Here is a 288,358-nt window from a genome sequence, read left to right as displayed (position 1 = left end):
GGGTGGGGGCACTTGCCAGCGCCACATAGTCTGTGTGCGGGGCACACTTGGTGCCCTTGATGAAATGAAAATGTTTTGCTATTTTGTTTGTGCTTTGTTCTCGTGTTAAAATAGCATTCGCTGCACCATTTTATGTTCAGCCGCCATTTTGAATCATGTCGTCAGCTGCGTATTCTCTAAATCAAGAAGCAGGCTGGGGAAATGTTCATTTCTCCAAGGTTAGGCCTTGCCCAGCTAATGAATACACTGTTCTTATTAACACATTCCTTTCCCATAGATAGAGGCCTTCTCCCACTAGCCTAGCGATAGACACGAACATAACGACCTTGGTAATAAGATAATGTGTGACCGGTCCCAGAGTCAAAACTCATCTTACTGTACTTCTTTGTTTTAGCTGCACCTGCTAGTAGGTTTCCTTTAGGGACGGGACATTCTTGGTTCAGAAAACTTACATAATGTATCTCTATGTTTGCTGAAGTCAGTCCCTCTGCAGCAATTCTAGGTGGCTGGTCAGACTGGACTCCGCTCGAGTGTACCTGAATAAAATATTCTTTGTTTGTATTCTCTACTGTCTGACCGACTCTTCATTTGTATGGAAGGTTGAGAGGTTGTCGCGAGTGACCCGGTGGCTCTAATTGGGTCACTTCCTTCACACTCCATGCATAGTCCAGTCCAAACCAGTTCAGGGAGCCGTTGGCTCCCGCTCGGGAGTGAAACTGGACAAAGAACAGGGGAGTATCTTCCCCCTTGTCCAGCCCCTTCTTAAGGAGGGACCCCTGAATCATCCCTACCCTTTCCTTAGGGTACTTATGTTATGATGCATTTATAGTGCACATGGATACTCAAGAGTGTCCCAGCGCGGAGTGCTTTTGTCGGACGCAGAGGAGGCTAAGCATACCTAGGCTTAATCAAAAAGCAGGGTTTTGAGATGCTTCTTGAACAGCTTAGTATCTTGGATGTTGCACAGTTCCAGTGGAAGAGAATTCCAAGCTTCAGCCGCCTTAAAAGAGAGGGAGCTGCCCCCCATACGAGTATGGGGGAAGCTGGGATGGCTGCCAGATGCTGCGCAGTGGAACGCAGACGCCTTTGAGGAACATAGAATGCGAAGCGTCTCCTATGGTAAAGTGGCCCCAATTCGTGTAGAGCTCAATGCGTCAAAGTCAGGGCTTTAAACACGGCGGACCACGGGAAGCAAATGGAGATCCTGTATGTGTTGATTCATGCTTAATCTTCCTGGGATACTGAGCAGAACCCTAGCAGCCGCATTCTGTATTGTTTGCAATTTTTTTAGATGGTAGCCAGGCAAGCCAATGTACAAAGCATTGGCATAGTCAATGTGCAGGATTAGAGCACGAGTCACCATTTCCTTAGCTGGCCGAGGTGACATGGGAAAAAACTTTCTGAGTGATTTCAGCGTGCCAAAGCACACTGCAGCAAGTTTTTTTTATCTGCATGGAGAACCTGAGGTCTTCATTGAACCAGACCCCCAAGTTCTTAGCAGGGTTGCTGACAGAATCGGTCGGGGGGTAGTCAGTGGGCCAAAGAGCCTCCCTAAAATGTGGGGGAAAGGATCCATACAGAAGTACCTCCGACATGTCCTCGTTGCACTTCAGCTGTGCCAGTGCAAGCCATTTAAAAACAGCAGAGAGACAGCTTTTCGCTTTGTCCGGGGACAGGTCATTTTTCTTCCAGGTGAAGAGGAGCAGGGTATCATCAGCATAGGCAATGATCTTGGCTCCAAGCTCCTCTGCTAAGTAAATCAGCGGCTTACCTGTGGGTCGGTCCCTAGATTCATCGTGGGACAAGATTAATTTCAGACACCACTCCTTCTTCAACCTCCTAGGCACTCTGGACCTCGCTCTGGGCATCAAGGATGCAATCAGGAAGACTACTGCAGCTCCTGATTTTTTTTGCCCTGCTCTTCTGCTGCAACGTGCATGCCTGTGCACCATACAGGAACATTCCTTTTTTTTAATTTTTTTTTTTTTAATTTTTATTTTTTCTGCAAGGAAAAACAGCATATACAAATCAAGTGTTTCCATAACACAATAAGTAAATTCATCAAACAAGAAGTTGTAAAAATAAAGAAAGTACGTATACAGATTATAACATTATCTTTTCCTAATTCCATTCCGTGATGGGTGCCCATATCTTTGCTCCCATAACCCTCCTCCGTGTCCCTTTAGTTTTATAGACAGCAAGTTCAAAATTATACATCGACAATCATTTTTCACACCAACTGAAAAAAGAGGGTGGCTCGGGATTAATCCAGTCTCTTGTAATACAGGCCCGTATTACAGCCATGCAAATAACGAGAAAACAAATCGTAGATTTCGGTCTTAGCTGACCCACAATTCCCGAGCCGCGACCTGTTAGGACCAGCTCACCAGTTATACTAATAGTACGTCCCAAAATTACAGCTAAAAATTGTTCAATAGGAAAAAAAATCCAGAAAGTTTAGGGCATAAAAAAACATATGTACCGTATCAGCAGCAAATTGGCCACATCTGTTACATTTTGTCCCTGTAGTTAAGCTCCATTTAGAAACCTTCCTCGGGGTATAGTATAAATCAGGTATAGCCATGTAATACTGTGATCTCATCATCCCCGTGATAAGAACTCGGTTCGCCAGCATAACAGATTCACGAATATTGACTCCAGATCTCCCAAGCTTAGTTTCCCATTTTGTTTGACAGTTTTCCAGATCATCCGGAAGTTCTTGAATCAGACAAGAATAGAAAAGGCCAATTGATGTCTTTTTCATCATGCTTTCAATAAGGGGGATTTTAATCATTTGATATTGTGATGCTGGTTCTAAAGTCTGTAAAAAGCTACGAATTTGAAGGTATTTAAAAAAATAATTTTTCGATACACCAGAATCAGTTTGTAAATCTGTGAAAGAAATTAAATGCCCCTCTTTAAACAAGTCCCCTATACAACATATTCCTTTAATACTCCACCTAGTGGCGATTTGGTCCCGAAAGATATAGGGCAGTAAATCAGATGCGGTAAATGGTGTATATATATTACATTTTAAGATTACCAAATGGTGCCTAACCGTTTTCCAAACCATATAAGCAGCTTTAAGGATCTTAAATTTGGTTTTCTTAAAGTAGCTAGGTTCGACAACCCTCAGCAGACATCCCTTTATCTCCTCGCCCATTACAAGCTCATAAATAGATGGAGCATTACTCAAAGGAATTGGTGCTTTATTCCCGACCACAAGTGGACTAATGAATTGTAAAGAAGCGGCTAGATAATAAAAAAGAAAATAAGGGAAACTCCACCCCCCACGCTCTTTAGGAAGAATCATCTTTTTATGAGCTCTGCGTTGTCGTTTATAGCCCCACAAAAATCTAGTGGTTGCCCTCTCTAATTTTTTAAAACATGCAACAGGGAATTCAATGGGGATTGTGCAAAACAAAAATTAAAATTTGGGTATCAACATTTTTTGCACGTTGGCTATACCGTATAAAGATAAGTGAAGGTGGTTTAGTCTTTCTAATGTCGAGTTCGTTTTAGCCACTGCAGGGTTCATATTTAATTCAGGGATGTTGGAGACGGGAAGTGAGATCTGAATTCTGAAATATGTAACTTCAGGAACTGTTGCTATAGCAGAAGGAGGGTTGTCTCCAACATACAAAATTCTGAGTTTTAGATAGATTCAGCTTGTGTCCTGAAAAGGATCCAAACTGTGCCGCTAAGTCATTAATGGCAGGTAATGTAGCTTCTATATCAGTTGAAACCACAACTATATCACCCACATAGGCTAGGGCTCAATAATCTGTATGGGCTAAATGAATTGGTTTAATATTTATATCACAGTTTAAGCGGTTTAGAAAAGGATCTATGTAAAAGGCAAAAAGTAAAGGTGAGCACGGGCACACTTGCCGTGTGCCACGAGTAATTGGAAACGGGGAAGATGTTTGGACACCAAAACGTATTGAAGCCCTTGGAGAGTGGTACATAGCTTTTAAAGCTGTTAAGATACCTGGACCAAGTCCCTTTCTAGTTAGGGAGTCCCACATATATGCCCAAGCGACCCTGTTGAATGCTTTCTCAGCATCCAACAGGGTTACTCCAATAGTAGAGCTAGTTGCTTGAGCCCAATCCACGATTGTGATTAGGCGGCGTATATGATCAGCTGTGTCACATGAGGGAATAAACCCATGCTGGAATTTCGAAACGAGCGGTGAAATAATACTAGAAAGACGTGACGCTAGAATTTTAGAGTATACCTTGCTATCCGCGTTGATCAGCGAAATGGGCCTAAATGAAGAGGGTAACAGAGGAGGTTTATCTTTTTTAAGAAAAACAGTGATTACTGATTCCTGCCAAGAAGGTGGTATCTTCCCTTTTTGAGCCTCCAGAAAAAGTACAGTCAGTTCTTTTTTAAGAACATTTCGGAAGGCCCTATAGAATTCCAGAGGAATGGCATCAGGCCCAACAGCTTTGCCTGAAGCCAATGATGTTACAGACGATTCAATTTCTTCCCAAGTGATTGGGGCGTCCAATTGCTCAGATTCCTCTAGTGATAGACTAGTATTGGGTAAGGGATGACTAAAATCTGTTACCCTTCCTTCAATGTCCCCAGTGATGTCCTCTGTATACAATAAAATTCACGAAAGATCCCCAGTATTTCTGATGGACTGTCATGAAGCTCCCCTCATCCATAATCTTATCTATTCTTACATAGACCTCCTTCTGTCTGTCTTTTCTCTAAAAGTCTCCCTGAATTTTCTCCCACCTCATACTTTCTGATCTAAAAGCTGCGATTTGTTGAGATAGTCTTGTGACAAAACTTTGATGTATTCTTGCTTTCTGTGTGGCAATTTTTTTAAAATCTGATCAATATTTATCCCTCTACTACATGCTGTCATCAACTAAATTTCAATGTCTCGCAATTTAGTCAAGTCATCTCCATATCTACTGTCTTCCTAATTTCACGCTGTTTATTAATTGAGTAACTTAGGGTTTCTCCCCGAACCCCTGTTTAAAAGCATCCCAAACCATCTGGATTGATGCTGAGCCTTGATTGATTTAAAAAAACTCAGGGATCCACTTCCCCATGTACTCAATATAAAGAGGATCGGATAGTAACTTCCGCTCGAAAGTCCAAGGCCTAGGGGGTGGTTGAAGGTTAATATCCAAATCAAGAATAATAGGGTTGTGATCAGAGATTATTTTGGGTAGAATTTCGAACCTGATATTTTTGGCAGTATTGACATATCCAGTGGTTACAAAAAAATAATCTAGACGAAAGTGTTTCTGATGCTGGGCAGAATAAAATGTACTCCCTGAAGCACGCCCTCCCTTTAAATAACCTACATCTGTTAACCCAAATTCATCCATGAGCCGTTTAGTGGCCTTAAATACATTTTTCTCCTTGCCAGTGTAAATGTAATTACTGGAGATGTCAACTTTCCCGTCCACATGCAAGTTAAAATCCCCACATAAAAGTAGGGGAGACAGGAACATTCGAAGGCCTGTGAGCATCCAAGACACCTGAAGGAATCTCCCTGAAGTGAAGGAGTCACTTCCCTGCATCTGCAGGCACTGCAACTAAGCTGACTGGTCTGCTGATCCTGGGCTCCCACGGACCCCGAAAGGCAAAACAGGTGGTAGTTCTTTGTATCCCTCGAGACCTGCCCTGTCCTCTCACCAAGATGGAGGCCAGTATCCCTTGTCTGAGCCACACAAACTGAACGCCTGTGCACTGCATTGACTTGCATTTGCAAAATCTTGTTGGCTTCCTCCCACCAAGATCTTTGGGCTCCAAGTAGCCCCAACCTCCAGCATCTCCTGGGACCAAGATCTTCGACCTCACCACATCACTTTCACAGTGGGCTTGCATCTCTAGTGAGCTGCTTGAGGTCCTCTTGCGACTCCCGTGCCTCTGGCCTGTGGGTCCTCTTGAAGGTCATCTTTGAATTCTTTGGGCTCCCCCAATTGCTCGGGGCCTGCCCCAACTCCCCTGCTTATGGTGAGTCTCCTGGATCTTACAGGTCCCAACATTGTACCTTCTTCTACTTCCACGCTGGTTGCAGTTGCCAAGGCTTGTTGGTGCTCCTGCCAGACACCGACCCCTCACCTCTCGACATCCAACATGGGACAGCTTGTGTAAGGCTCCTGGTCTTCCACAGCTACGCATGGTCCACACAGATGCAGTTTCAAGGTCACTGTCAGCTCTCCTGCAACACCACATCAGTGGGCATTCGTCTTCCGTGCCTCCGGGTCACTCGAGTGGCATAGACTCTGTCCCCTCTGCTTGCAGGTTCACATCGTGAATCCACCTTTGGGTTTCACTGGCCACTTCCACCCTCCTCAGCAGCAGCATCTTCCTGAAGTCATCCTATGGACTTGACAGCGGTTTCCGGCGCCACTTCACACCTATGCACCCGGCTTCCCTGGTGTAGGTATCTTGGTTCCTAAGGTATCCACAGGTGGGGTGGCTATCCAACCTTTGTCTTCCATGGGATTTATTCAGGGTCCACTGGGAAGGGTCCTTCTTCTTTAAAATTGCAACCGCGACTTACCCATTGACATGCATTGATTCCGCGGTCGTGTACCCACTCTGCACACGGTCTCTGTGGGGCTCCTGGTTACTTACCTTGGGTAGTTCCTTGGGTCCCCGTAACTTCTACGTCTTCTGGGTATAGTCTTGCCTTGAGTCGTGGTTTTCATACCACTATTTTAGTATATGTATAGTCTCCCCCAGGTGACCACTGTGTATGTTGTGCTACTTATCTGGTTCTATTACAAAGTATTGTGTGCATAGTGTATATCTCCAGCTCGGTGATATCTGCATGTGTTAGTGCGTGTCTTATAATAAATACATATTTTTATAAATACACTGTGTGGTTCTTTTTCACTTAATCTATACCGATAAGATTATGTTCTGGTAAAACAAGCTGCTTTACACTCCTTCTGGACTAAGCCTGACGGCTGTTCTCCACAGCTACCACTTAAAGAGATTTCTAAGGTTGTCTAAGTTGTCTGGTTTGGTACAAGGTGCCCACTTACATAAGTGTACACTATATACCAAGCCAGCTTCTCACAGCACCTGACAGGTTTCCTTGGTGCTGGGCCCACTGAGGATTCAGATTCTACAGCAGAGCCTTCATATGCCACCTGGCATAGTTGATAAGCAGACTGCAGGAGGCTAACAGGCCAAGAAGCCTTGGAACTGCACTCACTAAGATCCAGGACGAGGTTCAAACATCAGGATAATAGCCTATATGTCCTGGTCTCTTTGCGACAGCAAAGTCCCTGAACTGCACTGTGTTCAAGACAGTTCCTATAAAAGGAAACCTCTGCGAAGGAGTCAGTGTGTGTCTTTGGGTCTTTGACTGAGAACCCAAATGGTGTCAGAAGGTTCGCAGTTGTCTGGAAGTAATCCCCGACTGACTGACGCAAGCCTGCTTTCAATGGTCACTCATCAAGGTAGGGGAAAACTGCTATCACCGACCTTCGAAGATTGCAATCGACCACCACCATCACTTTTGTGAACAGCCAGGGGGTATTGGTGAAGCTGAAGAGAAGCATGGCAAACTGAAAATGCTCTAGACCAAACAGTGTGAAAAGCAGCGAGTCTCCTAAGACCCCCAATGCTGCCCGGTACAGGGTCACCTTTAATTCACCTTGGATTCACTATCAAAATAATGAGGCAGGCGCTGGGAACTGGAAGACAAGAAAAATGTTTATTTCTCATGAGGAGACCACGTCAACTGCAGACACCGGGATGTCTGAGGGAGGTGTTCTAACTGCATCTTTTTTGGCTCTTCCTTTTAAACAGGTTTGAAACAATGCATCTGTTTTATTAACATGGTTACACAAGCTTGGAGTCCCCGCTCCGGGCAGGTTCCCACACAAGCCAAACAGTAATTCTCCCCCCACCGAGGTCAAAACAGACAATGTTATCTCGCAGCTGGACCTTTCTTCAGGGTCTAAAACATGTGAGACCGGCCAGGTCTAAGAGTCCGTTCTGTTGATAAAAACAGATCCCATTGTTGGTAAAACAAGTCTCGCTGTTTGTAGTGTAATAAATCATGTCTGCAAGGATCATTTTAGTGTCTGGGACCGGTTTGAGTAACTAGGTGCGGTGGGGGGAAGATTGTTCAAAGGCTTGCCTGTAAACAGAGATGAAAGGAAAAACGAGTTTGTGGCAGCAAGTGGCACTGAGGTTTGTCGTGACAATAGGGTTTATAGCCCCCAGCACACATATCAGGTTTGGTCAGAGAGTCAGAAGGATGCTAGCAAGGACAGGGTGAGACAAAGGTGACCAGCAGAGTACAAAATGTCTGTGATGGATAAAATGGCTGCAGCTTAGGTGCACATAGAAATTCCATCTAAACAAGATGGTGCAGGCAATGTTCACGATCGTCATTTTACTTTTAACAATATGGCTGTGGTGAACATAAATGAACGCCGCTTATGTACACCTAATGTTTATCGATATTAACAGTCCCCGCTTTTTAACATTAGCTAGGTCATTTTTGTTCAGGTTCATCTTTTGTGGTGGTGTACAAGTTAACATGATTATACATGAAGCAGAGGGTGGGTAACCAACAATGATAATCGTTTGGAGGGGAATGAGGGTGGTAGAGGAGATGATAGTATCATTATCGAGTCCATTTTTCTTTGTCAACATTAATCGCCATAAGTCCCTTTACTTCCTGCCCCATAGCTAAACATGCAGTTGGGCTGTTCATTTGTAGTTTTTGGTGGCATACAGGTTGCACAGGCAGATGCACAGACAGCAGGAGAAGAAGATCACTATCAGTACTAACAGTATTGTCAATATCCTATGCAGTGAATGTAACAAACTGAATTCCTAGATGATGCAGTAAATTCATTCTAACACAAAAAACAAGTTTATCATACTAATTGTTTTGTAGGATAAGGACCACTAAGTGCATTATTGAGAACTGGACTGTGTGAGGAGCCAAACTAAAAAGTATATTCATGAGGGCAACTGGCGTTGTATAATCCTTGTGATACACAGTTTACTCTTTCTTCCATATGGTAGGATATTCCTATGCTATTATTAATACAATCACACTATGGATGCAATTGATGTAGAATTTCAAAGGGAAACCTTTTTCTTGTCCATTTGCGGCATAATGAATACAAGGTGATTGGGAGGGAAATTCAACCTAATATAATTGATGGTCAGGGAAAGATATTTGTCAAAGCTCTTCTTCCCAGTGTCCCTTACAGTGAGCCATCACTGGTAGGCTCCCATTGTTCATCTAGCGTTGGTGCTGTTGAGCACCGGCGGTGGAGCTATGCGTCCAGCTTGGATCCAGATTCCACGTAGCAGGGCGAGGTCGTTCTTTCTCTGAGATCACAGTCCCTTTGCCCTGTTCACTAACTAATCTATCGCTGGTACCTTAGACAGGATACCCGCACCTTATTCTTGATCCATGAAGTCCATCCCTACTAACCTTATTCTATCTTCGTGCACTGTTCCTTCATCAAGTGGATTAAAACCCCATGTGAAAAAGTGGGTTGGGGGAGTCAAAGGAAGAGAAGGTGGAGTGGGGTCAGACTGGAGATGGACCAAGGGGGGCAGACTTCAGGCACAAGTAGGCCAATAGGCTGGGGGCTTCTGGACAGCCCTTCTCTCTTTCATTCTTCTTGTCGGTGATAGTGCCTCATCCAGCCTATCTTTGCTCTGCGGCTCCCCCTTGGTCGTGGCAATAGGCGTTTCATGACAAGCAGCCAGGCTGTGCATCGCATCCGACCTCTCTCTTCCAATGACTGGAGGGCGTCCTGAATATAGTAGTGAGTATAAAACAAATTTTTAGAGTACTGGCAGGGGAAGACGTTACACAATTTAGTTTTCTCTCCCAATCCCAAGCAGCTGGGGAAATATGTATCATTTACTTAAAAGGAAGATAATATAAATACTCTGAATCTTTACATCTGTGTATATTATTCACTCATGAACCTTCACTGTTGTGCAGGTCTGCAAACACCTCTAGGAATTTCCAGCATACATATTATCTCTTGTGTCCATTCCTTTTACGTTCATGGTTGTGGCAAGAAATCTAAAATGATTAATTATATAGCCTGTCAAATTTAAACGGACTTCTCCAGCAAAAATCTGTTGTTACAAACAAATTCCTGCAGGGCTATATTTTCTTCAAGATCTGCTAACCACAATAAAAAGTGTGATGCGCTATTATTATGGGCATACAGGTACCCTTCCTAGTATTGTGCACCATAAAGTATACAGGCTGAGCACTGTCCCATCCTGTCAATGTTCCTTACTTTTAACTAAACATCTTGACCTCAGTACCCACTCAGCAGGGCTTATTACAACATTCCTTTCAGTTTAGTTCAAATCCTTTTCTGTAAACTTTATTCTTATTTTTACATCATCCTTTACAACCTAGCTACTTCACTAGTTAATGAAGGACTTGCGATGTCCCAACAACTTATGTGCAATGTTTGTGGTAACATGAACGATGATGGTGGTGCCACTAAGGCATTCAAATGAAAGCCACCAACATATAGCCCCCTTTTAAGGGTCAGATTAGGGGACATCAGACTACCCGTCCTTTTATTTTCAGCCAATTGAAATTCCATCATTTTATAGAAAGGAGGGGCAGTAACATGGCATAATATGGTATTTTGTTCCTGTCAATTTGTTCAAACACTGTTGTGTTAAAGCCAATTAGACTTGTACTTGTGAGGTACAGTATCTTCATTTATTTAAAAACGTATTCACAGCATTCTATGAAGTAAATGGCTAAGAGAGAGTCCACCCAGTTGTCTTATGGAATTGGTCCCAGCATGGTCATTCCTGGATAGTGTAGGTAGGCTCAGAGAGAGAGAGAGAGTGCACAACAACAAGCTATCCAGTGCATTAACCACGTAGCACAGTACAGGACAATTCGCATAATAAGCACATAAGCCAAAGGAACACATAAAACGCACAGTCTTTATATACACACAATACAGAATAGGACGCGACCATACATGTACCAAGCAGAGAAGCTGAAGAAAAACGCAGTGTTAGTTGCACAAAAGGACTTATTCATGCACGTCGCGCATCTTCATAGTTCATTTAATTTACCCAGGGGCCAGGCTCCTTCCTTCCCCCTTTTTTGACAGTAGATGACCTAAGCAGGTGACCTTCTTTTGAAAATACTTACTCTTTTTAATGGCTGGACACAAGCACAGTCGTACTAATACTCACAGTGGTGTCCCCAAACATCTAGCAACAATAGTCCGAGTTGAGGTATAGGTGTAAAGTAGGGATGCCAGTCAGATGTGCAATGGTACAGCTCTTATGTTTCTATGTGGATGGAAGAAGAAGGGGTAAATCTGAAACATGACAATGTCTCTAACTTCTGGGTGGAGGGAGATAGGATGAACCCCAACCCAGGGGACCCTTCACTTCTCCATTTGGTAAGTACATAAATCAAATTCATCATTCTCACTAGTGTGCGTTACTTCGGTCTAAATAGGATAGAAAGTGTTCCTAGGAAAAGTGAAAGGTCGCACACTTGTGATACCTGCTGGAGCCGGGCTCTTTGTACTGCAATAAACCTTCAGGCTCCTGATGTAAACTGTCGTCCCATTCACTGGCTTCCAGGAGACACGTTTTTAGTAAGGAATGTGTCATGTTTTAATTAAAATGCTATTTGTCTTTCGCATGTGGGCACCAGGTTTGAGCCTGTTTTTCACATCCCATTGGCCACTTGGTTAGCAACCCAGCCATACAAAAGCGTTCTCATATTGACCCATATGCACATGACACGAACACATACATACTATACAAATATTTCACGCACTCAGAGTGTTAAGACAACCGGCGGAGGCGAGAAGGGTGAGGAAACCTACAGGAATCCGGAAACCGCACGCCCGAACTACGATCCCCAGAAGGCTGTGCAAGACAGGAGCGCCAGTGGGCGTACCCATATAAGGAATCAGGACGCCAGCGGTAGGCGTAGAATATTTTGAACACTTCCCCGCAAACCTGGAGAAGAGTGCGAGCGGTTGGAGAACTCCATGAACTACGACGGCTTTGGAGTGGAGTAGAAGCCGAAAGGTGAGAAGACTCTGATTTCCCGAGTCTGTGACAGCGGGGCTCCGCTTCACGCTCGGTGGAACCCTTTAGATCCCGTTTGGCTTCGACGCCTTGTCAGTCCCCGCTCGAGGGTATCGAGCACTCCATAGACTCCGGTCCGCTTCGAACACTGACAGTCCCCGCTCGAAGGTATCGAGCAAGTCGGCTCCGACGCAGTGGCAGTCCCCGCTCGAGGGTATCGAGCAAGTCGGCTCCGACGCAGTGACAGTCCCCGCTTGAGGGTATCGAGCCATCTTTGAACTCCGGTTCGCTAAGACCATTACCCATCCCCGCTCGAGGGTATCGAGCGGAAGGAACTTTGGTTATCTGTGGCCAGTCCCCGCTCGAGGGTATCGAGCGGAAGGAACTTTGGTTATCTGTGGCCAGTCCCCGCTCGAGGGTATCGAGTTACTGAGACCCTGACCAGTCCCCGCTCGAGGGTATCGAGTGTGGAAAACGCTTGGGTGTTTTGCCCTCCGTTGGACGCGTGTTAGGACTAACACGCATGCGGAGGACGATCACGCTAGAGTTATAACGCGGATAAGACTCGAGTGGCATTTTCGGCCATTATTTAGCACGGGGTCCTCTGTTGGAAGGTGCTAGGACCAGCGCCATTGCAGAGGACGGTAAGACGCGATCCGCATCATTTCATCACTCTTGCTTTACTTATACTTTACCTTTTAAACAAGTCTGAATAAAGAGCTTGTTGCATTCCTCCATTGGACTGGCACCTCCTTTGTGGGCTAACTAGGGGGTGAGAACTTGGGGTTCATACTGAGTTACCCGATCCCGAGGGACAACCGGATTACACAATATTCGACCTTACAACACCAATCAACCTCCTGGTCGAGTAACCGGTCATGGCCTCCCTGGAAGACGTCTTGGCGGCGTTACTTGACGTTCAAAATGCATTGGCTGCTTCACGACAAGAAACAGCGGATTTAAGGGCTAGGGTGGACCATCAACAGCGCAATCCTTTCAACGCTGGGACCTCCACCCCGGGTAGCCCTGCGGCTGTGGTGGTGGAGATGCCGGTGGCTATACCATTGGCCACACCAGAACGGTATAGTGGGGATCCTACCACGGTACAAGTGTTCATCACGCAAGTGGCGCTGCATTTCTCCTGTAAACCAAAGTCCTTTCCAACCAATCAGGCGAGAGTGGCATTTATGATCTCGTATCTGGCAGGCAACGCGGCTCAGTGGGCGGTTCTATTGGTAAGCCGGGACGATCCTTTACTGTATGACTGGGAACAGTTCCAAGAGGAGTTCATTAAGGTGTTCGATCGTAGAGCAGATTCCTACACGGCTGACAGGGAACTGTTGGAACTGAAACAGGGCACGACAGGGCTGGTACAGTATCTGAACGCGTTCAGGCGCTTGGTTGTGGAATCCAAATGGCCCCCTGCTAAACAAACCGCGCTCTTTCACCAAGGCTTGAGCGAGGATTTGAAAGACGTGATTGCTCAGATCGATCCCCAACCGGTGCATTGCGAGGATCTGATCAGCCTGGCCCTTCGCCTGGATCATCGACTAAGTGAAAGACGAGGGGGGTGCATAAGAAAGACAAGGTACAAGCCACGTCAGGTCAAACGACTCTCACTGAAGCAACAGCCACACCCCGAGGAGACGCCATGGACATAGGGGCCGTTAGAGCTAGCCTCACGGCCACAGAGAAAGAGGCACGTAGAAAGCAAGGACTATGCCTGTATTGCGGCAAAAAAGGACACTTTGTTCGCGAATGCCCAGCAAAACCCAAGACGGGTCGACCTCATCCTGGTCGTTTGTCCACTGCTGCTGTGGACAAACCGGCGGAAAACTAAAGAGCTCTCAGAACCACGAAGGGGATTCTCGGAGCCACGGTTATATCCCTTCAGCTCACCTACACGCCTATGAGAGCAAAAAACACTTGTTCATTCCCTTACAGTTGTGGGTTAGAAACCGCTGGGTTTCTGTCTCGGCGACGGTTGACTCAGGTGCCACAGGCCTGTTCATGGACCAGAGGGAAGCTCATCGCGTAGGGGTAGCGATGCTGGAGTGTGAAGTCCCGGAGGAAGTATTTGCAGTGGATGGGCGCAGATTGCTCTCAGGGCTCATCAGACACCACACCGGGAATATCAAGGTGGTCTACGGAACTCATCACACAGAAACTATGGATTTTAACATCATCTGTGCACCGCCGTACGGGATTATATTAGGCTTGCCTTGGCTGAGAAGACACAACCCTTCCATCAATTGGGAAACTCAGGAACTCCGAATGGACTCCCCTTACTGCTCAATGGTATGCACCCAGAGGAAGAGCGCTCAGGAAGAACATAGGTGGACAGTGGCCACCGCCGCTGAAAAGAAGGTGGTTCTCCCTGCAGCCTACCGGGAGTACTTGGATGTATTCGATGATAAACAAGCGGAAACCCTCCCGCCACATAGGGTATACGACTGTCAAATAGACCTAGTCCCAGGAGCAACTATACCGGGCGGCAGGTTGTATGCCTTATCCGAGGCCGAAAACATACACCTCAGGGAGTACCTGGATACGATGCTTCGCCTGGGCTTCATCAGGCCTTCCACATCCCCGGCAGCCTCGCCACTGTTCTTTATCCCTAAGGCTAATGGGGAACTGCGCGCGTGTGTGGACTTTCGAGCGCTTAACGCCATTACGATCAAAAACAGGTACCCGTTGCCTCTCATAAACGTACTCCTGGAGCAGGTAAAAAAGGCGCATGTATACACTAAGCTCGACTTGAAAGGGGCCTACCATCTGGTCTGAATGCGTCAAGGAGACGAATGGAAAACGGCCTTTAAAACGAGATTCGGCCTGTACGAGTATAGAGTCATGCCCTTTGGGCTCTGTAACGCCCCGGCCGCGTTTCAATTCTTTTTGAACGAGGTTCTGAGAGACATCCTGGATGTATATGTGGTCGTGTACATCGACGACATTTTGATTTATTCCGACACTACCGCAGAACATGTGAAGCATGTGGCCTCCGTACTACAGATCCTCAGAGACAATTCACTTTACTGTAAGCTCAGCAAATGCGACTTCCACGTAACAACAGTGGAATTCCTGGGGGTCATGTTGAGCCCAGAAGGTCAAACCATGGCGGAGAGGAAGGTGAAGGCGGTAATGGATTGGCCAACGCCACAAAACATCAAAGACGTTCAAAGCTTTCTTGGCTTTGCCAACTTCTATCGCCGGTTCATAGAAGGGTTCTCGGGGGTGGTAACGCCCATCACCTGCCTACTCAGGAAGACTGTGAAGTTCCATTGGTCTGAAGAGGCGGAGGGGGCATTCCGAGCCTTAAAACATGCTTTTGTCTCCGCACCTGTCCTGGCCCACCCTGACCCAGAACAACAATACACGGTGGAAGCGGATGCGTCCGATATGGCGGTGGGGGCCATATTGTCGCAGAAGAACCCGGAGACGGGGGTGCTACATCCGGTTGCGTTTATGTCCCGCAAACTGAACCCAGCGGAAAGAAACTACCATGTTGCCGAAAAAGAACTTCTGGCCATCAAAGACGCCTTTGGCGAATGGAGACACCTGTTGATGGGTGCTAAACACGTAGTAATGGTTTACACCGACCATAGGAACCTTCAGTTCATGACGGCCGCCCGACAATTGTCTCCTCGTCAAATGAGGTGGATGTTATTCTTTTCGGGGTTTCATTTCACCATCACTTACAGACCAGGATCTGAAAACAAGAAGGCAGACACCTTGTCAAGGCAAAACTCAGAGGCACGGAGTCCGCGACCAACCGTTGAGTCAATCATCCACCCAAGCAGGGTGGTGGGGGCCGTCCAACCGGGACACTTTCTACGTGACGTGCAGAAAGGGGTCCTTACCTTTCGATGGACCGACTGGTTGAGCAGACACAAGGAGTGGCAGGTGCGCGACGGCGTTCCAGTGAAGGGAGGACGGATATTGGTGCCCACCGCATGGTTACAGAAACAGGTGTTCGGGTGGTGCCATGAGTCAGCCAGCGCAGGTCACTTCGGCCTGGAGAAGACGGTCGACTACGCATCGCGTCAGTTCTGGTGGCCGACGTTGAGGGCGGATGTGAGGAAGTGGGTCCTGGCATGTGTTGCCTGCTCCGCCATGAAATCAGACCACCAACGCCCACAAGGGTTGTTAATTCCGTTGCCATCCCCTACTAGACCTTGGGATTGCATTTCCCTGGATTTCATCGTGGGGTTGCCCAGCGACAAAGGATGTACGGCTATACTGGTGGTCGTCGACTATCTAACCAAGATGGGTCGCTTCATCGCATGTAAGGGGGTGCCCACTGCAGGACAATTGGCGGTAACACTTTTGAAAGAGGTTGTAAGGGCTCATGGTCTTCCCAGCGTCATAGTATCGGACAGGGGGTCGCAGTTCACTGCAAGATTCTGGAAAACCTGGTGTTCGGCACTCCATGTCACCCCTGCATTGTCAACGAGCTACCATCCGCAAACCGACGGTCAGACGGAACGTCTTAATCAAACCCTGAAGCAATACCTCCGCTGTTATGTTGATCAAGGAAAAGAAGAGTGGGTGGACCTGTTGTGGCTTGCGGAAATCGCGTACAACAACGCCACACACACCTCAACCAAAGTGTCGCCCTTCTACAGCAATTATGGGCACCATCCCCGATTCATCCCATTGTCACACCCCTCGTCGACATCAGGAGTACCAGAAACCTCCAAGAGGGTGACGCATATCAAGGAGACCGTGGAAAAAGCACGGAAGTGCTTGGTGGAGGCAAAGAAGAAATATAAAACCACAGCGGATAAACGAAGGCGACCAGGACCGCTGTATCGGGCTGGGGATTACGTCTGGGTGTCCTCCAGGAACCTCCGGTTCCGAAAACACAGCGTCTTCCATCCCCGCTTCATAGGGCCTTACCGTATCAGGAACTGCCTTAGCCCAGTGAATGTGCGATTGGATCTGCCGGACAGTCTCCGGATACACCCTGTGTTCCATGTGTCGTTGCTCAAGCCCGCAGCGAAGCCTAAACGAGCTACACCTATGCCGGTGTTGGTGGACGGGGAGAAGGAGTATGAGGTACACAGCATTAGGGATTCCCGCTGGAGAAGAGGCAAGCTGTGGTACCTGGTTGCTTGGAAAGGGTTCGGGAGAGAAGAGGACTCGTGGGAGCCCGTGGCTGGGTTATGTGCTCCACGGTTGCTGGCGGCCTTTCACAGGAAATACCCGGCCAAACCCTGCCCGGCGAGAGGCCCTGACGGGAGGGGGATGTATTGTTAAGACAACCGGCGGAGGCGAGAAGGGTGAGGAAACCTACAGGAATCCGGAAACCGCCCGCCCGAACTACGATCCCCAGAAGGCTGTGCAAGACAGGAGCGCCAGTGGGCGTACCCATATAAGGAATCAGGACGCCAGCGGTAGGCGTCGAATATTTTGAACACTTCCCCGCGAACCTGGAGAAGAGTGCGAGCGGTTGGAGAACTCCGTGAACTACGACGGCTTTGGAGTGGAGTAGAAGCCGAAAGGTGAGAAGACTCTGATTTCCCGAGTGTGACAGCGGGGCTCCGCTTCACGCTCGGTGGAACCCTTTAGATCCCATTTGGCTTCGACGCCTTGTCAGTCCCCGCTCGAGGGTATCGAGCACTCCATAGACTCCGGTCCGCTCCGAACACTGACAGTCCCCGCTCGAAGGTATCGAGCAAGTCGGCTCCGACGCAGTGGCAGTCCCCGCTCGAGGGTATCGAGCAAGTCGGCTCCGACGCAGTGGCAGTCCCCGCTCGAGGGTATCGAGCAAGTCGGCTCCGACGCAGTGGCAGTCCCCGCTTGAGGGTATCGAGCCATCTTTGAACTCCGGTTCGCTAAGACCATTACCCATCCCCGCTCGAGGGTATAGAGCGGAAGGAACTTTGGTTATCTGTGGCCAGTCCCCGCTCGAGGGTATCGAGCGGAAGGAACTTTGGTTTCTGTGGCCAGTCCCCGCTCGAGGGTATCGAGTGTGGAAAACGCTTGGGTGTTTTGCCCTCCGTTGGACGCGTGTTAGGACTAACACGCATGCGGAGGACGATCACGCTAGAGTTATAACGCGGATAAGACTCGAGTGGCATTTTCGGCCATTATTTAGCACGGGGTCCTCTGTTGGAAGGTGCTAGGACCAGCGCCATTGCAGAGGACGGTAAGACGCGATCCGCATCATTTCATCACTCTTGCTTTACTTATACTTTACCTTTTAAACAAGTCTGAATAAAGAGCTTGTTGCATTCCTCCATTGGACTGGCACCTCCTTTGTGGGCTAACTAGGGGGTGAGAGCTTGGGGTTCATACTGAGTTACCCGATCCCGAGGGACAACCGAATTACACAGAGATAGTCCCTACACACAATGCACAATCTCATAACACTAGCCTATTTTCTCATAAAAGACAGTGTGCTCAACCTTCAGTTGAAACATCGCTATAACCTAAAGAAAAGGGGGGAGCAGCATCTAAAGCACATCAAAACGCGTGATGATGAAGATTTTTAACCCACCATGAATCAGACTCATCTCTGAGATGCAGTCCTTGGCACCTTGGTATTGAAGCCCAGAAAGATTGTTAGTGCGGCAAGGTTAACTAATGGCGAAACGTTCACTGCATAGGTCATTCAAGTCCAACATTACGGACCGCGTGTAGGAAAAGGTCAGATGCCAGAGGTATTCAGTATAAGGTAGGGGGATGATGGATTAATACTTTCATTAAAAAAACAATCTACAGTGATCTGGGGCTGTCCCCATTCACAGAATAGGGAAACTATAAGAGGTGGCAAGTTTCATTGGGTGCATCCTTGTTTCTAAGGGTGTACATTTTGGCTACAGTGGCAAGACCACTAACAAACTCGTTTAATGTTTGCATGGAGATCAGTTTGCGGGCGGATGGGGGAAACAGTGCAGCTCCAGTTCAAAAAACGTGGGGGCACAGCTGTGCCAGGAAACCACAGATTTGTAACCGCCAGGGCTGGCAGACCTACCCATGGAGTCCGCAACCACCGACTAGGACATGCCTTAAATGCTTGTGCAGGGTGCACCACTCTATATGACATAAAAGAAGCTGTGCCTTTCTGAAACTAGCAATATGTGTTTGCGCCTGACTCCTAAAATGCGGTGCCTAGAAAAGCTTTTCCATATTACAATCTAAACAGATGACCTTTTTCCTAGGAGGTTGTGGGTGGTTTAAACAGAGCAAGACTTGCCTTAAAGGCTCATTCATGTCATGCAACTTGTGCATGGACATCAAATGCTAACACTTAAAATGTGCTTTCTTGTGATGTTTCTCCAAGCCCTGGCTTTGGCCATGCAAGCAATGTGTTAGGGAATATATTTTCTCTTTTCATTTAATAGATTTACATCTCACTTTTGTCTAATGTTAGACTGGCTGGCATACCCCTGGTAAGGCTCAGGAGCATTTGAAAAGCCCCTCTGAAGGTCGGCAAGATTATTAGAGTGGAACGTGGGTGGGAAGGTAGGTGAAACACATGGTGTGCAAAATAAAAAAAGATTACGATGTTTAGGACCCCAAGAACCAGAATGCACCTGGGGCTCACAGTCAACCAATATCTGGCTAAAGTACTCCCTTGGAAACTATACAATAGTAGTACCAAAATGTTTAATGAGAAAAATTTGTGCTTTTGCTCCTTCAAGGGAGCTGCGAAGTAAAAGAGGCTGAATTTACTGTCCTCTTCATTGACATACTTAAACGCCAGGATCTTACAAATTGCTTATGTTGTAGAAGTGCAAATAAATAAAACATATCTTGACTATTCTTTTAGTGTTGTTTCTGCGTACTGCATCTTTTTAACTTTTTAGAATTGAATTACTCATTCTACTGGCCACTGAAAATCGAGTTTCTTCTTTGTGTATTTGTTCCACAATGAGCCATACATTATGGGACAAATACCGTACTTTATATCTAACAAACGGTGTGAGTTTAAACAACCATATTCCAACAACTTTAGAAAAGACAGGCATGATGGATATCGGTTAAAATAAATCTCTCAATTAATCCTGAATTCAGACAAGAAGTCTGCATTACCTGCCCTTTACTATTTGCAAATAGTAACTTCTGTTCAATCAATCAATCAATCAATCAATATTCACGAGGCTAATCATATTAACGTACATTTCTATGTTAGGGGTGCCTTCCGGCAGTGCCGGCTGACTGACCTCTAACAAACGGTCCGGTCTAAAACAACTACAAAACAATCTAGAGAAAACAGGTATGGCGTATTTACCGGTCAAAATGAATATCTCAATCAAACAATTTTAGACAAAAAGCCTGCACTACCTGTCCTTCGCTATCTGCAAAGAGAGAGAATATCCCTATTTTCTGTTGTTTGCAAGCAGGAAATGTCTCAAATAACTCAAAAAAGGAATACTAGAGGGGAGGAGCCTAGCTCGCGACCGAGATGGCCGCGTTTTAGCTCGGCTCCGTCCGGCCGCCTGTTTGTCTTCATTTATCCTGTATTCCTCCCGCCCCGGGAAGTCTTCCTTGCTGTGTTTCGGTACTCCAGTCATTTGGCGGACACTTACCTGTTGCTCCGGTGATCCTGAGTGCTGTCGATCCTGTGTAGTGGTCCCGCTCGGAGCCTCCGGGGCGGTCTGGCCGGGCCTCCTTGCTACGCTGGGCCGTGACGGAACGAGTTGGTCGGCCCTTGTTGGCGCTGTGGAGCTGGACGCGGAGGCTGATGTGTGCATTGGCCGGCTCTGCCCCTTGACGGACCAGACTGGCCTGGGCCCAGAGGTATGAACGCTGCTCCTCGCGGGAGAGCCTACTCAATTGTCTGGTGGGGTCCCCCTTCTGTTCCCCGGCCCGGCCATTTTGAATTTTTCCGCCCGGGCTCGGAGAGCGGGGCCGGCGATACGGGGGGACCGACGGACATCCTTCTTCTGGTGGCTCTCCTTTCCGCCTTGGGGCGCCCTGCCGCAGACTGGCTGACCTCCTTTTGCTCTGGTGTTACCCCGGCCGGGGTTCCCGGCGACCGGAGACGTGCTGGGCTCTTAAGATGGCGGCCGGCCCTGGGAGTCTTTGCCGGGCCCGGGCGAGCACTGGGGGCCCGCCGCATGGCCCGGACGTCGGATCTTGTAAAGAGCTTCCTGCGCTTCGAGTTGTCCTGGATGCGCTGCACTCCTGGCGGACTGCCGTGGCTGCGTCTGTCTCCACGGTGGAGGCTGACCCTCGTCTTGAACAATGCGGGCCCCCGTCATCAGATTTGGCCTCCTCGTCGATGATCGCGACTGATGTGCTCCTCGACTTTGTGCCCCCGGCGGGGACCGCATCCTTGGCTCGGAGAGTCTCCGGCGCCCCCCGTTGTCCTGTCTGGTTGCCTCGGCCATTGGGCGGCGATCCGCTTGTATCCTGGCCTGGCGTTGACGATCCTTCCAGTCTCTCTTCGCGCCGACTCCCCGACCGAGAAATATGTTCCGGCCCGGCTGGGCCTGCCTCGTTCGAACTGTCCTTGGAACTCTGTCTGCAACACGATTGTTGTACTGTGACTTTCCTGGATCTTCAATTTTTTCTTTCTAGTTTCTTCTTTGGACTGCCGCGAAATTTTCTCCTGAGCCCAGTGTCCCTCATCGTTTGCTCTTTGTTGGTTCGGTTGGTTACAACCTTGGACAAAAGTGGACAGGGCTGAAACGACTTTTATATGCGGTAGTCTGGTTTCTTTGCTATGTGCTTGACAAGTGCTGTTGTGATGTTTCTGTAATTTTCTGAGACTCCTGAAACTTTTTCTCATATCGTTACCTTCCCATGGGCTATACCCTTCCCTTGTAGCAGGTGGCGGGATGGACGCAGATGTACTGATTTTTCGCCCTCCCCCGTGTGTGCGTTGTTCCTTCCCTTCCCCTGCCCCTTCCCTTTTGTCTTTGTTTCTGCCCTGTTCCTTTTCTTCTATAGTTCGGGTTCTATTTAGGGCGACAGGCACGCTGCCGGGGGGTAGGCCATAGCCCTCTGCAGGGGTGTAGGGTGGGCTTGTGGGGTGGGTGGGGGGGTCTGTTGTTGTTTTTGGGGGGGTTTTTCTCTCCTCCCTTTCTTCTCCCTTCTTGGTTCTATGGCCCTTGTGTATCCCCTTTTTCGGGGCTCTGTCTGCCGTCTGTCCCCCGGGTGTCTTTCTGGTGTCCTTTTCCGGTACTACAAAGGTGATGATTTGTGCTGTTTGTCTTCCTATTTTGTGGTTGATTTTGTACCGGAGTTTTGTTTTTCCTGCTTTGTCACCTGGGGGCGGGTGGTTGGGTTGGGGTCCCTTCCTTTTCCTTTTTCCCCTCTCCCCCCCCCTTACTGTGGGGTTTTTTCTACTTGGGGGTGCAATTCGTGTCGCTTTGGTATTTGGGTCCTTTATTGTGCTGATCGGTGGGACGGGCGGTGGCTACGGTGGGCGGGCAGTGGATCGTGTGCACAACTGTTTTTCTTTCTTTTCGTTGTTTTGCCCGGTACTTACTGGTGTACTTCTGTTGTGTTGATTTCTCCTGTGTCTTTATGATCGCTGCGTTGCTGCCCGCCGCGACCCCGCCCCTCTGGCTTATGTTATGGCCCGCCAAGCTCCTGATCTCCCAAATCCGTTCTTTAAAAAGAAAACTACCTTTCTATTTGTTTGCTCCTGAGATTGCTCTAAGATTCTTGCTCTTTCCCCTGATTTGTTGCCTTAGTATATTGTGACGCCTGATGTATGTCTCCTGATGCTTTTCTTATGTGGTGGCCAGCCCTGGTGGGTTGTAGGCCCGTATTTGTGAGCTTTCTCTGTTCAATAAAGGTTTTCAAAAAAAAAAAAAAAAAAAAAAAAAAAAAAAAAGGAATACTAGTATTCGATCAAAATATTAATTCAATCAATCAATCAATCAATCAATCAATTTGTCGCTTTTTCATGACCTTACCCGGACCGTATGGACAGTTCCTCGTCTTCCCCTTCCAGCGCCTGATTGTCTTCTCACTCCAATATCAATACAGCATTCCTCTAAGGTCCCAGTCAGGACCACAGGTCACTCGAGAGAGGTCAGTTTCGATTTTAACAGCAGGTAATGTCTGTGGGACTGCAGGATGAGTATATGAAAATATGCGTCCTGCAGGTGTAAGACCACCATCCAGTTGTCTAGGTCGATGGCAGACATGACCTGGGCCAGCACATGCATTTTTAATTTATTTTTCCCCAGGAAGGCATTCAGAAGGCAAAGATCTAAAATGGACTGTAGGAAAATGCCCCTTTTTGACAAGGTCACCCCCACTTTTGGCTGGTATTCTATGTGATTAGGACTAGATGTGCACTGGGTCCCTGCTAATCAGGTCCCCAGTGCCCGATCTCTTTCTGAAAACTGTAGAATTGTGTGCCCAAATTGGCAACACCTTAAGCTCTCTCTGTAACACCCTAGTAAATGGTATCATTGGTACCTAGGGCATGAGCACCTAAAGAAGGGTCTCTCAGGGCTGAGCCACAAAAGGGACCCCTCACCAACACATGCAAGACTGCCACTGGAGGCTGCGTGTTTTGGTGCTGACAAAAGTGAAAACACAACATGACACAAATCCTTGTATGCCATGTCCTCTAAAACTGCATGTAGTATTTGTAGATCACCCCTTCAGCCAGTCTTACACAGCCCTAAGGAAGGGTGCTTAATATTAAATGTAAGGGCATACCTGCATAAGCAGATATGCCCCTGTGCTGGCCAGTTCCATCACTGCCATTGCAAGTGAAAAGCGAAGCCATTTTAGACCGTCTGCTGGCCACGGCTTAGTGCTGTAGTTAGATTGCCTCCATCGGAATGTGTAACATTGTCAAACATTCACCCCCCAGTCACAGATCTGTGTTTACTCCATCGTTATTTTGCTCACTACGCCACCCCAGTTCAGACATAGCCATATGCAAATCAGTCTTGACCCTGTGCCTCATGGGAACAGTCCAGACCGAACTGCCAGGCCATGTCTTCCTTGGACAGGAATCAAGCATCCTAGGACCGGATGAGCAAGCCATTCCTCTGTCCTCTCCCCCTGCTCTTGGAGGGCTATTTACATCGACACATAGCGCGTCTGCACAGCTAAGTGCTGCAGTTGGAATCCCTCCATCGCTGCGTTTCATTTCCTTGTAGGCGGTCTCTTCTGCCACGTTTTAGGAGGTGCCTGGCTCCTTGCCCCAGAGTGAGGGCCATACTGAAAAGGGTTTTACCATTTTTTATCAGTTTTACGTGTTTACTTTTTCTCCCCATTTGTGTAAGTTAATCCTCTGTTACCAGTAGGCTTCCCGTTCCAAGGGTAGCCCTGGACAGAAGTAGGGGTTGCTGGGCCCTGATTTTTATTCTTTTCATTTGCCCACCTGTTTTTAATTACTTCAGCCTGTACCCCGCTACAGTAAGCCATGCCTCTGGCCTCACCCCCTGTTCATGGAGGGCTATTTACATCGACACATAGTGCGTCCGCAGCACAGCGGGTGCGCCAAAGGCAACCCCATCTGTGCCTGTATGCACATAGATGGCGCACAGCACCCCCTGCCCGTTTTGAGCCAGAGGCTCCCTCCATTGTTACCTACATGCATGACACGCTGCTGGCTTGGAACCACTCAGGTGAGTCCTTTGGCTGTGTACCGAAATGATCCCATTTCGTTTTTTGAGGGCTCCTACCTTTCTTTGCTCACCTTATTGGGCCAGAGCCTGAGCTATGGTGTGTTACAAAAACATGACGAGGATTGTGCGTTTAATATGCCTACTACTTTGGTGGCTTCTCATCAGCTTAATGCCCATGTGCCTTGTGTGCTCATTAATGCCAGATTATTAGTACAACTTAGTGTAGAATTATCTCTTTTCCTTGAAACCTACATTCCTTCTCTTATTTTTATTACAGAGACCTAGGCGGACTCTTCTTCCAGTACGGATTTTCTAGCCACTTTTCCCGCCGGTTTTTGTATTTTTAGACTGGACCGCCTGGGAAATCGGGGAGGTGGTATTGTAATTAGTTATAGATCTGAGCTAGCAGTCTGCTGCTCCCCCATATCATGTTCGCTATGCGAAGCAGTCTCTTTCAGTGTTAAATTGTCAAATACTCCGACTTTTAAAGGTACTGTTATTTATCGACCATCAGGCCGATGTTCCACTTTCATCCATGAGATAAGCAGTTTATTGAAGGCGGATATCTTGCTCAGTGACTATAAAGTCCTTGGCGATTTTAATTTTTATCTAGATGCGTGCTCCGATTACGACAAGGAAGCCTTACTTTTGACTATGTCTTCTCTGGGCTTGACACAATTTTTGGACAGTCCCACGCACCAGACTAGGCACGCCTTTGATGGCATCTTTTCAAATAACTCATCTCCGGTGACTATAAGAATGCTTCATTTACTCTGGTCCGACCACAAGGCTATTTTCTTTGACATCAATCACACACAAACATTGCAATGACCCTCAGCCAATCCATATTGGACCTATTCCTGTGCATGGTACAAGATCCAAGTGGCTGCGCTTTCTCAACTGTTAGAAAATACTCTTCCTGGGCCATCAAAAGACATTGTGACTGCAGTTTTAGATTACACACACTGGCTAGACTCAGCTTCCATTTCCATTGCACCTGAGATAAGGTCCAATATTGTGAGGATTCATATATCTGCCCCATGGTTCTCTGAGAATTCAAGCCCCCTTAAATAGGCCTATAGGAGGCAGGAGAAAAAAGATTTGTTTTTCTGATTATAAGGCCCCGATCCATAGGAAAAATCTACTTTTTTCACTAATAAGATCGAGGCAGCAGCAAACTCCTCAAAAGAATTGTTCATGACAGTTAAACAAAAAAACAAAAATCACCAACTATACTTCACCCCTGCCCAAAGACTGCAGTCAATCTTTTTTTTAATATGGTGGCGGATGCTTTTCGTCTTAAAAAGAAGAGGGCTACAAAAAGGTACAGGGAGCAGCAGCGGTGGCTATACACCAACTTCTGAGGAAATTCACTCCTGCACACAGGGGCGAGAATTGCCCAAGAGTATCGAAGATACATATGCTTTACCTGGTACAGATAATCTTGGAGCCAGACCTGGGAAACCAATAGTTAAGCGCAATTCAGTAAAGGATAACTCTAAGCAAGCACCGATTCTTCAAAGAAAAAATGGGATAATAAACAAAAAAATTAAACAAAACACAGTCATGAGGTGGGTCTCCATAACAGGAGCACACCAAGAGAAAATATAATTTGAGAAACCGTTGCAATATTAGAAAGCCTGACCGGTATTAAGATACTGATATACGTTCCTATCAGGAGTCATCTGACAAAAGTTCAGAGAGAGATGGACGGTCACAGTACAGATCGAGTGAGTCAAGCCAAAGAGGAAGACGCATCACACTTCTACATCAGTAAACAAGATGATAAAAAAAGACTTCTAAACCTCAATTAAAAAAGAAAAAGGTAGCTGGGATTAAAATTAGAACGGGGAATGGGCAGTGACGATGCTGAACAGCGCAGCAGATGTCACAATAGCTCACCAGAACCTGATGGATTATCTGGGGGTAGTAGGGCTGAATGAGCATATCATGGTGAAAACACCTGATACAAGGGTAACTGTGCGATACAAAAGGGGGTGGTGATGGACGGAGCATCTCAACCAATCAAACCCTCACACCCAGTCAACAGATCTGGGTTCAATCCATCACTGTTCTTTAGCCCACTCTGCCACCCCAGTTCAGACCTGGCCATACCTTCCCTGGACCAGAAACAAACTTCCTAGGACCGGTTACTGGCATTTCAGCAGTCTTCAGCCAGGCTTGCTTGAATCCAGTGACAAAGTGAGCAAGGGACTCACGTCTGAGCATACCCTGCCAACTTATGACGGACAAAGCGGTACAAAAGGGGATGGTGATGGACGGAGCATCTGAACCAATCAAACACTCACACCCAGTCAACAGATCTGGGTTTAATCCATCACCGTTCTTTAGCCCACTCTGCCACCCCAGTTCAGACATGGCCATATGCAAATCAGTCTGACCCTGTGCCTCATGGGAACAGTCCAGCCCGAACTGCCAAGCCATGCCTTCCACCGGAAACAAGCTTCCTAGGACCGGTTTCTGGCATTTCAGCCGTCTTCAGCCAGGCTTGCTTGAATCCAGTGGCAAAGTGAGCAAGGGACTCACGTCTGAGTATACCCTGCCAACTTATGATGAACAAAGCAGTACAAAAGGGTGTGGTGATGGACGGAGCATCTGAACCAATCAAACACTCACAACCAGTCAACAGATCTGGATTTAATCCATCACCGTTCTTTAGCCCACTCTGCCACCCCAGTTCAGACATGGCCATATGCAAATCAGTCTGCCCCTGTGCCTCATGGGAACAGTCCAACCCGAACTGCCAAGCCATGCCTTCCCTGGACCGGAAACAAGCTTCCTACGACCGGTTTCTGGCATTTCAGCCGTCTTCAGCCAAGCTTGCTTGAATCCAGTGGCAAAGTGAGCAAGGGACTCACGTCTGAGCACAATTCAGTAAAGAATAACTCTAAGCAAGCACCCGATTCTTCAAAGAAGAAATGGGATAAAAACAAAAAAATGAAACAAACACGGTCATGAAGTGGGTCTCCATAACAGGAGCACACCAAGAGAAAATATAATTTGAGAAACCGTGGCAATATTAGAAAGCCTGACCGGTATTAAGATACTGATACACGTTGCGATCAGGAGTCATCTGACAAACGTTCAGAGAGAGACGGACGGTCACAGTACAGATCGAAAGAGTGAGTCAAGCCAAAGAGGAAGACGCATGACACTTCTACATCATTAAACAAGATGATAAAAAAAGACTTCTAAACCTCAATTAAAAAAGAAAAAAGTAGCTGGGATTAAAATTAGAAATGCCCAGGCTACTGAGCAAGGGGAATGGGCAGTGACAATGCTGGACAGCGCAGCAGACTTCAAAATAGCTCACCAGAACCTGATGGATTATCTGGGGGTAGTAGGGCTGAATGAACATATCACGGTGAAAACACCTGATACAAGGGTAACTGTCCCACATCGTTTATACAATATAATGCTCCAAATGGAGGGTGACATACCCAGGCAAGTAAAGCCTCTTTTGGGAAAACCGGATATATGGTTGCAATATTCTTTTGGCCGAAAAGGATTGACCAACTGATTTCATAATGGATTGCCCAATGGGGGAAGAAGTTATTTTACCTGCTTTCTCCGACCTTGTATCAGTTAAACATTCATACGCGCAGGAGTGGGCGTTAAGTGTTAGCTCCTGCAGTTTACAGTAATCATGTTGGGTGGGTTGATGAGTCACCTGATCACAAAATCCCATTAAAATCAATTCCTCAACCACAGATACAATACCCAATTAAACATGAGGTAAAGAAACAAGTCATGGAGATCCTAGATGAACTTGAATACCAGGGTGTGATAGAGAATTGCACCTATGAATAATCCCTTGTTTCCCATAGTGAAACCCGATAATTCATATCGTCTGCTCTTAGATTATAGACATTTAAACGCATCCACACACACATCTGCAGTACAAAATGCACATAGTGCCGCACTAATGAATAACATTGTGCGGAAAACATACAAAACACTAGACATCTCAAATGGAGTTTTCTGCCAAAATATACCGCCTAGGAGCAGCTATTTGACAGCATTCTCTGCGCTAGGTTCTTGTGGCCAATTTTGTCGATTACCACAAGGGTATAAGAACAGCGCAGACTGTTTTCAGCCAGGGTAACAGATTCAATTAAAAGATTTGATGAGGAGGCATTGCCTTATGGAGATGACCTCAGTCTGAGGACAATAAAGGAATGGACTACTTGTCTATGGAGAAAAACATAATTCTTGGGTTCGCCCACCTCGGATACAAAGTTAATAAAACATTTTTTTTTTTAAAAATGCCCACCCAGTGTCCTATTTTTAGGGAACAAAGTGTCAAGTGAACGCAAAACTGCCCAATTTTTAGAAAAATGTGTACTGCTCCAACCTCCAATGTCTCTGAAAAGACTACAATCCATTTTTGGAATTTTGAAATTTGGCAGGACATACATTTTGGATTACGCAGCAAGGGTAAAACCTTTCTATGATTTATTTAGACTTAATTAGTCATGGTTTTTCAGTACATCATTGGACATAGGAACATACAGATATTCTGTGTTCCAACAAACTGACATGATAGCTTCTAACATTTACATACACGTGTTAACACAACTAACCTGGACCAACTGGGTACACTTACATCACTTTCAAGTGAAGGCGACACAGTCCCTATTGCATATAAATTAAATTTGTACACAAATGCTGAAATGAGTTTTGCACCGACTGAGAATATATTCACAGTGGTACAGACTGCTGTAGTGAGAGAGCACTAGTGCAGGGGAAACGCATAGTTGCGACCCCGGTACCGACCCTAGAGGTCATTACCATGGTAAGCATCCAGAATGCTAAAGAATTACATCCACAATAGATTCAATTGGCCAACAGATGTAGATTACAGATTTTACTCTACGTTACAAAGTCAAGCATTCTTGCGGTACAAACAAGATTATCCTCTGCCGAATGAAATAATGCCTCTAGATCGATATGAATGCATCATTTATACCGATGGATCTGCCCAGCCTGCCATATGAACTCCTGTTTGGGGTGAGGATGTGGTTACCCAACCTCGATAGTGTCAGCACGGTGGTGGCTGAAACCCCATTTGACATTAATGATGGTTTGGATGTTTTACAGGACATTAAAGAATACAGAGCTTTACAAAGCAACATCCAAGTAAAACACCACCACTAGGGAAGTGAAAACAGTAACGGTAAGACCTGCATGGGTCCCGAAGATTGGGGACCTGGTCAGAGAGAAAATTGTGGATAAAAAACAAGTATTTGGGCCATCTTATAGAGCGCCTGTACCTGTCTTGGCTGTTGAAGGTACCAGAACTGTACTTCTTCAATCACTTGCCGGGACAAAAGGTTTGTCTCAATTGACCTGAATACACCACACGATGTGCCAGATTTTCAACAGTAGGCCATATAGGCTCCTAGATGGGCGCCGCACCCCTCTCAATGCTGTACTGGAAGTTCAGATGGAAGCTTTAACAATGACTGAAAACTCCACTTTCCAGAAGGAAGCTGTAAACGACATTGAAATGATACTTCTCCCTGTTGAATCAACAAGTACAGAAATTTCAATTTGAAAAACTGACGATGTCTATGTAAACATGCCACAGATCAAGTCATCAACCAGTTCTACAAAACCTGCTGAGCTGCCAAGAATAGACCGGACGGCGTCTGGCTACTTCGTGCATTATAACAATTTTTCATGAGAGTCAAGTGAACCTGAACTGCCAACACTGCCTCTCCTTTTAAAGCTAAGAGTGCATGCTTTCTACCTTTCGCTGAAAAAAACATACTTTGCTGTTTCCTGGATATATCTCTGGATTACAATTGGAATACTTTTCCTGGTATTTTGGATTGGTATAGTGACTGTCTTTTTCCTACTTCTGAATGCTCTGCAGTACAACTTGAGAACTTGGTTCTTAAACCACTTGCATCATCACACAGTGAACTAAGAGACCTGTCCCTGGTGAACATAACAGAGGTTACTGAAGGAATTATATGGGATAGGGTATCGGTATGACGTATATGGTCCTACTGAATTATTACAAATTCCAGATTTGTTTAAAATTTCTTTAAATTATATCACCTCTAGCTCTTTCTCAGATGATTGGAACATTGAAATTGTGCATAGTTTGCTAGCAGACCTACAGCAATTAGCTGCATTTTCTAATGATGAATTGCATGATGGAACAAGTCGTTTTGGAGACCTGTTTTGTTACATAAAGCTAGCATCCCACGTGCTGTTTATAATTACACACAATGGGAACACTCCCCAACACAGTCAAAAGGTAGTTCAAAGGCTTTTGCAAAGTTTTTTTCAGGTTTTAAAACATCAGACCCAGCATCGCATTACTATAGGCTTGCACCAACACCTGAAAAGAAAAATATGTTAACACACACCAAGCGGATATACTCCGCTGACTTTATTTCTCAGCTGTCCATTCAGGGTTTCGACTTTTGGAAAGACACCATAGACACAAAATCAGTCTGGGGGACAAACAATTGGCTGGTTCAGGGAACGTAGGCCTTATTTAGAATGCCTCATACCACATCCAATGATTTTCCTGAACAAAACAGTGCAATGCCTTAGTATAGCAAATATGAAGGATTTGAACACACCATGTATTCCCGCATTCTCACACTTTGATAATTGGCAGCACTTAACACACTACAGTGAGAATGCATCAGATTCCATAATAAGTAATGGTTCTTTCGATTAATCAGACTCCAATTGGAAGGCCTGTGGACACAAAGGGATGTCAATGTAGATTCCGGGGTAACACCGAAGGGTTTAGGAACAATAGGCCTGACCAGTGATACATAAAAACAGAATACTCAGGATGGTGACATCATATAGTGTTGGGAGGTTCTGCCTAGATTGGCTACAATCCTCAACAGTCTCCCAGGTCAAACAACACTTGTCCCTTATTTCCAAATGACACTGATATCAGAGATTTTTTATTTGGCCCCCGGAATCCACATCAAAATAGGTTTTTGGACAGACTATACAACGGGCTGTGGAAGATTTCTCAACAGGAAGCTGCTGAGAGATTGTGCGGGATTCATAGGGTTAATATGGAAAAGGCTTTGGCTGCGGTTGACAATGGTATGACCACTTTATTATCCAGAATGTATTCACTGGGCAACATAGTGCCTTCTGCAATTCACCTAATACAGCAAGCCATGTCTATATTACAAAAGGACAGTCACAATTACGGTCAATAGTCATACTGAGCTGGACATTACAAACGTTATGTTCTGGTCATGTGCCATGGCGCTACAGCATCAGTACAAATCTATTTTGAGTATACGATCTAACAGAAAGACAGATAACAATGGCTTGTAGAGATGCAAACTATACCATGTTGCACACTGAAAAATTAGATAAATTACCTTTCACCATGGCCGAAACACCATCCACTGATTGGATAATCTATGGTTACATCACTCTACCGGTCACCACCTTTAAATTTCAATATTGTCTCCCATATCAACAGGTAGGCAGATATGAAGCAGTAGAGGAAGAATATGTGCATTAGTAGTGGGAATTACCGTTCAGGTTTAGTTGCAGGAATGGGGACTAGGACTTTTTTCAAGGTGGCTCCGACTGTGAAGATGCTCTAAGCGTTTTTTTGGTTTGCAAGAACATGTCTTCCCACAGGGCATGCAATGCTTCAGTGGCAAACTTGTCTTGTTACCTGAAGGGTTACCCAGCTTCCGTGATTCACCCTGTGTTCAGGCTGCTCTCAAAAGGGAGCCATTTTATGCTGAATGATCAAGGTTGCTGCAGAATGAACAGGGCATCAGTTATCTGGCGACGGTTAATTCCATAGTCACTTGTTGTACACAAATACTGTTTCCACCTGTCCACACAGTTAGGGAGGCAGCGCTATAGCCTACAATAAACATTGCCAACATAGAATTTGATTCCCTAATCAAACTGAAAGGCATGTTCTTGCAAAAAGATGTGGCCTTAACTTCAGTCAAAGGGATGTTTGATCTCCAGGATGCAGGGTCCTCGTCTGAGATGCATACACTACTCCACACTAACTTCCCACTGCATTTTGGGGAGCTGGTTAATTTTATCTTTAACATATCTGATACGAAAGGAATAGCGCACTTTTTAAAAATGTATCGGACCTGGTTTGGTTAGCACCTTTCAGACGATTTTCAGAGTTATACCATCTTACATTCACCCCCTGGACCCCGCGGACCTTCGCCAACTCCATCACGGACATTATCTCCCCGCAGGCCATCGCATCCACCAACTACACCCTGCTGGGAGACCTCAACTTCCACCTCGACAATCAACTGGACCCCAACACCACATGCCTCCTGGACAACCTCCACAACATTGGACTCCGCCAGATCGTGACCGAGCCCACGCACTCAGCAGGACACACCCTCGACCCCCTCTTCACTACAGGAAACTCCATCACCTTCAGCCACACCACCAAACTCCCATGGACCGACCATCGTTGCGTTCACTTCACCTTCAGAACACCCACCATCCACAGACACCAGCACCTGCTTCCACAAAGAAACTGGACCAAAATCACCGACGACCAGCTCACCTCCTCACTCAACAACTCCACCCCAACCATCGCGAAAAACGACGACCCCAACACCGCAGCTCGAACCCTGCATAGATGGATCTCGGACAGCACCAACACCATAGCCCCCCTCAAGAAAAACAACAATACCCGTGCCAAGAAAGCCAGATGGTTTACCACCAAACTTCAAGAATCCAGGCGCACATGCCGCCGCCTCGAAAAGGCCTGGAGAAACACCAAATCCACAGAAGCCCACAACAACTTCAGAGCCGCCACCAACGCCCACCATCAACTCATCAGAGAAACAAGGAAAAAAGCGATTGAAGACCGAATCTCCACCCACGCACACAACAGTAAGGAACTCTTCAGCATCATCAAGGAGTTCGCCCAACCCACCAGCGAGTCTACCGACATCCCTCCCTCGCAAGACCTCTGCAACAAACTCAGCACCTTTTTCCACCACAAAATCAAGAGCATCTACGACAACTTCGACGAAGACAACCAACACACTGAACCCTCACCAACCACCCCCGACACCCAGAAACCAGCGATTGATGACTGGACAGCCCTCACCACCGAAGACACACTGAAGACAATGATGTCAATCCACTCAGGGGCCCCCACGGACCCCTGCCCCCACCACATCTTCAACAGAGCCGCCGACACCATCGCACCCATGCTCCGCCACACCATCAACTGCTCCCTGGCGACTGCCTCGTTCCCCGATGACTGGAAACACGCCGAGGTGAACCCCCTCCTAAAGAAACCCTCGGTGAACCCCCTCCTAAAGAAACCCTCAGCGGACCCCACCGACCTCAAAAACTACAGACCCATCTCCCTGCTCCAGTTCCCAGCGAAAGTCATCGAGAAAACCATCAACAGCCAACTCGCCACATTCATTGAAGAACACCACATCCTCGACTCCTCCCAATCCGGCTTCAGAAAAAACCACAGAACGGAAACCGCCCTCCTCGCCGCAACAGACGACATCCGCACCCACTGGACAAAGGAGAAACAGTAGCCCTCATCCTCCTGGACCTATCAGCGGCGTTCGACACAGTCTCCCACCGCAACCTAATACGCAGACTCTATGACGCAGGAATCCAGGACAAGGCCCTCGACTGGATCTGCTCCTTCCTCTCCGGCAGGACGCAGCGGGTCAGACTCCCCCCTTTCCTCTCAGACCCCACACCTACCACCTGCGGAGTGCCCCAGGGCTCCTCCCTCAGCCTGATGCTCTTCAACGTCTACATGGCTCCACTTGGCCCCATCGTCAGAACCTACGACCCAACATCGTGTCATACGCAGACGACACCCAGCTCATCCTCTCCCTATCCAACAAGCCCAACACCGCCAGACGCAACTTTCGAGAAGGCATGGAAGCCGTCGCCAATGGATGAAAAACAGCTGCCTACAACTAAACACCAACAAAACAGAAGTACTCATCATGGGCCCAAACCCCGACGCCTGGAGCGACACCTGGTGGCCTACCGCCCTCGGAAACCCTCCAACCCCCACAGACCACGCACGCAACCTGGGAATCATCCTGGACTCCGAGCTCAAAATGGACCGCCAGATCAACTCTGTCTCATCTTCCTGATTCCACACCCTCCGCCTCCTTCGTAAGACCTTCAAATGGATCCCCCTCGAACACCGAAAGACAGTCACTCACGCCCTGGTCACCAGCAGACTCTACTACGGCAACGCACTCTACGCCGGAATAAACAAAAACCTCATCCGCAAGCTACAGAACATCCAGAACGCCGCCGCAAGACTGGTCCTCAACCTGCCAAAACACTGCCACATCTCCCAGCACCTGCGCACACTCCACTGGCTCCCCGTCGAGGCGAGAATCACCTTTAAGATGCTCACCCACGCACACAAGGCCCTCCATGGCACCAGACCAGCATACCTGAACAGCCGACTCAAATTCCACGCACCCCAAAGGACCCTACGATCAGCCCAGCTCTCCTACGCCATGGTCCCCCGCACCAGAAAGACCAGATCGGGAGGCCGCTCCTTCTTCTTCCTCGCTGCCAAAGCATGGAACGCCCTTCCTCTCCACCTCAGACAGACAACATCGCTCCCCATCTTCGCAAGAAACCTCAAAACCTGGCTCTTCGACAGACCCCCTCCTTGATGGAATGGAACCTGCACCCCCCTCACCCCTAGCACCTTGAGACCCTTACGGGTGAGTAGTCGCGCTTTAACAAACCCCTGATTGATTGACTCCGTGTTGGGAAGCATTTTTGGAGGGCTGCTGCTTGTCCTGCTACTTGTGTCAGGAATCCTCATTTTATTTTATCTGCTCCACAATGGATATCCCAGTTCAACTCAGAAGGGAGACAGAATTGCTAGTGCTGCGTTGCCATGAGCGCATGATTCACTGCTTTGGCACACCTTGGCTTCAAGAACTAAATGTATTGAGTTTTAACGGGGTGAGCCCTGAAAAACTCTTGGACCTGGGTCAGTAGATAAGTACAAAGAAGGAGTGGTCCGAGTTTGTCACAGTTATTCCATAAATGTTCTGTATTCACTCCATACAGTCAATCACCACAATTAAGCATCAATAGGTTATAATTAAACAAAATGAAAAATGAACTTTAAAGATTCAAAAATCTGATTGCATTTATTTTTGCAATCATGTGTTCCGGTGCGTTCATCACCACACAATTTGTTCGTAATCATCAAATTACGTAAAAGTAATTAAACAAACATTACATCAATAGTGCTCTCAGTGAGGAAGGGAGGGGCTGTGAGGAGGTTTGTGAGGGACTGGGTAACGGTGGCGTGACATTAAAACATCACAATGAAATTTATACGCCTTTACAATCAAGGTAATGTATGTGTTCCCAAATCACATCACACATAGGTTAGTTAAATCCATATAGTTCAGTCCTATGGTGTGTAAGGTTGGCGTAGTCTACGTTTCGACCCCCATGTACGCTGAAGGGTTGCTATTGCCTCATGTTGGGGTCTTCATCAGGACGAAGAGAGAGCCTACAATATAATATGGAAACTATCATTAAAAATCGTGGTGAGCTGAGTTTAGTTTATGGACTGGCTGTAGGTGAATACCTACATCTGCAGGAACGGTCGAGAGTCTGTACAGTCGCTTTCTGGGCCTTCACAGGCTCCTTATGATTCTATAAAGAAAATGGAGGGAAATTTCAAAAAAACATTCCAAAAAGCATTCTAGGCATAATGGCCCTATGGCAATCGATGCGGGGACAGGGAGACTTACTTGGACAAAGCACATTTGGGTGGGCAAAAAGGGCCTCTTGTCGCGCTTTATCTTGTAGGATCCTTCTCAGTTATTGAGTTCGGTGCACACCTGACACCATTCTGTTAAAGTCAAACGGGATATTATTGATGAGAATAGGTACGGGTAGACCCCTATTTTATAGAAGAAAACCACAAAAAATAATTGTGGGTTGGTCACTGGTAATATTTATTCTAGAATCGAATGACAGGGAGTAATAGCCCAAATGCTGGCCGTGGTCGCGGTATAATCACTAATCGTGAATCCAATGATTACACAGGCGCCAAAAGGCGCAATGGTGCTACGAGTAATCTAATCTATGTTTCGATCTGTGGCTGTTAACGTGATCGTATACGGGGCTGTTGCAGTTGAAACAGGGGGGCCTTTGTTGTTAGGAAGTACATAAGCTCCGGGCAGATATCAACTCGTTATGGTGAAATCCTACCTGGTCTGCGTGCAGTACATCCGTCAGTAAGCGGCACTCCCTCTGTGTGTTTGGAGTTGCTCACGGTGCCGCCGCTGACTGCTAGCAAAGAAAGGGCTCGGCTCGGTTGGGCCAATCATTCGTCAGTACCGAAGAGTAGCGAGTCATGGGGTGTTCCGCGTGTAAGGGAGCGTCTGTGAAAAGGTGCCCGTGTTGATTCACGTATTCTATTTCTCCCTCGTGTATTGCAGATCATAGAAGTTACGGGGAGGTGGGGAACGTGTTGCACTTGTGAAAGTTGTATCCTTGGTGTGTTGCAGTCTGTGTGCGTTGGTCACATTTGGCAAGTACAATACAATTGCAGCTTATACACATTACCATTATCTTGTAGGTAACCTCATATACAAGAATTAGAAAAATAAAGCGATGGTTAGTAATAACGTTATATTGTAGTGAAATAAGAATGAGAAACGTTCCCCTTTGGTGTGTTGCGCAAATGATCGGACGGTCGTTATTAAGTCTGTTTAGGCTTATAGCACAATTGTCTTGTGGGCATTCCTATGTTTGAGTGACAAATTGATGGTAATTAAGTCATATGCACACAAACAAATAGTAGAATAGAGCGTAATGCAAATACATTTTTTTTAAAAGTCTAAACAGAGCCCCCATTAAGCCCTAATTCAGAACATTGAAACATTGCTACATATGTGGTATATATTCATAAGTGGCCTTGATAGATAGACAGTTGCTGACAGAATTGTGTCTTGTATGCCTATACCTCTTTGATGGAAATGTGTCTGTGAGAGGTGTCTGGAGTTTGGCAATGTTTTTACTCAGGGTCTAGCCCTGCCATTTGTGCAAAGTTTGCGTCTAATTCATTGAGTCCCATGTTTATGGTATTGAACTTGTGCATCCATTTGCACTCCCTGATCTTTAGGACAGAGTTCAGATTGCCTCCACGAGGGCCCAGCGTAATCTTTTCGAGTATTACACATCGCATAGATTCTGGACTGTGGTTCTTATCCATGTAGTGTTCAACTAATGGTGCCCCTGCTGTTTGGCAGCGAATCCTGCTGCTATGTTGGAAAATTCGATTCTTTATTTTTTGTTTAGTTTGTCCAATGTACATAAGCTCGCATGGGCAGAGGATGGCGTATATTACTCCACTGGTGTTGCAATTTGTGAGGGACTTAAGATCGACAGTCAGGTTGTTGTGAGTCACTTTTTTCGTCTCCCAACATGTTGGGCATGCTTTGCATGTGGTACATCAGAAATGTCCTACCACCTTTGGTAAATTCCATAATCCTTGAATGGCCGGTGCCTGCGGTGTATCCAGCAGTGAACGGACCACATGGTCCCTTATGCTCTTTGCCTTTTTGAAGGCATGCATAGGTGGTTGCGGAGTGTCTGTGACGTCCGCAATCAGACCCCAATGTTTATTGACTATTCTCTTGATTTCGTTGCTTTTGGTACAGTGCATCGTCACGCATATCATTCTTTCCTGTGATGACGGACGTTCCTTGGGTGCCAATAAGGTTGTTCTGTCTTGGTACCACGCTCTTTTTCTAGATCTTTTCACGAGTCGTTTAGGATATCCCTTCTGTATCAGACGGTTGATTAGGTCCTCGGATTCTTTAAAGTAATCCTCCTTCAGAGAACAATTCCTCCGGATGCGGAGAAATTGTCCAAAGGGCAGGTTGTCCCAGAGACCTCTGGTGTGATGGCTCGTGTATCTCAGAAGAGTGTTTCTTTCCGCTGGTTTTCTGTAGAGGGTGGCATACAGCTCACCATCCCTTTCCTTTATGCTGATATCCAAAAAGTCGATAGACTCCTTATTCGTGTGCATAGTGAATTTGATGTCTTCCGACTGTCTGTTTAACCACTCCATAAAGGCATTCAGATCTTGCTCCTCTCCCGTCCATATTGTGAGGACGTCATCTATGTACCTATGCCATGTAGAAATCCTATTATGGAATGGGTTGTATTGGGATAGGATGCATTGCTGTTCATATTCTGACATGTATAGAATTGCCAGATCAGGAGCAAAGGCGGCACCCATCGCCACTCCTTTGCTTTGGATGTAGAATCTATTTTGGAATACAAAGAAATTCTTCGACATTGCAATTTCCAGCAGATCGATGATGAACTCAGTGGGGACTCCTGCCGGTTGCTCCCTCCTTTGTAATGCTCTTCTCATGCATTCCAGCGCAGGTCTCTGGGGAATACTGGTGTATAAGGAGACTATGTCCATTGTTATCAGGAGTTGAGTATTTTTGTTGAATGGCATCTGGTCCACCAAGTTGATCACTTGCATCGTGTCCCTGAGATATGTGGGTGTGGCTTCAGCGAGTGGTTTTAGAAATACATCCACATATTTGCATAGGGGCTCCAACAGAGATCCGCATCCCGAAATGATGGGACGTCCGGGTGGTTTCTCAGGATTTTTATGTATCTTCGGTAGTACATACATTGTCGGTATCCTAGGTTGGTCCACGTTAAGGTAATCAAATTCCTTCTTGGTAAGAAAGCCCATTTCCAGTGCTTTTTTGGTGATGGTTAGGATATCCATCCTTACTTCCTTCGTGGGTTCCTGTGACAAACTCGGACCACTCCTTCTTTATACTCAAGAACTAAATGAGCATTTGTTCTGATCGTTCAGGCTGGTCTGGCTTGACTGCAAACAACCTTTTTTCTGCAGCCTGCATTTCATCCACAAATGCGTCCTGGATATAGGTCTCGGATCAGAATTGGTTGCGCCACTGGACATTGAATACTGATGGACCCCTTAAAGTCCCATGCGTATTGCTGTCCCCAGCTTATTCCATTGATGATGAATGCATTCTTAGAGTCACCCTGTGATGCTTCAGCTCCTAGTGATGTGAACAACGGCTCTGCAAAAAACTTGTGGGATAGGACGCCTCCCTCAGTGACTGCTGTGGGAACTAGATGGAATCACCTTTGCTCCATAAACATGCTACGAGGTGTGCCTCTGGAAATGTCTGCGGATGTGAGCAACAGCAATGTTGCGTCTACCACTCGGAACACAAACAATTGACTTTTTCCATTTCGTAACAATTTGGCCACTTTTTAACACAAAATAAACCAACACAGCTTTTGCTTTTCCTAGACACCATGGCTTTCGGAGTGCTTGGGATCTTAAATAATATAATGCCTTAAAGACTTTTAAATACATATTTTAAAGGGAAGTCTACTTTTAAGAGTAGTGTTTAATATTTTTAAAATGGTCTGCTGGCTCTTTAGATAGCTTTTTAGATGTCGATCCTTAGTGCGTTTTATATTCACAATTTAGGCCCATATACCGTAGCAGCTTATTTCTTACATTGTCCTCGTAAATAACCTTTTCAGCTGTGACCTTTTGCACATATTTGCATGCACAACAAAGTAGGATTAGTTTCCCTGACATCGCCCTGAACATCATGTACAAGGTCTTGTTTCGCACTATTTTTTAACATGTCATCACTAGCTTCATCCATGTGGCGACAGGGCTATCTACATACCCATAACATCACTAATCTATACGCGCATCACAAGGTTGCATTATAAAAGTTGAGCGTCCCAAAAAGGTTAGCAGAGGAGGCACTTCCGCTCACAACAAGGCCCTTGCATGCCGAGAAATTACCACAGAGCGGTCGGACATCTCATGAGGGGCGTCCGGTTCATGACCAAGACTGGGCTCTTCACTCTATCCCATCAGGTAATGGGGTTGGATCGTCCCTTCGGGGGATTCTTGGCTCTACACCAAAACACACACTCTAGGTACACTTAGAGTAGGAGTACGCTCGATTAAAGCCTTGTTTTTTATGCCCGCATATATACATTGTTTCAGCACCATGGTAGAACTAAGCCTACTATTTACGCTTTTGGTGCTTGTAATCATGTTTATATGCTTCTGTCTACTAATCATTGCAGCACACATTTTATGCAAGAATAACGTTTGTTCAATAAATATTATTGAAAACTAACCCACTGTGTATTCGCTGTATGTTTCTCAGAGAATAAATGCGCACAAGTGACTGAGTGAATGGTTCTGTACTGTTTTCATGATCATGGAAGGGGTCTGGGTTGTCTTGTCCAGTGGTTGCCAGAAAACCATCCGCTCCTTGATAGGCTAGGGGGCCTTGCAATGGCACTGTGAGCTAGCTGTTGTCTAGGCCAACATATCCTGCTGGGTTTTCCAGAATCAGTTTAGACATGAAGCTCTTAGTTTATGTTGTTTAAACAATGTGCAGATCCTATGGATTGGTAGGAACTACACAACAGTTCCACTTTCAGCGAAACAGGATGATGAACTGTCCAGTTCCAGATATTTTGTGCTTCCTTTGAATGCAAACATGATCTCATTCCCCCTGCTTGTTTATGTAGTACATGGTCGTTTCATTGTCCTTGCATCCCAGTATAAAGAAGCATTTTAGTCTGGCGAGGAAGGAATTAAGACCTAGAACCGGTGCTGTCAATTGCATAAGACTGATATGAAGAAGAGTTTCTTGTGGTGACCATTTCCCACTAACTTCCAAATTCAGGAGGCAAACGCCCTAGTCTTCCAGGGACACCATGGTATATAACAGCATTCTTTTTGGGAGCGACCATTGAAGGAACCTTGGCTTATCGCCCATTGACTGTCTAGTTCCTCATGGAATTGTCTCAAGTGAAGATAAACAAAAGAAATCAGGAGAGCGCAATATGGCATCATCCCTATGAATGATTTGAAGAGGCATGCTGATACAGTCTTTAGAAGTTTGATGGGCAAATTTAATATCTTCAGTATCTTCTCTATGGCAGGGAAAGCTTTGCTCTTGTCCATATCTAAAATAGCTTCTAGAATTCTTTTTGCTAGACAAGATACTACTTTGTTGACAGTCAAACCTAGATTGCTGAATAACTGTAGACAAGCTATTGTAGGATTTTGGTGATTTGCCGGTTAATAAGGAACTTGTTCTATAGCTCCTTTTTGAAGCAGCGAAAGGATCTTTAAGTTAGATTAGAATAGATTAGAATACTTATAGAGCGCATGGTTGCCTCTGCAATGAGGCGTCCCAGCACTAACAGCTAGACTAAGCAGAGAAGAAACAGAGGGAAAAATCCTGGAACAAAGCAGACAACAGAACAGGGAACATTAAACCTGGGGGAAAAGCCAAGTCTTTACAAGCTGCCTGAAAGCCAAATGGTCAGGGTTGTTACGGATATATAAGGGTAGCGAGTTCCACAGAATGGGGGCCAAGCATCTGAAAGAGCGGCCGCCAGATCTGGCTCTACATATGAAGATTCTCGTTTGCTGAACGTAAGGCACGCGGGGTGGGTGTACCGCGTACAGAGATCACTCAAGATATCTGGGGCACTTCCTGTCAATATCTTTTGCATGAAGCAGAGTGCCTTAAAGTGAACACGTTGCTCAATAGGCAGCCAGTGCAGGCGGCGTAGGAGATTGGAGGCATGGCTGAATATAGGCAGGGCAAAGATGGCACGTGCTGCTGCATTCTGGACCCGCTGCAACCTGCTCATTATTCCCACACGCACAGACATGTACTTAGGTCGGAGATTAATACGATTGCCGCCACATGCTCAGCCTGGCAAGAGATTGGTAAACTGACGGACTGTCTGCCTTTCTACGCGCCAAACATGGGCATTGAAGGCCACGGCGCTATCTCTGTGGCGCAAGAGCGCGGCTCAATGAGGCTGCTCTCTGAGGCTGGCATCTCCGTACTGGGTGACCTTTTCAGTGACGGAAAGTATATCTCCGGCGACGAGCTCCAATATATATCCAATGCTTCACCCCTGTTTGCATACACATGCTATCGATTGCGGCGGGCTGTGAGAGATCATTATCCTAGCCTCCCATGCGAGCCTACCACCTCCAAGGCCCTGCAATTAGTAATTACGTCCGCCACTAGAAAGCACTTGCTCACTAGATTGTATAAAGTGGTGTTCTCGGAACTGGTCCTTCCGGAAGATCGTAGCTTAGCTAGATGGAATACTGCCCTGGGGACACAACTGGAGGAGGACACATGGGGTCAAATCTGTTCCCTCACGGGTAGGCTATCGCCCAATAGCAACTTACGCATTATCCACCTGAAGTTTATACATCAGACATATCACACTCCCACTAAGCTGCATAGAATTGGTTATAGGGACACTGACTGTTGTAGGAGATGTAGACGAGCAGATGCCGATTTCGTACATTTATCATGGCATTCTCCCGCGGTTCAGTCCTACTGGGTAGATGTCGTGCAGAAATTGGATACCATGACAGGCCTTACTCTGGACTGCACACCGCTTCTGTGTTTACTGGGACACGTGCCTGAGGCCAAAGGGTTGCTCGGCCGCTTTGTGCGAGTGGCTTTGCTGCTGGCGAAAAGGAGGGTGTTATTTACATGGGATTGCAAGCGCTACCCCGGAGCGTCACAGTGGCTTAAAGACTTGGTATACTGCCAGGAGCAGCTAAACACATATTCAGAAGAACTTCCCAAGAGCTCGAGCCCTAAAGATATTTCGGGTCCACTCAGAGAATATCTGCTGGCGAGTTGTGACCGCGAAGAGGACAATGTGGAAGAGGGCCCGGGAGCTACGGCTCTACCCCAGCTGGCTATCGGCACTCCAGATGCTGGCCCTGAAGGCTCCGCCTGAGAGTGCAACCTTGTTCATCTTCAGTACTTTGCATGAGTGATATATACTACTTTTACAACATGTCTTAACTTGCAGAATGTATAGACCGGGATTTGGAGGGGTTTGACTGTTGTAGATTCCTATCTTATGAAAATGAGACTGTCTCTGGTAAGATCCTTGCAATATACTGCTTCCAATAAAAATATAAAATAAAAAAAAAAAACCTGCTCAGCACGGCTCTATTGGAGTCGAGCAAAAGCACATTGCAGTAGTCCAGACGGGCCAGTATAGAGGCTTGGATGATCAATTGGCGTGTTTGGGCATCAAAAAGGCCCAAAATCGGTCGAAGGCCGCGCAATAATCCAAAGCAGTTCCCCGCCACTGATTTGCCATGTATTTCAAAGTTGAGATTTTTATCAACTAGGAAGCCTAGATTTTTCACCACAGGTTTGGGATCGGGAGGGTCTCCAAGTACCCGGGGCCACCAATCACTCGTCCAGAGATGAGACTCTTTGCCAAACAGAAGAATATCAGATTTAGTAGAGTTGAATTGCAGAAAGTTTGCAGTCATCTATTCTGCAATTGCCAATCTTCTTGGAATTTTATTTTATCGTGCTCGGGATCCTTGGACAGGGCGATCACCAATTGGGTGTCTTCAGCGTATGACACCAGAGAAATTCCTCGTGCTTTAGCCAACTGAGCCAAAGGGCTCATACATATATTAAAAAGTGCTGAGCCCTGAGGGACCCCACAGCGGAGGGAATGCACTTGAGAGGAGAAGGGGGCGAGATCACTTGAAAAGTCCGGTCGGTCAAGAAAGAAGAGAACCATTCTAGAGCTTTACTCCCAATTCCTATTTCCTCTAATCGTAAGAGCAGGATTTCATGAAACACAGTGTCAAATGCCGTGCTTAGATCCAGCAGCACCAATGCTGAGGGGCTGCCGGCATCCAGCGCGGATTTGAGTTGCTCTACCACAGCCAATAAAGCTGACTCAGTGCTATATCTTGGTCGGAACCCATTTTGGGAGCTTTCAAGTATATGGTTTAGTTCTAAGAACTGTGTAAGTATAAAATTCACATGACCTTCCAGAATTTTAGAGGAAAGTGAGCTATGAAATCGGGCGATAGTTCTCTGGTTTGGAGATATCAAATGAGGTTTTATTAGGTAATGGGACCACTTTAGCGCGTTTCCATGACTTAGGCACCGTCACAGTCGCAAGTAAAAGTTTGAGTAACTCCATTCATTCAGGAAAGAGACCTTGCTGGATTTTCCGAAAAGCGTCTGGTTTAAGAGGGTCATCTGGAGATCCAGATTTAACTTTAATTACTAGTCTCTCCAATTCCTTCATGGAGATGTAGGGAAGGGATGCAAGGAGAGTAGTCTCAGAGCCAGTAGACACAATCTTTCTACAAGCACTGGGGAATATACCATGGTCAAGCTTGTGATAAATATCTTCAACCTTCTTTAAAAAGAAGGCTGCCAGATCTTTACAATGTTTATTCTAGGAGATAATGATGCCCAATTCCCCTGGAACGGAAGTCAGATCTTTCAATAGAGAATAGATAGTTTTATTGCGGTTGGTGCTAGAGCTAATTAAGCTGGAATAGTGCGCTGCTCTGGTTTTGTGCACCAGCTTACGGCAGGCTTTAATGGCCACTCTATATAGGTCTTTGGTCTGGGGGTCATATGACCTCCTCCAAGCTCTTTCCAAAACCTTGCAGTTATTTTAGCAAGGGTAAGATCTTCATTGAACCAGGCATTTGCCGGAGTGCTTTTTGAGTGTGTGAGCTTAAGAGGAATACAAGTATCTAGGGCTTGCGTTATCCACCTATGGAAGAGCGCGTTAGCGTCTTCTATGTTAGAGGCTTTTATCAACCGCTTTGCACTTAGGGCAGTGAGGAGATCAGCTTGGTTCAGTTTATGCCAAGGTCGTTTTAAAGAGGGGTGTAGATTAGACTGGGGCTTATGGCCATCTATCATGAGCCGCATTACAATAAGAAAATGATCTGTCTAGATCATTGGGAGAGATGTCAACACTTCCAGTGGCTCTAGATCAGGGGCGGCTGGTGACATTTTACAGTGGTGAGGCGCAAACTGAGTTTCAAGCACGGGCCCCAGGCCACTCCCACATACACAACACTCAAAGAAATGTATTCACACACGCATACACACAAACACATCCATTCACAACACTCTCCACCAAACATTCATGCATACACGCACGCTCGCACCAAACACTTTAAAATAAAAGAAAAACACACTCTTACCTTGCTGCCGGTCCCGGTCCGCGCCACCTCTGGGCTCTGCTCCCCACACGTCACAGGCTCACAGCGCCCCTGGCCAATCCTGGCGCCAGGGGCACAGGTACCTTCTCGCCCGCAGCACGCCCATTGGGGCTCCTGATGGGCATGCGCAACGCCGCAAAAACACAGGTGCGCATGCGTGGGCACGGGTAAAAATTCACCCTCCGTCCCCACGCATGACTACTTGTGTTGCCTCCTGTACAATGTCAATCAATCAACATGACGCCCGCCCGGCGGTCCGACGTCATGTTGATTCATTGACATGATTGTCATGAGGGAGCTGCGGGCGGCATCGGGCGGCGGGGGCTACGCCCCCACGGACGACCCGCGCCTGCTCTAGATTCGAAAAGATAGGGTCTAGGAGATGGCCCGCTCTGTGCGTCGCACTAGGCATCAGTTGAACCAACTGACAGGCTGCCAAATCCTCCAGAAAGCGGACAATCTCTGCGGATTCTTGTAGCTCTAGATGGAGCTTTAAATCGCCAATGATATTAAAATTGTCAGTCTGAAGAACGAGCGCACCCACTGTGTTTATTAAGGCTTCTCGGAAGGTTTTAGAGGGGCCAGGAGGTCGATATACAAGTAGCCTGAAGAAAGTGAAGTAAGTGCTCAATGCGATTTTAAATAGTGTGCTCTCACAATCCGGAAGCTTTAACCCCTTCCACGCTCATGACGAGCTCAGCTCGTCATGAGGTACGCCTGTCGTACGCTCATGACGAGCTGAGCTCGTCATGTAACGCGGGTTTTAAAAAAACTCAGCTTACGGCGGTAAAATGCGCCGCACGCATGAAGTTAAAGGGGATAGATTGCAGGAGTGGACCGATTTGTAAATAATCGCAATGCCGCCCCCTTTTCCTCCAGTTCTAATTATGCTGCGAATCGCATAACCTGTGGGAAGAGCAAGTGCTGGAATGGCAACAGAGGAGTCATAAAGCCACGTTTCCGTTAGGAAGAGAATCTCCGGTGAGTGTTCCTGTAGGAGATCGGACACCTCGGCATGATGTTTCGACAATGAGATACAATTAATGCTCAACAGAGTGTATGTCGACACTCCAGGGCCAGAGGTTGTATCATGCCTCATGGGAAGTGGTGTAAATCCACATCGTTCACAGCAAGAGGGACAGATCTCGGATTTCCAACTGTGATTCCCACAGGGTCCTTTCTTATTCAAGGCCCATAGTTTTTCGCCGGTATAACTCTCTTATGGTTTGTGAGGGGCAGGGTGCCTGGCTCCTGGCGACGCCCCGGCACGGACAGGCTTCGCGCGCCCGCTGCGTGTCCTCGTCGTGGTGTGCATATAAAGCTACGGGCTCAGCAGGTTCCACCTGTGCTCTGCGCTGATTGGCTAAGGGCCAACCAATCAGCGTAAGAGAATCGGCAGTCAGGAAGTGCAAGCAACCGCACACTAGCGTGTGGGAAATACTCCGATTCAATTATTTAATTCGAGCAGCGAAGTGCAATGGCGGAATAGTGAATGCGCTTGACCAAATTTTAAAACCCATAAAAAATACAGGCAAACGTTCCCCCAACAAATTCCCCAGCTATGTCAAAATAGTGTAACAAAGATGTTGACAAGATCGTCTTAGAGGTCGATTTGGAGGTTTTGAATGAATTCTTTGGTATGCCTGCTCCACACTAGGTTCAGGACCCACGGATCTGTGGTAATAGATTTCAAGTGTCTATAATAATTGGGGATTCATTTGCCCATTACTTGTAGGTGAGCAATAGTGATCAGCACCTGCAAAAACATCACTAGCGTCTTGAGTTCTTTGCTAAACCAGTCTTCTTACAGGGAGCTTGCCTTATGTAGGATGCAGATGGTGGAGCTCTATATTTTTGTTGAGGGAAGTGCTGAGAACCCTTTTGGCTATGTTGGTACCTGTATGGTGAATAATTTCCTCAGTATAATTGCCAATTTCCTCAGGCTCCATGAAAGGGCTGAAGTCGATGTTGTAGGACTCCCAAAGACCTTGCTTTTTATGTGTCCAACTTGATGGATTGTAAAGCATCCTGGACATGTTTGCTGAATAGAGCTTCTCCATCATAAAACATTTTAACATTGTTACTTACCAGTAGGAGTAGTTTTGCAGCTTGAAGACTTTCTGGATTCATTTTATTAAGTCCTCTAGAAGTTCTGCCTAGAATGGTCTATTTTCCCTGCTTTTTACCTCAAGTGGGTGTAATCATCAACCATTTAGGGAAGGGTCTGTCTTCCTCTATGACATCAGACATACGGTCTAGGAGCTCCATTGCATACTCACCACCTTCATATTATTTTGAATTCTGCAATTTTTATGTGTAGCTTACCTTGCGTTATAAGTGGTCCTGTCCTCTCTTTTGCAAATGTCTGCACGTGTTTTCTGGCGGATGCAGTAGGGTTGCTTGTGAATCCAGAACGTCTTTGAGCTTCAAAATTACTCCTACAGGTAACCATTTTGTTTTGCAGTATGAATCTTTCTAGATTCCCATGCTGCGCATAGATCATGCTGTGTGGTGTTCTCCTGTCCTATGGGAAGTTGGGTAGAGTTTGTGTTTGTATACGGTGTTAACATAATTTTTGTCACATCTGTGCTTTGCTTGATTGGATGTCAGTTTTTCGTGAAGATATTCACGGAAGATCATGTGGCCACCATGCAGATGTCTGTCACTCAGACATTAGCTAAGAAAATCAGGGTTGCCACTTTCTTCCTCATGGTGTGTGCAATTTCCCTTTCCTATACCATCACTCCCACTGCTGTGTGACACCTTTGAGTTGTCTAACTATCCATCCTTCATTAGTCCCGTTTGTCATAGGTAACCCTTTGGTTGCTCTTGTGAAAAGAGAAAAAACAGACTGCTCTTCCTGAATGTATTTGCTCAGATTTTGATATAAATTTAGACATCAAAACAAAGACAACAGGATAAGTATACCGGAGTTATGGATTTTAGAAGGAAAAGCAAATCCGTACAATTCACTATAGCAAAACTCTAACATTGCTGTCAATGAGAAAAATAATAGTGATCATTGGTCACATGTAGGTCGAATTGCGTAGGACCCCACTAGGGGTTATGGGGATGCAGGCCCCAGGACCAAGTCACAACAGTCAGCTGACTTTTACCTTGCTTATAAGGCCCGGGTGCAGACTTACCCAGGCTGTCCCTGGTGCTGAAGCAGAAGCCACGGTGGAGCTGGTTTTACCACTCAGACAGTGCTGGTGAGGAAACTCATGCAAAAAGTCAATAACAGGGACACTGAAGTGGCGAGTTGAAGATGGTCCCAGGATGCTTGTCTCCGGTCCAGGGAAGACATGGCTTGGCAGTTCGGGCTGGACTGTTCCCATGAGGCACAGGGTCAGACTGATTTGCATAAGGCCATGTCTGAACTGGGGTGGTGGAGTGAGCTAAAGAATGATGATGGTTTAAACCCAGATCAGTTGACTGGGGGAGATTGCTTGCAATGTTCAACACTCCGTCCATCATCCCCTTTGGTTTTGCTTTGTTCTCCCTAATTTGGCAGGGTATGCCCAGACGTGGGTCCCTTGCTCCCTTTGCCACTGGAATCAAGCTAGTCTGGCTGATGACTGCTGATTAGCCAGAAACTGGTAGCACGCTCAGCTTAGAGTTATTCTGACATCCTGGAGTCCAGGGGAAAAACAGTAGCCATCTGAAACCTGTTGGAGCTCAGCACTACATTTCCTACAATGCACTGGACCATTTACTTTTGGGCAATACATCAGTGGGCCTGATGGCAGGAGATTCTTTGATTCCAGAAGTGTGCTTTACCTGCAGACTGCCGGGGGCTAGTGCCAAAGGAGTTCTGGAGTCATCTTTGGATCTCAAAAGGGTCCCTCTGTCTGGGGAAACTGGTCTTTGGTCCGGGACGATTTGCAATCATGCAGTTGCAGGGTGGCATTGCACCTTTGTTTGTGCAGGTCCTGAAGTCCCAGCTCGGGTTTCTAGATTTAGGGGCTTGGGTGCAAGTAGCCAATGGGCTACTAGCCCCAGTGGCTACTTCACCCACATCGAGAGAGTGTGTCACCTTTGCAACCCAGAACCCTCTATTCGGCCACTTTCAAAAATGGCAAAAATCTTCCTTGAGTGTACAGATCAAGTAGCCCACCCAATGGGTCAGCTCCTTCCTGGCCAGGCCTTTGTAGCAGTGGATCAGATTACTGTCTTGGCAGCAACAGGGAGGGAGGTGTCATCTCCTCCCTTGCCAGGCCTTTGTTGCAGGGGGTCAGATTCCTCCTGTCTTGGCAGCAACAGCTGTAGGCAGCCAGCCAGTACACAGGAAAGGCTAGGGCAACCAGGCAGTCAACCTCGAAGGTAGACACATGGGTGTATGTCACATCAAATCCGACATGGAACTCATGTTCGGTTTGATGATACAAATCAATACTAAACATGACTATTTTCAGTGGAGCCATAATGGACCAGGCAACCTCGGGGGTGTTTGGGTGCCAAACAATGTTATCCTATTGCCCCTTGAACACTTATAGTAGCCCTTACTAGAAAGAGGCTACTCTAGGGCCATATAAGCTTGCACTTATATGTCCTCACCTTTAATGTAATTCTGCCTGCCTCCTGTACTCAAGAGGCCTACCTTAGGGGTGACTGGCATATATTAAAAATAGTGCTTTCACCTTGCCACTCATGGGGATTGTAACGTCGAGTTTGAGCACTTTGCACTGCTCATGCAGTCTGCAATGGCAGAACTGCGGTCATCCGTTTACTTGGGTCACTCAGGGTAGCACAACCAGTGCTTCAGGCCCTGGTAACCCCTTTAACTCCCATGCCCTGGGTACCACTCGCCAGGGACTTATAAGGGGGTTACGGTCTTTGACAATTGGGGTTCCAAAGCACTTTCAGCTGACTTTCCGTGTTGGGTGCTGCGTTACAAACACTGAAGATTAAATAAGGGTTACTAAAACAACCTGAAATTAAGACTTTTGAGCTCATGATGCTGGATATGTGAGAAACTTTCACAGCACGCTGTGACAACTTATTGATGAATATTTCAATCCTGATGAAGTCCTGATGGACGAAACAAGTTGGCTGGGCTGACTACTGTTTTGATAAACACAACAATAACATTGGATTTTACACAAATGCAAGACTCCCGATGGACTGAGTTCAATCGCAACTGATGCTATTTGAGATTTGTGAATAACTAAACACTTTGAACTTTCATTACTCAAATGGAGTTATACTTATGTAACATTTTGAGCTCCTTTTTCGGCTGTTGCATAAAGGTGTTACAAACTAGCCTGAGAGAACCAAAGACTGTTTTGTGAGTGTATTACATGATAAGACTGCATAACCATACCACATAATACACCCCAATTCTCACTATCCTGGAGCTCACTGTACTGCACCCAGACTCAAAGTCGGAAAAAAAGAATCCGAAAGATGGTGACCATGAAATGGAGCTTCCAGGACATTCCTCTGAAGTCCTAGAGAAGGGACAGACCACCACAAAAATACAAAGAAAAAAATAAAGAAAAATATGTCAACTTAAACTAGCAAAGTCTTCTTAAGACTGCCACTCCAATGAGCTGACAGAAGGCAGATTAATTTAGGTCTATTGCTGTGTTGGTAATTTTGGTAGACATTCTTTCGTCTTTCTGCTAAATGGTCATGAAATTGTTTTTTATTTTCCTGCAAAAATTCAAGGTGACCCCTAAATTGGACCACATCCACCTATTGTATTGCCTAAAAATCGTCCGCAAATTGGTTGCCCTCACTAGTTGCTGCTATCGAGGAAAATTTCTTGCCAATATTGCCCAATGTTTTACCCTTCCTCTCAAGTGGAGTTGGACAGGGTATAGGGTTTCCCAAACTCCTCCAGGCTGCCTTCATGACTAGAGTCCGGTCAAGAATGGCCAATAAAACAAGTGGCAGAGCCGTCCACAGTTTCATTTAGGGACAACTGCTGCCACTGCTGCTAGGTTCTTCATGACTTTTAAACTCTATTACCAGATGAAGATAACGAGGGGAATAGCATTTACCAGCCTGCAAGCAGGTTCTTTAAAGTCATATTAAACAATCTCCTTACGGGAATGGCCAAGTCCAATCATTTTCATGCCCTCTGTGCTAATGCATAAAATACTTTAGCATCATCTGGAAGTGAACTAGCCACTGGTGGAGTTGGCAGAGTGGACACTGGTGTTACATAATCATTCAAATCAGAGCCTGCATCAGGAGGAGGGTACTTTGGGATATCTTCTTCCTGGTCACTGAATACACATCATCAATAATAAGGGTTACAATAGTTTGTGGGAGAAGATTTTGATGGCAACATTGGGCTCTAAAGAAAATGCATCACACAAGAAGGGCCTGATCATGTGTGGGATTGTGTTGCAGCAGATTATGGTGGAGCCGCCTCTGTACTAGTTGAGTCAGAAAAACCCTAGTAGTAGTCTGCAAACATGAGGCAGAATTCGGTCACCAGTGTGCCAGGGAACTGCATCATCGCTCCTGTTAATGCTATTGTTCCTCATATGGACCACAGGTAGGGCTTCATTTTAGCTGGTGGTTTCCGGTGCTCAGCACTGGCACTTAATTAACACAGGCACTGAGAGCTGGCACGTTGGGGCGCGGATTGTGTAATTTAGAGATTGGTAGAACAAAAGTTGTTTATTAATTCATTATACATTAAAACAACTATCACCTCCCACACAAGCCATGCTTATTGCTTTGAGGGCCTGGAATAGTCTGAACTGTCACACTTGTAGGAGTGTGATGGTTAGTACTTGTGCAAGTACTGTCATCGGCAGCAGCAGTGGTGCAAGCTGCGGTGGCCTCCTAATGAGGGCCCTGTCACTTACTTTTATACAAAGTAAGAATGTACCAAAGGAATACCGTTCTTCAAAAGAGTCTAGCTACCTTGGCGCCGAAATTCCCGGCTGCATTGGTAAGGTGCATTACAGTCTTGACAGCCTTCATGAGTTGGATGGGACTGTAGGTAAGGCCAAAATGGACTTTTAGCATCAGAATCCTTCATCTCCAGTGGGTGTTGTGGCAGGAATGGGGAAACTTTGCTGGGTGAAGTGTGTACAGGTAGTAAAGGTCCAGGGACAACGTGGTCAGAGATTAAAATCACATTGAATTGCTTGAGTGGTCAGTCTACTATCTCGTCAATTTTTCCTATGGGAAAGATTCTGCTGGTATCTTTAATGGTGTAATCACAGATGTTGTCGTTGGTGAGGATGCTGCAGTCATGGTAGTCGTCACAGAGGAAGTCATTGAGGCAGTTGTCCAATGAGTAGAAAAGGTATGTTTTGTTGATTTCTTTGTTGATAACTTTTCCTTTGTAGCATTTCTTGGTTCCAGATTTCTAACAGTCATGAGACAGTACCCTGAAAATAGGCTTTGAAGGCTCATATTGAATAGTTTCTTACCCGTCGGTGTAGTTTTGCAGCTTGAAGATCTTTCTGGATTCACAATGCTGTGCATTATTCCGCAGTCTGGTGGTTGGGTCCGGAATCTTAGTCTTTTTTTTTCCGTAGCCCAGGTGGGCATCGACCTCCCACCTTTTGGTGTATTTCCGGTGACGTCGGCACGCTTCCTGCGGAAGCTCCCACTCTGGGGCGCCATCTTCGGATTCTTTTTTCTCGTGTTTTTTTTGTTTACGAAGCCATGGCATTGTTCAACTAAGTTATTCACCGCTTTAACCTCTAAGGCTTCTTGTTTCAGTATAGTCTCTGTTTTCAACCACCTTTTCTCTCCAGCCTCATCTTTCTGGCGAAGGTGGGTGGGTTCGCTAGTGAATCCAGAAAGATCTTCAAGCTGCAAAACTACACCGACAGGTAAGAAACTATTCGTTTTGCAGCGTGAATCTTTCTGGATTCACTAGGCTGTGCATAGATTTTGTAGCGGTTTCTCATGTTTGTGGCGGCTGGGTGGAAGATGAGCGTTGGTTATTGAATATATGTTGAAGCACCTTTTTTCCGACTTGTGCTTCCTTGTTCATCTGTATATCCACACAGTAGTGCTTCGTGAACGTGTGTACAGAAGCCCATGTTGCCGCGAGGCATATGTCTTGAATCGGTGTGTTAGCTAGGAAAGCTATTGTGGCTCCCTTCTTCCTGGTAGAGTGGGCTCGTGTCCCCTCTGCCAGTTCCTGTCCTGCCCGCTTGTGGCAGAACTGTATTGTTTGGGCGATCCATCGCACAATTGTTCCTTTAATTACTGGTTTTCCCATGAAACTGTTAGCGAAGGACACAAAGAACTACTTTGTTTTCCTGTGTTCCTTCGTTCTCTCAATGTAGTGCATGACTGCCCTTCTGGCGTCCAGAGTGTGCAGTGCCCTTTCAGCGCTTGTGGCTGGTTTTTGGAAGAAACTTGGTATTTGTATAGTCTGGTTCATGTGGAACCTTGACACCACCTTTGGCATGAAGTGTGGGTCCGTTCTCATCACCACCCTATCATTGTGTATCTGGATGTAGGGTTCTTGCAGCGTTAGCACCTTAAGTTCGCTCACTCTGCGCAGTGAGGTGATTGATACCAGGAAAGCTGTTTTCATGGTCAGCATTTGTAGGGAGGTCTTGTGGATTGGCTCGAAAGGCTCTTTCATGAGTTCCGTTAGGACTAGATTAAGGTTCCATGCAGGTGGCGGCACCCTCTTAGGTGGTGCGATCCTCTTTGCTCCCTCCAGGAATCTTTTTACTACCTGTGATGTGAAGAAACTCTTGCCTGTTTCTCCTCTTGTGTAAGCGACTATCGCTGCCAAGTGGACTCTTAATGAGGATGAGCTCAGATTCTTGTCGAGTAGGTGTGTGAGGTATTTCAGCACTGTTGAGTCCTTCTGCATCTTATTGTGCAGCCTTTCCCTTCTGCACCACAGTGTGAATCTCTTCCATTTTGAGACGTAGCACTTCCGTGTGCTGGACCTTCTTGCCTCCCGTAGTACCCTCAGGGAGCTTTCCGGCAATTTCAGATGTGCAAACTCTATGTCCTCAGGAGCCATGCTACTAGGCGGAGGCTCTCTGGCTCCGGGTGCAGCACCTCTCCGTTTTGCATGGAGAGTAGGCCTTTCGTTCTCCCGAATCTGTGGGGTGCACTCAGTGTCATCTCCATTATCTGTGAGTACCATGTCTGCCTGGCCCACTGCGGTGCGACCAGTATCAGGGTCATGTTGCTCGTTCTGCACTTGCGGAGTAACTTGTGTATCAGAGGTATCGGGGGAAAGCGTAATTAAATGTCTTCGACCAGTCTATCCATAGGGCATTCCCCAGGGACCCTTCCCCTGGCTGCGAAGTTTCTGCATTGTGCATTTTGGCGTGTTGCAAATAGGTCCACTGACGTTGTCCCCCACCTGTCGAACAGCCTCCTGTTTCCTGTGCATTGAGCTCCCACTCGTGGGATGCCGATGTTTGTCTGCTGAGCCAGTCTGCTTCTACATTGTCCTTCCCTGGTATGTGCACGGCTAGCAGGTCTATCTTGAGTGGGATGGCCCATCTCCATATTTCTTGCGCTAGCTTAGAAAGGGGGGCTGATTGTGTCCCCTCCCTGCTTGTTGATGTAGAACATCGCAGTTGTGTTGCCTGTCTGGATCAACACTCTCTGGTTGTACAGTTTCGTCTGGAAGGCCTTCATTGCGAGGAAAACGGTCTTCAACTCCAGGTAATTGATGTGTCTGACCGCATCTGCAGGTGTCCACAGACCCCTCACTTTGAGTTTCTCCATGTGAGCGCCCCATCCTTTCTGGGATGCGTCTATGGTGATGGTCACTGTTGGCGTTGGTGGCGTCAGAGGCTTCCCCTTTGTTATGTTCCCCATGTTCCACCATGCCATCTCTTCCTGCACTGAGTGCGTTACAACCACTAGATCCTCCCAACGACCTGTAGCTTGTGACCATTGCTCCTGTAGCCATTCCTGGAAAGGTCTCATGTGTAGCCGTACATTTGGCACTAGGTGTATGCATGAAGCCATCATGCCCATGACCTTGCTCGTCGTCCTCACCGTCAGAGCTTGGTCCTTCTGGTAGAGTCACGTCTCCTTCAACAGCGCTACCGTCCTCTTCTCGCTGGGGAACACCTTGCTTTGTAAGGTGTTGATCTGTGCTCCCAGGAAGATTTTTATTTGTTCTGGTTTCATTGAGAATTTCCCCCAGTGGATGGAGAATCCTAGGGCCATCAGTGTGCTTGTCACTCTCTGTGCATGCTGCTTGCAGGTTCTGTATGAGCTTGCTTTTATTAGCCAGTCGTCCAGGTAAGGGTATACGTGTATCCCTTCCCTTCTTAGGTGTGCTGCGACTGTTGCGAGGCACTTTGTGTAGACCCTTGGTGCCGATTTGAGCCCGAACGCCAGGGTTGTGAACTGGTAGTGGTTTTTGTCAATGATGAATCTGAGCAGATGTTTGTGCCCTCTGTTCATTGGGATGTGCAGGTAGGCATCTTTGAGGTCTATGGTGACCATGAAGTCTCCGCCTTGTAATTGAGGAAGTACCTCTTGCGAGGAGGTCATTTTGAATTTTTGTGTTCTTATGAATTTGTTTAAGAACCTTAGGTCCAGGATGGGTCTCATAGTTTCGTCTACTTTTGGTACCAGGAAGTAGGTTGAGTACACTCCCCAGTTCCTTTCTCTTTAAGGTACCTGTTCTATGGCCTGCTTCTGCAGGAGCTCTTTTGCTTCCTTTTGGAGTAGCTCTAGTTCTCTCTTTGCTAGCGTCCTCCTTTTCGGCTTTCTGTTTGGTGGTTTCCTTTCCAACTCTATGCAGTATCCGAACTGTATGATGTTGAGTACCCATTTGTCTGAGGTTATTCTCTTCCACTCCTGGAAGAAGTGCTTTAGTCTTCCTCCCACTGGTCTTACATGCTCGCAGGTGTTTATTTCGCGTAACTCCTGTCTGTTATATCCGTGCTCCACCCTGGGAGTTTTTGCATGGGTGTGCACATGAGCTTGATTAAGGCACTTAGAGGGGGGTTGTTGTCCCCCTCTCTTATTTTGTCCACGTCCATTCCCTCTCCCGCGAAAGGACCGGCCTCTTGGTTGGTACTGCCAGGACTGCTTTTGTTGCCCCTGCTGTGTCTGGGTGTCGACCTGGTGGGACTGTTGGAACGCCTGGTGTGATGTTCCTGGCTGGTTTCCTCCCCTCCCGTTAGGTCTTCGTGACGGGGTGCCTCTTTTCGTACCTCTGAACTGCAATGCCCCCATGGATCTTGCAGTCTTTCTTTCTTTAGTTGGCTGAGCTTCTCATCCACTGGGGCCCCGAACAATGTCTCTCCGTTGAACGGGCTGTTCAGGATGCTGTGTTGCACCTCCGGGTTGAAGCCTGAAATCCTGAGCCAGGCTTGCCTTCTTTCAGTGATGCCCATCATCATGAGTCTGCTGGAGGTGTCTGCTCCGTCCAGGGCAGTTTTGAGGCAAGTATTTGCCACATTGTTCCCCTCCTCCACAAGGTGTTCAGCCCTTTGCTTGTATTCCTGAGGGATGTGCTTTATTAACTGGCCCAGTTCTTCTAGGACCTGGTACTGGTGTCTGTTGAGCAGTGAGTTGGAATTTGCCATGCGCCAGTGCATTGCGGCATTCCGTTCGATCCTCCTCCCAACCAGGTCCATCCTCCTGCTTTCCTTGTCTGGGGGTGGCCCAGAAGTAGTTGGCACATTGGCCTTCTTCCTTGCCGTGGCTGCGATGATGGAGTGTGCTGAGACCGAGCCCCTAATGTAGGGTGGATCCTTGGAGGAGTGCTTATACTTTTTCTCCGTCCTGGGTGTGACGGCTTTGCAGGCTCCTTGAAAGCCTCTTTCCCCTGCGCCATGACGCTTTCGAGCATGGGTAGGTACTGGCTCCTGGTTTGTGTGGGGAGCAGTGTCTCTAAAAGGAAATCAGCCTTCTGCTTCTCTTAGTCGAGTTTTACCCCGAAAGCTGTTGCTGCATTTCTGATGACTGTGTTGTAAACCCCAATGTCCTCAGGTGGCGAGGGTCTCGAAGGATACGTGTCGACGCTCTCTTCCGGGCTCTCGGTGTCGACGTCTTGCCATTCTATCTCTTGAGTCTCCGAGGATGTAGACCCGAGGAACGTCCTGCGGTCGTCGTCCCCTTCATCTTCGTAGTAGGAGGCTTCTTCTTCTGGATCATCGAACCCCTCGGGGCTCCCCAACTGTCCTTCGACGTCGTAGTCCTCCTCCTCCGTTATCTCGACAACCTGTGGCTTGGGTTTCGTCGGGATCATGAAGTCCTTCACCCTGGCGTCGAATTCTTTCTTCCGCTGCAGGATGTTCTCCATTTCGGCCTCAAGCCGTCTCTTTTTTTCCATTTCTGCAGCGTGTTCTGCATCGAATGGTTCGGCCGTTCTTTTCGGCGGATAGGTCGGCGCCGAGCAGACCTTCGGCGTCGAAGGTGTTGGCGCCGAGCTGGCTTTCGGGTCCTTTGTCAGTCCTTTTCCCTAGGCGTCGAACGTTCCTTTTCGGGGACGTTTTTCGACGTCTTCTGCTGTTCTCCAGCTTTCGGCGCCTGGGAGTCCTTCTCAGAGGATCCGCTGGGCCTGGGTGTAGCTGCGGATGCCGAAGCTTTCGGCGTCGGCACTTTCGGGGACTTGCCCTCGTTTTATCGAGAGTCTGGTTCTCTCTGGGCTTTAGGGGCCTTAGAGTCTCCTACCTTCTTAGGAGTCTTCTTATTATCGGTCTCTACGGCCGTGTAGCCTTCGTCTTTGCCGGTGACGTTGTACTCTTCGTCTGACGAAAGCCCCAGGTCTAGAAGGGTCGGTGGCTGGCCCTTGCCCTGCATGCTGGCGTTGGCTACCCTCTGCCTCGCTCTAACTCTAAGAGTCTTCGGCGTGAAGGCGGAGCAGGCGTTGCAGTCCTTGCTCTCGTGGTCGACCGGTAGGCAAAGGTGCTGGTCCTTCTGCGCGTACTTGTGGTGGCAGTTACGGCAGAATTTGAAAGGAGTATTGTCAATCTCTTGCGTTCAGGGGGCCCCCTGAGCGTGCATTCTCCGATGGACGTCGAAGTTCTCCTTCTCCTTCATCATCCTCTTCGATGGTGTAGTCTCCTGTCGTTTTTTCCAATATCTTTTCGTCCAAAAATGCATATTTTTCTTATTTCTCCCAAAATGTCAGGAGCCCTTTCAGGAACGATCCAGACCCAACCGCGGAAAAAAGAATCTGAAGATGGCGCCCCAGAGTGGGAGCTTCCGCAGGAAGTGTGCCGACGTCACCGGAAATACACCACAAGGTGGGACGTCGACGCCCACCTGGGCTACGAAAATAAAATAAAAATCAAAACAAAGAAAAGACTACGATTCCGGACCCAACCAACAGACCGGGGAATAATGCGTAGCATAGTGAATCCAGAAAGAGTCACGCTGCAAAACCAAGTCTTTCTGGCCTTGAAGGGGATTCTTTTTTTGTTATGATGTTCCATGAACTTTGCTCCCCTGAAGGCCTTCTTTCATGCTGTTTGTGTACCATTTTGAGAGGTTCTTCAGATGCATCTCTCGCCAAAGGACATTCTCTGTTGTGGGTCTTTTTGAAAGCTTTTGATATACCTTTCTTCTAATCATCTGAAGAGAGGGTATTCCTGGCCATTAGTTTCTGAAGCCAAATTCGCAATGTCCTCTTGCAAAGTTTTCCCTGGGGGTAATATTTAATTTTTGTGCCCAAAGAAACACCAAAATATTGTTGCAGTTTGATGTTGTCTGGAGCAGAGTCTATCTTAAGTCAAAAGTTTAGCTAAACCTCTTTCTGAGAGAAGAACTGAGCAGAGCTCAGGGTTACTCCCTTTACACAGGATGCAGTAAAAAGTTGGAAGTATGGTGGCAGCCGAGGAGAACGGTGTACTCGGAGCTGTTTCCTGAATGGCTGAAGTTTGATTCTTTTCAAGTAATGAGAACAGACTAACACTGTGGCAGTTGTAAGCATTTCCAAGCGAAGTTAAGCATTTTACTGCTTACTATAATTTCAGCGAGACTGCTGTGAGACCCTGCTGGGCAGTGTGAGCCATTTAATGTTGTGATCTCCTTCTAGTGGCAAATTCTGTAGGTGTAATGATTGGGTGGTGTTTACTGCGTTATAGGAGTTTGCTGTTTTATGTCAAATAAGGCCTCAAGATGGTTGGGTTGTCTTGTGGGGGAGAAGCACACCAGGCAATACATGCCAGAACAGTTTGAAATAGCCAAAATAATCTCTGCATAGCTCATAATTCAGCAAAATAAACAATATAAAACAGTGACTTTAGAAATGGTAGCAAAGCCTTGGATGTGTATTGAATATATGTAAAGTGTTCTGTCCCTCCAAGCTAATTTTGGTGTTGAGTCGCTCCATAAGGGGAACCCCCCCCCCCCCCCCCAAAAGAAACAGACAGGGAAAAAAATTAAAACCTTAACACGGACACTCAGGTCCCATAGCAGTCATCAGGTTAAGTGTGCAACATTGAATAAAAGTGTCAAATAAATAAGATGTTACCCATTGCTTCACAGGAGGAAAGGGTAGATAAAGAGTCTTGACTACGCAATTCTCCTGGAGTTCATCGATAACTATGAAATCTGATCAAGAAAATAAAAATTGGGGTTCAGTTGGGGAACTGATGTGCGTGTTGAGGGCGGGAAGTAAGAAACAAGTAGTTAATTGATCTCACCATAGGCAAACTTATGTTTAATGATATCCTAGCCTTTAAATGTATTTAAAAGGCAAATATTAGTTAAATGTGCCTAACTTTGAATGTACCCTAAAATGCATAAACCAAACATGTAGGCAAATATAACAAATCTTTCAGATGCCATTTATTTGGTCCAGTTGAGGTACAGTATAGTAGTAGTAGCAACATTTGAGTTTTATAAAACACCAAGTATAAATAACCGGAAAATGTAGCATTACACAAATGTGCCTCTTACAATGGCATGCCAGGCAATACAAGCAGAAAATATTGAAAAAATGAACATTGCTTTACAGTAATGTACAAAGTGCTACCTGATGTTTAAAGAATTTAAACAAAGCACATTATGCTTGTGGAAACACTTCCCATTTCAAATTAGTTGAGGGTGTGTAAAAATGTTAGGTCTGAGCCCAGAAGAGCTTCTTTCTAGCCACAAACGATCTAAGGCCTATAAACACAGGAAGGCATGTCATACCACAGAACTTATAACTACATGGTTTTCAAAAGGAAAACTACAAAGATAAGATTCCCTTTGCAGTCCATGGTAGAATTTCAAACACTTGTCTAATAAATTAACAAGCTTTAAACTACTTGTAACATTCAATGTGTACTGCAAAAAAAAAAGTTCCACTCCAGATGAATGCATGTGTTGCATTAATATCTATTACAGGTGCATCGTCTAAACCAGTGGCGAAGATCTGTGAACGCAAATGCCAGTTTTATTCTGGACATTTAACACACCCAAGCAACATTCACATAATTCACTAGAAAATATTATGCTTCCCAAACAGCATTTTTGTTCAATCTAATTCTATAATATCCTCATCATCATCTGTATTTGCCAGCTCCGTGCGCATTCTTTTGGTATCGGAAGTATCTTGATCTTCAAATTTTCTTTTAAGAACTCCACTTTCCAAAGTTACTTCAGAATTTCTTGGAGATGGACCTTCTTCATCTGAATCCAGTATTAACAAGTCATTCTGATCTTGTGCTGTAAAAAAACAAAAACATTATACTGCTTGTGTGGGAGAAAACCGACATACAATTTTCTAAGTGCATTTCTGCAATAAAAATCTGATTCATAGTCGGACTTGTATCACAAATGCAGCAACTATTGTTTTGCACTCCTAAATGACTTGCTCACATTAGAACAGTCGAATTTTAAGTTTGAAAATGTACTCAGAGGATCGGAAAGCGGGAGTTTCCGCATGGGCATAATCAAAAAGTGCCAGCACCCAGCAAAACAGGTTCCCAGATCATGCATCAGCTCTTCAGGCATTGCCAGTTACTTTGTGACTGAAAGGAGGAGTTGAAGAGGAGGTACTTTTCTCAAAAGAAGGGGGCACTGGCTGAAGTAAAGGAGATTCAAATGGCAAAAGGAACGAAACCGATTTAGACAATCAGATTAATTGGTTCACAAGTTGGTATGAATCGGATGAGCAGAATCTGTTAACAAATGGCATATGTGTATAGAACTGAAGGTCTTAGCTGCTTAGAAAGCCGGGAGATCATGGTGCTCAGCCATTGTACAAGAAACTTTGGGGCACGTCTCATTCTCAACAAAGGTAACGGATCCATCAAGGAAATTCCTCACATCTGAATAAAAGGAGGTAAACCAGCTCCAGAACCCTCCTCGGGAATTACATCAATACTGTAGACCACTGCCTACTAGATGATTGGCAAACAGGCTTCTGCAAAGACCCAACTTCCACAATTGTATTGCCAGTTTGCATAACTAGGGGGACAGAGATGCATACTGCTTGTTTAGATGGGTGTTAGAGTGGATAGGGACTAGTCTCTTTCAGGAAGAAAACTGAACTTCAGAGTCAAAAAGAAGTCCAGAAAGGCGGTGTCACATCATCTGCCCTTCCATAATGCAGGTCATGCAGCATAAGAAAACAAGGTACTTACCTGTAACTACAGTTATCCAGTATTGGTATCTTTCATAGATTCACATGCCTGAATCATTCTCCGTCGCCGAGGCGAGAGTCCCACGGTAAAAAATACAAAAGCAGTGCCTTAGTAAAACAGTAGTAGGCTAAAAGAAAAGCCAAAAGGCCTAAAACTTAGTAGCCTATCTACCTCATTATATGAAATTAACTAAAAAATAGTTCCAACCAATCAAGTTCAAGTTCAGAGATTTGTATAGCGCACTACTCACCCAGATGGTCTCAAGGCGTTTGAGGGAGGGCGCGTGCTTTACTTATCGAAAATCCAAGTTTTTAGTTGTTTTCTGAAGGAGAGGTGGTTCTGTGTAAGGCGGAGGTGGGTGGGGAGGGAATTCAAGGTCTTGGCCGCTAAGTAGGAGAAGGATCTTCCCCCCATGGTGGATCTATGGATGCGCGGAATAGCGGCGAGGGCTTGATTGGATGATCGTAGTTGGCGGGCGGGGGTGTAGAAGGACAGTCGCGTGTTGAGGCATTCGGGTCGTAGAGGGCCTTGTGTGCGTGGGTGAGGAGACGGAACGTTATCCTCTTGTTGACAGGGAGCCAGTGGAGGTCTCTCAGGTGACCGGAAATGTGAGCTTGACGGGGGATGTCCAGTATGAGTCTGGTTGAGGCGTTTTGGATGCGCTGGAGTTTTTTCTGTAGTTTGGCTGTGGTTCCGGCATAGAGGGTGTTTCCATAATCCATTCGGCTTGTGACCAGTGCGTGGGTGACCGTTTTTCTTGTTTCGGTGGGGATCCAACAGAAGATTTTTTTGAGCATACGTAGGATGTTGAAGCATGACGATGAGACGGCGTTTACTTGTCTGGTCATCGAGAGGGAGGAGTCCAGGATGAAGCCCAGGTTACGTGCATGATCCGTAGGTGTGGGTGCGTTTCCCAAGGCCGGTGGCCACCATGAGTCATCCCAGGCGGAAGGGGATCAACCTAAGATGAGGACTTCCGTTTTGTCCGAGTTCAGTTTTAAGCGGCTGTTCTTCATCCACTCAGCTACCAGCACCCTCTAGAACCTTCCCAGCAGTCAGTTAGCACAAGTGGGAAGTAGGGATCCCAAGTAAAATAACTGTCTCGCCAGGAAGGAGGGTGGCGCATGTAAATCTTTGAAAGATACCAATACTGGATAACTGTAGGTACAGGTAAGAAACTTGTATTCTTATCCAGTATTGGGGTATCTTTCATAGATTCACATGCCTGAATCAGAATAGCAAACAGTACGCTAACATATTGTCGTTTGCGGATGTTGGTAGACAGGGATATATATATATATATATATATATATATATATATATATATATATATATATATATATATATATATATATATATATATATATATATATATATATATATATATATATATATTATATATATATATATACTCCCAAAACACAAACGGGAAGGTTAGAACATTAACAAGGTATATACAGTTTCAGATCAAAGAATGCATATAAATAAACCATACCTATGGAAAGGCAAGTTAGAAATAGAAGTATAAGCATAAATTGAAATCTATAAACATAATATACATAGATATACAATGCAGCATAAATAAATAAGTAATTTTAACATTATTGAAAAAGATGTTGAAGAACGGCTTGTCCTACAGCTGCATTGTCCTGCGACGCAGATTGCAGACAGTAGTGCTTCGTGAGGACATTTTTCCATGTTACAGCACAACAGATATTTTCCAATGTAACTCCAGAAAATATCGCAGTAGAAGCTGCTACAGTTCTGGTGGAATGCGCTTTGACCTTTCTCTGCAAAGGTTTATTGGCTTTGTCATGGCTGAAATGAATTGTAGAAGCAAGCCACCTGGCTATAGTTGCCTTAGTTACAGCAGTCCCAAGTGTGGCTTGACCATAGGCGACTAATAATTGATTGGATCGCCTGATGTCCTTAGTTTTCTGTAAATAGAATTTAACGCTTGACGTCAAGTGAGTGTAAAGCTCTTTCCGTTTGCGTGGTTGGATCCGGGAAGAAAGTTTTAAGCTTTACAGGCTGATTTAAATGGAATGGAGACGGCACCTTAGGGATGAATTTGGGATTTGTCCGTGGAGTTACGTAATCCCTGGAGAAATGTAAAAAGGGTTCTGAGATAGTGAAAGCTTGAATTTCACTAACCCTTCGAGCCGATGTATGAGCTAATAAAAGTGCCACTTTCCATGTTAGAAATTCGAGCTCCGCCTTGTGTATGGGTTCAAACGGTCTTCTCATTAATTGTGCCAACACTGTGTTCCACTCTGGAGGAGGAGCACGTATTGGGGGAAAAACTCAGAAGAGTAATTTCATAAATTGTTTGATAAGAGAAGAGGAACAAAGTGAAGAATGTTAGAACTCTTCCGGAATCTGGAACCTTGATAGAGGAGAACACAAGCCCAGCTTTGGCCAGAGATAATAAATAAGGAAGAATATCCTCCACCAGAGCTTGGATAGGATGGACATCATTCGCCTCACACCAATGACAAAATCGCTTTCACTTTAAACGAAAAGTTTTAACTGTACTCTGGGCACGAGATTCGGCTAGAATTTAACGGCAGTCCTGAGATATGTTCAGATCTTTGAATTCTAAGAAATCAGGAGCCATGCATGCAAGCGCAGAGACTGTGGATCTGGATGAAGTATTTGACCCCTCTCCCCTGTCAACAGCGTGAGTGTTAGAACTAGACTTATAGGATCCTCCTGGGATAGCGGAAGCAGTTCCTGAAACCAATATTGCCTTGGCCAGCGGGGTGCAATTAGGATGAGACGGCAGCCCTCCCTCTTCATCTTTTGAAGCACTTTCGGAATCAACGGTATTGGGGGAAAAGCGTAAGCACAAATCCCTGACCATCGCATGGACAGGGCATTCCCCCTTGATCCCGGTTGAGGGTACTTGCTGGCGTAGTATTGGCATTTCCTGTTCTCTCTTGTCACAAACAGATCCAATGTTGGTTTGCGCCAAATGTGGAAGATCTTCTCCACTTGCTTCTGCTCCAATTCCCACTTGTGACAACCAGAGAGAGATCTGCTCAGGGTGTCTGCCAAGGTGCTTTGAAGTCCTTTGACATGTTCTGCTCTTAGGGTTATCTTGTGGGCTGTAACCCACTCCCACAGTTCCTGAGCCTCCTGTGACAGACAGTGACCTCGTCCCCCCCCTTGTTTGTGGATGTAATACATGCTGGTCGTATTGTCAGTACGGACCAGCACGGAGGAGACCGAAATCCTCGGGAGGAAGGCCTGCAGAGAGAGAAAGATGGCGAGCAGTTCCAATCTGTTGATGTGCTGTAGACAGTATTCTTGGGACCATCGTCCCTGAATCTGTAAGTCTTGAAGATGGCCTCCCCATCCCTCCATGGAGGCGTCCGTTGTTAGAACGAACTCTGAAGGAGTTGGCAAGAAAGTAAGACCTGGAGTCAAGTTTGCTTTCTGAGACCACCAATGCAGAGAGTCTATCATGCGCGATGTGACTTTGATAGTGTGGTCGAATGACCCTACGGCTTGCTGCCATTGCAGATGCAACTCCTCTTGCAGAGGTCTCATTCTGAGTCGTGCCAACGGTACAAGGTTTATTGCAGATGAGCACATCCCCAGAAGAGAAGCGAATGTCCGGACAGAATCTGACTTTCTTTTTGAGATTGATATTGCCAATTTTTGCAGACGTAGTTGGCGATCTTTTGACAAGAATGCTTTGCACTGTATGGTGTCTAGCATTGCTCCCAGAAAAGGAATCACTTGGAGAGGACGTAACTGTGACTTGTTTTCGTTTAGAGTGAGTCCTAACCTTGAAAAGAGATGCAGGCATGTTGATATAGCATCTAATCAAATTGTTGACTAGGTCAAGAACCCATCGATCCGAAGTGATCTGTTGCCACTGGTGAACAAAGGCTGAGATCTTTGCGCCCACAGGGAGGGAGGAAGGAATGACTGGCCTCCTGCTGAACTCATTGTTTCCTGTTGGTTTCGCAACCCTGATTGTTTGATCGCCTTCGTCCGCCCTGGCGAGAGAAACTATCCGAGGACGATTGGCCTTAGGGCCATCTATTATGACTGATATAGTCTATTCTGCTGATTTTGATATCCTCCTCTTGATGCATCAAATACAACCTCCTTACTTTCTTATCCAGCGGCGTTGAAATTGGAGTAGGCGGATTTTTGGATCTTTGTTGGGTAGCCTGCAATATAATTGAATCTGGTCGTGGATGAACTATCAGACAAGATGGAGTATCTGGAGGAGCACGGTACTCTTTCTAAATGTGCGGGAGGACCGCAGGTATAGAGGCATGCGTTTTCATACATTTTATCCCTTCATTCCAAATGTAATCAATGATGGGAATCTCTCTTGGGATTTTCCTGTATTCTTCTTTGAAATCAAGCAAGAAGCAATCTGCGTGTTCTATCGTCCTGGTAATCCTCTTCCTCCTCGTCATCTTGACACTTTATTTGAAGTTCAGAGGGTTGGCGAGCTATGCAGAGGAGATATGTTGCTATAATCCTGTCTATAGTAAGTCTTTAATTGGAAATGAGTGTAAGAAATAGGCGTAGTCTGTGAAACTGGTGGAATCACCGTTGACAAACTCTTCGTCGATGGGCTCTTCGTCGACGGGCTCTTCGTTGACGGTGTCGTCGTCGACGGGCTCTTCGTCGACGGGGCCGTCGACGGTGTCTTCGTCAACAGCGTCGTAGACGTACTCTAAGTTGATGAGGTGGACTTTACCTTCACCGTCGATGGAACTGTCGTCGACTAGCTCGACGTCTGCTTAGACAATGAATTCTTCGTCTACGAATCTTTCGCCACAATAGATTCCTTTGTAGTGGAGATCTTAGAAGACACAATAGGCGAAGAAATGGCCGTACTAGAGACTGTAGCAGTTGATAGAGGATCAACAGAAGTCACAGAGACCGTATGAGAGGAAACCAGAGTAAGAGTCTTAACGTGGATTTTACTCACAGTTCTGGTGGCTGAAGGCCTTTTAGAAACCTCAGAGGGCGGAGACAGCACTTACCCAGAGGATAGTTTGGGAGACCTCTGTGACTGGTCAGAAACTTCATGAGAAGCCTTGTGATGCTTTCTTCCCTCACTGGAAGAGCTGTCATGCGCTCTAGCCCTCTTACTAGATGTCAAGGCCTTGTCATCCTCCTCAGCCGAGGAAGATTTCAACCACAAAAGCAGCCTTGCTTCCCTGTCCTTAATAGTTTTAGCAGGGAAGGTCCGGCAGATTCTATAATCCTTAATAACATGTTTAGGATGTAGACAGTACATGCAGTCCTTGTGCTGTTCATTCATATGGACCCTCTTCTTCTCACAGGTCCTGCAAGCTCTAAAAAGAGCCTTCTTGTAAGACATTTTGAAGAAAAAAGGTGAAGAAACTGAGTAGGCACTCAGGGAGACTCCCTTCCACACGATGTGCGGTGAAAATCTGAGTAGAACTGCCTCTGCTGGGAAGGTTCTAGAGGGTGCTGGTAGCTGATTGGTTGGAACTATGTTTTATTTCTTTTCATATAATGAGGTAGACAGGCTACTGAGTTTTAGACCTTTTGGCTTTTCTTTTAGCCTACTACTGTTTTACTAAGGCACTGCTTTTGTATTTTTTACCGTGGGACTCCCACCTCGGCGACTAAGAATGATTCAGGCATGTGAATCTATGAAAGATACCCCAATACTGGATAAAGTGGCTTACACAAATGTAGCCAAGAGAGTATACTGTGATACAAACATGTCTGCCTGAATTTCAACCGCAAGCTCAACATCCACTTCCTAAACTGGTACCTGCAGAGATTAAGGATCTTAGTCCTACCTCAAATTTACAGCTGCGGGGTGTTGGGCAGCTTGCTTCTTAAGTCTGAAGAAAAAGTCAAACCATAAACAGGGGGCTATACTACTAGTTTGCACCGAAGCAAGCCTCGCTGACAACATCTAGTGGTAAAACACTGTTCCTATAGAGCCTAGTATCTTCAGAGGGTGTGAAGCTTGTATCCTGCAGAATGCCAATGAAGCAAAGAGCAGGGATCAAAAACCTATTTAAAGTTCACCTGGATCTCAGGCTAACAGCTTCTGTAGTTCGAACAGCCCTTTAGACACTAGGTTCAGGTTAAAAGAAAAAAAAGTAAAAAAAACACATCGTGAAAGAGCATTAATCCCTTCCTAATGACGAACAGGATCAAAGGGTCCTGGGTAACATCCTCCTCCACCCCACAGGATGAGCAACAATTGGGTGTTTCCCCAGTAACTGGGCAGAAGAGTTCTATGATCTTGGACAGGGGACTTTAGTTTCTTGTAATCATAGTTTGAGGATGAGGCAAAATACTCTTAAAACGATTTGTGGATCTTGCGCCTATAACAAGGACGGAGTACATGTATGCTTCGTACAAATAGAAAGTCATGCGCCTGAAACCACTCTGTTTTGCACAAGTGTCTGCGGAAGTTGCAAATCAGCTTTTCACATTAATGGGAAGATGAACCACTCCCCTTTGTACCTTCTGGGTGACAGCGGAAGAACCTGGTCACATACAAAGTTATACCTGAGCTGAACCTTCTGCGAGGTCACAAGAAGATAGGAGTTTAATCCACTTGCTTCATGTAATAACTAATTTTTAGCAAGTTCCAAAATTCCTCCTACTCAACATACCACAGGCATAAATGTTCAATTCACATAGAAATTCCTGCTTTTGAACATTTGCTAGAAGATGGACTAGATAACATGGGCGATCAGCAAAAACACATTTGTTTCAATGTAAGCAAGGCTGTGTTTGATGGATGTAAGAGTTCCAAAACCATGACCATGACCATGACCATAAAACCGGTTGGTACATATGGTAATGAAACTGAGAAACAATTATTAGGATCATTATGAAAATAGGGCCCAATCCTATCAACACAGTCTACGCCATCATTAAACTAATGGGGCCCCTGCATTAAATGAGGCCAGATTAGTGAAAAAAATAATTGAGGCGCATCCTCCCCACTTCGCACAGACATCCTACTGAATGTGATTAAGAGGTTAATTGATGAGTCTACCCCTTTCGCTGTAAGTTTTCATTTTCGTCAAATTCCTGATATCAAAGGAAATTGGGTTTAGGGCAATCATAATGGGCACGGAGTAAGACTACACTGTCCCTAAAGGTTAAGGATGTACCCAGTCTTTTTTTGGAACCTCTATCTTGACATAATGGAGCTGCTCCCCCCCACCCCCCTAATTTTAACAGATTACCACAGTAATCTGTTCTATAAAGATTACAAGTTAAGGGCATACCTGTTTGCCTGACATTGCAGGCTTCCCTAGCAATGTCTCCACTGATTATCACAGATGCTAAGGAAACTTTGTATATTGCTATAACGTACATGGTAAATTGTAGTACAATGTTCAATTTGTCCAGAGTGGCATGCAAAAACCTCCACTTTGATCAATCAAATGGCTTCCAAAAGTCTAAACCTAATGTGGAGTATTTCATTTTCTGACCAATAGCTAGCGGGTTCAGTTAGGTAATGGGCTTTAGCCAGTAGCCAATTCTCACAAATCAGTTACTTGACCAGCATTTTAATATGCTGCTTGAACACAAGGATAATAGTTTCATATATAGATTAAAGGTTCAGATGAGCAGCCTAAAGGGCAAAATAGGTAATTTCCAACTGTCTTAGAAACGTGGTTCTTTAATGGAGGGGACATTCACATCCCTGCCAAAATTGTACCAAATAAATTTTTTTAAATTGACATTAGCTCGGAGGTAAATGTTTTAGAGAATTACTTACATAAACCATCTTCGAGGCAGGCTTTGTCACTTGAAGTGTACATTGTGTGTTCAGGATCTCCTCTGGTTATTAGATCCAGCAAACGCAGTCTAGGTCTCACAAGTATGAAGAGCTCAATGATAGAACACATTGAGATTTCAATTCCAGTGGTTTCCTCCTATTTCTTATCTATTTCACAAACGCTTGCAGTCTTAAAGGGCATGCATCATAGTATAGAACACAAGTCTTCTGCTGACAGATTAAAAGTCCCATACTAGTTACCATAAGCATACTTCTTACAAACATTAGTAACTACTACTCTGTCTGACCAGTTTAGAGATGGGCACACTGACCTGAATAGGTCTCGACTGAGTCAAGGCCAAAATGAGAAACGCTTTGGACCCAAAAAGAATTCTGCTTCTGAAGAACGTTTTATTGTCCCACAAAATTCCAAATATTGTTTCAGCCTTATTAAGGCCCCAGTTGTCTGCTGGCTTTAATTGTCAGTACCAAGTCTAAGTTGGCTAAATGTTTAAAGGATCTAGGTACTAATCCATTCTTCACTTCCTCCAAGTTCCGCATCTTGAAATACGTAGAAGGATGAGTGTGAGGTTACAGAACAGCACATATCCCATTCTTTTTTTTGTATTTCTTTTTATTGAAACAAACCATCAATAAATACACTTCAGAGGGTAAAGCATGGTAGCCGAGCATACATCACGGGGCAACTGAGTAAACAAAATTCAATACAATGTTGGAATTTCATGGGGCGGGGGAACCATCAGGGATGGCGCTTACAGGTGGTGTACAAATTTCTCCTCTGTAGCTGTTCCAAGGCCCCCAGACCAGCGACCATTTCCGAGGGCGTCACCTTGCCAGATACGTAGTTTTCTCCCTGAACATACACCAGTCTAAGTTGTTTTCCCAATCATTAAGGAAGGGGGGCCGTTCCGCTCCCCACAACTGGGCGATATTCCGTTTGGCAATCATATACCCCAGTGTGACCCATTGAGTCTGCGAATTGTGTTGGTCAGTAGGCTCCCATATATTGAGCAAACACCTCCTAGCCTCCGGAGAAAGGGTAACTCCAAGTACTCTGCGTATAATGTGATGTATGCCGCGCCAGTATGCAGTGACGTGCACATTCCCAAATAATATGCATAAAGGTACCAACTAGACCACAGTTCCTTTTACATAACCCCGTTTCCGAAAGTCCCATATGGACCAACCTGGGTCCCGTAAGGTAAATTTTATGTAAAATCTTAAGTTGTACCAGTCGGAGGCGAGCAGAAATTGCGACCTCTTTAGGGGAGGATACAGCTGTTTGCCATTCTTCCTAGTCTAGTTCTATACCATCCTGTGTCCAATTATCTCTAAGTGCTTCTAGAGAGTCACTCCTGTGATTAATCAACTTTTTATACATTAGAGAGATGGTTTTGTCCGTTAGATGGCCATCCAATATTCTATCTTCCAGATGGGAAGCTTCTGAAGGTTCTGCTTCACCAGACAACAATGACTGGCGGGAATGCCGGACCTGACTATATCGAAAGTATTCTGAATAAGCAAGTTTATATTCAGACTGCATGTCCCCGAATGATTTGATCTTCCCCTTCCCCCAAATGTCCCTGATCGTAGAGATACCTATGAGTCCCCACCTATCTAAGTCTTTCGTCTTCCAGTTTGCCAAGTCTCTCAGAGTCCCAGAGTGGAGTAGCCATAGTCAACCTATTGCTCCATCCGAGGAGGCCGTGGCCACATGCCAGACTTTCACGGAATGTTTAGTGGGACCCGTCAATGGCATCCTGTTGGGTCGAGAGTATAAGGCTCTATTATAGTTATGACCTGGACGAAGTAGTTTATCCATGACATAGCCAGGGTCATCAACCCGGCCATATGTGCAGTGATTAACTGCCGCCAGGTGGGCAGCCCAGTAATATCTTTTAATATCAGGGAGGGCGATACCTCCGTCGTACCAGGAAAGAGTCAATTTGTGTAATGCAATGCGAGGCCTCCCCTCCCACCGTAGACTACGTTGCAAACTCTCAATTCCACCGAAATAACTAGAGGGCATATGTGCAGTGGTTAACTGCCGCCAGGTGGGCAGCCCAGCAATATCTTTTAATATCAGGGAGGGCGATACCTCCGTCGTATCAGGAAAGAGTAAATTTGTGTAATGCAATGCGAGGCCTCCCCTCCCACAGTAGACTACGTTGCAAACTCTCAATTCCACCAAAATAACTAGAGGGCACTACGTCCAAGGAATTTTGCAGGGCATAAATAAAGCGTGGGAGCCATCATCTTAAACAAGGCTGCTCTGCCCAATAGTGAAAGAGGAAGCTTCTTCCAGTTAGCAATATCACTCCTGAGTCGACAAAGAGGGGGAAGTAGATTCCGAGAGTAGCTAACTACCGAGTCTATGGACACAAAGATCCCCAGATATTTAAACCCTTCTAAACTGATCTGTGTCGGACAGTGTCTAGGAGGTACCGGAGGGTCATACTTTAAAACAAACAAAACGGATTTTCCCCAGTTGATCGAAAGGCCAGAGTTCCTCCCAAAGGAGGCAAGGATGTCAACAACCACAATAAGGGATAGACGGGGGAAGGTCAAATAAAGCAAAATATCATCTGCATATAGAGTTATGCGGTCCTCCCAGTCAGAGGACCATCTCAGACCCCTGATCGAAGGCTCCCAATGTATCCAGGCAGCCAAAGGCTCTATAGCCAATGTGAAAAGAAGGGGGGAATAACGGGCAACCCGGTCTGGTTCCCCTTCCCAATAAAAAGGCAGCAGATACTTTGTTATTGACTACACCCTGTGCGAGTGGCTCCGATTACAGCAGGTGAAACCAGCCAATGAATGCGGGGCCAAACCCAAACTTAGCCAACATCGCCCACAAATACGCCCATTCAATCGTATCAAATGCCATTGTTGCGTCCAATGATGCAATTATAGCCGGTTTTTGCAGTGCCTGAGCCCTGGCCAGCACTCCATGCAATCTACGTAGATCAAACGCCGTATTTCTGTGAGGCATAAAGCCTGACTGGTCGGCATGAACCAGAACAGTAATGTCCTTGTTCAGCCTATTTGCCAATAATTTGGCCAAAATCTTGGGCTCAGCATTGAGCAGAGAAATAGGTCTATATGAGGCACAACTGGTTTTAACCTTACACTCCTTGTGTATCACTATCGATGCAACCCTCTGGGCTCACGGGAGGGCCCCTCTTTCTCTGGACTCCAGAAACATTTCCTTCAGGTAGTGTGCAAGGCGATCCAGCTTAAGCTTGTAAAGCTCTATAGGGAGACCATTGGGGCCTAATGCCTTGCCGGAGTTTAAAGAACGGATAGCTGAAGCTATCTCGTCAGCCGTTAGATTGCCATCCATAAAGCCCCTATCTTCTGCGGAGAGATGTGGGAGTTGTATATCCCGGAGTAGGAAATGGGAATCAGCCTCCGGATAAGGAGAGACTGAATTATAAACAGTCTGGAAGTGTTTAGCAAATCCATCTACAATACTCTGTAAGCTTCTCCCACTCCCTCCGTCAGAAGCTGGGGGACCAGCCGACAAGCCCAGTCCTTGTCCAACCACGCGATGAGTTTCCCTGCTTTGTCTCCCAGATCGTAAAGCCTACCCTGCTGCTCTCTGCCAAGAGTTTTTGCCCTATCTGTGACCAGAGCCTTATAGTCATGCTGTTTCAGTCGCAACCGATGAAGCTTACATTGCGTCACCCCTAGTTCCAAATCCCTTTCCAACCCTTCGATTTCAGTCTCTAACTCCACCACCTCCTTCTGCTTCTCCTCCTTAGCACCAGCTATCAGCGATAAGGCCTGCCCCTAATGACAGTTTTAAAAGCCTCCCATAAGGACTATGAGGAAGAGACCAAGCCCACATTAGTAACAAAATATTCTTCCAATTGTGCAAGGAGGTCCTTCCGAATCTTAGGGCTACGCAGATACCATGGGTTTATAGGGGCAATTCGTCCCGCAGGGCTACGATTCACAAAATGAATCCATAATGGAGAATGGTCTGAGATCCCTCTGGCCAAATGGTCAACTCTAGTTACATATGAAGCCTGAGCCGCTGGAACCAGACAGTAATCCAGTCTCGAGAGACTGTTATGTGCCCCAGACTGAAAGGTACATTGTTTCCTGTCCGGATGCAGCAACCTCCAGCAATCAATCAGACCCATTGCATCCATAAAATCAGGCAACCACTACATCGTTCGCCCAATCGCTCGAGGGGGATGTCTGTCCATTATACCGGAGACGACGGCATTAAAGTCGCCACCCAAAATTAAAAAGCCCTCAGGGAGCGAAAGGAGGACCGACCCAAAGTCCGCGGTCTGCAGACCTGGAGGAACATAGATGGAAAGAAAGGTTATGTGGCGACCCTCCCACTTGCCTGTGACTCCGCTATATCTACCCCCACCATAATCCCAAGAGGAGGTGATTACCAATGGAAATTCCTTGCGGATCAATACTCCTACCCCTCTAGAACCTGATGTAAACCCCGAATGTGCGATCAATTTATATCCCATTCTATGCAGTGTGTTGCATACGTTACCAACTAAGTGAGTTTCCTGAAGCAGAACCACGTCTGGCACCTGCCTTTTGAGAAATTTAAGAACAATACTCCGCTTGATTTTGTCCTCCAACCCGTTAACGTTCCAACTCAATACTTTTATTTCACTACCCCCCATCGTCTACCCGGCACCCCCACCACCCTCTACATGCAGGTTATTCAATGAAAATATAATGCTGATGAACTCTACAAACCTGCATACATAAAAAAACTAACATTTCCCCCCAATTACCCCCCACCCTGCTGCCCTGCCCATTGGGCTCAAAACTGCCCGCTGAAAACTGCAGAGTGCCTGTCGCCCCTAACACTTCAAAGAAAGAAAAACTAGAAGAGGATCCCGCTTCGCCACCCCCGCCCTGAACCCAAAACACCACCCCATCCCCCCAGAGCCCATAGTTGTGCCAAACATCCGGTAGGCCCTAATGCAGTATTATGTCCCCATGGACCCCAATAATCAACAAATTAAAGTTACTCTGAAGGGATCAGAAGCCGCCTCATTCCTGTTCCATCCCCGCCTCCTCCCTGTCTCGACCCGGTGAGTCAGTTCCATCCCGAGGGAGAGTGTCAAGCCAATCAGTACAATATCCGGATTGTCAAAGAACCAAACCTTCCCACGTACGTCCACTCTCAAACGCGCGGGAAACATCATAGCATATTTTAACCCCCTGTCTCTCAGCTTCTTTTCAACTGCTAGAAAAGTACGACGCTGTTTCTGTACTGTCTGCATGAAATCCAGGAAAAAGGACAGAGCGGTGTTCTCAAACTGGACGGGCCTCCAACTCTTGCTGTTTGCAGGATAAGGTCTCTGTCTCTAAAATTTAATATTCTGGCAATCATAGGACGGGGTGGGGCCGCAGGCTTCGGTCTCCCCCAGGCACTCTGTGCGCACGTTCAACGGTAAAGAAATTACAGTGGCCTTTGGGCTGAAGATGTTTGAGGAGAAGATCCTCCACAAATAAGTCAGGAGCAGGTTCCTATGACTTTTCATTCACCCCCAGGATGCGGATGTTGTTACGCTGGGCCCTACTTTCATAATCATCCAGTTTGCGTTCTGCCGACTCCTGAGAGGACTTGAGCACTCTTATGTCCTGCTGAAGCTGGGTCACATCAACCAAGCTGGAGGTCTTAATGGTCGAGCGACTTGACTTTCTCATTGACTTTTGTTAGGTCAGCTCGCATGAGATTTACTTCAAGAGAATGGGGGACGGGTTGGGATTTGCCACCACGAAGCCCCAGCCCACACTCGCCGCCACAGCGCATCAAGTCAATCCGCCAGTCTCCTTCGACAACTGAAACTGCACCGCATGCAAGGCCCCCCCATCCAGCGGGGCCGCAGCGAATCACGAAGGGGAGGGACCCCTCACAATTAAGCTCCGACCCCCACTCACCTCCCATCATGTCCGGGTGCCAGTGCGTCTCAGTTACGAAAGTTACCGTGTCCAGGGCACCTTCACACTGTGGGGCATCCTCATTTCACCGCCGGGAGGGGCGGCGGAGAGAAGCGCGGCGATGACTCCACAATCACGCTGTTATATTTCGATGCCTCCACGCCTTCTAATTTGGACCCAACCGGTAACTTCCAGAATGGGCCGCCGCTGTTGTTCAACTCCGGAGCGGGCGCCGCAAGTACTCCAGACCCCGGAGACAATATGAGCACCGCTGAGGCATCCGGCGGTCTCCTACTCCCGGAGTTGGCCCCAACTGCTCTACTCGGCCTCCGATGCAATTTCCAGGGTTCGGGAGGCAGGATTTAATTCAGGCTCTTGGGGCCAGCGGACGGACTCGGCAGAGCCGAGAGTCTACGCGGCCATCTTCGGTCGTAGAGTAGCTCCTCCCCTATACATCCCATTCTTAAAAAAGATTACTCTTTTATAGGTTTTATAGTGCTTGTTTACATATATGGTAGACCTTTCCCGGTTTTCTCAGACCGCTAAAATCGGGATCGGTCTACAAAACCAGAAATGCTTTCAATACCTTTTCTCATAGCTTGGGAGTTTTTTTGTTCCTAGGAGAGCAGCCTGGCATTAAAATCTTCACCCACCACCACTGGTACGAAACAAAATCAGCCAGTTGTCATGTGACTGTATTGTGTATTTTACAAGTGCTCCTTGTCTTTCAACCATTGTAATGCCTTTAACCTAACAAATGACTGCAACCACCTTCAAACAAAGGCCTCTACCAAAGACTGAAGAAAATCTTCCATTCATAGGTGTCACATCCTGAAAGATAAGGTCCTGAGCAGGAGAACGAATTCTCCATGTATGATTAATAGCAGAGGAAAAAAGGTTATTGTGCCCATTAAACAGTAGCCCCCGGTGTGTCTAATGGGCAGTGAGATTCACAGATTGTGTGGTTTTGATGTCTGATTTTCAGGAAGGAGATCTAGATATAGTAACCCCCTCGTGAGCAACAAAAGCTAGATGATACGCCCAGCAATATTGGGGTACAGCAACACTAGAGAACAGCGACAGTTAGGGAAGCAGAGTGGATTGGCAAGCCATGGAATTGGAAAAGGCAGCCAACCACTGAGGAAAGAAGTATAGCCTGCAACAGCCTCCGATTCCAAACCCAGGTCCCTGCAAGTTTAGTGAGCTGCGGGATGGCTGTTGCACGCCTAAAGCAGAGAAGCAAGACAATTACTGATGGACTGTTGCAGTAACAGAGATTTGAAGAGTCCCTTTACAGGAAAGAGAACAAAGGTCTGCTTTTTTAGTCCTGGTCTTCACCTTCACTGGTTATCATGCAAGCCCAGAAAAAAAAAGAGAAATCAGGCCTCCGTGCCATGATGAGTAGCCTGGTTATAAACATGACTTTTGAGGGAGGACCCTGTGAATGACTGGCATTTCATGAGCCCATACAAGTACCCGAGAGCCTCAAGACTTCAGGTCTGATCATATCATGGCAATTTCAGGAAGGTATCCCTCACTTTATTGATATTCGATGTTACCACAAGATGGTTGCTGGCTACTTTTTGCAATTGATGACTGGTGGACCACATCCCAATTCCTCATCTGCATTCCTAAAGTAAGGTATGTCTGCATGTTTAACCGTTCTTCTTTCTGAGACAAAGAGTTATAATCTCCTTGTGACAGGACATCTACTTTTTCAAGTTTTTTCTTTTTACGTTTGTATAATGGTTTGTGCTGCTCAGATGACTGCTTCATGGTACTATGGAAGGCATGCATTACATTCTTGCACACCCCAATATTTTTTTATATACATACCTAGTTGCAGACGTTCACAGGTCTTAGGGAAAAACCTGAGATTTCACAGCAGGCTTTTATCTCTTGAAGGCAATATTGCTAGGAAACGGTGTTAAAATCTTGCTCTGTTTCAATTCCCTCCAACTCTGCCTTACACATTTGTCTCCACAATAGAGCAGTGTGAGTTTAATGCACTGTTATTTTTTGGGAACAATAGCCAGACTCTCTACTTTCCGCCACTGTTACTGCTATCAGTTCAAAGCAGGAGTGCAAAAGGTGCATAGATCTAACCACATTTTTAGTTACAGAAAGGATATTTTCACTCACTAAAATGCATTTTATTCTTTTAATTATTTAAGAACAATAACTTGCTTGATTTTTTAACTCCCTTACCTACCTATTCGAAAACTGAAAAAAATGCAGCTTACTCTGCAACGGATGACTCAACTTTTAAGTCATCATTTCCCGCGATGCAGACTGCATGTAGCATAGAAGCAGGTACTGACAAAAGGGGGCAGGGGATTAAGAGCTGGGGAATGGTCTTAATTTGGAGTTTAGATTTTGTATTGTGGAAAATCATTCATTGCACTTGAAAGGCCACTCGTTTAGCTGAAATCTAGAGAAAGAAGGAACAGAGTGCACATGCAAAAATAATAATGATTATATATATATATACACACACACAAAACCATTTGAATTTTTCATGTTTAGCGACTTAAAATATCAAGAAGAACCTCAGGGTCAGCCATTTCCAATTGAATGGCTTGGTTAGTTAAAAAAAGAACAGCCCCTCATGTGCAAAAAAAATCAGGGACAAATAGAAAAATTTGCTTTTAAAACATAATGGAGTACTTACCTGTAGATGTGGATGGCTGCGCATCATCACTGCCATTTGTGACATTTTTTACGGGTTCTTCTAATTGCTTTGGTGCAGCTTTTTCAGGAGCTTCCCCAACAACTTCAAATTCTACATCCTTTGCGAGTTCTTCACTGTGAAAGATAAACAGATGGGTCTGTTGGAAAGATGGCATACTAGAATCTTCAGGTGAACGCAATACTTCTCCTGCATAGTGGCAAAAGTTGTTTCCCTCGTACATCTCAGTCTGTGGTAAACTATTTCTAAACTTCAAACATTGCTAAACACAAATAAACCTGATGGAAAACAGTTAGGGAGTGCATTGTCGAAGTTAACTTTTTATTTTGCTTCAAGTCACAGATTTCTCACCTGTATGCCAATGCAGAAGTAACAGCCTAGTTAGTCCCTGTTGGAATGAGCCCGAAGGTCCTTCCGGAGGCTGCTTTTTGACCAATCCATAAAAGATCATAATGCAGAGGACTACTCCTCCTGACAAAGTCATTTTCTGCATCATTTTACATTTATTTGCCCCCAAGAACCACACAAAAACCTGATTGTCGACTCAATGGTCTTTGGTGTGATCAATGTAGAAGCTCAAGGCTCATGTGGAGACCAGCCGATGGAGCCTCTACTCTTCCTTCAGGAGGTGAGACGGAGCATAAACAGTGGAAAGGTGACAGATTGCCAATGTAAAATGGTGTCAAAACATTTTGTAACAAGCATTTACAATGCAACGGTTTCGCCTTTGACAAAGTTAGAGCTATTGGCATTGCAAATGACAAATTGTTTATTTATGTGTTGGTTTTGAAAACAGATAAATAAATGGCATTGTCATTTACAATGTCAATAGCTTAATCTTTCGCAAATGCGAGACTTAACAAAAACTAGTGCTTACAGCAATTAATGAACTGTAATTCAACATGCTTAGAGAGCCTCACCTAATCCACCAGGACCGGCCAGCAGGAACTCCTGTCTACTTATACGCTTCACTATAGGCCGCTTCTCCTCGTTGTTGTAAGGGAAGAGGTCCTGTGATGAACCAGTGTTGTAATTCATGATGATGTATTGAGTGGTGAGGGCCAAGCACAAAAAGTGTCCATCCACCGCAAGGGAGCAGGGCTGCTCGGGAGTCACGACTTCCTTGATCATCTGAACGTGATCCTCATAAACCAGGAATAGCTGAATGGCACTGCGCTTTGCAGAGATGAGGCACAGCTCTACACAGAAAGGATCTCCGCCGCTTGCAGGGTTTTCATTGAGGGTGAATGCAGCGGCACCCTTTATTCGGGCCCCGGCAGCAGCCACTAGCTCCAGACTACGCATGTCAGCAAGACTGATGACATTATCACACAAAACTAGAAGCCGGTGCAAAGCTGAAGCGGCACGGAGTTCTGTAACTGGCTTTCTTGGGCCCAGTAGTGTTTGCTGCAATTGCCGGGAGCCAGTAAAAGTTGTCAGCCCCGTGGCTGGATGGCTCTTCTCCTCCAGCAGGAAGCGACGGATGCAGCCATCACTTGAACCCAGATACAAATCATGTCCGCAGCACTCGAGGCTTTCGATGCGTAGCTGCTGCTGTTGGGGCTTGTCACCCGAGACAACTGGCACCGCCAGGAGCTCCCGCTCTACGAGGCACGCCAGCTGAAAGGCCTTGACACTCATCGTGGCCTCTCCTCTGATGCACTGAAGTGAAAAAAGGAGAAAATGTAATCAAGGAGGCACGGGCGTGCCTGTCCTGCAGGCACACAAACATACACCTCGAAAACTGAAAGCGTACAGTCTTCATTAAAACGTCATGCCACGGAAACATAAAATAATAATGAAGAATCCAAAGCCATCTTAACTAGAGTCACCACTGCTCCTCCACTTACACCAACCGTCCGTAAAATCCGCCCGAGCCCGTTATTGATCTTTTACGGAACACATTTGCCCGTGATTCCAGTACTTCCGGGTCGCGTGACAGCCAGTCCCACGATTGAACATATTCTACGGGCACTTTGGAAGTAGGCGGGACTTGTAATATGTAAGAAGACCTAGGAATGGAGCATTGTCGTCAACTCAGCCTATCCTGCTGCGTTTCACAGATTCCTAAATGCCGATTGGCTGTGGATTTGGCATGTGCCTCTGCTGTGTGTAAATAAAAGTGTGAGGTTCCCTGCATCGGCGCAAATGTGGCTATGCAGCTGGCAGTGTGTGTGGTTCGTAGATTATTTAAGTCTAGGTTGATTTTTGATGGATCTGGCGCTGACTGACGGCCCGTGTAGACCATGGTGCTGAAACATACTATATTCGATTCTGGATGGGATCCTATGGGGAGTTAAAGTGGGGGACTGGACGGTTAATTCCGAGAGTTGAAATGTCTCAGATGAAATGTAAATTAGAGAGTTTCCAGTGCTGTGCAACCAAGGGAGGGGCAGACAGCTGAAACAAGGTCATTTTGGGATTCGGGGGAGTGTTTGCGTGCTCTCCCCTTCCCATTGGCTGGAAGGTAAAATTCCAGCCAATGGGAAGAGGAGAGGGCGGGACTTAACAAAAAAGACACGGAAACGCCCCCGAATCGCGTTCTGACGGGAAAGAGTGATTGACAGCCAATCTCTTCCAATGGCTAGCCTCCATTTATGGAGCTAGCCAATGGAAGAGAAGGCGGGACAAAGCTCCACACTGTAGGATCATAAGATTTCGCCCTGCGGGAGCACTGCTACGCAGTGCTACCGCCAGGGCGAAACCTAAAAAGGCCGACCTGGTCCTCAATGCTAATTTGTCTGGGGGAAAAGGTGATGTAGGGCTGCTGCACCCAGAGAGCCTGGAGCTCACTTACACAATCAGATGAAGTGACTGCAATGAGGGGTTCAAGTCACAAAACGCAATGAGCAAATGTGCATTGGCTTGAAAGAGATGCACATGACCAAAGTCAGGACCAGATAAAATCCCACTGTTGCATCACATGTAATTGTAAACAGTATTATTTAGCATTTACTACTCCTGGCATTAAAGCGCTTTGCGGCGAGTAGCAAGACACTCTGGAACCCAAGAGTAGAGTTTAGTAATAATTTTTGTTCTTTTTTTGTGCATTATTTGTTAGATTTATGCTCGATTTCTTATGTGTTTAGTAGTTTAGAATAGGGATAGGATGATGGGAATGGATTTAAAAGGGAAAGAAAATTAGTTACTTACCTGTAACTACAGTTCTCCAGTATTCGTATCTTTTATAGATTACCATGCTTGAATCATCCCTGTTGAAGCGGAAGTCCCACGGTGTCATTATAAAAGCAATAAATACTATAACCATAGGCTATTGTGATGTATTCCTATAGGTTCTGTATCGATCCCCCTATTCCTGACCCTATTCTGGTTAACAAGTTAACTAGCAGCCATCCCATGATGCAGAAACCGTTATCTGATTACACCAGACCACGGCACAGGAGCGCGTTATCTGATTAGGTCATAACGCTTGCCATCTAATTAGGCAAAGCAATATTCCTCCAGCCCCTGATAAGGCATACGGAGTTCTCAAAACAAATCAAACCTATGACAACCTGGGAAAATCCCTGCGGCCATTGTTTTGATTTCTCAAAGAACTTCAGTAAAAGAATGTGCTAACGACCAGCTCGTATGACATCCTTATTGACGTATCTATGTCCATCCTTACGTCAATCTCGGCACCTTACAGGTATAAATATTACCGACATTGCCTTAAGCAAACACACGCGGTGGTGACGAGATCGGAGCAGCGAGACTTGCCGAAGCCCAGCAGAGAGCGAAGCCCACTGGCGCTGCCCCGCCTTCCTGACGCGCTGAGAACGAGACGCTGCTTTCTCCTGCCGAGAAATCCAGCTCCGGCGCTTCCGAGCAGCCCTCGCAGGCAGCTTGGAATATCGAGACCTCAGACGAGAGATACTATCCCTCAACCATCCTAGATCTCAGGTACAGAGCTGAATAACCCCTTGCAGAGAATTCTTGAGTCAGTCACTTGGCAAAACAAACTTAACTTAAACTGCTACTTTCTATCCCCGCCCACGTATTAGGCTTAGGTCAAGTACACTGGGGTAGGCGTAGGTAGAAGCACCAGTTGAGTACTATTAGTCAAATGTATATGTGTATGTATATATTCTGTCCATTTTAAATAACGTATGGCTTAGAAACCATATCAATGTTTTTACAGTATTATTTTATAATTCTGCTTTTATTGTATGCACTTTACTTAACCATAAGTATTGCAATAATATCGATTCATTTCTCTTGTACGAGAAAAGAGACTGATCAATAAATAACATCTTTTATTGAACACGCCCGTCTCTTCCTTTTCTCTACAATCTGGTGAAACTAAGAATGCACGTACTGACTGAGTAAAATAAGTTGTCTTTTGTTTTCACACGACTCTAGAGATATACTCTTGATTAGGGGAGAGCAAAGTTGTCATGTTCTATGGTTGTCAGAAACTAAATCCCTTCTTGTCTATCCAGGGAGGTTCAACTCCTCCTTGTCTATTCGAGAAAGTTTCTAGTGAACTCTGAGCTAGCTGGCAAACCCAAAACTTTAAGTCTAATATCGACAGTAGAAGACCTAGTTAACGTCTGGTCTAGGTCTATACTATCGGAGGTGATATTCCAATGCGCAGAGCCTATTGGGATAATAGGAACTACACTACACTATAATGCAATGAACAGTCTTTGCAATAGCCTATCTAAAACTTTTTGTAAAAAAAGGACCAAACTTAAGTAATAACCAATCAGATAACAGCACCCTGTAAAACACTCCCAAGAGAGGCTGATTCCTCAGATTTTCAAGCACAAGTGAGATTAACATATGCATGAAGACATAAAGGAAGCCTCTCAGGAGAGGTGGGTGAGTTGCATTTGAATCCATAACAGATACCAATACTGGAGATCCGTAGTTACAGGTAAGTAACTCAGTTTCTTATCCAGTATTGGATCTTTCATGGGTTCACATGCTTGTTCACATGCTTGAATCAGAATAGCAAGCAGTTGTACAGATAAACATTGCAGAAAATAGAAGTACTCTTAGAGGATTGTGGGTAATATAATACATATTTTCATTCTTAGCATATAACAAGTGTCAGCATGTAAAACCAAGAAGCATCATAACCACATGATGAAAACGACATAAAGTAAAAAAAATGAACTACCTCCAAGAGTAGAGGCTTACCCTTTAAATTTATTTATTTACTGAGTTTTATATAGCGCGAACTTGATCCGGTATCAGGTATCAGAGCGATTTACATAGCACCAGTTGCGTTACATGAGGACACGTTCTTTTTTTGCTAGGCACGGGGAGATTAAGTGATTTGCCCAGAATCACAGGATGTTCAGCGTCATTGCCGGGACTCGAACCCGGTTCTCCAGATTTGAGGCTGACCGACTTATTGGAACAGATGGCGCAAGATCGCTTGTCCTACAGCTGCGTCGCTATAGGTTGGCAAATCCAACCAAGAATGCCATGTGAAAGTATGTGTGTTCTTCAATGTTTCTGCACAGCATATTTAACGGGATACCAGCAAATAGCGCAGCAGTAGAGGATATTGCACTTGTGGAATGTGCTTTAGCCTTGAGCGTGAGCAGCATACCCGCCTTAAAATGGCAGAGTTGGATAGTTGTTGCAACCAATCGTGCAACAGTCTTTTTTAAAAACGTATTTTTATTAAACATTCGTCAACTCAAAATCTAGCATTATCATGAGTCTCAAATTCTATGCATCCTCAGTACAATAGTGGCAACAGTCGTCTTTGTGACTGAAGTGCCCAGCTTTTGAGGCCCACGGGAAACCAGCAACTGATCCGTCTTTCGGGCTTGGATTCCAAAAGCAGTAGGAGCTCCGTGAACCAGTGTTGGTGGGGCCAACGCAGAGCAATGAGGGTCAGCCGGCACGATTCTCTCTTCATGAGAAGCCTGGAGATGAGAGGGCATGGGGGAAAGTGTAAGCAAAGATCCCTGCCAATCTTATCGAAAAAACTTTCCCCCATGACCCTTGCAGAGGTTGCCAGCTGTTGAAGAACCAACATTTTCGACTCTCTTGAGAGGCGAAAAGGTCGAAGTTGGGTGTGCCCCACCTCTGGAATATGGAGTCAAGAATTGGTTGATTGAATTCCCACTTGTGACAGGTTTCGCTGGTTCTGCTCAGGATGCCCGCTACATTGTTCCTGACGCCCTGAAGAAGTTTCCCCTGGATGGAGATGCAGTGTAGGAGGACCCATTTCCAAATTTTCGGAGTTTCTAGAGATAAAATCCGAGACCTCATTACCCCCTGCTTGTTGAGGTAATGCATGCAGGTGGTGTTTTCTGTTTGTATGAGGACAGAAGACGCACATATCCTCGGAAGAAATGACTGACGTTCCAGGAAAATTGCTCTCAAGTTCAGGGAATTGATGTGCATCTTGGAAAGTGACACACCATTTGCGGCTCACTTGGAGGTCCTGGTGAAGAGATGGGGCTTTCACCAGCCAGTCATCGAGATGCAGGAAGAGTTGCAGACACCATTGCCTTAGATGTGCTGTACAGAGGTGAGGCATTTGGTGAAAACCAGAAGAGCGGAGACTGAAGGATAGGACTTTGAACTGGTAGTGAACATGTGCCACAATGAAGCAGAGAAACATTCGATGTTTGAGATGGATTGGAAGATGGAAATACGAGGCTGGCCATAAAATCTGTGTGGTTGAGCAGCTGCAATAACTCCTGGAGAGTGACCATACGGAAGGACTTTTTCTGTAGGTTTTTGTTGAGCTTTCTGAGGTCCAGAATGGGAGGCCATTCCCCAGACTTGCTTTACAGGAAAAAAGGAAGAATAGAAGTCCAGTCCCCTTTGAGAGTGTGGAACACTCGGTCTATAGCACCTTTTTGCAGCATGAGTGCCTCCTTCCTGAGCAATTGGAGATGGGACGAAGTGACTTTTACGGAGGATGAGGAGATGGAGCTGTGACACACTCCAGGGTATGGCCAAACTTTATTACTTCCAGGATCCATTTGTCTGTGGTAATCCGTCGCCATAGATTGTAATAGTGAGAGATACGTGCTCCTTTAAATGGTAGGGCAGAGGAACTGCAGCAGGTGCTATAGGATTGTCACTTTTTCTAACAGTGTCTCTGGATTGCACAGGCTGCTTACACCTAGGTTGTCTGGGATATGCAGCTTGTGTTGTTGCACGATAAACCTAGTGCTGCTGGTAGGTGGGGGAAATGATTTGTAAGATTGAGGCTCATATCTTTGGTACCCTCCACGAGAGGCATAAGCTCCTCGCCCACGTTCTTCACAAAAGGAGCTTTTTTATACTGGAGCGTTCCCAAGTATCTAGCATTATCAGTATCTGCTTTATTGGCCTGTAAAGCATCATCTATGTGCTTTGCGAAAAGCACATCGCCATCAAAACGCATGTACAGAATTTTGCTTTGCACTTCAGGGCGTAATGTAGTAGCCTTCAGCTAATTCTGACATCTAAGGATGACAGCACTAGCAAGCTGATGAAAGACAAGGAAAGCTATATTCATAGATGCAGCGATGATCTCGGAAGCTGATCTTTCCCCCTATAACAATATCTTACTTGCCTCTAGCTTCTTATCTTCTTGAAAAATATCCAGAAACTGTGCATTATCAGACCGCATCTGGCGGTCATACCTCCCCAATATCGCAAGACCACTGGCTGTGTGCACAGTAGTGCCTGAGGTGGTAGTGCAACTTTTGCCTATATTATCTAAGTGCCTACCCTCCTTATCCGGTGATGCAGTGATAGGGGCTGAAGAATTCCTTGACCTTTGCTGCGCAGCTTCAGTGATTACAGAGTCTGGCTTCAGATTTGCCACCAAACATATCGGTACGTCGTCAGGGGCCTTGTATTTTTAACAATCCTAGGAAGCACTGCAATTACTGTAGCTGGTGTTTTTATTACATTGATGCTTTCCTCTCAGATATGATCTATTGTAGGGATTGTCCTTACTGTATTTTGTGATTGATCATTAAAATCATCAAGAAGACAGTCAGACTGCTGGACTGTCATCGGGAGCCAAAACAGAGTAGCTGCTCATTCTATTAAAGTGTGGAAACCGCTTAGTTCTTTTGGAGGTGAGTCTGCTGCTGATTGAAGAGGTGGAGAAGTAGGTGTGGAAATGATATATTCTTAGCCAGTCTAGTGCCCTGGATTTCTCCTTCCTCATTAAAAGAGAACATGTCTTGTTGTGGTGGCACAACAATGAGAGTCCTCGGTGTCATTCTAAGCGTGGGCGGAGGCATAAGAGGCAGAGATGCCGGTGGTAGGGGTGATGGTGCTCCAGCAGGAGAAGGGAAAAGAGTATGGTAATCCTGCAACATGGCTTGTAAATCATGCACCAATGCTACAGGAAGGTGAACCATGGGTTCACAAATCGGTTCCAATATTATTGGGTTTTGGCTGTAGCACGCTGGTGATTAAACTCCTGTGGAGAATAGTCCTCATACTAGTCATCATCCTCTTGATATTTCATGTGAAGCTGTGATGGACTATGAGAGGCCAAATAGACCATCATCATCCAATGGCTCTAACAGAGTACCAGGAGGCAAACGTGATATTAGTGAGGGAGCCTGAAGAAAACGTCTCGTCGACGTGAAAGCCATTGGTGGCAAAAGAGGAGTAACTAATAATGTTGAAGGTCTTTTCAGACCATGATGTTGGGACGGTCTATGGTCTCGCTGACGGTCGTAGTAATCATGCTGCTGACGATGACATGTTATGAACAGACAATATGGTCGTCTCCGTTAATACCGACGATGCATTTGTATTCTAGATGATGTGGAGGAAGTGGTCGATGACAGCGTAGGCTTCGTCGACAAAGAGCTAGTCAGCGGTGAAGGTATCTTTGTGGATGGTATAGCTATTGTCAGTGCAGCCACTGTCAAAGGTGCAGCCTTTGTAGATACTGGAACCTTCGTCGATGGTGGTTTTGTCAACAATGAGAGTGTTGACGACCATGGAGGGGGAAAACACCCCCATGGTGACTTTTGCATCAACGGTGATCTTGAGGACGCAGCGGGCAATGATGAGGATTTTTCAGTGATCTGATTCTTCACTATTGAGGAATTCTGATAAAAGCTTACTTTTTGTAAGGAGCTAGAAGAGTCATGACAAGACTTCTTGGAAGCTTTTTTATGGCCTTGAGTAGACTCCTGTGACTTCCCTCTTTTTATTGTTTTCCAGAGAGGAGTGAGAGGTCGTGCTATCCTCCTAGACAATAACAGATTTAATGTTTAGTCTCTGTAACCAAATCTGCAACGTACCCTCTCTGTCTACCCTCTCTGTCTTTTAGGGGGTTCGTTGAAAAGGTTCTACAAATACAGCCTTTAACTGTATGATGTGGGTACAAGCAGTATATACAGTCTTTAGAGAGATCTTCTGCATGAAGTCTCTTCATACTGCAAGACCCACACAATCTGAAGAATCCTTTCTTGGAGGAATTCGACAGGATAATCAGGAAACTGGAGAATATACCAGAAATATGAAGAAAAAACTGAGCAGAGCTCAGGGAGACTCCCCGTCACACGACCTGCGGTAAAAAAAAATCTTAGGAACTCAGCCTCTCTTGCGAGTGTTCTACATGGTGCTGTTGTCTGATTGGTTTCTACATAAGTTTGGTTCTTTTTTTTTTACAAAAGGATAGAACAGGCTATGGCAGTGACTGTACATTACATTGTAGCCTATGGTTATAGTAGTTACTGCTTTTATAATGATACTGTGGGACACCCACTTCGACGACATGGATGATTCGAGCACGTGAATTTATGAAAGAGCCATTACTGGAGAAGTACTAAGTTGTTTTTGTAAGTAGTGGGTGTTTTGCATGTTAGTTAGGTGACATGGCTAAGAAAGGAGGGGAAATTCGTGAAATAGAAGGGGGGTTATAGTAGTCAGAAATTTTTGGTATGTGTCAGAGGGGGATGGGACAAAAGTTGAAAGGAGAATATATTTTTTAAATATTAGAAAAATTAAACTACCCTATACGCACAAGACACTTGGTTTATTGGCTGGAGAAAACCCCTCTTTATAAATACAAATTTCTGCATAGAAGCAGCAATATTTACATGGTTGGCTGTGCAAATTTATCTAGTGGTGAATTATGCAAATTTCATCATTACATTTCTTGAGGTTTTGGTAGCAGGCATAGGCACTTGTATCTTGTGGTGCAATGTCAAGATCAAGTTACGGTCTGGCCAGGGCTTGCGCCAAAGTCAGTCAGAGACCACCACTTCCACGTCAGGGCAAGGGAGTTACACGCCAAGATAACCCCTGCTCACCCCCTTGGTAACGTAGCACGAGCAGTAAGGCTAAACTCGGAGGCAATGTGAGTTAAGTGTTTGCGCACGCACCCCCAGCAACAACACCCAAGGCTCACCACAAAGGAAACTCCACACAAGGTTATGTATAAAAATAGCCTTTGTATTATACCAAAACACATTAGGTAAAAACACACACTTTACAATGTGCCAACAGGCACGGGCAGAATTTACAGGGGATATGTACAAGACAGGGCCACCTGGACCACTGTCAGGAATCAGCACTTTTAGAACTAGAAATACTGTTAGAAATAGCACGTTGTAGATCATAGAACTATAATCACTTTAGCACACCACCAGTAACTACTGGTACCAGGTAAGTACCACCTACGCAACCCTAACCACCTTAGGAAAATTTTGCGCAGGGAACCAGGACCTCCCTAGCAACACCTGTACTAGAAGAAAAACAACCACCTAAGTATCACCATACATTTAGGGGTATAAGCATAGGAACATTACACATGATGCATAAACATTCAGAGGTGTAGGGAAGGAAAACACATGATGCATAAACATACATTCAGCGGTGTAAGAACAAGGCACATGACGCATCAAAACACATTCAGAGGTGCAGCACAGGAGAACACATGATGTATAACCAACACATTCAGAGGTGTAAGAACAAGGCACATGACGCATAAAAACACATTCAGAGGTTCAGGAAAACACAACTGCGCAAAACTGACAATAGTCACTACATGTGACTGTCCCTTGGCCCTCTGGCCTTGTTGGGGCTAGGACGCCCTGTGTCCCAATGTCAGGGGGGGCCTACACGTAGTAGCTGCCCGCTAAGTGCTGGGCAACTGGGGCAACTATGATGGGGCCAACGTGGGAGCCTCAACAGCTCTGAACAAAGGAAATGCCCCCTAGAGCCTCCGTGGCTCTGAAGAAACAAATATGCTGCCTATGGAGCCTCTCAGGGCTCGTCACACCAGTATGCCTCCAGAGCCCCACTGGGCTCTTCCAAAAGTATGGCCGGTCGTTGGAGTCCCTCCCGGGGGACCCGAGAACAACTTGGGCGCCTGGAGCCTCTCGGGGCTCTGGAGCAATGTTGGGCCTTCGTTGGAGTCCCTCCCGGGGGACACGAGAACAACTGGGGGCGCCTGGAGCCTCTCGGGGCTCTGGAGCAATGTGGGGTCTTCGTTGGAGTCCCTCCCGGGGGACTCGAGAACAACTGGGGCACCGGGGAGCCTCTCGGGCTCGTAACTCAAGGTAGGTGGTAGGCGGAGTCCCTCTCGGGGGACTCGGCATCAAGTGAGGCCCCACAGGCCTCTTAGCACACAGGCACTCGCACTGGAGGGGAGGGGCGGGCACCGGCAATGTGCCCAGACGCCCCTCCTCTCCTTCAATCCACTCACCGGGACTTGCAGCAACGGTCATGAGAGCTCCCGATCCTCGGGACTCTCGGGTGTCGCAGCCTCCTCTCGCTCTCCCTCACTCTTGGGAGCCCCGGGGAGGGGGGGGGGCGCTTCTCTGGGGGAAAGGCAGGAGTGCGGAGTAGGCTCCCGCTGCTTCCTGCTTTGTCTCGCTCCGTGGGCGGGACTTGGGAATCTCCTCGGGCCGGCAGCCAATCACCGCGCGGCCCGGAATGACGTCACAAAGGAATCCCGGGCCGGCAGCCAATCCCAGCGCAGCCCGGGGGGAGGACGTCACGAGGGGTCCGGGGCCAGCGGCGGTGAACTCGGGGAGACGACGAGGGGTCGGCTCCCTCGAAAATAAGACAATAAGTCAAAGCGAGGTGGGCACTCACTGGGGGCCCAGAAACCTTCACAGGAACGGGGCAAATGCCGGGTGGGCACCGGCTGAGATAAACAGCGCTCCCAAGCGCTAGGTACATGAAAAGCGCTCTCAAGCGCTAGGGGCCAAAGGAAAGAGCTCCCAGGCGCTAGGGCAACAGAAAGCAACAAAGTCCTTCAGGGGTCCAAGACCTCAGCAGTCCAGGGGCTGGGCAGGGCCCAGGGAGGCAAGCCTTCCCCTGGGCCCCAGCAGCAGCATGCCCCTGGTAGATTCGAGTTGGGAACAAGATCATTTTGTAAGGAGACACAGCCCCTTTTTATACAGTAAATTCCTTTGTCTCAGTGTGCAGGGTGGGGGAAAAACCAGTCGCAAATGGTTTTGGAGCACTGTGATGTGCTCAACCACCCTTTCCTTTCACTGGCCAGGCTAGGGACATTAGACGCACCACAGGGGGCGGAGCCAGCATTGTGTGGGGGAAGCCCAGCCCTATTCAGGTCTCAGGTGCACCACTCCTTCACATCACACATGCTAATCTCAACACTCACCACCGGGGCAGACCCATCGTGACTCATGGAGCCTGGCACACCAGCCAGCTCCAGCCAATCACAAGCCAGCATATTCACTTCACAGACAGGCACACTTCTAGAAGTGGCACTTCCATATTAGACACAAACACGCTGCACGCATCATTGCGCAGCATTCAATCACCCGAGTCCGCACATACCAGACTCGAGCCTGCACACACCACGCATCAGGAACTACGAGGGACATATACATTCCCCATGCATTCCTATGGGAGGGCAGGCCTCTCTCACCACATGCACTCAGAGTGCGCACGCACTTTCCACTGGGACACAGTGAAAGTGTGCAGAAACCACGAATCACCATCCACAGGTCACATATAAAAAGGAAAAAGTTCAGGGGTCTTACTGTGGCATCACAAAGGGTTTGGGAGAGAACATGTATTTCAAACCTTTAATAAACCGCATCTCAACCAGTAATTTAAAAGTAGATGGTTGGTTCGTAAACAAAAGACGTCGATAGAGCTGACAAGCTTTAATAGTGTTTACTGCACGACCTTGAAGGGCCAACACAAAACAAAAAGACATCAACAGTTTGGCTTGTAAGGGGTTGGTGTAGCGGACTCCACTCCAAGTCACAAATTTGTCCCAGTGCCCACCCTAAATGGACTTTGCAGAGGCGCAGCAGGCAGGGAGGATGATCTCCACAACCTCTGGTAGTAGACCGGCGACAGTCAACAAAAGCCAGTCCATCTACATGCATCGAGGTGAAGATTGTGTAGGTTCGAGCATAGGATCCTGCTCTGCACCTGTGTGAGAGGATCCTCCCGAAGTGGTAGCCTGATTGGAGAGAAGATGTTCATGCCCAGATGTAAGAAAGTGGAGTATTAAGTGATGTGGGAGTTAGACCTCATTGTGTAATCATATCACAATACCCCAAAGATGGTCTTTGAATTCACACTAATAAATCCATAGCTCAGTCCTTGTAGTGTGGCAAAGAGTAGTCTGGCTTTACTAGAAGAACATGTGATAAGCATTTTAGAGTGCCAACATAGGCAATAAGCAATTGACAACTCCAGAGAAACGCAACACCAATTTATAACAAGCATTTACAATGCAATGATCTCGGCATTATTAAAGGTAGAGCTATTGGCATTGCTCATGGCATTTTTTTTTTTTAAATCATAAATAAATGGGATTGTCATTTACATTGCTAATAGCTTATTCGTTAAATAAATGGCATTGTCATTTACAATGCCAATAGCTTAATCGCTGGCAAATGCATGACCTATTGTATTTACACCCACACAGAGCCACACACACACAAAGCCACCCACACAATCATTAACATAGAGCTACCCACACATAGAGCCACCTACAAAAAAAGCTATCCACACAGAGCCACATACACACACACAGCGCCACATCCACACAGAGCCACACACACAGCGCCACACACACACACAGCGCCACACACACACACAGCGCCACACACACAGCGCCACACACACAGCGCCACACACACAGCGCCACACACACAGCGCCACACACACACACACACACACAGCGCCACAAACAGACACACACAGTGCCACAAACACACACACACAGTGCCACAAACACACACACACAGCGCCACACACACACACACACAGCGCCACACACACACACACACACACACAGCGCCACACACACACACACACACACACAGCGCCACACACACACACACAGCGCCACACACACAGCCACACACACAGCGCCACACACACAGCCACACACACAGCGCCACACACACAGCCACACACACAGCGCCACACACACAGCGCCACACAAACACACACACACAGCGCCACACAAACACACACACACAGCGCCACACAAACACACACACACAGCGCCACACAAACACACACACACAGCCACACACAAACAGAGCCACACACACACACAAACAGAGCCACACACACACACAAACAGAGCCACACACACACACACAGAGCCACACACACACACAAACAGAGCCACACACACAGAGCCACACACACAGAGCCACACACACAGAGCCACACACACAGAGCCACACACACAAACAGAGCCACACACACAAACAGAGCCACACACAAACAGAGCCACACACAAACAGAGCCACACACACACAAACAGAGCCACACACACACACACAAACAGACACACACCCAGAGCCCCCACACACACCCAGAGCCCCCACACACACCCAGAGCCCCCACACACACACCCAGAGCCACATACACACCCAGAGCCACATACACACCCAGAGCCACATACACACCCAGAGCCACATACACACCCAGAGCCACATACACACCCAGAGCCACATACACACCCAGAGCCACATACACACCCAGAGCCACATACACACCCAGAGCCACATACACACCCAGAGCCACATACACACCCAGAGCCACATACACACAGAGCCACACACACAGGAGAGCAAGCACAGTCAGTGGGCAGGAGAGCAAGCACAGCAAGAGGGCAGGAGAGCAAGCACAGCGAGAGGGCAGGAGAACAAGCACAGCGAAGGGGCAGGAGAACCAGGGGGCTAATGTTTCTTGCGACATTTAACAGAACGATCTGTTATTTAAGCAGTTGTCCTTTTACTCTGTTTCTGACAACAATTTTGGTGCCTTTATCGAGGCCAGCTCCCACCTCAGCAAATAACACACCTGCCAAAATTGTAACAGCCGAGGAACATGCATCCAAGTGTCAGCATGGGGTGTGCGCACAGAGAAGTGCTATGCACTTGTGTTTGTGCCGCGAAGCAGGGGGGAGTGTGTCTGGGTTATCTCAGGGTGAACACAACCAGCAACAAATAGTCCTTTTCGCAAGCAACATAAGCACCAAAACACGTCTGTGCAAAGCAGCTCACACGAAGCAAACAGGGACCAGACTTTACACAGTCTTAATTGTGCACAGAATCGGTTTGTCCAATAGGCAAAGACCCCGACGCACGTATTCTGCAAAAGGGCACGCAAACAGCAGGATTCTACAGCAAAATATCAACGAACACCTTTAGATGAGAAAAAACCCACTACCGGGCCACTTTTGAAGCACTTTGAAGCTTGTGAAAGTGAGAGGCTGCCCTGCTTTCGCAACAGCGTCTAAACGTGAAAAGTGCAGGACAGTGTCTCTATGAAGAACTAACTTTTCGGCCCTATGGTGCTCAGCAGTAGCTTTCCTCGGGGAGCACAGCGCCAAGTTCACCCTTGGCAGGCAGGGAGACGTCCCTCAGCTGTGTGGAGTGACAAAGAGTGCGGACCAGTACAGGGAGTACTCTCAAAATTAACAACGCCACCCTATTCTTAAATGGGCCAGGGGGCAGTGCGCAGAGGACAAGTGCGCCCTAAATCCATGCACTCGGCTACGACCTCCCCGACCCCTCCCCCCGGATGCTCGCCAAGCAGGCTTCAAAATACAGTCATCAGGCTTCAGGGTAGGTTCCAGTAATGTTTTAAAAAATACCACAGTTTTTATATGCCAAATTAAGTTATTTTAGGCAAGTTCAGTGCTTTTGGTAAAGTTCCTGGAAAGTACGGTGCTTACTAGCGCTTCTGGGTGCTTTGTAGCGCTTTTGTACGCTTCTTACGGCTTTCAGGGAAGAGCCCCACTATACCTCATGCTTCTCGCGTGAGGCTGCGTACGGCCCGATCAATGTAAATGGAAGGTACGAGGCGTACCAGCAGCCGTACTAAAAGCGCACTGTTCTCAGCACACAGCTAAAATAAAACAAATGCAGCACGAATCTTTTTTTATTAGACATGGCGTTCTCCGGTGGCTAGACACATAGCAGATGAAAGATAAGCTACTGTTAAGATTTGAAAGAAGCAGGTGTGGACGTCACTGCCTGGAACTTTGTGCACAGTTTAATATTCATGTTTGACTTCCTGGTGCTCCTAAAATCGCACTGGTGATTATCAGAAGGGCATATTTTAGACGAAAGCCTCCCCCACCTCCCTATCCCCCACGTCTTTTCACCAACTTGATTTTAACCCATCTGATTTATTATTTGTATGAAGAGCATAGGCCTGTAGTGCCTGGAAGTGTTAGCGCCTGTTTGTCAGTGAGCTGTATCAATAAGATACTAAACTAAATGTACATTTAAGCTAGGGCACTTTACCCCCTTCCAAGTTGTTTTCTCTGGTGATGCAACCCTGTCCCAAAGTGAAACACGTGTCAATATTTCTATTGTCACCAGCCTCGTTTGAGGTAAGTTTTTGTCAGAGTCTGTTGGTGCTTGAAGCGAAGAACCCTCCCCTTGATGGTTGGTAAAAGTGCTCCTCTGCGGCGGAGACAGGCACGTAGTGGCTTTTTGCCACAGGAAACTTCTGCTGTCAAGGCAGAGGTTAAGGTGCAAACAACTTAAAGACGGGGCCATGAGAGTAGGCACTGCAGGTGTCACAGGTGGAAAGAAAGAACTTGCAGATGTTGCCTGTTGCCTTCCTTCTTGCTCAAGTAAACCAAGCCAAAAAGAAACTGTAGTCAGCACAAAGTATATTGGGATCCACCTTTAGGGGCACGACGGTGTATGTCCGGTTTCTGTATGACCAATGTATAACTATAAAGACAGATCAAAGTTCCCACTGTGTTAAACAGATGACACATTGTTGAGTACAGTGCTATACATCATAAAAGGATTCCCTTTGTAGATTTTGATCCCCCTTTGCTTCTTTTCTCTCTATCTTTTCCCCATCACTCCCTCTTTCTCTTTCACCCCATTCATTTACCCAGTCTAGTCTAGTCACATTCACTTCCACTCTCCCATTCTCTCTCTCACACACACTCAGTTTAACAATGAACTCTTCCCGACCATTTATTATCGTGTCTCTTATATTATCAAAGGTATTTTTTTAAACTTTAGCCACACAACATTGCAAATGCTGTGCGGTGTGGCTAAAGGAAACATTGGCAAAGCCATAGGTCACAACGATGCGACCTAATAGAGTTGTTAACGCTTTTTAAGAAGTGAGGCAAAGGCAGGAAAACCGAAATTCGGCGGGGGGGGGGGGTGTTGTTGCTGTGTGTGTGTCGGGGGGGAGGGGGAGTCGTGAGTGGGCCTCAGCTCTCCCCATGCCAAGGTCCATTACAGAGACAACTGACCCACCTCTCCCCGCCACTTCCGTGCCAAGTACAACCTCGTTTGTCTGAATGGAGCAGGAACGGAAGCAGCCGGTGCGCTGAAAACAAGCGGCATCGGTGGCTGTCACCAGAAGAGGTCTGTTCTTGTGCAACGAGAGCAGCTTCACTTGGGCAAACGTGCATACCAAGGGCGCATTTACTTGGATTCGCCAGCGGGCACTGTGCCTATATAACCCATAGTCTAAACAGTGGAAAGACAAAACAGTGGTACTTTGGCCTATCGGACCGCCGCACGCCTTGATAGGCAGGTGGAGGCTGGAATGATGCGCGCGGCGCCCGGGTGTCCAGGGAGGATAAGCGCGCACGCAGAGACTTCCACAGCTGCGGAATGCGGGGCCACTTAACCAGAGTCCCTAATGGTGCCTATTGGATCAGGTGTTTCTGTAAATCCCCATTAACCACCTGATGAACCGGTCCCCTATCTGCCGTGAGAGGGTCGCGGTGCACCCTGGTTCGTGGAATGGGGGCAGGGAGATGCCTGCAGCTTCCCTGGGATGACGAAAGGATGACGTCACAGTCCAAAGAACGCAAAAAAACACGCCCCCGAATCCGAAAGAGACGGGGCTTTATTGGAGTGACTCCCTTCTCCTCCAATGGCTGGCCTCCGTTTAGGAAGCCAGCCAATGGAGGAGAATGGAGGAGAGAGGCGGGTTCCAAGCCCCCTAACTCCAAAACATAAATTCTTCGGGACTCCGCCCTCACTGCTTCACAGTGCAACGGTCCCTCGACCTAAAAACAGGGTTGCATTTTTATCTTAATTTAGACACCAAAAGGAATGGAACAGTATACATATAAACAGAGTTGTAGATTTCTGAAGCAATAGAAAATCAATGTTAAAATAATACAGTGAAAACTTAACATTGCGATCAATGGGAAAAATCACTTGTGACAATTGGTCACTTGCAGGTGAGCTGCATTGAACCCTTGCATGTCTATTAAGGAGATACGGGTCCCAGGACGAATCCACGACAGTCGGTTCAATTTTACCCGTTCTGTGGAACCTGGGTGCAGATTTGTCCAGGCTCTCCTTGGTGCTGAACAGAAGCCGTGAGAGAGTTGCTTTTACTACTCAGATGGTGCTACGGGGGAGAAAAGATGCAAAGAGACGACAACGGTACAGTGGCTGACGTTGGTCAAAGGTCCGATGGAATTCCCTCTAAATGCAGCGTTGAGCAAAGGCGTCAGTTGATGGACTAGGAAGAATATGACCTGGCAGCGGTAAGTAGTGCCGATAATAACTTTGATGTCCAGTGGCCCAGGGGAAGACGGTAGCTGCCTGTAACTTCAAGCAAGGCAGTACTACAGTTCTCACAATGCTCTAGATCTGGATTTGGGCGATCCCACGGATGGCCCCGATTCTTCAGATCTGGAGAGTTGTTTACCTGTAGTTGGCAGGGGTCTAGTGCCACTAGTCCAGCGGAGTTTGAGGGTGTGTCAGGCTTCCACCGGTGTGACAAACAAGAGATAGTCTAGGACGAGTATTGATCAGGCAGTTCCAAGTGTTTCCACAGGTGCAGGGCACCCCTCTTTTTCTTTGGGCAAGTCTTGTCATCACTGGTGCTGGGCCCTTCTTCTGTCCTCTTTGATGCAGGTTGTTCAGAACTGAACTTCTGGTGTCATGAAGGTCCCTTAAATCCGAGATTATGGGGAGTTAGCGTTAAAGAGCTAGTAGCCTATGGGCAACTAGTCCATGCAGCTAGTCCGCCCCCAAGGTGACCACATCTGGGAGTGTGGGTCACCTTTTCTACCCAGAACCCTTTAATCTGCCACTATTGAAGATGGCAGTAATCAAATGTTAGTGTACAGACCAGGCTGCTCACCTTGGAGGTGAGGCTAGCCTTCTGGTGGTGTACACACTCCTTGCATAACTAATTTCCTGCTTGCCCAGTTGCAAATGTGCCTGGGGTAGGGCTGTTTGTTCCACTGGGAGTCAGCCCTGATGCATAGTCCTAGAAGCTCACTGTCTTGATGTGCCACTTCACTAGTCTGCTTGGATGGAGGAAGGTATGTATGACCTCCCTCCTTCCAAGTCTTTGTTCCAGACTCCGGGGGGTGATCATACTGCCTGATTTATCTTGGCAGCAGCAGGCATGGAAAACCTTGGCTTGCCAGCTAAACACCTCTAAGGTAGCCACCCCGGTGCACGCCACATCACCCAGGGCAAGAGATGTGGGTCAGGGTTGATAAGGCACGTTGTTGGATACCAAACATGAAATCTAGGCACTACCATAATGTAGCTTCCAACCTTGAGTGCCCAGGAGGCATCCCTTGTTAGCCTGGAGACCGCTCACACTTAAAGTAGTTTTCAATGGGGAACGCCACTCTAGGGACAGATGGCTTGCACTTGTATGTCCTCACCTTTAATTTACATAACACTGCCTCCTGGGCTCAGGAGGCCATTCTCAGGAGTGTCTGACATATATTAAAAATAGTGTATAAAATGTGCCACACATGGTGAGGGTAGAGTATAGTTCAAGCAGCACTGCTCCTGCAGTCTGCAGTGGCAGGTCTGCTGTCAGTAGTTTGCTTGGGTCACTCAGGGTGGCACAAGACCGTGCTGCAGTGCTTGGGACCCCTTTCTTACCTATGCCTGGGTACGCCTGTTACTACATACTAGAGACTTATAAGGGGTTAAAGTCTTTGCCAATTTGAAGTTACCAAGTCGAACAAAACAATTTTAGAAGAGAGCACAGGCACTGGGGTCTGGGCAGCAGACTCCAGTGCACTATCGGGGCCATAACCATCAGCATTTGGACCAAACATTAAGGGAGGGGCCATACAAAAAGTAAACTTTCCTACACTACATCCTCTGTCCCTAGCACAGATCTTCCCTAGAGGGACCCCCTGGGCCCAGGAGCTCTGCCGGGTAAGGTCGAAGTTCCTGGGACCCAATTCACATTTGGGGCTGACAGGTCTTCTCCCTGAGTAGGGGGGCCTGAGCTTGTGTCTGATCAGAAGCTGGTTTCCCAGTCTTCTTGCACCTTCCCGCTTGCAAGGTTGAGCCATTATTTCAGACTCCAACTCTTCTTTTTCACCCTGGACACCCAATTCAGGTATACTCAGCTTAGCTGCATGGGTCTTTCTTTCAACCTCAGCCCATGTTGAGGACTCCAGATCACTGCCTAGCAGACATTCTATAGGAATAGCAGAGGAGCATCATCTTTTGGCCAGTAACCCTCCCCACTGTAAGGACACTATTGTCATGGGATGTACCTTAGCCCAATCATCAGCATCGAGGACTGTGAATGGCTCACCAGTCCGGTATTGCCTTGGGGATATCCTTGGTGATGCTTCCACCTGTATCCCTCAGTGCTGTAACCTTTGCAGCGTGAATCTTTCTGGATTCACTATGCTGTGCATATTCCGCAATCTGGTGGTTTGGTCCGGAATCGTAGTCTTTTTTCTCTCTTTTTTTTTTTTTGTCGTAGCCCAGGTGGGCGTCGACGTCCCACCATTTGGTGTACCTTCGGTGACGTCGGCGTGCTTCCGGCAGAAGCTACCACCCTTGGGCGCCATCTTCAGATTCTTTTTTCCGCCGTTGGGTCTGGATCGTCGCGTGAAGCTCCAGAAGTTTTGGAGGAGAAAAGGAGGAAATACAGCAACTCTTCAACGGTGAAGACCATCAGAGAAGAGACGACGAAGAAAGGAGAGAACTTTGAAATCTTTGACGTCCTTGGAGGAATGCGCACACAGGGGGCTGCCTGAGCGCAGGGATGTACAAGACACCCTTTAAATTCTGCAAGAACTGCCACCACAAGTTCGTGCAGAAGGACCAGCACCTGGTCTGCAACCTCTGCCTGCCAATCGACCACGAGAGCAGAGACTGCAACGTCTGCTCCGTCTTCAAGCCGGAGACACTCCGAGTTCGAGAGAGACAGAGGACAGCTCGCCAAGCCCCGACGCTTTATGAATTGGGCCTCTCCACCGACAACGAGGACAACATCGCCGAAGGCCCAGATGACTTCACGGTCGCAGAGACCGATAAGAAAACGCCTGACAAGGTAGGAGAGTCTACGATCCCGAAAACCCCCACAGGGTCTCGAAAGCCAGAGGCAGACTCTCGAAAGTCTGAGCCCAGAGCCTCGAAAGGAGCACCGGCGCCGAAAAACTCAACGTCCGAAGCTGCATCCTCCAAAAAAGAGCCCAGCGGATCCTCCGAGAAGGACTCCCGGAGGCCGAAGACCAGCGAAAAGCAAAGGTCATCGAAGCAAGCCCCCGAAAAAGGGCCTTCGACTTCGAAGGAAAAGGAGCCGAAGAAAGTTTCGCCGCCGCCGCCGAAAAGAGCAGCCAAAACGCTCGACGACGAGCAGGCCGCAGAGATGCAGAGAAAGAAAAGAAGGCTCGAGGCCGAAATGGAGAACATCCTTCAGAGAAAGAAAGACTTCGATGAAAAGATGAGAAGCTACAAGATCCCCTCGAAGCCGGCACCGGCCGTCGCTGAGGTACAGGAGCTCGAGGAGTTCGACGGCGAAGAGACGCCGAAAACTCCGGAACCCTCGGAGCACGAAGAGGAAGAAGACCTATACTACACAGAAGGGGATTACGGGGAACAGCAGTCAAGCTACGGCTCAGGTTCCTCGACGGCCCAAGACCAGGAATGGCAGGACATCGAGGCAGAGAACCCGGAGGAGGCTGTGGAAACATACCCCTCGAGGCCTTCGCCACCGGATGACATTGGGGCATACAATGAGGTGGTCAGGAAGGCGGCAGCAGCTTATGGAGTCAAGCTGGAAGAGGAGTAGCCAAAAGCAGGCTTCCTGCTCGAGACATTGCTCCCCATACAGACAAGAAGCCAGTTCTTGCCCATGCTCAAGAGTATCACAGACCAGGGGAAGGAAGCCTTCAAGGACCCGGCTACATGCAGATCAGTAACGCAGAGGATGGAGAAGAAATACAAATTCTCCTCCCAAGACCCAGCTTACATCAAGGGATCCGTCACAGCAGATTCAATAATCGCTGCAACGGCCAGGAAAAGGGCAAACGTCCCAACAACATCTGGACCTCCACCTGACAAGGAAAGCAGGAGGATGGATCTAACTGGCAGGAAAATTGAGAGGAACGCCGCAACGCACTGGCGAATGGCGAACTCCAACGCCCTCCTGAATAGGCATCAATACCAGCATTGGGATGATATGGGCCAATTGCTCAAGCACCTCCCGGAACAATACCGTGAAAGGGCATCACACCTTGTGGAAGAGGGGAAAAGCATCGCCAACTCGTGCCTAAAGACAGCCTTGGATGAGGCAGAAACATCCAGCAGACTGATGGCTATAGGCATCACAGAGAGAAGGCAAGCCTGGCTCAGGATCTCAGGCTTCAAGGCTGAGGTGCAGAACAACATCCTGAACACACCTTTCAACGGTGAAACACTGTTCGAAGCCCCAGTTGATGAAAAGCTCACCCAACTGAAGAAGGACAACGAGACGGCAAGGTCCATGGGGGCCCTGCAATTCAGGGGGATGAGGAGGGGCACCCCTACACGGAGGCCGAACGGCAGAGGTGGAAGTCAGCGAGGAGATTCACACCAGAGTTTCCACCAGGGGCAACAGAGTGACAACCAAGGCCACCAGGGCCAGCAGAGGCAAAGCTGGAACTACCAGAGCAGGGGCCAGTCCTTTCGGTCAAGAGGAAATGGACGGGGCCAGAGAAGGAGAGGCGGTGAACAACCCCCCTCTAAGTGACTTCACATGGAAGAAGGTGCTCTCCCACTCGAACCCTCCGGGGGAGGAGCACGGGAAAACAAAGAGGAGAGGGCTAGACGGACAAGACACAAAGGAACATGTGACGCCGGTAGGAGGAAGATTGAGATTTTTTCTCCAGGAGTGGCAAAAAATAACAACAGTCAAGTGGATACTCAACATTATGCAGTTCGGATACTGCATAGAGTTGGAAAAGAGACCAAACAGAAAACCAAAGAAAAGAGAGCACTCGGGAATAGAGCTGAAATTACTGCAAGAGGAAGCTCAAGAACTCCTCCTCAAAGCGGCCATTGAACGGGTCCCTTTCAAAGAACGGAACAAGGGAGTGTACTCAAACTACTTCCTGGTGCCAAAAGTGGACGAAAGTCTAAGACCCATCCTGGACCTACGGTTCCTAAACAAATACGTCAAAACTCAAAAATTCAAAATGACGTCCCTACAAGAGGTCATCCCACAGATAAAGGCCGGGGACTTCTTGTCCACCATAGACCTCAAAGAAGCGTACCTGCACATCCCCATGAACAGGCAGCACAAGCACATGCTAAGATTCACAGTGAACAAGGATCACTACCAATTCACGACCCTGGCTTTCGGACTAAAGTCCGCACCAAGGGTGTTCACCAAATGCCTCGCGGCGGTGGCCGCACATCTAAGAAGGAGGGGGATACACGTGTATCCCTACCTCGACGACTGGCTCGTAAAGGCAAGCTCTTACAATACATGCAAAGATCATGCAGAACAGGTGACAAGAACGCTAGCAAGACTGGGGTTCTCCATACACTGGGGCAAATGCTCGATGGAACCAGAGCAAGTGAAGATCTTCCTGGGAGCCCAGATCGACACCGTCCAATGCAGGGTGTTACCCAGCGAAAAGAGAACCCTCAGCCTACTGAGGGAGAAACGTCACTACCAGAAGGGGCGAGCTCTGACAGTGAGGACTGTGAGCAAGATCTTGGGGATGATGGCGTCATGCATACACCTGGCCCCCAATGTACGCCTACAAATGAGACCACTCCAAGAGTGGCTGCAACAGTAATGGTCACAAGCTACAGGAAGTTGGGAGGATCTAGTGGTTGTAACGCACAGGGTGCAGGAAGAGAAGGTGGTGGACCAAGGAGAGAATAACAGAAGGGAAACCTCTAACACCACCGGACCCAACAGTGACCATCACCACAGACGCATCCCAGAAGGGGTGGGGCGCACACATGAACAGGCTCAGAGTGAGGGGTCTGTGGAGCCCTACAGATGCAGTCAGACACATCAATTACCTGGAACTGAAAACTGTGTTGCTAGCCCTCAAGGCTTTTCAGAAACACCTGTACAACCAGAAGGTGCTAATACAAACAGACAACACCACAACGATGTTTTACATAAACAAACAGGGGGGAACTCAATCGTTCCCTCTGTCAAGCTTGGCACAGGAAATCTGAAAATGGGCTCTACACCACTAAAAATAGACCTGCTAGCCATACACCTGCCAGGGAAGGACAATGTAGAAGCGGATTGGCTCAGCAGGCAGACTTCAGCGTCCCACGAGTGGTAACTCAACAGTCAGGAAACAGAGAGACTATTCAGGAAATGGGGCACGCCAACAATAGACCTGTTTGCAACACGCTGGAATGCAAAATGCCAATACTTTGCATCCAGGCAACCAGAGGCACTGTCACAGGGGAATGCCCTATGGATAGGCTGGTCAAAAACATTTGCCTATGCTTCCCCCCCCCCCCCCCCCGATACCACTGATCCCCAGGGTTCTCAACAAATGCATGAAGAGCAACATGACGCTCATCCTTGTGGCACCACAATGGGCCAGACAGACCTGGTATTCTCAGATAATGGGGATGGCGCAGGGGCCACCCCACAAGTTCTCAAAAAGAAGAGACCTACTCTCCATGGAAAACGGAGAAGTTCTACACCCAGAGCCGGAGAGCCTCAACCTCTCAGCCTGGCTCCTGAGGACTTAGAGTTTGCACACCTAAAACTACCAGAGAGCACCCTGCGGGTGCTGCGAGAGGCAAGCACACGCAAGTGCTATGGGGAGAAATGGAAAAGATTCACTCAATGGTGTTGCAAGAAAAACCTCCATAGGAAACTGACCAAGGAATCCACGGTGCTAAGGTACCTCACGCACCTAATTAAGGCTAAGCTAAGCTCATCCTCGCTGAGGGTGCACCTGGCAGCGATTGTGGCATACACAAGAGAAGAAACAGGGAGAAGCTTCTTTACATCCCAAGTCGTAAAAAGATTCCTAGACGGGGCTAAAAGAATAGCGCCACCAAAGAGAATGCCGCCACCGGCCTGGAACCTAAATGTGGTACTGACGGAGGTCATGAAAGCACCTTTCGAACCCATCGACAAAGCATCACTGCAAATGTTGACGATGAAGACGGCCTTTCTGGTAGCAATCACCTCGCCACGAAGGGTGAGCGAACTGCAGGCACTCACACTGCAGGAACCCTACATCCAGATACACAGTGACAGGGTCGTGATGAGAACAGACCCACACTTCATGCCAAAGGTGGTGTCAAGGTTCCACATGAATCAGAGTATTCAGATCCCTAGCTTCTTCCAAAACCCCACTACAAGCGCTGAGAGGTCGCTCCACACCCTAGACGCAAGAAGGGCGGTGATGCACTACATTGAAAGGACAAAGGATCACAGGAAAACAAAACAGTTCTTCGTATCCTTTGCAAACAGTTACATGGGCAAACCAGTGACTAAAAACACCATAGCTCGATGGATCGCACAGACAATACAATTCTGCCACAAACAAGCTGGCCAGGAGCTAACAGGAGGGGCACAGGCCCACTCCACCAGGAAGAAAGGAGCAACAATTGCTTTTCTGGCCAACACACCAATTCAGGACATATGCTTGGCGGCAACATGGGCTTCAGTGCACACGTTCACTAAGCACTATTGCGTGGATGTACAAATGAACAAAGAAGCACAAGTAGGACAAAAGGTGCTTCAACATATATTCAACAACCAACGCTCATCTTCCACCCAACCGCCACAAAAGTAACGAAAACCGCTACAAAATCTATGCACAGCATAGTGAATCCAGAAAGATTCACGCTGCAAAACGAATAGTTTCTTACCTGTCGGTGTAGTTTTGCAGCTTGAAGATCTTTCTGGATTCACTAGCGAACCCACCCACCTCCGCCAGAAAGATGAGGCTGGAGAAGAAGGTGGAAACACATAGAAAAGAAAGCAAGTTGAAGCTTACAAGATACGTGGAAAGAATTACGTTGAAAAAACGATTAACAAACATAGCCATGGATTCACTACAAAGACAGAAAAGAAAAAAAGACAGAAAAAAGAATCCGAAGATGGCGCCCAAGGGTGGTAGCTTCCGCCGGAAGCATGCCGACGTCACCAAAGGTACACCAAATGGTGGGATGTCGACGCACACCTGGGCTATGACAAAAAAAAAAAAAAAAAAAAAAGAGAAAAAAAAGGACTACGATTCCGGACCCAACCACCATATTGCGGAATATGCACAGCATAGTGAATCCAGAAAGATCTTCAAGCTGCAAAACTACACCGACAGGTATGAAACTATTCGTTTCACTCAATTAATATGTGGATGTTTGTATTTCTCCACGTTACTGTGATAGACATCCCGGCCAGCTATATCTACCCCACCCTCAGACTTGAGTTGCCTCAATGAGCTCTCTAAAATGGTCAGGGCTCACCTGGGATCCCATCTGGAGACATACCACTGCATTTACAGCAGGTGCACTAGAGGCATTATTTTTGTTGGGACAACTGAGGTCTCCAGCACAGTATCCATTGGCCTTACCATCAAAACACCATGCCTTTTGGGGATCCCAGTTCTTACCCTGGCACCCACACTTGGACTGTGTATGGTTTCGAGGCCCACCCTCCTGAACAGGTTTTTGGGGGCATTTAGAGGACGCTGTTTTTGTCTTTTGTTTGATCACCACCTTTCCCTTGGTGTGGCTTAGCGGCCCCTTTCTTTTGGTCTTCATCCCCACCCACCACCAGTGGTAGTTTTGGTCACTCGTCTTGACCAAGTGGTCTGCCTTCTTCCTCAACTCTTGAGGAGAAAGTGGAGCTAGTTCTACCGGGTACTTCTCAGGAACATAACTACTCAACAGATGCTCTTTCATAATTAAATTATAAGGCCTGTCATAGTCGTGCACATTGCTACCTTTCAACCAGCCACCTAGTGTCTTCACTGAAAAATCTATTGTTTGGTGTGTAGTCCAAACTCCTCACACCCACCCTAGCATCCCCCACCCCTGAAAGGCTGACACACCATGCATTGTCTGTAGTAATGGGAAAACATATGCAGTGGTCTGGGGCTGAGTCAGAGTATCTGCTTTGTAATACTACCATTCACCATACTATCCTAAACAAGAACCAGTAAAAAGAAAAGGAGGAGTAAACACATGTAGAAAGAGAAAAAAGTGAAAAAAGTGAGGCATAAATAAGAACCATATCTAGAGAGATCCCACAAACTGTCCTTTACACTTAGTATAGTCAGCCTATTACATAGGGGAGATCCCTCTCCAAACTACCAGTATTAATTTACTAATTTCCTGCAGAAATTACTTTTGATTGAATTTCAGACATGAAAAACCATGTCCTGTCCCACAAGATCACTTTCAAGCATGCTGAATTTAATAAAAAAAAGCCTAGGCAAAAGGTTTGATTAGTTGTCGCATACGCCATCTCCTCTCACCCGTTGTAGGGCAAAAGTCAGGCCTGACAAAGAAGGAACAATGCCCAACTGTGCGCTCAGCCTCTGTCCTGGCTTGCTCAAATATCAACTGTCTCAAGAGGACATTCCCTATGTAAACAAGTATGGCCCCTGGTTTCTTATTTTCCTCAATCTGTTGTTTCTGTACAAAGGGAAAGCGAGGGGCCCTTTGGACTTCTTTGGCCCAGTTCCATTCCTCTGGTTTGGGAAATGCCTGATGAAACGTATCAACCGTAAACTCACAAACATCCGATCCCTCTTTTCCTTCTGGAACACCAAGCACCCGTAGATTGTAGTGCCTTTGTCGATTCTCCTGATCCTCCAGTTTCTACTGAATGTCAATTAATTGGGATTTGTGGGCTTTCACAGGACCACGGGCTCCCACAACATCAGTTTCAAGAGCTGTATCTCTTGTTTCGAGATCAGTCAAATGCTCAGATATAGCATCACATGATTTGGCTCCCTTACGCACAGGCCAAACCAGAGTTCAATGTAGAGCCCCCTCTGTTCGCCTCAGGTAATTATGGGGTGATAGCATAGTTTACCATGCCCGTTACTCCCGGTCGCCACACTTTGATGCTCGACTTCAGTACAGTCCTTTGTCAGGGTTTCCAGTGTACCCAATAGTTTCTCACTGCTTAAAGGACTCCCCACAGCTTTCTCTGGTTGCTTTGGACCTCTGCAGCGCTCCTTGATCCTCAAAGCATTTCCAAAACTGAAGAGGCAACTGAGCAGTGAGATGCCAGAGGCAAGCCTCCCCCATCTTCTCGGCCAAATCTCTCCACGTCCCAGGTGGTAGATGCTCCCCGCTCTGCCGAGCCTCCACTCTGGAACTGCCAGTGGGTATGCTTTCATCGAGGCACCTTTTCCCTTCTGGCTGCTGGCCGCTCCAACTCCGGAAGCTTTTGGGCCCATTCTGACCCTCAGTTTGCGTCCTCCACTAGAGCTGCGGTCGCAATGTATCGCCGTTGCAGCTAATAGGCGCTGACAAGCAGACACAAATTCTCAGCAACAATCTATCTCTACACCTCTTGCCAGTGAGCTTACCAAACAAAGTGTCATCTTGACACATCTTCATCACAGCCACCACCAGCATACTCCAACAGGTTTTTCTTGATTTTCCTTCCCCATCTCTTATAGCCAGTACTCCACTTTGTCTGGCAGCTATTCAGAGAGCCGTGTTGCGGCTACATCAAGCAGCCACCCTCTTGCCTCCACACCCTACCAGCTATTTTCTTTTCTGTAGACAGGAGTTTAGCTTCTAACACTATGCTCTTGGCTTGTTTCTGGACATCTGCATCTACAGTATCTATCACATCTGAGGCACTACTAGGAGTGCTCTCAGTGGTATTGCTTTCTGAAGAACTAGTGGTGGAGTCAGTGTCAACTTCATCCACCTCTGGGTTCTCTTCCTTTTCACCAGTGAGGGTTCCTTTACTTGCTAGAGTCCTGTCACTTTATGACAGCAACTGGTGCAGATGGGCTTCTGTGGGTCTAGGCTCCAAGGCAAGTTTCGATGCTTTGCAGAGCTGTTCAAGTTGGGCAACCTAAGGTGCTAAGAGTGTACCAGGTTGAGCTTCTGGGAAGGCCCTGCCTCAGGCATGGTTTTAAAGTAATTAGGGACCTTTTAAGAACTTACAAAAATATTACATACTTTCTAAAGGCATAACTGACATTACTACCTTTTAACTTCTAAACAGTTTTACTGATGGGCTTCACACAAGGCCCTAGCAGTTCGTTTAAACCAATTTAAATTAAAAAAAAGCTAAAATTGATAAAAAAAATGTTTTTAGCTAATGACAATTTTGGATCCCTTAGTGGAATCACTTGTTAACCAAGTGTTACAGCAGATGTCAAGTCTGGTCTCCCACCGCTGCACCACCAATGTAGGTAGCTGGCTCTTTCAAAATGAGATATTTCATGCAGAGTCCAGGGGTTTCCTTAAAAGTGGACATGGGCTTGCTCTAGCAATCCCAAGGTGCTCTTCTATGGGTAGTGTGGTTGAGCTGCCTCCCCTCTCACGAGAGAAGGCAGAGCACCTAGACAGGCAGGAAATTAGCTAGTCAGGTAGGCATGTCCACCCCCAGGCTAGTACCACCCCTAAGGTGACCTAACTTGATGTGGGTTTGACTTTTCAGAAGTGGACATCTTTGTATTGGCACAGTTAGGAACTCTAGGACAGGGTTATACCCACTTCCTACAAGAGTGGTCATACAGGGGGCGTAGTCACCCCAGGGGTCAGTAGCTCATTGGCTACCACCCTACACTCACCTAAATTCGGTATTTAGGGCAGCCCCTAGCACCAGGAAATCAGATCCTGCTGACCTGAAAGACGAAGGACATGAAGAGTTGCACCCTGCAAGAACTGAAGACCCAGCAACTGACCTGGCACCAACCATGCCAGCCTGCCTGCTGACTTCGACAGTTGCGCCAAAAGACGACTTGTCCTGCAGCTGCTGAGTCCCCAAAGCCCGGGAGACCTGCCAGCACTTCACCCAGGAACCAAGACCTCCTGAGAAGTAGAAAACCCCGTTACCTGCAACCTGCAGGCACCCAAAAACTCCTGTGCGGACTGAGTGACTGCAGAGAAACCACTGCACCCATCTCTCAGAGCACAATTTGAAGTGGACCAATGTTGTCCTTGTGGTCCTCTAGAGACAGAGTCCACCATGGTTTCTCCCCCAGTGAACTCTCCGATGTGGCCTGCAGCCACTGCATGCAGGCCCCCTTTGTCGCGTATGCTTCCAGTAAGGAAAACCTGGTGCCTAAAGACACATCTGCACTCGTTGCTCTTGGGCCGTGGAGAAGAGGACCAAAGGTGTCCCTGCATCCCAAGCATTCGGAGGCCTGACCCCCCCTGTTGGTTCAGCCTGACTAGCCTCCCAGTCCGTGCCTGCATCCCCTTTATGCGAAGACTGTTCGTCATAGAGTAACATTGGGCACCAAACGCTGTTTTGCACCCCAGCGCTCGTCCGCCCTAGTGTAGCTGGTGGTGTTCTGTTGGTGCAACTTTGTACTTTGCCCATCACTCACCTTAAATCCTGGAGATTGGTCTCGTAAATTGCTGTACTGCATTGACTTTCTCTCATAGGATAACATTGCATCTTCTAAAAATTGCACTGTCGACTATTTAATCTGAAAAGATTTTCTCTTTAAAAACTTACCTGAATCAAATTGTTTCTGGTGCCTACACAAATATAAAGATATTATTTTTTATAAATTGATGTGGATCTCCTTAGTGAGATGTCTCATTTATTGACTAGTGTGTCTATTTTCAGATATCTTGCACTCCTCCAAGATAGCAAATTTGCATTTTCAAAGGCGAGAGCTTCTTTGAAACTTGCTGGCCTAGGAGTGCTATTCAGTAGGTAATCCCAAGGGAGGGCGTGTGAAATCCCTCTTCCTGTGCAGGCTTTGTTTTTGACCTGGGATGAAAGGTCCTCACCTGGGAGGTCAGAAATCTGTCTGACAGAGACCTATCAGCCAACACCCCAGAGACTGATAGGTTTTCAGGGGGCCCCTCTAAGGTGCCCTGTGGGTGCATGTATTAATAATGCAACACTGGAATCAGTATGGGTTTAAAAATACGAGATTTTTGAAACCAAACATCTCTATTTTCAGGGACCCCATCATGTAGCTGGGGCACTCGTTTTCACCAGTGTCCAGGATATGGGTTAAAATGGCTTCCCTGATCACTTGTACTGGCAGCAATGTAACTGAGCAGTACAGGGTCAAATCTGTTCATCCCTTACAGGTAACAGAAGACTTCCTACCTTAGGGTTTTAGGGCCTGTTGTAGGGGTGACTTACAAATATTACATGCAGTGTTAGGGGGCATGGCACACATGGGATATGTGTCATGTTGAGTTTTCACTTTTTTCTGCACCAAAACATACCACCTAAGATGACAGCCCTGCAGGAGTTTGGTGAGGGATACCTTAGGGTGACAATTTGTGCTGCAGCCCTTGGGGGACTAAAGGTAGTTCCAATTGGAGAAACAATTGTACAGTTTTGGGGGTTGGCAGGATCCCAGTTCACTTCCAGTCAAAATTACTTAAAATACCAGGCAAAAAGTGGGGGTGACCATGCCAAAAAGGGTCATACACTTACAAATTTCCGGAGTAGAGTATTTCCATTTTCATTATATGTAAATATGACAGTAGAAAGAACTTTGTATGTCTGATTGTTTTTAAGTATTTTTCCGATAAACACATGGACAATAGCCATAAAAGATCTAGAAAATTATAAGCGATGAGAAAATATCATGCTCTGGCCCACTTTCTATACATTAAAGACAAGGTGAAAAGGTTATTACATTTTTATATACAAGTAGCCACTGTATTGAGCTTCAGTAAATCAGAATACAAAAATGTTTGTTTGAACACAGGTATGCTGGAGATTAAGCATCTTAAAAGAAGATCAAAATTAAGATTATCCAATAAATCTGTTAGAAACAAATAATACATGTCAGTCATATAGTTTAAGCTTTCCAAATTTCCAGAATGGCAATAAGAATGTTGGAAGTTGTTAAAATGTAGTTTCTTTGGATCGTTAAATGCTCTTTACTTCTACTGATTATGAGGTTCTCTCTTATTTACCTCTATTAGAATCCCAGAGATTTTGTGGGGGAAGGGAGATCTACAGAAAGAACCATATGCTAGAAGAAAAATTAAGAAAATAACTGATAAGGAGTTATATGGAATACAGAAAAAAGGGATTTGTGGTCTTCTCTTGCTCACCATTTTGCTTTCTTCTTTTCTATTGTCTCACTCTTTGTTTTTCTGTCTCCCTGATTCTCTTTAGAGATTCATTTGCTAGGTTCATACGATTTTCCTTCACTGGTCCCTCATTTCCAATTCCATTGAAAAGTGGTGTCATGATTGCTAGCATAGAAGTTTACAGTGTGCTTCTGAAGGGTGATTCAGCATTTGGTGGCCTGTACATTAGGGAACTGGTGTTTCGGAAATGGCGCAGGATTAATTTTTAACCAGATAACATTCATACAATTAGGAGTGCAATACTGTCATAGAACCACCATATTTTCTAAATGACTACTTCCTTTTGCCCACACTAAAACCTTGGAAAGATGAAAGGTAGCAACTTGGCATTAGAGTTACACTACTACTTTATGTAAGCATACACCAGGTCTCCAATACTGGGCTTTCACTGAACATATGTGTGCATTTGATTAGAGTGATCTCAGTTCATTTCAACTGATACAAATGGACTCACAGAACTAATTACATTTTGGAAAAGAGAAGGTCTGAAGGGTTTTTTAACCTGGGAGTTTTCATTAATTAGCTTCATATTCCCAAAAAAATAGTAATTTACCATTTACCATATTTAGAACTGCACAGGAGTGAAAGAGAAATATTTGTTACTTCCACAGGAAAAGTGAGAAGTTAAGGAAACACAATAATACCTATGAATTATGTTGATAAGAAGTGTGTAATCCTGAAGGAAATCATCAGCTTGAAGTCTGCTGCCATTTCTAATTCCAAATTCTGAAATGTTCTTGTTGTTATTCCCTAGAAGAAAAATATAAATGACAAGAACTCAATCCCACCAAGTTGATTTATGTCTTGGAAAGTGAACAATAAAAATAAGTGTCATCACCACAGTAGCTCCACAAGGATACATCAGAAACGATGGTTCATCAGTAAGACAAGAAACGTGAATGGTTAGAAACAAATAGTGTCTCTGTGTGGTGGTGGGGGGGGGGGGGGATTAAAGTTGTGTGACCACCAATGGCATAGAACTGGAACAACAATATTATGGGCTGACCATTACATAATTGTCACTAAAAGGCAACTAGACAATGCCCCGCACAAGACCAAAGATATTTGAACATTTTGCACAGGCCTAGGGCGCTGAGGAATGACACAATTTCAAAGCAGAAGTGCTGGTCAGCACTAAGTGACTTATTAAACAACAAATATTACAAATATGTGTTCACATTTAGCCCATCCTGTTCTCAGACTTCACCCATTATGCTTGACCAACGTAGTATAGATTACTTAAGTGAATATTGCATTCCTAATCGGTCATTCACCTATACTATAGGGTTATTCCTGTTTCAATTGAAGTAGTCAGAGTCGTCTACCACTAAGAATTCTTAAGCCCACACTGCTTAGAGCTGCACTTAGATGGCAATCCGAACAAGGACATCAGCTTTACTAAAAGTTAATTACACTCCAACTATCAAAATATGAAGAGGAAAAATAATGATTGAGGACTAAACCAGTCTCACTCTTTTCAGCCACAAACGCTCATCCACTGCTTCGCTCTGCCATAATGTAGAAGATTAAAAATCATTCCGTTAGAGCTTGAAGGCAGAGAGGGGTGCAGAGGATGCACAAGAAAGCAAGAAGTGGGAGCAGCATAAAAACAAGAAGGCAGCTTTGGTAAACAAAAGTTACTGAGTAATGCCTGGCCCAAAAGGGGTCCAAATGAAAACTGGTCTCCAAAGATTTACGTTAGCAAAATGTGGTAGAAGCTCAGTTAGCACTCCTATATATAATAACCAAATGCAGTTGTCATTGGAAACCAAATAATGTCACCTTGGCCTTAGAGGCTCCTTGGATGATTAAAGTAGCTTACCAAATCTTCAAGCGCAAGGCAGTTGAATGAAGAGCGCTTTAGAATAGGAGAGTGCAATTTAGGATAGAAAAATCTAGCAAGCGGAATATGTGGCCCAAACACCTCTTAAAGGACAACAGCTTTTCCTCAAACCCTGTTCAGAATGAAGACTATTGAATTATGACAAAGCCTCGTGTTGTTTTTCAGGGCACACACCTAGCAAAGATAGCCGAGAAAGAGGGGTGGTATAGGGAGTGGAATGGTTGATTTGAACAGCCAATCATAGTGACAGATGTGAGCACTGAAACGTCTTGGGTAAATACTACAGGCGCATAGGTCGTTAAGACATCCATGGGCCCAAGGAGGTCCAGGAGTCCAAGAGTCCGCAGCACTAGACAATGAGTCAAGCACTAGCCTGTTCAGAGGTTCTAGATTCTGCCCGTCTAAGAAGTCAAAATCTTTAACTTGTCCTTCTGCAGGAATCTGTTCATGTAGTGCAAGTCGAAGATCAGGACTGAGCACTTTGGTGGACTGATGCACATTTGTCCCGCATATGAGCACGAGTAGGAGATCAGCACAGCTTGCCTCAGATGCCGGCGAGTGTAAGCTTTCCAAGTTTCAGTATGGAATGGAGTGGAGTTTGCTCAGAGGAGTATAGCATTCTATGAGAGCTCGGATTTCTGGTGACATTTGAAGTGCAATTGCTAGAAGCTCGATATTGACCAGACAAGAGCCAGCTGGATAACTTGCATCAGTAAGAGGATGGTCAATGTCTGTGTCTCAGAGCTCTTTGCAAAGGTCAATGGAATAGTCTAAATAGCTGAAGTGGAAATGCTGCAGCCCTGAGAGGATTTATTTTGTTTGTTTTCTGGAAAAAAACCTGTGTAACTGATAGCTGTCTCCTTATTATAACACGCCACATTATATAGGCTCATCGGCCTTTGAAATTACTATGGACAGGAGTTTGCCTTACCAACAGGCCCACAGCTATGCTGTTTATTTAGTCTACTCCTTGGTTGATTCATTTTCATCACTCCCCATTTGCAGACAAGGATGAATATTTTAGTAACAATGGCTCTGAGGCAGCTATAGGGGAGAACAAAAATAGGCAGTACTGTGTGGGACTATGAGAGGAACAAAAACAAAGGGCCTTTGACTGGGACTCAAATTATGTAGATGGATTAACACAATATTCCACCAAACCTCTTCACTAGCACTCTTGGTGGCGTGAAGAACAAGTTACTTACCTTCGGTAACGATATATCTGTAACAAACAGTAGTTAGTATTAGATTCCTTACCTTAGAATATCCCCAGGCGTCAGTCTGGATCCGGAAACTTTTGCGTAGCAGTACCCCTGCGCGTCGGTAGGCGTCGTCTGCAGGCGTCCCCTGCGGCTCCGCGTCCGTCGTCGGCGTCGTGCGCCGTGATGACGTCGCTGGAGTATATAGACGCCGCCTCCGCGCGCTGACGTCAGTTCTTTGTACACAGCTTTTCTGCGCCAGAACACGCAGAGCCGTGTGAGAACCAACACTGGTGCCATTGGAAACTAGGGCCCTGAAAGGGATGTCCTTAACCCTAGGTATCAGTTCGCAGAACGGGGAGGATGGGTGGGGCGGTAAGGAATCTAATACTAACTACTGTTTCTTACAGATATATCGTTACCGAAGGTAAGTAACTTGTTCATCTGAAAGAAACAGGTTAGTATTAGATTCCTTACCTTAGAATAGATACCCCAGCAATACCAACCCCGGTGGTGGGTCTGCGAACCAATACAAACCTACACCAGGAAGTCCTGGAGGACCGAACGGCCAAAGAAGCCATCCCTCCGGACTTGACTGTCCAGGCAGTAGTGCCTCGCAAAGGTGTGCAGCGAGGCCCACGTAGCCGCCTGGCAAATGTCCTGCAAAGGGACTCCCCGGCCCAGGGCAGTAGTAGCCGCCGTGGCCCGAGTGGAATGGGCTCTCAGCCCAACAGGAGGCTCCTTCCGAGCCAAAGAGTAGCACGCTTTGATGCACAGAACGACCCACCGCGAGATGGTCCGTTTATGTACCGCCCGTCCCTTCTTCGCACCCACGTAGCCAACAAACAGTTGGTCATCCACCCGGAACTGGCGTGTGCGACCCATATAAAATGAAAGCGCACGTTTTGGGTCCAGACGATGGAGCCGCTCTTCATCCTTCGAAGGATGCGGAGGCGGGAAGAAGGAGGGGAGGGTGATGGACTGCCCGATGTGAAAAGCAGAGACTACTTTGGGCAGGAAAGAAGGCCTAGTTCGTAGAACCACCTTGTCTGGATGAATGGACAGGAAAGGAGGTTTGACAGAAAGAGCCTGGAGCTCACTCACTCTCCTGGCAGAGGTGATGGCAACCAGGAAGGCCGTCTTTAAAGTCAGGAGACGGAGAGGACAGGAATGAAGTGGCTCAAAGGGAGCGCACATCAAGAAGGTCAGAACCAGGTTCAAGTCCCACTGAGGCATCACGAACGGAACAGGTGGATACATGTGCGTGATGCCCTTCAAGAATCTAGTTACAATAGGGGACTTGAATAAGGAAGGTTGATCAGGCAGCCTTAGAAAGGCCGAAAGGGCAGAAAGGTAGCCCTTGATAGTGCCCAGAGCAGAGCCCTGCTGGGCAAGAGAGAGAAGAAAGAGGAGAACCTCGGAAAGAGGGGCAGAGAGAGGGTCCACAGCCTTTGCTGTGCACCATGCCACAAATCTGTTCCACCGGCAGGCGTATACCGACTTTGTGGAGGGACGCCTGGCTGCCAGAATCACATCACAGACTTCAGGAGGCAAGTCAAATGGCCTCAACTGTCGCCGCTCAATCTCCACGCATGGAGGTGGAGACTGTACAGGTTCGGGTGGAGGACCGTCCCCTGCTGCTGCGACAGAAGGTCCTCCCGAAGGGGCAGGCGGATTGAGGGACCGACTGACATGCTGAGTAGCTCGGGATACCAGTACCTTCGAGCCCAGTCCGGAGCCACAAGGATAACTTGGGCCCGGTCGCGCCTGATCTTCTTCAGCACTCTGGGCAGAAGTGGTATAGGCGGAAAGGCGTACAACAGACCGCAGCTCCACTCGCGCCGAAAGGCGTCGCCGTGCGAGTGCCGTCTTGGAAACTCCAACGCGCAGAACTGATGACATTGCGCGTTCTCTTCTGTGGCGAATAGATCTAACCAAGGCTCTCCCCATTGCAGAAAGAGGCCTTTCGCCACGTCCGAGTTCAGACGCCATTCGTGATCCACCGAGCACCGACGGCTGAGTTCGTCCGCCCTGGCGTTCAGAGAACCTGCCAGGTGTTGAACCGTCAGAGTCACGCCCTGACGTTCCAGCCATTGCCAGAGACGCAGAGCCTCCTGGCAAAGGGTCCACAACCCCACTCCGCCCTGCTTGTTGCAGTACCACATGGCGGTGGTGTTGTCCGTGAACACCTGCACTACACTCCCGTTGACAAAGGGGAGGAATGCCTTCAGTGCTAGGCGAATCGCCCGCAGGTCCAACATGTTGATATGGAGCCGGGACTACGCCGGAGACCAGATGCCTCTGATCTCCGCCTCTCCCAAGTGGCCTCCCCAGCCCTGGAGGGACGCGTCCGTCACAACTACGTGCTCCGGTTGGGGAAGGGAGAGGGATCTGCCTCTGACCCAATCGCGGTCCGTAAGCCACCACTGCAACTGTCTCGCAGTGCCCTCCGAGATCAGGACATGGTCGGATAGGTTGCCTTGATGCTGGGCCCACTGAAACTTCAGGTCCCACTGCAGAGCCCGCATCCGCCACCGGGCGTGATGCACCAGAAGGATGCAGGAAGCCATCAGCCCCAGCAGCCGCAGCGTCAACCTGACCGAAACCCGGGATAACGGCTGAAAGATGGGAATCAAAGCCTGTATATCCCGGACCCGCCGTTCCGGAGGATAAACCCGAAACTGCGCCGAGTCGAGAACCGCTCCGATGAAAAGGAGCTTTTGAGAGGGACACAGGTGTGATTTCGGCACATTGATGGAAAACCCCAGCTCGTGCAGGAGGTCTGCCGTCATCTGAAGGTGGTGGACGACTGTCTGGGGCGAGCCCGCCTTCAACAACCAGTCGTCGAGGTAGGGGAAGACTGAAACCCCTAACCGGCGCAGATGAGCTGCGACCACCGCCATCACTTTCGTGAACACCCGTGGGGCGCTGGTAAGGCCGAATGGGAGCACGATAAACTGAAAGTGCTCGTGGCCTACCGTGAACCGCAGGTAACGCCGGTGGGCCGGCAGGACGGGGATGTGAAAATACGCATCCTGCAAGTCCAACGCCACCATCCAGTCTTGCGGGTCTAGAGCAGCCAAGACCTGAGCCAAAGTCAACATCTTGAACTTCTCATTCCGGAGGAAGCCGTTGACGTTCCGTAGATCCAAGATAGGACGCAGGCCCCCCTTGTCCTTCTTGGGTACCAGAAAGTAGTGGGAATAGCAACCACACCCTACTTCTGGCCCAGGAACGCGTTCGATGGCCCCCTTGGCCAAGAGGGCCGTAACTTCCTCCTGCAGAAGTGTCAAGTGGTCCCCCGACACACGGTGGTTCTGCGGTGGCATGGCTGGAGGAGTGGTCTCGAAGGGGAGGGAGTAGCCCCTTCGGACGAGCTGCAGCACCCACCTGTCCGATGTGATAGTGCGCCAGCGGGAGTGGTGATGGCGAACCCTGCCACCCACTGGCGTCACATGGGCCCGAAAGCACGGACTAGGAGGATTTGGAGGCTGATGCTGCGGGGGGAGGTGTGGTCTGACCTCGCCGTTGTCCCGACCGCCTCCACGGCGGAATCCACGGCCGCCACCGCGTTGAGAAGTATTCTGCGGTGCGTGGCTGGCAGCACGTGTGGGACCGCCCCTTCCTTGGCCACGAAAGGAGCGAAACGAACCAGTTTGCTGGCGCTGGGTCGAAAGACCCAAGGACTTGGCCGTGACCCTGGAGTCCTTGAAGCGCTCCAGCGCGTGGTCCGCCTTGTCGCCAAACAGGCGACTGCCATCGAACGGCATGTCCATCAAAGTATTTTGGACATCTGCCGAAAAATTGGCGGATCTCAGCCAGGCGTGGCGACGAATCGCCACCGTCGTGGACATCGCTCTGCCCAGCGAGTCGGTCGTATCAAGACCACACCTGATGGAATATCGTGCCGCGTCTCGGCCCTCAATCATAGCCTTGCCGAGCATCGCCCGTACCTCCTGCGGGCATTCTGGCAGACACTCCGCGACCGTATCCCACAGAGAGTGGGTGTAGCGGCCTAAGAGGCATGCGGTGTTGCAAGACCGCAGTCCCAAACTCAGGGACGAGAAGACCTTCTTCCCATACTGGTCGTACCTCTTAGATTCCCGGTCGGGCGGGGCCGACGGGAATGCGGTCTGGGAAGTCGAGGCCTGGATCACCAGACTCTCAGGGGTGGGATGGGTGGACAGGAACTTGGGGTCGTCCGGACACAGACGGTGGCGTCTGGCCACGTTCCTGTCAACAGGCGAACCTGAAGCGGGCCTGGACCACGTGCCCAATAGAACGTCTGTCAAGGCTTCGTTGAACGGCAGCAGAGGCTCCTGCGGGCATGCCTGCGGTTTGAAGACCTCGGTGAGGATGTTAGGCCTCACGACCGCGACGGGGAGCTCAAGGTGTAAGGCCTTGGCAGCCCTCATCAACACCACTGAATAAGCAGCCCCAGCCTCCGAGGCCACAGTAGGAGGCGAGACAAAACCAGGGTTAGGAGAGTCGTCCAGATCGCTGGCGTCACCCAAATCACCTGTCCAGTCCACGTCGTACTGACACTCGCGTGACAGAGGGTCCTCAGACCCCCTCCCAACCCTCTCCGTATTCTACATCCTCCCCATATTCGGAGTCAACAATGTAGACCGGCTCCTCGGGGTTCACAGGCCCCATCGGCGTCGGACTCGGCGTCGGACGACGCCGGTCCGACTCCGCGTCCGGAGACGGAGAGGGAATGGGGGTGGCGCCGCCCAGAGCCACGCGGAGGCGGCACCATGGGTTGCCCCGATGGAATCGGCGCCGGAGAGGCCGGTGGACCAGCCGGCGTCGACCCTGAAGGGCCCAGCGGCGCCGGGGCCAGAGCCGCCGGCGGCGTCGGGGCCGGAGCACCCTAACCGCTCGGGCCCCCTGACGGGACCACCGGGCCCGCAGGCGCCGTAGGCCCCGTCGGAGAAGACAGTGCCCTCATGGCCATGAGGAACTCCTCTATCTCCTCCTCCTCTATCTCCTCGCGCGACGCACCTTGCCCAGGGACCGTAGGGTATGGGGCCGCGCCGGCTACCCACACGGATCCGCGGCCACCCGAACCCCCGGCCGCGTCGGGGGGGTACGATGACGACGCCCCGACTTCTTGTGTTTCTTACCTGAGGAACCAGAGGAATGGTGACTACTTCCGGAGCGCTCGTGGCAGCTCCGCGACCGCTCTCGCGACCGCTCCCTCGACCTCCGGCCGGACCGGGACCGCTCTCGACGCGGGGCCGACACCCGGAGCTCGAGCAGCTTGCGGGACCGCTCCCGTCTAGCCTTACTCGTCAAGGCCCGGCAATCGACGCAGGAGTCCACGTCGTGGTCCGGGCCCAGGCACCGGAGGCAGAGACGGTGGTGGTCCGTGACCGACATCGTGCGGTCACACCCGTCACAATTCTTAAACCCGGGCATCCTACCGGCACCTTAGGAGTAGATAGTAAGTCAAAAACTTTGGTCAAAAGACCGGAGTACTGCTCTTCGGATCTGCGCTAACTGGCGCGGAAAAAAGAAGAACTGAACTCAGCGTGCGGAGGCGGCGTCTATATACTCCAGCGACGTCATCACGGCGCACGACGCCGACGACGGACGCGGAGCCGCAGGGGACGCCTGCAGACGACGCCTACCGACGCGCAGGGGTACTGCTACGCAAAAGTTTCCGGATCCAGACTGACGCCTGGGGATATTCTAAGGTAAGGAATCTAATACTAACCTGTTTCTTTCAGATTAGAGAGGCACTAATCCCACAACTGGTTACCAAACTGGTTCCCAAATCATACCGAAGCTAAATCAGGCACAGCAGGATGCAGTCCCAAAGCCTCTGCTCAATGTTCTGCGTTTTGTTTCAGGCAAGTCAGAAATGTGAAATTGTAGTTTGGGGTGAAGAAAAGGTAGAAGGTGATCATCACCTCTAACCAGTGCGTTCCCAAAGGGGTGGTAAAAGCCATTCTCTGGGCCCTAATAAAGGTTTTGAGAACATTGTACTCCTCAGAGAGAAGCATAAGGGACCAGCTTCTTGAACAGTGGTAAGTACTGATTTATTGACTTCTTCTGTAAGCCTTCTAATAATCCACATACAAGCATTGAGACAACAGTGTTGCATGCAAGATTTTGGCAAGTAGGTAAAGTCACATGTCTAGGTGGCACTGTCACTGATCAGTATCCAGTGATGCCTAGCTAAATCCACAATCTTGGTCTCCTGGTTGCCAACTCGAAAATTCTACTACAACTGAGGTTTTCTGGGTTCAATCCGACACTTTGGATGGGGAATCAGGACAGATAGAACCACTGGAAAAAACAAATCTGTGGTATATGTTTATAAGAACAAGGAGTGTGCAGTTCATTTGTGGGTATCTAGGTCTTATAATGTAGTGAATCAAGGGAAGCACTCGTTTTAGGAGCAAGGGCCCTCACACACCACATGGGGTGTCATGCTTAATCATTGAGCAGCTCCTAGTTGTGCCGGCGATGCAATGCCCAACTGGCTCCTCAAGGGGGATCGTTACCGGAGTTCTTTTCTTTTTTTCCCGATGTGAATTGTGAGGGGGAAGTTAGGAAATGTGAATAGGATGGGTATTGAAGGAATGCATTAAAAAATAACTGTGGGGGATCCAAAAGAGAACTCAATTTAATTGTTGGGTCCCTTTTTTAAGGTTAAAAAACATGAGTCGAGCATATAATAGATGTAATGGTCTATTTTAGCTACAGTAAGTGTAAGTCAAATTCAAATTTCAAATGCTTTATTCGGTATATAAGATATAACCATATAGCATACAAAAAAGAATATACAGATAATACATCATAGACCTTGTTTTTAAAGAAAATCAATTACCATATTAAAACAGGGGCAAGAACTAGGACTCCACAGAATTAGATAAATGAAATCATTTTTGGAGGACAAGGTTGCGGTGTTTAGCTCAAGACATTTTGCAAATGATTAATTGCATTATTACATTATTTCCTTAAGTAAAGTGACAAAAGTGTATTAATCCCAAAAATGTATAAGATAGGATTAGGATAGCTCATGTTTCATTTGGGAATATGGTTTCTAGTTAAAATCATGCTAAAATTATTGTTAATATTTGATAATTTCATCTAAATAAATAATCGGTTAATTTAAAATACAATAATAAAAGCAGTAAAAACAACAATATACAGAATGTTGAAATTACAGGGATCATGTTAATCTAAGTCGTGGGATAATCAATTTCCTGCTGGAAAAACACATTTTAAAATGTAGGTGGCTACATGAAAACATACATCCGTGCTATTCAGTTCGAACATTAGCAGCAAGGCTTCTTTGGTGGTTCTTTTGTTATGTTTTAAAAACATAGGCTTTGGGTATATTTTCCTATAGGAAATGTAAAATTTACAGAAAAGCATAAAGTGGCAACAGCTCTGTTTGGATGTCCCGTCGCATGGGCAGGGTAAAGTGCTATTCCTTCCAGTATGAGGGAAGGACACTAGGTGGTGTACAGTGCCCAGTCTCAGCCGGGTCAATGCAAAACGATGTGAACTTCTGGTGACGGTTATCAGGTATTGTTGGAGACCTTCTACAATATTGTGTTCGTTGTAGAAAACGTATGTGTGTTGGCTTGCATATCTGGCAGCCCTAACCTTCTTTGCATTTTCCAAGAACAGATCTTTTAGCTCTTTTTTTGAAAGTGGGACGCCCAATTCTGGGTTAAAAAATGGATTGTGGTCAAAGACTGCCTTAAACCGAAACCGGATGTGCCTAAACCAGGGGAATACGCATATGATGTTCTAGTTTTAAACAATCCTTCATTACGGTTTTTGTGAATTCGGTTTCTGCTTTAGACCAAATGGATCTCCATAGGGAAAGGGGACGTAATGCAGCAAGATCTCCAATGTAGGCTAAGCCTACTTCCCTATGTATGATCTCTATGGCAGCAGATGCCGGGGTACATAATAAGCGGTTAAGGAAGTGATTTTCCTGATGTTGGAGCAGCTTACAACTATTGGTGTTATGGCCCCACACACCAGCCCCGTATAGTGCAGATGACAAGCACCTCACGATGTAAATGTGGATCATTTCTTTTATTCTACGGTTCCCCAGTTTAGTTGCAAATCTAAAGATGGTATTGGTATTCCTTGACAGTTTTAGCTGTACACACTCCTGTTCTCTGGTCCAACCCCCGTCCCCAGAAAAAGTTATCCCTAGGTAACAAAATTTCTTGACGGGTTCTAGCCTGACATTATCTAAAAAGAACGTCCTGTTTTGCTTGATCTTTTTCCCACACACCATTGTAAATGTTTTACCCTTGTTAATTACCAGTTTCCGTTTAACTATAAAAGCAGAAAAGATATCAATGAGATGTTGCAGACCGTTTTGAGTACGCAATAAGAGTACCGCGTCGTCTGCATAAAGCAGAATAGGAATGGACTTACCATCAATACATGGTGCATCCACCACGGTGTTTCTAAGTATCATGTCTATCTCATTGATAAACAGTGAAAACAGAAGTGGTGCTAAAACGCATCCTTGCCTTATGCCTCTGTTAACTTTAAAATAAGGGGTGCATTTGCCGCCCGTCCCATAACGTACCTTACATGTTAGTATTTCATATAGTCTGGCGAGAAAGTATATGATTTCTTTAGGTGCTCCCATATCTATTAAAACAGGCCATAAAAGTGAGTGATCGACCAAATCAAAAGCAGAACTGTGGTCGGCGAAACATAAGAAAAGGCTTCCTTCCTTAACTGTTGTGTATTTGTTGATGATGAGGTCAAGGTTGACGCATTGCTCCATCGTACCAATCCCCCTCCTGAATCCATACTGTACTGGTGATAAGATGGATCCCTCTTCTGCCCAGGTTTCCAATCTGGCCAGGAGGACCCTGCTTAGTACTTTAATAGAAGAATCGAGGAGGGAGATAGGTCTGTAGTTGCATGCCTCAGCCCTAGAACCCTTCTTAAAAAGTGGTACAATGATTGATTGGCCCCATGTCTGAGGGAGTTCAAATTCAATTGCAGCATTGAAGAAGCGTGTTAGGATGGGTGCCCACAGGTGTTTTTCATGTTTGTATAGGTCTATGGGCACGCCGTCCGGCCCGGGAGCCTTGCCACCACTGCTCTTCTCAAGTCCTGCCTGGACCTCGTTTAAGGAAATAGATAGCGCAATGGTCGGCCATTGGCCAGAAGTGTCTAAAAACAAATCATCTGAATTAAAAACCTTGGAATAATGTTCTATCCAGTCTTTACAACTAACGTTAGAGGTTACTGCAGGTATGGTATCATTCTTTAGAAAAGGGCAGTTAATTGTCTCCCATAATAATTTACTATTTTTTAATGCTGCCGCCATATCCAAGTTTTGCCATGCCTCATCTTGTAACTGTTTTTTCCTTATTGCTAAGCTGGTTTTATAAACATACCGCTTTTTCCTGATTTGATCCGGGTCTCTTGGTTTGATTGACATCACGTGTTTTAATGAGGATAAGGCCTCTATACAGTCTTTGTCAAACCAGCCCAATTGTTTGGTTCTGTGTTTATGATTCTTGCCAGTCAATAGGCTCTCTATTGTAGCGTGGATCTTAATGATCATGGGTAGGATAGTTACAGGGTTATACTCCTCTTTAAGGCAGTCACTTATTTCCGCACCACATTTGTCATTTATTTCCACTAGTAATTTGTTGGGGTTAATTTTAGCCCACTTAATTCTGGGACCATTTGGTCTAGAGGCCGTAATTTTTTGTATCGGCTTGCTATATAATTGAGTTTTAGGGCCCCAGCCAAGTAAAGTCAGTGAGATACTGTTGTGATCACTCACAGCTTGTTCCTCTATCCATAGGTCGCGGTACGCAGTGCCACTTGATACTAAAATATGGTCGATGTTGGAATAAAAATTTCTACCCTTAAATGTTGGACACCTAATGTCTCCCCTCTTTTTGGAGCAATCCAGGAGTTCTAAATCTAATTTGGCAGCCAAGCTGTTCAGAGCCAGTCCATATTTGTCGTGTGAGAAGTGGTTGTGAATTACAATGCTTCTATCCTCCAGGTCATAAGTGGTACCGCAGATCCCTTTTTGGGCTTCTGCAAGTGTAAGTCAAAAGGTCAACATGTTTCATGCCTATTACAGTCCCAGAGGATCTTGGCATTACATCAGGACCAAGAAGACCGTATCCTACTCCAACAGGGATGGACAGGTAAAGTATGTGCAAACCATGCCCTGTATACATTACATGGATAATCAGTATATCTCCTTGGGGAAGACCCAGAACTGTCAAAACCTAAGGCCCCAGTTGGTCCAATCAGGTTGGACGCTATTGTGCGTGCAGCCTATCAGTGCTAGACAGCGGTTCGGGCTTCTGACCGACCCCTGGCTCTGCCGGTTCCGGAGTATATGTTTATAGTACAATGAATTGAGTACACTGCTGCTATAAATTGCCCGTTCAGGAAATGCATAGTTTGAAATAATAAGTCTGCCAATATCTGTATTAAACCTTTGTGGGCAAACTTAGGCTTCATATTGCATCTGCAGGACATAGGGCACTGGAACCCACTTGCAAACAGTAAAAGAAATTAATAAAAATCCCCTCCCCCCAACGACGTTTATATGCACAAATGTTTCTGCTGCCTCTCAAACTGGTGTTAATTAGCATAGACAAACATTGGTTGAGCCATGTTCAATACTTAGGAGCATCTGGTAGTGTCTACAAGGATTCCATGCAGGAGGTAACATTAAACTGGGATTGGTATAATATATGATAGATATATATATATATTCTGAATTAAGAGCACAGTTGGTATTTTGGCACTTTATGGGTCGTGTTAAACAGAAATCTACTACAGTTATATTATTTCTCCATTATTTGTAGCCAACCTTAGCACATTTAAGTGGATAGTGGCATAACACAAAGTGAATATTACCCCTAGGGAGAAAGTAGTAGGGAGCCCAGATATTCACCATGGGCAACTATCAACACAAAGAACATTTTACGCCTGTGTCCCTTATAGAGGTGGCTTTACTTAGGTCCCTGTGCACAATTCCACCACTATCCATACGAACTGAAGGGTTTCAAGAGCCAATGTTAGGCACCAGGAAGACGGAGTTTAGCATGCCATAATTCTGAGAAAATGCATACATATTCCTGTTCGATCTGAATTCCCATCTATCAGGCTGCACTCAGCTCTGGGGAAGTAGGCTGAATCTTTAATGTAGTGCAATGCAGAGTTGGAGGAAATTATGACATTGCCTCTGTCACAGTGGACTCAATGACAACACCGAACAGTGAAAAATATGTATAGCCTTCAGTAGCCCTAGTACACACCTTCAGTTTCTCCTTCCTCTGAAGAGATTAATATCGTCCCCTTCCCATCTTCTATTTGGACATCCGGCATAACCATGGCAAACCTTTCCTTCAATATCTGCAAAAGTAGTGGGGAAGATTTTACAATTAGTACAGCAAAATATAATCTACAGACTACGCATTTAACTCCATCTTCCATAGAAAGAAATTGTTGTTGCATCACTTTAGCAGAAAGAGGGGTTTATTTCCTGCCTCCTAAGGAAATAGATACCAATACATAAAAAATGGTGATAAAGATCCCAATTGCCTACCTTATCCTGCAGCGTCTGCACGGTCACTTTGTTAACATTCAGTTTCACTGTCACTTCTGGGCGACTAGCACACACGTAACAATTGGAGTTTGGTGGATCCAATGCACAAGGAACAAGCAGCTTCTTTCGTGGATTTGGTTTCTTATTTAGAAATATCTTGTCAAGACAAGTAAACAATATGAGAATATTAGGCAGGATGCTATTTATTCATAACATTTTAAAAAAAAATGTATTTGACCATTACTCACAGTTTTACACTTATCTATGTTTCCGGATAAAATTTTCAAGCCCTCCAGCACTATGAGACCAGCAATGACTGCATTCGTAGTCGCTATAGCAGGAATAATATTTCCTGCCATGGCTGAAGAAATCAACATGAACATAGTTTTAATAGAAAGCAAAAGACTGCAGCCTTAAATTTAACAGTCATGAAAAAGTCAATAAAAGGTGTTCTTACACTTTATGTCAAATTTACTCTTCATTGGCATGCTGAAGATATGCATCCTGAGGTTAGCTGCTGCAGTAACAAAATCCATTGCTGGCACGTCATCCTACAACAAACGTGTGAAATATAATTGATAATCTGCGGACAAGCAAAACCATGCTCTCACTGAACTAATGCAGTTGTGTTTAACACAATAGTAGCGGTACTGTTCAAAAGATGGTTTAGTATCCGAAGTGTGCCACTTTCTATACTTCTAAACAGTTCAATTTACGCATTATCTGAAACACTCGGAAACCAAATCACAGTTACTCAAAGTAGTCTTTTTGTTTTTGAAGTAAATATATATATGGAATATGCTACTTGCCAGTATGCATCTGTTCTGGGCATAGAGGGCTGCAGAGTGGTACATTTATGAATAGATCGCCATCTGGTGTTGGGCTCGGATGATTGCACTTGTTTTTCTCTTGGAGAAGTCTTTGTAGTCACGAGACCGATGACTCCTCCCTTGGGTGCTAGTGCGCATGGGCATCGGCTCCATCCTTCGATTGTTTTGCCATAGTAGGGTTAGATGGAGTAATATGATAGAATACAGAAAGATGCTCATGTAAGTGTATCTAAATAAGATAGTGTTGGAACAGACACAGGTTTCCGGGGAAGCTGGGAGGGCATGTACCACTCTGCAGTCCTCTATGCCCAGAACAGATGCATACTGGTAAGTAGCATATTCCGTTCGAGGCATATGGGCTGCAGATGGTACATTTATGAATAGATTATACAGCAGTTACCTCCCTAGCGGTGGTTACCAGTGTCTGTTGCAACAGTTTGAAATAAAGTTTTTAGTACAGCCTGGCCCACCCTTGCTTGTTGGGTTGTCTGCACATCAACACAGTAGTGTTTTGTGAAGGTATGTGGTGTAGACCAAGTTGCTGCTTTGCATATGTCATCTAGGGGAATGTTTCCTAAGAATGCCATAGATGCCCCTAGTTTACGTCGGAGGAGAATGCCGCGCAGGCTTCACAGTCCCTGGACTCGTGTTCAGGTGATAAACAGAGGTTGCACACCTCGTGTAGGTCCTTGTGTGGGAATTTAGCACCACACGGACATTTTTTGAATGTCCCACCCACCTGTCTGATGTGATGTTTTACCAGACAGGTAGGAACTGTGATAGCCGTCCCCCGACCGGTGTTAGATGGTCTGGGGGGAGCTTTATGAAGTCACTGTTTTGGGGTTGGAGAGTTGCGGTTGTTGTTATTTCCACGACCTCTACCCTTGTTGTTGTTACCTCTGTAACTGCCTCTAGAATTACCTCTGGGTGATGTTGGTATAAAAGAGGTTGATTGCTGGCTGTGCCTGTATTTTTGGATCCGCCTCTATAGGTGGACCTACGAAAGGAACCCCTTTGAGTTGGCTGTTGTAATGCTCCCATTGATTTAGCCGTTTGGGTCTTTTTTCATGTTTTCTAAGGCCTCATCTGTCCCCGAGCCGAAAAGTGTTTTCCCATCAAAAGGCTGGTTTAACAAGGAGGTTTGTACCTCTTGTTTGAATCCTGAGACTCTAAGCCATGCATGTCTTCTTAACATGATGCTGGTATTTATAGATCTTGCTGCAGTGTCTGCTGCGTCTAAGGCGCACTTAATGGAAGTGTTAGTTATTATCTTCCCTTCTTGTATGAGCTGATCTGCCTTTTTTTGATGTTCTTTAGGGAGATGTGTAATGAGTTTTTCTAACTCATCATAATGAGCTCTATCATAACGTGCAAGTAGCGCCTGCGTATTAGCTATGCGCCAGCTGTTTGCAGCTTGGGATGCTACTCTTTTGCCAAAGGCATCTATTAACTTGGACTCCCTGTCAGGAGGAGGAGCTTCTCCCGTAGTTAATGAATTTGCTCTCTTATGAGCGTTTGTGACTACTAGCGAGTCCAGAGGTATTTGTCCCTTAATAAATATTGGGTCCTTTGTGGCTGCCTTATATTTTTTGTCAATTCTTGGATTTAATACCCTAGCCCTCACTGGGTCTTTAAATATGTCTGATGTGTGATTAAGGAGACCCTTAAGCATTGGTAGGGTCCCTGAGGTTCTTTGTGCAGCAGGTAGTGTTTCTAAAAGGAAATCCTCTATCTGAGGTTCTGTATGCAAGTCTACCTTGTGGTATTTTGCTGCCCTATTAATTAACTGTGCAAAACCTGTTTTATCATCAGGTGGTGAAGGTTTTGAGGAATACAGGTCAGGGTCGTTATTATCTGATCCTGCATTATAATCTTCCCATGGGTCTGTATCTTCTGGGATAGTGTCGTTATCATCCCTAAGAAGTTCTCCCTCCCCCATGTCACTTTCTACATCTGTTTGAGGTGCAGATTGGCGTGGTGTAGTAGGAATAGCTGGCAGAATGTGAGGAAGAGGAGAAGAGGGTGTGTCTCTAGGTTGTGGAGAAAGGGGAGGAGTTGTATTTGTCCCCATTGTTCTCTTCTTAGGAGGAGGAGCTTTGTCGTCCAACTGTTCATTCTTCCTCTTTTTAGGTAGTTTTGTCACCACCTTGCCAGTTTGCGGATCAATAAACAAAGTCTTTTGTTTTGGATCTGTCTGATGCTCCTGTGTCGGTACCGAAGTTTTTGGTTCCGAAAGGTGCTTTTGCTTTTGACTTTCAGTGTTATATGTTTTCGGCACCGAATGTTTGTTCGAGTACAATCTTTTTGGTGTCTAGGAAGTCTTCGACGTTGAAGCTTGTTTTGGTTTCGACGTGGAATGTTTCGACTGCGAGCTTTCCTTGTTATGGAGCTTCGGTGTCGATGTCGACCGTTTCTCGGATCCGACATGATGGGAGGCCGAGTGTTTCGGTTTCGTTGCCGAGCCTTAAGGCGGGGCGTCGGAAACTTTTTTCGGTTGCCTGACCGGGCTCGAAGGCGGGGTCGACAGCAAACGGGGTCTTTTTTTGGTACAGGGACGTCGTCACTCACGGTTTGATGAACGTCGATTTCTTCGACGTCGTACTCATCCGCTTCCGACCCAGACTCGGCCTCATCTTCTTCTTCTTCTTCTGGATGTTGTGCCTCGAACAACTCCGGGATTGCATCTGACTGCATTCTCGACGCCTCGTGTCTTCGGGCTCGACGGTTTCTAATCGTCGACTTGGAGGAGAATGCCGCACAGGCTTCACAGTCCCTGGATTCGTGTTCAGGTGATAAACAGAGGTTGCACACCTTGTGTAAGTCGTTGTGTGGGAACTTAGCACCACACTTTGGACATTTCTTGAATGGAGTCCTTTCCATGGACTCCGGGCTGGACTACGTCGAGATAGGCCTCCCGGTCTGGTAGACGTAGAAGTTGCAAATTTGTTGTTGACGTCGAAACGCGTCGAAATGGAAATGAAATCGCGCTCGACAACAATACCGTCTAATTGGAAAGGGAATACGCGCCGAATATAACTTTTTTCTCGAAGTCGGTCCAGAGCGCTTCGATCCTCATCCAAACCCGATGGAGGAAAAAAACAATCTAAGGATGGAGCCGATGCCCATGCGCACTAGTACCCAAGGGAGGAGTCATCAGTCTCGTGACTACAAAAGACTTCTCCAAGAGAAAAACAAGTGCAATCATCCGAGCCCAACACCAGATGGCGATCTATTCATAAATGTACCATCTGCAGCCCATATGCCTCGAACAAAACATACTCAGCCTTGGTCTAACCTTTTGCCCTAACACCCCCCTAGAGTATACCCAAACCCTGATTGATCTCTTCCGATTTACACGTAAGCTCAAATTACACAAACATTTTAAGTTACGACCTCACCTGAAAGCTACTGGTGACATGGGCACAAGACTCACAGCTACGGATGCCCTAACGGGCAGAGAAATTGAAGCTCTCGAAACTCTTGAAGAACTGCGGGAAGAAAATCTGCACAAGATCATTCAGAGACTACCGACAGAGCACAGAGAGCACAGGCCCTTGGAATTGAGCAAGATCGGGAAGAGAGCGGGTATAAACCCCCTTCGACGTTCATCCCACAGATGCCCTGGGATGCAATTGACGCCTTTACTGAGGCCATGACTCAAGAACTAATGCAGTATAGAAAAGCTAACCATCCCATGAAACACAACATCACTGAACAACAGAAACTGGCCCTACATAACCTTATGAAGGATACCAACATCATAATTAAACCCTCGGACAAAGGGGGTAACGTGGTGTTGTTGACAAGAGACTACTACAGATATGAAGCACTACGCCAGCTTTCTAACACCAATTTCTATACCACATGTACCAACGCCACATACCAAGACAGTATCCGGAGTTATGACAAACTAATAGGGAAATGGCATGAACGTAACATGTTGAGTAAGGACGAATTTCTCTTTCTCCGAAACAGCCAACCACTCACACCAACATTTTACCATCTACCCAAATTACATAAAGACAATGAACATCCACCAGGCCGCCCCATCGTGTCATCCATTGGCAGTCTCACTGAAAACATGTCCCGATTCATTGACAAGTTCTTATTTCATTTGGTATTAACTCTATCCTCCTATGTCCAGGATACCAAGGATTTCCTTGACAAAATTCGGAACGTGAAATGGAACGACGAATGCCAGCTAATTGTGTTGGACATAACCAGTTTGTACACAGTCATAGAACACCAGCATGGCTTGGAAGCTATACAACATTTCCTGAACTCACGACAATTAAGATTTACTCAACACAATACTATGATCCTCGAATTTATCGAGTTTTGTCTGAGTAATAATATTTTTCTGTTTGAGGACCAATTGTACAGGCAGGTGTCTGGAACGGCGATGGGTACCTGCTTCGCTCCCAGCTATGCGAATCTTTTCGTTGGCTGGTGGGAGGAGCGGGTACCCAGGAGCTGTATAGTGGATGGCTCAGAGGGTAGAACTGAGGGTTGGTTCAGGTACATCGATGACCTGTTCATCGTGTGGCGTGGCACATCAGAAACAGCACAAGCCTACATCAAATTACTCAATGAGAATGACTATAATCTGCACTTTTCAGGGACGGTGAGCCCGGTGGCAGCGGAATATCTTGACCTAAAAGTGTTCTCAGAAGACTGTCATATTCACACAGCCCTTCACAGAAAAACCACTGCAGGCAATTCTACACTTTTTGCCAGCAGCAGCCACCCCCCGCAACTCGTTAGGAGCATCCCCTATGGAGAGTTACTCCGAATCCGGAGAAACTGCTCGAGATCGGAAGATTTTGAAGTGGAAGCTAAGGAATGTGTGAGTAGATTTGTTGCCAGGGGCTATGGAGAAGTCTTACTTAATGATACCTTGAAAAGAGTGAGGGCAATCCCAAGAGATTCCTTACTGACACCTAGATCTACTACGAGTAAGGATTCTAAGACATCTACTAATGACAGCGGAAAGTTCAGATTAATAACCCCTTTTTCCGCTGGAGCTGAGGATTTGAGGGCCATGCTCCGCAGAAACTGGCATATTCTCAAGACAGATAACATACTTAAGGATGATCTACCTACCCACCCGCTTGTCACCTTTAGTAAAGCCAGATCTCTTGGGGATCACCTAGTGACTAGCCACTTAGAGAAACCTCCTCCGAAGAGTAACACCTTAAGAACCATGAGTGGGTTTTACCCATGTGGAAAATGCAATGCCTGCGCAGGGAGCAAAAGGGTGCTCTCTATTGAGGTGCCCGATACTGGTAAGAAGTTGCGGATCAAGCAATTTATTACTTGTAGCACACCCCAGCAGTCTATTGCCTGACCTGCCCGTGTGGCCTTCGCTACATAGGGAGCACTATCAATATGCTAAAATTACGGATCTTGGAACACCTAAGAGCGATCGATAAAGCCGATCACTCTTATCCAGTCGCCCGGCATTTCGCCGAGAAACACAACAGAGACCGTAGCAAGTTGCAATATTTTGGCCTTGATACCATCAGATATAACGTTAGGGGAGGAGATTGCCTACGACGATTACGCAGGCTAGAATCACGTTATATTAAAGATCTTTCCACAAAATGGCCCAAAGGTATGAACAGCGGAGAGGAGATGGTATTTCACCTAGGCAAATGATGTACGTGCTGTCTATAAGTCTCCGTATATGATAGGCTTCAGTTTGTTGAACTCTTGTGGATCGACTGTATGAATTGCATATACTGTATATATTGTATGTACCTAAGACAATTGACAGAACCACCAATATAAACAACTTAGATTGGATAACTGTTGCCACACTGAATCTAGGCACATGAATGAGGACTTTTGGTTTAAAGCAATTGTAATGGTAACCTATAGGTTCAAAGGGCTCTTTGATTCCTAATAGCACTTGAGTTGTGCATTTCAGTCAATGTAGATATGGCGCTTTCTCTATGTTGACCGTCTCTTAGTATATACATGCTGACATAGACTTTCTTTTTCATGGTTTTGGTTATATATCCATTCAGGTGTATGAGTTGAACCCACCCCTAACGAGCTAGAGTATTTTTGGAGGACAATTGCCGATCCACTGCTTTATTTCTTAATGCAACCCCAGCATAGTGATATATGTTACCTTCTCCACTATAGCGTGTTGACCTATCTACAGGTTAGGTAATGCCTCATTGCATCCATTATGAGTAGTGTATATGGTAGATTCTGACCATTACAAGATGGAGTCCGCAACTGTGGGGAGGGATATAGTCCTCTTTCTATGCTCACTAAGGGGTGTACACCTTACACAATTTGAATGTTTACTGAGATATATGTACCTGGTTGTGCGTGTGCATACACACACTGATGAAGGCAAATCGCCGAAACGCGTCTGTGGTGTAGCTTGTAATTGAATAAACTACTCCGTGAGAAGGAAACCTCCCGAGTGCTGTTTTCTTTCCTGGGGATTCGCCGGGATTTGACGAGATAGATATATATCTATCTATCTATATACAATTCACCCTTGATACTGCTCCATACATATTTCTAGTTATGCATACTGTACTCTTTATCCACCTGCCGCCTTTACTCTTATTTCGTACTCCTGGGATGCCCTACCTTTTTTTAGCAGCAATAAGGAAGCCCATTCCCTCTGTTTCCGTTTCCAAGGCCTAGATTCACACTATATATTCTCTTGTGCACAGCTCCTAATGTGCACAGATTTTTATTTTTTATTTTTTTTTAAGGAGTGCAAATTTCATTCAAGGGGAGATGCTGAGTTTTAAGTCCAAGGTATGAAAAGTAGGGTGGGTGAGGTGGAGTTATGGGTTGTAGGTTATTTTCCTGGTTTGGGCAGTGGCTGATGGACAATAGTGGTGGTGCTGGGATTCTCTGCGGATGTGTTTGGCTCCCCTAAAGATTCGGGACAGTCAAGTAGGAGGTGACAGATGTTACGTCAATCTTGAAGGTATTCTTTCCAGCTTCTTTTCAGGGACTTGCCAACTGGAAGTTCTGTACATTTATCAATTGAGGTCTGTTTGGAGGTCGCTGGAGCTTCAGTTTTAGCAACTGTTCAATTTATTTATTTATTTTAGAGGTTTTATATAGCGCTGGCTGGACCCGGGGGTATCAGAGCGCTTTACATTTTAGAGACAAGAAAGGTCAATAAAACAGGGGACATACAGAGCATCAATGTAAATAAACATAAAAGTCTCCGTCTGACAGATTTCAAAAAGATAAATATGGGAAATAAGCACAACAAAATGTGTAAGATGTGATAAATCAAACATATCAAAAGGCACCAATTGAAAAAAAAGCGGAAAATTGCAGGGTCAGGATAGGAAAGGTTAGTGGTCCGTTAGGTTGGTAAGGAAGAGAAGCGGGAGGGGCAGAAATGGGAGGGGGTTGAAGGGGATGCGGGCTGAGGGTGGACAAGGGAAGGGGGGAGCAAGGAGGAGTGAAGGTGGTAAACAGGGAGGGGGAAGTGACGAGGAGAAAGGGCGAGTAAGGCTAAAAACAAGGGAGGGCGAATGCATCTAGGGTCGGACAGATGTAGCCAGTGGAAGAGAACAGATATGGATTAGGGTCCCCAGTATTTATTGAGGAGATGTAGTTTGAGTTCTTTTTTGAAACAAGAGTAGGAAGGGTTGCAGCGAAGGTCAGTTGGAAGGGCATTCCAAATGCAAGGAGCGTTGCCAGAAAAGGATCTAGACTGGGTGGTTTTCTTTTTTAGAAAGGGGGGGGGATAAGAAGGAGGGTGTTAGTACTTCTCAAGGAGCGGGAGCAACCGGCTTTAGTGAGTTTGCTAGCGAGGTAGGTTGGTGTATTCTGATGGAGAATTTTGTGTGTAATGCAGGCCGTTTTGTAAATGGATCTACCTTCAATGGGGAGCCATTTAAGAGTTTTAAGGGCAGGGGATATGTGGTCGAATCGCTTGCAGTCTGAGGTAAGCCTAGCTGCAAGGTTAAGCACAGATTTAAGAGGTGCTAGGTGGATCTTGGGAATTCCGGTGAGAATGGCATTGCCATAGTCGATGCGAGAAAGAACAAGGGATTGGACTGCTAGTTTGAAATCATCGATCGGGATGAAGGGCTTGATTTTCTTAAGGTGGCGCAGAGTGAAGAGGGCTCCTTTGGCAGAATTATTGATGTGTACCTTGAGGGTTAAGAGGTCGTCAAGTGAGATACCTAGTGATTTGACAGAGGAGGACAAAGATAAGGAGCAGTTGAGGGCGTTAAGGTCAGAGATCCACTTCTGAATGAGGAGCTGGTTATTTTTAGGGGAAAAAAGAATGATTTTTTAGGGTTGAGTTTGAGGTGGTTACTGTGGAACCAGGATTGGATCTTGATGAGTGTTGTTGAGTTGAAGGATGTCAGCATGAGTTTTAATCTTATAATAGAGTTGGGTGTCGTCAGCATAGAGATGGTAGTTGATCCCGGCTTGTTTAAGAATGAGTGTGAGGGGTTCCATGAAAAGGTTAAAGAGAGTGGGAGAGAGGATGAATCCTTGCGGAACTCCTAAGGAGATGGAGGTAGGGTTAGATAGGCAATTTTGGATTTTGATTTGTTGAGAACGGTGTTGTAGGTATGAGACAAACCATTTGTGTGTCGTACCATTCAGGCCGAATCGATCTCTAAGAACATTTAGTAGAGCAGAGTGGTTAACAGTATCAAACGCTGCAGAGAGATCAAGGAGGATCAGCAGGCTAGATTCACCATTGTCAAGTGAGTGGTGGATGTCATCAATAATGTTTAGCATGGTGGTTTCAGTGCTGCATCCTTTCCTAAAGCCAGATTGGAAGGGGTCTAGTAAGTTGAAGTGTTCAATGTGTCTATCTAGTTGGAGAAGGACACATTTTTCCAGGGCTTTAGAAAGAAGGGGAAGGTTGGAGATGGGACGAAGGTTATTGAGGTCGTTTGGGTCTGCCAAAGGGTTTTTTGATAATGGGGGTGATTTGGCCTAGTTGCAATGAAGTGGGGACACAGCCGGTGGCAAGTGAGCTGTTGATAATAGAGGTCCAGGAAGGGGTGATGATGTGTTTGAGGTTTTGGACAAGTTTGGAGGGGAGAGGGTCTTTGGTGTGGGAGGAAGGCTTGAGTTTGGAAATGATGTTAAAGACGTCTCTTTCAGTGACAGGCTGGAAGTTAAGCCACGTGGCATTATTTTTAGTAAGAGAGTTAGGATGATTGGAGTCAAGGAAATTGGAGGGCAAGGGGGGATGAGGGAGATCAGAGTTTTGATGGGCAGTAGTGGGTGTAGGGGGAGTTATGGTGGAGGGTGGGATATTAAGAGAGATGTTTGGATTGGTGGGAGGGATCACAGTAGAGAGGAAGGATTGCTCAATAAGTTTAATTTTGTCTGAAAAAAAGAGAGCTATTTCTTCACATCTAGTCATCGAGGCCAGTGGGACAGGGGGGGCGGAAGTAGTTTGATTGCGCACAATGTTGAATAGTTCTCGTGGCCTATTCTGAGCTCGATCAAGTTGTGATCTGAAGAAGGAAGTTTTTTGTCTAAAGATGTGTTTTTTATAGGACGATCTAGCAAGTCTGAGGCGGGTCAGGTTAGAAGGAGAGGGGTGCTGTCTCCATAATCTTTCAGTCAGTCTGAGTCTACGTCTTTCATTATTAAGGTCTGTGTTAAACCATGATTTGGAGGGGATATTTCTTTGCTTTTTGAGTTTGAGAGGGGCAAGAAGGTCAAGGGTAGCAGTGACAGCTTTGTTATATTGTTCGGTTAGTTCATTCGTGTTAAGGGAGGGTGGGATAGCGAGAAGATGGGCATGAAATTTGGATTCAAGTAAGTCGGGAGGGATAAGACTGAGATTTCTCATCAGTTTCATGGGTTTAATAGTTTTGGTGAACAGGATAAGGTGATGGTCGGACCAGTCAATGGGAATGATGTTAGATAGGAGGGCTAGATCTTTGCTGGTTATGATTACGTCAAGGGTGGCTCCTTTGCAATGGGTTGGCGACTGACAGATTTGATTGAGGTCATTAATTTCGAGAAGGTCAGAGAGGAGGGAGATTGAGGGATCTTTAGTATCATTCCAATGGAGATTAAAGTCTCCCAGGAAGATGTTTTTAGATTTGGAAATTGAGGATTGGGTAAGAAGGTTAGATAGCTCATCAATGAATGGGTAGTGATTTCCAGGCGGATTATATATATTGTGAAGGCGGATGGGGGGAGAACCCTGTATTTTGAGTTCGGCTACGAGGTATTCAAAGGAGGCATATTCGGTGTTATTGATAAGGGAGAGCTGTAATTCGTCTTTAAAGATGATAGCTACACCACCGCCTTTTCGGATGGGTCTATCTTTCCTAATGATGGAGTAGCCCGGGGGTGAGAGTATGTCAAGAATGCTTGTAGAGTGGTCATTAAGCCAGGATTCTGTAAGGAACGCAATGTCGATGGATTCGCTAAGGATGGTTTCAGAGATTCTATGGCATGTCGGGCAGCGGAGTGGCAGTTAACAAGCATGCAGGTGAGGGGTTTGGGAGTGGGTTTGGGAGATGGGAGGGCAAGGATGGAGGTGAGAAGAGGAGGGGGTCTAGGGGTGAGAGGTGAAAGGGGAATACGACTAGTCCCCAATATGACGGGGATGTTTGAGAAGGGGGGAGGCGTGTTCATGGTAGATGAGTATGGAGGGTAGGAATTTTGAAGGTTGGAGATCTCCCGGTGAGAGAGGGTGCAAGTAGTGCGGAGTGGTCTTTGAGCCTGGCAAAGCAAGGGAGTCGTTTCCCACGGTTTGGAGGTGGAGGGGTTTATTAGACCGGGGTTAGCGGTGTTTCTTCGGGGACGGGGATCGCTGGATTTGAGGTTGAGGAAATCGTTCCTAAGACGAGAAAGATCTCTGGTAAGAGTGGAGATGTTAAGTTCGATGTTGCGAAGGGAGTTTGAGATAAGAGTGAGGGAGTAAATAGAGTGTGGGGGGGGAGGAGGACAAATGGGGTTCGGAGTTAGCTGCAGAGGGGGGTCTGCTCTGAGGAGGCAGTGAGCAGATGCAGGCAGGAGGCCTGTTCTGAGGAGGGGATGAGCCGAGGCAGGCAGGAGAGCAGGGAGGGCTGTAGTTAAAAGGGAGAAGGAGTGGCATGTCGGGGTAGAGGGGAGATGAGACCTCTGTGGAAGAGAAGTTTGGGGATAGCAAGGAGGTACAGTTGCGGAATGGTGTAGGAGTGAGGGGGGAGCTAATGGGAAGAGTATAGTTCAGGGAGGGAGAGGAGGAGTTGGGAGTAGTGTGATTCAGAGGGTGTGAGGCTGAATTGGGAGGGGAGGAATGAGGGGGGAATGGAGGAGGAATGGAAGGGGAATCTGGGTGAGGAGTATTGTGATTCTGCGTGAGTGAGGATGAGTTGGGAGAGGAGGAGTGAGGGGGGGTTGGAGGAGGAATGGAAGGGGAGACTGAGAAAGAGGGCCAGGAGGGTGGAGTAATAGGTAGGGGAATGGATGGGCTGGTTGGGAGCAAGGGGGATTGGGAGTGAGGGGTTGAGGGGAGGATCAAGGGGAGAGTGGAGGTCATAGTGAGGAAAGAGGGGATAGGTGACAACGTATTCATAGTGTCATTGGATGTTGAAAGGTCAGGGGCGGGAGAGGTGGGCTGGTGGGGCAGGGTCGGTGGGGAGAGAGGAGGTGGAGGGTATGGGGGGCTGTTGGTGGAATTGGAAAGTTGGATGGCCAAGGATCTGAAATGGAGTTCGAAGGTGTTAAGATGGGGTACGGACGCTTGGATGAGGATGTTACCAGTTTTGAAAATGGAGATGTTGATTTCCCCACAAAAGGTTGGAGATGGAGTGGTGGAAAGTTTGTCGCCATGGGGTATTTGAGGTTTTAGTGATTGGGAGATGTTGTGTGAAGATTCTTTTCCATTTAGAGGGGCGTTTGGAGTAGAAGATGTAATTCGTTTTAATGGGGGCAGTAGGGCTGTAATAGTTGTCAACAATAAGTGTTTCCGGATTTCGAATGAGGAGGTTGTGTTTGAGTTTTTTTCTAGCGTGTTTAGAAAGATTGGGGGGGGTACCGGATGGACCAGGAGTTGGGACCATGTTTAGATAGAGAGAGATCCTGGGAGGGGGAAGGGATATTGAGAGGAGGCATAATGGGCAAAGGAAAAAGTAGAGGAGAGGAGAGTCAGATAATCACGTCAAGAGCTCAAAAGCTTTATTAATTAGAGTTCTAAATCAAAAGCAAGACACGTCTGAGAAAGTCAGAACAAACTTTGAGGTGCACGGAAAATCAATAGTACCCACTAGTGTTGTCTCTTTGAAATCAAATATTATTAGATGGAGTGAGCAATGATTCAGAGATGCCAGGGAGTGGGCAGGCCCTAGATAGGTACTTTTGCAGCCTGCGGGAGCTTGGTCTAACAACCTTTATTTATTCAATGGATTTCTTTTTTATTTTGTAGGATATAAGAATGGGGCCTTTTCAGCATTTCGTCAGGCTCAATACCGGTCTGTATAGGGTGCTCTCTCAATGCCCTATAATTCCTGTTCCTTAAAGGTGACTGGAACTCGCTCTGTATGATTGGGACCAGGGCTGCTCCTCCTGACTCACTCCTCATAGATTTTACAACCAAGAGGTGCCTTCCCCAGAGCCGACTCTACCTCATGTGCTGTCTAACAGCATGAGCCTCAGAGACTACTCTTCAGGTCTGAGAGGTCGCAGTCAGCTGGTTCAAGCCCAACCTGATCTGCCTCCACTGCAGGTAGTGTAGTCTATGGGGCAGGTCCAATTTGCACTCTCCTGGCAGGCGGGCCCAATCAATCTACTAGGGCTCCCGAACAGGGTCTCCACTGACCTGCGCAAACATGGTCCGATTGCCTGGTTGGTTGCCTGCCCTTCAGTCACTCACTAGAAGCACACTCATGACACTGCCAAGTCCGCTTCACTTCGGACTTAATCACACCCTACTGTCCTTGTCACAGGGCTGATGGCCGGCGAGCTCAAGGTAGTTGGAGGCACAGCATCGTCCCAGGAGGATACAGATGTAGGTCAAGCCTTGTGAGCTTCAAAAGGCACTCCTACTTGGGGTTGCTTTAAGCTGTGTGAATGGCAAATCCTCATAACAATGCAAACAGACAAATTCAATCTATGGAACATGCTCATGTATACAAGAATAATTTCCATAATTTCCCTGCCTAGAGTAAGAAACAATCATTAGATCCTAAGAACTCCTCTCTCCTAGCATATTATGACATCAACTACGCTCAGGATTTCTGCTATCGGTCTCTACATTGTGGTGAGGCCGCCCTTGTCTAGGAGTAGCTCAATCCTGTTCTTTTCTAGATTATGGCATTACGATTATTGCGCGGTTGGTATGTTATTGCCTTTTCTGATCTATCTGTATTAATATTATTGTGTCACCACCTTCTTCGGGGGGGTGTCTGTCTTAACCTGAACTGTGCTAGTTTTTGTAATTATTACTCGCTTGTCAAGTTATTGTCTTTTTTGACCCATCTGTTTTGACACTGAAGGGTCAACACCCTCATCTGGGGTATTCCCTGGTCATCTTCCTCTTTATGACACTATGGGTTCTATACGTCTCTGCTCCTTATTTGTAAAGCGCTCAAATAACCGCAAGGGCCATGATTGCGCTATATAAAACTTTTCAAATGAAAAAAAAAATACAACATTGACATTTGAACCTACAGTTATCAACCGCAGTCGTCTTGTACCATTGCATCGACACATGGTTTCACTTACCTTATCCCAAACAAGCTCCGCTCCATCTCCCTTTTGAGAAAGCTGATCTCTAAGTGTCTTTACACTATTTACGAACAGAGAAGCATAGCTTTTGACATCTAGAACTTGCTGGTCTTTTAAGCCAGGTAAACTGGATTCGCTTGGATGTTCAGAATCATTTATTTCTAAAGAAAGAAAAACAAAAGATTTGGTTATTGTACTTCAGAAATGAAGCAGTCCTCTGATCAAATGCATTCACAGAAAACAGAACACAAAGAATTAGAGTCTCTAACCAATAATACATTATGTTCGGTAGTTTGTCCTACTTTAAAGCCTCTCACAAACGGATTGACTCAAAATCGACCTTAACAATTATCTGCTTGCTTTTAAAGGCTCACTAACAGTTTAAAGGTTTAAAAAAAAACAATTACTAAGCAAACTAGTGAACAGGTATGGGTTTAGTGATATTCACCCCTGCTTTTAACACCTTGCGTGCTGGTGACTGAATCACTCCGTCACCAGCCACATACGCGCTGTGCTGGTGACGGAGTGGTTCCGTCACGGCCCGGCCGCCGCGCCTGCGCGGCATCAATTTCGCGCCTGCGCAGCACGTTCTATTGAGCAGGCGGGCCGTGAAGGAACCACTCCGTCACAAGTACAGCGCGCCCGTGGCTCGTGACGGAATGGTTCCGTCACAAGCATGGCAGCGCCGCGCTGTCCCTCTTTCCCCCAGCGCCATGGCGGAATTACCGCTGCGGCCAAGGGGTTAAGTGACCAGATCAGCAAATTCATACAACTAAGTTTCTTAAAAAAAAATTCAAAACCAAAATACCTCATCGTGCAAAAGCCATACATAATAGCCAATTGCATACTGTCGCTGAGAAGGCATGGAAAACACAATACTAGAAGCAACTTGAGTTTTGACATTTTGCATGTGTAGTCTAATGTCAAAGAAAATAACGCCAAAGAGATCCAAACTAACAACTTCTTACAACAGTTGAACATGCAGGTGGAATGCTGTTGGCGAATGTCGATTTTATACAGAGGTTCTTTTCTTTGGGCAGGGAACTGTGCCAGAGTCAGCACTATGGTAACCATCAGAAATGGGTGCTCCACCATCCCCAGCCACCTCTATTCGCAACTTAGGAGTAAAATTGGAAGTAATTCTCGCCTTCTCCGCTCAAATACAACAGGTCTCTGCGACCTGCTTTAGCAAATTAAAAAATCTCTGGAAAATTTTGCATTTTCTACCAGAAGATTGCCGCAAAATAGTAGTACAAGCTATAGTAACATCTAGGCTAGACTACGCCAATGCCCTGTATCTTAGCCTACCTAAATATGCAATCCAATGCCTTCAGATGATTAAAAATGCGGCTGCGAGACTGGTTTGCCGTATACCATTCTGACACCATGTCTCTCCGCATTTACATAAACTCCACTGGGTTCCAGTGGAGAAAAGAATCATATTCAAGGCTATGACAATGGCCTATCGGGCTCTGAATGGAAACTGCCCGAGTTATCTGAAGGAAAGATTATGTCCCTACAAGCAAAACCGGGTGCTGCGCTCAAACTCTCTTAATTTGCTACAGACCCCGCGTTTTAAGAAATCTCGGATAGGTGAGAGAGCATTCACGGTCAGAACGGCCGCTATGTGGACCAGTCTTCTTACGGAGTACCAAATCAGAATCCTGTTTTAAAAAGTCCCTGAAGATGTGGCTCTTCAGGGCAGCTGTTATGAAGGATCAATAAGCGTACTACTCCTTCTGTCGCTCTATCACCTGATGTTCCTCAGCACCGGGACACCCCTGTGCTGGGGGTAGCTGTCGCGCTTAATAAATCACAGTATATATATACTAATGGTGCATAGTACTAAACGCCTGTGTGCAAGACCACCTGTATCTTCATTTCTTTCTATTCCTTGTTTAACTAGAATAGTGCAGCTCCCACACAGACCGTCTTCTAATGACCAAATTGCCTTAGGTAAGCGATTCCATTTTTCTTAGTTCTATAAACTTGTAACATATTCTTTATTTGCACTTATGAGTTCTTAGACAGACAGTATTTATATTGGAAACCTACCCCGAGCTTTGTATTGAACCTACATTTTATTACTAGTTTCTATTCCATTTTAGATTCTCTCATTTTTCCACATGATTTGAAAGAAAATAGTGCCATCTAGCGGATCAAGGTAGCATCACACAATTTCACTTATGCATATTAATTCACGGTCGATGGCTGCAAAAACACGATACTTGTAACACGTTTACATAGATTTGTGAATAACAGCTTTTTTAAGAATACAAAATGAATGTTTGGGTCGTTTACTATACACTCTTTCTAGAGGTCTGGGAGAATGTAAAAGGATAAGTATGGAGAGTCAAAGTTCTGATTAGGGGCAGGTGACCTGCGCTAACAAATAGGAAGGCTGCGTAGTCTTGATTACACCTCATCTCCAGATGGATTGCCCTCTGCATCTAAATATGATATGTAATGGCAAAAAAGTGCTTGAGCACTCATTCAACCAGAGATAAAGCTGTGCCCTGGGCACTAGGTAGAGGAGTTCAAGTTCTGGACATCTGTCAGGTAGCTATGTGGGCATTGCTGCACACGTTTACCAAACATCACTGCCTAGGCAGACGGGTCCTGCGTGGTGGGCATTTCGCCCATTCAGTCAGCCAGAACCTTTCAGTGTAAACAGATTCACAGACCCACCTACTGGAAGAGATTGCTTTGCTATTTAAGCTAAGGAATCTGCTATCAGATGTTACTTACCTTCAGTAATGCCTTATCTGGTAGAGAGACTATCTATTTGCAGAATCATTTCTGATCCTCCCCCCTCCTTATTCTGCAAACTGTATTCTCACATCACAGACATCCTTTAGGACCTCACCTTGGCACACTGGTCATTCCACCTCAGTTTTGCTCTGTGCTTCTAGTGTAAAATAGCAATCATGAACTGAGGTCGGCGCGCTGGGGTGGTGTCTATATAGGTGCGCGCACATTTGTTCGGGTGCAGAGCCGAACAACGTGACCTACTGTTGTACAGGGGGGCTGCTGAAAAATCTTCGTATGAAGTCGGACGCCTGGGGAATATTCTAAAGTAATGAATCTGTTGAGATTGTCCTTATCAGATACTGAAGTGCACTCGTTTTCAGGTGGCTTTGAAATGGGGACATAAAAAACCTGCTGTTACTCACACTGCAAGACAGGAATGGATGAAGTGGGCGGACCAACTGCCCCATGCTCATGCTGTGGGAGCAGAAACAGAATATGAATAACACTTGACACCACTAGATGAAAAGGGATCAGTGAAAACACTGTCGGTGAGTATATATGTATTTTTTTTATTGGCAAAACGTCTAAAGGGGTCTCTTGGCCACAACTAATAATGCAGAACTATATTAACATAAACAGAGCCGTTGTCTCCAATAGGTATGTTGATTATTCATAAAAGACATCGACTCTAGGGAAAAACAGATTCTTTCACATCATAGATGAAAAGTAAACAGCTTTTGAATATTCTGATGCTGCCAATTATGGACGTATAAAAACTACCAATTAATCATTATCACAACTGTTTCAGGCACATTTCAAATGCTGAGGCATTCACTAGACTCATATATTTGCTAATTGATCAAATGTTGATAACTGTCACTTTTTCTTTTAGTGTAATCACTGATGCATGACGTCAGGCTTGTTCTATTTATCAGGTAGCTTTTGTTTTAAGAAAAAAATGGTTAAATCCAGAGTCCACTGCACCAAAGTAAAAGCGCACTCACTTGTGTATACAAAAAGGCCCCTGTGAATATGAACATTAACTAGGTATAGCATTTGTGTTCATGTATATTTAACTTTAGATAAGCCAAAAAGTTACCATTGTTCCGTAATTCCTTATAGTCTAGGGGAGTGGGCGCTGTCCGCTTCTTCCACAGCTTGTCCATCATCAGCAGATACCGGATGTCATCTTTAAAAAGCTAAAACATTTGAAACAGTATTCAGATTGATTTAATTCACCATACAACCCACATGATAAAATTCCTGCAGTGGGGCACATTGCTGACAGGTTTTCATTTGCAGCATTTTCCCACAGATTGCAAAGAGATATTTGACCCCCAGGACTCATGCTTTGAAACTCGACTTCTGTGGCACATTACTGCAGTAAATGAAATTTAGAGAATCAAAACACGGGAGGAAGGAAAATTAAATAAAAAGTGCTCCGATTGGCTGTATTGAGGGCAGCATTAAAAATCCATCTTAGCATTGGCAAAGAAGGAAAATATGGCAACAAAAGGGATGGGAAAATATGGGTATTCAAGGCTACTTTTGCCACGGTTGCGCGTATGTTAAATTGAAATGGCAATGCGGAAAGTGGCTCGAACATGAGGAAACAGGGACAGCAATTTTAAGGGAACAATGTAAAACATTCACAGCAAACTGGCATCATTGTATGAAGGCAATGCGAAAGTAAGATGGTTAGGAAGAACCACAAAGGAGGTATATTAATAAGCATCCCAACAGCTGCCACTTGATAATACTAGTTGCATCTTTAATTACATAAGAAATAGTTATAAGAAATACACACTATTGCCAACATCCTGACAAATAGTATCAATCCAGTTTTATTTTCGAAAACATACATTCTGATTAGCAGAAACAATGTTATGTATAACATCTTTTGGTAAGATTAGAGTGAAAGTTTACACTGGCATTATTTCCAGTTAGGGCAGCAGGACTTGTGATTTATGGTACAGCATGAAGCTTGGTTTGATATGGTCAGCTAGACACCCTGCATTTCTATCAGGTATACAATTTCTGTATTGGTACGTGCATGACTCGCTGCTGCAGGGACTATTGCTGCCAATTATGACTCTCAGTCCCAGAAACTCCTAACAACCGAATAAGTAGTATTGAATTCCTCTTTAGAACTGGATTTGAGAAAAAAAATCCTTTTTAAATTGTGCTGGAGCACATGAAACTCCTCACCGTGTGAGATCTAATGGCCACTAGTTACGACAACAGTAATTGATACAGAAAACCTGGGCAACTGTCCTGCCCAGTACTGCAAAGGAAGTTCAACACACTGCATCCATGGTTGGTATTTGCTTTATCGAACGGTGTTCAGGTCGAAAGTGTCTTTTCCTGAAGCCTCCCTTGCCACTTACTGCCTCCAGTCGACAGACAGAATTTATTCTGTTCTGTGCATGCTAGTATGTGATCGACAAGTTGACGGCACTGCCAGTGGAGGCTCCTCCGCTAAGGTAGAGGAGCATCGCCCCACTGCTTTTTAGCAGTTCAAAATGGGACAAATAAAATGATAACTCAACGTTATCATTTTATTTGTTCCTGCTGTGGCAGCTTTGTTGGGTGGGTGGGGCTGCTCTGCTCCTAGAGCAGTTGGGGGAGAGTGGTAGGCACACTCTGTCTCGGGCCGGCCTAACATTCATGCGCACTTTGCATGCGCTCCACCCAAGCCGTACTGCAGCCCGGGTGCAGAATATGGCCTGGCTCCCACTGCTTGTGTGAGCGCCGCATTATGGCGCTCGGACCAATCACAATGCTGCAATGCAGCGTTGTGATTGGCTATGGGGAGCCCGGATGTGCCGGCCGCCACTGCTATATATGGCATTCAAGTTACATTGCTAGTTTTCTTGATTTCCTACAAAGTACAACAATTCCATAAAAACAGCTTCAGTGGTTTGCACTGCACTCACCTTGTTAAAGAGTTTTACAGGATCGTATCCTGTTGATTTTGCCCACTGCTTTGTTGAAACGCGTTTGATGTCACCGTCCTCGTTGGATGCATTTGCTTGTACTGCTGCTTCCGCTGCCTCCCCTGAAAACACACAATCGAATAAGTCCTACTTGCTCAGTTTAAATAAGCTCCTCAAAGCCACTCGGAGAATAACAAGAAAGTTAATTAGCTTAATACAATGCAACTTTGCTTTGTAGGCTAAGCAGCAAAAAAGAGCAAAAAACCCCTAACTGTTACAGCATTTATCCTTCATCAAGTGAACTGTGAAGATGTTATTTACAAGACATGCGTCCCTCGAGATCCCCATCAGTCACAGACTTTCCATACTATCTAGTGTATGGATCCTTAAGCAATCAAAGTTTTGGAGGCAAAAACATAGGTAACAGAACACCTGATTCAGAGTCTTTGCCCAGCACTTATTCTCATGAAAAAGCGGTTTGATATTAGAAATATTTAACTAAAGTTTAGCTGCAGAAAAGCTGCTAGAATAGAATTATTTATCTCTGCAGCAAGGAACAGCTATGAATACATATGGTTTGTATAGAGAAGAATAACAGTTTCTGTGGAAAAGGTGATTTACATTAGTAAACTACAAAAGCATGGAAGGAGTAGTTTCTGTCCTGTAACTCCAGTTCTGTAGTAGGGGTATCTCTGTTATAGTCATAATCTAGTGAATAGTCCCGCCCATGTGCGTGGACCCCGGAGCAATCAAAAATAATCTCTTACAGTGTCGAAAAATGCAGAACTGCACAGACACTTAAGAGAGAATTTAAAGACAGATAATGCAGCCTATAAAAGCTACACTGTCCAGTACTTCAACTAGAAATTCCACCACAAAATCCACAAAACAGCAAAGCCTGTACAGATTTCCCTTGCTTTAACAGCAAACACCCTCTGGAATGATAGAGAGGAGAACCTGGACAGACAAGCCTCATAGGCTGCCATTATGTGGCTCAGAGCAGGATACTGTGCCTTTAAGAGAACCTTCCAGAACTTCACAGTATCCCAGAATGCACTGCAGGTCCCATTTAGTTTCAGTTCTTTTTGAAGGCGTAACACGCCAGACCTGTAGCATTCCATACAGGAATATCTCTCTCCACCGGGGAGGAGGGCGGGCGCTTATGACTATAACAGAGATACCCCTACTACAGAACTGGAGTTACAGGACAGAAACTACTCCTTCTGTAGTAGGGGATCTCTGTGTATAGTCATAATCTAGTGAATAGAATGGCAAGCCCATCCCCACACCAAAGCGGTGGCGGAGAAACGAGAAATAACACCACTAATGTGCGAACAGATTTCGCAGCGAAGCCTGCCCAACCTGAGCGTCTGCCCTGGCATCAGTGTCCAGGCAGTAATGCTTAGCAAAGGTATGGACCGACTTCCAAGTGGCCGCCTTGCAGATCTCTGCAATGGGAACATTACGAAGCAAAGCTGTCGTGGTAGCTTTGCCCCTGGTGGAATGAGCCTTAGGTTTGCCCCCTAAGGTCTTATTAGCTTTTTGGTAACACAATTGTATGCAGGACACAATCCACCTCGAGATGGACTGTTTAGAGGTAGCAAGACCCGTCCTGACTGATCCATAATTGATAAACAATTGGTCTGACCTACGAATATCTTTGGTTTTATCGAGATAAAATTTCAACACCCTCCTAACATCCAGGGAATGTAAAGACCTTTCCGCTGGAGATGAAGGATTCTGAAAAAACGTAGGCAAAGTTATAGTCTGGTTGACATGAAAATCAGAAATAACCTTGGGAAGAAATTTAGGGTGAGTACGCATAACAACCTTAGCAGCATGAAGTACAGTATAAGGTTCTTGGCAACACAACGCCTGAATTTCACTCACCCTGCGGGCCGATGTAATGGCCACGAGGAACGCCGCCTTCCAGGACAGGTGCTGCAACGAAGCCTTATGAATAGGTTCAAAAGGCTCCTTCATCAATCTGGACAGCACCACATTCAATTCCCATGAAGGCGAAGGAAGCCTGACAGGAGGGAATACTTCCTTCAAGCCTTCCAAAAAATCTTTGATCACAGGGATCTGGAAGAAGGAAGTCTGTGAAGGGCATTTCCTGTAGGCAGTCAAAGCAGCCAGATGAACCTTAATGGAATGGACATTAAGGCCAGACTGCGCCAGATGTAGTAGATATGGAAGGATGACATCTTCCTTACATGTCGTTGGGTCATAGTTCTTGGACTTGCACCAGATGCAAAACCTCTTCCACTTGTAAGCATAAGAAGTCCTAGTGGAAGGTCGCTTAGCCTCCTTCAGTATGTCCATGCAATCCTCTGGGAGATTCAGATGGCCATATTGCACTATCTCAGGAGCCATGTCGCCAAACTCAAAGACGAGAGGTTGGGGTGCAACATCCGCCCCCCGAACTTGGTGAGAAGGTCCGGCCTGCACGGCAGCTTCATGTGAGGAAAGAGAGACCGGTGAAGCAGGTCCGTGAACCACCACTGCCTGGGCCATTCCGGGGCAATCAGTATCATCCGCGCCCTGGACTGGGACAGCTTGATGAGAACCGTCGGAATCAGGGGAATGGGTGGACAACCGTACAGAAAGCTGTTCGACCAGTTGATCCATAACGCATTCCCCAGCGTCCCCGGCTGGTAGTACCTGGAGGCGAAGTCTCGGCATTTGCTGTTTTCGGCGGTGGCGAACAGATCTACGTCTGGAGTTCCCCACCTTGCGAAGACTTCTCCTAGTACTTCGTCGTTTATGACCCATTCGTGGTTCTCCTGAATCAGTCTGCTCAGTTCGTCTGCCTGAACATTCTGCACACCTGGCAGATGGGTGGCCGTGATCGTCAGTCCTCGGGCCAGAAGCCAGTGCCAGATCGCCTGCGCCTCCTGCGACAGAGTGCGGGATCTCGAGCCCCCCTGCTTGTTGAGGTAATACATCGTGGTCGTATTGTCCGTCTGTACAAGCAGAGAGTCGGTCTGGAAGGACGGGTGAAAAGCCGTCAGTGCCAAGTGAACAGCTCTGAGTTCCAGGAAATTGATGTGGTACGTGGACTCCGTCGGGGACCACGTCCCTTGAATCTGCAAGTCTCCGGAGTGCGCTCCCCATCCCTGGAGAGAAGCATCCGTCACGATAGTCTGTGTGGGAATGTCCTTGTGGAAGGGAACCCCTCTCAGGAGATTCTCCGCTGAACACCACCACTTCAGAGACTGAAGAGCATGCAGAGACAGTCGTATCTTGTCGTCCCAAGATCCTTTCCTCTGGTCCCACTGATCCTCCAAGCACTCCTGCAGCGATCTCATGTGCAGCCGCGCATGTGGCGTCAGGAAGATGCACGAGGCCATCGATCCCAGTAGAGAAGACACCATTCTCACTGTCTTAGATGGAGTGGTCATGAGAGCCTGAGCCTTCCGAAGGAGTGATAATCGTCGCTCCTCCGAAGGAGACACGCTTGCTGACAGCGTATTGATGGAGGCTCCCAAGTACTGTATGCACTGGACCGGAGTCGGGACAGACTTGGACATGTTGATGTGCAACCCCAGCTTGTTCAATAGAACGCACGTCTTCTGGAAGTGCGCTTGAGCTTCCGAGAAGGAGGAGGCCTTGATCAACCAATCGTCCAGGTACGGGTAGACAAACACCTTGTTCTTCCGCAGGTGTGCCGCTACCACTGCCATGCACTTCGAGAAAGTCCTGGGCGCAGACTTCAGCCCAAATGGAAGTACCGTGTACTGATAGTGATTGGTGCCGACTTGAAATCGCAGGAACTTCCTGTGTTTGTGTGCAATGGGCACATGGAAGTATGTATCCTGTAGGTCTATGGCACACAGCCAGTCTCCCTGTTGCAACTGAGGATAAATCTGATGCAACGACAGCATGCAAAACTTTTCTCTGCTATTCCACTTGTTTGCCTGTCGCAAGTCTAGAATGGGCCTGAACTCGTTCTTGTCCTTCTTGCGGACCAGAAAGAACCGGGAGTACAGACCTCTTCCTCTTTGAGACAGAGGTACGACTTCTATCGCCCTTTTCCTTAACAGGATATCGGCCTCCGCCTGGAGCTCGCGCAGCCGATACTGCGAGCTGACCGGAGGAATCAATGGAGGAGGGCTGGTGAACCGAAGACTGTATCCATTGCAAACAATATTCAGCACCCACTTGTCCCGAATAATTTTTCTCCACTCTGCCAGTAAAAATTGAACGCTTCCCCCCACCGGAGCGGGTAACTGATGAAGGGGAAGTAACCGCTCAGGGTCGAGACCCGGCCGGGCCTTTGTTCACGGTAGAGGACTGCTGTCCACCTCTACCCCTCTGGCGTTTTTGAAAGGGTCTCCGGAACTGCTGCTGTTGTTGTTGCTGCTGTTGTCCCGAAGACTGTCCTCCTCCTTTTCCCTGCGAACCGAACCGTCGTTGAAACGGGCGGTAGGGCTTCTTTTCTTTGGGCTTCTCCAAGCCCACAGTCGTCAGGGTCTCCGCCTCAGCCTTCATGCGGGCCATTTCATCGTCGGCATGTTTTCTGAAGCGTGTTTCACCGGAAAAGGGCAGATTGGCCACCCGCTGCTGTGCCTCAGGCTTGAGTGACGTAAGTCTGAGCCAAGCATGGCGGCGCTGGTTGACCCCGTGACAGTAACCATGTGCCGCCAACAGCGACATATCCGCAGCGGCGCTGATGGCCTGGTTCGAAACCAGCATCCCTTCCGTAACAATTTCTTGGAAGTCCTCCCTACTGTCGCGTGGCAGAAGGTCCGCGAACTGTTCCAGGGAATCCCAAAGCGCACGGCCGTACCGCCCCAGCAATGCCGAATCGCTGGAGGCCTTCATAGTCGTGGAAGAAGTCCCACAAGCCTTCCTTCCAGCCGAATCAATCCAACGGCTTTCTTTATCCGGTGGCACGGTGGAGGTAGAATGTAACTTCCTGGCCGCCGTCACTATCACGGAATCGGGCACTGGGTCCATTCGCAGGAAGGCCGGGTCCGAATTCGGTGCCCTGTACTTCTTCAGAAGTCGGGAGGGAGCAGCCTTCACCACCGCAGGCGTAAGGAACAGCTCCTCCGCAGGTTCGACCAGTCCTGGCACCAATGGCAGCAGAGGGCGAGACAGGTGCTTCTTGTGAAGAGTCTCGAATATCATGGACGTCGTAGGTGTAGGAGCCGTCAACCGTGATACCCAACTTCGCAGCCCCCCTCAGGAGAACCTCCTGGAACGTGCTGATGTCGTCTACCGGAGACACCCTAGTCTGCGGGGAGTCCGATAAGGTAGGTGAATAGGAGCGAGTCCTAGAGGAGTCCGTACGGGACCTCGATCTTCGCCTCCTATGGGGATGCCTAGATCTAGTGGAGGACCTGTGTCTACTCCTCGATCTTTCTCTCCGTCCGGAGCGCGACCGTGATATCCTAGGTCTGGGACGCTCTGCCGGCTTCCCCGGGGCGGGGGTCTTGGGCTTGGACGGGACCTGCGGCTTAGGAGTCCCTTTGGGAGGGGCCGGAAGCCTGGGCAACAAGACCGACCTCGGTGGAACCGGGGGCGGCTTTTCTGGCACTTGAGGCCGCCGCACCGGTGGAAGTGGAGGCAGAGGAGGCAACGGAGGAGGGGTCGGAGCCCTCGGAGGGAGACCCCTCGGCGGCGGGGGTGTAACACTCTTCTTTGGAGTATACACCTCGGAGTACACCGATCCCGGTGACCCGCCTTCCTTTCCAGATCCGGACTGTGGAGAGCCCCCCACAGCATCAGGCCTCTCACCCAGATTCGTCGAAGAACGGTGACCAGACGGCTAGCGTAGGCCCCTCGACGTCGAGCGCCTCTTCGGCGTCGACCGTCTTCCATGCCTCGGCGTCGACCGTCTTCCATGCCTCGACGGCGACCTCGACCGCCTCGACGGCGACCCCTTCCGCCTCGACGGCGACCCCTTCCGCCTCGACGGCGACCTCTTCCGCCTCGACGGCGACCTCTTCCGCCTCGACGGCGACCTCTTCCGCCTCGACGGCGACCTCTTCCGCCTCAACGGCGGCCTCGACGATGAGGATCCCCTCGACGACGATCGTTTCCTCTTCGTCAACGGCGGTGTCGCCTCGACGGCGAGCGCCGACGCCGGGCCCGTCGACGTCGAGTGATCGGCGACCCCTTCCGCCTCGACGGCGACATCTTCCGCCTCGACGGCTGCCTCGACGGCGACCTCTTCCGCCTCGACGGCGACCTCTTCCGCCTCGACGACGAGGATCCCCTCTTCGTCAACCGCGAACGGCGGTGTCGCCTCGACGGCGAGCGCCGACGCCGGGCCCGCCGACGTCGAGTGATCGGCGACCCCTTCCGCCTCGACGGTGACATCTTCCGCCTCGACGGCGACCTCTTCTGCCTCGACGGCGACCTCTTCTGCCTCGACGGCGACCTCTTCCGCCTCGACCTCTTCCGCCTCGACGGCGGCCTCGACGACGAGGATCCCCTCGACGACGATCGTTTCCTCTTCGTCAACGGCGAACGGCGGTGTCGCCTCGACGGCGAGCGCCGACGCCGGGCCCGTCGACGCCGACCACTCGACGACGAAACCGTCAAAGGAGACTTCGACGGCGGCCTGTGCAACTCCCTCGACGTCGACGTTTCTTCGACCCAGAGCCTTGGGGAGATGGGGAACAGACCGTAGTCATCCCTCTAGACGTCGTGGTCAGTGCCACCGACCCCGACGGAGAATGGGAATGTTTGCTGGTCTTCCTGCCCCTAGGGAGCCCCCCAGAGGCCTCAGCATGGGCAGAAGAAGCCCCTCCAGACCCACCTTGCGCCTTCAGCCTTCTTTCCTCGAGGCCCTGAAGCCTGATCTTCTGTCTTTCCTTCAGGGTCCTGCCAGAGAAGCCTTGACAAATCTCACACTCCTCAGGGATGTGGGAAGAGGGTAGGCAGAGGATACACACCTCATGGGAATCTGATTTTGCCTTCTTCCTGGAGCACTCCGGGCATTTGTCAAATAATGCAGGCATATTTGACATCAAAAAGGAGCAAAAACCAAGAAGAACAACACTAAAGTACTTTAGAAGCACTCAAATCGAAATTACAGTGAAAAAACACCAATAAACCCTTGAAAAAGGGAGAGCTCAATGCTCCAGGGTCCTGCTTGCAGGAGCCGGAAAAAAGAACTGAAACTAAATGGGACCTGCAGTGCATTCTGGGATACTGTGAAGTTCTGGAAGGTTCTCTTAAAGGCACAGTATCCTGCTCTGAGCCACATAATGGCAGCCTATGAGGCTTGTCTGTCCAGGTTCTCCTCTCTATCATTCCAGAGGGTGTTTGCTGTTAAAGCAAGGGAAATCTGTACAGGCTTTGCTGTTTTGTGGATTTTGTGGTGGAATTTCTAGTTGAAGTACTGGACAGTGTAGCTTTTATAGGCTGCATTATCTGTCTTTAAATTCTCTCTTAAGTGTCTGTGCAGTTCTGCATTTTTCGACACTGTAAGAGATTATTTTTGATTGCTCCGGGGTCCACGCACATGGGCGGGACTATTCACTAGATTATGACTATACACAGAGATCCCCTACTACAGAAATGTCACGACACAGAACTTTGACCGGGTAATGCTGCCCATCAAAGTCTGGCCTTTTCCTGAAAGTGCATCTCCGTGAAGATCCGGTTACTTAAATTAAAAGAGAATCCTTTTTCAATCTAGGACCAAGAGACAGTTTATTCCACTATAAAAATACCCTGACCTAGAATGCTCGCCCAGCTTATTTCTGCTGCCTATATCCGAGCGTGTCGAAGCATAAAAGGAGAAGCTTCCGCTTCCATGCTACAAAGTTGGGTAGTACTTTTGATCCAAGGGGCAATGGAGTGAGCCCCCTGGCCAGTCTGAGCAATAAGCAAGGAAGTGAACCCCCAATATTTTTCTATATTTTACTGGGGCCACACACTGGCACTGCAATGGGCTGGGGGCTCACAGTTATCAAAGTAGCCAACAAAGATCAGGAAGAACAAGGGACTGAGAAGAGGTCAGTCCTGCAGTTATAACATGTTTAGCAGTAGTCTGTTGCAGCATTAAAAGAGGACAGGACTGTACCAACTATGACTTGTATACCTGTTCTAAAGAATAATGTGAAAGTACCTCCGAAAATTACAGCTGCGACATGGGAAAACTCAGGTTGTTCACACAATCTCAGAGGGACTCCTGCCTGAGGAAATGGGGAGCGGGGATTTATTTTGAAAGAGTAGAAACTGCAGCTAAATGGACTTCAAAATAAGTTGGTTAGGATGCTAGAGATTGTGGCAGAGCAAAGTGACATTTGCTCACTGATAGAGATGCCTCAAGCAGTGGCATGACAGCATCTCCAATCTGCATATTAGTCTCCTTGAAAAGGACCTGAACTTGGCTATAAAAAGCCTCACTTTTGGCGGATTTTAAGAGCTTTTATGAATAAGTGGCCCAAGGACTCTGGACCTCCATGTTCCTTTATCCCTGTAAAGTGCAAATAAAGGCCAATGTGCAGAGAAGAAGTGTGGAAGATGGGAAAGTTGTAAACTAAACGTGATAGATTCGTGGCCATTAAAAAAAAAAAAGTGTAAGCGACAACATGTTTTACAGCGCTTTGGGAGAGAGCAGGATTGCAAGCAAGTGCTAGAACTGAATATTTAGGAACTAAGCAAAAGAGGCTGCTACTTTGTTAGGAAGCAAGAGGCTTATACAAGATGATGGAAGGATTAATGTCAATTTGGCAAAGCCAGACACATCACAGCCCAGCTAGCAAATAGAGCTACAAGAAAAAGATGGCGATTGCTTAGACAGTTTTAAAGATACTCTAAGCAGGTATGGAACATTTTAGATAGTAAGTCTTCAAACTGTGGATAAGAAGGGAGATGCAGCTCTCAGCCTCTGGAAAAACTTAATCTGCAGAGAACAAGATTTACAATTGCCATCTAGAACAAATAGGTGAATTACAGGGCCTGTCTCAATGGTCACTCCATTAAGAAATAAGGCAGAAGTCTTCTCAAACTCTTATGTTAGCCAGACTACGCTCAGAGCTCCATCAGATGACAATGATCTGGGAACAAAGACACACACACCAAGACGAATTGTGTTTAGATGTCTGATTATGCGCCCCTCACATACACATGCTGAAAGTAAAGATATTCTACCTTATGGAAAGCACAGTAATTATTTGAATCCCAGATTCTAAATGGGAAACAATACATCAAGGTCCTGCAGTGCGAGGCGCATGCCAGGTAGTGAGGTGTTGTGTGGAAACCATTAAAGCAGACCAAAAGGAACATGTATGCCTCAGTCATAGAAAAGGGATTCACAGCAAGCAGAGCAGGAAATGAACTGGCAATGCAGTGTTAATGTTCACGAAAAACGGATTTCATGATGTGCCCTTCTAAGCCAATATCCTAGACAAGGTTCCATTTACATTTCCTTGTTGAGCTTTGATAGATGAAATGCATGAACGTCCGTATTGTTGCAGTATAAAATGCAAACATTGTAAACTGTGGCCAACCAACAAGTAACCAAGTTGCAGAATTAGTAATTATTTACTGGTAGTCAGGGCCCAAACAAATTTCAGGTGAGACTGAAAGTTTCAAAAGAATCACTTACATGAGGCTTCAGGGTCAGCGGTGTCAGGAGATACTTCTTGATCTGCATCTTCTTCCCCAAACAACTGACTAAAAGGTATACAAATGAACAATGAATGAAAGCTGTGAAATGGCACCTCCGCAGCTGCAGCAGTATTGGTTTCAGGTGGTGCTAGCTCTTCACATGGCAACGGCGGTGCGTATTGCTAATTCCATAAAACACTGTCTTTTGGGGTGCTTCAGACACAAGAAAAGTACTAGGATGCGCTTTAAGTTTGCGCTACTAGGACTGGTTTTGGCTAAACGACGGATAGCGATCCATTGCGATTAGCCCACTCTGACAGCACACAAGGTAATGCTATCACCCGCACCCTCTCACACCACGAAAGCATGATGTATAAGCAAGCTACGATCGCACTCCTAGTTTTCCATTTAGTATAGAGGTAATGCACCACCTGTCTGTTACTGCCACGAGGGTGGGTGGAGGGAGGGGGAGGTGGTTTAGCGATGTGGATTTAGAGAGGGAAACTAGATTCCCTGTTGTGATTATTATTGTTCCTATGTCATTCAGGATATTGGTTCTATTGTCAACAAAATTGTACTGCTACTTCAAATAAGAGTAACTCGGCTCACGACTAGTCAGTAGTCAAAATCTTTAATCGGTTATTCGAACAAAACCATACAAGCACAGTTAATAAACAAGATTTTTTAAAAAAAAGATTTAGAACGTTCTAAAAACCACTTCTGAAATTTAAAAAAATTACAATTCACCATATACAGTACAATGTTAAAAACAATTTTAAACATTTATCCCTCCATGCTATTTCTAAATTTTAGTGCCAGTTTTAAAAATCCAGTTGCAAATAAAGTGCAGTCATGAGTTAGCAGCTGTAGATAACAAAGTGCAGGTCTAATGTGGGTAAAATTCATTGATTTTAAGAAGAGGCTTTAAGTAAAGCCTCCGAGGTATATCATAATAAGGACAAATAAATAGGAAGTGCACTAAGTCCTGCGGAGACACATTGTCGCAGCCGCAGGACGGTAGCACTTGGCCTCGGTGGCTCCCCTTAGGAACGGCAAGCAATAAATGGAAAAGGTCCAGACGAAACCTGGTTAACAAAAATCGATCAAAGCCCGACATTGGCCAAGACAAATACGGTTCCATACTGGGTGTAGATTTTATTACAACGTTTGTCCGGACACTGCTTTTAATCCGGTCCACCTCCTCTCGATGTAGATACCGAGAAAGGGAAAAGGTTTTCTTCACATATATTACATCAGATCTGCTGATAGAATCTGGTCTTGTAAAAAGCTCGGGTCGCCCCAATTCTGAGAAGCAGTCTTTCAAGTATTTAAGCACGAGTAGTGAGTCCGTGTAAAGCCAGAGGATACGATGTTAACAGCGCTGGATGTATATTATGCTATAGTTTCTGAAAATGCACATGCATGTCCTTGTTCTGGATACATTAAAAGCAGTGATTTAATAAAAAGTTTTAAAAAAAATATTTAAAACATCAACTAGACATCAAGGTCACAAAATATGTGTAACATGATATATTCATAAGCATTTTGAAACAACATCTCGCTACTCGTGCACTACATAGAAAACGTACATGCAGAAAGAGCATCAAGATGAGACATTTTAACCAACTGTAAAATAAAAGCGGTTTTTACAGGCACAGACATACGAAAGATGCATACAACAAATAATGGGCTAGTTTGGTTATCACCCCTAAAAGTGCGCACTTGCTGTGTCACAGAAATATGCTTTTATATAGATAGTAGATTTACAGATGTGCAGAGAGTAACATGCTATTTGTTACAAAAGTCGAGTGTGGGGAGGGGCAAGATGAGGCCCTGCCACTCGCTCAGCAATAGAAATAGGGTATTTCATTCAGAAGACCTGCATGTAGGTTTAAACCATTCTGTGGGGATGTTTGAACAACGCTGCCAGACGCTGGGGAGAAGCTGCAGTGAGCAAAACTACTCTGTTTCTCTCTCTATTAGCCTTCCGGCTACCATATCTACACATTCAGCTGCCCCCACCATGATTAGAAACTGGAAGCATGTAGATATTCCTTCCATTTGCTCCAATCTCACTTCCACCCTCTCTGCCTTTCCTGATCTTTCGGATTCCCAATGTTCGCCACATGCCCAAGCAGACGCTCTCTCCTCCTGGTTGACCCAGGCGAGAGACAACTTTGCCCCCCTTAGGATCTTAAAAATTAAGCGACCCCACAATGACCAACTTTGGTTCACTAAAGACTTTAGGGACAGGAAGCTCACTCTGCGCCAACTGGAGCCCAAGTGTAGGCTTCACTACTGCCCCCTCATGAAAACCCTGTTCCTGAAGGCCCTACAGGACTATAAGTCGTCCATCGCGTCGGCCAAATCAGCAAACTTCTCGGCGAAAATACTTAGCGCCAGCTGTAAATCTAAAACTATTTTCTCCATTGTGGACGAGATGGTCAAACCTGACCGCGTCACTGCTAAATCCCCCCCATCACAACTTCTTTGCGACTCTCTTAATAGCTATTTTATTGACAAAATTACAACAATAAAATCTAGTATCCCTGCTACTGTCACTATGCCACACCCCTCCATAGCTGCCCCCAACCATTCCCATTATCTTGCGTTTTCCACTCTCACTGATGACATCTTCTTCTGTCTCTTAGGGAAAGTGAAGTTGGGTTCACCTCAGGATTGTTGCCCTCCTGATATTAGCCGTGAGATCTTTCGCAACATCCCTACGCCCCCTCTTACCCTTCTGAACAATTCCCTCTCTTCTTGAGTGGTTCCCCTTTCCTTCAAAACTGCGGTGGTCTCCCCAATCCTGAAAAAACCAGGATCAGATCCCGACATTCCCTCTAATTTCCATCCAATTTCCCTCCTTCCCTACCTGGGTAAAGTCTTGGAAGCCTATGTGGGTAGCTGCTTGAGTGACTTTATTTAATCCTCTCACTTCCTTGATCCCCATCAGGCCGGCTTTAGACCCCAGCACTCCACTGAGTCTATCGCCTTGGCCGTTCATGAGGAGTTAAGAAGGGGGGCGGATCAGAACATCCCTCCGGCGCTCCTGGATTTGGCGGCAGCGTTCGACACGGTAGATCATTCCATCTTGAACGTGTCGAGCACGCCGGCATCCAGGGGCTACCATTGAAGTGGATCGCCTCCTTTCTTCAGGATTGTACTCAAGCAGTGTCCCTCCCACCTTTTTCCTCGGTGGGAAAACACCTTACATGTGGAGTCCCGCAGGGCTCCTCGCTTTCAACACTTCTTTTTAATCTTTACATCAGTCCTCATCTCGGAGCTTCAACAAAAATCTGTCACTATTTTCAATACGCGGATGACCTCCAGATCATCTTCAGCATCGACTCTTCCCCTTCCTCTATACAACATGTCCACTCTGTAATTAACTTCATAAGCTCCTGGATGAATTATAATCAACTCAAACTTAACCCTGACAAAACGGAGTTAGTTCTCACTGGTCCCACAATAACCCTTGGAACTTGCTTTTCTGGCCTCGTTCACTTGGTCCCTCTCCTTCACCTGTTGACACTATCAGGAGTTTAGGGATCACCATCTCCAAAGACCACTCTATGAGGGCACAAATCAAGTCTGTGGTCTCCACTTGTTTCTACCACTTGCGTCGCATACGAAAAATCAGCAGATTCCTTTCCCACAAAGCTCTTATTCAGGTCACCTTGGGGCTGGTTATCTCGCAAATTGATTATGCGAACTCCTTATTTGTGGGCATCCCTGCATACCAAATCAAAAGTCTTCAACTCATCCAGAACCAGGCAGCCAGGTTGGTCTATGGACTGCCTAAATCCACTCATACTAAGCCCCTATTAAAGAGCCTACATTGGCTCCCAGTGGCTCAGCGCAGCCTTTTCAAACTCGGCTGCCTGATTCGTAAAGCTCTTTCCTCTCAGGGACCTTCTTTCATTTCTTCTCTCTTGCACCGATATGTTCCTCAGCGCGACCTCCGCTCTTCCACTCACAATCTCCTCACCCCCCGCCCCTTTAGGCGGAAAAAAACATGGAGGCTTGCGGCTCTCCACACAGGCCCCTCTTTTTTGGAACTCCCTCCCCCCTGCACTGAGTCTTCTTCCTTCCCATGCTCACTTCAGAAAATCCTTGAAAACCCGGCTCTTTTCATCAGCATACACCTGAGTTCTGCAGACCAGTTTTAGACAGCTTTTCCACCCCAGCGCCAAGATACCGTAGGTGAACGTGCGCTTGACAAATATTATTTATCATATCATATCATCTCATATCAAAACCTGCCACAGAGGACTATGCGTCCCAGACTGCCCGCATTGCCACATCTACCTCAACACGCTACTTAGCGCCCGCACAACCAGCTGACCCAGGGGTTATTTGAACAACGCTGCCTTATGCTGGGGAAAAGCAACGGGGAGCAAAACCGGTCACCGGTGACTAAGCGTCCCAGACTCCCCGCATTTCCTTGCCTACATCAATGCGTATCTGTATAGGCACACCGACAAGGGGTCTTTTTAAGCAATGCTGCCAGACGCTGGGGAGAAGCCGCGGCGAGCAAAACCTGCCACCGGGGACAACGCTTTCCAGGCAGCCCGCACTGCCATGCCTATCTCAACTTGCTACTTGTAGCTCGCTTAGCCCTGCTGCGTGGGATGCATCCGGGCTGCACTCCCCCGACCGAGTGCGTGCCCATCTGCGCCTGACTGTGCCAGTTTGAGGTAGGGCCGGGCCATCCCTCTTAGGTCCTGTTCCTAGACTTTTCAGCAGTCCAACAGGATAAGACGTATTTGTTTTCTAGGAGAGGATTGGTGAAACGTCCATCTTCTCCTTGTGCTTGTTTACCCCAAGTTGGCAGGTTATGCAGACGTGTGTCCCTTGCTCACTTTGCCACTGGGTTCAAGCTAGCTTCGCTAATGAGGGGTGTTGCCCCGAAACTGCTCCCAAGATGATTGTTTCCAATCCACGAAAGACCTGGCTTGGCAATTTGGGCTGGACTGTTCCCATGAGGAACAGGGTCAAGACTGTTTTGCATATGGCCGAGTCTGAACTGGGGTGGAGAAGTGAGCTAAAGAATGATGATGGAGTCAACCCAGATATGAGACTCAGGTGAGTGTCTGAAAAGATTCAGTGCCCCGTCAAACATATACTTGTGTTTGCACTGTTACACTATGGCCAAATGGAAACATGCTCAAGGCACGGTGAAAATGAACCCTAAAAGCTTAAAATCGACTAATTCCATTATCAATTGTTTAACAAATGCTATGGGTCTCATTGAAAATTAGATCATTAATGTTAAAGTTAAATGGCGGTGACTAAACAAGCAGCAAACGTGGCCATATGCAGCATTATAGAGGTTGCAGGAAATTCAATGCCCCTTCTCACTGTGCCCTTAACGTCTACTGACACCGATATATCAACTGATCAATTCTCAATGACCAAACATCTTCTTAGCACCCCTAATAATACATCACACATTGATCTCTCACCCAATCGAGATGCCGAATCACCACCAGCCAAAAGAACTAAAAATCCTGTTGGGAATCCTGGTGATATTCCCAAAAAAGTGAACAGTCTAAAATGTAAATACTCTAAAAAAGGGTGAAAACCATGAGAGGAACCTGAAAGATCAGGACCCCAATTAAAAAGAATTACACACTAAACTCGATAATATGGAAAAGAGCATTTTTTCAGGACTTAAGGAAATAAAGGAGAGGTGGCATCTCTTGAATGCATTAACAAACACCCTGCAGCCATCAAACAAAGTGGGGTTAATACACACGTTGCCCCAACTTTTACTACAGTGAATGAACTTGAAATAAAAGATCAGCCCGCCATATTAAACTTCTGCCTGTATGTCACACCTGCCGAGGCAGTCAAACAAAGGAAACGGAGATGACATCCGAGACCACCAGCCCCCCACGTACTTTTGAGAGAATTAAAAAAAGAGCTCTGTGAAGTTACAAGTTAACAAGGTATGCTTGTTTGTACCCCCCCCCCTAACACATTACACCTCTTGCCTGATTCTACTCTATTTGTTATTATCCTGAAAGATGTACCTAAATTGGATCCACAAACCAGAGAAAACTGGTCTTATTTAAAAAATAAGGTTGCCCATTGGATGGCAGACTGTATCTGTAATGCCAATTTTTTATTTCAGAAAATCATCATGATTAGAAGGGTAAACTGGGTTGGGTACTCGCAGAAAATAGGGCGTGATGAATATAGAATTGTAAATGTTAGATATCCAGCTGTAGTAAAGTTCTTTCTTATCTTCATTGTAGACATCAGTGTCATCTTGAGGGACCTATGAACTTTGCTTTTTCCCTACTGATGAGTGAAGAATCACGAAACACGTGTCTAGGGATACGAACTGAAACTGATAATACTGCACTGGCTACGAACACTTTGAATTGAGCGAGAAATAATGAACTTCATGTACCATCATGCTAAGAGGTAATTTCGTTGGGGCGTGTCTGGTGCGCTCTCCACCCCTTGAACTGTTTAAATTTTGTGAGCTGACGAGCTCGGGAGCCTGCACCTTCATGCTGTGAGTGGAACTGGTCCTGAGAGACAAGGCAGCACGCACTACAACCTATGAACTTTGCTTTTTCCCTACTGATGAGTGAAGAATCACGAAACACGTGTCTAGGGATACGAACTGAAACTGATAATACTGCACTGGCTACGAACACTTTGAATTGAGCGAGAAATAATGAACTTCATGTACCATCATGCTAAGAGGTAATTTCGTTGGGGCGTGTCTGGTGCGCTCTCCACCCCTTGAACTGTTTAAATTTTGTGAGCTGACGAGCTCGGGAGCCTGCACCTTCATGCTGTGAGTGGAACTGGTCCTGAGAGACAAGGCAGCACGCACTACAACCTATGAACTTTGCTTTTTACCTACTGATGAGTGAAGAATCACGAAACACGTGTCTAGGGATACAAACTGAAACTGATAATACTGCACTGGCTACGAACACTTTGAATTGAGCGAGAAATAATGAACTTCATGTACCATCATGCTAAGAGGTAATTTCGTTGGGCCGTGTCTGGTGCGCTCTCCACCCCTTGAACTGTTTAAATTTTGTGAGCTGACGAGCTCGGGAGCCTGCACCTTCATGCTGTGAGTGGAACTGGTCCTGAGAGACAAGGCAGCACGCACTACAACCTATGAACTTTGCTTTTTCCCTACTGATGAGTGAAGAATCACGAAACACGTGTCTAGGGATACGAACTGAAACTGATAATACTGCACTGGCTACGAACACTTTGAATTGAGCGAGAAATAATGAACTTCATGTACCATCATGCTAAGAGGTAATTTTGTTGGGGCGTGTCTGGTGCGCTCTCCACCCCTTGAACTGTTTAAATTTTGTGAGCTGACGAGCTCGGGAGCCTGCACCTTCATGCTGTGAGTGGAACTGGTCCTGAAAAACAAGGCAGCACGCACTACAACCTATGAACTTTGCTTTTTCCCTACTGATGAGTGAAGAATCACGAAACACGTGTCTAGGGATACGAACTGAAACTGATAATACTGCACTGACTACGAACACTTTGAATTGAGCGAGAAATAATGAACTTCATGTACCATCATGCTAAGAGGTAATTTCGTTGGGGCGTGTCTGGTGCGCTCTCCACCCCTTGAACTGTTTCATCTTGAGGGAAAGACTGCTGCGGTGCCCCAAAGTTTCTTCTATAAACCCCCAGATTATATGAAAAGTACACAGGGTCACTTGTCAACACATAATTCGAGCATCCATAGAACAGGCATTCCTATACTTAATACCAGCAGATATGCGCCCCCCTATCAAATATAAGTGTACAGGATTAACAGTTAGTAAATCATAAATTAACAGAAAATTAAGAGGACCCTGGAATAATAGTGTAGCATCTACAAATTCAAGACCGGTATCAAGGGATGTGCGTGCCATCAAATCTCTAGTGTTTAGGTCATAGAAAATATGTGGGAATCAAAAGTAAATTAGATAACCAGGAATGGCAAAATTATATAAATACAGTACAGCTACTATGTTTACAGGAAACGTGGCAGTTACTAAGCTTTACTGTTGATGGGTTTGCAACCATTGTCCCCCAGCAATCCCATTAATTCATTGGCGGGTCAAGTGCCGGCATGGCAACTTTAATTTCAACCACAGTGAAACTAAAGAAATTATATTTAAAGTCCAAATAATTTGCTGATTCTCCTCCAGACAGACTCCAAACAATTTTTTGTATAGATCATTTTTTTATAACAAATGTTTTTAGTAATATAAGGTATAAAGTAGTTGAGGATTTAGATAAAGGACTGGAAATCTTTATATATCTATCTATATATCTAAATCTATATATATATTACCTACTGGCGGTCGCCAGTAGGTATATATAGTTAGGATTTTTTCTCTATGGGTTTTTTGAAAATTCTATGTCTAATAACTTTGGCGTTTGTGGACGGAATTGGCTGAAATTTTCAGGAAAATGGCACATTTTGTTTCTGAGCAGCCCTTGAAAATTTGGGGGGGGTTCGTCCAGTGGGGGCCGAGAAAAAAGGGGGGTCCCAAAACGTGTTTTTAACATTGAGTTTTCCATAGGGCGGTTGGCCTCACTTTTAGCCCGAACGGCTGAATGGATTTGCACGAAACTTGGCAAAATTGTAGGGACTGGTAGCCCGATGTGCCTTTTGTAGGTCTCAATATATGTGCTCCAGTGGATTTTGAGAAATTAACGTTTAAAAAAAGATATATATCTGTAACAGCGGACCGGGCAGCGCACTGGTTCGCGGACTTTTCGCGCAACGGAGCTTTGTGAAGCGAAGCTGATTGGTTCTCCGGCGTCTGTCAACATTCCAAACAGTCCGTAGCGGCCGCCATCTTGTCTCTCGGTAGGATCGAGAGACAAGAGGAGGTCAAAACAAAGGGGGAAATAACTATAAGGGGGCATAGTAGATCCTCGCTGACCCCCTAGGTTTGATGTGGAGGTTTTAAAAGGGCCCCGCGGGGCAAAAAAAAATAATAATAATAATAATTGAACGGCTGAATGGATTTGCACGAAACTTGGCAAAATATTAGGGACTGGTAGCCCGATGTGCCTTTGCTAGGTCTCAATATATGTGCTCCAGTGGATTTTGAGAAATTAACGTTCAAAAAAAGATATATATCTGTAACAGCGCTCCGCTTCGCGTAACGGAGGTTTGCGAAGCTGATTGGTCATTCTGTCACTGGGCTATAGTTGGGCTACATCTGGCTGATATTTGGGCTACATTTGTTTTTTTGTGTGTCTGGCGGCCATCTTTGGGCTTCATTGGGCTACATTCGGCTAATTAGCAAATAGCTCATCGCAAACTAGGAATGGTAAAGAATCGCTATTTATTCCTTAAAGTTCGCTATTTAGGAAATGCAAATAACTTTGATGATACATATGGCGGTTCATCTCTAACAAGATAAGAAGCATAGGGATACATTTATGATGACTGGCGCATCACCAGGGATGTGTTAGTCATTCTGTGCCGCTGTTCCGTCACCTATGGTGTGCTGCATTTACAATGCGGCGCATCATGGGGTAAAAACAGCACAGATGCGTGATGTATCTGTGCCGTAAAGGTGGCGCATTGCTGGAGTTGTATCGCAAGTGTGATGAAGCTCCAGCAAGGGTCGGGGGTGCCCCTGTCGCAGGGTTTCTGTTCTCACACAGAACTGTGGACAGAGGATTGGAACCTCGGCGAATGCATTGCTGGAGTTGTATCGCAAGTGTGATGAAGCTCCAGCAAGGGTCGGGGGTGCCCCTGTCGCAGGGTTTCTGTTCTCACACAGAACTGTGGACAGAGGATTGGAACCTCGGCGAATTAGGGTGTCCCAAAACTCACGTTAGTAATCAAAAACTATTTAGCAAGCTAGGTACAGTGTCACATTGGATATAACAAACTCTCAATGTTTAGACAATCCAGAATATGAACTTATAGTACCTCAGGATACGTGGAACTCATGAACAGTCGGTCGTTATAGATTTCTTAGAAACCAGAACATGGAGTTAAGAAGAACAGATGTGTATTTGAAATGTTTATTTACTAATGCCGTCTTCTCAGGCGTAGTACCTTAGATAATAAAAGTACACATATTATCAGTAGCAAAATTACCAGCATAGTTACTAGTACATAAAAAGTGAATGGTGATAGTATGTTAACATGCTGTAAATGAATAAGAGTTAGCAACACTTATAAGCAGCCGCGGGCCGTGGAGGGAGTTACGGTGAGGCAGGGAGGCGGGGAGGGGGAGAAGCAGGGTGGAGAATACAAGTACACATATTATCAGTAGCAAAATTACCAGCATAGTTACTAGTACATAAAAAGCGAATGGTGACAGTATGTTAACATGCTGTAAATGAATAAGAGTTAGCAACACTTATAAGCAGCCGCGGGCCGTGGAGGGAGTTACGGTGGGGCAGGGAGGCGGGGAGGGGGAGGGGCAAGGTAGAGAGGGCTCCACCCTGCTTCTCCCCCTCCCCGCCTCCCTGCCCCATCGTAACTCCCTCCACGGCCCGCGGCTGCTTATATCTCACCCTCCCTAATACACATATTATATTATTTGCTAAGAAGGTCTCTTTGTGTTGGTTTAGGGCGTGCCCATACTTTAGTGTCTTAGATTTGAAGGAATCACATCAGCATACACCAGCTCTCTCTTCATGTGAACCGCATCAACTGTTGTGTATGTGTGTTCGGCAAAGCAATATAAAACCCGCCTCATGCCCAGAATTGGCAGAAGTTGCACTTATGTTATGAGTATGAAGTCGTGGAGATCAGACCTCATAACAATTCTGTATCGTGTTGTTCTTGAAACTTTAGCACTCGCTGTACAGATATAGTTTAACAAGTAAAGCAGATAGTAGACCAATAACATATTATTCTCATGTAAACCACGATGAACTACTAGGTGGAAAGCTAAAGCAACAACTAAGTGTCGTGTGCAGAAGTTGCAAAAAAGGAAAAATGGCGTTTAAACCGGTAATGAGCCCATGCTAACTTAACACGGTGTAAAGATATCCAGGACCTAGATGACACCTCCTCATGATCCGGAAACGAACTGAATAAGATAATAGAAGTGCCATCTCATGAGAGCAGATTGCAAGTTTATATGTGGACGGTCCGCAAGGTAAAGCATTAAAAACTAGGAAAATTTAATGCTAAAGAAAAATAAAACAGCCAAGTACTTTATCGAGTCTTAAGCCAATAGGCAAGGTAAATAATAAAAACTTGACAAATAAGTCAATGAATTGTCAATGAAATGCTAGTACTCAGCATATCAAACATGAAAAAGGTCTATGACATAACTGTGTATGCAAAATAAGCTGCAACAGCCTCCAATAGGAAGTCACCGTCTTCATCCGAAAACAGTTCAGCCATCCAATTTAAAAGCGGAAAAGAACATACGTGCTCTCCCAGCACCGGATCCTCTATCACCATCAGAGGACAGCTCGGTGGGTTTTCAAGAAAGCTCTGTTCCAAGAAAGACTGTGCTGCCGCCAGTAAATTCCAGGGACCAAGTAGTCCATGCATCAATGCCACAGCCATAATCCTTTCGCCAGGACAAACCAACTCGTGAGTAATGATAGGAGTCATCAGCTGATTAAAGTCGACGTCAGGAGAAACCGGTCCGCAGAGACACAAATCAATGGCCCAATCGAAATCACAGGTCAGGCAGTGAAATACAGGCTGGACACAGGTGAAGTAGGAGAACCGAAAAGATAATCCATATGCCGTGCTTAATATCGCCAACGGCATTGTGCCATAATATTCTAGCATGCGATTGCGGAACAGTGTCAGCAGCTGCAGGGTCGGAGGTTGCATAGGAGGGACATCCATATTTAAAAATGTAAAAAAGCACAAGAGCGTCCGCTGGTAATGCAAGTAAAAATGCCAATCCACGAACCAGAGTGCAGAAAATACAATGAAAAGAAGCAGGGATGACTCCAAAGATTTTCTCAAATGAAGTCACGAGACCACTGGTAACAACTTTAAAAAAGTGTGCCAGGGATTTTGTGGAGGATGCGTTAAAGATAGTCGGAAACATGTTGCTGAAATTGAAAGGCAAACCTGTGTATGGGTGTTCGCTATGTGAAGTACGAAAGTTTCACGGGCCGAACTCAAGGCCACCTCTCTCTGAGACAAAAGAGCTCTTATTCTTGCCATGCCGTTGAAACGTGTCCCAAGGTTGGTATTTGTGGCCAGATTGAAAACTCCCTATGTTCATGTGTGGGAGGAAATAGAACATTTCTGCAGCAAATAACCCGTTCACTTACTGTTACGATAAAAGGAATACTTTTAATTAACTCAGAACAATCTTCATTATTGAGCATCAAATAACTACCATTTTCCAACAACTTGAACGTGGGGATGATAGCAGGAACTGGCGTGCCTTGCAACACGCAAGCCATATTTGGTCGGTGTTTGTTGCATGAATCGTGTAACTGTATGTGCCTACACATTAGTGAATGATCTGGCGTCTCAGTGCATTCCTCTCCATTCAGATAAACTTCTTGATCATCTTTGAAACATCTGTATGTGTATGGAAGCGACCAGACCTCATGAAGAAAAGCACTACCTAAAGGTTCATAACGACCTATTGGTATATATTTCATACAATTTGAAAACTTATATAAAGCAAAAGGCAGCGTTATTAAACCGTGGATAAGGCATGTTGCCAAAAAACCCGCAATCCTCTGCTGATGATGTCACTGAGCATGTCATGAATGATGTAATATGTGACATCATCAGCAGTGGATTACGGGTAATGGTATCTCTAGTTTACTCCCCTATAGCTGTCTTTCTTTTAACATAAGTGTGTGTTTCCTTCCCTTATACTTACTGTTTTTGGTTCGCTTCCAGTTCGCGTACCAGCGAGCGAACTAGGAAGCGAACTAAGAGAAATAGAGGTTGGCACAGTTCCAAATATTGTACCAATTTTTTAATAACGGGGAGGTAGTTCTGAAAAGAACTTTTTTTTTTATTTTTCTGAACATTTTTTTACTGTTTTTGAATTTTTCGGAACAGTTTTATATTTTTTGGGGTTTTTCTTGGAGGGGGCAATGAAAACGATTCATTGTAAAGGGCTCAACAGGAGCAACAAAACAAAAAAAAGAAGTATTTATTATTTTGGGCGTTTCGGACAAACTTGCATATGATAGTCAATAGCTCTGTTGATCAGAGTGATGCTTTTTTCTCCGTAGGAAATGAATCCATCGCAAAATGCGCAGGTGTGTTTTACATCACCAAATCTCATTTGTATATTTGGCACCATCTCCCTGCCCTCTGGTCCCGTTACTTCCGGTACAACAGATCTTCTGGCCATAATAGGGAGATTATCTAGGTCGTTCCGAAACTGTGCAGCACTGTAGTTGTTAGGATGCCACCTAGTCATATGGCGATGCATTGTGTAGTTTCCGAAACTGTATTTTTTGTCGGTCCCTCTGGACAGTCTATCTTGACATATAAGGCAAGTTACGTATCTTGCATTTACTTTTTTCTGACCTTTGGGAATTTTAAAAAATTGCCAAATGAAGTTTTCTTTCCGGTGAGACGTCCTGGGCTGCTCAGGCAAAAACTGCCTCTCTTCGTGCTCGTCCTCCTGTTCCTCTTCTTCTTCTTCTTGTTGAATTACAACTTGAGCAGGTGGTCCACTCTTCCTTGGATGTGGTGGAGGTGGTGGGGAAGCACCAGCTGAAGCTACTAAAGAAGCCATTGCTCAGTGATCACAAAGGGTCTTTCTCTCACAATGATGAAAGTCAGAGTGAGGAAAGAAGGAGGGATTTTCATCATTTGGGAAAAACAAGAGTTCTCAACCAATCAAAAGTGTTCATTTTAGATTATATGACCTAGTCTTACATCATTAGGAAACCAAAAGTGAAATGAACCAATGAAAAGTGTTATTACCAAGTCACATGACTTGCTGTGTTTACGTTAAGCGCTTTGCAGGGCCTCCCGGTTTGCTTCCAGAAACCTGCGCTTTGCGACTCGCTTCGCGTACCAGTTCGCTAACGTAGCACGTCATATGACGTATCACGCGACAACGTGAAACGTCATGCGGACGGGAGGCGTCACGATGTTGTTTTCTAACGCGGCACTTGCGGTAAAGAAACGTTTACCGGCTCGCGGTCTATTTCGCGGCATCAAGGTCAGCTAACAGGAAGCTTCCCGATTCGCGAAGCGGGAACGAAGAAAAAAAAATATTTAAAAAAAAAATTATTCATAAACATATAAAATATATTTTTGGATTTAAAGAAGAATACATTTTACAGCTACAGATATTAGCTGTTAAAAAACCAATGAAATTCACAGAAAAAACCATAGGTTATAGACCATATATAGTTAGGAATTAGCATTTACAAAACCTTGAAAATTCACTGAAAAAACCATAGGTTATAGACCATATATAGTTAGGAATTAGCATTTAGAAAACCTTATTTTACTCACACAAAACCATTGAAATTCCATATATAGTTAGTTGCACTAACTATATATCGCGCACCCGCAATCCACTGCTGATGATGTCACATATTACATCATTCATGACATGGTCAGTGACATCACTGATGACATCACTGATGACATCTCAAATGACATCACTGATGACAACATCCAGTGACTGTATGTTTCTGTAAAGTTAAAATATGTCTTAGATATTGAAGAATGAGTGGATGTATAAGTGTCTGGATGAAGGATTTAGTAGGTGCGTGACTGACTGTATGAGTGAGTGATTAAATGTGTCTCACTGAATGCATGGGTTAGTGACTAAACTGTCTTAATTTGTGCATCATTATGTCTGTTGTGATGTAAACTGCTGCATGTGTTGATCATTAGCTATACGAGAGGCTATATGTGTTATTAATTGGTTGCCCAAGTATTTCTATGGGAGATTGAGTTTGTGTGGGGGTGGCTGGGAGGTGTGTGACTCTGTGCATAGATGAGTGAGCAGTTGATTCACTAGGTGTATGAGTTCAAGAGTGCATGTGGAAAAAGCTACATGGGCGGTTGACTGTGTGCATGAGTGTATTGATGAGTGAATGGATATCTCAATGCTACATGTCATAGTAAGTACATATGTAAAACACAGTACATGTGAGAGTTGGCATATATAAATAACTGTGCATGAGAGCCACTGAATGTGTGAGTGGCTGTATGGATCATTGTGAACTTGTATCAGGGATTGTATAAGAGAGTAAATATGTGTTAGTATATGTTTGAATAAGTAAGGTGTGTATAACTGTATAGTTGAGGAAATGGAGGTGAGATTGTTTCTTTGCATGACTGACTAGGTGTGTGAGTAACTCCATGGATGAGTGACAGTGTGTGAGTGTCTGTATACACTGAGTGTATCTAAGGTTATATTAGAGTCTGAAGAGGTTTATCGTATTAGCACAAGAATGATGTCAAATGAGATGTCATCAGTGATGTCATCAGTGATGTCATTTGAGATGTCATCAGTGATGTCATCAGTGATGTCACTGACCATGTCATGAATGATGTAATATGTGACATCATCAGCAGTGGATTGCGGGTGCGCGATATATAGTTAGTGCAACTAACTATATATGGAATTTCAATGGTTTTGTGTGAGTAAAATAAGGTTTTCTAAATGCTAATTCCTAACTATATATGGTCTATAACCTATGGTTTTTTCAGTGAATTTTCAAGGTTTTGTAAATGCTAATTCCTAACTATATATGGTCTATAACCTATGGTTTTTTCTGTGAATATATATATATATATATATATATATATATATATATATATATATATATATACATATATGAATTCAATTTAAGTAAGAGTCACTTCTCTCCAACCAAGGTATGTGGATACATTGATGTCTTGGGAAATACACAGAACCATTTTCCCCATGATGGATATGGAGATATTTTAAACGAAGTACTTTGTAAAAATAATGTAGAACTACTCAAAGTAAAGATAATGAAAGTGTCCCCCTGCCTACTTTTCAAGGAAGCAGATGTAGCTCGTTTATTGATCAAATAATACTTTCTACAAATGGTAAAGAATGTTTGGGCTCTTTTTATGGGGGATTCTATTAACCTTAGAAATCATCTCCCACTAAAATGAATTATGAAAATTGAGCTTAATCACCGTGAAGTCCCTCAGTTAGCGCCTCACACTGAGGTAGCAAGGAAGAGCAGCATACGTTCTAAATGGTCTGGTGTTAATTAGCCATTCTGCGCAATATTATAAGTAACACCAAGGAGCACTTCATGGTATGTGCAGAACTGGAGGCAGCACCTGAAGAGATTGTGACGCCTTTAATAAAATTACATCTGCAATTGCTAATAACCTAAAAGTCGCCAGTGAGAGTATGGCTGGTTCAATGCTTTATGTTCACAAGCCAATCGAAATCTTAAGAAAGGCCTTCTGTCTGCCCCTAGACATAGTACTGTGGTAAAAAGGAATACACATTTAGAAAAATACAATAAAAAAAATAAAAAAAATCGAAGGCATCTTTACAAACAAGTGATACGCCAGAGGAAGAAATTGGTACAATAGAAGGCATGGGCCAAATTGGAACAGGCAGCGGAAACCAGAGATTCAATATTATGCTGGAAAATGATAAACTCCCCATTCCTTAAGGATGACCAAGGCCTGAGGGTAGAGACCGTGAGTCATTTCGGAAGTATCTTCAACCCAGAAAACGAAGGGAACATTTTACAGGGCAATTCAAAGCATTCCATGGTGGCACCCCTAAAACCAGTTAGATTGGAAGAAGTTATAAAGGCTACAGAAAAATCAGCAAGCAGGAAAGCCCTAGGCCCAATGGGGTCCCTGTGGACACTTATAAGACCAACGTAACTTTATGAGCCTCACAATTGACTCAGGTGTTTAAAGCAGTGCCACAAGGGATTATTGCATCTACATGGTCAGAGTATAATTGTGCCTAATTTTAAAATGGGGAACAAGGAGAGGCAAAATGTTACCAACCAATTTAAAATGTATCCCAGGTTTCAGGGTGACCAAAAGAATTAGGCAAGGCGGAGTCCTTGCCCCCTTCCTTTTTGCACTAAATATTAACAGGGTGGGAAAAATGTCACAACAGCTAGAAGCCGATGTCCCCAGGGTGGGCTCTAGTCCAACCCCATTGCTCCTATATGCAGATGATGCAGTTCTGATTTCCAGGACTGCAAATGGTCTGCAACTGCTGATCGAAAGATGCTCGAATCTGGTCCAATAAGAAACTGGCTTGGCAGTTCGGGCTGGGCTGTTTCCAATGGAAGCAGGGTAAAGACTGATTTCCACATGGCTGGGTTTAAACTGGGGTGATGTGGGGAGCAAAATAACGATGGATTAAGCCCAGATCTGTGACTGGGCGAGAGTGTTGGAAAAGTTTCAACTGTCCGTCCATCATTTTATTTTGTGACATCACTATATGAGCAGAACCTCACTTCAGAAATTCAAGCTTTAGAGAGAATAGATGAGCAACAGAACTCTAAAGGAGGCTATAAACAGCTGACACAAGGAGATGATGGACGGTGTGCTGAAACTTCTCAGACACTCACCCCTAGTCACAGATCTAGGTTGAATCCATCATCATTCTTTAGCTCACTTCGCCACCTCAGTTCAGACCGAGCTATATGCAAATCAGTCTTGACACTGTGCCTCATGGGAGCAGTCGTGCTCAAACTGCCAAGCTAGGTCTTCCCTGAACCGGAAACAAGCACCCTGGGACCGGTTTCTGGGTAACACCCTTCATCAGCCAGGCTAGCTTGAATCCAGTGTCAAATTGAGCAAGGGACCCACTTTGGTGGATCCGGACTAGGTCGGCCCAGGGTGCCGCTAATAAGTACATAAAAGGAACTTCCCAGCGGTGGTTTGCTCACTCGATGCAGAGAATGCGTTTGACCGAGTAATCTGGACCTTTCTGCAAGCTGTACTGAAGAAAAATCCGCCTTGGCCCCAGGTGAGGGATAAAATCCCATTAGCATACTCCTGTTGGTTGCCATTGGGATTGATAGCAGGCCCACACAGCCTATTACACCCAACAGAGGAACAAGACCGGGTTGCTCCCTGTCGCCCTTATTATTTGCTTTAGTGGTGGAGCCCTAGTTATTAAAATCTGGCAGTCCCCTTTGATCAGTGGAATCTCTTTTGGGGGTAGGCGCCAAAAGATTAATCATTTTGCTGACGACCTCCTCCTTATCCTAACCAACCCCTCTGAATTGCTGCACACATTAGTAGTGATGTTGGAAGATTTCAAAAGTGTCTCTGGTTTTAAAATCAATATCACAAAATCACATGTTTTCAACTTACTGATCACCCTACGGGATGCCCCTCCCCCTTTACAGGCCCTAGACCCATTCCACATACTATCTGCTACCTGGGCCTTTATATATACTCTACTATAGAAGGATGGACTAAAACCTACAGGCCTGAATACAGCCAACAGATTCTCGAAGACATCAGGAGTTGGAAATATCTCTTCATATCATGGCTTGGGCGCATTAAAGTCATGAAAATGAATATTCTACAGATGCTCCTCCATTTATTTCAGCATCACTCCACACCCATCTGTACTGCTGATGTGCTACAGCTCCAAACTAGGCTTCTCTCCTTCATATGGCGTGGGAAAAAAACATGAATCTAGGCAATCCTTGTAATGCTACCCATGGAAAACGGCAGTTTGACATGCCCTAACTTGCTGGACTATTATAGGACGGCACACTTACTCTACAAGTCAGAATGGTTAGTAAGGAACAGCGAGAAATCTTAATTTCACATGGACAGACAGGTGGTTCCCACGCCAGCTCCAGCCCAAAAATCCATGCATAGCCACCACCACCAAATAGTAATTGATATCTGGGATCAAATAGCTGTGAAAAGGGGCCTTATCACTTTTACCTCCCCTAACACCAAGACTGCTAGGAATCCTGACTTTACACCAGCACTAGATCCGCACTCGTTCCCCCGATTGGGAGCAGGGCGAATGCAGGACAACCAGAGATCTTTCCATGAAGGGTACCAATGAAAATCCCATGAACAATACAAAACTTAATACCAGCTAACCGAGTCCTCACTTCTCCAATATCTTCAATTGCTCCATCGAGCCTAACAACCCCCCATTGTCCTAGCTGATATGCAAACTCTTACACCATTTGAGAAAACGATGAGCTCATTCAGCGCCACCAAAGGCCTAATTTCCAATACCTACAGGGCATTACAAGACTGCAATGTCCCCCCCCTCCTAACACATTACTTCAAAACTAGATATGAAAAGGTGCTGGGAACCCCCATAACAATCAAACACTCGGAGAGACTTGAGAGACTCCCCTAAAACACAGAAGCAGCCCTCACAGGGAAAAAGCATACAAGATAATGTTCCAACGGTACCTTACATCACTGACTTAAAATATTCCCTAACGCCGCCACCCTATGCTGACACTGACCAGGAGGACGGTGACTTTTTGTTGCACATTTGTTCGACCTGCATTACGATTAGGGCTCCCGGTTTTATGGTATTTCTTTTTTTGACTCTCACGTCTGTATTTATTTTTTACAAATGTTATCTGTATTTATCCATATTTATTTTGGGTTTTGATAAAAAGAAATGGAGCTGAAATTAGTATATTTCCACATGTATTTAACCAATAAATGTTCACTCATGATTAAATGCCTGAGAGATTTCAATGACCTGAAAACCCAGAGACGATAAATCAATGTACTTATATAAAAACATATGCATATCAGTATAACTCTTGTGCATATCTACTGCTGTTTAAGCAACTTTACAAAAATACCGTTCTATTTTTTCAATACCCTTCCTTGCCTGTCAATCTGCACAGTTATACGCTTGCCAGCCCTAAAACTGGCAGCATTTAGAATCGCACAAAAAAAAAAATCGTTTTATCCACATTTAAAAATAAATACAGACGGGAAAATCCATGGGTTTCGGTCTGTATTTATCTGCAAAAAAATCAGCCAAAACGGAAACAGGGAGCCTTAATTACGATCCACACATTTTGGAAACAAATCTTAGGCCAGATTAAAATAAGCTTGGTTATCCCATCTCGGCAGACCTGGCCGTACTACTCTTGGGCCTGCACCTCACTCAAAAGGCTTACCCGTTCTGACTGGAATTCCCTTAGCTTTATGACGGAAGCAACAAAACAACAGATTGCCCAATTTAAGATGAAAAAAAGAGGACCCTCCTATAGCGCTGTGATTCAATAGATTATGACATTTTCGTGATGAACGAATATCCAACTCACAGGCCCTCACTGGCAAGATCACCTTGAATCGGTGCCCCCTCATTAATTGCATGTCTAAACTGGAACATATGTGCTTCTCACCACCTCGCGTACGTGCTCAACAGCTTTTTTAGGTCTCGCCTACGCAGCACACATGCGCTGCATAGGAGACCTTTAGCCGTCTTGCAGCTCTTTTTTCAAAGCACATACTCGGGCTTGTGGCGGCATACGCGTTGCGGGAGTGGGCAGCGGCGCGCCACAAGCACGAGTATGTGCTTTGAAAAAGAGCACACTGCGCAATCACTTTCAGTTTCATGGCCACGTCGCTTTCACGGCCGCGCGGCCAATGCTTGTTCCTAGCTGACCGTAGAATGGAGAACTCCTCCTCTGATCAGTTCCATATTAGTTAACGTCGAACTATTGAGAACCTATCAAGGTCACGGAACAATTCAAAGCCAACTTCAATACGTCATGGCGTTTTGAACTTTAAATCAGTGGCTTCACTCCAAATCTTTTCCCTGTGGTAAAGGCTTTGTGCTTTAAGATCTATCAGCAGCTTTTATTGAGAGAATATAATGACCGCTTTAAAAAAATGCCAGAGCTGCTCGGACGTTGCTTTACTTCATCCATAAAAAACTAAAACCATTCCTCAATAATAAAAACTTACACTCAGTGGTTCAGTCTTCAGCTCACGTTAGCTTCGGAGTGGCTGCTCTGATTGGGCTTTCTAAAGCAGCATTTGACTCACTAAAGCGGTGTTACTTCAGGTAGCAAGACGGTTATCTAGAGAAAAACAAGCACTGGCGTTGCCAGTAGGTCTCGTAGAATGCAGTGCATCCTTCTTGCTCTAGTAGGGCGATTAGCCTCGCCCCGATTAGCCTCGCCCCTGCCATCGCCTCTCTGGCTGTCTTATCGCTTCAGCTCCTATGGACAGCTGGCACGCGGCCTCTGATGCAGGCGTTCTGAGAGCTGCCCATCACTTCGAGGCTGCCCCACTGTGGCCGAGTCTGCTGCAACCAGACAAAGTCATGGGCGTCCATGAGACCAAAAACAGAAGCATTCCACGAGTAAAGTGCGGGCGTGAGGGCAGCCTGACAAACCTGTCCCGACACGTGAAGACATGCTGCAGCTCCTGTTACACAGGATGGTTATTAAGTAGTAAATGGCCAAGGGCGATCCTTTAAAAAAGAACCGCATACCATGCGAGGTGCACGTTTTAACCTTCTACTAGAGAAGGAAGGAGAAAACACCATTTCGTCTTTATAAAACGAATAGTGGTGCAGCGACGTTTTGTATGGTTAGTTTCCAAAGGAAAACATTTAAAAAAAACACATGGCCAAATACATGTGATAAAAATTTGCAGATGTAACAGTCTCTACGGGTGTGACTTAAATAAAGTTTCACAAAGCATGAAAAACGTAGAAGCACAATGCTGTCGGTATTGTGATATAAAGAAAATACTTGGGTAAAAGTGGCTGTTGGTAATTAGAGAGTGGCCGGAGGGAAGCCGGATGGGGGCAGGAGAGCTGAGATAGCGTGTTAGGGGAGGAGAAGCCGCAGAGCACACGCTGGGCGAAGCCCTTTGATGTGCTGTGCGGCCGTGAATGCCAGCGTGTTAGGGGAGGAGAAGCGGCAGAGCGCACGCTGGGCGAAGCCCTTTGATGGGCTGTGCGGCCGTGAATGCGCGTGCTTGTTTGCTCACGTGATTCACGTGAACTTCAAGAAAACCGCACGAACGAAACCCTTGGTTTCACGATTTTTTTGAGCACTTGAATTCTCGCTCCCTCAATGCGCTTGCGCGCATTTAAAGGTCACGACACCTAATGAGGACATCACGCCCCTTTGCTGACAGATCATCCTGGTGTCAAATGGATCCTAAATCGATTTCAGATTGGCTTGCCTTGAATTCAGGGTGCTCCTTCTTCAATATTCCTCATACCTCGCCTGGGCATTGAGGGACAACTTGGAAACTGACCACTCCATTGCAGGGAACGCAGTTTCCAACAGGCGGCAGCGGCGACTCAAGCACTCTATAAAGTGCCTGCCAAGTTTTGGAGCTCTGCACTTGAAGACCTTAGGGGCCACGTTGTTCCCCATCAGTTTAGGAAAAAAGATATTTTTGTTTTAAACTGTTGGTTTTTGGGAGCATCCAAGTGGCCCCCTCCACGTTGATCTCTTGAAAATCTATTCTTCCAACTTTCCACACAATACAGTGAATTTAATTTTACAATTACTAAGTTTAGGTTATCCAACTTTTTCCCCTTAATGTAATTCTTCCTTCTCATCCATCCCACATTTTGACTGTGTAATTTTACTAATTTCGGTTTCAATGTAAAGAGAACTGGTCTGTTTATGATGCCAACAACGTGCTTTCCTTGCAAAAATATATGTTAGTTGTAAAAGGGGCCTTTAATAGAATGCACGATTCATTTAGCTGGGCCTCGTTGTTGCTCTCAAGGTCAGAAAGATCATTCACTTTCAGAGCAGTGCAGCTTCAGACATTACAGCAGGGAACAGTAACAAGGATTCGCTGGCTTCTAGGCCTGTAAGTACTCTCTAGGGGAACAGAATCATAACAAGCATTGGCATAGCCAATAGGTCTCGCCTTTGGGACCTTATAAGTGTTTAGTTATCCAGCACAATATCCTTGGTGCAACAACATTAACTGTTGCATTGCTAAACACTAATAAGGTCCCAAAGGCTAGACCTATTGGCTATGCCAATGCTTGTGATTAATTACATGCTAACACCCAGTAGTCTCCCTTCTCTCTTTTTTTGTATGGCCTCACTATGGTATTGATGTCTTACACTGGCCTGTATGGACCCTGCAGGTTAACCGACCGCTCTTCTCCCTTCCCATCCGGCAAAAGAGTCCTCTCCTTCGGTCTCTCTCCCACCCCCCTTGGGATGGGAATTCCTTCCCCTTCTTCCTTGACTTTCAACAGAAAATCACGAGTACACAGGATCTCCTTCACCCTTTTTATTTTTTATTTCTTCCTTATTTCACTGCCTTTTGGGGAATTTTTGTTCTGCTTGGTGCAAGGGAAGTCAGGGAAATGTCACACATGTACAGCTGCTGTCATGACATATTTCTATTGGGGGTTGCGGCTGATCATCCATATGTTCTCCCATGTGCACCGCTGTTATTTACTAAAACGCCTGGAAACCCCATTGTACCTTTTGAAAAGTTAACAGATTTGACCAAAAAAATAAACAAATCTACTTACTTGAAGAGATACTTGGCCCACACAATGCAGTGGATTGGTTCTGAAGGGGTGTTCCGGATCGTACAACCTGGAAACGTTTTCTGTGCTGGTTTTGGGTGGCATTCATAGCACTCAGTTAAACCCTACATTAACGAACAAAATTTTTTTTACAGCATCATTGCAAAGACAAGTCTAACACAAGAACAAATGAATAGCACATTCACAACAAATATATAGTTTAGCACTTGCCAATTTTGAAGATTTTCAGCAATTAAGAAGAATAATCAGCTCCCCTTAGACTGACTGCAACACGTTGGTATTGCGGTGCAATCTAGGTATCCCACATCTAACATATCTGACCTACAAATCTCAACACTTTCGGGCTGGCCTCTCACATATTAACCTCTTCAGTTCAGTGGGTCTTTAGTGAGCATTATTCTTCTTTTTTTTTTTTTTTTTTTAGATGTGGCTACTAAAGAGGTGGACATGAACATATTTTATTTTGTAGCTCACTGAGCTCTTGGCAACTGTTTAAGAGGCCACATTAAATTGGATCCCAGTGAGACTGTCCGTCCAACCAACCCTCACGCAGCTTCTGCAGTTTGTGTGGCAGAACACCTGCACACCTAAAACAGCACTTTACAAGAGAACACTAGATGGCAGGGTGGGATTCCCCATCAATCAGGATTCATAAAGCACGGCTAATCACCCGATAGGGTATCCAGGTGGTTGCAGGTCCCAGAGACTTATTCGAACAACCAGGTCTTGAGGGCATTACAGAATTCCGGATGTGAGGTGATGGTCTGGAGGTGTGTGGGGAGGCGGTTTCGGGTCTTTGCTGTGTTGTGGGGGAAGGAGCATCCTCCACTTCTGCTTTGGTAGATACGCGAAGTATGGGCAAGTGAAAGGGAAGTGGAGCGTACTCTTTGACTGTTGGTGGAAATTCAGGCAGTTAATGTAGGAGCATCCTTGTTTGTGTAGAGCCTGGTGTGTGGGGGTCAGCACCGTGAATTGGCATCTCGTCTGTACAGGGAACCGGTGGAGTTGCCTGAGGTGGGGTGTGATGTGGGTTCATCAGGGAAGGCCAATGATGAGTCTGGCAGCAGCGTTCTGTATGGTTTGAAGTATCTGTAGGAGGTGTGCAGTGATTCCTACTCGGAGGGCGTTGCCGTAGTCCAGTTGGCTGGTGATGAGGGCTTATGTTGTGGTGCATCTCGTGTGTAGGGGTAGCCACTTGAAGATCTTGTGTAGCATGGTCAGAGTGAGGAAGCAGACAAAGGAGACAGCGTAGATCTGATGTCATGGTAAGCTTGTTGTCAATGAGGAGTCTGAGGTTTCTGGCGTGGTTGAAGGGAGTGGGTGTGAGTCCTAGGTCTGATGGCCACCAGGAGGCGTTCCATGTGTTGCTGCTGTTGCCAAACATCAGCACTTCCGTCTTGTCTGTGTTCAAGTGAAGACAGTTCTGCATTGGCCTGCGTTTGTCATGCATATGTGAAAGTTCCTTGTGGTGGTGGTGGGGTCGGTGAATGAGAGGATGAATTAAGTGTCGTCTGCGTTGGAAATGATGTTGAGACTGTGGGGTCATAAGCATGGGGCTAAGCCCTGGGGGACACTGCAGGTGATCTCCTTGGGTTCTTAGGTGGGAGGTTGATCGTTGTTCATCCTGGGGGTGGCGGCAAGGGGACTGGAGATGCTTAAGTAGACGATGGAGTGATCGGTCCATGTGAGTTCTGAAACATGGCTGAATTTGACGAGGTTGTTAGAGGTAAAAATTGGGTCCAGCATGTGTCCTGCAGTGACTGTAGGGTCGTAGACTATCTGGGTCAATCCGAGGCTGCTCATAATGTCGAATGGGTGTGCATGTGTCAGGGGTTTGTTATGGGGGGTTCGGTATGCAAAGGTGCCTCTGATGGTTGTCTTGTAGTTTGTGTGGATCCGAACATAGACTTTTATAGTTACGCAGCCCAATTACATTCTGCCACGGACTGGCACAGTCCTGCCTATACAAAGTCTTGGGGTGCTATAGGAACAAGGATGCTCGGCCCTTCACATGCAACATATAGGCCCATGACTGCTTCCCATCTTCTCAAACCCCTCTATATGCCACTGCAACCCTTCTCAGGTAGTGGGACAGGATTAACCATAGTCAGGCAGCTATTACTTACCTTTCTCCACTCACCCCCATATTACATAACCCAGACGTTGTGCTAGGCACTTTTGACGCTCGCTCCGTGGACTGGGGAGGGGTTACTCCTTTTATTGGGTGACTTATCACAATGAAAGCCTTTTAGACCGGACAAATTGTACGCAACGCTTCGCTTTTGGGACCCTTTAAGTGTTTAGCCAGAAGATTGGCTTTGCTAATGTTTTTTAAATATATTGTACGGCAGAATGGGCGCTGTGCAGCATGTTGAAAAGTAATAATTTTCCTTCTGCTTTCTCTTTATTTTTTACTTTGTAGAAGGGCAAAATGCAGTTAATCGCTGTGAAGTTAGCCAATAGTAGAAGTGGGCTGACCCATTGGCCATGCTTTAATCTGCAGTGGCATACCGAAATGTGAATGACACAATAACAGGGCACTGTTTGAGAGCTGGCTGAATACACCCCCAAATATACTGAACATGTGACAGCTGCTCAAAGCCAGACTTTAACAGGCACCATACATGCAAGCGCCATCATTCCCTCAAAAGCAGCAGGGTGGGTTTGGTTGGTAGAGAAGAAAGTGACAGTTTGCCAAATAAAGTGATGACCTCCATACAGCACAATGGAGGAAGGTAGGACCAATGTGTAACAAAAACATCAGAAACGTTATCCTGCCTTATTTTGTTGCTCTTAAATTCTTTGTGGCTGACAGAAACACATGCATCTTGTGTGCACGAATGCTATTGCAAAGAAGTGTGGAATATGTTCCAAGTGTGTAAGGCTGCGTCATCATGTCTGGGGGAACTCTTATCAAATCAGCTGTCAGAGGGGTGGCATGGGTAGATCACGCTCGGACAGGCAGGGTTTCTTTCTCAAGGCTAGCAGAGAGTACAGAAATAGAAAGCACTTTTAAAGAGTTGCAAAACAATTATTAATTATTAGCAGGCACCTGCCCCTGCTTAATATAAATAAGGAGAAATAAAAAAAATTGTTCCAGTGAGATCACAAGGATACCTTTCACCAGAAGTAGGTGATAGGAATCTGATGAGAAGAGCTGGCTGATGTTTATTTAGAGTACGAAAGATATGGTGCTCGAATGTTAACCCGGATATCAATTTGCATCATGTACTTGACCAAAACTCGAACATGTTTCCTTATAAAAGATACTCTGTGTGAAGCTTTGCACACAGTTACAAACATTGGGACTATTTTCAAAGAAATACGAGTTTCAGGTAACACTATCTTCACCACTGTCGCCTGTTCTAGTTCTAAAGACAAAACTATGCTGTGGGCAATGTGCCTGGGCTGAGCCAGAGCTGTGCATCAGCTTGCTCTAGTTCCCAATTAGAGCTTGCTCTAATGCCCAATTAGAGTATCACCTCTAGAGGTGAGGCTGCAAATGTCTTTTCACAGGAATTCTTTTAAGTATTTATGTTCAGAATCTAGTGAATGAGAAGTCCACCAGGAGTGGTCATAGGGAAGACGTGAGGAAGGCAGGGGTAGAAGAAACTGTGCCAGTGTTGCAGAGAAAGTCCTTAAACTACTGATTAAATGGATACTCATGGCCCTAAGGTCATCATTAGGCTGGTCTTGATGAATGGGTGGCTAAATGCCTTGCTCTATGCCAAGCCTGCACTGCAGGGCTGCGCTAGGGATGAGAGGAAGCCCAGTGGAACGTACAGGCGGTCTTCTAAAAGGCAGTAGGTGGAAGGACACCTCACCCCATCAATTAGCGCTGGCAACACATTTATGGTGGGACCCTGCTCCAGGGAATGGGCCCATTTCTAAGTGGGAAATATTAAGATATTCGGTTTATATAGTAACTCAATTTAGGTTGGAGTGAGGGTTTCCACAGCCAGATGTAACTTATTAGAGTGCAGGGTTTCATGTATGCTTGTGACTCAGTTGGGCGACTTGCGCCATCCAGAGCCTATCCAGAAATATCGCCCTCTATCATTTCCTACACTGAGAGACGTTATTTATTGGCACTCTCTGTAGGTTGGAGAGTCTTATAATAAAGACCAGAGTAATGCACAATGCCAGCAGTGTGGCCCGTATTGCACTATTCATGGTTCCTGCTCCGGAACAACACAGTGAAGGGCCTAGTTGTATACTGTTAGTTTTACTGCTTTGCTGGGTCCTTTACCTTTACGCCATGCCCAGGCACCTTGTGGGCTCACTCGGATACAGGTTTGGGCCTATAATCCCAGGCAGGTAGGCTGGGAGGCTAGGTGTCGGCTCCGGAGTAAAAGTAAATAAGTTACACTATGAAGGGGACAGATATGACAGGTGACTAAAGGAGACACCCTCCCTCCCATCGAACGTGAAAACAGGGTACAGTCACGCCATCACCAAGGTTTGATAAATGACTTAACAGACAACAGAAGTAGAAAGCGGAAAGAAGAGTATATCACCACTACAGTTGCTCTTAAGAACAAAAGCGTTCAGGTCTTGTAACGCCACCCTCCGGCAAGCTAGCTGATGAGCCCTCACTCACGGATTATTATCAACATCGGCAGAAATACAACAAATTAGGTTTCTTTTTTGGCAGCCAGACGAAAAGGAGGCATGCCTTATGTTAATAAACGGACAGTCAACTGCAAACGGGGAGAAAAAGACGGCACGATCACTGAAAGCAGGCAGCAACGGCAGGGCTTCCGTTTACTGTTAAGGGCTGAAGACGAAAGACTTAAGAAACGAAAGCATATCCTGTCAAGCGCTCGGAGCACACAGACAGTGAGAGCCGTGCGGCTGTGAAAGTGACGCGGCTGCGAAAGTGCAAAGCGGGTGGGGGGATATATATAGAGAAAAAAAAAAGTGCATGATGGAAGGGTGCCGCGAGGAAAGCCAGATGGTGGCTGTGCACGTGCCCGCACGCGTAACCGCAAGCTTTAGGCCACAAGCAAAATCTTGTGGTCGGATTTCTAAGGCCCACTCACTAAATGTCTCGCCAGACCAGCGCTTGCGCTGGCTCAGGAGAGAGCTAAAAAAGGATATCTTCTTCAGGACGGGTCTGGAGTAGGTGTAGGTGGGTCTATGATAGTTTCTGGAACCACATGGGTGGTTGGCGGGAGAGTTTCTGGTACCAGTCCCACTTTGGGAGTATTTGTCAGTCTGTGGGGGTGAGCCGTCGGAGTCCAAAGATTCTAAACGTAGGGCGGCGTCGTCGTCCCCCACCGTGATCCACTGTCGCTCTGCCTGGGTGTCACCGACTGATCGATGCCTGCGATTCCTCGGAGGTCTGGCCCCACAAGGACTCCAGGATCTCCTTTGTTCTCGCTGGGGGAAGGGCTTCTCCCCTGATTCCGAGCCACTCCCATACCTCCTCCGGAGAGTCAAAGAAATTAGCCTTTCCTTGGGATATCGCCTTAAGTTTCGCGGGGTACAGTAACATGTACTGTAGGTGGAGTTCACATAGCTTCTGCTTGATACCAAGTAAAGATTTCCTCTGTTCCTAAACCTGGCGAGTATAGTCCGGATAGGTGAATACTCTGGCGTTGTCAAAGGTGACGTCTGTTGCTTCTCTTGCAGCTTTCAGAATACAGTCTGTACCGATAGTTCAGGATTTTGGCGATAAGGGCGCTAGGAGGAGCCCCCGGCGGGGGAGGTGGGACCAGCGTCCTGTCGGCTCTCTCCACCACAAAGACCGCCCATAGACCCCTGGGGCATAGCTTAGCACGTATCCAGTTCTCCAGGAATCGTTCTGCATTGCTCTGCTCTGAGCGCTCTGGGATTCCCCAGACCCTGATGTCGCTTCAACGGGCCCTTCCCTCCGCTTACTCCACTTGATGTTCCACAGCTACAGTGGTGTTGGGGAGCTGAGAGACCGGTTGCTTGAGGGAGGCCATTTCTCCCTGTAGCAGGACGATGTCCCCTTCCACCGTGGAGACCTAATGCGCCACTTTCCGTAAATCCGCCCGCAGTAGGTTTACGTCAATGGAGACTGTCTCTATTTGCTTTTCCAGGGCGGTGCAGGACCCCTGTATGGCCTCTAGGAGCTCTGCACGAGACGTCTCGTTGGTGGTGTCGCCCTCTCCCTCCAGACCAGTCTGACGAGTGATTCTTTGCATGGGGAGGCGCAGTGTGGTATACTGCGTGATGGTGTTGGGGTTGGAGGCGGGGGTATCCGGTCCTTGCCCATGATGCAGGCGTCAGAGAATCACTCAGGGGTCAGCAAGTGCTGAAATCGCCAAACTCAGTCTCACCTTATAGGGCTCCAGGCACCAGGTTCATGACACTACCGCAAGCGTCACAAAGAATGTCAAGGGCCAGAGGGCCGCCGACCCCACCTAGCATAGAAGGGGATCTCAGTCCCGTCGTGCTCCAGGTCAGGGCCGATTAAGTGGTCCGACAAACACCAGGGCCGCCCACCTCAATATGGCAGCTGGTCCAATGGTTGCAGGGTGATTATCTGTCCCCTCACCCGCCAGTAAATGTGTAGTAGTGCTTATTTAGCGCATGTATCACCCCGAAGGGGTCTCAAGGCGCTGTACACATACCGTTGTGGAACTCTTCCTGGCCTTCCCACTCCTGGGCACCCCCAAGGTGAAGCCAGGCATCCTAGCGCTGTTGGGGCAGTTGTGGAGATTAAGCAAGCTATTGCCCAGAGTTGCAGAGTGGGACCCATGATTAGAATAGGCACTGAGGCGAGAATGATCAGGTCCGGGGAAATTGAGCACAAGACCCGCCGAGGCGGGAATTGAACCCTGGTCCGGGCCAGACCTCTGCATCAGGGTCTGCCGCTCTAATCATTAAGCCACACGTTTCCACTACAGTCATCTGCAGTACTTCCAAACTCTCGGATCGTCCCCACGGCTTTCCCCAGGCAGGCAGACCGCCCGAGGATCCCCAGGCAGGCAAAGGCAGACAATGCGGTAGTCCAGATGGGCGTCCCTGTACGCGATGACCCCGGGGCAGGTTTAGCTCCCCTGCATAATGACAGCTGCCTCCCAACAGGGCATCAGCAAGGCATCAGTGTCACATCACCCGGGGGTCCTCAATGGCCAGTGGGCCACCAGGCGCCAGCAGGAAGATCCGCAATGGCCCCGCAGCGGGGGCCCACAAGGCAGTCAGTCGTGCTGTGCGCAGCCCACTACACAGAGCCGCACCCATTTGCGACCTCTCATCTTTGCAGATACTCAGCCACAGCAGTGGGGAAACGCGACAGCCGATGCCTCTGGGCGACCGCCACCGATCACTGTCCTCCCAGCACCTCCGCTCAGGGACGCCACACTGCCCAGCCCGTGGTTCGTGGCTCACCTCAGGGCCAGCATGGGGGTGCAGGAACTCCGCTCACTCATGAGACCCCCAACAGCAATAGGCACCTCCTTAGCAAGTGCTGGGGTCCCAGGAGCAGTCAAAGACAGACCCGGCCTTCAGACGCACTTCAGGCAGATATCGGACGCCTCGCTGCACCCCCTCGGATCGCTGCTCGCCTCGGGCCAATCGAAGGTGGCTGGATTTGATGCACTATGGGAGGCCCCCCGAAGACAGAGGGCGCCTCCTCAGCAGCCGCCGGGGACGTGGGCACGATCGAAGAGGGAATCGGGGTCTCCTATGTCCGGGTACAGCTTAGGCGGATATAGGCTGCATCCCCGGCCTCGCGTGAATACGGCCCTTCATGGTAGGCGGTCAAGGAGTCGCTTTGGCCAATTCCAGGCCGTTGCTCAGGCTCACCCATTCCCAGGGCGCTCTTGCCTCTTGCACGGTCTCCAGCCACTCAAAAAATTCTATTGTAGGGCGTCGGAGGAAAGATTATTAAAGGATTTTAACGGCTGGCAGGTCGGAGCCGAAGGAGCTCATGTCCTGTCGGCCATGCTGCTTGGCCACGCTCCCTGTGTACATGGCTCCCTGTGTACATGTCTTAAATTGGATCCCCACTGAGCTGAGTAGTTGGTGGTAAGTATTTAAAAATGCACTGACCTTTACCTAAATTGATTAATAAGAGCAGCGCTGAAAAGAACACCATCCATTGCTCCTAGGCAAGTTTCGAACTAGGGTAGCCAATCATTCCATTAAGTATCAAGCAGCCCTGGAGAAGACAGACTGGAGGAGACACAATAGCTCCTTGTGATTGCTTGTTGATTTAAATAATTAAAGGGGAGTTAGGAGAATAATGATAATAGCTTGTATATTTGCTGTAGATGATAAGTAAGAGGTGTACGAGTCACCGAAGTTAAAGGATGACTCACTACGCATGTGAATCACTGTACTGATAGCCGAATGATATTGTAGTGTAAACCTGAATAATGGTGTGTGAATCACAGCGACTCACTACCGTGTGACAGCAGAAGTGACAATGAAATACTACAGTAAATGTAGGCAGGTGTGCAAGTCACCGATAATTTGACTCGCAGGCACAGTGAGCGAATCACTGTTCATGAATAGGTGGTTTCCAACAAGCAATGGCAATGAGTTGTACTGAGGCCGCCCCCGATGTTGGGAAATACTCCAAAATGGCCTCCCACGTAATGTTTCTGATGTGCCTTCTTGAGGCAGTGGAGCTTGTATCCTTAACGTAGTGCGTGTGAGAGAGAGTGTACTGGCAGAATAAATTAGAGGCTGTGTGGTTTGAAATGGCGATGTGTCGCATGTGAACCAGGGCGCACGGAGCGTTTGAGAATCGCTCGAGCTATCATGCAGGTCTTGTGATCAGGGCCGGTCCTAGGCCTTCTGAGGCCCCGGGCGAAAGGGAAGATGCGAGGCCCCCCTTGTTGCATATTGCGTCACAAGAAGTGACATCACAGAAAGCGACATCGCAGTACTATTGATCTTATTTGGCATCACTGAAGCTAACTAATGTGGATATCAGTAACATGGACAAAAAGTAGAGGGGATTGAAAACACGTGAGCAAATATCAATTTATTATAAAAAGTAGATAAAATTAAATATTGCAATGAAACAAGGTTGAGAGAATGAACACAATGCTTGTTGCAAAATGCAGTGAGGTCACAAACTCCAAACCAGATCGCTTGTAACCACAAAAATGTTTGAACATCTGGCCCATGGCTCTTCTAGCTGACAAGTTAAAACTTTTTGATTCTGCTGGTTTTAGTTTGAAAGTGAAAATTACATAGATTGGTCCAAAGATCGCCGACCTTGCACCAGGAAGCTTAGCACCTACAACAGTGATTACTCAGGATCAGGCACGTTGCCCATTGGGCTCAAAGGGCTTCAGCATCTTTTTAATTGAGATTTTTCAAACAAAGAGTACAGGCACAGTATAGAAGAAAGAGGAGCAATCGCATAGTGGGGTATGAGGACTGTGAGACGGAACAGCATGCTTTGCTATCAAGTTGTAGAGTCAAGGTACCATCATGACGTAACATAACATAGTAACATTTAATCTTAGTATCCTAGGTCATAGGTGCTTGAGATGAGTAAGGAGCTATAAGAGGACTGGCGAGTGTTGAAGCGCAGAGAATTCTAGAGGAGGCCACCTCACCTACCGGTAGTGAACAGCAATGTAGAGCAGACTTTTTGTGCAGTGGCGAGCGTTACTATTACGTAATCTTTAAGGGTGTGTAATATACCGACCTTGGAAGGTTAAAAGTGTTAGCTTGCCTAGGCACGATTTACGTGTAGGAACCGCAGGTCAGGAGTGAGCATCTGATTTACTGACACATCTTGCCAGTAACGCATAAAGAGCATCTTCTGGTCTATGCCGTACTTCAGGACTAGAGGATAAAATGCATTTTGAAGCAATATGGTTGAGATGTGATAGCATGGCCATCGAAATGATCCCTGCAAGAAGTCACTCAGCACCACCACAGCACCACTCAGCACCACCACAGCATCACTCAGCGCCACCTCAGCATCACTCAGCGCCACCTCAGCATCACTCAGCGCCACCTCAGCATCACTCAGCACCACCACAGCACCACTCAGCACCACCACGGCATCACTCAGCACCACCACGGCACCACTCAGCACCACCACAGCACCACTCAGCACCACCACAGCACCACTCAGCACCACCACAGCATCACTCAGCACCACCACAGCATCACTCAGCACTACCACAGCACCACTCAGCACCACCACACCACCACAGCATCACTCAGCACCACCACAGCATCACCACAGCATCACTCAGCACCACTCAGCACCACCACAGCATCACTCAGCACCACCACAGCATCACTCAGCACCACCACAGCATCACTCAGCACCACCACAGCATCACTCAGCACCACCACAGCATCACTCAGCACCACCACAGCATCACTCAGCACCACCACAGCATCACTCAGCACCACCACAGCACCACTCAGCACCACCACACCACCACTCAGCACCACCACAGCATCCCTCAGCACCACCACAGCATCACTCAGCACCACCACAGCATCACTCAGCACCACCACAGCACCACTCAGCACCACCACAGCACCACCACAGCACCACTCAGCACCACCACAGCACCACCACAGCACCACCACAGCATCACTCACGGCCTCCACAGCATCACTCAGGGCCACCACAGCATCACTCAGGGGCACCACAACATCACTATGCGCTACCATAGCATCACTGAAAGCCACAGCATCACTCGTCGCCGCCACAGCATCACTCGTCGCCACCACATCACTCCGCGCCATCACAGCATCAATATGTGCAACCATTCAACAACAACTGGTTCAAATACATTCTCTCAATGTTTCAAGCTTTATTACAAATGTCACAAAACGATGTTAATATTTCACTTCTGTTCTTGGATTTTCTTCACAATAAAATACACTGAACATAATCTTCACAAAAGTTATTTACAAAAGTTTAAGCTGTTGCCATTATAAATTACAATCACTTTTATTTAAGTATTAATTAATTAAAAAATTAAAAGCCATTGTTATTTGTAATATCAATACATCTAAGTCACGTAAATACAAAACATGTTGCTTTACAAATGCTATAGGTGTCACATTTGCGAAAGTTATAACTATTGGCATTGTAAATGAGAAAGCTATTAATTTAGCTATTTTCAAAACCAAGACATAAATAATAAAATTGTCATTTACAAGACCAATAGCTCAAACTTTCCTAATGCGAGACCTATTGCATTGCAAATGCTTGTTTAAAAGGTCCACTATACTTAAACGGCAAGGTGCTGTTCTACTAGTAATTTATGAACGTGGTTTCCACTGCAACTGATTTTGCTTCACTTACTTTTTCACGTCTCTGCTTCCTGCCCAATAGCCACCGATGGCTACAATGCCCACATTACAAAGATGATAACAATTTTGTAGTCCAGGACAGGCTCATTGGAGGCATACATTGCCACCTTCACTAACTTGCCAAATGTATCACCAATATATAAATGAGTCCTGCTTAAAACCTACACTCTTTCTGCGCTTTCTGAAACAGACACCAAAGGCTACAAGGCCCAGGGAAGGGGGCCCCCACACCATGACCTTCCAGCTCGACACAGTGCTATGAGGCCCTGGGAGGGGGCCCCCCTCCCCTGGGCCTTCAACCCGTAACAAGGCACTTCCCAAGACACTGCAGAGAGCTCATCAGAGAGCAAAAAAAAAAAAAAAAAAACGTCAGCTGAAGGGGTGTGCTTCAATTGTAGCTGTACCTAGCTTAGATGGCAACAGTAACTATATTTTCGATGTGTATGTAATATTGCCCCCCCTGTCAGATCAGTACAAGTCAAATATTGCTTATGCATACATTTTAAGATACAAGACACTGCCCTACCAAGATTCGAAGTATAACAAAAGCCAGTTGATCTGGCTGCTCCCTCCTCCCCTCACCCACCTTCTCTTACCTGTGTCCGGCTGGTGCTCGAAAGAAACAAAGGGGCCTCTGTTGCTTGGATACAAAATGCCCAAACAGAGCCGAGAATGGCCGGTACTTAACCAAGGCGCCCGAGGCGCTGCCGGGGGCCCTGAAGTGAGCTGTGAAAGTGTGACCTTTCACAGGGGCGCGAGGCCCCCTGTGTTTTGCTGAGCGCGAGGCCCTGGGCGGCTGCCCACACTGCCCATGCCTAGCGCCGGCCCTGCTTGTGATGGTGCATTAAATTGCGCTTGCGCCCTTGGCTAGCCTCTTGATCATTCTGGGAAGCATCCAACACTCGCAGCAGTCTTAGGAGTCACCCAGTTCCTGTTGAAATTAGGTCCTGGTCGCCTTGTTGGGATGTCTCTGCCTACCGTGAACGGTACAGTGGCTCCTCTCGTTGGGTTCACAGCCACCACTAGTCGCAGGGATCAGCTGGCCCACCCTTGTCGCCAAAATCTTGCAAGCTGAAATGAGGACTCACAGCAAACCAGGTACGAGGAAGGCAGGGTTTTATTGTAAATAGGACTAAAATAGTAAAACAAGTAATAGGGCGCACTGCAAAAGATTTGGCTCAATTAGATTCACAAGTTTCTCAGGTTGCTACTAGGCAGAATAGGAAGGTTACCTAACTCCCCAACTTGTTCCCTGATTCCAGGGAGCTTAAACAAATACAAAATTCCTGCCGAGCAATCAAAAGGTATAAATAATATTTATACTTTCATTAACTATAGTCACAAAGTCCATATATTGTCCAGTAACCAGTTAGACACCAGAGTCCTGATATACGTTGATCCGTGTTTATTCTCAGCTTCAAAGTTCAAAATTAATCTTTATGTTCAAAGTGGCCAAGATTCAAAACTTTCTCTGTCGCCAGATTCACAACATTCTTTGTAGTCAGATCAGCCAACACGTGTTTCGTTGTAAAAACAACTTCATCAGGGCTAGGTTAGACGATTTATCTTCCGTTATTTTCAGTCTGTAGTTTTTTCGTTAAAAAAGATATTTTTCATCATTGATATTGGTTAAAGTCTCTCTCTAATATTCACGTTGGTCACTCAATAATGTATTCTTTCGACGTCTTTTTTTAAAATTTGTATTTTTTTTTGCAGGTTCAATCCTACCGCAGAACCCTGTGTATCATACAGATACCGAACACGGTAGGATGTAGCGGAAGATATGCAGATTAAAAAGATTTCGTAATCAAGATACGACTTAAGACGTTGATAACAGAATGAGCTAAGGATCAAATATATGATACACAGGATTCTGCGGTAGGATTGAACCTGCAAAAAAATACAAATTTTAAAAAAAGACGTCGAAAGAATACATTATTGAGTGACCAACGTGAATATTAGAGAGAGACTTTAACCAATATCAATGATGAAAAATATCTTTTTTAACGAAAAAACTACAGACTGAAAATAACGGAAGATAAATCGTCTAACCTAGCCCTGATGAAGTTGTTTTTACAACGAAACACGTGTTGGCTGATCCGACTACAAAGAATGTTGTGAATCTGGCGACAGAGAAAGTTTTGAATCTTGGCCACTTTGAACATAAAGATTAATTTTGAACTTTGAAGCTGAGAATAAACACGGATCAACGTATATCAGGACTCTGGTGTCTAACTGGTTACTGGACAATATATGGACTTTGTGACTATAGTTAATGAAAGTATAAATATTATTTATACCTTTTTATTGTAAATACTCCCTGCATTGTAAGTGTGACTGGCCCTCATCCAGCCAATCTTCAACTGACCAATTTAGAACACCATTACTTCAAGGGGAATGTACAACACAAGATCAGATGGTGTTCAAAATCCCTCACAAGGAAAGTAAATCGCAAAGTGTTAGAATAACACAAGCCTTGGTACACCTTGTAGAATGCCACCGTACTGCTGTCAATACCAGGAGCGCCACTCACTCGCATTATCTTAAGTGCAGCGCGAATCGCTCTAGAGTCAAGGGGAGCCATAAGATGCTCTCTATGCTCATTAGTGAGCCATGTCATATTGATATGCTCGAGGTACTCTGAAATGGCTTAGTCACATGGAGATATGCGTGAACTATAGAGATCGGCATAGTAGCTGCCAAACCTCTCTGCTACGAGGCCTGCGCTGTATAATGGCAGTCCATTCTCAAGTTCCACAATGACCCCACTTCTCTTTTAGGGCACAACAACACTGCAAGTGTAGCTCCCAGGCGTTCCCCCTCCCCTTACACTATGGCGGTTGCATATTTGCCGATGTGTTTAACCGCGTTATCAGCCACCTCATAATACCACTCAAGTGCCTTCTTCATATCCTCTAAAACTTTAGGGTCACCTGAGTGTTGAGGTACACGCTCCAATTGAGCCATTTCCCTTTACAGTCTTGCTAACCTGTCCCTCAGAGACCTGAGCACTCCCGCATGCATGCTTGGAAATTGTTATGCCTCCAAAGTACACCTTGAAAGCTTCCTATACAGTGACGAAGCTGTTTCCATAACAATGTTGTATGTAAAAAACAAAAACTAGCCAGTTCAGCCTTAAAAACCAAGTCTAACAAAGAATATGGGGGAAATCTCCAGGTAAATGGTCCAAATTTCCGGGTGTGCAGTTCAAAGTCCATTAGGTACAGAGAATTATCAAAATAAGTTCTTGGTGGCGGGTCACATTTGAGTACACGTGTGAATATACTTTTAGATGTGAACCAATAATCTATACAAGTATGAATGTCATAGGCATCTGAGTAGTGCGAGAAACCTGAGCCACCAGAGGAACAATGCCTCCAAACATCAAGCAGACCTGACTGGGCAACCAAACCAGCAATCTCCCCTCACTGAAGTAGGCGAGCACCCAGCGCTTTGTAAACCAGCGGGTCATCATAGTTGGGGCCATAAACATCAACTAGCCTCGCTACCTGTCCCTCTTGGTGGCACCTAGCAATCACAAAAATGCCTTCCGGGTCCGCACCCACTTCCTGCAGGCGAATACCTGATTTCTGGTTAAATCATACGAGGACACCACAGGATTGCAAAGTAAACCCCGCAAAACAATAGTAGCCTTGTAGCTTCCGTTGTGCAAGGATGCCACTTTTGGAGGCCAATTGTGTTTCCTTCAAAAATGCTACATCTAGCTAGTGTCTTTTTAGGTATGCTACAACTTTAAGAACGTTTCTATGATCATTTAAGCCTTGCACATTCCATGTTATGAACCTTACTCTATTATGAGGATTCTGTTCTATCTCAGATTGTACCATGTCACCCCTACTGCTCCGGTTGTGTGGCGTAGCATATATGTATTACCAGCCAGCTGCACAATTCGTTTTCCAATAGGCATTTAAGTTCAAAAATTCTATCGAAAAACCCGCTCATGATATGCAACCCCAAACACAGCTTAGCTGATACTCCAGTCTACCCCACCCTTCCAACCAACCTCGTAACAAAGAAAGGCAACGAAACACTGAATGCCAACTGTGGAGCACACATGGGAGTGATTGTTGCAGACATTGTAACTCAACCGTGGCCCAACTACACCCATGCCAAACACATCATAGACTACAGACTCTGTACCACCTTAAGGAACTCGCCTGCGATGCCCCTCATTATCCGCCACCCACGATAACATGGAAGAGCCGTGTACCACAAATGTCTCTCAACAAATCCTTTTTGGGGTGGGGGGGGAGTGGGGGGTGACGTGACAGGACACCCCCTTCCACCACTGAATACTGAGAGCCAATTGCTGTGGCTGAATGAACATAGAGAAACCGTCTTACCAGTCTCGTTGGACCGGATACCGAAATACCACTGTCCTTTGCAGTCCTGAAACCGTATGACAAGCCAAGTTCAGAGCAGGATCAGGGACTGTAGTTGGCGCAATCAATGGAACAATTGCAGCGATATGGCTAAATTGCGCTCCCCAACTGTACGAAGACTCAGGCCCCCTCCCAACCCCAAGGGTAGGAGCACATCTACAAGCATATCATTGCTCTACTGCTTCCAGTGAGTCATCATCCAAGTTGGCGGTGGATCTAGGGAACCCCCTCTAAGAGACAAAGCTGTCTCTCTTTAAGAAACTGCAATGCCTGCCTCAGATCGGTGAAGATGTGCTGCTTTCAGTCAACTAGGGTCTGTAACTTGGCGGGGTACATCATGTATTACAAATGCAAAATCGCAGAGCTTCCTTTTTACAGGTATAAATGTGTGAGACGCCTCCTGCACATCTTCCGTAACATCTGGATAGAGGCAGATCCATTCACTCATATCGCAGTGACTGGAGTGCTCTAGCCTACTCTCCAACACATCCAGCCTTTCCGTGGGCTTGTCCAATCTTTCAGTCTTCCTGTCCATACAGAAGAAGAGGGCAAAAATGTTCCCGTCTATTTTGTCAAACTGCGCTGCATCACTGCAAGGATCTGTTTGTCATTGGACTCCGACCCAGATTCAGAGGTGTTCTCACCTGGCTCCTGTTGTCTGGGAGTTTTGCACGGTTCAAATTGTAGCTTGGACTATGCCTTTTCGGTTCTGCCCATATTGAAGTTCTTAACTTACGACAAGGTATACCAACAGTTGAGTGGTTAAACAGCGAGGATTCCGTCCCTCGTCTACATTCTGTTTTGGTGCAAAATCTGTGGAAGGAAAACTGGAGTGGGGAGACAGCTGTCCTCCTCAGTAGGGCTATGGAAATGAAAGCGCAAGGTTCCTCTCACATTCAACCATGGCAATGTCAACTACAAATACAATTCATCTGTGCATACGCCCACTGGGGCGGGACTAATACGCCTACTGAGGAGGGACTAACAAGTCAATTTAAGTAGGTGTTTCACAATGTGGCAGCTGTTTTCCTTTGTACATGCCAGTGAACAATGACGATGTATGCCCAAAACGCGTATGGCTAATTATTTGTGATCTGAGATGCGTGATTTTATTCACTACAGTCCACGGAATAAAAGGCTAAAACTCGCCATGTGTGGCGTCCTCACGTGTGGGCAAATGCTTTGGATGGATATATAGCGACCGTTGCTTCGGTTGCAAGGACGCCCCCAGCAGAGTGAGCGGATCTGTGGCGCTTGGGAATATGAGGCATTAACGGAATGGCAGGTCCGGTTCAGAAGACCTAGTAATGTCAGTGCTTCAATGTCTCTCACTTGGATTAACCCCCTTGGTGAAGATAAACGATATATTGAGGTATGGCAAGCACCCACTGGGGACTATTTTCGTTGTGAATTACAAATACTACAATGCATCTGTGCATATGCCCACTGGGGTGGGAATAATACGCCCACTGAGGGGGGAATAATATGCCTACTGAGGAGGGACTAACTAGTCAATTTAAGTAGGTGTTTCACAAAGTGGCTGCCGTTTTCCTTTGTACATGCCAGTGAACAAGGACGATGTATGTCCGAAACACGTATGGCTAAATATTTGTGATCCGAGATGCGTAATTGAATTCACTACAGTCCACGAAATAAAAGGCTAAAACTCTCCATGTGGGGCGTCCTCAAGTGTGGGCAAATGCTTTGGATATATATATTTTATTGTTAAATAAAATGTTTTCAATGTCTGCCTTCTTCACTGTTCATGCTCCTACAAGAATACAAATATTCATTACCAGTGATTCAATTTTGAACATGACCAACTCCATCCATCTACCATTCTATGGACAATTCCTCTATTTTGTTCAATTTCTGTTCCAAATGTTATGCCTGCTAATGACATAAATACATACCCTTGAAAGAAAAGTATAAAGCAAAATGTTTGTTGGCAAACTGTGCAGCAGATCATATTCGGGGGTAGGAGAGGTGGTGTTCGCATTGGGGATGAAGCGAGGGCCAATAATGGAACCTAATAAGTATTAATGAGTACATTCCCTCCAGGTGTTTTACATGATAAACGTATACTTTACTAAGTGAATGTGAGAAAGTGCCTCTTAACATGGTTCGCCCCCACTTTCTACCTGGACATTGATGTGGTTTCGATTGTAGTGCAAAGGGTCCCTGCCAATCAGGTCTCCTTGCCAGTGCTTCTTCCCTAAAAACGATTCCATAATTGGCCCTTCAGTCCCCCACTCAAGTCCATAGTAAAAGGTACCTGGATACCAGGCGCATTGGGACTGAAGAGGGTCCACTAGGGACCCCTCAACTAGTCCATGCAGATTGTCACTGCAGCATGCATGGCCTGGTGCAGACAAAATGACAAAGCTGACATGGCACACTAGCAGCCCTAAGGCAGGGTGCGATATATCCCAGGTGTGGGCATATATGCATGAGCAGATATGTCCCTACAATATTGGGGGTCTATTCCTTAATGTTGTAATTGACATGGGGAGCCATAGAGAGTACATGAGCTGGAAACTCAACAACTCGAGTTAAACTGCTTCATGCTGGCTTCACTGAACACAGGAGTATTTGGTACCAAACTACTCCTCACAATAAATCCACACTTTGAGAAAATGGGATTCTGTTGCAGTACCTCACCCCACACTTGTTGCCTGGCTTTTGATGTAACTTCCAGGTTCCCAGTACCACTGTTCGTTCCCTAGAAAACATGTCCATAATTGGTACTTCTGCCATCAGAAAGTCCCCAGTTAGTGGTACCTAGGGCCTGAAGGCTGAAGATGGTCCCCTGGGACCTCCCTTACTAGGACCATGCCACTGCCCTTGCATGTCCCTGTGAGGTGAAAAAATAACCAAAGGTAGGCCTTACCAGCCCTAAGGCAGGGTGCATTATATCCTAGGTTTGAGCATATCTGCATGAGCAGATATGCCCCTAGTGTATAAGGGTCTATTCCTTAATAGTTTAAGTGCTAGTGAAGCAATAGAGAGTACATGGGCTGGGAACTTGACAACTCTAGTTCCACAGAACCATGATGGCTGCACTGAACCCAGGAGTGTTTGGTACCAAACAGCTTCTTGTAATAACTCCACAAAGGTGACATTGTGAGATTAAAACAAGTAATCAGAGGGCACCTCAGAGGTGCCCTCTAAAAACCTACCAGCCCTGGTGTGGTCTCTGACCAGCTGTAGGCAGCCAGCCAGCACCAGACATGTTTCTGGACACCTGGGTAGAGAGCCCTGCTCTCTGGGACCAGAAACAATGCACTTATGGGCAGAGGTGCCAAAGCTCCTCCCCCTCGAAGAGGGAAGCCTCAAAGGCCTGCTGCCTTTGTAATGTGACCCCAGCCTCTGCTGCTGGCAGCCCCTTATTTACACACCCACTTTATGTGGGAAAACGTAGAAGAATAGGGTGTGCCCACCACTGCCAACTCTACCCCCAAGTTGGGGGAGGAGAGGTGAAGCACATCTTTCAGTCACCCCCATCTTGAAGATGAGTGGATCCCTCCAATCAGGGTTAGGTATCTGCCCCCTCCCACAGGAGGGTGGCATAATAGAGGGTGTAGTCACCCCATGAAAGGGGCCAATTGCCCTTTTCTGCTGCTCCCCTAACATGCCCCTAAATCTAGTATTTATGTGGCTCCCCGAGACCAAGAAAACAGATCTGCTTCAACCTAAGAAGAAAGAAGACACCTTGCAGCAGAAGCCAGAAGAGGACAACAGCCTTGGCCCAAGCCCTACCAGGTCTCCTGCTTCGAGATCCCTGGAGACCTGTCTTACAACAGTGACCACGGAAACTCCAGGAAGGGCTGTGGCCTTCAATAAAGACTCCAGTCTCCCGTGGACAGCACACATGTCCAGAAGAAACAGACTCCAAAGACTCCGGATCCAGGCGGATCCAAGTCCCCATCCCACTCTGCACCAGACACCCGAGTAGCTCACCTGTGCAGTGAAGACTCCCCAGCGATCCTGACCTAATGACCAGCGTTGTCTGACCTCTCCTGCCCTCCACAACAGAAACTGCAGTGTGAATCTAAAAGCACGCCCGACCAGCTCCAATAAGAAGACTCAGACGTCAAAATGCACCCTTGCACCTGGGTCTTGAGAAGCTGACCAGACGATGCCCCCTAGGACCCCCTACAGCCCAACTTACCTCTGCTGTTGTTGGTCTTGGTCCTGCAACCTACAGGGCCATGCCTGCAGCCTCTTTGCTGAAAGATGAATTCCCATTGAAAAGCACTGAGCACCTGATGTTGAATTTGCACCCTGCACCCGGCCGCCCAGTTGCTGCTGCTGGTGTATGTTTGGTGCCGCTTCGTGGGCCCCGTGCTTTGATAACCCCCAAAGCTTGGCCCCTGCAACCAATTTACTTACCTGCAAGCAGTGTGGCTCCAAGAACCCCCCCCCTGTCTCCACTGAAAAGCATTGGGTCGAATCCAGATTTTGACTTCTGCACTAGGACACCCCTGTGCCACTGGTGGTGCAGTTTTGATACTTACCTGACCCCTGGCCATTGCTGACTTTTGGCTCCGAAAACTGAAATTGTAAGTTGGGCACTTACCCGTAAAACCGCAATATTGTTTTCCCCATAGGATAACATTGGACTGTGTGAAAAAGTTTTTAAGTGTCGATTTTTCAAAGTTTTTAATAGAAAACGTACTAACCCGATTACGAAGACCTGGGTCTTAAAGTAAAGTACAAACAAAGTATAATTTTATAAAATTAGTCTGGATCTCCTTGAGTTGTGCGTCCATTATTAATCAGTGTTGTGCAATAAATGTCTGGTACTCCTCTGTGTTAGGCCTAAGGCTGCTCGCCCACACTACCACTAATAGAGCACTTTGGGTTTTATATTGAGCCCTGTACACTTTTGGGGAACCCCTAGACTCTGTGCACAGTATTACCACTTGGTGGCAATATCATATACAGAGCCAGCTTCCTACACACACTGATGCCAGTGTGGTATTTACTGTAGCATGTACTCAGAGGACATCTCAGAGGCGCCCCCCCTGAAAACCTACTGACCCTGGTGTGGTCACTGACTATCTTTAGGAAGCCTGCCACACACAGACATGTTTCTGGACCCCTGGGTAGAGGGAATCTGCTCCCTGGGACCAGAAACAATGCAGATCCTGGGAAAAGGTGTCACACCTCCTTCTACAGGATGGGCCCTGTGCTCGAAGGAAAGCTTCAAAGGCCTGCAGACTTTGTAATGCAACCCAGCCTCTGCTGCTAGCAGTAGATGGCAGCCCCCGGTTTACCCCCCCCCCAATTAGGGTGGGGAAAACCGGCTAGGAGGTATGCCCACCTTTGCCACCTCCACACCCCAGGTGGAGGAGGCCAAGTGAAGCACATTTTTCAGTCCCCTCCATCTTGAAGATGAAGGCACTCCTCCAATCAGGGCTAGGTCCACTCCCACAGGAGAGTGGCATAATAGCGGGTGTAGTCACCCCAGGTAAGGTGTCATTGGCCCTACCTGCAGCTCTACTAAATCACCCCCTAAATTTAGTTTTTAGGTGACTCCCCAGACATAGAAACCAGTTACATGCGAGAAAAAGGACGAAGAAGGCGCCATACAGCGAAGCCTGAAGAGGAATACGGACCAGGTCTCAGCCCTACTGGCCTGTCTCCAGCTTTGAAGTCCCTGCAAGAAGATGAAGCCTGTCCTGGAGCCAGCGGCTTACAGAAACCAGAGGAAGTCTGCCTGAGCTTTGTAAATGACCAGAACTCCTGAGGACACTTCTGTCCACAAGAATTCAACACAAAGGAGTCTGGTGCCCTGCGGATCTGGGAGTCCTGCCCACTCTGCACTAGACAGCTCTGGCCCAAATCCAGGTGGACCATTGACCCAGAACAGGTTCCCCAACTATCCTGACCTAAAGTCCAGCGTTGGCTGACCCCTCGTTTACTCCACAACAACAACACCTGCAGACTGAATCCAGAGGCTCCCCCTGACCGCGACCGGCAAGAAGACTCAGATATAAAAAGGCAACCCTGGACCGAAGCCTCTTGGCCTTGGTGAGCTGAACAGACGGTGTCCCCACGACCCCCTCCATAACTACTTACCTTTGCTATTGTTGGTCTGCCTCTTGCAACCTCTGGTGTGACACCTGCAGCCTGTTTCTCGAAAGCAAAGTCTACATTGAAGAGCCTTGGACGCCCAAGGTCAAAATGGCACCCTGCATCAGGCCACCTCTGTGCCGCTGGTGGTGTATGTTTGGTGCTGCTTGTGCTTCCCTTGCTTGCTCTAATCCCCAAAGTTTGGCCCCAGCAACCGATTAACCTACCTGCAAGCAATGTGGTTCTGAGCACCCCAGTCTCCATTGAAACGCATGGGGCTGAACACTGATTTTGACCTCTGCACCCAGCCACCCCTGTACCGCTGGTGGTGTAGTGGTGGTACTCCCCTCGCCGAGTTTTGGTCCCGAAGATTTGAACTGTAAGTGGTGTACTTACCTGTTTAATCGCATTATTTTTTTCCTTCATAGGATAACACTGAACTGTTCAGAAATTGCACTGTCGACTTTTGTAAGTGAAATTTATTTTCATCTAAAAATTTACTTACCTTACTGCAAAGATCTTAGTCTTAAAATAAAGTAAAAATAAAGCATATTTTTCAAAAATTGGGATGGATCTCCTTTTTGAGTCGTGTGTCCATTATTAACCCCTTCGATGCGGATGACCAAGCCAGCTCGTCATGGGCGTTACCTGCGCTACGCGCATGACGAGCTGGCTTTGTCACAAACCGCGTTTTTTTTTTATTTCAGCGCACAGCGGGAAAACCCGCTAGCGCGCATGCGGTTAATCAATGCTGTGCAATAAAGGTCTTACAATCTTCTGTGTTAGGCCTAAGGCTGCTTGCCTGCACCACAACTAATAGAGCACTTCGGGTTTTACATTGAGCCCTGTACACTTTTGGGGAACCCTGGGACTCTGTGCATGGTATAACCACATAGTGGCATACTATGTACAGAGCCAGCTTCCTATAGTGAACGTTCCCGCTATTTGGTATATCGAAGCCCTTGTATAGAGAGGGGGAAACAGCATTTATTTTGTAAAAGTAATCATGTTGAAGGCTTACCAATTACATTAAATATTCTCCCGGAACAAAGCAAAAGAAATATCGAAAAGAAACCATCTAACCTTTTTAATAACAGTTACTTGTCCAAGGTAGCCTGCAGTACCACTTTCTATAAGAGGGACATCAGCAGCTAGGCACATCCTGTTCACATGGTTACGTGCAACTGGAAAATTAGAAGAGGGTTATGTAGGAGACATCATTCATAAAACTGACCGATATTCCTTTGAATGAAAATCTCCTCAGACAAAAACACTGAAAATATAATATACACAAAACGGTTTGAAGCAACAGAGCCTCAATTGAAAATCTTTTTGGATCATGGCACAAGGCACCTCTTCCTCTTCATGTTTAACAAAGTGTCTTTGGTAAAAGGAATAGGCATTACGAACTGTCAAAATTAATTTAAAAAAAAAGTAACACTAAAGAAAGCGGGTAGATTAAAAAGAAAATCTTTCCAGGTACACATTAAGCTCTGTCTGTTAGAAAAGTATTGGTGTAAAACAAACTAGCAAAGTGATTTATTTCTGGAATGTGTGCCAGCTGGGTTCAGTATTGTGTATACAGAGCTTCAGACTAACAGGTTGCTTATAATGCCATCTGCCATTTATGTATTTGCATAAAGGATGTAATATCAGCCATGCATCTTCTTTCTGTTACTGCAACGCACTAGGATGTAAGTAAACTGAGGCAAGAGAAGGGAAGACCACAGATCAGATAGGTAGGGGATGGAATAAGTGGTGGATCTTCTTTTCTCACCCCTCCTAGACAGAATGGGCATTAGACTGGATTACTACACATAAATGCAACGGAGCTGTAACATGTTTGGATAGTTTGGTTTTGAGGCACGACATGAAAGCAAGGAGTAATGTCATCTTAGTCGTACGTTTAGGGTGTTCGACAACATGGGGTCTACTGATCCCAGTCACCTCCCACCAACACGGAGGTGCTGGAAAACCGAATAAACTACAAAAGGACAATAAGGGCCATAATTGTCCAAGAGTACTAGTGTAGAAAAGGGGAGTGCTCTCATTTCTCAGAGAGGGGATAATCATCACATATTGTAAAACATGATGTGCGCTTTCTGCTTGATGCAGATGCACAACTGTTAAACCGCGCTTGTGGTCCAGGGTTCAATCACAATCTACCTCAAGCTATTCTGGGCACACACTCACAATCACATTAGAATAGGGCAGTATCAGAAATAAAAAACATGGTAAAATAAGCATTGTAGACTTACCACGGTTATCCAAGGCATTCATAACCAGTGTAAACTGTCTGAAGAACTCCACATTGTAGTCTGGGCTGTAGAAAATAAAGTAATCAGAACCATTAGCAGAAGATCAGACTAATGGCATCCATTATTAAGGACTGAGTCAATGATTCCCTCATGGAATCAAGTGTCTTCGTTATAAAACTGAATAGATTGACGACAATCAGGACATACCCTTCTCTCTGTAAATTTAGCATAAGGAGTATTCGGCATAGTTAGTTTGGTATCCAACCCACCTTTCCAAAATCTTGCCAGTAGACAGTTATGGACTAAAGATCTCATGCTAGTTTCAGAAGGCTGGGGCTACTCCTTTTAGAAGGGGTATTATTCGTTTGACAAAGTCTGCCAGTATATGTTATGGGTTTTTAGCCCAAGAATATAAAGCACTTTGTGAATACCAACTTTTGCCAGTCATGAAAAAGACAAGTCCTTTAATCTTGAGGGGTTAACATAGTTTGAGTTCAGATAATATGCTTGGACACACTCTCATGGAGTTATGTGGAAAGCATAGGTAAAGGCAAAAACCATAACGTTATAATAATAATTCCTTGGCTTCACTACATGCTGGGTTTAGGTCAAGGGTAAACTGCTACCCATTTGGTAATTTGATATAATGAAAATGTGTATTCTGTGAAATTCCAGAACACTCCAGTCCATAAATTAATCAAACTACAGAGATTGAGGATAGCCCAATACTAGAATGTCAATGTATAATAGTATAGATCAGTTGAGTACCAAGCACAGCTGCAAATGTAAGCCACTCTTAGTTGTGGGCATAGCATGGATCCGGAAATCACTTAGAGTGACACAAAACAGATATTGACAAACCATTTTATAGGGATTCGGCAAGTATCAGCGTCCTCCAAATACAGGTGAAATCTTGCCACTATATGCTATAGGTAAAACAAGGGTACGGATCCAAATAATCCCTGGCCATCGGGCCCACCGAGGGATTGCCCATCAGATTGTCTAGTGCAGGGCTCTAAATTATTTTATTATTATTTTATTTTTTTTTTTTTTTTTTTTTTTTTAAATGGTACTAGTCCTGTAGGACTAGTACCTTAAAAAATGTCCTCGACCTAACTGCAACCTACTTCACCTCTGTCTGTGAAAGTGGAGCAAATGTGACAAGATAAGATTTAAAGGCATCTTTATTGCTCATTAACTTTGTGAGCAATAAAAATGCCTTTAAATCTTGTTATCTTGTCACATTTGCTCAGTTTTCACAGACAGAGGACAAAAGTTGGTTTGTTTGCCTACTCGCCAGAAAGGGCAAGTAGGACCTAAAAACAGCTTGACCTTGTTAAATTTAGCTCGTCTATGCGAGCGGTCGAGTGGCATCTTCGAGCCCTGTAGTGCATTGTGGGAACTGTAGTCCTGCCTTCCGCGAAGTTACAGGCAGCTTTTGTGTTCCCCTCGACCACCGGACGGCGAAGTTACTTTCTGCTCTACCTACCGCTGCCCCTAGACTTGTTGGTCCCAAGTCCGGCATCTGACCCCTTTAGTATAAACTACATCTAGAGGACATCCGTTACTTGAACGGTAAAAAATGTATTCTGTTAAGTTAGCCTCTACTCCTCTTCCATTTTGTCTACCCGCCCACATTTTGTGTTTCTGCGGGGACTCTCATAAAGTCCGAAGTTACGTGTTCACTAAAAGCTGGTTGTACTGATAATGCTCGCATGTCAGAGTAAGCAGCCCTGCCCTGCCGAATGGCCTTTGTGCACAGATGTCTAATCTGTTTACCCAACAACGCCTGTAACCTCCCTTGCCGATCTACAAAGATGACGTGGGGTAGGGGTTTATCAGGGTTCAACAGTTCAGCATGTAAACATTATAAAAAAACAGTTCAGCATGTAAACATTATAAAAAAGGGGTTGTGTAAGCATTATGTAACAATGACGAAGTGGTTTCAATGTGTTTCACGAGGCACCGAAAAGTATAAATTCCAAGTTTGAACTTCTACTTGTTAGCCCCTCCATCCGGCACTTGCAGTGTCTGAGTGATGAGACATCTCATGAGTTGTAATAAACCTGTGTTTTGTTCCACTCCAGTGTCGATCCTCATTTGTGAACCCGTAGACTAGGGGTGTCCCTACACCAGTGAGACAGATACACTTCTATAACTGACGCCGGCAACGTGGGTCCCCATTGAAGGACACAGCCGGACCAGAAGGAGGTAATTTCGACGGAAACACTAAGCAGCGCCCCGTAGACTGAGACTTGCTCTCGCAGCCAAGGTGGTTTTCAGATTATAGACCTGACCTTTGTGGCAGCTGTGTGTCTCAACTGGGGCTCTTCGGTTGGCATTTTGGAGGTGATCTATTGATCAGAGGATCGGCAGGTGGGAGTTGGAGTACTGCAATCAGGTAGGATAAATTGGTTGCCTTTTTTGGGTCTTTTGTTAGTAAAAAGTCATTTGCAAATTACTTTGAGAGGAAATGTGAGAATATTTTCTCATCTCGTCTCTTAACGCTATTGTTAAGAAGTATTTGGTGAACATGCCTGTTTTGAGCACACTTCGTGCATTATGTTGCTGTTGCAACACAAATAGTATTTTGAAAGAATAATAAAATGTACGTTCAATACGGTATTTCTTCCATACTGTTTAGCACATTGCAGAACAAATATATGAAGGCAGATGCCAGTTTACAGTGGCCACTTAAATTTTACCTTTGATTTAAATAAACTGCAATATGTAGCAGAGCAGCTCTTTAAGAGAAAAAGTAGGGAGAGTACGTTTCATGCCGTAGGGTTATGGGGAAAACAAATTAAACAAACAGATTAAAGAAGAAAAGGATAGGAAGAAATTTTAAAAACAGACTATTGTACAGAAAATTAAAGAATTATAATTAAAAGCACAAGAAGAGAGTGTAGAAAGTGATGAGAGAAGGGTTAGACTTTAAATGCAAAAAGTATATGTGGCCAGGGCACTCCATGGTTGCCAGAAGGCCGCGGCAACAACTGCCATTTCAATCAGACAATCAGAAGGACTTGTACTGGATCATTAATTGACTGTTTTTGTTCCCCATTCAGTTGATGTATTATTGAATCAAACTAAGACACAACATTTGATGAGTGCTCGTCTTACCGGGTACAAACTCACTTTGATAGCATCACACATTACACTTAAACGCTGCCTGACCTTGAATCCAGCTACTTTGTTGCCAGTGCCCTCTGAACAGCCTAATGATATACATGACTATATTTTTACCACTGAAGAACAAACAAAGGGTCGAGTGGACCTGACTGACATGCCCCTGCCTGATGCTCAGGGTGAATTGTATGTAGATGGATCTTGTTTTAAGCTACCCAATGGCACCACGGCTGCAGCTTATGCTATTACCACACTGCATACAATTGTGGAGACAGAATGGGGAGTTATTTCAAAATTTGCTGACTGCATTAACACTACCAAAGCGAGGGGCTAATGTCAAGTGTAGTGCGCACCAGAAAATAGTAGATGTTAATTATCAGATTCCTGATGAGGATATCCATTTTAAAATGGCCCAACAAGAGACAGCTATAGCAGAAATGACCGTTGAAAAATTACATTATGATTTGAAAGAAATAATAAACACAGAAGGAAGTTCACAGAGAAAGATGTCTGATTAATAAAACACACAGACATGTGTTATTTAAATTAGAACTAGATGACGTGTTCAAGAACACCATCAGTTTCAGAAATGTTACTAATAATTCGAGATAAACTCAGTAAAGGATGTTTGATAGAATTGATTGGAAGTTTATGTAACTTTCTGATCACAGGTTCACAGAAACTACATGAAAAGAACAGATAAATGCATGAGTGTATTAGTTTAACTTTTCTAGGTTGTCCTAGGGTACTGAATCCAGCCAATACCTTTTTTCACATTCCAAGTGCTGAAGAATGAATTACTGTTATTGATTTTTGTCAAGTTCATGTCACAGTGCTATTGCATGAGAATAGTCAGCAATACTGTCAAAAAGAAGATGGATGGCTGGGACACAATTAGAAAAGGAGCTAGAAAGGTGTCACCAGAAAGAGTGGAAATAATTCACCAGATGAATCCACCTCAAATTCAGAAAGGCAGGATTTTTTGGAGAAATCGTTGGCTGTTATAGTGGGTGGTTACCAAACCTTTCACTAGTGGCTAAGCCTTTACTGAGGCTGACACACATGTCTGATCCGCTTCCATTGGACAACAAAAGCATTCCTAGAGTTGAAAGAGAAAAAGTGTCGCGCCCAGGCACTAGTAGTGCAAGTTTATTTTAAAGAAAATACACCAATTTACAGTGAGAGTGAGGGTTGCTCTCTCTCAGCGCCTGTTCAGAAACATGAATGTGTTCAAAGGTCTGTGACGTATTTCCCAATGACCCTTGACCCAAACGTCACAGAAATGCCCAGATGCCTCAATTTAGTAGCTATGGTAAAGGTCAGTCACAAAAGAGTGAGAAAAAAATGCCTTCCTTTGTAAAATTGTTTTGGAATAATACTAGGACTAAGAAATTTCTGAATTCAAATGTATGGAGCTTACAGCCAACAAATCAGTTTCATTACAAACAATTTGAATCTGAATGTATAGGTGTCATGAATCTATGTATAAAGCCGAGGTTAGACTTTAAGGATGAACGTCTGAGCCCAACAATGTCCATTTTGCAGATTGCCCAGGTTTGAAAGGTAATGCCAGATTAAGAGCAGCACACGCTGTGCTCCCTATATATTATGTTGTCAAAGTTCCATGGCTTTCAGTAGTTACATCAGCCCAAAAATTCGAAATTGATTGCCCTTGCCATAACATGCAGTATAACTGCTCAAATGTGAGTCATTATTGACATGGGAGAGACCAATGCTAATTTAGTTGTACAATTTTGTGTCCTGTTAGCATATGCATTCAATGGAATTTTTACAGGTAAATTTGAAAAGGATACTGTTAATTCAATGCTGACACTTGTTAAGAACTGAAAGAGGTACCAGAAAATATTGTATAAGCAGAACAACAAGGTTGTATCAGAACAGAATATGAGAAAAATGACAACTGTATAGTAGCAAATGTGTTATTGCAAAAACTGATGCCCAGGTATAGATTCCCTGTTTCTCTGAAATAAGATCATTATGAGGTCTCAAAGATGCTGTGTGCAGAATCACAGATTCGACAAAGATTGGATTGCAGCTATCTGCCTGAAGTTACAAGCATAGTACAGCAACACAAAGACAGCACAGAGTTACACTTTGCAAAAGACTGTTTCAGCATCACTGAAGTGGCTTGAATATGTACATGCAAATGCACTTGTGAAAATCACTGATGAAAAGACAAGCCATTGCTGTGAAGGTCTGGCTGATGTGGAGCGTGCAGTTTCTCACCAGATTGCAGCGGCTACACAAGATCTGCACAATGGTTGGTGCCAAAACTTGGATCTGAGAGATGCTGTGAAATGGAAAGGGCTGTTCTAAATGATCCTGGCAAAGACTGTTGTGAAACGTGGTGGCTTTCTTAATTGGGTGCATGCCTCTCACACACTATGGTCCTGTGTCCCCCTGATAAAACAGCTCCTCTTCAAGAAAAGATGCCAGCAGTGGTCAAAAGCCAACAGAAGAGGTGTAAGGGAACACACACAGTCTGAAGCAGCACTAAAGCAAACTGCACTGGAAAAGCAAAAATTGAAAACGGACTCAGATGAAAGCAGTAATGAGTCCGGTGCAGCCTGTGAAGGAAAAATTAGTGCTGTGGGCCTACCAGTGGAGGAAGAAAAAAAGCTGGCTGAAAGGTTATCCAAAATGTCTGCAGTGGTCCCTTGAAAAATCATTCGCACCCATAGCTGAAACGTCTGAAACCGATCAAAGTGAATATAAAAGTGTAAAGCTTGGATTGAAAAGGTGCAAAAGATTGATGGTGCTCTGTCAGAGTTTCTCAGCACCGGAGTGGTCAAATTGCATGGAAAAAAAATACAGAATGACACATTGAATGAACTGTGTAATGCAAAGTTTGAACTGTATGAGCCACCCTGATGGCAAGCTGATAAAGAGTCAAGTTATGCTGAAATAAATAACTGAGAACTGTCAAGAGCTGAAGAGAAAAGAATCTTTGAATGGAAAGAAGATTTGTGGTGCAGAAAACTGCTGATATTATCCTTGTGTACATTACTAAGCTCTACCCAGGGTTGGAAATAGAATCTGAACTTTTCACCAGTTGGCCCAGAAATATTTCTTGAAAAAAAAAGTAATCTATTGAACGATCCTTCAGGCTGTAAGGGATGAACTTGTGGACGATCTTTCTTGAATACTTGATATATTGGCTTTCTTTTTCATTACTATGGTTTTATTGAACTGCAAGTCTTCAACAATTTTTATTTTTTTTAGCTTGGACTTTGATTGAGGTGAAAATGCTGTTTGATTGATGGTTTCAAATGTTTCTTTCTTTCTGAAATTCCCCACTGACTGATGTAGGCATTAGACAAACTATAGACATTTTTGAAAAATAACATTTTTGTGCAGCATTTTTAAGAGACAATACAGTTAAAGACATTGTTGATTTTCGAATGTCAAACATGGAGGAATAACGCCCGAATATTCAACACCCTACGTCGAGAGAGACTAAACATAAATGAACATTCATTTATTTGGCAGCAAGTTTATCTAGTGTTATGAGTATTTGTGTAATAGCTTGGCTCCTACATGTGAAATTTCCTATGCATACACGTGTATGGCCAACACCTACACCTGAACATTTAAATGTTGCATTATACGCATAGTATTGCTAATATTTTGGATTTCTGGGTTTGTGGATTGTTGCCTGCACACCAGGAAAAAGGGGGAACGCCTCTCGTACCACTCCCATTCTCCCACAATGGCTCTTGCACGACTTGGTTTGGAGTTTTATGGGCAGCACATGTTAGTAAGATTTTTACCTTTGATACAGGAGGTTTTAATAAAGAGCTAAATATAGCATGTTATCCAGATGATGGTAACCCACAGGCAAAAGGATCAGATTTAGAAGTGGAGGAATATGGTGGTCATGGTGATTATATCACTAAGTATGTTAAATTGTTCTCTTTTATGCTTTCTGTACTCATGAAGTTTTATGTATCTGGAATATATATTTCTTATTATTTAATTAGATAAAGTGTTTTTAGTATATTCTAAAAGGGACTGTTGAATGGTAAAACATTTATTCAGTTAAGTTAGCCTCTACTCCTCTTCAAATTTGTCTACCAGCCCCCATTTTTGTATTTCTGCAGGGACTTTCATGAAGTCAGAAGTTGCGTGTTCACTGAAAGCTGGTTGTACTGATAATGCTTGCGTGTCAGAGTAAGCAGCCCTGCCCTACTGTAGTGTATTGTATTATTGGTTGTTCTTCGCTCGTGCTTAGAATACTTACCTAGGGAGCGCATGTCTGCGCACATGCACAGAATGTATACATGTATTCATTTGAATATGGAGTCGCCCTCAGAAGCCAGGTGTCCATTGTAATTGTCCAGTTGCTGTTTGGACTCCTGGCTGATGAGACGCTCCTCCTGTGATTGGAAACCGAACACTCTCAACGCGTCTTCAGAACACCATCGGCACACCCTCTCATGGAACTTTGAGATACGTCAGCCCAGTCTTCGCCTGGAACTCTGGGATACATCGACGCACGTCAACGCAATTCTTGCCTGGAACTCTGGGATACGTCAGCTTAATCCTTGCCTGGAACGCATGGAACTCTGAAATCCACGTCTACGACGCGGCACACAATCAGCTCACACACTCATCTCAGCTGATAACGCTGGTGATTCAGACGTCTGCTTCTCTGCGTGTGACCTCGGCGATTCACACGCCTCACAGACAAGTGGTTAACAACCGTTAATTGAAACTGAATTTAATGAAATTTTCCTTACAGCAACTCGTATCATACAGGTTTATATTTTACTTATGTGAAATCTGTTTTTTTTAAAAATCGATTGCATGTTACTTATATGAAAGATCCTTACTAAAATACCCTTGCTAATTCTATTTCATATATTTTAGCAATATGGCTTCAGTTAGAGAAGTCACACAACCCCCTCCTTTCCTGGAAAAACCTGGAAAACCTAAGTTGTTGTGGTCTGAGTGGTTTGGCTTGTTCGAAAATCACATTTTAGCAATAGATGCATCTGATTATTCACCCCCTAGAAAGTTTGCCCTTCTGTTTGGCAGTCTGGGATTAGCCGCACAACGCATTTTTAAGAGTTTGGTACCCATTCCACCTCCAACTGGTTCAGGGGATAGGGGATGGAATGTTTATGTAGAAGCTATTGCCAGATTAGAAAAACAATTCGAAGAATCTCCTAATATCATGCTAGAGAGACACAATTTCTTTAAAAGAAAACAAAAAGAGGATGAAAAAATTGACGAATATATTTCAGCATTGAGGGTGTTAGCTATTACCTGTGATTTTGGCCCCTTGCTTGATAATTATGTTCGTGATCAATTTGTATTTAACTGTTCTTCTTCCAAAGTGAAAGAAAGAATCCTTAGCTGCAAAAATCCTTCATTGTCTGAAGTTATTGATCTTAGCCTTAGTATTGAAAGATCAGTAACTTCTGCCAAAGCCATGGCAATAGATAATGTTACTAAAGTTAATTTTATTTCAGATGATGCGTCTGAGGATGGTCTATATGCTATTTCTAGTAAAGAAACGAAAGAGAAGTGGCAAAATAAGACTAGTGGCAATACAAATAAACAAAGCTTTTGTTTTAGATGTGGATCCAAATTCCACATTGGGAATTTTAAAGGGTGCCCCGTTATGATCAAACGTTGTGTTTTATGCAAAAAAGTGGGACATTTCCAAAAAGTTTGCAGATTTCAAAAGAAATCAGTCAAGGTCAACTACGTAGACATGGATGACTGTAATGACACCTTTGACAATCTCATGTTGATGGTGGAGTGTGATGACTCTGAACCTATTAAGGGACCTTTGTGTGAAGCCATAATAGACAATGTGAAGTTGCAAGTAATGGCTGACTCTGGTGCTCCCATTACTATCCTTAGGGACTCTACATTTTTTAATAAATGGGGAAAGGATGTGAAATTAAGTCAATCGGATGTGAATTCAAAAGCTTTCGGTGAGAAAGATATTGACATGTTAGGCTTTTTCCTAACAAGTGTGGAGGTTCTGGGTAGATCCATTATTACAAAAGTCTATGTGGCGATTAAAGGAAAAGATATAGTAGGTTGGAAAGACCTCGCCAAAATGGGCCTATATCTTGTCCCAGGGGATGAAAATCCAATCAAAATACGTGACTTCCCTATCTGTTTTGTGGAGGATACAAAAATCAATAGAACTGATTTACTGAGTGAATTTAAAAATGTATTCAGCAACAAAATTGGCCTTGTAAGTGGGGCAGAGCACAAAATTAGACTCATTCCCGGAGCATCCCCTGTTTTTCATAAAGTTCGCCCCGTTCCTCTGAGTGTCAGGGCGGAACTTAAAAAGATGCTTGAGGATTTAGTTAAAGACAAAATCATAGAACCTTCAGAATCCTCCCAATGGGTTGCGCCCATCGTCGTAGCACGCAAGAAAAATAATGATATCAGGCTATGTGCGGACCTCAGGGGTCTCAATAAAAACATTAAAATTGACTGTCACCCTCTCCCAAAAATCCAAGAACTATTAGCAAATCTGGGTGGAGCCAGGTGGTTTTCATTATTGGACTTAAAGTCCGCTTACCATCAGATTCCCTTGTCTAAAGAGTCCCAAGAATTAACAACCTTTGTGACCCCATTTGGAGCTTTTAAGTTTCTGAGACTCCCTTTCGGATTAGCTTCAGCAGCTAGCGTGTTCCAAAGGTTAATGGACTCTTTGTTTGGGGATCTGGTGGGGGTACAAGCATATTTGGACGACATTTTGATTTTCGCGAAGACAATGGATGAACATAATGTCCTACTTAAAAAAGTTTTGTCCATTCTAGGTAGTAGAGGTATGACAGTCAGGGAGGACAAGTGTAAGTTCGGAGTGTCTGAATTAGAGTACTTGGGTCATTCAATTTCGAAATCTGGCATTAGACCTAAGTTTTCTGTGGTTAGGGCTTTAATGGAAGCTAAACCTCCAAACGATAAAGACACTCTGCGTTCGTTTCTGGGCCTAGCCGAGTATTATGCCAGGTTCGTAGAAGGGTACGCTCAGGTGGTGGAACCACTGAGGTTACTTCTTAAGAAGGGTCAAAAGTTTGTTTGGACAAAAGATTTAGATGAGACTTTTGCTAAAGTCAAGGATTTAATTGTCTCTGCACGTTCTCTTCAGGCGTTTAGGGATGATTCCATGTGCATTATAGCAGTTGATGCGAGCATGAAAGGTCTTGGAGCTGTACTATGTCAGCAGGTGGAGGGCAAAGAACACACGGTAGCCTTTGCCTCTAGATCTTTGAAAGACTTTGAAAAACACTACAGTACAATTGAAAGAGAGGCGTTAGCCTGTGTGTGGGCTGCACAAAAATTCAAGATGTACATCTGGGGTCGCAAGTTTATGATACTATCTGATCACAAACCCCTGTCTTTTATTTTTAGCAAAGTTTCAGGTACTAATAGCCTTTCTCCTAGACTGACTAGACTGGTTTCTAAACTACAAGAATTTAATTTCGAGTTAAGACACATCGCTGGGGGTAAAAACTTCAGAGCAGATTGCTTATCCAGGATGTTAATGGACAAGGATGATGAGGACGACTTGGTTGAGGAAGATGTAGAGTGTGTATCTATGGTGGATGCCATTGAGGAGTGGAATTCGGTCATTTCTGAAAAAGATTGGAAAGAAGCTAGCGAAAAGGATGGAGTTTTGTCCCAGGCTTTGGAGTTTTCAGTTAAGGCTTGGCCGGAGGTTAGGAACCTATCTGGGGACCTAAAGAATTTCGCTCAGGTAGCAGAGGAACTCTCTGTCAAAGATGGAGTTTTATTGAGAGGCGATAAGTTTGTCCCTCCCAGTGGTTTAAGGAACACTATTATCAAGTTAGCCCATGAGGGTCACCTTGGTGTGACCAAAACTTGTATGAGAATCAAAACTCATTATTGGTGGCCAGGTATGGACTCACAGGTAAGGGCTACTGTGGACAATTGCGAGGAATGTTTGTTGTCTGATAAACACTGGAAGACTCATCAGACCCCATTACAACCTACTCAATTTCCAGGGATGGCTTGGGAGAAGGTTGCTTTAGATTTCTCTGGTCCATATAAAGTCCTTCCAGAGGGGAAGAGATACCTTATCTTAGCAATTGATTATTTCTCAAAATGGATGTATTATAGGTTTGTAGAAGCTCCGGATTCAGACAATACTATTACTTTCCTGGAAAGATTGTTCCTACTGGAAGGAGCCCCTCGAACCTTAGTAACTGACAATGGAACCCATTTTGTCTCTGACAAGATGCGAAAATTTTTAAGTGTACATGATGTGAAACAATTGAAAGTGGCACTTTATTCACCCTCGTCTAATGGTTTAGTAGAACGCGGCAATAAGGTGTTGAAAGAAGGAATACAAACGGCTTTAGCTTCTGGCGTAGATGTATTTAAGTTTTTGGAAAAGAAAATTTGGAATTATAATGTTTCTCCACATTGTACAACTCAAGTGTCCCCTTTTCAATTATTGAGGGGTAGAGAGTTTCATTCTCCTTTATTTCCAGCTTGGTTAAAGAAAATGGAGGGTGACCAATCTTCCCCAATTAGGGATAACATTGACTTTTCAGTTAAACAGAAACAGACAGTAATGAAGGAAAATTATGACAGATCAAAATGTGTTAAAGACATTCAAATGTTAGTGGGAGATTGGGTTATGATAAAAAGACCCTATAAAGTGGCGAAAGGTTTGTCTATGTTTTCAAGTCCAGTTCAAGTCCTTAAAGTTAGTAAAAATGCTGTTTTCCTGGGGGACAAAGGTTGGTGGAATGTGAGACAATTGGCAAGGTTGACTGCAGAACAAGCAGCCATCATTTCTAAAAGAAAAAATTTATCCTCACAAGAGGGTTGTGATTGGTCACATTGGCTTCATACAAAACCACTTGCTTCGTCCAAAGATTCCTCCCTTACACAAGATCCTGTAAGTTCCCCGGTTGTTCCCTCTTACAGCCGCAGTGGTCGCATAAGAAGACCCCCTGCAAGATATAACGAGTTTATACAATTCTAATTGTTTTAATAATTCTATCATTTTCCTTTCTGTATATTTACATAAGGGGGATTTTCTCTTTTTCTGTTTATTTGCAAAAGGGGGAAGGTGATGTAGTGTATTGTATTATTGGTTGTTCTTCGCTCGTGCTTAGAATACTTACCTAGGGAGCGCATGTCTGCGCACATGCACAGAATGTATACATGTATTCATTTGAATATGGAGTCGCCCTCAGAAGCCAGGTGTCCGTTGTAATTGTCCAGTTGCTGCTTGGACTCCTGGCTGATGAGACGCTCCTCCTGTGATTGGAAACCTACCAATAAACTTCTAATTAGATCACATCCCTTCTCTGAAGCCTCATTACAGACGGATTGATCTTTTACACCTACCGAAGGGCCTACGTGCACAGATGTCTAATCTCTTTGCCCACCAATGCCTGTGACCTCCAATGCCTATCTACAAAGATGATGTGGGTAGGGGTTCATCAGGATTCAACAGTTCAGCATGTAAGCATTGTACAAAGGGGTTGTGTAAGCATTATGTAACAATGACAAAGTGGTTTCAATTTGTTTCACGAGGCACCGAAAAGTATAAATGCCATGTTTGAACTTGTACTTGTTAGCCCCCTCCTTCCGGCACTTGCAGTGGTTGAGTGAGTGATGAGACTCATCTCATGAGATGTAATGAACCTGTGTTTTGTTCCACTCCAGTGTCAATCCTCATTTGTGAGCCCGTAGACTAGGGGTGTCCCTGCACCAGTGAAACAGATAAGATATCTCACTTCTACACGTTCTTCACCTGACGTCAGTAACCACTCCATCGTTGAGTTTATGGATCTTTTTTCCCTTCAGCACCATTTCAGCCGTAAAAGCAGACCTCAGCACCAGGGACAGCCAGGACAACCCTGCACCCAGGCTCCACGGGCCAGGAAAAATTAAACTGAGTGTCATGACTTGGCCATGGGACCCACATCACCTTTAAGCTGCAAGGGTGCCATGCAACTTAACCTGCAACTGACTGATTGTCACTAGTGGTTTTTCCCCATTGACCGCAATAATAAAGTTTCACTGTATTATTCTGTACTGATTTAACATTGCTTCAAAAATCTAGAACTCTGGTTATATTTATGCCATTCCGTTTGTTTTGGTGGCTAAATTAAGATATAAATGCACTCTATTTTTAAAAATTGATGTAGGATTTCATGAGTTGTGTCAATTACATGTCGTCCTTGTTGGTATTCTGAAATGCTTAACACATGTTCCTCTATAAAGCCGGACTGCTCTTTGCTACACTACTAGGACTGAACTAAGGATTTATTAGTGTGAATACAGGGGCCATCTTTGGGGTATCATTACAGTATTATATGGTGAGGCCTATCCCCCACACCACATAATACTCCAATTCTTAGAGTCCTCATAGATATAACCCTTGTATTGTTGTAGGGTGGTTGGATCAACATTTTGTATTGTCTAAGATTTCAATGCAGGCTTGATGACCACTGAGATCAAGGACTGGTGAAGTTTAGAAAGTCAAAATTGTAATTTTGGAGTTTGTGAAAGTAGGTTTGCCAATATGGATTCTCATAATTTTTATGATCAATTGGGATAAAGAAGTTGACAAGAGTATGGTTGACACAGGAGAGAGCGAATCTAATCAGTAAATGTTTGAAGACTAGCGAGAGGGTAGGTGAACAAATCAAGAAGATTGTCAATATAAACTACTGCATTTGCATAGGGAGATAATCACCCAAGATCATTATCACCTGAGAGGGCACAGGTATATATAGGTAGCATGAATTAACTGAGCCAGATCATGTAGGTCATCAGGGATAATAGAAGGCAGAGGGTTCAGTGGATGGTAGCCTACCACACAGGCAAAGAAGAAAGTCCCTGAAATACATTTCAACATTAGGTATTTGAAGAAGTAGAACTTCGGCCCATTAACTATCTTTGTACTGAATATCATTGAAGTAAACAACTTAGCAACTGCGTGTATCGGTTTTCCAAGAAGATGTTAAAGGCCAATGAGAGAAGCTACATCAGATGAAGGTTAGATTATGGGTGCCGGCGGAGGACAAAGAAAGTTGGGCAAAGCAGGGTCGGCGTTTGGGTGTGGAGTGTTGTAGCCCCAGGAGATGGTCGGGAGTTTTAAGACAGATGGGGAACGGACAGGCACACAGAGGGTGTGTGGTTTAGGAAGTCACCAGGAACATTCACAGGTACAATGCTTTGTGTCTGCTCTCAGGGTAGGACAAAGGATGTTGAGAGAACAAGTGTGGCCTGAAGTGCTCAGTGTAAGGGACCAGAGAGTCCTAAGTAATGGAATAAAAGGATCGGTCTGATAAGCTGCGTAAACACATCTTTTTTGTGTATTCAAAGACAGCATCAAAAGATCTGAAGATTGGGGAATACCCTTTATCAAAATGTCAGCATTTACATGTCAAGACAGGTATGATGATCAGTATTGGCAGGTACAATTATAGCTGAGGCCTGGGAATTATCCTGTGACAAGAGTTTAGGCAGTTGTAAGGAGTTTTGCCCATGATTGAAGGCCAAGGGAGAAGAGAATGAGGTCTGTTTTGGAATCTCCCTAGAGATGGACGGTAGAGTGAGCTGCTTCAAGAGCTTCTGAAGGTTAGGTATAGATTTTCAATACATCCCAAATAACGGGCTACATACCAAGGGCATGAACCGCGTACACTCCCAAAAATAACAACTCTACTGTACCTACTCTAGCACTTCTAATCACAAAATACTTAACACTAACCTAACTCTTCTTCTACTGCACAGAACGCCATTGAACGATAAATGGCAATATATATATACACAATAATAAAAACCCACCAAACAAGGCCATTAACGAACAGCTTGATGTCACACTGTTTTGCATGGTAGGGGGCAAGGAGTACTTATGAAAATGCATGTGGAACATCAGGTCCATAAATGAAAAACTTACTTCATGATGCTGTCATGATAAGCAACAATATCTGCTTCAGGGCAAAACTTAAGCACACTTTCTTTGGCAACCTGGAAAGGGAAACAAAAACAATTTTCATCTACAAAAGTTGGAACACAACAAACAGGAGTCCACCTATATTTTTACCCGTCCTAACACGACAGAAGAATTCAAAACTTCTGTATTTATTTTTTATTTTGGGTTGGGGGGGCGGGGGGGGAGATAATAACCCTGTAGGGAAAAATAATTTGGAAGAAAAATATTTTTTCTAAAAGCGGGGCATTTTGTACTGCACTGGGAAATCTGCCTCGAATTCTGCGAAGGCCCTCTGCAAAATGAATGGTAGATTGTGCGCTAAACATGGGCTAATAAACATGAACAATGAAAATCATAACATTAAAGCAGTGTGTGGGCCACTGGATTGGCCTTGCGGTTGTTTGCCAGGAAGTGTTTTTTCTAGTTCACAAAAAACCTCTGCGCTAAAACACAGAGGAAAAAAAAGTTTAATGATTTTGTTTAGCAATATCGGGCTCTCGTTCCCCTTTCCACCCTACCTTCATCAGCTAAAAATAAGACAAGAAATATGTTGGGTTCATTTTAATCAAGTTTTAGAGATTTTTTAAGTTCCGATGTAAAAGAATGAATATACTATTAGCACAACTGCCCTGTTGTGCATCTACCTGGGCAATTGAGACGTTCACAGATCGTATTTCAACAAAACATTTAGTAAGTAAACGGCAAATATATTTCCGTTCATTTGAACGTGGTTAAATCCCCAATACATGCTAGAAATTCAACAATATTATGAGGAAATAAAGATGTATAATTATTGATGTATACTATTCATTACCTCTGCTTTTGATCGGCCGACATGTTTCTTCTGAAATAAAAACTGACGGTTGAGGTTGCTGACGTCTATAGTGTCCAAATCAATCTAAGAGACACAGTTGTATTAGAACAAGAAGAAATAGAACAATTCATCAAAGTTTCCCACCCACTGCTCTGTTCCCCCATAAAACAGCAGCTTCAGTTTTGTAGAAGAGGATGTATGTATGTATAGCTCATGCAAGGGGATGCAGTCACCCGGCAAAAAACACGAACTGCTATTATTGTATGTTGAGGTGCCAACTCTGCAGTGAAAGCACTCAGAAACACTACCTTCGTCAAGATACTCCTGGGACATTGTTGTACTTCTCTCATTGACCACCAAAGAATTCAGTGAAGACTCAGCTTCAGGTTTATTGGCAGTAAGAAAACCGGTGTCCATTAAGCCAGACACTGACAACGCACGCTTCATCCCATTCCCAACCAACAGCCCTGGTTGCTGTGAAAGCTCTCTTTCCCACTGTGAATCCCTTGCATCCTACTTTTTAGGGAAGGTGCAAGCTATTTATCGGACATTCCCTGTTACAGGGCACAGTGAGGAAAGTACCAATGGGGTTCACCATCAGACTACTCTGCTTGTTTTCCCCCCCCTTACCTCGGACGGCTTTGACAAACTTGCATTGCAAGTCAAATCCGGATCTCCATCCGATCCGGTAAGGCCTGCTCTCTTTCGGGATCAGGCTTTTATGGGGCGTTCAGCTATATGCTCCCTTGTCAATCTGTCCTTGGAAACGGGAGTAGTTCCAGCCAAGTGGAAACAAGCCGTGGTGTCCCCAATTATTAAAAAGCCCACCCTGGACCCATCCAAGCCTGAAAGTTATCGCCCCATCTCGTTGCTACCCTGGCCAGCCAAGATTACTGAGGCCCACGTCAATCTGGCCCTGTCTGAGCATTTGGTACGAACTAATGCCCTCGATCCCACACAAAACGGATTCCGTGCTGGGCACAGTACGGAAACCGCGTTACTTGTGATGGTGGAACATCTCCGGGCGAGGTTGGATGCTGGTCAAACGGCGGCGCTTATCCTATTAGACCTTAGCGCCGCCTTTGACACGGTGGACCACAGCATCCTCCTGCACCGGCTCGAGGAGACTGGTATTGGCGGTCAGGTGCTGCAATGGTTCCGCTCCTTTTTAGACGACCGCTCCTTCTGTGTTGCCATCCCTCCCTTCAAGTCCAACTACCAACCGCTGGCCATGGGGGTTCCGCAAGGGTCCTCGCTGAGTCCCACGTTGTTCAATCTCTACGTGAGACCGCTGGCTGATGTCGCTAGGCAGTGGGGCCTAACCTTGGTCTCATATGCCGACGACACACAGCTGGCGGTTACTCTCAGCGGGGACGTGGAAATTGCGGCCCCCAGGTTTCAGTCTGGACTGAAGGCGGTGGCTAGTTGGCTGACAGGCAACTGCCTTCAGCTCAATGCCACAAAGACGGAGGTGATGGTCGTCGGTAAGGGAGTGGAGTTGTGGGGTGACCAATGGTGGCCTTTAGAGCTGGGACCCACTCCGACTCCGGTGTCGGAGGTGAAAAACCTCGGGGTATGGTTGGATGCCGGCCTCTCTTTTGTAGGGCACACACAAAAGACTGCGGCCTGTTGTTTTGGACTACTAAGAGGCTTGAGGCCAGTACTCAAGTTCTTTGATGCCCCAACCAGGCAACTGGTGATCCAGGCTACTGTCATCTCTCGCCTGGATTATGCCAGTTCTCTCCTGGCTGGGGCTAACCAGGCCGAGCTAACCCGTTTGCAACGGGTTCAGAATGCCGCGGCGAGAGCGATTGTTGGCCTGCCCAGATTCAGTTCTGTGGCAGGTGTCCTTCGCTCTTTACATTGGCTTCCGGTTAGGAAGCGCATTCTTTTTAAGATCTTATGTCTTGCTTTTAAGATTCTGAGAGGTATCGGCCCGGAAATTTTGTCGAGCTGCCTTTCTTTTTATGTCCCCACCCGCAGTCTCCGTTCCCAGGGTCTGGCTCTTGCAGTGGTCCCCAGATTTAGGCTCAGTCGTATGGGAGGCCGTTCATTTAGGGTCATGGCTGCATCAGCATGGAACTCCCTCCCCGTTGAAATTCGTCTGATGGAGGACCTTTTGACCTTCCGGAGGGCGATAAAAACTTTCCTGTTTTAGTTGTTCTGATTTTGTTTTCTGTTGTGTTATGTTCTGCCTTGTCTTTGCGCCGGGACGCTCCTTTGCTGGAGTATCTGTGCGCATAATAAATCACCCTAACATAACATAACATAACATGTCACAAAGCCCTTCCTTTACATTCTCCATTCCAACACCCCCCCCCCACCCCCCGGAGCCATCGCGAGGATGAGAACAGTATTTAACATAACTTACACTGTATAACACAACCCCTTCCTTTCAATTACTGCAAAACGTAACACACATAAAATAGGCAACAAACAGACACGAGGAAAAACTGCAAGCACGGGGGTAGCACACAAACCATAAATGAAACACTGGGAACAACATGACCCACTCCCCAAAACAAAACACTAGAACCCAAACTGCCCACTCACAAAATCTCCTAGCCAACCAGGAGGTCTACGACACCTTCAAATTTGCCCCCGGACCACCTAGACTGGGACACCTGCCCTTTTAATGATGGGCCGCATTTGGAACACAATCAGGAGGGCATACAATTAAATGCAATTATAGAAGCCCACTCACTAGCGCATACTATTGACTTAATAGTCCCGGAGGTAGAGGGCACATATGTTCCAACGTTCAAAGGAAGGGGGAGCTCCACTATTATAGACTATATATTAATATCCTCCTTTGCCAAAAATAGAATTGCCAAGGTCAAAACTAAATGGAGTACCTTTAGTGACCATAACCCCCTTGTTATGGAAATTTGGAAATTATACACACTTTTGGGGGGGGGGCAAACCCACAAGGGGGGGGGGGGCACCAGCCTCCAACCAATAGACCAGGGAAGGCGACTAAAGTGGGCAAGGATAAATTCCCATGAGTTCTACAAAACACTAGGCCAAAAAGGAAGAAAAGAGGTAGAAGACTGTTTGGACCCCCTAAAAGAAGGATTAGAATTAGTGGAGTCATTTACATCCCTGACAAGTTTAGTGGATAAAATGTTGTAAGTCAAAGGGCCGAGGAAGGATTCCAAGAACCCACGGTGGTTCGATAAGAGCTGCTCCAAAGCCTTAAGGGACCTAAAAGCTTGTCTCAAAATCAAACCGAGGAATAAGATAGAAGTGGCCATCTGTAGATCAAACTATAGATCCAAAGTGAAAGAGAGGAAGAATGTGCTACAAGCAGAGGTTTGGGCAGACCTGAGAGAGGCGGGAGAAAACAGGGACTTTGCAGAATTCTGGAGAATTGTAAATAGGCCCTGTTTTAACGAGAACTCCGCCCCGGTGATCAGTAGCAACATCCTCCCAGATCAATGGGTCAATCACTTCCAAGGGCTATACAATAAGTCAAAGCTAGAAATCCAGGAGGGCGAGTGGCAGGGTACCCGGAGTGATAAAATAATCCTCTCACTAGAGGAGATAACAAAAGCGATCAGCGGGTTGACCCCTAACAAGGCCCCTGGACCGGATGGTACTCCACCGGATCTATATAGAAGTAATATAGACTTATGGGCCCCGATCTTAACCAGGGTCTTAAACGCGGCCATCAAATCCGGGCTACCACGCTCCTGGTCCACTGCACTGATTGTACCCATTTTTAAGAAAGGGACAAGGGATGATCCTAAATGTTACCGGCCGATCTCGCTCATAGATGTTTCTGCCAAAATTTTGGGTCGAGTGATTTTAAATCGGCTCATGGAGTGGACTGAGGAACATCACATTTTAGCTGACATACAGTATGGGTTCAGAGAGGGCAGATCGACCAGTGCCTAAATTTGTATCTTTTGACAGCCAAATATACAAAAGCCGGCAAGGGCACGGTCTATATGGCATTTATGGACCTGGCCGCAGCCTTTGACAATGTCAATAGGACTAAACTGTGGTCTATGATGCATAACCTAGGTATTGAAGAGGGGCTGATAAACATCTTGAAAGAGCTGCACTGGAACACTACGGCCATGGTCCGTTTTAGTCCAGGGGGGGGCGAACTGACCAATTTCTATGCTCAGGAGGAGTAAGGCAAGGGTGCATATTAGCCCCTTTTCTCTTCTCCCTCTACATTAATGCCATAGAGAGTGCCCTCACCGCCCTAGAAGTTGATTGCCCCAAAGTAGGACCGCGTCAAATTCCAGTACTATTGTACGCGGATGACGCGGTCCTGCTGGCCAGGACCCCAAGGGCTTTACAACTTTTGGTGGACGGATTTGTTAAATTTATGGCTGACTTGGACCTATCTGTCAACTTAAATAAATCCTTTGTCATGGTGGCTGGCAAAAAACGCGCCAATAAGAGTGTGTTTAAGATAGGGTCACATACCTTGGGTAAAGTAAACACCTTCCCCTACCTAGGTCTGCTATTTGATGGTGACATTCAGTTTAGCCAGCTGTTCGAGGATCATTGTACCAAGCTTGTTTCCTCGAATGGGGCCATATCGAGCTTTGCCCGTAGGTTGGTGCGTTGGTGCCCAGAACAGATAATGGCATTATATGGCTCAATCAGTACAGCAAAGGCCTTGTATGGTGCTGAGGTATGGGGTTTCAGGGACTGCAAGCAACTCCAACAACAGGAAGATACATTTTTCCGCAGAATCCTGAAAATCCCACACACCATCCCTGCCGAAATTGTCCATGCCGAACTGGGGATGCCACATATCTCAGACAATGCTAAGCTAAGGCCAATCATGGCATGGACTAGAATCTGGACTAACCCAGAGGCATCCCTGAGCAGGGAAATTGTGTCAGACTGCTTGCAGAGAGACAAGGGGCTACAAATCCCTTGGCTAAAATACGTGAAAGACTCCTTAGTGAACATTGACCAGTCCCAACTTTTTAACGATCCATCCTCGATTTCAAATAGTTGTAAACTGAAGGTGAAAAAATTGCTTTTAGAAAAATTTGAATCTGACAGAAGAGGCCTGGGCTTAGCAAAGAAATCAATAGCAGCTCACGATCTTGTAAGAAATGGGGTGGGAATGGAATCATATCTGTTTCTGATGTATAGCCAAAATGATCGTTTTTTAATGTGCCGTTTTAGGCTCAATTGGTTACCAAACATTTTAGCTTATCCTGCTGGTTTTACTGTAACAATTGAGCAGAAGGGTGCCTGCGGCAGCGACAATAGGTCTCCACAGGACACCCTTCATTTTGTACTTTTATGGTCATTTTATAGAAATCCTAGAAGCTCGTTTTTGGTAGACATTCTCAGGAAACAGAAATACCGCCATGCAACAGCTGCTCTGTTGTTTCTACAGAAAGCTAGTGATACCCATACTCTATGTGTTATTTTAAGTTTTATTAAAGTAGCCGTAAGATTGAGGAATACAAGAAATTAATTTGTTTTGTAAATAATCAGACTCGCTTCATGAATTATACCCTCTCCTTTTTAAAGTTGTTTTTTATTATTAAAAGTTCAGGAATGATATTTAATGAAATTTTATCATGTAATGTGTTTTTATGAGGAATTTTTATTCTTCGAAATAAAGATTTACTGAACATAACTTACACTGTATAACACAACACCTTCCTTTCAATTACTGCAAAACATAACACACATAAAATAGGCAACAAACAGACACGAGGAAAAACTGCAAGCACGGGGTTAGCACACGAACCATAAATGAAACACTGGGAACAACACGACCCACTACCCAAAACAAAACACTAGAACCCAAACTACCCACTCACAAAATCTCCTAGCCAACCAGGAGGTCTACGACACCTTCTTAGCACCATTTGACTAACAATCACATCACAGCCCTTCTCTGCAGCTGGATCTTCTATGACAATCCCCCGCCCCTCCCCTCCAACTGCAGCAGATGAAAATTACTGCCATATCTGTATCAAAACCGGGTTGCGGTTTTACTCTGCGCAGAGAAAGTCTGCAGACCCAGTGGGCCTTGGATTTCAACTACTGTTAAACGTTACACCCGAAACACCTAGTTTCTCCCTAACTAGGGCCACAAACTCAGAATCACTATCCATCCGTTACCTCATGGGTGCTTTTACCATCCAATCTTTGCATCTCCTTCATGCATTTGTCGCTTCCTCCACCACTTAAGCTATCTTGACAGTGTTCTTTAATGTTAGATTACTGGCAGTCCAAAGATTCTCTTCCATTTTCTTATTGCTACACTGAACAATAAGTTGGTCCCTAATAAGCTCCTCGGGCATGGGCAGATACTTGCACTTTATGGTCAACTCTCAGCCTGGCAACAAAATTCATCCACCGATTCATTGAACTTCTGCGGCGGAGTGTAGAATTTGTGGCGTTGCAGGACAATGTTCAGCATTTTGGCGAAACACTTATGTAAGCGTAAATTCGCTTCTTTATAAACATCCCCTATCACGTGACCATTTTCCTCATACTCTTGTGGTTAGTAATTAAAGATATGTTTACATGCTGTGCCCAGACACCCAGTCAATAATGCTCTCTTCCTGTGGGGCGAAAAATGTGTTCCTCCTAGTGCCATCAAATAATTCGCAAATGTTTCCACCCAATCTTCCCATTCAATAGGGGGGTCACCTTGCTGCACTGAAAAACGATTGTGGCACAGCCATGATGGACTTTACAGTGTAGAGGACAATGGTTTGAAAGTCCAAGTATTCACATGTACAAAAAGAAATAAATAAAAATGTTTAGGCTTCGTCCCCCAATACCAGTCAAGTGCAGAAAAGAAGAAGCACCACTACATGGCAGTCCATATTAATTTTTCCCAGTCTTGAAACTCTATGGTCCCGTATTCCGTATGACTGTAGGTGGTGCCACTAAACGAGCCACAGAGGATGGCCACGACTTGAGGAGGCTGCACACTGCAGTAAGATAACATCCTCGCTGTAAACGCCCCCTGACGTGTTTCTGGTGGCATGCCAGTAGCGTGCGCTAACTCAGAGCGCTCGTGCTCCATGAGCGCTCCTCGGTATGCATGCGCACTGGCTCGACCTAGCGCCCCTGGATCACTCGCTCACAAAGAAATGCCCCGACGCAGGCCCAGTAGGGCACACCTTCAAAAAACTCCAATAGTCCAAATACAAATCACCCTCTGTGACGATGGCTTAATGTCACTACAGCACTTGTGGGGGCCGCAACACAGGTTTTCTCTGCTGTATCGGAACACGGGTGTCTGGGTATCCCATCCTCGTCGCCAACTGCTGTACTTTCTTATTTTCTGCCCACTGCTGTATTCTCAGATCACAAGTAACTTGATATCTTTTTGTCAACTGTGTCCTTGTACACACTTTACCTTTCTCTTTACCACATCTGCTTACATTTTACTTGTCTCTGCAGTCCTGTCTAGATCAGCAGAATACTCTCATTTGAAACTTTCCAGCTCATAAAGTCAAATGGGGGATACGCGGTATCTGTCAGTTTAAACAGTTTTAGGGAAGGAACACAGGCCCTGGGTACCTGGTTGGCAGGAGCCCAGGGCACACTCCGTCAAGCACATCAGCAGTCAGAAAAAAGTGGGGGCATACAAATGCAAGAAAGATGGCACTTTCTCACACATATTGTGCATTATGGTCTTCTGAGAGTTATGTGAGACTTGCGGATTGCTCAGTAGAGCACCAAGAAGAGGGCACAGCAGGCAGCCAGGACTCTGCTGTGGTTTGATTGAAGACCAACTGTTTGGTTTCACTGCAGACAGCATTAAGTTTGTTGAGGCGGGTGCTAGAAAAGCAGAAGTAGAGGCAATTGCAATAGTCCAGTTGAGAGAGGACCAGGGCCTTGATGAGGTGTCTAGCATTTATTGTGCACATCTGATGCTTCTGAACAGCTTGACTGGGTAGTTGGCATGGTCACTGGCTGATTTCAATGGCAATAGATGACCAATCACCAGGTGCCACTTAATGATTACCACCATGCAGGGAAGGCATATGGGCAAGATCTGTTTGACCAGCGTTCACAATTTTAGCGCTGGAGCCCAAACAGAACACCTGCATTTTAAAATGATGACACTGAGTCAGGTAGGTATAGGCATTGGATACAGAGTTAAGACAACTATGAAGTACTAGAAGGCCCGGTTATGCCCTTGGATAAACTACACAATCATGCATCATACAGATGGCCACAAGTTATCTTGTTTTTAGTCTTACTGCAGGGTTCTTGTGTTCAGTGTAAACCCCCCCCCCTCTCCATTTATTATGTGAAGTATGGAAATTAATGCATCAGAAGATTTGTGTACATGATGAAATAGTACTGCCCAATAAAACTAACTTTCCTTGTAAAGTTAGACTTGTTAAACACAATTGTAGCTTCAACCACCGTAAAAGTTACTTTTCGAATGTTGACGGAAAACTAACAAATCAATCATGATGCTTCCATTACAAATGCCACTCTACACATTCTGCCAGTTACCGGCTGAAAGTATGCAGCAATGGGTCTACAAAATAACAGGTAGTCCAGCCTCATGCAGGAATCAGTCATCTAATAAAAACGAAAGTGCCCATCTGCTGAGGTTACACTTCCTTTAGGAAGTAACTTTTGTGAAACCCCAGTTAAATTACTGAAATGATGCATCCAGAATGAGGGTCACAGTCTATTATGCTAGGCCTTCAAACAGAGGAACAACTTGAAGTTGCCAAATAAACGTGTAAACAGAGTATGACTAAACATAGTTTAATAGTTTTTGTAAGAGATCAACCTTTTGTACATGGCCACCTCAGATTTTTCGCTGTTTTCTGGAAATGACTTTTGTTGGCTTTAGAACCTTGTGCATTTTACATCTGCTAGCCAGGAGGGAGACAAGTAGGTGCCTGAATGTAGGAGGTAACCAGAGCACAAAGTTGCTAGGATACCGATACCCCTCCGACTCCATGGGGCCCAGTTAGGTCTCGTGAAAAGAACCACGTGTTTTTGGAAACAAAATACGTAGGTATTAATGCATGCACTTAGTAGAGTTTGCTGCAGTTGAAAGTCTTTTTCTATAAATATCTCAGTGAAAGAGCTAAGGAGTGGCGAACACAGGGCTGGTCCCTGTGTAGTCCCGAAGAAGTGCTTGGGGTATGCACGAAACATGTCGACTTAGGAGTTGATAGGCACATCTGGACACATTAAGTTTAGGGCAGCCTATCTCCCCACCCCGTTTTTAATATTACCACCTAGAGGTCAGAATAAAGTTTATTGAAAACCTACTGGACAGGTATTTTTAACCCACATCACATAGTCCACTCCCCACAAATACACATGCACCACACATAGTCCATAAAAGTGCTCCTACGTAACTTCGCAAGTCGTAGCACGCCCCAGCCCGTAGAGGACTGGGATGGCCCCAATGATGAAGCATGTCACTGTGGGGCAACCCCGGTGAGTGAGGGGACACCTAAAAAAGGAACAACTTTTCCTTTTTTATATACATTATACACAATCCCTACAGTCAACCCCAGTGAGTGCTGGCTGTGTTTTCTTCTAGCAAGGCTCTAAGGTATCTGGAAACAGAAACCTTTTTTGTTTAGCCAGGAGTAAAGCTCATGTGCTTCATGTTTAAATTGACTTATTCCTGATTGACACATGTAACTGCAGCACGTCCCTAGTATACAGTGTATAAAAGGCGCCCACGTCACTTGTTGACTGCGGCTCTTAAGTCATGCCATTATTTTAGATTAGCAGTCCAAACAGAGCTACAGGCCTGTTGTGTGGCCACACTGCTGTAGTGTAAAACCTGCAGTGCAATCTGTCAAAATAACTCATTTTGACAGAAAAAGGCCTCCTTTTTAAACATTAATATGCCATACCCATGTAGGTCTTGTAGACCACAAGAAAGGGTGCACAGGCTTAAAAAGTGCGAGGAGTAAAACAAATTATTTTATAACCATGTCCCTATAGTAACATGGTCTAAAAAGCCAAGAAAAGATTGAAATACTAATACTGCTAACTCAGGAACTGGACCGGGTAGAAAATTAAAATACTGAAAACATTTTGATAGATACTAAAACCCCAATTCAGTGGTGACTTATAAATAATAAAGAAAAGTAATTTTAGAAAGTTGTCTTTACCCTGCTTGAAGTACTTAGAAGACAATTTAATTAAACTCTCCAGCAAATCCCAGCCTGTAGTGGGCCTGAATGAGGTGTGAATGTCCTCCAAGGAGCGACACAATAGGTCTCTTCGATTGACAGGTTGGCCTGAATGGTCACAAATGACACCTTCGAGCTTTGCAAAAATATTCAGAGTAGGGACTGTGGGCATTCTACTGGCACAACAGTGTTAAATCCTGCCTGGCATGCCTGTCTGAAGCATGAGCAAAGCTTAAAAGGCTCAAACAGGACAAAAGAACAATTACCGTGAACCTCCTCTTTGGGCACGGATGGACCCTGCTTTGTTTCACAAGACTTCTGCCCTTTGTTTTTGTGGGACCAAGGCCCTCTTTAAACTGGATTTTAGTGTTAGATTAGAGAGGACATTGTTGATGTCCCTACAATACTCCCACAATCATCCCCACCCCCCAGAGCACAAGCTTAGTGTGCCAGAAGATTTTCATCATCTTGAAAATCCCCAAGCACATGGCATTCTGGACCAATTTGCAATAAGAAAGCCTAATCCTCACAACGCTTTCTGAACATGTGGAAGAACCCAAGACGACTGAACCTGTTGTATGTGGCCTGAGCGGAGCCCCTTGAACCCATGACAAAGGGCCAGTTCGCTGGCCTGCTCTGTGACTACAAGGACACAAAGAGGCCTTTTTCTGAAAGTGCCCAGCTGACCAGTGGCCACTAGAGTTGGGTTGGAGTTTGTTGTAGGCCTCTGCCTGATAATGAAAGTTTTTAAGTCCCATTCCTGGAGGTTCTGGGGGCTTTAGAAGTGTAATACTGTGGTTGTTTGGGACTTAGAAGAAATGTCTGTTTATGTCTTAGGGCTTAGGAACTTTTGGACTTTCAGAGTATCACTGGGACTAGTCCACAGAGGGTTACCTCAAATAACATCTAGATCCTGGTCTACCCATTCCATAGACCATCACTGGCGCTTTGACCTTTTTGAAGCCATTTCTATTAAAAACTTCACAAATCTGGTTCCCCTTGATGGATTTTTGTCATTTGTTTATTAAATGTCACCGTATTCTTCTAATTTGGTTTTAGAAATTGTTGTAACAATGCTGAATTTGTTAACTGTGCAGCTGATATAGAAAAAAGGTTCCTGGAAAGGGGCTATGAAATCCTAAAGCTAGAAAGAGAGCTTTCCATCTGGGCAGGAGTGAAACATTGAAGACTAAGACAAGAGCGGAGGGCAGAATTATACCGCCCTGGTCAGATTGATTACAATTTACCACCCATGGTCATACAAAATATATGGCATACTTAAACGTCTTTGGTATCTTCTTACATCAGATGTCATATTGCAACTGCATACACTGAGCCATCCTAACGTTACCTACCGCAAAGCCAAAACTATACGTAATATTCTTAGCCCAATGTACCCCAGGGTGCGGGAATTTGGGAAGACAAACGTAAAAAGGTTCATACAAATGTGGAAAATGCAGCATGAGCAGATTATCTATTCATGACTTTGAATATAATGGCTCAAGGAAGTATCACAGAGACACACACATTTGTGATTTATGCCATCATTTGTAAATGTGAAAAGTATAGGCAGTACAATCAGATGTCTTAAAGATCGTATCTCGGAACACTTCAGGGCTCTGAAGAATTTGGATACCAGATACCCCATTGTTGTTCATGCCCTAGACTGTGGGGCACAAGGCAAACAGTTGACCTTTAAATTCCATGGTATTGAATCTGTGAAATTGGATGCTAGGGGTGGCAAACGAGAGTGTAAACTCAGACAAAGGGAAGCACGATGAATCCTACGATTACGGGCTATAGAAATGGGCTTTAACATCGATAATTAATTACAGTACTTTTTAGGTACTTGAAGTATGAGATTACTTTGCACTCCTTTACTATTTGGGTTACTTTGCCTGCTTAAATTTGCTCAACTGTTCTATTTTCACACTGTTTTTGTTCGATCTTACCTATGATGTACTGATATGATGATTCTTTCTCTCATTTGATATTGGAACACTGTAACTTAGGATATCGATGTATTAGTGAACTCTTCATTGCATAACTCGTTTGGTCCACCGTATTGAGTGATTTTGTTTTCTGTGTTCTCCTACCTGCCTCTACATGTATCTCAACTTGGGGACTTTACTTTTGGTACCTATCTGGGCTGCCACTATGACTGACTATGACTTATGAGCCCATTCTACTATTTGGGAGACTTTTGGTGACTTTTAACTGAACTTTTGGTTCTACTATTGGGACACATTTATCATAGCCTGCTGGTTGACTTTTGACATAATCTGACTCAATTCGGAGTCATCCAAGATGGCGCTCACGATGTCACAGATGTATGCATTCTTGTTTCTCATTGATGTATTACGATCAGTCCTTACCTTCCCTCAATTTCTATTTTTATGAACATTAAAGATAAGTCTTAGATTTGTTAGAACATACATGCTCAGCTTGCTGACTTAGAATTTATGTATTCAATTACATTACAGAATCATCTAAAGATGGCGCTCACAACGTCCTATGATGCGTGTAGTCTGTCCTTTTTAGGGCTCGGCTATAACGCGCTGAAAGCGCGTTCTCGCCGAGAACTATTGTCGCCGTCTCAGCAGTCTTGAGACGCCGAAGGGAGACAAGACCTGGCCGCGCGCAGCGTTTTTCCATAGGATAACGTTGTGCGCGCGGCCAGGTCTTGTCTCCACAGCATGCATCGCAGGCCGGATCGCGTCGCGCGCCTCTGTGGAATGCAGGGGGAGTCTGCATACCAGCGCGCGGCGCTGATCAACAGGCAGGGTCAGGTTTTTTGTTTTTTTTTCGCTGTGAGCATATGTGAGCGTGCATCACGCCCGACTCGCACATAGTTCTTAGCATACAGATGCTGGGAACGGGGCCTTGCTGCGATAATTGCACTGTACTCCAAGCAATAAATAAATACAGATTTTTTTTTAAACGAGCCTACTATCCCAATTCTAAACCCCATGCAGATAGATCCCAGCTATTTCTGCTCATAAAGCCGGCCAATCTAACCGGCATTTGCTCTATATATTACTTTCATCACTACCCATTGTGCTTTAAGATTTTGGTCATTGGCAAACCTGCAAATCTAGCTCGAAGTAGTAGCGAATTACTTTACAGGAATCATCTTGATTGCAGGAGGAGCATCTCGAACCTGAGGCCTCTGCATAGGACAGAAATCCGAGTTTGTCTGTGCATAGGCATGTGCGTGTGTATGTTTACATGTTGCGTGAGGCACAAGTGAGATCACATAATTAAAACAAGGCTGTGATGGTAATGGAAATTTAAAAAAAATAGTATATATTTGTATTTTCTTTGCAAGCGTCTAAACACGTAATTCTACATTGGGCTAAAATGCATATGTATTTACATCACACAAATCTATCGCACAGGGAGACAATGTGATTTGCCATAAATCACACCATTTTTACAGAGGCCAGACGACTGGGTTCCACGGTCAAAACCATGACAACTGCACCACCTCTCAATCTTATGACCCTGAAATGTACATTGTATCTTCTTGCAGCTTCCCACTGCGCTGGGGATCTTTCCTACACTTCATTAGGAAACGTAGCAGATTGGCTTAGTAGCTGAGTTATGGGTCATGAGAATTTCCCCATCAAGCCCCTCGAATATCACCCTCTATTCTGCTATTTTAAATAAGACCTCTTCAGTTGTTCAGCATGCAAGTCACAGCACCACTGCCGTGCACACACGGACACCACCACTGCCGTGCACACACGGACACCACCACTGCCATGCACACACAGACACCACCACTGCCGTGCACACACGGACACCACCACTGCCATGCACACACGGACACCACCTCAGCCATGCACACACAGACACCACCTCAGCCATGCACACACAGACACCACCACTGCCATGCACACACAGACACCACCACTGCCATGCACACACAAGACACCACCACTGCCATGCACACACAAGACACCACCACTGCCATGCACACACAGACACCACCACTGGCATGCACACACGGACACCACCACTGGCATGCACACACGGACACCACCACTGGCATGCACACACGGACACCACCACTGGCATGCACACACGGACACCACCACTCCCATGCACACACGGACACCACCACTCCCATGCACACACGGACACCACCACTCCCATGCACACACGGACACCACCACTCCCATGCACACACGGACACCACCACTCCCATGCACACACGGACACCACCACTCCCATGCACACACGGACACCACCACTCCCATGCACACACGGACACCACCACTCCCATGCACACACGGACACCACCACTCCCATGCACACACGGACACCACCACTCCCATGCACACACGGACACCACCACTCCCATGCACACACGGACACCACCACTCCCATGCACACACGGACACAACCACTGCCGTGCACACACGGACACCACCACTGCCATGCACACACGGACACCACCACTGCCATGCACACACGGACACCACCACTGCCATGCACACACGGACACCACCACTGCCATGCACACACGGACACCACCACTGCCATGCACACACGGACACCACCACTGCCATGCACACACGGACACCACCACTGCCATGCACACACGGACACCACCACTGCCATGCACACACGGACACCACCACTGCCATGCACACACGGACACCACCACTGCCATGCACACACGGACACCACCACTGCCATGCACACACGGACACCACCACTGCCATGCACACACGGACACCACCACTGCCATGCACACACGGACACCACCACTGCCATGCACACACGGACACCACCACTGCCATGCACACACGGACACCACCACAGCCATGCACACAGAGACACCACCACTGCCATGCACACAGAGACACCACCACAGCCATGCACACACAGACACCACCACAGCCATGCACACACAGACGCCACCACTGCCATGCACACACGGACACCACCACTGCCATGCACACACGGACACCACCACTGCCATGCACACACGGACACCACCACTGCCATGCACACACGGACACCACCACTGCCATGCACACACGGACACCACCACTGCCATGCACACACGGACACCACCACTGCCATGCACACACGGACACCACCACTGCCATGCACACACGGACACCACCACTGCCATGCACACACGGACACCACCACTGCCATGCACACACGGACACCACCACTGCCATGCACACACGGACACCACCACTGCCATGCACACACGGACACCACCACTGCCATGCACACACGGACACCACCACTGCCATGCACACACGGACACCACCACTGCCATGCACACACGGACACCACCACAGCCATGCACACACGGACACCACCACAGCCATGCACACACGGACACCACCACAGCCATGCACACACAGACACCACCACAGCCATGCACACACAGACACCACCACAGCCATGCACACACAGACACCACCACAGCCATGCACACACAGACACCACCACAGCCATGCACACACAGACACCACCACTGCCATGCACACACAGACACCACCACTGCCATGCACACACAGACACCACCACTGCCATGCACACACAGACACCACCATTGGCATGCACACACAGACACCACCACTCCCATGCACACACGGACACCACCACTGCCATGCACACACGGACACCACCCATGCTTAATTTGTAATAAAAAAAACACCAGGGCTTTCAGTTGTAAAAAATTAAGTGAAAGGGCACTCGTCAGGAGGCTACTGTAGTTTGCCATACACATTACGCGACTTTGAGCTATTGGCATTGTAAATGACAATGACTTTTATTTATGTTTTGGCTTTAAAACATAAATAAAAGACCTTGTCATTTACAATGCCAAGACCTTAAACTTGCGTTCATTTACAATGCTAATAGCTCTAACTTTTGCAATGCCGAGACTGTTGCATTGTAAATGCTTGTTCTCTTTAGTTCACAATGTTGTTGTACTCCGTGATCAGTCCTTCCTTTGCTTTTACTATCAAAATATGGCTTTTTAAGTGCGGAAATTGTGGGCAGGGCCGTAACTCATGTGTAATCTGCACTGGGGAATACGTTTAGCCAGATGCCCGCTTGGGCCGGCTTAATATATGGGATGATACGGACCTAACTGAGACGGAACAGCAGTTCGCGACGCTGGGCTTCACGCTGATTAAGAGGGAGATAGCGAGAGGATGGGGTGGAACGGCACCGCCGGCAGTGGCAAAATGGTTGAAAACATTTGACAGATGTATGGTAGCTGAGAAAGAAGTGTTTATAGCCAGGGGGTGCCCGAAGAAATGGGATAGAAAATGGTCAAAGTGGAATTCCTATAGGGGAGAGATATGTATATCACCTGTGGTGGAATTGGAGCTGCGGAGAAATAGAGACAGAATAGCGACTGTTTAATGCATATTTTTTTTGTCCTAAATCGGGTGAAACATGTAACTTGCAGGTATTGTGTGTAATTATTGCCTATTTGTCTGTCTTGCAATTGATCAATACAAATATATATTTTTTAAATATATATGGATATTTAAAGACACTCTAAGAATGCGCCTTTGCCAGACACCACGTTGTTTGAGGAGCACTCTCCTTTGTATCGGAGCCATATCAAGGTAATAGTAACTCAAGAAGAGTTGCCTCCTTGTGGTATTATTAATTTGAGCTTGGGATGTTGTTTTATTTATGGTTCGCTGATTTTCGTATGTACACAGGAACCTTTATTTAAATGGTTGTTTAAGTGCCTCGTTTTCGTAAATATACTTGCCCATAGTTTGACATGTGACCTTTAAAATAGGCTCTGAACTGATTACGCCTGATTTAAGGAGTTGTAGACCACATTATCTTTGTTTTTGCTATTAACTATTGCCGTAATTAGTGATGTTTAATCAATCCATAGATTTATGTTTATTACATATTCTTAGAACTTATGGTTATATGCATTACATTTCAGGACTTTGCCTGGATGTTCTCTTAAGACATTACATTTTAAACATAAGCACCCAAGCTTATACTTGTTTTGCCAGACTAAATACAAGATTTGGCGAGTTGGTTGGGAGTGTGATAATTCTAAATAGTTCGTTGGGTGTGCGCACGGGTCGGTGGGGTAATTTTTTTCTCCTGATAGTGAGCACTTTTTTTCTCTATATTATTCCGGTCACCTACAGGTTATCTTCTTATGAAGTTCTTTTCTGTGAATTTATCTGGTGGGGTCTCTAGTTGATCTTTTCTGATCCTTGGCTCTATTTTTCTCTCTCGCACAATGAATATAAGACACATGTGGCCCTCTGCTATTTGCTCCCACTCTATCTGTAACTACTGAATATAGAGAGGACTGTTGCTGTGACCATAGTGGCTATAACGTGGGCTTACTTGTTTAATTTTGGCCCTGAAGAAGTCAGTGGATACATCAACGGAGACGAAACATGTTGGCTAGGAGTTCTTTTGCTATTGGCCAGAGCCACTGGTTATGTACCTTTATGATGGTGGCCAGAAGGAACTACTTGTCAGTAAAGCTTGAAATAAAGATCAAAGAAGACTTCTGTAAAGAAAAACTGTGTGGACTCTTTCTAATTAATATGAACGCTCTTTCCTCAAGATATTAATCATTTGGTTGGTTTCAGATTTTTATTGCATGAGTTTTACCTTTATTACTGTTTTAGTAATGCATATACACCATAAACTCAGCACTAAGTTAGGCTTGTCTGCTCTGTGCCATAGCTAACAGAGGGTTGACTTTGAGCAATCACTGTGATAAGAGGTGTTAGTATTTCTTGAGGTGGGTATTCGCCAACCCCCAAATACTAACCCAATTGCTCACAAGTTTAAATTTGTAAAAATTTCGCAAAGTTAACAAAATCCTAGTACACAATAAATGAAAAAAAACTCAAAATAAATGATATCTTAGATAATGAAAATCTGGATTTTCTAGCGCAACAAGAATGCTATGCATTCCGCTTTATTCCAAGCCCTCTTGTCACTAAATCTTGCCCTTTTAACTTTTAACTGGCCTTTACCACACTTTATCTTTTCCATTACTATTTTCCCTAAACCTTTAGTTTTTTACTCGTATACCTCCCAATTTGTTTTATCCAATGCTCTTGATGTCCTAATTTACTTACCCCACATTTTAGGTCTCACCTACAGCCAGCTTTTAGTTATTTGTTGCTGAAGAGACTTGTTGTGGACAATACCAATCCCTGCAGTGGTCTTTAAGTCAGCCTGTTTCTTACCACTGGTTGACTTATTATTCAATGCTCTTCCTTCCTCCTATTGTGTTTGTTTCCCTCTGGAGCACAGCTTTTTTACCACGCTGTTGAACTGATGCCTTGTATCCTTCCACTACTAACATTCAGGGACTAATTTTTCTTAATCTTTCAGAACCCCATGGAAGTGCATATATTTGCTTGCTTTCTCAATTGAGTGCTGCTTCCTAACTCAAACAGTCACCTCCATGTACTCTATTGTTCCTTGTCCATTTACCAATAATTCCAAGCTTTGGCTGCCATGTAGAGAAGGAGCGTCCTCCACTATGGGATCGGCAGATCCGGGGGGGGGGGTTCTGCAAGGAAAAGGGACACTGATCACAGGTATCTGGTGAGATGTGGAAGGTCATTCATTTGTTGATGTATGCTGGTCCTTCATTGTGCAGGGCTTTGTATTAACAAGTCAGCATCTTGAACTGGCATCTCTTCTGGAAAGGGAGCCAGGGTAGCTTCTTGAGGTCTCGAGTCTGTCTGGGGAGGTCAAGAATGAGTCTTGCCGCTGTGTTTCGAGTTGTCTTTAGGTGCACAGTAATTCCTACATACACACTGGTGACAATGGCTTCAGCGACAGACCTTCTGGTGTCAATTAGGAGCCACATGAAGATCTTGCGGAGCATGCGCAAGGTGTGGAAGCAGGCAGACATGACTGTGTTTACATGTTTCTGCATGGATAACCCGCAATCCAGGATGATGCAGAGGTTGCAGCCATGGTCTGTTGGGACAGGGGGAAGGGCAGAGTTCAGCAGGCCACCAAGTGTTGTTCCATGGCGAGGTGTTGCTCCAAAAGATGAGGACTTTGGTCTTGTCCGAGTTGAGCTTGAGGCAGTTGTCCATCTAATAGGCGATGTTCATCATACATCTGTGGAAGTTGGTTCTGGTGGTGGAGGGGTCGCCTGACAGCGAGAGGATGAGCTGGGTGTCATCAGTATAGGAAAGGATACTGAGTCCGTACGATCTGGCTATGTTGATCGGGGGGGGGGGGGGGGCATGTACGTGTTGAAGATGGTGGGGCTGAGAGACGACCCTAGTGGGAATCCGCAGATGATCTCCTTGGGTTCAGAAGTGAATGGTAGGAGACTAATTCCCTGTGTTCTTTTGGCGAAGTAGGAGGCGATATATTTGAGGGTGTCTCCCTGGATTCCGATTTAGCAGTCGGTTGATCAAGATGGGGTGGGAGACAGTGCTGAAGGCGCCGACAGGTGCAGGAGGATGAGGGCTGCTTTTTGCCATGGTTTAAGAGGGACCCAATATTGTCAGTGGCTGCTATCAGGTATTGGCTACGAATGTACTGGTATTGGCTACGAATCTTGTTTGAGAGGGGTCCAGGATGTTGTGGTGTTTCAAGTGTTTGGTGAGTTGCTGGTTGATTGCCTTTTCAAGAACCTTCGCCGGAAAGAGGAGCAGGGAGATGGGCCAGTAGTTCTTTTGATTTGCTGGGTCAGGGGATAGTTTCTTCAGTAGGGGCCTCACTTCAGCATGTTTCCAGTACTCAGGAAAGGAAGCTGTGGTGATGAAGGTGTTCAGGACATTCTTGAGCTTGTTGCCAATCATCCTGCTGCTGTGGTTGAAGATGTGGTGGGGACATGGGTCCGTGGGTGCCCCTAAGTGTGCAGAGTTCATGAGGGAGATTGGGTCTTGAGGAGTGAGTTTCCCAACGTGTGAGTAGGTGTCCAGGGTGTGTGTGTGTGTGTGTGAGTAGGCTGATGAGGGTGGCGGCTGGGGGGGTTGAGAAGAGTGGTTTGAAGTTTTCGTAAATGGCTGAGATGTTGACATGAAAAAAGTCTGCCAGGATATATCACAGTTCTTGAGAGGTGGTGATGCAATTCCCAGTACTTTCAGCCAATTACAATATAATGGAGGAGTTGAAATCTGCAGTTGACCTGAAGAGTCAAGGGCTAGACGATACTTTTCTAGGCCAGATCTATTGCCCTATGTAAATATGGCACCTACTTCACAGTTCAGGAGTAGAGAGTATACTTCAAAAACGTGGTTTATAAACAGACACAGGATCCAGCCAACCACATGGTCTCATTACCTACTGGACAGCTAAATAAATCTGTTCAATGCGAAATTATTTAAATGTAGTCTCAGGTGACCTATATGTGTTACTTAACACATAACCTTCTATAAGTTATCGAATGTGAAATGCCAACAGGTAAAAACAGTAGTATGTCAAAATTGCTTCAAATCCCATAAGTATATTTCAGATTTCTCTTCTGAGAAGTATTTTATCATTTATAGGGAGTTTAATGTTTCTGTTCAGAAAGTGTGCGTTAGAAACTTGCAGGAAGACATATCCCTGGGTTTGATCACTAATTTGCGACATACCAAAGTTTATTGTCACTACTTTGTCAGAGATAGTAGGCATCTTGCTAGAATCCATCATACAACAAATCCAAGTTTTAAGAGTCAATCTCTATAACTAAGTAGTTTAAAATTGTGTTTCAAACCTTTTCTACCAATCTTTATAATCAGTTGAATCAACTTTCCGAAACAAAAACATTAAACTCAATTGTCACACCTTTCTCCCTCCACCTGAATTGTCTTTACAGTTATATGTAGTGCAATGGTCACTAGGTAGGAAAAGTGTAATTCTAAACTCAGCCAAAACAGAAAATTGAATGTTTTCCCAAGCAAATCAGTAAGGTGAGAAATGTTGTTCGACAGCCAGCAGTATTCTGCCTCGGTCAAACCACATCTGGAGAATAATTTACAGATGCTGTGATGGACTGCAGCTATAAGCGCAGCTGGGATGGAATTACAGACATGGATACCCATTGAGGACATATATACCAGTCTCAGAAAACAAAGTTGCTTCTTGTACCTGTAACAATGAGTGGTTGATGAATGTAGTCAGGCCATTGTCATAGCTTCTGTGAACCAGCATCACAATATGTAAGTAATTAACATATTCCCAGAAAATCCCAGTTAACTTCGAAGCAACACAATAGTGGCTTCTATGTTTAGATAGTTCTAGCAGCTCAATGGTGCACATGCTGGTGTCCATAATCGACTGAAACACCATGAACTAACCACTGTCTCAATTCACATTCAATATGTAAAGTTTTATAATTTCAAGAATAGGTACATAGTTACAAGTGCTGTAGAATTCCTGTGGTCTCTTGTTAGCAAGCGCTTGAGTTTGAATCAGAAACCCAAAAGACAAGTTAGGTCTGGTATGAATGACCGACAATAACCGCCTAGTAAAAAAAAGTGAAGAAAACGTAGGAGAATCATGATCGTCCTTTAGCCGTATTTAATCATGCATGCTTTTCCTCGTTCATCCATAAGTCTCCACAGTGCATTTCGATTGCCCAATCCACTCCCGCCCGAAAATCATCATTAGGTTCAAGACCACGCACACCACCCCCAAACTCCTTTAGCCAACTAGCTCTTACTGACATTCGATAAAAGAAAACAAATAAAATAATTCCTCACATATAACAACTCCATCAGTTACTCATTTATGAAACGCCATAATTCCCAGGTTTCACCAAACCATTACTTGTTGCACAAGACCCAACTTTAAATCATATCCCTCCGCCCCCCTTCGCAGTCTCTCATTGACTGAAGACAATATCAAGAACAAGAGCTCTTAAAGCAGCTATGAAGAAATACAATTATTGATCAATACTAGGTTTTGTGAGGAATTACTTTTCAATTTGGATTGTGGAAGGTATGCTTCTATAGCCCCTTGGTAGGTATCATGTGACATGTTGTATTTAAGAACCTTGTAAAGTACTCTGAAGACAGTTTCATGCAAGACCACAAAAATAAACAATTCAGAACACATGTGGACATCCAAATGAGGCTTTCAATTAACTCCAGCTGAGGCTGTATGTAAGCATTCAATGATTCTCAAAATTCTATAACCACTTATCAATCAATCAGGACACTTGTTAAGCGCGCTACATACCTGTGAGGTATTCAAAGCGCTAGGGGGGGGCTTGCTGCCACTGATCGAAGAGCCAGGTTTTGAGAAGTCTTCTGAAGGCCAGTGGGTCTTGAGTCTGCCGTAAGTTGGTGGGGAGGGTGTTCCAGGTCTTGGTGGCGAGGTGGGAGAAGGATCTGCCGCTGGCGGTCGTTCTTTGGATGCGAGGGACTGTGGCGATGGCGAGGCAGGCGGAGCAGAGCTTGCGGGTAGGTGCATAGAAGCTGAGTCGTCTGTTGAGGTACGCTGGGCCGGTGTTGTGGAGGGCCTTGTGTGCGTGGATGAGGAGCTTGAAGGTTATCCTCTTGTTGACGGGGAGCCAGTGTAGGTCTCTCAGGTGGGGTGTGATGTGGCTGCGGCAGGGGATGTCGAGGATCAGTCGTGCCGAGGCGTTCTGGATGCGTTGCCGCCGTCTCAGGAGCTTGGTTGATGTTCCTGCGTAGAGGGCATTTCCGTAGTCCAGCCTGCTGGAGAAGAGGGCCTGGGTGACACTTCTTCTCGTTTCGGTGGGGATCCACTTGAATATCCTGCAGAGCATTCGTAGGCTGTTGAAGCAGGATGAGGAGACGTGTTGACCTGTTCGGTCATGGGGAGGATGGAGTTGAGGATGACCCCCAGGTTGCGTGCGTGGTCAGTAGGTGTCGGGGCAGTTCCCAGTGCGGTCGGCCACCAGGAATCGTCCCAGGCTGAAGGGGTGGAGCCGAGGATGAAGACCTCCGTCTTGTCCGAGTTCAGCTTCAGTCGGCTGTACCTCATCCATTCGGCGACGGCCTTCATTCTTTCATGGAGGTTGGTTTTGGCGGTGTGAGGGTCTTTGGTGAGGGAGATGATCAGCTGGGTGTCATCGGCGTAGGAGAAGATTTTGAGGTCATGCTGTTGGGCGACGTGGGTGAGGGGTGCCATGTAGATGTTGAACAGCGTTGGGCAGAGGGAAGAGCCATGGGGTACGCAGCAGATGATCTCGGTGGCGGTGGAGCGGAAGGGTGGGAGGCGGACGCTCTGAGTTCTGCCGGAGAGGAAGGATGTGGTCCAGTCCAGGGCCTTCTCTTGGATCCCGGCGTCGTGTAGGCGTGTTCGTAGTGTGCGGTGGCAGACCGTGTCAAAGGCGGTTGACTGGTCCAGGAGGATGAGGGCTGCTGTTTCTCCGTTGTCGAGCAGGGTCCTGATGTCGTCGGTGGCGGCGATCAGGGCGGTTTCGGTGCTGTGGTTGCTACGGAACCCGGACTGGGATGGGTCTGGGATGTTGTTGTCCTTGAGGTAGTGGGTCAGTTGTATGTTGAGACCACTCCAGGTTCCAGTCCCACTAAGTCTAAAGCCCATGTCACGGTTCGTCATTAGGCTTGTGTTGCTGTCCTATAGCTTCTCTCACATGAAGGCCTTACTGATTAACCGGACAGCAGTCACGGACCTTCCTGAAGGGTTTGAGGAGAGGGGTGAGGTCAATATTGAGAATAACACATAATGAGACAGGCAAGAAAGAAGGAACTGCTGTGGGGTCGGCAAGTGAATCAAAGCTCTATATACAATCATTCAGCTCGGAGTGACAGGTGGACAGCATCAGTGGTGAAAAACCAACCAAAGGTTTAGACAGGACAAAACCACGATAAACAGGAGAGCGAAATTCTAGAACGAGAAAAAAACAGAACTTTGGCTCACAAACCATTAATAGGAGGGGGTACAATATCCAGTAGATTCGGAGCATCCAAGACGGGATAAAGCATGAAAAATAATAAACACTTGAGCGCAATTCCCCAACGAGTAGGTTGGGAGCTACTGGTAGCTCTCCTGCTGCAGCTAAATAGCTCTCCTGTGTGCAGCTCAATATACTAAATAGAAACTTTTGCGTGGTTGAATATATGTATACAAAAATTTGAAGGAAAAAAAATTCGTACTAGAGACGAAAATGTGTGCATTTTCAGAATCCACACGCTAATGTTTTGAGAAAAATGGCTGAATTTCCTAAATATATTCAAAGGTTATTTTCAATGATAAACCAGGTTTAATTTTTGAAAACGTTGCTAACATTATGACCTGGCTATGACTATGTATTAACCATGTAAAGGAATTGCACAATGACCAAGCTTTTTTTTGACAACCGTGCCTGAACTGAGCTAATCTCTAGTGGTAATCTTCTCTATGGTAGCCACTAATGGAAACCTGTCTGATGCGGTCACTATCACAACACTAAAAGCATGCGTAGCTCATGATCATTTTCATTGACCGTATGTAGCTTTTAATATGGAAAAGGTTGCAGAACGCTACACAAGAGAGAACGAAGTAAGGGCATCAGGGGACCTGGAAGATTATCTGTGCCACTGGATGTACTTTGCGGTCTGATGAAAACAGAAACAATAAAGGAGGCAAGTAAGAGAAAGACGGCAGAAGGGTGGACGCAGCACACTGTCATACTGAAATATAATTGAACTATGTTGACGGGGGGGGGGGGGGGTTCAAGCTCCTGGGTTTATACTTAGCTTTCACTATAATTAACAGCTTACATAGTTGCCGCGTGCAGTTGCAGAATACCATCTTTCACTACTTTAACCATCCTGTATTCACCCTCCCATTTCACCCCAGGTCTCACCACTCGCACCGAACTGAAGCCGCTCAGTACTAGGTTCTTAAGCAGTTCGCATCCGATGCCCCCTGCTCCCACCACCAGCAACCGGGCTTCGCCCACTGCCTTTGCCAGGTCCGCTCTCACTGCTCCAACCAGCGCCATCAGAACACTGTGTGTGAGGGAAGAGAGGGGCGGGGTTTCACAAGCAACCAATCACTCTGAAAACAACGAAGCGCGCGGTAAGAGAAAGGAAAGAGGACCAGAAAAAAGAAAGGGCGGAGATTCCAAAAGTGACCAATCCGGCGAGAAGAAAGCGTGGTAGTTCCGAAATGTAGCACCGACGCACAGGGTTGAGCTTCAACGTTGACCAATGAAAACTCCAGAGACCTGGTATACGCAGGCGCACGATGCGGAGGAAGCTCACTTACTGAGAGAGCTGCTCTTCCGGAAGAAACGCCAATCAGAAACGTAAAGGGCGGAGTCTGTAGTACAATCCAATAAGCCAATAAGAATTTATATATTGGGACGTAGGCGCAAGTGTGAAAACTCGGAAACGTTCAGAGCCGTGCTGTGCATGTGCTGTGTATTGTTAGCGTAGAGTGGTGGTAAAAGAGAAGTTTCCTACCTATAAAGAAGGAAACGTTTAATAATAAAGGACGCGAAGGCGAGGATTATTCTCTTTACGTTTTGTTAACAGCAGTTTCAAAGTTAAACAAGCATTTACATTGCAACGGTTTCGCCTTTACAAAAATTAGAGCTGTTGGCATTGCAAATGACAACATTTTTATTTATGTGTTGGTTTTGAAAACAGATAAATAAATGGCATTGTCATTTACAATGTCAATAGCATACCCACAACAGCCACACATTCATCCTGCACGACACACACACATGCATTCAGAGAAATACCCTATATACTGCCTGAGCTCCCAACATGATTAGTCTCCTTGCTGGATACACACGCATACATTACCATGCATATTCACACACATACAGCCATCCAGAGGCATAATAATAGTGCAAGAGCCCTAAGCAAGGTAACGTAACCCAGTAGGACTCCGTGGAGTATTTAAAAGACTCCATTGTGGGGGGGGCAATGGACCTCTCACTCACCTGTGACCTCATTCTTATTACACACAGCGCCCACTGCACGAATCCCAACTGTACAACACCCCGTGCTCTCTGCACTGTACAGCGCCCACTGCACACATCCCAACTGTACAACACCCCATGCTCTCTGCACTGTACAGCGCACACTGCACGCATCCCAACTGTACAACACCCCGTGCTCTACACTGTACAGCGCGCGCTGCAGCCTCCCCACGGGACATAACACCCGTGGTCCCTGCCCTACGCAGCACGGGACATAACACCCTTGTATCTGCACTACACATCGCTCAGTGCACGCCTTCCCAATACACAGCACCCGTGTGCTCTCTGCACAGAATACATATCACTCAGTGCTCTCTGCACTGTACAGCGCTCATTGCACCCATCAGGCCCTCCCCTCCCCCCCACCCCCGGATATAACACCCACGGTCCCTACCCTACGCAGCGCTCACTGCACACCTCCCCAAGGTACAACACCCCTGTGCTCTCTGCACAATACAGCGCTCACTGCACGCATCAGAATACATGTCACTCAGTGCTCTCTGCACTGTACAGCGCTCATTGCACGCATCAGCCCCCCCCCCCCGCCGGCATAACACCCGGGAGGGGGGGGAGGTCCCTACCCTACGCAGCGCTCACTGCACACCTCCCCAAAGACCAAACACTCCTGTGCTCGTTGCACCCTCTACGCGGGACACAATGCCCGTGCAACACCCGGTGCTCTCTGCACTGTGCCTCGCTCACTACACATCACCCACTAATCTCTACACTGCAGCCTCCCCACGGGACATTACACACGGACTCTGCACTATACAGTGCCCACCTCACGCATCCCAACTGTACAGCACCCCGTGCTCTCTGCACTGTACAGCGCGCGCTGCAGCCTCCCAACGGGACATAATACCCGTGGTCCCTGCCATACGCAGCACGGGACATAACACCCTTGTATCTGCACTAAACATCGCTCAGTGCACGCCTTCACAATACACAGCACCCATGTGCTCTCTGCACAATACAGCGCTCACTGAAAGCATCACAATACATATCAGTCAGTGCTCTCCGCACTACCCCTCCCCCCCTCACATACCGTGGCAACCTCACGCGCAGAACACTGTTGCAGGGCAGTGTCCACATCGGGTACATCCACCTCCGCTTCAGACGCCATTTCTGCTGAACAACAACTGATGCAGGAAGCGGAAACAGCGGCGACACCAGCTGGAAACCGAGCAGGCAGACCAGTACTAAACAGCGAAGAAGGACTGCCGAGGGACCTGACGACGTTTCCAAAAAGATCTAATAAAGAACTAGAGTGCTAACTCGCTCCTTTCTCTCTGTATAAAGAGAAGGAGAACAACCCACAAGTTAAGGTAGAGTTAATATAAAGAATTGAAAGCTTATTTAAACAGTCAAGTTTTCAGATAGCACCTGAACAATGTGAGTGAACGTCCAAGTGAAGGGAGGGGGGACGGGCACACGGACAGCAGGAGGGGGGGAAAGGCATGGACAGCGGGAGGGGGGCGGGAAAGGCACGGACAGCGGGAGGGGGGCGGGAAAGGCACAGACAGCGGGAGGGGGGGCGGGAACGGCAAGAAAAAGCCCTCACCAGGACTCTGTGGTTCTAGAAATCCTCAAACTCCTTCTCAGGGGTCTTACCAATAGGTAGTCCATTCAAAAGCAGCAAAGGAATTGACAGAAGATCTGGAAAATTCAAAGACATCTTTATTACAATAAATTGTGAGGCTACGTCGCCCAGCCACGCCTAAAAGCGACTGAATGAGATAGCCTGCCTTCATGGACTCCGCACAGTCCTTTTATACAAATTATTATGCCTTAGGCACATATTTGAAGTACATTCCCAGAACGTGCACACAGATGCAAAACCCACTTTCAAGATAATATTATACAACTATGAGGCTATTTAGATTATCCAGAATTACCAGGCGCACAGCCAGAGTATCCGTAAAGTAATGGGAACATTTTCTAAGTAGTTGGTATAGGCAATGAGGCGAACGGTAAATCCTCACAACCGTTCAGGGATGGACCAAGATTGACCCATACGAAACATGAAAAAACAACAGTGCCCCTGCGCTATACAAGTGGATATATGATTTTACGGTTTTAGTATTGTCAGTCAAACAAACATTAGAGCACCACCAAAATCAGTAGACACTTTCAACATTCGGTGAACAGGTTTGACAAAATTGTGGTATCAATGCGTTCCGTTGTTGGTGTGATAATTCGGTTTATTGTTCCTACATAAGGGCCAACACGTGTTTCATCGCAGGGAAACAGACTGCGAATCTTCAGGGCCTCATGGGTGAGGGGCGTAAACACATCGGTTTAGCCGTAATATGTAGTAATGTTTCCTGATTTTCACAGCAATATATGTATTCAAAAACCTTCGCGAGACCTGATGAGTCTCGATATTTATAAAGTGTCGTTTCAACCGGGAGGAGAGAAAAACAGGTTACTCTGTGGTCGCAACGCTGTTTTGTTGAAAAGCAAGGCGGGTGCACCTCCTCTTTACAGATCTCCCTCTTGTGTTTCCCGGCGCCGTTTTCCATCTCCGTCCATGGAAAACGGCACCGGGAAACACAAGAGGGAGATCTGTAAAGAGGAGGTGCACCCGCCTTGCTTTTCAACAAAACAGCGTTGCGACCACAGAGTAACCTGTTTTTCTCTCCTCCCGGTTGAAACAACACTTTATAAATATCGAGACTCATCAGGTCTCGCGAAAGTTTTTGAATACATATATTGCTGTGAAAATCAGGAAACATTACTACATATTACGGCTAAACCGATGTGTTTACGCCCCTCACCCATGAGGCCCTGAAGATTCGCAGTCTGTTTCCCTGCGATGAAACACGTGTTGGCCCTTATGTAGGAACAATAAACCGAATTATCACACCAACAACGGAACGCATTGATACCACAATTTTGTCAAACCTGTTCACCGAATGTTGAAAGTGTCTACTGATTTTGGTGGTGCTCTAATGTTTGTTTGACTGACAATACTAAAACCGTAAAACCATATATCCACTTGTATAGCGCAGGGGCACTGTTGTTTTTCCACTTTCAAGATAAGTCCAGGCCATAAACAATGTCCACATAATGAATACATTCTTTAGCTGACAAGGCCGGATAACCCCAAAACAGTAAGATCACAGCCCATGGCATAAATAGCTCGTGGAGGCAGGAACAGGAACAGATGAAAGTAAGATAGGGCAGGGTGTGTGTGCGATGAAAAGGTTTATGGCATGATGCTATCTTGCTCGGCCACTGGGAGAGGAACTGACCAAACAGGTCCGGCCTGGGGCAATGGCTCCAATAGGCTCAGGTCAGGGGAAAGTCAATCAAGGTGTACGTGGCCTTTTGGAATCGAATTTAGCTGTCTGTTACAGCCTATGTAAAGGGCAACACACAACATGGCTGCTGTACACAAAATGGAAGCCAAGGGTTCAAAACGAAAATGACAATTTCGAGGTGAAATTGTTACTGGAACATAACGAAAATGCTTGTACATAGTGTACTGGCCATTCTCGGTCTTTTGATATAAAAATCGTCATGCTATAACAAAGTTTATTACATGAGTCCAGAATTTTCAGTACCACAGACGCACCTTTTGCCCTTACATAGGCAATAACCTATACTCACGCTAGTCTGGGTCCAGATCTATGTTTTATAAAAAATCCTCAAGATGTTACTGAAGCATAATCCTATTACCTAGCGACTCTCTCGGAACAGGTCTCCCTACACACGCAGTAGCACAAAGGCCATATATGACAGGACCAAAAATAGGGAATGCCTCCATCTGTAGTATGTGGCACAAGACCACGCACCCAACAATCAGTGATGTTCAACTACTAACTGGTGTTGATGAAAACGGTACAAAAGGAATTATCAGTAAACTCTGATCTCCTAACTATCCGTGTTCGGGTAAAATCTGGAAAGATGCAAAGAAGTAGAAGTAGGAAAAGACATAGGTTTGGGAGGTGGGTGCAGATGTGAATTGGGCAGCCAAAACAATCCCACCCATAAAAGAAAATGCCTGTTTAAAACACACTAGAAAACACGTCATTAAGAACATACAGACAAAGTAGTGACCGCTATTACAAATGAATCATAATTTTCCACAACCCTAAGCAAACGTAAATCCTAAAATTATCTTGTACATTTTAGGTCTTCCAAAGCATTTCTGTAATTCATTATATGCTCAAGTGAAACAGTGGTGACTCTCATTAATGCTCTGAGGTGAAAAGGGAATACTCTTTCACAGAAAATGGACGTTATTCTGCTTTTACTAAACAGAATAGTACTTTAAAACAATGCCAGCAAAGCTGCAAAAAATTAGTTACCAAACTCCAATTCTATACAAGCTCACAGAAAATACCCAGAGCCCGTCAAAGCCTCTGCTGGCAGGCTTCTATTGTCCATCAAATCCGCTTCCAGTGTCTTCTTCGCGTTGGGCCTCTTCATTCAGGCTCTTCATGACTCAGTATCCGTTGGAGTGCCCTCCTGGCAAACACTCATAGCTCAATTACAAAGTCTCAATGTCTCAAGGCAGTGCACCAGTGTCTCTTCTTCGTGGCAGACACTACAAATGATGTGCCCTTCATTGATCAAGGGCACAAAGCATTTCGTGCCGATCCAAGCACTACTGAGAAACAACCCAGCAAGATCAGCAGCACTTTCAGACTCCAACACTCATCAGAGTGTCAGAGGACGCTCAAACTGCTCTCTCATGGGCACCGGAATGTAGTGCCTTTTTATCCTCAGGTGCACTGCCTTTCCGTTGGAGCAAAGGAAAAGAGGTGTGTGGGGGGGGGGCAAAAACTCAGGCCAAGGGGATCAGGGGACCGCGCGCTGTCAGAGGTTCAAGCACATGACAGTTGAACAAACTGGATGACAGCCCTGCCATCAACAACAGGGATCCTTCGCATCTTTGAAACCAGCTCCTCTTTTCTTTTCTTTGTACAACGCCTGCTGATGAGACAAAATGGCTTGCTTGGGAGGTACCATTGGGGGCACGCTGATGATCGCTGTCACGCTGATGATTGCTGTCACACTACTTTCTGGTTGCAGGAATTGTAGAGCCAAGAAGTCTGTCTTTCATCTGTCACTGATGGAGAGTGTGCTTAGTCTCGATCACAGGTCTGCAGGGTATCACTCTTCCTTTGACTCTGGAAGATCCCGCAGAACCTAGTGATATAGGAAATGTGACACAACTGTTAGTTTCCTTCAAATCAAGCACAAAAACGGTTCATGGGTTTTAACAAGGGGACTGCAAGCAGGTGGCCTGCAATCTGCAAGGGAGTGGCCACACGCCATGGGACAATGTTGGTCTAGAATGCACTGTCATTTTCAAAAAGCAATTTCAAACATAAAGGCAGTAGGCAAAACGGTGTCTCTGGGCTTTTCAATTGGGTTTTCGTGTGAGAGCATATCCTTCATCATCGAAGGGTAAATAACTACGCGAAAATTCTATCTAAATGGATGTTTTTACATATGGTGGCATTGTCTAATGGTGCAAATACATATATTCCTCAATGATTAAGCCTAGGTGTTCTAAATTCCTTATCTAGAACATCTCAAATAGAGAAATGACATAATACAGATTATCAAGGACATGAAGAAAAATCCCTTTAAAAATGTGCATTAAGTGCACTATGCAATACAAAGGCTAATGATCAAATGTGCAGACAAAGGACAAACACTAGAAAGTCCTGGTATTTGATATCTCCTATTGAGATGGAAAACATGTCTTACTATAATATCGGGTCAGTTAACCAGCATGTCACTACCCCGACAATCAGTCTGAAGAAAAAAACATTTTACATAACATGGGGGTCCCTAATACATCACTTCAATCTAGAAGTGTGCACATAAACAATACACCCATAATAATAAATGGGCTGGCTGGTGAAAGGAATATGGAAAAGGGAAATGGAAATAGGACACAACTAAAATCCCCAATAACTAAGCATGATGTGACATCGGTCAGGGGAGAAAGAATAATACCAAAAGCATGGACACAAAAGTTACAAATAGTGCAGAAATTTGGACTCTACCACTGGCCCTTACACCATATACGGTAATGTCAGTTAATGGTCCAGTTCCTTCTGCAGGGAAAAAAATGAAAAGTTTAGGTCACCTTTAACAAGAGCCACAAATCTATAATTTCATCCTTATGTCCAATCAAGGATACATAAATTTAGAATTACCTGGTCCATGAGGGAGAGGGCAATATCATGACTCCTGTATATCTCTTTTATTTTACTTCAATACTATTATGGCCACATTTTGACATACACTGGTGAGGTGTTGTCTATTCGTGTCCACAGCATGCAAACATCATGTCTGTGAAATTTAGTATCAACACAAATTTTACCTAATTATTGTAAAAGTGACACATATCGTCATACATGCCTCCTTGCAATAAAGGCAAACTTGTAATAATTTCTTAAGTAGCAACATAAAACACAACCAACATATACCAAGCCATCAAATATACATGCAGTATAGCAAGCACAAAAAGGCATGGACAAATTACAATAGCACATGTAAGGAAACAGTGACGCATGTATTCATGCGACGCAAAACCCAACAATGCAGGCCTGCTTAATTTGTCAGGTTTAGAATCAAAAATCAAAATTGCCCCAAAATTATACTTTCATTTAATCTCAAAATTTACACTTTCACTTACTCCCACCCTTTTGACAGATCATCACCTGCACTGGAGATTGAACTGTCAAATAAAACTTACAGTGTCGACCAGCAGGAACCATTCATAAAGGGGAAAATGCTAAATCATGAAAAAACACACAAACATTTCCTTGCAAAGAAGTCATAATAAAAACCCATCTCTTTTCAACATCTGACAAAGGCAAAAAAACTGTCCAACTCTTTTTAACCCTCACACATGTTTATAAATGACTTCTTTTAGTGGCTAAAATTCATTTATGCTTAGATTATTAAAACATTCACTGTGAAGAATTTGCTGAGCACAACAACACAACATACCAGCTTAAAACAACTGCTTGTTACCACCCTATGCAATGATACCCATTTCATCAACCCTAAACATGAATGTCCAAGTAGGCCCTGCCAAAGCTAGAACCTTCAATCCTGATATTAAACAAAACCGTGCACCAGTCACATTGGCTCACTGAGGCAGCATAGCAACCCCAAATAAGAATAACTGGCAAACTTGTATGATACCTAAATGTATGTATTTTACTAAAGCCTAAGACACTGTGAAAGTTACTCTAATGGCAAGAATGCCTCTTCAAATAGTCTAATTTACCCATTTTCGACTTTGGAATTTAGGGAACTTAAAAGTTAATATCCTATCATTGCTTCACATATTAATCTTCCTCAGAATGTCCTTTACACATTACGGAGGTTGAACATTGGGCATCTCTCATGTAAATCCTAGAAAAAAAGTCTTTTACGCCTGCGCCAAGCGAAAACCAACCTGTAAATTACCTAATTATTCAGTAACACATAACTTAAATCAAATTTTAATGCTAGGGGGTCATAGCATGAGTACTAAGCTTTATAAATATCAAAAAACGATATTAAAAAGCACTTATTTTTTTCAGATAATTTTTTTATAATTAATAATTTTTCTTTCAAAGAAACCAATTATCTTTTTATGAGAATTCCACATATAAATGTAAGTTGCATCCCTTGCCTATAATTTTAGATGAGTTCATTTATGCGCCGAAGCACAAAAGCTTAACTTTAAACATGACATTTTCCTGCGTCACATTTCTGCGCCATATTTTAAAAGGCCATCAGTATTTAGCATAAGAACCAAAAATATACTTTTAAAAATTGCTTAAAGAGAATAAAACCACATTTGGATCTTTTCCAGTGATACACAGAACCTTATTTTGTAACCCTCTAAAACACTAATCTAAAATTAAAAAGATCCAACTGTGCTAAAAACGTTCCAATGCAATTTATGGCCCTCGAAAAACAACATCTGCTGCCTTAAGGCAGGAAAGGTTGAAAACCTGAAAGAAATGCTGAAACCTGAGCACGCTTTTAGTTTTACTGAAAACAGACATTTTAAGTTTTAAAAATGCACGTGCAAAAAGATGCATTTAAATCTGACAAGGAAAAAAATGTACTTTAGCTGAGATGTTTGCCCGTGACCATCTAATACAGTGCATCTAAGGAAAAATGCAGTAAATTTATTTATTTTTGAAAAAAAATAGACAATTTCGTTTTTTTTTCTTTTTGGGGCCTTATTTATACCCATTGAATGTTTTTCCTAATTTTATCTTTTTTAAGCGTGTAACGGCAGTTTTGTATATGTGCACAATTGCTCATTCTACAAACTAAAGAGCAACACATACCCATCTTAGCACATTACATGTTTCATTTCTGTATCTTTTACTCAAGTCTCTACTCAACATTAACCAACCAGCATTTTACTTAACAAACTGAAAACATGAAAAATACCACAAACACATTGAGGACATTGCGAACAAAAGCAGAAAGTGTTAACACATTCAGGACACACAATACAGCGCTGTCAGGCATCTCTTTCATGAATTGCGCAAACGCCACTCGCATACCGAATACACTAATGAGAGAACCATAGACATTGAAACACACATTGAAACATACATTGAACCCACAAATCGACACTGAGGACGAAAATAAAGCCATTTGTAAATACTGGCTAGGTCATATTTACAAGAAACACGTCGCAATAGTGTTCCAAAAGACTGCAAAAAACACAGCGCACGAAGCCACAATACACTTAATTCACTAATTTTGGCTGGCAGAACACCACAAATCGTTCTGCATATAAAACTGCGTACAACAGAGGATCCTTGTTTTGTATTATGTCATATTTTAATTCCCTGGGGATACAAAGTCACCAGGGAAGAAATATGTCTTTTAAATGTAAACCTATTTAGATAGCTAGCCGGCTAATCCAAACGTGCACAAAGTTGGCCAACACAAAGCTCCAAATTTGATAAGATCAGGCATCTTATAGCTCACTAATCTAGCTTCCAAACTTCAAGGGCGCTATCTCTATCGATACACTCGTAAATTTACAAGACCCTCGGTTATTGAAAATTGCAATGTTCAAATAAACTAAGGACCAAACAAACTAAGAACCAATCAAAATCAAAGAACAAAGGACTGGGAGCGACCCACTTATACTCCAAGTAAAGCAGATGGAGAAAAGTCTCTTCATTATCCGCCTACACAAATTGCAATTCGCATATCCAAACCTATACAAATCTATCAAAGCTATAGCAAACAAATAGTTGTCCAAATTCTAACTGCCAATTCCCAACCGTCCCAACAGTCTCTTTTAAAATACTTACGCCACAAAAAGAAAGGGTTTCTCAATCAAGAGTGGCATCTTTTGGAGATTCTGAGTCAGAAAAAAATCAAAAACATACTGAGCCGCAAAGACAGAGAATCCCCCAGAACCTCTGTGCCCAGAGTACCTTTTTTAGTAGATTTCTGTCTTGCCTTCCCCAGCAGTTTTCCATCCTCTGACACAATTACTCCTCAGATAGCCACTGGACGATTGAGCCACGAGTTGGGCGCCAACTGTGGTTCTAGAAATCCTCAAACTCCTTCTCAGGGGTCTTACCAATAGGTAGTCCATTCAAAAGCAGCAAAGGAATTGACAGAAGATCTGGAAAATTCAAAGACATCTTTATTACAATTAATTGTGAGGCTACGTCGCCCAGCCATGCCTAAAAGCGACTGAATGAGATAGCCTGCCTTCATGGACTCCGCACAGTCCTTTTATACAAATTATTATGCCTTAGGCACATATTTGAAGTACATTCCCAGAACGTGCACACAGATGCAAAACCCACTTTCAAGATAAGTCCAGGCCATAAACAATGTCCACATAATGAATACATTCTTTAGCTGACAAGGCCGGATAACCCCAAAACAGTAAGATCACAGCCCATGGCATAAATAGCTCGTGGAGGCAGGAACAGGAACAGATGAAAGTAAGATAGGGCAGGGTGTGTGTGCGATGAAAAGGTTTATGGCATGATGCTATCTTGCTCGGCCACTGGGAGAGGAACTGACCAAACAGGTCCGGCCTGGGGCAATGGCTCCAACAGGCTCAGGTCAGGGGAAAGTCAATCAAGGTGTACGTGGCCTTTTGGAATCGAATTTAGCTGTGTGTTACAGCCTATGTAAAGGGCAACACACAACATGGCTGCTGTACACAAAATGGAAGCCAAGGGTTCAAAACGAAAATGACAATTTCGAGGTGAAATTGTTACTGGAACATAACGAAAATGCTTGTACATAGTGTACTGGCCATTCTCGGTCTTTTGATATAAAAATCGTCATGCTATGACAAAGTTTATTACATGAGTCCAGCATTTTCAGTACCACAACTCCTTCCGGCGACGGTCGGCCTGCAATGACCAACACAAACCTTCCCCCCCAAAAAAAATAGGAACCGCCCACCACCGCAATGACGTTGTCAAAGGGGCAGGATGCGTAAAAATGGCCGGGACGCCCCCGAATCTGCTCCGAAATTGACGGACAGATCTCTGTTCCAATGGATAGCCTCCATTTATGGAGCTAGCCAATGGAACAGAGGGCGGATTCCCAAGCCACATGTTGTAAACATTAGATTTCGCAGCTTTTGCCAGGCGAAACCTAAAAACTGTTAAGAAAGCTCAACACCTGGAAGTTCTTAACTGCTTTATTAACAAGCCAACACGCATGCTCCAGACACATGGAGCGTAGCTGCAGTCAGCTCGGCGATCAGCTGGTAACTGTCAACTGTGACAGTTGCCAGCTGGTGACCTCACTGCTGGGACGGTGTCCTCGCAGGGACACTAACGAGCACACTGAGTAAGGTGTCCTGTGAGGGACACAAGTATAGTAAACACAACACATCCCCCTCCTTTGGGGAGTAATGAAACCAATGGAACTGGTAGGGGGCAGGAAGCTCCGCTACCCACATACGTAGTCCTTAAGTTTAGCCGGTGGTCCCAACAGTCAGCCAGCCCTGCTAGTGTCCACAGGTCGCGTCAGGTCACAGGTTGGAATGACAGGTAGTCTGCGCCTTGCGCTTGCAGGTCTGGATGAAAGAGCAGAACGGTCCGCTGGTTGGGTGTCTTCATGTATACCTTCATCGCTTCTGATCCCTGGGGTTGCAGGAAATTCAATGTCAGATTCAGTGTCAGAAAAATAAAGTCTTGCAGCACTTCCATTCTGCGTCCTGGATTGCTCTGCAGTGGCATCTAAAGGTGTGTTGTCCACTCCATCGTTCCCGGGATGTTTGTGGGCCGACAGTGCAGAAAAGTGCCAGACCCTCCCATCACTCAGGCGTGCGGAATTACAGTACACTTCCCGAACGGTAAGAGGTTTGGTGTATCTCTCTTGACCCATGCCGACATGTCCACTCCGTCTTACCTTCACCACATCGCCCGCCTTGATTTGCACCTCCTTGCACCCATGTTTTTTGTCATAGTAATTCTTACTCCTGGTTTGCGCTTGGACCAGTTTTTCCTTCACCATCTCTGAAGACCAGAGTACTCTGCGGGCAGCCTTAATCCAACCCACATTGTCCTTTGTAAGTGGGGTCCGTCCGCGCATAAGTTCGAATGGGCTGTGGCCAGTAGACTCACATGGCGTAATTCTGTAGGCCCACACTGTTTTCATTATCTCTTTCTTCCAGTCCAGTTGGTTTGTGGTGGCAATCTGTATGATACCTTTAAGTACTCTGTTAAATCTCTCTACGGCACCATTGCCTGCAGGGTGGTATATTGACGTAGTCTTGTGTTCAATATGGTGCCTTTCCATGTAGTCCTTGAACAGGTCTGAGGTGAATTGTGCACCATTGTCGCTTACTACTTTTTTCGGTAAACCTTCGCGCGTGAAAGTGTCTTCCAAGAATTGGACTAAGTGCTGGGAGTCTGCCTTCCTGGTAATACTCACTTCAGGCCATTTTGTGTAGTGGTCGATTATAACAATTATATATTGCAGTTCATTCTCATCAGACACCGTTCCCATAATGTCTACTCCAATTCTTTCCCATGGCATGGTTGGGCTCTGTATTGGCTGCAGGGGAGGTCTGTAAGTTACTTGAGTTTTGTCAGCCTCAACGCATAACTGTCATGCTTGTCGGGTTCCCGGGAGCTATACGTGGTTGAACTGGGTTGGAAAAGTAGAAAATACGGGCTTTGGAGCATGCGCGCATGCGCGGGAGAGAAGCGTTGTAGCCTTAAGCCGGCCCCAAACTCACAGGAAACGCTTCGCGTTTAGCCAGTGAGAGTCCCTTATTCGTTCCGGGTCTTTGTGTGGCGTCCGAGGAGCTAGGTGTTCGTGTTGGCGTTCGTGGTCCGTTAGGCTTTTGAATGCTCATTTCTGGAGTCCGTAAGTTAGCAGGAGCGGCTTGCTTCTAATGTTTGATTGTATTCTTTGTTTCTGCGCTCACCGTTTGGAATTGGATTTCTGCCGCGAATCTTAGCGGTAGTCTTCTGTATTGAGTGGTAGGGTCGGCGCTTTTCCTTTTGCTGATTGCCACATAGTATTGTGGTGTATTTGGAGTTCCTGTCACCTAAGCTTATTATTAGGTTAAGGAGTTTATTTGTTTTAGCGTATTCACATTATAGAACTGGTGAGTGACATAACGACTAGAAATACAATATATGTATTAATTGTGTGCACCAGTCATGAGGTTATTTCAATTACAGATGCATTGACTAGTGGTAAACCAGTCATACCTTCAGCATTCCAGTGCTTTCCCTATGTTTCCAGTTTTATAGGCATTCTCCACATCTCACAAGGTACTAACACTTTTACTACACTCTCCTTAATTTGGGGACAACAAGGGAGGGGATAGGTTGCACTAATTGTTCTTGTCTATTACTACAGTGTCACTACCAGAAGAGAAAACCTCATCTGAAGCAGAAGAGGAGTGTGGAGCGCCATTACTTCTTTTCCTTTTCTTACCCTTGTTTTGTTCCCCTGTGTTCCCCTTGGTTACTTGTCAGGTGTTAGTGCCTCTTCCTGGCACCCGGGGGGTGACGAGGGGGAGACAGGGTGTTAAGCATCGTGAATCCAGGATACTTCTGAGACAACCAGGTGCGTGCATTACAATAACTTGCAGTTTCTCACGTATCTTTCAACGTCTCGGCTGATACCCGGTCACCAATACATGCTTTTTACCCAGTTCTTACTTTTCACGATGCCCAGATGTCCCTCATGGCATACTTCCAGTATTTTCTCCCGGATACTCATCGGCGGTACATATCTTCCGCTTCTCATAAGTAGTCCATCTTCTATGGACAGTTCATCCTTCACTTTGCAGAAGGGTTTCATTTAATCTTTTAGTCTATTCTTGCTGGTCCAACCTTCTTTGACCATCTGGATTACCATATCTGTGTCTTTGTCCTTCATTTGTCCCTCCAACCATTCTTTCTTCGTTATTCCGCTGGGATTTTCCCATACATTGGCTATGCATGAGTCTTCCATTTCGTTTGTTCCTGTGACATCGTTGGTCTTGATAGGCATCCTACTTAGAAAATCAGCAACCACATTCCTTACGCCAGGGACATATTGTATGTCGTACATGTAATAAAACAGTCGCACGGAAATTCTCGCTAGGCGTGGTGAGGCTGTTTGTAGGCCTTTAGTAGTAAGCACCTTTGTCAAAGGTTTGTTGTCTGTGCACAGGTGTATTTTTCTTCCCCACAAATACTGTCTAAAATGTTCAAGGGCCCAAACACAGGCCAGTGCTTCTCGTTCTATTACCGAATATTTGTCTTCGGCTGGAGTAAGGGAGCGTGAAGCGAATGCGATCGTATATTCTTTTCCTTTGGCATCTTTCTGTGTCAGGACTGCTCCAATGCCCTTGTTGCTTGCGTCTGTTGTCACATAGTTATCCAGGGTAGGATCAAATTCCTGCAAAGGTAACGCTTTGCACATATTGCATTTCAAGGCTAGGAATGCTTGCTCACATTCGTCCGTCCACTCAAATTTGTTTTTCATTTTCAGCTGTTGCCTTAAGGCGTATGTTTTCGTTGAGAAGTTCTTGATAAACTTGGAGTAGTACTCTACTAGTCCGAGGAATGACCTCACCTCATCCCTGTTGGTGGGTACAGGCGCCTCCTTGATAGCTTGGATTAGTTCATTCTTTGGACTGATGCCTTCACCTGTTATATGATGTCCCAGATAGTTGACATCTTTGCGTGCAAATTTGCATTTGGAATGCTCAGCCGTTAGACCCTTTTTGTTCAATAAGTCCAGGACTTGCTCCACTCGACTGTCATGTTCCTCCCTTGACTTACCCATGACCAGTATGTCATCCTGGAATAACAGTATCCCAGTGACGCCCCCCAAAATGTTAGTCATCAGTCTTTGAAACATTGCAGCGGCTGAAGCTAACCCAAAAGGAACGCGAGTGAACCTGTAACAACCAAATGGTGTGACAAAGGTAGTTAAAGATTTGCTGTCCCGGTGTAGCTGGACCTGATGGTACACAGATTTTAGGTCGATGGTGGTAAACCACTTTACTCCCTTGGTGATGGACAGCATCTCGTTTATTTTGGGGAGTGGGTACTGCTCTACAATGATGTTTTGATTAAGATCGCGGAGATCAATGCAAAGTCTTAGTTTCCCATTGGGGCGTTTTGCTACGACAAGTGGTGCAACCCACTCAGATGCCTCCACCCTTTCTATTTTACCATCAGTTAGCATTTTCTCAAGTTGATTTTTAACCTCTTCCTTTATTGCAAAAGGTATGTTCCGCGCTTTATGCACTGTGGTAGTGGTGATAGGTTTCAATTGTATTTTATGTTGATATCCTTTTAGTACTCCAATGTTCCCACTGAACACCTTAGGAAATTTAGCCAGTATTTGGCCTGCGTAGCCATCGGTGTCTGACATGCTAAGCACTGGTTCATGGCTGTTGGGATCCAGCTTGATTCCCAGACTACCTTGGTCCATCCATCTGAGTACAGATGGTCCTACTTTTGAAATATACAGTTTACACTGTGCCTCTCTGCTCTTGAATATGAACTTGAGTCTCCTGTACCCCAATATTTCAATGGGTTTCTCGTTGAATGATTTAATAATAATATCTGGTTTATTGAGTCTCTGACCGATTACTTCCTTGAATTTTGCTTCCCAGACCCTTTCATTTACAATAGTGTACGGTGATCCGGAATCTGCTGTTATGTTTATTTCCACTCCCCCAATGGTCATGGTACACATAGGTTTTTTAGTTTTAGCTCCTTTACCAGTTTCTTTTACTTCCACTTCTTCGTCGTCTATGTTGAGGATGTACATGTTGATGTCTTCATCCGTGTCTTCATCAGACTTGTCCTCATCTTCTACCACTGCCTTTACATGTCGTCGTTTTCTTCTATTACATGCCTTGCTAAAATGTCCAATTAGGCCACAGAATGTGCATTTTGCTTCACGGGCCGGGCATCTAAAATCGTACGCCATGTGTGCAGTGCTTAGGCATCTGTAATAATGCCCGTTCCCCCGCTTCTCTTGCCTTCTTTCGGTTTGGGTAGTGTCTTTCCTTCTTACAGCTTGCTTGCTGTCCTTCCAACTCTTATGATCAGACACCTTGCCGACATGGTCACTTTCTTTTTTTATCTTTTCATCCTTCAACACAGCTTTAGCACATCGTCCAGTGAGTTCGGCCTTCCTGGCTATGTCTATTATGTTCTGCAATGGGTACTCACCCTTTGCCCAAAGGTTATCTTGTATGTTTTCATTTGACCCTTGCATCACAATTTGGTCCCTTATTAGTTCATCGTGGAGACCTCCGAAACGACAGTTAATCGCTAAGTCTTTTAGAGCAGATACATAATCGTCAATAGTCTCCTCCTTTCCTTGTTTCCTATGGAAACATTTGTATCTGTCTACCCCTACACAAACTGTGGGTTTATAATATGCGTTCAAGTCATCGATGGCGTTGGAGAACACATCACCATCATTTACATTTCTTGCTTTTTTGTTTATGGAATTATATACTTTTATTCCTCCTGCACCCAAGTTGTGCATCAACATCTTGTACTTCTTTTCAGGCTTTAATTCAGCATCTTCTTCAATTGTGGAAATATAATTGAGGAAATAGTCCCTCCACTCTTCCCACTTTAAAGCTGATACACTACCTGCACGCAGGAATGACTCAGGGGGTGATAGATTCCAAATGCAACCAGTAGCTATGTCACTCATTGTGATTTTATTGTGTAATGCCTTTAGTAGAAAGAAAGCTTTTCTAAATGATCTACTGCACCAATTAGCCTTTCCGTTCACTAGCTAAGTTGATTGTACCAAAATTCCCTTGAGCGTTTTGTTCAGTCAAAAGAAGTCACTGTGTTCTGCCTTAAAGCACAGAGTTCATAAATTAGCAAGAATTTACCGTTTTATTTTTTATTTAGTAATATGTTCGTTTGTCACCTTAGTTTTGTCGTTGTTACGATTCACAGCTGCTCCTTCGGTTACTGGTAGGAAGTTGCCAGGTCGCGCAGTGTTTACTCTCTGCGCACACATAGTTTAGTTAGCGTTAACTTGCCTCCTCCTTCTTTCCTTTAACTGAGACGATATCCTTAGACTGCTTTCATCAATTTTTTTCAAGCGTGGGTTCTTGCGTGTTGGCCCCTCGTCGCCAGTATTGTTAAGAAAGCTCAACACCTGGAAGTTCTTAACTGCTTTATCAACAAGCCAACACGCATGCTCCAGACACATGGAGCGAAGCTGCAGTCAGCTCGGCGATCAGCTGGTAACTGTCAACTGTGACAGTTGCCAGCTGGTGACCTCACTGCTGGGACGGTGTCCTCTCAGGGACACTAACGAGCACATTGAGTAAGGTGTCCTGTGGGGGACACAAGTATAGTAAACACAACAAACCCCCCCAAAATAATGCCCACACCACAATTCTATTACAGGACCGGAGGCTTCAGAGTATGCTTCTCTTATCTTTACTGCAAAACACAGCAGCCAATGAAAACACATTTTCTTACATAAACAACTATGGTGCACACATATAAGCCACGCCTCCATAGTCCATAAGAACCCTCTGCGTGGTCCCATCATCCTCGCTCTTTGCTGCTCACAGCAAGAGTTAAGTGCCCATTTCATGTTCCTCACTCTGCTTTGGCATGGGGTTTCATTGTATATTTATTGATTGACATATTGGGTATATTATGTGATTTATGGTCTTAAGCAGGTTTGGGTCACGAGTTCTAGCTGGGAAACAGCGAGCGTTTTCAATCTCTAACGTTACCCGATCTCCGGAGGTTTGTTTGTTGATGCTCGATCTCCACAGATTTCAGTGCCACTTCCTGGTTGCATACGGCGCTTTCTCGCGTCTATACAGTTGGTCCTTGACCGGGTAGTTGCGGCAGCCACTTCCTCACACGGAGCCCTCATCCTGGTCATTATCATTGTTTGTCCCCGTAATTGCGCTCAGGGCGCCGGCGTCTGGGCTCCCCTGATCGCCCTCCTACGCCTCACGCGCCGGGTGGCTCTCTGCTGACGCGCGCTCCCAAAACCGCGCCACTGGGCTGGTTTTCGGCTACTTTTAGGCACGTTTGGGCGGCGCGCCTCAGCGCGAACTTCCAAGGCATAACGATCACACATTTAGCTCGGTTCTGCCGCTCTACTTAAAATCGCCATTGTCTGGTTGTAAAATCCTGGCCATACGAGTGGGCACACGCTCGATATATTTATTATTGTGACTGGCCTAGGTTTCTGACCTGTGAATACAGCTTTGCTGAGGGTGTTTGTACACTTTATAGAGTGATTTGAACCTGTGTGCCTGTGGGCTGACCCCCCCATTACCCCTCCTGGTGGTTGTGATCCTTACAGTTTAGTTACATATATAAAACGTTCTCACTCCACCTGTTACCATGGATGATTGGGTTAGATACCCCAATGAGAATGAAGATAAGGAGGAGGTTTATGACGGGCAGCCAGAGGCTGTCCTGGAGGATAATTTGGTGGAAGCCTTGGACGCCTCGGTGCAGTCCTCTGTTAGTAAGGCTATGGAGACCACAGTCCCCCAGACTGTCCAGCAGGCACTAGCAGCAGCACTGCGACCTATTAAGAAGCAACTAGAGAGTTTCGCCAAGCGCCATGGCTATGGCAAACAGCCTCAGAAGAGGAAGTCTGAAGCTTCATCTTCTGGTGAGGGCTCGGCTCCCTCAAAGCAATGGCCACATGCCCAGGCACTATCAATGCTGCCCAACAGTGGAGTAGATGACCATTCTTATTCGGGAGTTAAGGCTAAGGCTAAGCAAAGAGTGCACATGGACACCGACACCACCACAACGGGCACGGACACGGACACCGATACTTCCAAGGAGCCTCCTCCGAAGAAGAAAGCGAAGGTTTCGCTACCATCGACCTCTGAAATACCGAACACCCCTTTCACATTCGACCCGTCCGATATCATGCACCCACGGTCGTCGAATTGGATCCCTCCACCTGCGGTCTCTGATTATTTACATGAAAATCTGAGGAAAGGGTTTTCCAGGGAAGTGCGCAGTCGCCTGCGCTCGGAATGTCCACGTCCAGAGCTTCCGACAAGGTGGCTGAGACACCAGAGATAGGCGCGAGTCTTCTGACATTCTTAAAGAAATTCTCCAAAGACCCCAAATGAGGCATTGACCGCGCATGGCGCAGCTGCCAAGATAAGATGCTGGACGTTGTGGGCCCTTTGGCTAAAATCTTAGCCAAAGGGCCTGGCGGCCAAAGAGAGCGCTACTCCAATCGATCCGGACATCTTAGCAGGCTGGACCCAGCGGGCCATATGCCTTATTGGTAATGCTAATTGTGCAATTTCAGCGGAACGACGCAAGTCGCTGCTCCTTAGGATGGACAGTAATCTTACAGAACTGGCAGACACCCTTGGCAGGTGGGCAGCTCTTCGGAGAGCTTTTTGTTAAAGATATTTCCAAATATGTTGGCACCTTTACACCCCTGAATAAGGCGCAGACTGGAATAAAGCGAGTTTTTCACCAAGGTGTTTTTAACCGGGCTGGACGAGGCAGGGGCCGCTCGTCAGGCTGTGGTTTCCAACAAGGCTCCCAGAGAGGCGACTTCGGTCGCGGTAGAGGGGAGTGGGACTCCACACTTGGCGGTACATTCTACCCTTCACGACGAAGATTCAATAAGGGACGATTCCAGGATGGCAACAACAGGGCGAACTTCAAAGTCCAGCATTCCGCAGGTGAGTGTTACAGATCACTCTCATCTTCCTTTGGGGGGTTGTACTCAGCACTGCCTTCGGCAGTGGCAGCAACTGACCCAGGATGCGTGGGTGTTGCAAACCGTCCAAGGGTTTTCACTTAGAATTTTATTCTCCTCCTTTTCAGGGCGCTCTTCCCGCAGATCTCCATTTTTCCCTTCAAGATTGCAGTTTTATAACCAAAGAAATTGCAGAGTTGCTGCGGAAGCACGCAATAGCACCGTGCAACAAGGGGCCTCACGGTTTTTGCAGCAACGTCTTTATTGTGCAGAAGAAAGGGGGTGGGGACAGGCTTGTTCTGAATCTCAAAGACTTCAATCAGTTCCTCACCTACAATCATTTCAAGATGGAGAGGATCCATCTGTTAGCAGACCTGCTGCAGGAAGGGGATTGGCTGGTCAGGTTAGACCTCAAGGACGCCTACTTCTCACTTCCAATCTTCCCGCCACACAGTCGCTTCCTCCATTTCCGGTGGGACGGTCAGTGATACGAATATTTGGCCCTTCCTTTCGGGCTCTCATCAGCTCCCTGGTGTTTCACGAAGGTGATGAAACCAGTATTCGCTTATCTACGGGAGCGGGGGATCAGACTAATAATCTATTTGGACGATATTCTGCTCATGGCGCCGAGTCCAGCGACGCTCCTTCAACATCTGCGTCTTACAACAAACCTGCTCTGGAGCTTGGGGTTTGTGATCAACCTCGCGAAGTCAGTGGTTTCCCCGACGCAACTAATAGACTTTATCGGTTTCACAATAGACTCCAGGGCAGCTCAGCTATGCCTTCCCAGGGCGAAGATGAGAGACCTCAAGAGAGAAATCCTTGTCTTACTGAGCAGGCAGATGGTCTCACTCAGGGCCATTGCCAGAGTAGTGGGGATTCTTGCCTCGTCGATTCAAGCAATATTTCCGGGTCCACTGCATTACAGGGCCCTCCAGCGTCTGAAGATCAAACATATTCAGGAAGGGTTGTCTTACGCGGACACCATACCACTATCTCAAGAAGTCAGGACCGAACTGCAGTGGTTGCTGGGCCACGTGGACGCCTGGAACGGCAGGGCCATCTTCGGCTCTCAACCAGAAGTGGTTATCGAGTCCGACGCCAGCCGCTGGGGCTGGGGAGCGCTGCGGCGACATCTCCACTGGAGGAAGATGGTCTCCGCAAGAGTTGTCATTGCACATAAACTGCCTCGAGCTGCTCGACGGGTCTTTCGCAATTCGGACACTGTCCCCGAGGCAGACCTCCTGTTGTATTCTTCTCCGCATGGACAATGTGTCCGCGGTGTGGTATATCAACAAGTTGGGAGGCACGAGATCGTCTCTTCTGGTCGGAATAGCCAAGGACTTTTGGCACTACTCCCTCACTCACCAGATATCAGTGATTGCGGAGTACATACCGGGCCAGTCCAATCAGGTAGTGGGCTGGAATTCCAGACACCTCAGGGACTACAGCGACTGGAAGTTGCTTCCAAAGGTGTTTCAGTGGCTTCAGAGAGTTTGGGGTCCATTTCAGACAGACCTCTTCGCGTCCAGGCTCACGTGCCAGATCCCTCAGTTTTTCAGCTGGAGGCCGGATCCGATGGCACGGGCAATCAATGCTTTCCTTCAGGATTGGTCGGGCGCGACTCAGTATGCGTTTCCCTCATTCCTGCTGATCCCCAGGGTGATGACACAGGTGATCAGGCAACGGGCAGAGATAGTCCTGGTGACACTGTGGTGGACGTCTCAGCCGTGGTTTCCGAAGTTTTTACAATGGAGTTGCGACCTTCCCAGGTTGCTCCCAGAGTCGATCTTGTTGTCGCTGGGCCCTCTTCAGGAACGACATCCCATGATTCTGGAAGGGCGACTCACGCTGATGGCATGGAGGCTTTCAGGGAACAGTGGCACTTGCCTGGAGTTTCGGACAAGGCTTCTGAGTTTATCAAGCAGGCCTGGGCACCTTCCACCATGAAGCACTATTTCTCAGCCTGGAAAAGCTGGGTGGATTGGTGCTTGGAATGACATTTGGATCCTGTGGGGGCGGAATTACCCCACGTGTTGAATTCCCTGTCAGACAAAGCGGCGGAAGGCCTAGCTTACCGCTCTGTCAACAATTTTAGATCGGCCATTTCAGCGGGTCATGCGCTGGTGGATGTCAAACCGGTGGGTATGCACCCAGTTGTATGCAAACTCCTCAAAGGGACTAGGGTCGCTAACCCACCTAAGCCCAAATATTCGGGTCTGTGGGGCGTTTCCTTATTTATATCCTTGTTCAATCGTTGGCCTGTTAATTCCCTCCTTTCTAGGAAACAGCTCTCGGCCAAGTTGACTATGTTGCTGTGCCTGTCGTCGTGCAGAAGTTCATCGGATGTGAAAGCCCTCGGCGTTACAGGTAGAGTATTTACCCCAGAGGGGGTTTCTTCCACTATTACAGGACGTACCAGAAATTGTGTGTGGTACAATGTTTAAAAACGTATGAAGATGGTACAAAAGTTTTGAGACCACAAGGTTGTTCTCAGCTGTTGATTGCACTGCAGAAACCGTTTAAACCAGTATCAGCTGCCACCATTGCCAGATGGCTTCGCTTTATAATGCAAGAAGCTGGTATTGACATCCAGATGTTTGTTGCTCATTCTGTCAGGGGCGCTATGGCGTCAAAGTCATACATATTGGGTTCTAATATTCAAGACATTATGCGTTGTGCAGATTGTTCTTCCGAATCAACTTTTAAAATGTTTTATTATAAGCCGGTGGGTGATAAAACCTCTGTGGTTTTCAGTGAGCGCTTAACTAGCATATTCTGAAGCCTCCGGTCCTGTAATAGAATCAAAAATTTGCTAGCATTCACGCCAAGAAGTTTCAATTCTATTAAGGACACGGAGGCGAGGATTATCCCACCCGGCTTTATTAACAGTAAAAAAGCTTACCCGCCCATGTTCACTGTTATGACATATTGGATTATACAGTGGTTACGGTTGTTTCATTTAATTTATTTCAGGATCTGACAAAAAGTCTGATTAGACGACATTGGATGGCCCGAGCTCATGCTTGAAGACTTGTTTATTCTTCACGTTGGAGGAGATGTTGGACTTATTCATGTTGATGTTGGACTTGCGTTCTCTGCAAAGAAAGAGGATGATGGGACCACGCAGAGGGTTCTTATGGACTATGGAGGCGTGGCTTATATGTGTGCACCATGGGCAATGTAGTTGTTTATGTAAGAAAATGTGTTTTCATTGGCTGCTGTGTTTTGCAGTAAAGATAAGAGAAGCATAATCCTTGCCTCCGTGTCCTTAATAGAATTGAAAATTCTTGGCGCGAATGCTATCAAATTTTTGACTCCTCTCCCATGAGCCCTTGAGAAGTGTCAATGACAACCATAAACGAAACCAATAGTACTACAGTCCGTCCAGGCATATGTATCCCCGTTGCCTGCAGTCCTTATTCTTCTCTGCAGGAAGTTGTCACTTTGGCTTCACTCATTTTGGAATCAGAACCTATGGATAAAATAACTGTTGTTGTATGTAGCAGGTAGCGTGGTTTCCACGAGCGCGCTTATGTGCTCGTGGAGATCACGTTTTTCCTTTGTGTATCTTTTGTGTGTTAGTAACGTTCTAGTCACGCTCTGGTAAACATGTTGTGTTTTGAATACATGGGGGTTTACGGGGGTCAGTTAGTGTGTCCGTTATGGTCATTATGATTTGACCTTCCGACTTGAAGAGATGCAATAAACTTCGCCCGGACCTGATTTGATGCTTTGTGTTTTATTCATCTATGAACAAGCTTTTGCCACAATAACCTATTAAGCTCATCCATTCAGTGGCTCACTCTTTTACATATCAATGAACACTACTAGACGTGCATGATAAGCTGAAAAAACATTTAACTAAGAATTGTTGATCAGAGCAAGCATTGCCTGCAATCAATACTATTTGAGGATACATGAACACATAATGAAACCAGTAAATTTTTTAATTTATTTTATTTATTTAGTGCATTTTTATAAAGCGCGGACATTACCCGAAGGTGTCCGTTACATCTACAGAGGATCAGCACAAGGGAGGGATCACCTCGTCTGAACTCCAAAAAACTGAACCAATGGCATCTAGCTCTTCCAACATTGCTGTAGATAGTGCCGCAACGCCAAAAATGGCCCCAATAAAAAGGGACGCTTTACACAAAAACTCTACACCTCGGAAAGCTTGTAATAAACAAAAACGGAAGGGTCGCAATAGAAAAACACTATCTCTTGCCGTAAACATATTGAGTAACCCACCCGTTACTGCGGTTGAAGAAGTCCCGGATTTTGACGAAACCGGGTCCAGTTTTTGCTCCGCCCTGCCTGACAGGTTGGAAATTTCACCACAGAGCCCTTGGCAAATACGGCTGCCACCTTGGGGCCACCATCAACTCCAGCAAGAAGGAAGATTCCAACAGTGAATGTGAGGCAGGAGCAAACACTAATACCAAATGACCCAATTAGAAGGAACACCCCAATAATGAATGAGAGGCACGAGTCAACATTAACAGTCAAAAATTCAGGAGCCCGGAAACATATCACGGAAGATCAACCCCAGGGGGCACCATCTAATGAAGTTCAACTGTTAAAAAATGAGGATCAACAAAAACAATTGAAAGGGGGCCCTGCCAAGCGGAGCTTCTCACCCAGCAAAATCAAGTCTCCATATGCCCTTCAGTCAATCTCTCGTAAATCTGACAACCAAGGAGCAGATCAGAACAACCCTCTGCAACTAAGGCCCCACTCACAGGATGAAATTCTTACTTACAGAATCAAGGAAAGTATAATCGAAGAAGTGGTCAGTATCACTCTCATTCCGGAATACGAATCACGGGGGAAAGATGACATATTAAATAGAGGGAACATTTTACAACTCTTAAACTCCATCCCGACCCTCGGAAATATAACCTCATCGGACTTACTTTCCATAGAATTTCTTCCAAATAGTAACTGTCTGGGCCCGGCAAATAGTAACTGTCTGGGCCCGGAGGTGACGAGGACAAAATGGAGCTCCAATGAAATTGCAAACAAAATCAAGGAAGAGGAAAGCACGCTCAAAAACTGGGGTATAAAAATAGTAGTCGAATTGAAATCTCCTTATCCAACCCCGTTCTTAAAAGCCCCAACCATCGACCCAGACAAAATTACCACATCTATGTTAAGAGGGGCAAGAAGCAGAACCCCGGGCAAACTCACCGCTTGTATAGAGGGATCTAATTTAAGCGCCAGGATGCCCGTAGGGTTACAGCGCGCTTTAGAAATGATATAAATAAATAAATAAATAAGCAGAAGCTTAGGGCCATTAACTTTAATTGTGAAATCGGGACTACAGGCACGGTCGCAAACAACACGCACAATACTAACAGATCATCCAAACTGACAAGAGTGTGATACTCCACAGACAGCTCTACTTGTGCAAGGTCCAATTAAGCACTGCATTTAGAACATTAATGGCCTGGCAGCCAAACTGGTCGACCACGAAGTAGTCAATTATTTGAAAACACTTGATTTAAAACTTCTTCAGGAAACCTGGGAAGACAACGGCAAAGAATTCCAAGGATATTCCTCCTACTTCGTCCCGGCAACAAAGGCCTCTAATTTTGGCCGCTACTCGGGGGGACTAATGATGTTGGTTTCATCAACCACAATTGACTCAATAAAACCTATAGAGGCGAAAATTACCTCACACAATGCAGTCCACGCAATACAAGTAAAGCTCAAATTCAACAATAAGTTACAAGACGTTATATTAATCACCACCTACGTGCACCCTAAATGATAACAAAAAGCTGTAAAGGAGCTGTCAAATGAAATAAAACATATCACGGACAAGCAAGAACTTGCCCACATAATCGTTGCTGGCGATTCCAATCTACACCTTTTTGAGGTAAGCCAAGATGACGGCCTTGTGCACGAACTTACATCACTTTGGGGGATACCGAATCAGGGACGAGCAAATAATAACACACCCTCAAGATGGGCCAAACATCTGCTACAAGAACTGGAACATCTCAATTTAAGAGCATTGAATGGCCGCTTCTTGGATGATAATCCACTAGCTGCTACTTTTCACTCCTCAAAAACATCCTCCCATTTAGACTACACATTTGTAACACTAGCCATGTTCGATAAAATAGCAATCTTCAAAATAGGTGACATGGCCCAGAGCGATCACCTCCCACAGGAAGTATTGTTGAATGCAAGGCCAGCTGCTACACTAGACACCTGGAACCCGATTGCAATCGAAGAAGTCTCTAATCTAAAGCGCCTAAGGTGCAATGCCAACAACATTGAATCTCTATCAGCCTCCGCCAAAACTTTATTTGAGAGAGAAAAAGGTGCTGGGACCTCCATTGTAACAGCATGGGAAAACTTCATTAATACTTTCAGTGGCAACTTTGCGATCACTACCGGGACCAAATGAAGACAACCAGATGATGAAATAATAAAAGTGTCCTCTAGCCCGGAAACCAAGAGCCTCAAATGTACACAAACCGAACCCTTTGGCAATTGCGAAAAACACCAGCTAACTTGGAGCTGCGGTCTACTCTTCGACAAACAAAGGTACTATTGAGAAAGAGGATGTGGAGGAAAATAAGGCAACATAATAACGAAATGTGGGTGAAATTATTGCATGATGCCAAGCAACACAACAGTGGTAAGTTTTGGCAAACAATTTATAAGTTAGAGCGACCAAATCATCCAGGAATCAGTTCCAACATAACAGAGGCCGACTGGGTAGATTACCTCTCCGCTCATTTTAACAACAAGGGAGGGGAACCAAATAAGGGAGCAGGCACCGCAGTACCGGACACCGAACCCCCTAACAAGGGAAAAGCGTCACAAAATTGTACAACCAAAGCTCACTTGGCCAGCTGCACAAACAACCATAAGCAACAGGGAATCCTGATGGCTGGTGATTTAGACTCTACAGACCTTACTGTGGGGATAGGATACGCCCCCATGGAAAAACAGATAAAAGGCCTAATAACCAAGGGTAGAGATATGGGAGCGCTTGGCCCAAAAAGGATTCCCCGATACTGTATAAACACGATGCCGTCTTTTGGAGCAAGGCTCTACTACCAGTCTTCAAGGGCTTAAACACCACAGTCACCATTCCGGAATCTTGGAAAGGATCTATTATTAGCCCAATCTTTAAACAAGGCAAAAGAAATTATCCAAATAATTACCGACTGATTGCCCTCCTCAACGTAGACGCTAAATACTACGCTGGAACAATCCTGGATGAGTTAACATCCTGGGCCTCAGACAACTCGATTATCCCCATTAATCAAACTGGGTTTCGCAGTGGCCAAGGAACTACGACTAACATATTGGCTCTAAACTTTTAAATGGATGCTGCCAAAGTTTCAAAAATGCCCCTTTTCCTGTGTTTTATTGACTACACAGCTGCTTTCGACCATGTCGATCGTTCGAAACTTTGGGGAAACCTGGATAAGTGGGGTATACCAAACACCCTTTAGGAGCGGCTAAAACAGCTGCATATAGACGCATGGATCAAGGTCAAACTAGGTGCAGGGGCACACATCTCAAAACGAATCATGACCTTGAAAGGCCTCAAGCATGGGTGTGTCCTTGCTCTATCCTTTTTAATCTTTTTCTGGCCAACCTGCCTGGGGAGCTGGAGAGATTTTTATCCCATGCTCCAAAATTGGGAAACAAGTTAATGTCAAACTTGCTATATGCTGATGACCTGGGATTCCCTCAAAATAAACCTTAAAAAGACTAAAATGATGGCAGTCAACTACCACAAAAAGAAGATCAATAGTTGGTTCCTTGACGGTCATCGTTTGGATCAAGTACAACGTTATAAATACCTGGGAATCCTAATGGATCATAAAAGCTCATTCAAACTTTAGTTAGAATCCATGCGAAGAAATGGGACTACAACATATTTAGCACTGAAGTCACTGAAGAGACGGCTTCCCGACCTCACGCTTGAAGTAATCACTTACAGACGATGTTGAAGGTTGCAGGTAAGTTTATTGTAACACGAAGACAGCTTGACAACTACTCCGGTCAGATGTCGAGAAGAGATCTGACAACCGCCTCCAGTGGAACACAGTGACAAGAATGCAGAGAGCATTCCAGGATAACGTAATATGAAGAACACTACAACGCTTGATCCCTTTTTACAGGTCCTGAGTGCCAAATTGCTGCTGACATTGACATATGGGAGTGAGGCTCTAAAAGGTAAAGATGCAGCAGTTTTAGACGTTATAATAGCCAACTCCTACAGAGCAATTTTCCACCTCCCAAAATACATCTACCCGGCACAAATCCGGTTAGAATTTGGGATTCAAAGACAAACAGTGGAAAGAAGAAGCACCTACGTCAAAAGTTTGCACAAAATCAGAAGTGCCGAGGCAGGATCTTTAAACTCCCACCTATGGAAAGCCTTGCTGAATCAAGAAAAATGCCGAGGCCAGGGACTACCTTTTTGACGCTATTCAGTTTCTGGGCCTATCTGTACTCTGGGTTCCTCCAACGGATCATCTTTCTTTTAAAAAAGCAGTGAGAAAAACAACATCTATGCTATCTGTCTTAGATGACAAAGCAACTCTTACTAAAAACGCCCACGGTTGGATAGTGCTTAGTGACTATGTAAGGCTAAAACCCAGGCCTACTTGAGTGCCGGAATCAAGATAAGCAGGAAGGAAAAATTTCTACGGTTGTGCCTGGGGGTAATTGCGATCAAACGCCACCTTCCTTACTGGGAAAGGAAGGAAGGATCTCCGACTTGTCGTCTATGTGGAAGTGGGAAGTAAGACATCACTCACGTTATCTGCAACTACCCCAACTTAAAGGACATAAGATGCACTTTGTTACATTCTTTTTTTAGGTATCATGGCATCCGGTCCTGTAGGCAGGCAGTTAAGCTTTGCTTCAATCCCAGTAACGTCCAGCTTAACTGTCGGCTAACAACATTTTTTGAGATGGTAACTAAGAGACTTAAAACCCTTTCGTTGTCCGAAACCTGCTAAAATGCTCTTTAAGTGTAACATCAACTTACTATCTTGTTTTAGTTCTACTTGCACTTTAATTACCAAGACTCTAACCTGGACAACGGACCTGGAAAGCTGTGCCATCTGACCGGAGAAGTTGTGGTAGTCATTGTCAGATAGCATTACATTAGTCGTAAGAGTCTAAGATAATCTCTTTAAAAACAGCTAATTGTTTACGCAGTTGATGTCCCTTTTTACATTATGTGATTTTATTTGCTTTTAATTGTATTTATCTGTGTACGATGGGAATCTTTTTGTAATGCATTTGCAAAGATTTTAATTAATCAAGCAAAATCAAATATCCTATCTTATCTTATCTATTAAGGACGTGAAGGCAAGGATTATTCTCTTTACGTTTTATTAACAGCAGTTTCAAAGTAAAAACAAACAAAAAACAATGCCCACGCCACAACTCCTCTCCCATGAGCCCTTGAGAAGTGTCAATGACAACCATAAACGAAACCAATAGTACTACAGTCCGTCCAGGCATATGTATCCCCGTTGCTTGCAGTCCTTATTCTTCTCTGAAGGAAGTTAAGTCACTTGGCTTCACTCATTTTGGAATCAGAACCTATGGATAAAATAACCTATTAAGCTCATCCATTCAGTGGATCAATCTTTACATATCAATGAACACTACTAGCCATGCATGATAAGCTTAAAAAACATTTAACTAAGAATTGTTGATCAGAGCAAGCATTGCCTGCAATCAATAATATTTGAGGATATATGAACACATAATGAAACCAGTACTTTTAAAATTTATTTGATTTATTTAGTGCATTTTTGTAAAGCGCCGACATTACCTGAAGGTGTCAGAGTGCTGTACAATAGAGCTAGTTACGTTACAAGAGAAAAGTGGTACAAAATAGAACATTACTAAGAAAAACAGGAGACTGAAAATAAATGAAGGGTACACAAACACAAAATCCAACACAGCACGCAGGGGTGAGGAATGTACATGAAAAAATACAAATTTAACGCATAATGAGGAAACATAATCAATACTGATACTTTCTGTTGATCGCAGGTGGTAGGATTTCACCAATAATAGGAAAGAAAATATATACCTCTGTTAAGTCAGGCTCAGGAGACAGGTGATGAGTTAAAGAGCTTTATTAGGTACTTCCAAATACAGAAACCCCATCCTTAGAGTAGTCAGGAAAGACTCTAACCGCCCACACAGCCAGACCACAATGTTCCACAAACCCTTGGCTACAGAACCACACATGCCAAGGGTCTGTAACCAAAAATACCACATTACTAAGATACCACATCACCTCCCTTGCTTATATAACACACGAAACAACAATAGGCATTGGGAAAGGGAACAAAGGGAAACAAGGAAGAAAAACAAGATAATACACAGAAAACAGTGGAAAAGGAAGACTAAATATAGTCACATAATGCCAACACGTCAAACATAGTCCCCCAAATGAGCCGGGTGTTTTTACACACGGGCAGGCCAACTATTGGATTCTTTACCCAACCCCCTTAATGAGGAGCAAACTAATTTCTTGAAGGAGAAAAGCACCTGGCAACCCTACTGAGATTCCAAATCCTGTAGTCATCTGCCTTAACTGCATTCCTGAACACCTTTAATACTGTACAAGGTTGCCCAAGGTTTCCTAGGGGATTTAATATTTACCCACTCCCCTAACTGCACATATGTCTCTTTAACAGCCATGCGTGCGTCATATCATAACTTGGCTTTCAATTTCTTTTCTTGTTCCCTTTGTTTCCATCCACCGACATCAGCAACATTCTCATCGACCAAAGCTCTCTTTTCATTGACCCAAGCCGGCAGAACTTCCCAACGGGACAACCTACCTTTAAATAGTCTGAAAGGTGACACCCCCGTGTTGGAGTGTGGGGTGAGTCTGAATTTTCTCACTTTCTTCTTTATACCTTCTTCCCAATTCGCTCCACACATCAAAGGTTGTTGCAAACATTCATTCAACACTATATTGAAGTATTCCACATCGCCATTAGCCTCTGAGTGATAGAGAGCAGACCTTTTATGCTTAATTCCCCTCGCACTAAGATATTCCTCAACCATCGCAGACATCAGTTGAACCCCATTGTCTGTGAGAATACTAGCAGGAAGTCCTATTTCGAACAGCTCACCTAGTAAACAACAACACATCCTTAGACTCGATAAAGTTTACTACCTTGATCTCAGGCCAACGCGAAAACATGTCGATACATACCCGCACATAATGTCACGCCACTGTATCTTTACAGGCCGAAGTATGTCTAGAGCAATCTCAACCCATGGACCAGAGGCTTGCTCTCGGGTCGTCATAGGTTGGGTTCTGTATTTCAACACATTGTCACAATGCAGACATTCAATGCAGTCAAGTACTTCTCTCTCAATCATCAAGTCCATGGAAGGCCACCAATATCCCTCCCTGACTATCTCTTTGGTTTTAGATATGCCCATGTGAATGGTATGGGCACTCTTGACCAGTTTATCCCGCAAACACAAGGGTGGTATGAGTTTGCTACCCCTTAACAGCACTCCCTCAGTCATGGTCAACTCATTGCGCACCTCCCAATATCCCACAGCATGATGATCACTCCTGTTTCTGTTTGATCAACCTCCCAGCATGCCCTTCATAACATATTGCAAACTGTCATCCTCTTGTAGCATTATTTTCCACTCTTCCTCCTGCACAATACCCTCAGTGATGACACACTCCTTCACTTCTTCTTCAAATTCCACTCCCCCAAAATCGTTTTCTTCCAGAAAAAAAATCAGTAACATGATTATCTTGCAACCTAGAAAGACAAGCAGCTTGCAAATTGCTAGCTCCAGGTACATGTGTGAGCGTGAATTCAAATTCTTGAAGTGCAACCACCCAACTTTTGATGCGGCTTGAAATCTGATCTATTCCCTTCTTCACAAACACTACCTCAAGGGGCTTATGGTCCGTTTATATCTCAAACTTATGGCCCCATAGAAGCTTCCTCAACTTCCTGACTGCCTCCTTCTCTATGACTGAATAGTTAAGTTCAGCACCCTTAAGTCCATGATACAGAAATAAAATGGTCCTATAAACCCCTTCAGACCTCTGTAACAAAAAGCCCCCCAACCCTTTGCAGCTGGCATTCGTCATCATAATGATATCATCCATAGCATTGAAACTTCCTAAGTGAGAGGCATCCTCCAAACCCGGTTTGACATCCCTGAACTCTTTTTCACAGCTGTCACACCATAAAAACTCTACACACTTCTTTAAAAGAGATCTAAGTAAAACAGTTCTCTCAGCAAACTGCGGAACAAACTTGTTGTAAAATACTGCCATTCCCAGAAATTTGACAAGTTCTTCCTTGTATTGTGGGGAAGGTAAATGTAATTGTGTTCACCAATCCTTTCTTTGGACTGATACCTGAAGCAGTAATTAGAGACTCTAAGTACTCTATCTCAGGTACATTGAACTTGCACTTTCCTCGCTTTAAAGTAAGCCTTGCCTTTTGCAGCTTCCCAAGTACCTCATGTAGCCTATTGTTGTGTTATCCTATGTTGGACCCTGACACCAAAATATAATTCTGATAAACCCCCATCAAAACTGTTTCCATCACCCTTTAGATAACAGAAGCTGCTGAAATGAGTGTAAAGGGCATCCGCAGAAACTTTAATATTCCATTAGGGGTGACAAATGACGTTAGATCTTGTGAAGAGTCAGTCAACATAATCTGATGATACGCTGAACTGAGGTCCAATGAGGTAAAATGCTTCGCACCATTGAGCAAACACAACATTGCGCTGATGTTGGGGAGGGGAAAATGATCAACAATGACTGCCTTATTCAATTCTCTCAAGTCAATGCATAATCTTGCATTGCCATTGACCTTGTGGGCTATGACCACCTGAGCCAACCATTCAGATGCTTCCACTTCTTTGATTATACCTCCAGCAATCAACCTGTCCATTCCACCTTTATAGCTGTCTTTGACAGCTAGAGGCACATTCCTGACCTTGGCTGCCTTTGAGTGTGCGTTTGCTTTGAGCCTAATCTCATGCAGATAGTTTTTAAACATCCAAGCTTATCGCAAAAGACTTCTGGAAATTCATCCAACAAATTATCACATCCACTCCTTACACTACAAATTGATGAAACCTATTTTACACACACAGAGGGACTATCATTTGGGTAAAGAAACACATAAAGATCGCGTTGATGCATCAAGCTTATCAACAAATCGCCCTTCACAGATACATAAATCTTACCAAGCATCTTGCGATCTTTGAATTCCACTGTACCCCAAAAGTATCCAGCCAGCTTTATTGGTTCCCCACCATACCCGCGAGGTTTGATGCCAGGTTTAATGAGTTTCACTTTGTTTTTCAACTTGTCCTCATAAAATGTGTGAGGAATCAATGTTATTTTTGCCCCTGAGTCAAACAACATATCGACTGTTTACTCATTGACTTGTACCATTTCAAATCGACCTTCTATACCTTCTATCTTATTATGATGGGCAACCACCTCCCCTACCAGGTCGATGTCACAGTCAATTTCTCTCACTTTTTTTGCAGTAGACCTACAACATTTGGTAACATGACCTTTCGTCCTACATTTCTTACATATTGCTTTTGACTCCGGGCAGATTTTGTCATTGGCCAGTGACCTACCTCCCACAGCAATAACATCTGCCTGGAAAGGTGCGAATTGACATGCTATCTACGTCACTTTTCATTTGAGTACCTTTGATCTCAGAAACCCTTTTTGTCACAACCTTGACTAAAGCACCCTCAGTCTTGGTTTTTTGTAATAAGTCCTTTGAATGACCTCAACACATGCTTTAGAACGTTCCTGTGTTTTGGCCATGGCCAACACCTCATGTAACAAAGGATTATCTTTTTACCACGTGGCCTCTTTAGCCTTTTCTATAGAACAACCTAACATAAAGTGATCCCTTAGGAGTTCATCTAAAGAGTTATCAAAACCACATGTTGACGCTAACCTGCGCAACTCATTTATATACTGTTTAATACTCTCACCTTGACGCTGCATTCTCTTACCAAAATGATAGCGTTGTAGTATTGTGCTCATTTTTGGAAGATAATGGCGGTCAAGTTTTTTTAAGCAAATGTCATACTCGTGAGATCGGTGAGATAACTCAGGCAGATGTTTGAACACTTCTTGCCCTTTGGGACCCAGACAGTACATTAACAAAGAAGTTTTCCTCTCTGCCCTGAGAGAAGCACCACATACCTTGGCATAGTGCGCAAAAACATTCTTTCATTTGATCCACTGTATAGGTGGATCACCTGGCGAGGTGATAAAAATGGAGGCGCAGGCACACTTTGCATAGTTACACAATCAGCAAACCAACTTTACAATTGCTGCTGAAAATATCAAGAACGAGAAAGCAAACTGGATGGTCCAGGGCAGCTGACAACACACAATGAAAATCATAAAGGACGTAGTATATGCTGTCAACGTATATTAGAGAGTGACTTCTGTCATGCTGTATAGTTTTCTGTGTAAGCTTCTTGCTTTACCGCAACCAATGAGTGCAATTGAGTAGCAATAACCTGGTCTAGGGGCTGAAGTTAATGAGGGGAATATTCCACAGAGTGCAGTTGCAGCAGTCCCTGAGACCAGTACTCGATGCTGTGCGCAGAACCGCCTCAAATAAGGGCAAAGTTCCCCAAGCTCCTGTGATAGATTTCGCTGGGACTAGCACTCGATGCTGTGCTCGGAGGTCCCAGCAAAGTAATGTGATGGCGTAGAGCCATCCATCGGGGCCAGCACTAGAAACAGCGCCCAAAGGTCCTGATCCAAAATGGCCGCTTGTGTTGGACGTCGTAGCGTGTGACGTCGCGTTGGGACCAGCAATAAAAACAGTGCTTGAAGATTCTGATTCAAGATGGACACCTTATGAAATTGCCTGCAAAGTCTACAAATGGGAACTTCACGCCTCCGTGCCAAAGACTCGCACTGTGACATCTAGTGCTCTAACATCAAATACTCTCTTACATGAAATGAGGTATAGTAACATGGCCAATTTCACAGAAATCGCTTTCCTAGACAGATGTTAGTTATCTTGACAGCCTGCCAAAAGGAGTAGTACCAGGTTCGTGCGACATCGCAGCGTGAGACGTTACCTTGGACCACAGCCTTAGATTGGGGATCTGACAGTATACCAGCTCTCGCTCATGGCTTGAGAGAATGTACGGGTAATGCAGCGCTCGAGCCGTCAACTGACAGTCTTGGATAACAGTAAGTCTTTAAATGAACCTTGACCGTGAAGAGGGTACTGTTGTTGTCAGAAGCACTGTAGTTGTCACAAAGTGCCACAGACATCTTCTTTTGCATTGAGGTTTCTGTTGTGATGACAATAAACGTAGTTTTCATGTTTTTCTTGATGACGATTCCCTTCCGAAATTGCTTGTATGGTTCTCTTCTCTTCTGAGGTCTGTAATCGCTCATGGCTAAATGTTAAGTTAGGCGCAGAAGACAGGTGATGAGTTGATTTGTTTTATTAGGTACTTCCAAGTACAGAAACCCTATCTGCAGAGCAGTCAGGAAAGTCTCTAAACGCCCACACAGCCAGACCACAATGAACCACGAACCCTTGGTTACAGAACCTCATATTCCAAGGTTCTGTAACCAAAGATACCACATTACTAAGATACCACAGCCTCCTGTAATCCTTTCCAGTGGAAGGGCAACATATTTTCAACATGATTAGATTGGGATAATCCTCGCCTCCGCGTCCTCAATAGAATTAAAAGTTTCCTTTACTACAGCTCCGGAATTGTACGGGTGGGATAATCCTCGCCTCTGCGTCCTTAGTTGAATTAAAAGTTTCCTTTACTATAGCTCGGAAACTTCTCATTCTATGTCAGGACCAGAGGTGAGGATTACGCATGTTTAAAGCTTAGTTACCACCAAAGACGTGGCCTCTTAAATTTGTTTAAAGTAAAACCTTTTTAAGGTGGATTCTGAGGACCAATCCACCGCATTCATAATGTCTTCCAATCTACTGCCCACTTGAGTGGCTTTGGAGGCCATAGCCCCATTAGCCGAGTGAACCCCAAAACAATGAATGTCTAGTCTGGCCTTGGCCACAATCCATCTGACCCACCCGGCAATTGATGGAGAAGAAACAGCCCTGAACGATTTTCTGAGAGCAATCATCAGCTGTTTCTCATCAGGAGGTCTAACCTTTGCGCCATCTCCTTAAGGCATCCTACTGCAGAGAGTTTAGGAGAGCCGTCAAAAGAAGGTTAAGTTACCAACCTGTTATTAGTCTTGGCCGTCCTAGAAATGGTGAATGTCACCCCCTCCATGATAAAGACTCACACTGTGATGTCTAGTGCTCTAAAATCAGATACTCTCTTACATGAAATGAGGCAGAGTAACATGGACAATTTCACAGAAATCTCTTTCCTAGACAGATATTAGTTATCTTGCCAGCCTTCCAAAAGGAGTAGTACCAGGTTCACATCCCACAAGCCTAAATATCTAGGCTCTGGGTGGGCGAGACATCCTGATACTATTCAGTAATTTTCACACCTATGGGTGTTCCCCACCCAGGGGATTATTAATTCGCTGGTTTCCTGCTGAAATTCATGAGCGGTAAAAATGTACTATGGAATAAGCTAGGCCCAAGCCTGCCAGTTCCGCAAGGAAATTCAATACATCTGTAATTTGTGCCCCCACGGGATCCCGAAGTCTCTACAAACACCAATGAACCCATCATCTCCAAGCCGATCTGTAACATTTTGTGGTCCCTGGGGCCAAAGCCTTTTGGATGAGTCTTTCAGATTCATTTGAAAGTCTGAAGTCTTGCCAGCATCACCTGAAATCCATCATGCCATCAGCTGTAGGTGGCTTTGTAATACCATAGGATGTGGATGGCCGTTGGAGTCCAGAAGGATCCCGGGAAACAATGGAAGACATAGCGGGTTCATCCATGAGAGTTCCAGAAGGCAGGGGAACCAAGCCTGAGATTTCCAAATCGGTGTCACCAGAATTAATGATGTCATCTGATGATTGACTTGAGCCACTACTCTGGGAATCAGGAGAAACAGCGGTAACGTGTAAGCCTTCACTATTGTTCACTCTTGCAGAAACGTATCCATTGCCGAGGCTCCCGGGCCAGTCTCTGGCTGATTTACAGAGGGACCTGAGCATTCAGTCTGGATACAAACAGGTCTATCGAACAGGGACCCCACTGTCCCATCAGTGCTTGGAAGATCACTGGACCCACCTGCCAATCGCTGGAGTCTGTCAAATTTATGAAGTTCCAGTCCACCACTGGACTCAGGGAACACGGAAAGTACTCAACCGTCACTGAAATCTGAAGTTGAATGCAGTAATGCCAGAAGTTTTTGGCCATCTCCGCTAGCACTCTGAATCTGGTACCTCCCAATTGATTGATGTATTGAACTGCAGTAGTGCTCTCCATCCTCAATAGAATGCAGCAGGAGATTCTGTCCCTCATCAATGAGCAGATCTCAAGGGATCCTGCCAGTAGTTCCAGACAGTTGATGTGTAAGCTCAACTCCTCCTCCGTCCATCGTCCCCCCATGGAGACAGCTCCACATCTGGCCCCCAGCCTTCACGACTGGTATCTGACTCAAAGATTGCAATCCCATTCCATGATTCAATGTGGTCTGTTCACCACTCCAATTACATCCTGACTTCTTTTGTCAGGGAAATCAGGTCCGAGTATGTGAGTATCTTCTGTAAATACATTGCTTTCAATCTCTGTAATTCTCGGTAATGAAGTGGGCCAAGGAAGACGGCTTGTATTGAGAAAGACAATAAGCCAACAATCCTGGCCAGTTGCTGAGTGAGATCCTGCCTCTGCACAAAACCTTGTTCTTGATCTGAATATCTTGACCTCCGGGAGGCTCTGTGGCCAAAATAGAGTCTATGAGGAATCCCAGTAACACCATGTTCTGAGATGGGGTCAGTTCTCATTTCTCAGTGTTTATCACAAACCCCAACTTATGCAGTAGTGCAATAGTCATGTTTAGGTATGACACTAGTTGGGTGCGCGATTGGTTTAGCGGGAGGATATCGTTGAGATAAATGAGCAATCATGTGCCCTTTGTCCTGAGAACCTCTACCACTGGTTTGAGGAGCTTTATGAAGCACCACTGTGCAGAGGAAAGGCCGAATGGCAGAGACTGAAAGTCGAACACCTGGTCCCTCCAAGCAAACTGCAGGAACTGGTAATGACGTGGAAAGATAAGGATCATCAAAAAGGCATCCTTGAGGTCCAAACGTGCCATCCAATCGTTCTTTAACAACAGGTCTCTCAGGAGGTGGGTGCCCTCAATTTTGAAATGGTGATTCAACAACCATTTGTTGAAAGCCCTTAGGCTATTCACTGGGCAGACCCCCCTTGTCTTTCTTTTCCTTTGCCTCTTTTTTGGGCAACATACTCCAAAACCTTCTGGTCTCAGAGCCACTCTGAGGATTTTCGGTGGTAGATCCCTCTGGCTCAAACATGTCGCTCAAGGTGGAGTCCTTTTCAATGGATCTGGAGGCTGTCAAACAAGGGCAACAAGACCTTCAAGAATACCATTAATCCGAGGATCCATCCTCATCTGTACCACCCTCCCCCAGATCGGGGAACCCATCATCAGGGTCAGAATTTGGTGTGATAGCATCACCAGTATCCCTCTGCAAGTCTTCCTAATGGTAGAGTGCATTATTTACCGTGCATGCACTCTTACAGCAGTTGTCCCTTAAGTATTCGAAATCTTCCAGGTGCCCTGTGCTACTTTTATGGGCTTTTAGAGAGATAGATGCAGATACGCTGCTAGGCTCTGCCCCCGTGTCCCCAAAGATGCCGGGACCGCTATTGTCCTGGGACATGAGTTTGTCCACACTTTCCTGCAGGGGTGCCAAGGCCATAGAAATTGCCTGTGAAAGCAGCCTGTCCATCCCTGCAACAAAGGTGGCACTGTGAGGGCCATTCCTCTTCCAAGGCCAGATCAGGAAAGTAGTTGCGATCCCTGTATGGATTTATTTATGTAGAGGGTATGAGCACCAGATCCCTTAAATCACCCTGCAAAAATATTAAAGGGCAGCCCCCTCACAGGATCATACATGAATAATTATAGTCCTGAATTAGAAAAAGGGCAGCCAAAGGCAGTAGGTCTTACCGCAATAGAGGTGTCTTGTGAGGTTTGCTGTTAATAACAAGTGAAGAAAAGTATGCATAATCCTTGCCTCCGGTCCTGATAAAGAATCAAAACATTTGAGCGATACAGTCATTGTGAGAAATTAAATTACATGGGTATATAAACGCTTGAGCAAACAGTCTGTTCTCTTTCTTTGCAAACAGTTGACCAACTCCAACCATGTCTGAACGACGATACAGGTGCAACTTCATGCCAATGGGCGTATCCAAACACAACAGCCCCATCTGCTTGCATACAACTCTGACCATCACTGATGTCACTGACCATGTCATGAATGATGTAATATGTGACGTCATCAGAGGTGCATTGCAGGGGCACAAGTTATAGTTAGCTCAACTAACTATAACGGCCACATTTCTCTGGTTTTGTATGAGTGAAATGTCCAACTAACTATAATGTCCCTCAAACAACTGTTTTTTTCAGTGAATTTCAAAGGTTTTTTAAATGCTAATTTCTAACTATAACATGCCTGAAACCTATGTTTTTTTCAGTGAATTTCAATGTTTTTTTAAATGCTAATTTCTAAGTATAATGTTCCTGAAACCAACGGTTTTTCAGTAAATTTCAATGTTTTTTAAAATACTATTTTCTAAGTATAACGTCCCTGAAACCTATGGTTTTTTCATTGAATTTCCAAGGTTTTTGCTGTGCAAATTTTTAAGTATAATGTTCCCAATTTTTTTAAAATTTATTTTAATTGATATAAATATAATGTTTTATTTTATATTTTATAAATATATATACATTTTATTTTATTTTTTATAAAAAAAAGTTGATTTGCGCTCCCATCGTGTACCCATCTCATTTGCTGTACGAATTCAAGTCGCCATATTGGTAAAGTTGAGTAGCGTACGCGGGTGGCAAGTGACATGTCCGCGAAGAACGCATCCGCATAATGTTACGTACGTAGATGCGAATGTCGCACCGGGATTGCGAATTCGCCGTAAAATTTTAAGTTTAAAAACTATATGTAAATAACTTTAATTTGCATATTAAAGTAAGATATTATTATATGTAATTATTTAAATCCTATATTTATAAGTAGAATAAAGATAAATTAAATCTTAAAAAAATTTAAGAAGAGTTCTTTTCAGGACTACCTTATCTGTTTCAAAAAAGAGAAATATTCTTACAATAATGTGTGGGTGATTGTATAAGTACATATGTAGAGCTTGAGTGATTGAAACAGTGCATGGACATTGTATGGGCGGTTCCATAACTGCATGGGAATGCCTGGGTGATTGTACGAGTGCATAGGTAATGCAGGAGTAATTGCATGAGTATATCAGTAGTGCTTTGGTGATTGGAAGACTGCATGTTTAGTGCTTTGGTGATTGCATAAGTACATGGCTAGTGTCTGGATCATTGCATGAGTGCATCAGTAGTATGTACATGCTTTCATGAGTGAATGGGTAGTGTCTGGGTGATTGCTGGACTGCATAGGTGCAACCTGTGTAATTGAAAAAGTGAATAAGTAGTACTTCAAGGAGGGTGCATGGTGACTTTGCTTAGGTATTGGTGGAGTGATTGGAAAAGTACATTACTGGCTGGGTGATTAGAGGAGTGCATGGGGAGTGATAGGGCGATGGCTGGACTGCATTGGAAGGACCTGGGTAATTGAAGAAGTGAATGAGCAGTGTCTAATTTCTTACAGAACTGCATGGGTAGTGCACTGGTGATTATAGTAGTGCATGGTTGGTGCCTGGGTCGTTACATGAGTATATGGGTACCGACTCAATGATTAGAGTATTGCAAGGAGAGTGCATGGTGAATTTACAAGTGCTTAGGTAGCGATAGTGTGATTGTTTAAGTACGTGGTACTGGCTGGGTGATTGGAGGACTGCAGGGGGAGTGACAGAAGGATTGCTGCACTGTATCGGTACTACCTGGGTAATTGAAGGTCTGAATGTGCAGTGTCTAGGCGGTTGGAGGTTTGTATGCGTAGTAGACAACTGATGGTTACTGCCTGGGTCATTGCATGAATACATGGGTACTAACTGGATGATTATAGTCAGGCAAGGAGAGTGCATGGTGAATTTATTAGTGCTAGGGATTGGCGGACTGATTGGAAAAGTACATGTTACTGGCTGGGTGATTGGAGGAGTGCATTGGTAAGTATAGGACGATGGCTGGACTGCATGGGTAGTACCTGGGTAATTGAAGAAGTGAATGAGAAGTGTCTAATTGCTTAGAGAACTGCATGGGTAGTGCACAGGTGATTGTAGTTGTACATGGTTAGTGTCTCGGTCATTGCATAAGTATATAGGTACTGACTGAACGATTAGAGGACTGCAAGGGGAGAGTGCATGGTGAGTTTACAACTGCTTAGGTATTGGCAGAGTGATTGGAAAAGTACATGGTACTGGCTGAGTGATTGGAGGAGTGCATGGGGAGTGACGGGCGATGCTGGACTGCATGGGTACTACTTGTGGATTTGAATAAGTGAATGAGCAGTGTCTAGGTGCAAAGAGGACTGCCTGGGTAATGCACAGGGGATTTTAGCACTACATGTGTTAGTGCCTGGGTCATTGCATGAGTATATGTCTACCAACTGAATAATTAGGGTACTGCAAGGAGAGTGTATGGTGAATTTACAAGTGCTTAGGTATTGGCGGAGTGATTGGAAAAGTACATGTTACTGGCTGGGTGATTGGAGAAATGCATGGCTAGTACCTGGGTAATTGAAGGAGTGAATGAGCAGTGTCTAAGTGCGTAGAGAACTGCATGGGTAGTACACAGGTGATTGTAGTAGTGCATGGTTAGTGCCTGGGTCATTTCATGAGTATATGGGTACCGACTGAATGATGAGAGTACTGCTAGAGGAGTGCATGGTGAATTTACAAGTGCTTAGGTAGTGATGGAGTCCTTGTTTAAGGATGTGGTTCTGGCGGGGGGGTTGGAGGAGTGCTTGGGGAGTGACAGGAGGATTACTGCACTGTATCAGTACTACCTGGGTAATTGAAGGTCTGAATGTGCAGTGTCTAGGTGGTTAGAGATTTGCATGCATAGTGGAGAGCTGATTGTAGCAGTGCATGGTTAGTGCATGGGTCATTGCATGAATATATGGGTATTGACTGGATGATTATAGTCATGCAAGGAGAGTGCATGGTAAATTTATAAGTGCTTGGGTATTCGCGGACTGATTGGAAAAGTACATGTTACTGGCTGGGGGATTGGTGGAGTGCATTGGTAGTTAAAGGATGATGGCTGGACTGTATGGGTAGTACCTGGGTAATTGAAGAAGTGACTGAGCTGTATCTAATTGCTTAGAGAACTGCATGGGTAGTGCACAGGTGATTATAGTTGTACATGGTTAATGTCTGGGTCATTGCATGGGTATATAGGGACCGACTGAATGATTATAGTACTGCAAGGAGAGTGCATGGTGAGTTTACAAATGCTTAGGTATTGGCAGAGTGATTGGAAAAGTACATGGTACTGGCTGAGTGATTGGAGGAGTGCATGGGGAGTGACAGTGTGATGCTGGGCTGCATGGGTACTACCTGGGGAATACAAGCAAGATGGCGACTGGAGAGGAGCTCGGGATGTGAGCTCCGTAGGCTTGGGATTACAATGTGCATTTTATCCCAGTTAAGCCCCAGGAATTAGAGTGAAATAGAGTGATCAAGAAAGCAAAAGAAACCGGATAACAAAGACAAGAAACGGGTTTGCAACCACTCACGTTTTGAAGCAGGATTGTAGCACTGGAGTACTGGAGATAATCGATCCCGCCCTACATGCCGCCCTGGTAATCGGAGAAAGGATCATCCGCGTCCCTGCCTGACCACTGGAACCTGCTGGAGCATTAAGAGATATCGCCTGCCCACCGGCTTGCCGCCCTGTGAATCATCACGATCGGAGGGGAGAGCGGAGAGCGGAGCACTGTGCTACGAGCGTCCCTGCATCCCCGCATCAGACATTTGCATTAGAACTCTTTGCTGGGGGGCTAACATCTGGATCATCGAGGATCGGGAAGCGCCCGGATCTGTGGCTGCGAGGGAGTTCGTGGGGCGAGCGGCTGCAGCGGCTGCCGCTGCGAGGAGTCCTCGGAGCGCCCTGCTCATCTAAAAATCATCTGGAGGACATAGAGAGAAGCAAGAAGAGGTGCAACGTGAGGCTCCGGTAGCCACGGCATTCACCCAGAGATTAGCCTGCGCCTTTAATGAACAGCCTGGGAGTGAAATCGCCATATGACCCGCTCCTCCTCCCTCGCTGAAGTGAAGCGAAAAATGCACGGAAAAGGCACAGAAGAATGCGGGTGAGCAGGCAATAAATAATCTCTGGTCCTGGAATGGAGTTTAACTACAAAATCTAACGGTGAGCCATTTCAGTTTAGTTCGAATTGAGGGATAATCGAGGTATATTAGTCGAGCTGTCTGAGGGAGAGCGGCTAATGAGGGGACTTTTCTCTCCGATTCTCTCCCACCTCACTGAGCTACTGAACAGAATTAACAGTTATGTACTATCCGGATCCATTTCATTTCATGCCCATAGTAAGGTTAACACCATCTTGACTGGGGGAGCTGCCTAAACCACAAAAT

The 288,358-nt window shown here is 45.7% G+C and overlaps 1 protein-coding gene across 1 annotated transcript; it reads right to left on the bottom strand.

Moving 5' to 3' along the window:
* Window positions 1-60,459: 60,459 nt before the first annotated feature.
* Window positions 60,460-244,510, bottom strand: UBA2 (ubiquitin like modifier activating enzyme 2). The gene is made up of 17 exons (XM_078671223.1): window positions 244,308-244,510; window positions 219,399-219,482; window positions 218,549-218,619; window positions 203,476-203,540; window positions 202,301-202,401; window positions 179,442-179,563; window positions 155,999-156,066; window positions 146,425-146,546; window positions 144,588-144,687; window positions 140,735-140,898; window positions 126,670-126,763; window positions 126,461-126,573; window positions 126,213-126,368; window positions 125,923-126,019; window positions 112,231-112,336; window positions 78,645-78,778; window positions 60,460-61,345 (listed from the first exon to the last, which is right to left on the bottom strand). Exons 1-17 carry the CDS (start codon window positions 244,443-244,445, stop codon window positions 61,155-61,157), a joined length of 1,926 nt encoding a protein of 641 aa, XP_078527349.1. The 5' UTR covers window positions 244,446-244,510; the 3' UTR covers window positions 60,460-61,154.
* Window positions 244,511-288,358: the final 43,848 nt, after the last annotated feature.

This window comes from Lissotriton helveticus, chromosome 12 (assembly GCF_964261635.1).
Source record: "Lissotriton helveticus chromosome 12, aLisHel1.1, whole genome shotgun sequence".
In the NCBI taxonomy this organism is placed as follows: Eukaryota; Metazoa; Chordata; class Amphibia; order Caudata; family Salamandridae; genus Lissotriton; species Lissotriton helveticus.
This window is presented reverse-complemented; position numbering and strand designations above follow the sequence as displayed.

What these genes read in the sequence shown, in the direction of transcription:
- UBA2 (XM_078671223.1), bottom strand. Translation starts at nt 244,445, where the DNA reads ATGGCGCTGGTTGGAGCAGTGAGAGCGGACCTGGCAAAGGCAGTGGGC. An exon ending in TGGGCCAAGTATCTCTTCAA is followed by an intron (nt 156,067 to 179,441) that starts GTAAGTAGATTT and finishes TATACCTTTTAG; the next exon opens with TCAGTTGTTTGGGGAAGAAG. An exon ending in CGCTGACCCTGAAGCCTCAT is followed by an intron (nt 146,547 to 155,998) that starts GTAAGTGATTCT and finishes GTGTGTTTTCAG; the next exon opens with GGGAGGCAGCGGAAGCAGCA.